The sequence below is a fragment of the Lathamus discolor genome, chromosome 2, assembly GCF_037157495.1.
Source record: "Lathamus discolor isolate bLatDis1 chromosome 2, bLatDis1.hap1, whole genome shotgun sequence".
NCBI lineage: Eukaryota > Metazoa > Chordata > Aves > Psittaciformes > Psittacidae > Lathamus > Lathamus discolor.
This window is the reverse complement of record NC_088885.1, coordinates 158,501,813-158,790,170: the sequence shown is the minus strand read 5'-3', so window position 1 is coordinate 158,790,170 and position 288,358 is coordinate 158,501,813. Positions and strand designations below refer to the sequence as shown.

The 288,358-nt window shown below is 45.1% G+C and overlaps 1 protein-coding gene across 1 annotated transcript; it reads right to left on the bottom strand.

Annotated features, from left to right (window-relative positions):
• Nucleotides 1–76,235: 76,235 nt before the first annotated feature.
• Nucleotides 76,236–286,826, bottom strand: ADGRB1 (adhesion G protein-coupled receptor B1). Its single transcript, XM_065669051.1, has 32 exons — nucleotides 286,687–286,826; nucleotides 284,579–285,499; nucleotides 240,631–240,789; nucleotides 232,780–232,887; nucleotides 226,655–226,819; nucleotides 224,666–224,838; nucleotide 223,750; nucleotides 220,972–221,136; nucleotides 218,149–218,313; nucleotides 213,976–214,077; nucleotides 212,391–212,497; nucleotides 211,372–211,566; nucleotides 210,322–210,390; nucleotides 206,431–206,539; nucleotides 205,409–205,552; nucleotides 202,398–202,473; nucleotides 197,782–197,884; nucleotides 196,547–196,590; nucleotides 164,266–164,401; nucleotides 144,433–144,536; nucleotides 136,711–136,813; nucleotides 132,405–132,555; nucleotides 128,279–128,348; nucleotides 120,835–120,901; nucleotides 115,484–115,569; nucleotides 101,303–101,474; nucleotides 100,097–100,192; nucleotides 97,408–97,447; nucleotides 92,661–93,343; nucleotides 91,716–91,751; nucleotides 90,169–90,273; nucleotides 76,236–77,579 (listed from the first exon to the last, which is right to left on the bottom strand). Exons 2-32 carry the CDS (start codon nucleotides 285,324–285,326, stop codon nucleotides 77,382–77,384), a joined length of 4,680 nt encoding a protein of 1,559 aa, XP_065525123.1. The 5' UTR covers nucleotides 285,327–285,499; nucleotides 286,687–286,826; the 3' UTR covers nucleotides 76,236–77,381.
• Nucleotides 286,827–288,358: the final 1,532 nt, after the last annotated feature.

The following is a 288,358-nucleotide window of genomic DNA, read 5'->3' as shown; positions in this document are numbered from 1 at the left end:
GTTGTCCTTTTCCACTGCCCAGCCCAATAATTTCCTGGTGTACCTCTGATCTCCATTTGGCCTTTGATTACCCACAGCCTTCTGACCCTTGTCATTCCCTTGAAGGTACTTGGAATATAGCTCTTATTTCTCTTTCTACTGTCAGTACAGAAGTGGTTCTGGATGAGTTGTCAACTTGCTCTTTAGAATTCACTATCAGATAATCATAGAATGGTTTGGGTTGGAAGACACCTTTAAAGATCATCTAGAGAAGGTTTCTTTCTGCATGTGCCCTATAGAATGATGTATCTTTGTTGTCTTTAGGTCTCAGCCCAGGTCCATCAGGCCAAATCACCTCACTAGCTCATAAAGTCTATGCACTGGCTAGGGTTAAGAGCTAGACTGGCTCTTTGGGAAGGAAAATGCAGGTAGAAGAGACTGCTATGAGTTACTCGTCCTAAGGCTATACAAATCGAACTCATTCAAAATGTGCTCAAGCATAATCAAAGTGAGATTGAGCCTAAGAAGGGGGACAGATAGTGGGGAACAGTGAGGAAAGGAAGGTGCAGCTGACATTAGATCTTATCTGTGACTCAAAAAAGCTGCAGAGAAATTATGGTTGCTCTTCATTTGCAGTATGAGAAGCATAGCCATGGAATATATCAGAGTAATGCACGTGATGGGCTCAAGACCTTAAGAGCTCAGTAGGTGGGTAGATGGTCCTGAGAGATCGTCTCAGTTATCTTTTTATTGGTCACGTAGATGGGATGGTTAAAAATGAACCATTTTGGTTGGTGTTTCCCATGGAATAAGAGCTTTTACACTACATTCTGTATTGCTTTAATTCAGAAATCCTTCTGCTTTGCCAAGGTTCCTTTTGGTTGACACTTTTGATTTTCTTCATTGTCTCTGATTTACATTTTCTACTCAGCCAACGACTCATACACTTCTTTGTGGTTATATGTTGTTTGTCTTAAAGGCTATTTATTTATTACCATCTATTACCATCATTTATCCTAAAGCATATTAAAAAGATTAAGAGGATTGATATGATAAAAGACGTGACTCTCAGAGAGGAAAACCTTTCACCGTCTTTAGCTGGATGCAGAGTGCTGGTTTGCAGTAGGTGAAAGATAATGTGGTTTTGTGTGTGTGTGTGGTTGGTTGTCAGATCCTCTTCTCTGTGCTTCTGCTCACTGGAGAAGTGTCTATACTTCCCAATGGATTTGCAGGGATCAGTGCAGAAAGAGGCACATGCCACTGAATGGCGGTCCTGGGATTGCAGGAGCCGAGAAGATGGGTGGAAGGTGCTGATATAGAGACCTAAATATCTCTGTAAGATTGATTTCAAGGTTTTCTTTAAGTAGGTACCGAACTTGGAGTACCTTAGAGAGTGTGATTAAATGTTGTGAAAATGTCACAGCATTTTGGTGGATACAAATCTTTGTCTTTCCATCGAGCCCTCTGGCAAAGCACAGTGCCCAGGACAGCAAAACCCACATTACTCTTGTGAAGCAAGTTATTGCAGCCATTTCTCGCCTGGGAATGGGAACTCTGGCTTGTTCAAAGTCACTAGCTTCAAGATCATACCGGTAATCAGTATGAGTTTCATGAAACCTTATTCCCCCTCCTAACGTCTTGATGAAAGAGCTTTCACCTCCTTCTACGTAAGTTTTGCAATGATGTCAATATTGAACTAACATCAAGCTTTCTCACCAGGTTTTTCTCCAGGCTTTCTCTCTCCCTGTCTCTTTTTCTTTCTTGACAAATGTTCATTGGTTTTATCAAAAAAACTGCAGTGAAACCTGTAGAATTTATTTATAAGAATCATAGAATCACAGAATGGTTTGGGTTGGAAAGGACCTTAAGATCATCCAGTTCCAACCCCCTGCCATGGGCAGGGACACCTCACACTAGACCATGTTACCAAAGACTCAATCCAACCTGACCTTGGACAGTGCCAGGGATGGAGCATTCACCACTTCTTTGGGCACCCTGTGCCAGTGCCTCAGCACCCTCACAGTAAAGAACTTCTTCCTTATATCAAACCTGTTCAATAACAGGGTTTTATCTTGAGAACACCCTTGCACTAAATATATTTCAAGTCTCTCTAGTACTGCTGTACTGGTCTGACCAGCATAAACCCCTTCCAAGACTGCCTCCACAGAGAATTATCTTCCTATCTGTTATCCTTCTTGATAAGACCTTGACGAGACTTTGTATTTGTACATGAGCATGTAGAGGATCTCCAGTGTTGCCTTGATCCGTGGTCACTTCAGTATCTGTGGAATGTAATGGTGATAAGAAACTTGATACACAAAGATGTGCTGATCTATTCTGCTGAGGCTGCAGAGAGATGTTACGACATGGCAGGACCATCTCTGCTCAGCATGCTCAACATGCTGCCCAGAGTAGGTAGGTCGACACTTCTGACTTGAGATGTCTGCCAGAATCTTTGTAAAATGATTGATCAAATCCTGTTTAAATCAACAAAGTGAGGAAGACACTCATCTCACAAACTTGCCTCTTATTAGTATTGAAGCAGCCTTCATTATCACCACAGTAGTACCCAGAGAAATTCACATCATGTTTTTGGGTGTTTTTTGAGGTGACAAAAGATATAACCACAGTGAAAGGTGTTTTCCAGAAGTTCCAGGCTGCATTTCCATGTCACGTCACTGTTGCACAGTGTCCTCCTCATCTTGGGATGATTCAGAGCTAGACTTTTCCCAGGGTTTTGGTCATGGTCCAAAGTGTCAGCAATGTTCAGGACAAAAGCAGATGTCTTTTGAATTCTTTTTTCTCTTGTTATTCCAGGCTGTGAAAATGTAAAGAGTGGGTTTTAGGAGGGTTTTTCAAAGGATTGCAATCTATTTTGTCTCCATCTCAGGCATTAGGATGACAGGAGCAGCTGTACGGGTCCTGTTTCAAAAGGAAGCAAAATGCTGACATAACAGAGAATACAAACCTTTGAGCATCTGGGTCATTTGAAAGACTGCAAAGTCCATCTTAGTGTGGGAGATTTGGAAGCTTTTTGCTTTAACAACTAGAAAGCCAAAGAAGTTACCTGATCACCATCTGTAAGCACACCTTTAATGCTGACATTTCAGAAGACCTATAGAAGAAGCACTTTTGATTCAGGGGGTTTAATTTCTGAAGGGTTTATACCACATGACATTGAAGATCATCTTTATATGACATTAAGTGTATAATAGGCAGCTCCGAATGCCCACTGGGAAAAAAATGTGAAGACGTGTGCAAACTAACAAAGATTAAATACTTTACATCTAGTGTAGAAGGGCTCAACAGATGGATATTGAAGTTGGATATGTGTGAGCTAGAGATCAGTGTCGTATTTATAACCGTGAAGGCAGCTACTAGATGGGAAAAACTATGTAGGGAAAACACGCTCAGAATTTTTCAGTCTAAGCCACTCTTAAAAAGTAGGTGTTGTTTCTGTTGGAATGTAGTGGCTCCATATCAAAGCTCATGGATGCCTTCAGTGCTCCACACTGTGTCCCAAATTCCTTCCAAACTTTAACTTTTCATTAGTAGTGGGCATAATACTTGAGATGAAGCTCCTTCTCCAAAGGAACTTCTCCTTTAGAGAGCTATCTCAAAGGATTTTGTTAACAAACACTGCAATTTTCTGCAGAAAGGAATTATTTGCAGACATGGCAATTCCTGACGGATATTAGTCATTGGAGGGACATCACAGCATGGAGACTCATCGTTAGTGTTAGTAATTGTTCAAAGAGACTTCTCAGGTTTTTGTTTCTTCAGGGGTTATGGCTGTGTGTTTGGCTACAAACTAGGTATTAGTTTGTAGCTACTGTGTTGGGTTTTGTGGTATCCTAGAATCCTAGAATAGTCAGGATTGGAAAGGACCTGAAGACCCAGCTCCACCCCCCTGCCATGGGCAGGGACACCTCACACTAGACCATCTTACTCAAAGCTCTGTCCAACCTGGCCTTGAACACTGCCAGAGATGGAGCATTTACCACTTCCTTGGGCAACCTGTTCCAGCTCCTCAGCACCCTCACATTAAAGGACTTCTTCCTCATACCTAACCTGAACTTCCCCTGTTTCAGACTGCACCCATCAATCACCCCTTGTCCTATCACTGCTGTCTAAGCAGGTTGCTTCCTACTGATGCCCTGTGAATAGGCACCCATCTTTGCTTCTGTCCAGATACGGGCATGATAATAATTTCCAATTGTAGCTGATCAGGGAAGCCAGAAAATATCTAGGAACTAAATATTCCTCCATCTTTTGTTCCATAAGAAATTTAAACTTGCTTACTAACCCAGCTACAGCCTGTGATGACACTGCAAACCTGCTTAAGAGCATTAGCCAGTATGCCAGCATTTATCCACTCAGCAATGACTCTTAATTCCCATTACATTCAAATCCCCATCTTTTGCTGCAGCTTGATTACAACGGTGATTAATTTTAAAGTCAACATATTTACCCCAAATACAACATCATTAAAAAGACTAAACATAAAAGTGCATATTTACAAATATCTTAACTTGATGTGATTAGAACAAACAGCCTCTTCTATCCTTGTTTGGATACACGCAGATGAGCCCAAGCTTCTTTTCCACCTTTATATTTTCATGCCAATAGATGGCACTAGCATTTTCTCCATCTTTTACTACAGTGTTAGATTTCCATATGATACCTACTGCCCTTGCTTGGATTTTCAAAGGATTGAATAGCTCATTTCCAAAGGGATGTTTTATCCTTGGAACATATATAATATCACTTCAGTTTTGCTTTCAGCTAATAAATTTCTGCATACTTCATAAAGCCTCAATGCCATGAGACTGGCTTTTTCCCATTGTGAAAACAAAATGAATTGCAAGTTTTCATTTCCATACTGATGGGAGAGTCGCCCATAAAAAGCCTGCAGGATCTCAGCATAGGGTGCTTAAAACTTCCATGGCTTTTTCTCCATCCTTAGTATGAAAATAGAAAGAAGTTGCTCCATTTCAATTATAGTTTTATTTGAAGAATGATCAGCGGGTTGCATGAAAAGCAGAGAGATTAAAAAGTGTGAATAAGATTCTCAGTTTATTTTACTTTATCCCATAAACTTGGAAACTGGTTGAGATTCCCTTTTCATGCAATGTATGCCAGCTTATCCTTTCTAATTAAACCCATACTTTAGGAAAGCATGTTTTAACATTCTGGAGGTGTTCTTGTCTGTTGCCAGTGTATGGGCCTTGTGAATTAAAGAGAAAATTCAGATGGTCATTGTCATCCCAAACCATTTATTTTCATATGTCTGTGCTTACGAAAGGCTGATGTTTTGAATGGCTCCTTCAGTGTTAGAAAGTATCGATGGATTTGTATTTCGGAGGGTATCAGGAGTAAACAGGGTATAGATTCAGTTAATTGCCTTGTCAGAGCATCTCTATAGGAAATGTCAAGGAAAACCTGGAAAGATTCCCCAGTTCCCTTGCTGCTAACAAATTGGTGTTTCTCCAACTTGAGAGGATATGCTAAAGATAAAGAGAACTACAGAAATGCCTTTCCCTTTTTGCTATCATCTGCTACATACTGAAGAGGATTCAACGGGACCTCGGATGAATCCATCAACCAAGACAGACTGTGGAGTCTAATTAAGAAACATGCAAATCTTCTTATATGCACTCATTGCTCATACTCCCTCCACTCCCACCCACTCTACATGGATTTAGGACACAACCATGAGTTAAATTAAGATTGATGATGGGAAAGGCCCCCTTCTGTTGTTCTAACATCAGGTCATGCCTAACGAGTTATGACATGAACCCAAAGGACCAAGTGAGTCCTGGGCCCTGTGACATTCATTCTCATCAGATCTCTGTGTTACTGATAGATCTGCTTCAGCGTGGCAGGTAACTGTCAGCTGGCCCAGGGCAGCAGCATCTTGCATTTGCAATTTAATGCCTATAACAGTTGCAGTGTCTTTGTTCGCTAACACAGAACTAATTAACATGCCAGTTAAAGGCACCTGGGCTTTGACATGGGAGCAAGCAGAAGGTGCAGAAATTAAACCACTACAATTAATTATGTTTGCCTCTTTGAGTAAGGCACCGGTGTCCTGGGATTTCCTGTCTTTCTTCGTTCCCTTTGTTCATCTTCCTTCCTGGTAATAAAGCAACACTTGTAGAAATTAACTTGGTGGAAATTGATTAAAGGTGGACATTGTTTGCCCATGATAGTAATTGTCTACAGTTCCTGGTGATGGAAAAATGTGCACATACAGATGCAGGAACATGCACGTTAATCTTCTCTGCTCAAGCTGGAAGTGCCAGGAGGTGAGTCAAGGAGGTGAGCTCAGTCAGAAAGCATGGAAAGGAAGAGAAATAAAAGGAAGGTTACATGGAAGGAAACTGAATTCAGCAGCAGCATCCAGTGAGACAGAGTATTCCACAAGTATTACACCCAATTGAGCCAACACAGTAAAAAAGCCCTTATAGTGCATTACAGAATTGGGTCTGATGACTGTGCCTTAAAGTTTCTTGTAACTAGCATGACTTTTGACTTTGGCCTTCTTTCCTCCTCCAGTTTATGTAGATAAAACAGTACTGCCCAAGGATTAGATCAAGCACATCCACTTGAGATTCATCCTGTTATAACCTGAGTGGGAACAGATCTTTATTTTTCCTTCTGATCTTATACTATTAGAAGATGAACATGAGGTGAATCTTTCTGGCCATACAGCTTCCCTGGTCCCTAATGGTTCCCTGTCCCATCCTTGGTACACCATCTATAGAGGAAGGAGAGCTTCGTCCGCCTCCATCCATCTTTCATCCAGTGAAAATAGAAATAGGAGATGAGGGAGTCCAAGATTGCAGATGAAAGCAGGGATTATCCTTTGCAATTTGTCATCGCACCCATGAGCTGCTGCTAATGCTTTTAGCCTGATAGCCAAGTGTTATCAGAGGCTGTTACAGATGACTACTCAAGAAAACAGGTAAGTAAGGAAAGCTGACTGTGGAAAAACACAGAGGGCAAAAAGCATGCAAAACCTAAGGGCTGAAATTAGTCAGGGAGTAAGCAGGCCCTGTTCTGGTAGCTGAGATCCCTGTTGTCTAATAAAACTTCGTAATTCTTTCCATTATTAGTAGAGTCTGAGATCTTAAATGAGAAAGGAAGAGCAAAAAGCAGAAATAATTTCAGAATGCTGCAGCTCCATAAGGAATTTGAAAAAATGGGTTTATCTCTCTCTAACATCATTGTATCTCTATTCCTTTAATTTCGGTTCTATTCATCATCAACACAAACTAATCTGAAGTGTTTTTAACACTTTTTCAGTGTATTTGTTAACACATTATTGTGCATCTGTTTGCATAATAATTTCCCCCAAGTCCTTATAAGGATTGTAATAATCCCTTCATGTTAACTTTTATTATTTGATTTCCAACTTCCTCATCTCCAAAGCAAGGGCATGGGGAAATATGTGTATTAACAAATAGAGCTCGCAGCAATTGCTACTGAAAATGATCACCAAAAAGGAAGTTTGAACTATCTCACCAGGGCAACACTATTCACATAGGTACATTTCTACCAGCCTGGGTTGGAGACATGAGATCATAAGGGCAGAAGAACTGCTTGAGACCAAGCACAAGTAACCTGTCTCTGCCATCAATCAAATCAGGATGACAAGGGAAGAGTAAGAAAAGAGCAAGCAGGGGTGATACAGACCCAATTTTCTTCCATCTTCCAACCATTTTCAGTTCACACCTGAGCCTGTTGTAGCTTGTCTGTTTATTAATCTGCAACAGGAATCTTTTCTGAGTGTTCTTGCAGTTCAAAGGACGGTCTGAACCCAAACTGCAATTCTGCAGGCAAAATAATCCCTTGAAGAAGCTCTTCACGTCTATAACTGTACTGATTTTGATACGATAGAGTTAATTTTCTTCATAGTAGCTGGATATGGGGCTGTGTTTTGGATTTGTGCTGGAAACAGTGCTGATAACACAGGGATGTTTTAGCTATTGCTGAGCAGTGCAAGGCAGTCAAGGCCTTTTCTGCTCTTCACCCCACCAGCAAGTAGGTTGGGGGTGCACAAGGAGTTGGGAGGGACACAATTAAGACAATTGACCCTATCTGACACAAGTGATGTTCCAGACCATATGATGTCATAATCAAGCATATAAAGCTGAGGGAAGCAGAGGGAGGCAGAGGGTATTAAGGGTGACGGTGTTTGTCTTCCCAAGTCACTGTTATGTGTGATGGAAACCTTCTGTCCTGAAGGTGGCTGAACCCCTGCCTGGCCATGGGAACTGGTGAATGAATTTCTTGGCTTATTTGGCTTGTGTGCGCGGCTTTTGCTTTAGCTATTAACCTGCCTTTATCTCAACACACAGGTTTTCACACTTTTAGGCTTCTGATTCTCTTCTTCGTCCCACTGAGAGGGAGTAAGCAAGCGGCTATGTGGGACTGAGCTGTATCTCATCTCTTCTGGAAAAGACTAGAAAGTTGAGATGTATGCAGCTGAAAAGTATAGATAAAGGTTGCCATATGTAATACTCAGAGTGGTTCAGGCAGGCTGTACCATATGAACCATACATGTATTATGCAATGCCCTGTCTGAACGACAAGGACATTTGGAATTGCTACAATATTCAAGGGGATGCATAGCAGAGTTAAATCTTCTGTTCTTGTTCTCTGTTTTCCATACCTTTCAAAAGAAAAACCCTCAATCACCTTCCAACGATTTCTTCCTCCTGTACAAAGGAAGAAAATCCTAAATATATGTCAGAGCTGTCCTCAGACCTCAAAAGGTACCCATAGGTCACTATTACAGCATTTGCCTCTGTCATACATGAAATAAAGAATGTGCCTAGTGTGCTACCTTGTTGGGTACCAAACAACCTGTAATACGGGTGTTTCCACACTTCAATAGCAGCACCTTTGAAGTTCACTTTCTAATACTGGTTAAAGGATTACATGAAGACTTTGCCTTTCAGATTCCTTTTCCTGTATATTATAAATTTGCCTGCTCTGCAGAAGAGCAGTACAAGGACTTTGTTCTTTTATTCTAACAGTGAGACAATGTCAATAGATAAGTGTGTGTTGAAACTTCAAGATCATATTATTTAGACTTAATTCAATTAAACTTTTTTGTGCTTTTGTTGGCAGTTTTCTATTAAGGTCATTCAGCCTAACTCATGCTTAAAAAAGAAATAGCTGCACAGAGTCTTGCTACTTAATATATAGGAGTGCTTCAATTGCCAAAGTCCAAGGTGAACCCAAGGAAATGACTGCTCAGGTAGATGGGAGGACATGCCAGCAAACAACCAACCTCAGCCAACTCACTGCTGCCAACCCCAAAGAAAGATTCTTTTGTCAGTTGATTGTTTTATCTATATCTTTTCTTCAGAGGTGCTCTAGCCCATTGTAAAGAGTGAAACTACACTGAGGTCGAGATACCTCAGCAGCATAACAAGGTCCCAAGAGCACTACGAATTTTTCCAGGGATAAAATTAAGATAAATTAATAAAATTAAGATAAAAATTAAGATAAATTAAAATAAAAATTAAGATGAAATTTATCTTAAGTTTCAAGAACAGCAAGTACGCTATTGAATCAATGTAAAAACCTTCATAATACACGATGGGAGTGTCCCACACATGTCCCAAGACATACTAGCATAGAATCATAGAAAGTACCTTTAAAGGTCATCTAGTCCAAACCCCTGTAAGGAGCAGGAGCATCATCAACTAGATCAGGTTGCTCAGAGCCCTGTCCAAACTGAATGTTTCCAGCGATGGGGCAACCTGTGACACTATTTCAACTATTCTCACCATGAAAAATTGTTCCTTATATAGCTATTCTACATCTACCCTCTTTTAGTTCAAAAACATTATCCCTTACTACAGGCCCTGTTAAAATGTTTGTCCTCATCTTTCTTATAAGCCACCTTAAAGTACTGAAAGGCTTGTACTACATCAAATACTACCCTCTCAGAGCATGCCTTCACATCAGATCTGAGCAAGGCTAATGAGCTTTGCATTTGGAATGTGATCCAGCACCTTAAAGATGCCACCTGGTCATGAGAAACAAGCAAGATGAAGGGATCAGGTGTGCTTGAGGCCTAAACAGATTCTGAAATGAATTGCAATTACCTAAGGCTCCAGCCTTACTTTTCCAGACAGAAGAAAATAAACAGGCAGAAGCCGTTTATGCAAGCTCTGTTCAAGAACAAAGCTTGCTAACAGGGAATGCCAGCATCTTCTGATAGCTGTGTGGGCACTCTTCTCCATCCGAACCTACACAGGCATTGTGGAAGCTGATGCTGTCAATAAGAAGCCTCCCAGACCTATTGGCATAATATCTGCCACATTAAAATGAACAAGAACTTTCATGCTGTTCATGAATCCAGAGAAGGCCATGGCATACAGGTGAACTTTTAAATTTAGATGGTGGTGCAGAGGAGCATCTGTACATTATTATAGATGGTGGGTCATGCACTGGGGCTTAGAAAATCACTGAGGCAAGGAATACATCGAATACAGCATGGAAAAGGTTCCAATACAACATCAGCAAACCCAGAAAGCCTTGGCTGTTAGCCCAAGTATATTAATACTATTGCCAAGTGCTGACCTGTCTGTAACAAAGACCTCTTGAGTCTGCCACAAAATGTGGTTAATTGGATGGAATGATCTCCATTGATTTCAGTGGGATCTGCATCAGGAGTTTCAGTGTGAAGTAGGGCCCATGTCTGAAGTGACCTATCATGCCAAAGCAATGTCATACTTGATCTTTGCTTTCATTTGCTTCAGGTCTGAAACTGGAGCCAGCAAAAATAACCTCAAGTATTAGTGAAAGTCTTCACCTAAGTGAATTTGGGATGTTTCTGTCAATAGACATTTGCAGTGGCTTGGTTGATGTCTCTGCAGAAGTATTTTCTGTTCACCTGTCTGCATTTCTGTTCCTGGAAAGATTATCTTTAGTGATGTGGAAACAGTGATGTCTAAAAGCATGCCAAAGACCAAAGTTTAGACTTTGAAGTGCAGACACTGAGAAGTTTCAGCCATCTTTTAGCCTCAATATGCTACTGCTTTTTTCTGGTTCTTGTTGAAAATAAGACATTCTGTGATCTACATAGAAAGCAGAAACAATATTACTTAAGCAGTAGCCAGCTATGTACAGGCAAAGCTCACGACCAAGCACACAGTCTGGGTGGCATTTACTGGCAATGGATGTGATGCAGGTAACATGGAGATCTCAGTATGTCAAAGCACTTTCAGCACATGCTCACCATGGCACTGCTGTCCCTTTGAGCTCCATGTGAGTCTTGCTTAATCTCAATGAGCTTAAAAATTAACAGAGAAGATGTTAGGATTGATGAAGATTTGATTCTGGAAAGAGATATTTCAATATGAGTAAGAATAGACAAATACCAATGTGTGACAAGTGCCAGTTCTATTATGCACAGGGTAGACTCTGAGAAATCTACTTGTCAACAAAAGCAGTATGCTTGTTCTCAAAACATGTGCCTCTTTGGAGGATGAATAGTACTAAATAGAGGATTGTCATTCAATCTCCTTATTTAAAGGAAAGTAAAGGGGGAAAAAAGGAATGTAATGCAGAGTGTAAGAGTCTTACGAGAAAATTGTGATGGAAACATGGACTTATAAAGAAGCAGATCAGGTAAATACCAAGGAACATATGCAGGGCTATAAACTCCATCATAAAATTGGGCTGAAGAAATAGACTGCCTGGAAAAAGTAAGACAGTCAGGTTTATGTTGCTCCTGAGCTTGGAAAGCATAAAGTAGAAGTTTTTGCCTTTACCACAGGGTATGTTAACTCCAATTTGTAAATCTCTTTAATTTGATTATTTCCCTGTAAAGTGATTTATTGACACTCTTTTGCCCATATAGGCAGACTAGTAAAACATTAGACTGTGGTGATAGGACAAGGGGTGATGGGTTCAAACTGCAACAGGGGAAGTTCAGGTTGGAGATAAGGAAGAAGTTCTTTACTGTGAGGGTGGTGAGGTGCTGGCACAGGTTGCCCAAAGAAGTGGTGAATGCCCCATCCCTGGCAGTGTTCAAGGCCAGGCTGGACAGAGACTTGGGTGCCATGGTCTAGGGTGAGGTGGCCCTGCCCATGGCAAGGGATTGGAACTGGTTGATCTTAAGGTCCTTTCCAACCCAAACCATTCTATGATTCTGTGATTGATTCTGTGATTGATTCTATGATTCTACGTTTCTATATGTGGATGGCCCAGCACTACACTGCTGAAGACACTAGATCCCGGAGCTTACGTGGATCTTCTGTAGACTGCAGGTATCATGAGCCTAAATTTTGGTGTGTGAGATTGAATGATGTGAGAAAAGAGTAAAACTCTCTGTTTCATGAGCAAAATCTCTATTAGATCTGCTTGCCAGTTCAATATCTTGAATGTCCCTAAAAGAATAATTGTTACGATTGAAAGGCATTCTGGTTTACATTTCCAAGTTCATCTGTGATATGCTATTAAAGACAGAATGAAGTATAAGATGCAATTACTCTGGAACCAGGGAAAAATAATAGAATGGCTGTACCTGACCTGACTTTAAAGTGTTGTTAAAAGCAGTTAAGAACAAGAAGAAATAGGTTCCCTGATGCTCATTTCAGGGGTAAAAATTGAATCACAGAGTATAACAGCAGAATATTCTCTTATTAGCAGAAATTATGTGAGGATTTAATGGAGATATTCAATAGGGATGTGAACTGCAATATCAAGTGATAAATCCAGGGCACCACAGTTTAAAATCCCATTGTGAGCTCTTGAAATGCTGGTTTTTGCTTACATGCACTGAGCACTTCTGAAATCTAAGGATGGAAACGGCACTCACTGCTATTATAAAGGAGTCCTCCATAACTGATTGATTGACTACGCTCACCTTTTTCCAAAGTCAACCTGCACTCTTCTTTCAGTCTCTGCTGTTCAAATGTAGTCACAGAAATGTGAAAAATGTGCTGCTTAAAACCATTTACAATGGAAAAAAACACCTTATTTTATCACTTCTTTCTTTGATAAGCTCCAGTTTAGGCTCAATGGGATTCTCTTCAGACATTTTACTAGATGGCCCTACCTTTGTGTAGACTTGGCTTTTCATTTCCAAACTTCAAAGAGCAGAAACAACCTAGATGCAGGAATCAGGTGCTCTTGCAATCCAATGTATTGGCAAAGTCTATTCTTGTAGTAGATCTTCCATCACTTTCATACCCACTGACCACACCATGAACTTTGGACTTCTAATGACAAAACTTTGGTAACATTCACACACTAACTTAGTGAGTGCATCCAGCTCTCCTCCATGGGGAAAACAAAACCAGAAAATATAATCAAGGGGCTTGGAACTGGAGGATCTTCAGGTCCTTTCCAACCCAAACTATGCTATTCTATTCTCAAACCAAAGTAAGTTTTGCCATACTGAATCAGACTTGTGGTTTTCATGTCCCTGGATTAGAATAATTACCTTAGAGAAGGATTTAGCATGAATTCTTGTAGAGAAGCTCAGAAAGCTTTATATATTGTCCTACCTTCATTTTTGCCACATGAGGAAGATGATGTGGCTTGCCAAAGGGTCATGCATACCAGAGACCTAGAGGGAAATCCTACATCCCAGTGTGATGATCGAGGCACTAGAACGCACCTCTGGGTACCTTTGTTTTTTCCCAGGAATCTTGAGCAAATAGTTCCCTTCCTGAGGAAGTCCAGCCACAGCAAAGAGTTTATCTACCTCTAAAGTCTGTACTAGAGGTAGTAGGCATTGGAATAACGACACATCATTTGTTTGGGGAAGAGTGACTCTGGAGAGCTTCCACCTACAGTACAAGTAATGTTACGGCAGCAGTCACAGCATCTAAAGAGCTACCTGCAGCTACCTTCATACTCAATGGAAGCTTCTGCTTTGCAGAAAAGGAAGTTCTGGCCATCAACAGACCCATCAAATCTATGTAATTATGCATTTCCTGCCCTCTCCTGTGTTTTTTCCATCTCATCTCTAATTTATGAAAGAAAAATTGTCTGGCATGTTGTTCAGGGAAAGTTGTTGACCCCTGCATAAGACCATGCTGCTTTGTACGTGCTGTACACACCAGGAACATCTGAATGGCAGCTAGCTGAGGGAAGCGTATTGCTGTTTGTATTGAGGGATGCACATCTAATACAGAAACAGAATCCAAAGACAATACAGGCTGAGGCTTCCCAAACGGGGTTACAAACCTTTGATAGGGAAAATGAAAAATCTGAGAGTTTTAATTTAATATTTTCCCAATAAATGCAAGCTGAGCTCTTGCTGCTTGGTTGGCAGAGCAAGGACTCAGTGATAGAACAAACAAAATCACTGAGGTGAGACTCCCTTCCACTGCTCTTGCGAGTCAAGTCATGTATATAAATTGTCGTGCTGTGTTATTGTGTTTAAAGCCAGTGCTATAGATTACACTTCTTATAATTGCTCTGCAATAAAGCAAGAGCAAAAGCCTGCTTGCCAGTTTTTTTCCTTTTTTAGTTGAAATATTTCCAACATCTCCCACTTCCTTCCATTTCTTCCAAGCAATCATGTGAATTTAAAGGATTTGATTGCAACTTGGAGACCATTTTGTAAGAGCAGGAGCCATAAAGCAAACCTTATCAGCCCTGGTGGATATGCTACAATCCTTACTACATGTTTTTGTGCCTTCGTGGGCAGGCAGGCAAAATGATTTGGTTTCGAAGAAGTGAAAGAAGGAGAGATACAGAAAACCAGGAAGGGCATGATCAGTTACAGAATCAGTAGAGATTGATTCATGATCATTCAGGAAAAGATCCTGAAGATCGTCAAGTCCAATTATTGCATCCTGTAAAGATCCACAGAGCATAGGAAACTGCTCATCATACAAATACAGATAACTTGCTCTGTTCAATCTGAAGGGAGAGCAAAATAACACCGCATTACACACAATCAGTATAAACCAGGGACTCTTCATCAGGGACTGTAGTGACAGGACAAAGGGTGATGGGTTCAAACTGAAACAGGGGAAGTTAGATATAAGGAAGAAGTTCTTTACTGTGAGGGTACTAAGGCGCTGGCACAGGGTCCCCAAAGACGTGGTAAATGCTCTATCCCTGTCAGTATTCAAGACCAGGTTGAACAGAGCTTTGGGTGACATGGTCTAGTGTGAGGTGTCCCTGCCCATGGCAGGGGGTTGGAACTGGATGATCTTAAGGTCCTTTCCAACCCAAACCATTCTATGATTCTATGATTTTTATATCAACTGTCATGTGAGGAAAAGAGATATTCTGATGGTGAAAAGGGAAAGAGATGCTAGTTGGAAAAGGCAAGGGGAAGTAGTGCTATTCCTATTGCTATAGAAAGGAAGGGAAACAGCAACTCTTTTTCTTGCTATATGATGTTGAATATACCCGAGGGACACCCTACAGTCATGACAGTCAAAGGCTAAATTTCTCAGAAAAGATATGTCAAAACATATTCATCATGTGATTGTTTGTTTTCAAACATGAATATACTTCCCGCAGAAAGGGTGACTTTGAAGATATCTGTCTGAAAGGGCACTTTCTTAAGCAAATGGGAAAGGATCAGAAGAGGCTATTCTAGGATGTCAAGGCAGGCAAAAGTAATATTAGTCACATTCTGACTGGGAATTAAACTCTGAATTTCATTCCTTCCACACTTTCTTGAGGTAGGAAAACCATTCAGAGGGGCAGCCACAAAACCTAGCCACAATGCAAGTCTCTTTCGAGGTATTGCTGATATGTCTACCCCCAGGATCTTTTCACTGTTAGGGAATATAAATAGTACTATCATTTTCATGTATTCAGATCAAATTATGAGAGTTACAAATCTCTGTTCTTCATAAGCAATTCCTTTCATCTTTTTTTGAGTTGGAATGCAACTTTATGGCAGACTGGAATATCTGGGAGTTAGAATAAGATCTGTCAAGGAATTACTCAATTACAATATGACCATTTACCTGTTCCTGCCCTGGAATATTAAAAGAAAATGAAGGTGAAGGGAGGTGATGAATGAAAGGAGAAGAGATAAAGGACCTCAGTCATATGAAAGAGAGCAAACAACTGCCCACATACCATGACACAGATGTTTGTTTTAATTTTGACAGGATTAGGGGTTTTTGCTGAGGGACCATTGCCATTGAGATTGCATTTACCTAGAACGTACCACTCCTGATCAATAGTACCTTCGTCTCAAAGAGACCAACAATCAGCATATAAATCAAGGAGAATTTGGCACCTAATTTCTTCATGGGTTTCTTAAATCTTTCCTTACTGGGTGATGAGTTCAGTTGCCGCACCACTATATTGTTTGGCTGCAGGACATTAAGCAGGAAGCATCATGGTGGAGGGAGCCACAAGCTTTGGTTGCATCTGAAGTTCTCAGACTCTTCCACAAGCATCTGATTTTAGTCTTACAAGCTACCAATACCCCATCCAACTGAGAACAGAGGGTTGTGGATGTCCTCTTCATAACAAAGTCAGATTCTTTCCCCAGACCACGGATGGATTGGTTTAGGTTACCCTCCCTGGCTGGGTTCTTCAAGGCAGCTTCACATTCAGTCCTTTGTTTTAGTAGAATTCACATGGTAAGTCCAGAGCTACATTCTATTTCATCTCTCCCAGAAAGATGCATTAGGTATTACAGCAGGCCTGCTCTTTTATTTCCTTCATAGAAACCATGCAGAACTATTTTGGACAGCCTAAGAGGAGCAGACAGCTTCATAAACTCAGTCATGATTGACTTGGCACTGAACAAGCTTGTCAGGAGACATAGTTTACTGTAATCAATACTTTCAGGTAGACTGCTGAGCTCTTCTCAAAATGGTTGAAACTCCTCTAATATTGCCCATTTTGTGGTCTGGATAAGATAAGCAGAGTGTTTTGTGTGTTCCCTGGATAAAACTACACACCAAGTGAGCATACTGACCTCTGGGATTTTTCCCAACCATGTTTCAAATAAAGCATCACCTCCTTGCAAGTTGCCATAGGCAAAAATGTAGTCTCTTGCACTGGTTTGTGGTTACAAACAGATGATCATCTTCAAACAAGAAGATTAATTGTAAGGACAGGATTGGAAGTTCATGTGGGGAGTCAAACCTTCCACATGAATGTATCAAACAGCTGCCAATCCCATCCTAGTATCACAGTGCTCATTAACTCTCAGTTGTGTTCTTACAATACTAATGGAGATGGTCAGGTACATCTTCATACCCTACTCCTTACAGATCCTTTGAAAACAGAACAGAACAGGATAGTACAGGATAGGGTAGAACAGGATAGGTTAGGACAGGACAGGACAAAACAGGATAGGATAGGATAGGATAGGATAGGATAGGATAGGATAGGATAGGATAGGATAGGATAGGATAGAACAGGATAGGGTAGGGTAGAACAGGATAGGGTAGGGTAGAACAGGATAGGTTAGGACAGAACAGGATGAGGTAGGATAGGATAGGATAGGATAGGATAGGATAGGATAGGATAGGATAGGATAGGATAGGATAGGATAGGATAGGATAAGAGAGGACAGGATAGGATAGGTTAGGACAAGACAGGACGTGACAGGATAGGACAAGATAGGTTAGGACAGGACAGTATGGTACAAGATAGGACAGGATAGGTTAGCACGGGACAGGATAGAACAGGACAGGACCTCCCTCTCCACTTCTCCTTGTCAGGAAGCCAAGATCACTCCTCAGCCTCCTTTTCTCTAAACTAAACAAACCCAGAGTCCTTAGCCATTCCTCACAGGACATGCTGCCCAGCCTTTTCACCAGCTTTGTTGCCCTTCTCTGGGTGCATTCAAGTATCTTAACTAACATCCTTCTTAAATTATAGGGCCCAGATCTGCACACAATACTCAAGGTGAGGCCACACCAGTGCCAAATACAGGATAGTCACCTCTTTGGACCAGCTGGTTATGCTGTGTTTGATGCAACCCTCTTGCCTTCTTGGATGCCAGGGCACACTGCTGACTCCTGTTTACTCTGCTGCCAGACAGCACCCCCAGGTCCCTTTCTGCAGCCACTCTCCAGCCACTCCTCTCCCAAAGTATCTCCTGAGGTTATCAGCCCAAGAGCTATCAGGTTATCCCTGAGTAATATTTAATTGCATCCAGACTTTGAGAGCAAGACACAGAACCCTCTTATAGTTGAGGCTGGGCAGGGCATGGTACTTGACTGGACTGGAATGTCCTATGGTGAAAGCCTGAAGGAGATAAACTTGAGCATTTTCTTCGTAGTCCTGCAGACAGCAGGTTTGGAAGGGGAACGTGAAGGAAGGGGAGGTTTTTTCCTCCTGTTCTGGTTTCATCCTAATCTTTACTTGGGTTCATGTCAAGGACAAGTGCAGAAACGCACACTGACAAAACTCTACAACTTCTAAGCCATTCCCTGCGTCCCTTCTACCATGATTTTCTCAGGCTGTGATTGAATTTACACTCATATATTTGGCTTTTATCACTGTATATGACAACAGGAAGAAATTGTTCTAGAACTGATTTTCTACCATCTGGTAGGTTCTAAGTATATCTTTGGAAAGCCCCAGAGAAGGTGTATGTCTAGTATGTCTACGTAGAGGCTTTAAATACTGCTGTATATATTGATAACATTTTCTGAGCTTTCTTGGTATAAATTACAGACATATTTGGGTGATTGGCCCTGTCCGTTCAGAGATATGCACAGAGATAGAAACAGACAGAACATCTGTTTTCCCCAGGACCTCAGTATATGGGCATTCTATTGTGTAAGGAACTCTCAGCAGCCAAGAAACATTGCCACAATAGCTGATTTCCCAAATTTAGTTCAGAGCTCACAGATTTTGAGGCTGAATGAAGTAACAAACCTATCTCTTTAGGCCTCAACTGAGAGCTATAAAGGAACGGAGTCCTAGAAATCAGCAGGCAACAAAATCACTGGTATTTATAAAGGGCGATAAGGATGATCAGGGGCTGGAGCACTTCCTGTATGGAGCCAGGCTGAGAACATTGGGGCTGTTCAGCCTGGAGAAGAGAAGCTGCATGGAGACGTCAGAGCAGCTTCCAGTGTCTGAAGGGAGTTAAAAGGATGCTGGAGAGGGACTCTTCATCAGGCACTGGAGTGATAGGACAAGGGGTGATGGGTTCAAAGTGAAACAGGGGAAATTCAGGTTAGATATAAGGAAGAAGTTCTTTACTGTGAGGGTGGTGAGCTGCTGGCACAGGCTGCCCGGAGAAGTGATAAATGCCACATCCTCGGCAGTGCTCAAGGCCAAGTTGACAGAGCCTTGGGTGACATGTCTAGTGTGAGTTGTGCCTGCCCACAGCAGGGGGTTGGAACAGGATGATCCTTAGGTGCTTTCCAATCCAAACAATTCTATGACTCTGTGGTTAAATTTTTATCCAGGGACCTCTCAGTCTTGACCAAGGAATTGCTTGGAGATGTCCACACTGAACCCATCTTCACAGGTTTTGGAGCTATGGAAGCAGACCATCCACAGGGCTGTGCAATTTCTCAGCCACTGTCAAGTCAACTTCCTATTAGAATTCACTGCACTTTCCTAATAAACAAAATGTTCTTGTTGGGAATTAACAACATTGGGCCCAATCCATCACAAGGAAAACACCAGGAGTGTGAAAAATCCAAAGCATCTGACATGTTTCAGCAGGTTGCTGGGCTGCCCAGGCTCTTTGTCCTTGTTTCATTAGAAGAATATAAATAACTGAGTAGAAACAGAACATAGGGAAGGGAAGAAGGGCAGGGCAGGGAAGGGAAGGGCAGGAAAGGAGAAAGGAAGGGAAGGAAGGGGAAGGGGAAGGGAAGGGAAGGGAAGGGAAGGGAAAGGGAAGGGAAGGGAAGGGAAGGAAAGGAAAGGAAAGGAAAGGAAAGGAAAGAAAGGAAAGGAAAGGAAAGGAAAGGAAAGGAAAGGAAAGGAAAGGAAAGGAAAGGAAAGGAAAGGAAAGGAAAGGAAAGGGAGGGAAAGCAAAAGGAAAGGGAAAGGAAAGGAAAGGAAAGGAAAGGAAAGGAAAGGAAAGGAAAGGAAAGGAAAGGAAAGGAGAAAGGAAGGAAAGGGAAAGGAGAAAGAAAGGAAAGGAAAGGAAAGGAAAAGGAAAGGAAAGGAAAGGAAAGGAAAGGAAAGGAAAGGAAAGGAAAGGAAAGGAAAGGAAAGGAAAGGAAAGGAAAGGAGAAAGGAAGGAAAGGGAAAGGAGAAAGGAAAGGAAAGGGAAATGAGAAAGGAAAGGAAAGGGAAATGAGAAAGGAAAGGAAAGGAAAGGAAAGGAAAGGAAAGGAAAGGAAAGGAAAGGAAAGGAAAGGAAAGGAAAGGAAAGGAAAGGGAAAGGAAAGGAAAGGAAAGGAAAGGAAAGGAAAGGAAAGGAAAGGAAAGGAAAGGAAAGGAAAGGAAAGGAAAGGAAAGGAAAGGAAAGGAGGAATGCTGCTGGAAGTTCACTGGCCAATTGCCAATTTTTACTTCAGTTCACTTCTGGAGGAGTTGCCTCAGGGTCGTACATCAAACTATACAAAGACTCAAGAAAACATTTCAGTTCCCAAAATGTATCAGCGAATAGCCAGAAGAGTGGTCCCTTGGAGCCAGCTCCAGGCTTCTTGGAAGCAGAAGTAAACCTCAGCGTTTCTTCACAAGAAGAGGAGCTGACATCAGAGCAGGTCTGCTCCCATCATGGGAAAAGGGGATTCAGACAAAAGGATTGGCTGGAATAGCAAACACCCACATGAGTAATCAGAGGGCTGGAGGAGAGGATCCTACTGCAGAATTGCACTTCCCAGCAGTAGACAGAGCTTCACAGATCTCTGCTCCTCTCTCAATAGCTGGTCAAGTGGTTTTCCATAGCTCTGCCTTAGGCAAAACTGCTGCAGATCTGTGGCTGTTTTGCTTCTTCTGGGATTTAGCCTTTGCTTATGCTTCATTCCATCTGCAGCCTGTGCCACCTCCCCTCCTCTGCCCAGTCCCTCAAAGATCCCTTATTTGATCTATGATAAATGGGAGAATTGTTATTTCTATGGGTCCCAACCCTTGATTCATCTGCTGGGGATTTTTATACTTGTTTGTCTGGAAGGAACCATACTGCATGGGGTACGAGGAGCTCATAGAGTCAATAGAATGGTTTGGGTTGGAAAGGACATGAAGATCATCCGGTTGCACCCCCCTGCCATGGGCAGGGACACCTCACACTAGACCATCTCACCCAAGGCTCTGTCCAATCTGGCCTTGAACACTACCAGGGATGGATCATTCACCACTTCTCTGGGCACCCTGTGCCAGTGCCTCAGCACCCTCATAGGGAAGAACTTCTTTATATCCAACCTGAACTTTCCCTGTTTGAACAAGCTCTTGTAGGGTCAGTTAACCTTGAGAAACAAGCAAGCAATTAACCTGCCAATACCCAGTATTCTTCATTCCTCATCCATTAGATACCTTCCAACATTGCTGTGATCCCAGATTTCATCTTTCCTTCTTTTTATCTCTAATTAGTTCCTTTTTTCCTTCCTCAACATTCGGTGCTCAAAACCAAGCATACCTAAATGCAAATGCAAATGCAAAGCAATGCAACGTCATCTTACATCTTACAGTCACTACATGGGAATGTAACGTAAATAATTTTTGTCATCCATGAATATATTGCTATGGCTGAAAGAGCTCTGATGGTGTCAAGAGGATTGCTGGTGACTCTTATTCTTTATTATTACTAATTATAATGTATGTCTTAGTTTTTGTTGCAGCACAAAACCTTACACAGTCTGAAACATCTGGAGAACATAGCCAGGCTTTGGTGAACGTGTGTTGTTTTCTCAGTCCGCACAGGATATTAATTCTCTTTTCTGAGGATCTATAGCCCTTCAGCTCAAGTTATAACTTCTCACTGTATTTCTGTTACAGGTATTTCATTCAATCATGGCCTCTTGGCCCCAAAGACATCCATTACACAAAGGTAGAGAAATGGCTGGAGGAGGAATGAAATGCTTCAGTTTCTGAGCTTGGTTTTCAAGTTGTCACTTCTGAGTATAACAAAGTTCCTGGCGCTGGCATTGTTTGACCATGTTGAAGAAGTTATTGTGTGTGTTTGTTGGATGTTTTCCCATTCGTTGAGTTTATTGTTTTTCTTCACCTGCTTTCTGCCTGCTTTGAAAGAGATAAATGAGTCTGAAGGGCTGTATTTTAAAAGGAAGGAATAAAAGAAGGGGGAAGTAGAGTAGCCATCACTGACCTGCAAGCAACCCTGAGGCTCCTTCGCATGATGGAAGGACTGAAACAGAAACCAGAAGGATCCAGAACAGGAAAAAAGAACTTCTGTTTTCGACTTGGCTGAAATGGCAAAAACAAGTTTAGAGAGATGTAATTTTTGAAACTTTTTTTTAATTATTACTAAAACCACGTCATTTGCTAAGAAAATAGAGTACTATGTTTGATATTTCCTACATACAGAGCACAATGCAGCCAAAATGTACATGTTGGAGGAGACAGGCAGAGAAGGAAAAAAGCACCAGTGCTCATGCTGCCTACCGTAGAAGTGGTAACATAGAATCGGAGAATCATAGAATAGTTAGGGTTGGAAAGGACCTTAAGATCACCAAGATCCACCTCCCCTGCCATGGGCAGGGACACCACATATGTCCACTGAATACCATCAAAGAGGGAAGGATAAGGGACTGACAAGCTCCACTAGATTCTTTTTTAAATTTACCGTCACTGGTTTTGTAAAAATAATAGGGTCATAGAATAATCATTGCAAAAAGGAAACTACTTTGGTTTTATTTCTTAATTAAAAGAGAGAAAGAAATAAATTAACCTACCTGCTCTGTTCAAGGTCTCCTTCACCCATTGGAAATGGTTGTCCACTCCAGAGTCTGTCTCTAAAAACTTCTCCCACCCTAAGCCTCGATCTCTTCTAAATACACACCTGCACTCCAGGTTGGATTTGTCCTGCACTCATTCAGTGTAGTGTAGTTGACAGCAAGCCAGATACTATGTGCTAATAATGAAATATGAAGCAGCAGGGTCCAGCTGTCCAGAAGCCCACATGTAATCATAGAATCACAGAATGGTTTGGGTTGGAAAGGACCTTAAGATCATCCAGTTCCAACCCCCTGCCATGGGCAGGGATGCTTCACACTAAACCATGTCACCCAAGGCTCTGCCCAGCCTGGCCTTGAACACTGCCAGGGATGAAGCATTTGTCACTTCTTTGGGCAACCCATTCCTGTGCATCAGCACCCTCACAGTAAAGAACTTCTTCTTTATACCTAACCTGAACTTCCCCTGTTTCAGTTCAAACCAATCACCCCCTGCCCTATCACTACAGTTCCTGATGAAGAGGTCTATCTTTTAGCATCACTCTCTCCTACTGCTGCCAACCTCCTGATATGTGCATTTCAGCCAGCTAACTACCTTGTCACGCACAAAGCATGCATGAAGAATTCAATCACCAGCAGAGCCACATGTTCATTCGATATTCTGCAACTTTAAATGCCATTTTCAAGCATTTCTTGACACAATCCCACAGGAGTCTCATGTAGGCTTTTGTTAGACTTCGAAGGGCTCTGCACATCATGCCTATTAGACCATTATCTTCTGCTTATCAGTCACGCTTTTGAGTCCCTCATTACTACAGTTGCAGTGCTACTATCGTTAGACTTCACATTTTTCAGACCTTCAGAGCAGTGTTTGAGTTTACAAATCGAAGAGTTCATTCATGCCAAAACATTTTCTTTCCTTATCAATTTCTCTCCATTTTAGTTTTCATTTGCACAGCGAACCAAAATATCAGTTATTTGCAGAGCTCTAATTTAGGGAAGAAATTAAGAAATACGTTTATAACACTGTGCTATTAACTATTTAATCTGCTAAATTAATGCTGTGATGGATTCTCCATCCCTGTAACTCTTAAGTCAACAAGAACTTATTTTTTTTTCCTTCTTATAGCAGAATTTTCTTATTTAAAAGCTAAGCTTTAATAATGGTATGACTATTAGACTTGAAGTACAAATTAGCACTGAAAAATCCTATTTTCTGTCCCAGCAAGCAAGAAGCCAGGGCAGGTAATCACAGCACTCGCTAGGAAATAATCTGAAAGGTAGTTTATGATGGTGTTATATCTTAACCAAGTGTCCCCATGTGCTTCAGGTGCCATCTGTGTACGACCACTAGTCCTCAACACTCAGGTAATGCCTCCAGCTGCCCCTAGCACAAGGTGCCTTAAGGGCAGTATAGGCAGAAATCAGCAGCATTTCAGGTGAAACAGGAGACTTGTATTGCCAAAGGCAGATCTATGTTTCTATGTAAGTGTCTATGAAGATCCTTTACTCTTGCTTTGTACACCTTTCTCCTAAATAAAAACCCTAAGAAGCCCTAATGAAGCTGCAAATCATCTGCTACAGATGATTTTTCAGATCTGCCTCCCTTTTCAATCATGGCACCAGGACTGGTGGGGCTGCAAAATCGTAAATCATAGAATCATAGAATCATAGAATGGTTTGGGTTGGAAAGGACCTTAAGAACATCCAGTTCCAACCACTTGCCATGGGCAGGGACACCTCACACTAGACCATGTCACCCAAGGCTCTGTCAAACCTGGCCTTGAAGACTTTCACTTCTTTGGACAGCCTGTTCCAGTGCCTCATCACCCTCACAGTAAAGAACTTCTTCCTTATATCCAACCTGAACTTCCCCTGTTTCAGTCTGAACCCATCACCCGTTGTCCTATCACTGCAATCCCTGATGAAGAGGATTGGAGGGAGATCTCTACTGTTACCCTTGACTGTTGGTTCTGACACCTGGAGACTTGTTCTGTTCTAAACCATACCACAATTTTCATATGGGATCAGAATCATGTCATGAACAAAATCCCAGAAGATGAAGGTTTCTGCCCTAAAGTCATCAGTGTTGAATACAGTTCATCAAGCATTTTTCACAAATGTAGCTGCTAAGAGCTTCACATCTGATAGGAAACAAACTTTTCCTTCAGTCATCTTAAATCTGGGTTTGACCAGGCTCACTCGCAAGTCAAATTCTGGGTTTGCAGCACTGAAAAGCTCAAATAGGAGATTCCTGTTCCCACAAACCCAGCCACGTGGTACCTTGTTTACTTTCCACACGGGACAGTTAGGAATTAACTACTAGACATGATCAAACTCATGTTTAACATTAATCCAAGCATCATAAGCAATGAAAAATGGAGCTTATCCAGTAACTATAACTATGTTTTTGGCTTGCAGCACAGCGCACCTCAGTTGCATTACAAAGATAGACACTAAAAACCTCAGTTTAAGAGAGCAAGCCCTTTAAAATTCCCACTTTTTTTTTTCTTTGAATGAATATGTGACAAGGAGCAACTAAGATTTGATGAAAATAATATTTTTTTTCTGTTGACACTTTTTTGTTTGCTGAAAGTGTGATTTAACAGGGGAACCCGGAAGAAAAGCTGTGATACTATATACAGGATGGAGATGAAGGAGGCTTTGATCAAGACTAATGCATCAGGACACTGCTATCACGTGTTTCATGAATGTTACTCATATCACATCCTTAAAAGCCAGAGAGAGTTGTCCCTTCGTTTTAGCCTGAAAATAGCTTAAATTGTCATCCTGAAGCAGTCAAAACTTGATCCAATTTCCATTGCAGGACTCAGAGCTCACTCAGGAGTTTCCATTTAGCAAGAGCTGACTTCTAGGTGGGTAAGAACACCATTCAAATTGCATTAAGAAAATTTCCCATGTCTCCTCCTTCGCTATAACTTCACTTGCCTCTGCAATACTGGAATTCACTCGTTGCCTGAGGCAAGATACAGGAACAAATGGACCACGGTCTAATTGAGTCTAATAAATCCTATGTTCTTCAATAAAATATCATGCTTTTAGTCCCCCGTTGTTTCTCTGAAACCACGCTGTTCTTTTGAGAGTGGAGAGCTTATCAGAAACTAGAAGTCCGAGGGGTTTGAATACACAACAGAAATATCGTGTTTGCTGAAATACAACTTGGTGCTTTTCACTTACAAGCCTCAACGATTGACCTTATGTTCAATACCGAGCATAAAGTTATTACAAGGAATTCCAGTAAATAGCACAATATAAAAATGACATCGTTTTCACTATGATTCAGAGCTCTTCTTTTGTGTGTTTTCTGTCCTAGCAGTGGGTCATGTGAAGAAGATTGAATGTTACTCTCTGCAGGGGATTGGTTTTAATTATGTGCTTCCTCCCCAGCATCTTTGTAACAGCAAGTTTCACAGTGCTCCACAATAATTTGATGCATAGAACCTGCATGAGCCCAAGGTTTGGGATCTGCACTCACCTGCCTTGTTATCAGGATGACTTATGGTAAGACAATGGCAGCATCACAATTCATGATGATTTGTCCACTGGGAAATTCATCCTATAAAGCTGCTGGTGAGAGAACCAACTCAGGCACTGTCTCTCACTAAGACCCAGAGAGGCTGAGTAAAGCATTAGTGGTGACACTGAATTATTAGCATTCAGGTCTTTCCCAGTCACTGCAAGGTCACTCTGGCAGGTGAATATTCATCACATTTATGACTTAAGTTTGTTGGAGCAGCAACAAGGCATGTCTTGAGCGGGTGTTAACAGCATTTTTACCTCTGCCAGAACAGACATTAGCAATAGTGATCATAGAATCATAGAATAGTTAGGGTTGGAAAGGACCTTCAAGATCTTCTAGTTCCAACCCCCTGGCACAGGCAGGGACACCTCACACTAAACCATCCCACCCAAGGCTTCATCCAACCTGGCCTTGAACACTGCCAGGGATGTGATGGAGAAAAGGGAGCTAGATCAGCCTGAGGAGTTGTTGCCCTGCGCTTGTTTCCAGCACCCCTGCTGCCCTGCAACGACAGAGCATCCCCACTCATTGCAGAGCAAAGCCAGCCAGCTCTCTAAAGCCCCTCTAGTCCTGACACACTGCTGATAGAGGCCATATGAGCTGATAAAACGTCTCACCAAGAGCACAAACCTCTAGCAATGGATATTCTTCTCTGTGACAGAAGCTGGCATTTATATTGTACTTCTCTGTTCTCCTCCAGTGGGATGAAGCTCAAGAACAAATATCCTTCCTTGCTGCTAGAAAAATGCCACAGGATCTTTTTTCCTGATTGCAACCTCTCTACACAACAGCAGTGGAGCAGACTTTTTTGCTACACTGGTTACAAAGGCAGGTAAAAAATCATACTGCCTTGTGTATGGGAATGGGAGAGTAAATATAAACCGAGACATTAATGAGAAATGGAGGTAGAGAGGTAAACACCAGGAAAAAGTACTGTTAATTCAGCCTCCAGGCTGTCTCTGTACCTTACCTATCTTCAGAGGAGAAGCTGGATGCTGCACAGCAGTATACACCATCAGTATTCACTTGGTGTGAATACCCCTAGGCTGGATTTCCAAGGTGTACTTATCCATAAACATCCCATAAATGTTATGCATTGTTATGTATCTCGTGAAGCACAACCAGGACATTTCTTTCAGCACATCCAAGGAAGAAGTCAGAGTTGCTGAGGTTATCGGGGTGCCTCACCTGATGTACCTCTATCCATCATCTCTGTCAATAATTACTGTGGGTTGCACTTAGTGCAATCTATACTAAAAACTTGCACAGGAGATGCTTTATTCTCCAGATGCCTCAAATTCTCCAAGTCCTTGTAAAAGGAAATTATATTCTCATGCTTTGACAAATTACAGTGAAATCCAGGCTATCCATGCTAATTTAAACAGTTAAGGAACAACTTAGGTGACAGGCACAGATCTGGTGTCCATTGCAAAACCAGCTCTGATTTACTATACCTTTTACTGGAGATTTAACACAGGATCAGGGAGACCTGACTACTCCTGTATGCAGCTCTTAGCCATAGTGAGCATTTACGGTGGCGGAAGGTGTTATACTCTCCCAGGAATAAGAATGAAGAACTACTGCAGGGCACACCACCAGAACAAAATAAACCTCTTAACCTGGTGCGCAGTGCAGAGACATCCCATATAGCGCAGCAGAATCAGACGGGGCTAGCCACTTTCATCAGTTTCTGTTCAACTCCAGATGTCCCTTATCCAAACTCCAATTCTATCAAGCATACTTTGCAAATACGGTTCCCATTTATTCTTCTTAAATTTGGCTGCACCCCTTAAAAGTCTTTACTTCTTGTTATTGAAGGAAACTTCTGTGTTTGCTTTAGAATGTTGTGGCAAAAGATATAACTTTCCCAACGTCAGATTTTACAGAGAGTAGGAAGAAAAATCTCTTTCTCTTGCACCACCTACTTTATAATTTCAGGAAGACTTTAAATGCTAATAATGAGTTTTTTTGGAATCCAAGCTGCCAAAAATAGTGTGTTTATACACTGACAAGAGACAGGATGAAGTTAATGAACCCAAAGTGAAGTTTTGATCCATCACACTAATAACAGCAGCATCATTCTTTACATTTGTCAAATGCCTCCATTACTATAACATGTCGCAGTCATTAGTGTGCTCAGCTCAACTGCCTTAGGAAAAATATCCTACATTTCATCTATTAATATTTGAGGGACAAGGAAGTTAAAGAACTTGTCAAAAGCCACCCAGGGTTTTTGCGCTGTAGCTGGGAGCTAACTCCAGAAATCCCAATTCTCAGATTAGTACTTTAAGCACAAGACAAAACCCTGTTAACATACAAAAAGAACAATAGGAGCATATCAAGATGCTGTGGTGGTCTTCTTTCTAACATATAACTTGGGTACTAAGAAGACAAAGCTGGAAATACTTGTCTGTGGAAGCATGCCTATGCTCGAGTATCCAAGAAGAGCTGAGGGACAGGAACAAAGGTGTTGCCTGACTATTTTTCTATAACCTTTTGAAGGCTACAAAAGAAGAAATAATGGTGGTGCGATGTTCAGTGGGATTCAGCTCTAGGAGAAGCCGCGCTTATTTAGGCTTCTGTACTTTGTATCAACATAGAATCATAGAATCATAGAATCATAGAATAGGTAGGGTTGAAAGGACCTTAAAGTCATTCAGTTCCAAGCCCCTGCCATGGGCAGGGACACCTCACACTAGACCATGTTGCCAAGGCTCTGTCCAACCTGGTCTTGGACACTGCCAGGGATGGAGCAACATTTCTGGGCAGCCATGGAACCATTTCTTTGGGCAGTCTGTGTCAGCACCTCAGCACCCTCACAGTAAAGATCTTCTTTACATCTAACCTGAACTTCCCCTGTTTCAGTTTGGGTGCATCACCCCTTGTCCTATCACTCCAGCCCCTGATGAAGAGTCCCTCTCCAGCACCCTTGTAGTCCTCTTCAAACACCGGAAACTGCTCTGAAGTCTCCACTCAGCTTCTCTTCTCCAGGCTCAATAGCCTACTGTTCTCAGCCTGCCTCCATATGGGAGGTGCTCCAGTCCTCTGATCATCCTCGTGGCCTCCTCTGGACTTGCTCCAAAAGCTCCATGTCCTTCTTATGTTGAGGATACCAGAACATGCGTGTCAGGTATCCAAGCTCCGGTCAGCACAGACCTGATCAACGTAGTCAGAGGATCCAGGACAGTAGTTCAGTTCATCTTATAACAGGCATCACAGATAAGATTCAGTTGCCTAAACATAGGTATCTGGTGGCATTTGTGACATACTCAGATGTCTGATGGACAAATCAAGTCTGTTGACTGTACTGATCAGCAATTCACTCTATTGTGAGCTCAGATACCAATGCATATGTAGAAAGCTAATCATACACCTGCATTTAAGTATTTCTGCCTTGACCTGACCACCACTTTTTGGTGCACTTCATTGTAGTTCAGGGAGGACTGATACTTAGAAATAAGTTGTCAAGTAAGTGATCTTATTTACCTCTTCTCAAAGAATTCTATTATGTTCCCTTGCCAGAAATAGGTTGGCAATGTGGTTCATGGAGCTGCTCTTCCTCTTTCTTGTGACTTAAACAAATACTTGCACAGGCAACAGCAAACAGCCCAAGAGTCCATCTGATGCCCAGATGGCTTCTTGCATTTACAGTGTGAAGGTGACCTATTTCTGCCCAATTTGCAATGGCAAATATATGGCCATTTTTTAATTTCCCATTCAGAGGTGATTATCTAATGGTCACCTTCAGAGCAAATCTGCAATGAAGCCTGAATTCATACAGCTGGATCAACAGTAAGAGACATAAGTTAATGCTGTCATGAAGGCAGATGAATTGTATGTCTATTGTCCTTCACACTTCCAAGATGTGTCAGAAAATGGTAAGTGGTCCTTCTGACCCTAACTCATGCTTCTCTGGAATGGAATCAAAATAATTGCCCAAAGTCATGTTTTTTCAATTGAATTTTCAGTGGTATATTAACAGGGTTCCCAATTATCTGTTGATGCATACATTGTGTGACACGAGACCCAGTTGAAGCACTGTGTACAGTTCTGGTGCCTTCAGCATAAGAAGGACATGGAGCTGTTGGAGCAAGTCCAGAGGAGGCCACAAGGATGATCAGAGAACTGGAGCACCTCCCATATGGAGGCAGGCTGAGAACAGTAGGCTATTGAGCCTGGAGAAGAGAAGCTGAGTGGAGACTTCAGAGCAGTTTCCGGTGTCTGAAGAGGACTACAAGGGTGCTGGAGAGGGACTCTTCATCAGGGACTGGAGTGATAGGACACGGGGTGATGGGTTGAAAGTGAAACAGGGGAAGTTCAGGTTAGATATAAAGAAGAAGTTCTTTACTGTGAGGGTGCTGAGGCGCTGGCACAGGTTGTTCAGAGAAATTCTAAATGCTCCCTCCCTAGCAGTGTTCAAGGTCAGGTTGGTTGTAGCCTTGGATGACATGGTCTAGTGTGAGGTGTCCCTGCCCATGTCGGGGAGGTTGGCACTGGGTGATCTTCAGGTCCTTTCCAACCCAAACCATTCTATGATTCTGTATGAACTTATTTGCACAGCCTGGCCACCATAATCCTTCTGTAGCACTTTTCAGCTGCTGTTCTCTTTACCTTCATCTTCCCCTGTTTTTTCCACTGGCTGCTGTCACTGAAGATGTGGAGAAGACTGAATGTGCGGTGGGTACCTGGAAACCTTCAAAAAACAGGTTTTCAAAAATATCTTTTCAGGAGAGCAGATTAATTTTTATGTGCTCTTTTTCTTCTGCCACTCAGAAATGCTGGCAGCTGCTTGAACTCCACTCATGAGGGCTAAATTGCTTACTTATTCTCACTGCAAAACATGTTTTAATATTGCTCAAATCTAACTTCAAGGAAAAGACACTTCTTCCTGTTCTCCATCCTGACAGAGTAAACTTAAAGAGTAAGAATAAAGCCAAAAAGATCTATCCCCCCCTTCAACATAATTTGGAACAATAAATGATAATGAGAGATATTTGCAGCTTGCCTTTCAGCCTTCTGATTGCAAAATAAGAGTGAACACTTGGTCTCTGTCACTCGGGTTTTGAATCCAGCTGTTCACACGAGTGGTTGCTTCAAAAGGCCTTTGCTGAAGCATGAGTACAAAGCCATTTCCCACTTAGACACTTTGAGTGCAAGCAAGAGATGTAGGCATGGAAATCATTAGCTTATCATTAGCTTCACTCCACATTTGATGTGTGAATGCATGCGTAGAGAGGAAGAGGGAAAACAGGCAACTGAGAGCCAAGAGACTTTGCACTTTATACATAACTTTTTTACTCCAGAGGATTTTGCTGGAGGTACCAGCAGCTTCCAGTGTCTGAAGGGGGCAATAAGAATGCTGGAGAGGGACTCTTCATCAGCGACTGTAGCAACAGGACAAGAGGTAAAGGGTTTAAACTGAAAAAGGAGAAGTTCAGGTTGGATATAAGGAAGAAGTTCTTCCCTGTGAGGGTGGTGAGGCACTGGAACAGGCTGTCCAAAGAAGTAGTAAATGCTCCATCCCTGGCAGTGTTCAAAGCCAGGGTGGACAGAGCCTTGGATCTACTGTGAGGTGTCCCTGCCCATGGCAGGCGGTTGGAACTGGATGATCTTAAGGTCCTTTCCAACCCAAACCATTCTATGATTCTGGTCAGTGACGGATGGTCACAGAACTGCTTGGAAAGCAGATTTCCTGATTATATGTAGTTTTTTAATATTTCTTCCTTGCACAACAACAATATTTCCTCTCTATTGTTTCTTCTAAATCCTTCTTGCCTCAAGCAGCACTCAGGCATAGATGACAAATCTCTCAGTCTTGCATTTTGTGAGGCATCCCAGTAAGGTTGAATAATGTGTTCAATAATTATAGCTACAACTGATTAATCTAAGATACGTAGAAATGAACCCAGTGACAGTGTACCTCTGTAAGCTCACAGTATTGAACACAGGTGTCCTGGCTCTGCTTTTGGGAACCCCAAGGTTTTCAGCTATGCAACTAGAGACATCAGGGCAAGTTGAATACTCAAAATTAGTACAATACAGGACTTCTCAAATGCACTCCCACAGAGCTTAGTGCGTCCAAGTCCAACCAGCAGAAGTCTTTCCTAAACAGGAGATCTTGTACAGCCAAATGGATTAAGCTCAGCTGATATTGCCCAAGAACGAAAATTAACAGTCAAAGCATATTGAGCCAGGGACTAAGCAGAGTCAGCCAATTATATCCAAATATCAGCTCAATAGCTGGCCTTTCCAGATAAAGCATTATTTGCAAAGGCACATGGATTTGCTGATTTCCTGGTTATTTGTCACCTAAGCTTATCAATCTGCATTATAAGATTGTTCTCGTTAGCTAGGGAGAGGTAGCCATCCCACTTCCTTTGCTGAGCTAGAACTGATTTCCTTACAGAAATAAGTAGGAATTGCTGGCATCTCCCTGTCTCCGTGGGATTCCCAAAGCACCTAGGTAATCCAAGTGGCTTGTGCATCAGGAAGACACTGGATCACATCCCAGAGGTGCTTGGCAGAACAAGTAGTAAAATGTCCTCAGCCTGACATAAAAGGGGTACTCTAAACAGAGATAAAACACATACTCGGTGGTAGAAATCTAGCCAGTCCATAGCTCCTGCCTGTATACGGGAGATCCCAGCTAAATTGGACCTGGGGGATGATTTAGTCTCCTAATGTAGTTCTGCAAGCAGGAGATGAAGTGTGCAATGCACAGTGCTTGAAATTTTTCAGTATTAGACCAAAACCAACACTTCCACAGGGTATAAAGCACTGATGCAACGGCCACTGGTTTTGCAGCTCACAATGATGGGCTACATTAGGGTTGTGTTTTGGATAACAGAAGCGGTTATCTCTCTATGTCACTCTAGTTTCCTGCTGGGTCAGATACTGTCTGTCTTCCCAAAGCCAGCCTAAAGCCATAATCTCCATGCTACCATGTGTTGATCCATATTGGATGTGTCCTGGAATGTGATACAAGAAGACGTCGACCAAGAATCAACAATCAGAGCTTGATACACCGCTACTGAACCCAGTTCTGCTGTGAGCATCTTTAAACACAATGCTGGAGAAAACCTGATGTGTGCAGAGTATGTACAGAAAGAGCTACAGAAATGATTCAAGGGCTGGAAAATGCTGTGTGGGGAAGGAAGGGACGTCACTTTGGTTGACATGGTCTAGTGTGAGGCGTCCCTGACCATGGCGGGGGGTTAGAACTGGATGATCTTAAGGTCCTTTCCAACCCAAACAATTCTAAGACTCTATGAATCACAGAATGGTTGAGGTTGGAAAGGACCACTGGATGTCATCTGGTCCAACCTTCCTGCTCAAAGAGGGTCACCTAGGGAACACCAATCAGGATGGTGAGGCACTGGAATGGGTTGTCCAAGGAAGCTGTGAATGCTCCATCCCTGGCGGTGTTCAAGGCAGGGTTGGACAGAGCCTTGGGTGACAGGATCTAAAGTAAGGTGTCCCTGCCCATGTCAGAGGAGTTGGAACTGGATGATCTCAAGGTCCTTTCCAAACCAAACCATTCCATGATTCTATGATTCTATGATTGTGTCCATACATCACTTGAGTATCTCCAGGGAATGAGTCTCCACAAGCCATCTGGGCAACCTATTTAATGACTTTTGTCTTCGGGACATTTACAGGTCAGTTGTAGGACTAGGAAGAGACCTTTTGGTAACCACAAGGAACATAAGAAAAGTGGCCATTGTGATGGTCTGTATCTTGGCACTTTCAATGATCTGTTTTCATAGTTAAACCATGGTACATATCTATTATTCACTCACTAATTACTCTGTGCCTTTCCAATTCCCCTGTCTCTAGCAGAACAGAATGAAATTGGAAAAGACATAGAAAAAGGTGAGGGGGATTATCAGAGAAGCAGAGCAATCTCCTAGCAAAGAATGACTACATAAATTATTCTTCATCATCCCAGAAAATGAGCCTGTTGGGAACTGACAGAGGTTGGCAAAGCCTTGAGTGGTCTCGGAAAGGGAGCAACTGTTTGTCATCCTCTTCTTTTTGAAAGAAAAGAAAACAGAACAGAACAACAGTTAGTGCGAGTTCTGAAATGGAAATAGCAGGTGGCAGGCTGAAAATCATAGAATCATAGAATCATAGAATAGTTAGGGTTGGAAAGGACCTCAAGATCATCCAGTTCCAACCCCCCTGCCATGGGCAGGGACACCTCACACTAAACCATCCCACACAAGGCTTCATCCAACCTGGCCTTGAACACTGCCAGGGATGGAGCACTCACAACCTCCCTGGGCAACCGATTCCAGTGTCTCACCACCCTAATAGGAAAGAATTTCCTCCTTAGATCCAATTTAAACTTCCCCTGTTTAAGTTTTAACCCGTTACCCCTTGTCCTGTCACTACATGACAAAATGAGCAAAAGAAGATACTTCATACAGTACAAAATGAAGCTACAGGACTTCTCAGCATAGGGCACAGTTGCTAAAATATTGACACATCTTCAAAAATGGATTAGATAAATTAATGGAACAAAAATCAATCCACTGCTGACTGCTAAATACAATAGCATCACTTCCAACCCCAGAGATCTTTATGAGGTAGGGTGGCATGGTGCAGTGTGTGTCTCTCTGTCTATAAACTGTCCCCTTGGCAAAGAATCACAGAATAGAATCACAGAATGGTTTGGGCTGGAAAGGACTTTAAGATCATCCAGTTCCAACTGCCTGCCATGGGCAGGGACATCTCACTAGACCATGTCACCCAAGGCTCTGTCCAACCTGGCCTTGAACACTGCCAGGGATGGAGCATTTACTACTTCTTTGGGCACCCTGTGCCAGTGCCACAGCACCCTCACAGTAAAGAACTTCTTCCTTAGATCTAACCTGAACTTCCCCTGTTTCAGTTTGAACCCATCACCCCTTGTTCTACCGTTACAGTCCCTAATAAAGAGTCCCTCCCCAGCATCCTTGTAGGCCCCCTTCAGATGTCTTCCAGGATAGGGTCCTGAGTACATGCAGGACAACTGGTCTTACTATTGAAGATGGAGGCAAAGAAGGCATTAAATGCTTCAGCGTTTTCTCATCCTTTGTCATTTTGTTACCCCTGTGTCCAATAAGGATGGAGATTCGCCTTAACCCTCCTTTTGTTGCTAATGTATTTATAGAAGCATAGTGCTTTTATGTATGAAGTTACTGCCAAAAAAATTAATTCAGAGATGGCTGATCACAGGAAACCTACATGTTTAGCTGCTTCTTACCCAAGACAACGGTGTCATTTTGCATCAATATGAACACATTATAAAATTAGCACCACCCAGGTTTGCTAATGCAATTCTGTCTAGAAACAGATATAAAAGATGTTTGGACTCCATGGTGACACCCACCATAGCAATACCTAGCAATTAATGAGTGATCAAACATGTCAGAAAATGGGGAGACAATCTTCCCAGGGAAAGGCACCTGAATTGCTTTACGCCTAAAAATAAGGCATTATAAAAGATATTTATCTCCCTGTCTACCAGGAAAAAGAACCATAAAACATACTCCATAAGTAAATGAACGATATAAAGAAGTGAAAGGAAGGATAAAAAGTAAGCATCCGTTTATAAAATATAGACATATTCCCATCAACAGAAGTATAAAACCTTTTCAGTCAAAAGCTTAAATATCACAAGGCATCACCCCCCTCTAATTATAATCACACCCTTTTGTCTTCTTAACCAACAATTTTGATCTATCTATTAAGTTTAGATTATAGGCTGCCCCACATGGCTAAGGAGTGGCAGGCTGTATAACAGTTTGCAAATGAGCATATAAATCAAGGTTCTCATTATTTTTAGAAACAAAAGGGTGTATTACAACGTTATCATCCTGTGTTTTTACATTAAACTGAACCACAGCTGACAGCTCTTAAATTGAATGTATTTATAAGGATGCACTCCACAAAGATCTGCTACATATACTACTACCCTCAAATAATCATAAATCACAACTCTTTCTTTCCCAATAATGTATTTTGCTTCCCATTATCAATGACTTATTAAAGAGCTGTTTGTGTCATTTGTATTCTCACAAAGTGTATTATGGATGGTTTATTAAACAGTTATAGAAGTCATCAATGTCAGGTTATGGTTATGCATTATTTTCTTTGCTCAGTTCATTAGAACTAAGCAGCTTCCCTTAAGGAAGATATTTATAACGCAAAAGTGAAGCCCACGTCTGAAATGTGCATCAGTTAATGATCCTCAGATGCTACATAATATATAGTGGTTGCAAACCCTCCATAATCTATCATTCCAGTAATTCTCACCTAAAAGGAAGAAGAACCGCTGGGATAATGCAGAATGCATTCCACATCTTTAACACCTGGCTAAGGTAGATATTGGGTGTGTTACAATGTACAGCAGACCTGTATCATGACAGGAAAAGAGGATGACGTGCTCATGTCTGTACTGGTGTCTGGAGCAGTTTTACTTCAGCATGTTTTTCTAGCCCTTGAAAGCATAAAACGCCTCCTGGAAATGCCCTGGTGCATAATGCTGTAGAATTAATCCAGGCTAGATATTAACAGAAGAAGATTAAAGCAACTGGATGTCTACCCATTTTACCTCTGTAAAACGCCTCCGGAATGTGAAGTCAGAGTTAAGCTCTTCTCCCTGAGGACATCCATATGAGATGCTGACAGGTCTGGGTCTCTGGTGGTTGTCAGAAGATGACTCCGGGACTCCTCTGAGGGGTTGTTTTAGCAGAAAAGATCCATTTGTGAGACTCCCAGCTTCTTACAAGTCTCGGCTGATCCATTAAGAATTGTCTGCTATAAATCCTGTCTCCAGGCACTCACTCAGCAAAGTGCTCACAGCCAGAGGGGTACCTCTAAAAGTCCAATGTCTGAGTCATTACTGGGGTGGTGATGGTCTCGTAGGGATGCTCTTTTCTGCAAAGTATCTATGTGACACCAGCCTTTACTCCTCTCCCATGCACAGAAAAGCCATGAAGTATTGCCCTTGTGGGCAATGACAAATTTCCTCACCTGTAAAGAACATGATTCTTTTCCCTGAAAATTGCTGGTTATCACTTGCTATATAGTTAGAAACCTGTTGAGTTATTTCCATTCTAAATAGTGAGTTTTAATTAACCTCATTCACTTCCCACATTGTATTAGAGAATCCTGAAGGCTGTTTGCACCCCGCTGTAATACGTATTCAAATTACTAGCAAGAAAGCTGTATTATGAATAGCAGCGATGCACTTAAATGATTTTGTTTGTCAGAGCACATCTACAAACACAAAATGCCCTTGGTTCCTGCTGGGACCCCTGTACCCTGTCTCCCTTTCCAACTGCCCAGTAGCAGATTTCTGCTGATTCTTTAAAGCCAGAGGGGAAGCTGTGGCAAGAACTGCCTTCAGTAATGAGACCTGCAGGGACAGGGGGGATTTGTGCTGTTTAAATACAGGTTGCTCATAACATACCAAACATCAAATTAAGTGGCACGTGTGTTGGAGTCAGCGGAAAACCAAACCCCCAGTTTCATACCTTCTGTCCACAGCTTTTGTGTTATACTCACAGGGGGCACAAAGTTCCCTCCTCTCACTGGGAGAAAAGAAGAAGAAAAGCCATAAATCAACCCACGTTCTCACTTTGGTCTGCCAGGTATAGAGTAAAAATACAGAGAGGCAAGGGAAAGTAGATGCACACAGCACCTAGAGGGCTGACTTTGCATTTCCCAAAGTCTTGGGTTAAAATATGCTTCTCTGCTGGGCAGTTGATTCTCTTATTGCCATCCAAACTGCAGCTCAGGAGCATTAGGTGGGAAGGGACCACCTAGATCACGATCTCTGGTCTCCTGGGACACCAGATACCACATCATATGAGCTCAGGTTTTTAAACACATCATATTTTGCCTTCCAAGCGTTAGATTTTAGTTCTGCTGTGAGTCTATTCCAGCATTTATCTCCTCTGATAGCCAGGAATCACCCTTCAGTTTAGAGATACAGTTTATTTCTGGCCTATGTAGGCCTTTTTCTTCTGTCTGTATTGACTTTTATGTCAAGTGGCTCTTCTCCCTATATCTTCAATGCTCCAGATGTTTTCCTATATGATCACCATAGACCTCATTTTAGTGATCTAAGCAAGGTCATATCTCTTTTTAATTCTTCAAGAGTTGAGCTTTTCATCCCCTGAAAGACCTTGAATCCCATTTTGCTTGTCCTCAAGTTTATATTATTTGTTTCTTGCTCTTAGGTACTGAGATGTGCACATAGCATTTCTTGTATATATTCACCAGGAACAAGACTGTGTAGTACAAAAGTATCACCACAGAGAATGACTTCCACTAAAAAAACCACTCTTAATACATCCTCACCCCCAAATAACCACTGTAATTAGGATCCTGCATGCTTTGTTTCACTGTCACTGTTGTAGCTTGAATATAATTTGCAATGGATAGAACTGGACTAGGGTCTTTCTGGAATCAACACTTAGGAGCAGCTAAAGCAGCATTCAGAAACTGCCCTGTCTCTAGTTTTTAACCATCTAATCAGACAATTTTCCCCTTGCCTGCTACATGTAAAAGCACAGCCACAGAGAGTGGACCAAAGCTTTAGAAATCAAAGAGGGTCCAGAACCACAGAAGTAATTTAATTCCTACTGAATCAACTGGGAGTTGGGCATCCAAATGACTAAATGGATTGAATCATAGAATCATAGAATCATTCATAGAGCATTCACAACTTCCTTGGAAAACCCATTCCAGTGCCTCAGCACCCTCACAGTAAAGAACTTCTTCCTTAGATCCAACCTGAACTTCCCCTGTTTCAGTTTGAACCCATCACCCCTTGTCCTGTCACTACAGTCCCTGATGAAGCACCCCTCCCCAGCATCCTTGTAGGCCCCCTTCAGATACTGGAAGGCTGCTCTTTACACTTTGAGATATTACTTTTAAAGACATTTGCTCACATTAGGATCATAGAATCACAGAATGGTTTGGGCTTGAAAGGACCTTAAGATCACCCAGTTCCAACCCCCTGCCATGGGCAGGGACACCTCACACTAGACCATAGCACCCAAGGCTCTGTCCAGCCTTGCCTTGAACACTGCCAGGGGTGGAGCATTCACCACTTCTTTGGGCAGCCTGTGCCAGTGCCTCACCACCCATTTTTGAAAGCTCCGTTGAAAGTCTGTCGATCTGAGCACTCCCACAAGAAACGTCCTCCAAATCACCAGCTTTTATGTGGAAATATCAGTCCTTTCTAGGAGGGCCATGCTGACACTGCCCACTGGGTATCTTCGGTGTGAGAAAGAAATAAAAATCAAATACAGCTAATTTAGTTAATGGTAGGTGTTTAAAAAGTTTCTGAGGAGGAAAAGCTATCTAAAAGAGTGCATCAGTTTGATGTAAAAATATAACAGCGTGTCTGGATCCCTTGAATCTCACGAAGAACTCAATAATCTTGAGATTCCTTAGAATTTGGAGACAGGATGTAAAACATTCAAAGTCCTGCTTTGAAGTGCTGCAAGGGATTTGATGGCACTGCCTCAGTCTTTTTCATAGTCAATAAGCAATAATCAATGCCACCATTCTCAGTGATGAGGTTCTCCCTGCTCTCTCCCTACTTGACAGCCATAGACAGACTCTTTCCTCCATGCTTTATTGTTTCATATAGTTACAAAAAAAATAGGCTCCATCTGCAGCTTGTGAGGCTGTGAAAGGCAAACAATTCCCCCCAGATTGAGAGCAATAATAGGTTGTTCTCCATGCAAATTGGGCAAAGCAAATGCTGGGTAATTGGCTAAAAATGAGACTCTGATGATCTCCATTCCAAACTGTCATTTAAGGCAAACAAATGTATTTACATGGAAGGAATACTGCCAATGTACAGCTGGAGAAGTCTTAATAGTTGGGCTATCACGTATTGATTCAGGCTAGACTCCACCATGCAGATGTAGGGTGGCTGGTGTGTTTGTGATCAAACTGAATTCGCTTCGTATTTGTAGGGGAATTGGGGAAGGGGAATTGGGGAATAATGGGGCAACACAGCCCCCAGGCAACACTTGGGAACGAAAAAGCTTTTGTGCTTATGGATTCTTTCAGCAGAAAAACAATGTCTATCCTGGATAAGACTAAAGGTATGTCTAGTGATATAACCTGTCTGCTTTCAGTACCAAAAGGGGGCCTACAAGAAAGCTATTACAAGGGCAGGTATGGATAGGACAAGGGGGAATGGCTTTAAACTGACAGAGTGGTGATTTAGATTAGATATTAAGAAGAAATCATTTACTATGAAGGATGAGGTGTCAGCATAGGGTGCCCAGAGAACCTGTGGCTGCCCCATCCCTGGCAGTGTTCAAGGCCAGGTTAGACAGTGCTTGCTTCAAAGAAGCCTGCACTAGTGGAAGGTGTCATTGCTCATGGCAGGCGGTGGGAACTGGATGAGCTTTAAGGTCCCTTCCAACCCAAACCATTCTATGAGTCTATGAATCTATGATGACAGTCTAAGCAAACACTTAAGAAGGTTATAGCATCATATTTCTCTGGGTATTCCCTTTGAGACTCTGATTTAGGGACTTTTTTGCTGTTGAGTTACATGTGCTCCAGACAGACTGATCAAACCCACGTGCTGAGGCCAAGGTAATACATCTGCTAACCAGTAAAATTCACATTTTCTGTCTTTATTTTAATGTGTTCACATATTTTTTGGATTAGATCTTGATTGCAAATCATAAACAAGAAGACCTTACATGTGCCCTCATTGGACATTGTATGTACACCGTGAGGATAACACAATCCTCTTTCCAGTTCCATTACTGCTGTTTGATCACAAACAGGGATGAAGAAAACTTTGGAGATGTGAAGATGTTGCTATCCCCAAGCCCTAGGAAAAAAAACTCAGATGGAGCTCTAAGAGGTTGCTCTCTACCAGTTACTGAATAATTAATGGCCAAAAAATGGTCATGGTTTGTCGGCTACTTATAGCAACAGAGACCAAACAGAGTTTCACAATCTAGTCAAGTAAAGCACCCACTTTCCATTGCATTCAACCCTTCCCAGTTGAGAGCCATCTGAGGGCAAAGCCTAATGACAATCAAAGAGCATCAGATATGAACCAAGTCCACTCGGGAATGTATATCCTGACAGTCTCCAGGAAGATGGTGCTATACGCACATCAGGACATTTATCATGCAGGCTGACCCTAATCTTAATTGGATCTAAGATGACTAACCCCCTGGCAGCTCCTTTGAAACAATAGAGTAATGAATGGGGAACATGAATTGAATGTGCTGCTTTGTCATCAGCAGGCAGCTGTTGAGCTGTGATTCATAGATCCTCATCAGATGAGGAGGAGACACAGAACAGACTGGTTTGGTCAGTTCAGTTATCAAGCACCTGTTTATGGTCAGGGATGGGGGAGTTGCTATCACAGAAGTGTAGTGCTGCTGATAGGGCAAGTTATATGTAATACAAAGGGTCTGTTTTCAAAGGTATACAACTTTGCTGTATTCATTATTCAGTGGTTTGACTAGAAAGATTGTTTTAGCAGAAGGAAAGCTTTCAGTTAATAAGGTAGTTAGAAGTTAGTTCTTCTTCTGCCAGAGACCCAGGTTCAAACCTTAAAACTCTATGTGATCTTATCCAAACAGGCAAAGTACTGTGGGTTTACGTAGCACAGGCAGGGGTAAATATCCATGGAAATATCACTGGTAGAACAGTGCAAAGGGAAGAGATTTCTGTTAGTCCTAGGACTGAAAAGCAAAGGGTTTCAAATTAAAAGCAAGGAATAAAACTCCACTGATAAGAGTTAAACTCTACTTTCCTAAGCTGTATGGTAAAGATGATCTCAGCAAACAGTTCATGGAGATGCATGTACAGAACCATGTAGATGACAACAAATACTATAGAAGATTGATTAGCACTTCTGCTCAGTGACAGCTTTTTAATTCACATTCTTCCTATACCTGTCTGTCATCTGACTGTTCTCAACACCTTCCCACAGTGTTTACTGACAGCACTGACCTTTCTTAGCAACTCAGTGGTGGACCTTACACATGGAAAGATAGAAGCAGGGTCAGATTTAAGTGTCGGATTTAATCCCTGAAATACAGACATGTTCTGGGTATTGTGTAATTATACAGAATAAAAAGATAAAGGTAACATGAAATAAACAAACAAATGAATCATAGAATCACAGAATGGTTTGGGTTGGAAAGGACATGAAGATCATCCAGTTCCAACCCCCCGCCATGGACAGGGGCACCTCACACTAGACCATGTCACCCAAGGCTCTTCCAACCTGGCCTTGAACACTGCCAGGTATGGAGCATTCACCACTTCTCTGGGCAACCTATGCCAGGGCCCCACCATTCTTACATGGAAGAACTTCTTTATATCTAACCTGAACTTCCCTGTTCCAGTTTGAACCCATTACCACATGCACAAAAGAAAAAAGGAAAAAGGCAAAATTGGTTTTTATGTTTTGTGTAATCACATTTAATGTAACTAATCAAATAAATGGACTACTCACATTGACCTCTCTTTTTGTTCCCATTTAGCTAATACCTGTGAATCCCTCAGCCTTTAATTCTTTAGAGACACAAGCAGTAATAAAACTTTATGTACAGAGAGAATATTCTGTCTCAGCCTGCTGGTAGTTGGAAGGTCTTCAGGGCAGGAGATATCTCTTGGCTTTTAGGGTACCTAAAACAATGACATTGATGTGATAACCGATGAACCTCAGCACCAAGGGGTGCACAGAAGTAAAAATGAAAGAAAACAGCATCTGTAAAGACATATAATAAGAAACATCTTGAAGATGGGGAGGGACTCCTCATTAGGGACTGTAGTGATGGGACAAGGGGTGATGGATTCAAACTGAAACACGGGAAGTTCATGTTAGGTGTGAGGAAGAAGTTCTTTACTGTGAGGGTGGTGAGGCACTGGAATGGGTTGCCCAAAGAAGTGACAAATGCTCCATCCCTGGCAATGTTCAAGGCTAAGTTGGACAGAGCCTTGAGTGACATGGTCTAGTGTGAAGTGTCCCTGCCCTTGGCAGAGGTGTTGGAACTGGATGAGCTTAAGGTCCTTTCCTACCAAAACTATTCTATGATTCTACGTGGGGGCATTTCATTGCTAGGTCTCAGTGTCAAAGCTTCACAGAAGCTTCACCCAAAATAGTAGCAGGAGCTTTAAAGAGAAGATGCATATTAAGGTCTGAATCTACTCAAAAATCCAAACCTGTCTACCATCCAAACCATAAAAATTGGCACAATTTCTAAGGGATCCAGCAACTGGGGTCTTGAAATTAGGGTTATAGGATTTACTGAGTACGATCCCTTTCAGGACTCGAGGTCTCATTCATGCAGCATGCGCCTTAGGATCAGCGAATGTATTCCAGTCTGTTCCATCAGCAGTTATTACTGATTTAGCCTCAGCTACAACATGGCTTAGAATTGTGTGATCATGGCTTGCAGCAGGCTTAGGCCTGCTTTCAAATTCAGCCCTTGCCATGAACAAGCAATTTGGCAATAGAGCGAGCTAACACATCATAGCAACATCCCTATTCCTCCTTGAAAGTTGTCAACTACAGCAGCCTCAAAACTGAAATGACATTCCTGGAGGTCTTGGCCATTCCCCTTGCCCAGAAGCCTGTCTAAAACTTACCTTATCAGCAAAGACAAAGCTACCCTAAGGGAATCATGGATGTGTTGGGCAAATTCCTTTGGCTGAAGCCTGCTGCCTTCTGAAAAGCCTGATGGAAATATTTCTGGGGAAATGTAGCCATGAAGAAACACTTGCCTCCAGGCAATCAGACACCAGGAAAAACATCATAGAATCATAGAATCATAGAATAGTTAGGGCTGGAAAGGACCTCAAGATCATCCAGTTCCAACCCCCCTGCCATGGCCAGGGACACCTCACACTAAACCATCCCACACAAGGCTTCATCCAACCTGGCCTTGAACACTGCCAGGGATGGAGCACTCACAACCCCCCTGGGCAACCCATTCCAGTGCCTCACCACCCTAACAGGAAAGGATTTCCTCCTTAGATCCAACCTAAACTTCCTCTGTTTAAGTTTTAACCCGTTACCCCTTGTCCTGTCACTACAGTCCCTGATGAAGAGTCCCTCCCCAGCATCCCTATAGGCCCCCTTCAGATACTGGAAGGCTACTATGAGGTCCCCACGCAGCCTTCTCTTCCCCAGGCTGAACAGCCCCAACTTCCTCAGCCTGTCTTCATACGGGAGGTGCTCCAGCCCCTGATCATCCTCGTGGCCCTCCTCTGGACTTGTTCCAGCAGTTCCATGTCCTTTTTATGTTGAGGACACCAGAACTGCACACAATGCTCCAGGTGAGGTCTCACAAGAGCAGAGTAGAGGGGCAGGATCACCTCCTTTGACCTGTTGGTCATGCTCCTTTTGATGCAGCCCAGGATACGGTTGGCTTTCTGGGCTGCGAGCGCGCACTGAAGCCAGCTCATGTTCATTTTCTCATCCACCAGCACCCCCAAGTCCTTCTCTGCAGGGCTGCTCTGAATCTCTTCTTTGCCCAGCCTGTAGCTGTGCCTGGGATTGCTCCAACCCAGGTGTAGGACCTTGCACTTGTCGTGGTTGAACTTCATAAGGTTGGCATCAGCCCACCTCACAAGCGTGTCAAGGTCCCTCTGGATGGCATCCCTTCCCTCCAGCGTATCAAGCAGACCACACAGCTTGGTGTCATCGGCAAACTTGCTGAGGGCGCACTCAATCCCACTGTCCATGTCAGCAATGAAGGTGTTAAACAAGACCGGTCCCAACACCGATCCCTGAGGGACACCACTCGTTACTGGGCTCCAGTATAAAGCTATTTGTTATGCTTGGGTAAAATGAGAAATAAATCACAACTGTGGGACACACTTTCAGACAAGAGGCCAAAGAGTAGCATAAGAATTGTGGAACTTCTCATGCACAGAACACAAGCTGAACCCAGCCTCTTCTTGTGTTTAAATCACAACATTTCCATGCAAGGGCAAGGATTAACTGTTCCCTTAAAGATCTTCAGTACAGCAATCATGTAATCCCTCCATATTAGAGATCTTTTCTCTTCTATAACTGAGGATTAACAGTTTAGTTAAATAGACTTGCTGGATTATTGTTTATTTACGGGAGAAGCTGTAGTACTTAAGCTCTAGATGTAACTGCTGGAGCACATGGTTGCAGTCACATCTAACAGGGCTGTAGCCCTCTTTGTTGCTCTATCTGCAAGGATAGAGGCAAAAGTACAGGTAGGGCAAACAGCAACTCTGGAATGGATATTGCAGTGTTACACGCATAAATCAAGCCTATTCCTGAGGCTGGATTTATCATTCACATTGAAAACATTTAAGACAATGCTATAGGCACAAAACCTGGATCTCCTTAAATGAGGAATTCCTGAGCATATTAAGGCTATTGTAGCAGTCCAAATTCATGCAGAACTGAGCAGATCCAGGACGAGGGGATTCAGGATAAAAAATATTCCCATAGTTTCAATGGCTTTCTTCAACGAATTTAGTTAATGATATCTACAGAGGTAAGAGCTTGTGGTTACTGCAGCGATCAGCGCTGCTACATCAGTGATGAAAGTCTGTTCTGCATATATGGGTGGAGGACAAGATCTCAAGAAACAAACTCTCCAGAACACGCCTTTATCTTCTAAATGCATCACAGTGGTGTTGTCTGCCTTCTGCTTTCTCTGATCTTCCCACTCTTGCTGATGCAATAGAAATACTGTTGTGGCATGGTGTAATCCCAACCATCAAATAAACCCCACAGAACCACTTCCTTCCTCCTTCCCAGTGGGATAAGGGAGAGAATCAGAAAGGTAAAAGTGAGAAAATTTGTGTTGAGATAAAGGCAGTTTAACAAGTATAGCAGAAGCAGTACACAGAAGTAAAGCAAAGCGAGGAATCCATTCACCCCTTCCCATGGTCAGCAGAGGTTCAGCCATCTCCAGGCCAGCAGGGCTCCATCACACATAATGGTGACTTGGGAAGATAAACACCGTCACTCCAAATGTCCCCCCTTTTTCGTTCTTCTTCCCCCAGCTTTATATGCTGAGCATGACGTCATCAAGCATGGAATATCCCTTGGGTCAGTTAGGGTCAGCTACCAATTCCTTGTGCACCCCATCACTTGCTGGTGGGGTGGTGTGAGGACCAAAAGAGACCTTGACTCAGGTAAATGGGCAAAATGGGCACTGTCTCTGTAGACTTTTTAAAACTAAAGGACATAGAATCATGGAATGGTTTGGGTTGGAACGGTCCTTAAGATCATCCAGTTCCAACCCCCTGCCATGGGCAGGGACATCTCACACTAGACCATGTCACTCAAGGCTCTGTCCAACCTGGCCTTGAACACTTCCAGGGATGGAGCATTCACCACTTCTCTGGGCACCCCGTGCGAGTGACTCATCACCTTCACAGTAAAGAACTTCTTCCTTAGATCTAACCTGAACTTCCCCTGTTTCAGTTTGAACCCATCACCCCTTGTCCTATCACTCCAACCCTGATGAAGAGTCCCTCTCCAGCAGCCTTGTAGGCCCCCTTCTTTATGAGCAACAGTTTATTGAACCATTCTGTGAGCTGAGTATTTATGAGCTGTGAGACATACAGCAACCAAATCTGAAGAATCACAGCACTGCTGCATACTGTAGGAATAATGTGAATTATCCTTGCCTGTTTAATAGGATTTAACATATTAAGAAATCTGTCATGTCTTAAATTCCTTATAAAAGCTAAAGGAGCATCACAGACTATGAGGGACCTTCTGGAGCAGCTGAGATATCCACCTCATAGGGATAAACACTTCATAAAGTACCTGTGTACTTTGTTTTACAAATGTAGACCTTTTAGCTCCAAGGAAGACACTGCAAAGTAGAGTCCCTTTTCTTTATTGAAGAATAAATTTACCAGCTAGCCTTGGAGTTTTGCATCAATTTGAGATCCCCCCAGGCTGAGGTCATGGTCATTAATTCTATAGTGAATAAGGTTTCATATCAAAAGCCCTTCTCTAAATGTCTATCAGCCTTACTGGTGATGGGGCACACTGAAGGAGGTGGTATATGTCTTGAGGACTCATGAAAGCACTGTTCCCATCCTAATCTGAATGAAGGAGCTCAACGGAAGGAGAGCATCACCCTGTCTTACAGATTAGCATAAACCAGACTCAGAGAGGTGTTTTGTCCATGGGATGCTATCTGAACAAGAACTTCTCAAATTGACCCATTTTGAGCTCCTAACAAAGTTGTCCTCTCCACTTTCATGGCTGCCTTGGAGTTATTTCAGGTTTTTTTCCAGAAGATGTGCCACTGCATGGAAATGATGTCTCTTCTTTTAGCTCTAGGAGGGCCATTAATTTAAAGGCCAATTGAATCTCTGAGATTCCTGCTGCTTTTAACAGCTGCTCATTCAAATGTTAAGGTCCTGAGGGCAAAAAGGCAACTGAAAGCTTTCTCTTCTCACCTTGTTTCAGCAGCTAGCAAAATAATGGAGGGACAAGGGAACAGATGTCCATAAATACCAGGAATTAGAGCCAAACATTGTCGCATCAAAGGCCACTGCTTTTAATTCACTGGTTCCCAGAGGATTATTCCAACTACTTCTTCTATGACCCAGCTTCTCCTTGTGCAGATGACTCAGCCCAAGAGGACATTTTAGATGGCTTTTATTCTTTACACTTCTATACCCCTTTGGAGATTCCTTCCCTTTCCACTGTGTTCCCACCTCTTCCTTTTAATTTCTGGCCCAGTTTTCTCACTGTGCTGCATCATCATGACTGGGAAAGTCAGAGCTGAGGAATAGACCCAAGGCCAGTGTTTTGAGTACTGCAGGAGAAAAACTAATGGAATAGCTCATCTGCTGAAATCTAGCTGTAACAGGGTGTACTGAAGTCTGCTTACTGTTTGTAGCTTGTATTTTCATGTAGCATTTCTTCCCAGAGGGCTTTGTAGTGAAGATGATTTAACAGGCAGCACTCTTCCCTTACTCAGCCACAATGAAATAGCACCTTGCAGGACATAGTGTTTGCATGATAATATAAGACCACACTATTCCTTGCATGCGGCCGCAATTTGCCTTTATTGTCATGCATCTCACAGTTCCTTTTCCTTTCCCACAGGTATGAATAGCAGTGTTAATTTTAGCTCAGAGATGGCTGTTGCTAGGGGTAAACATGGGATGAGGAAGAGCATATAGTTATCTGAGGGTAACTCCAGTTACAACTGAATGCAAAATGGCTTTCTTTCGCTATGAAGCATGTTAATAGTCTATGTCTAAATCTACTTTCCAGGAGTAACCTATGTATTTCACTCTTCTTGAGTGAGGAAAAAAGAACCCTTTTTCTTTGGCTGAGGAGTGAAGGGAAGGTGGGAAGGTGGGAGAAGCAGCCTGAAGTCTTTGACTCAAAGAAGGAATTTTGGCCAAGGCAAAAAGCCTACCGTGGGTCATTCTGGAGGACCAAGTTGACCTTTCTTCCCTTCTTGTCTTGCTTATTGTTACATAGTGATGCTAAGTGCTCCTACAGAGCATACCTGGCTATTCAAAGAGACATTAAGGCTCTTACATCTTAAATGTGAATCTTCCTTAATACTCATTAAGAGCAGCTGCTGGGATACCTTAACTCACACTGGTAAAGATGAGTTTAACCTTTGCTGAAGTGACCTAAATACAGGTTTTGCTCTCACTGATGGATGAGGTAACTCCACATATTCAATATTTTAATAGGAAGTCCCCAGGAAATTACTTCCTCATCCACTAAAGAACAGGAGATGCTATTTATAATGTGTTGATGTCTGAACTGATCATTTGTTCTACGCTCTTATTTCAAGAAATGGTGTGTATCTGGGTATGATATGTAAAGACTAGTTATTTTTAATGATAGTTTCTGAATTTGCAGCACCTTCTACCCAAAGACAGCACAACAATTTGCTTATCTACATTCCTGGCTAGTTCATTTTGCCCATACCTTTGTGGCAGACATGAAGATATTTGGGGACAGGTTGTCACTCATGCACTTTGCTACCCCTGCAGTGCAGGTTAGGGCAGCAAGAGAGAAAAGTTTCCATATGCAGTTGCAAAAGAAAAGGGGAAAGAAAGAAGTGGAGAATTTGTGGCAAACAGGTTTGGCATTTCAGCACAGAAACCATTCCACAGAGGTTTTTCCACAGCTGAGGACAGCCTCCAGTGGGGAAGGACTGACTCCTTGACATCAGTAGGGATCATGCAATTGATTTTCATCTGGGTTTGAACAGACTGCTCCAGTTGTGAGCAAAACCACTCTTCTTCCCCCTCAAATGAGTCCCCTGTCCTTGCACTTCCAAATCATGTGCTCAGCTGTGCATCTCTGTTCCCTGCTAAGATCAGGGCAGGACTGGAACAGAGGCTACAGAAGGTGCCGTTTGATGTCTTGGGTTTGTAGTTGGTTCATAACCACTAATCATTCTGAGCGACAGCCTTTGCTCACAGAGTGGGGCAGGAACCTAGGGATGAAACATCTGTGGTGTGAGAAATGGGCTGGCTTCATGCGCTTTTCTCCTTTGCCTATTCATGAACGGACGTTGCAGTATGTAAGATAACTCAAGTTCCCACAGCAGGTTTTCTGTGCAACTTCAGGCATGTTCAACATCTTCCCCTATCTCATAGTTAACTCCCAGAATGAACGAATACCCTTTGGAGAGACAAGAAGGGTGAGAGAGGGGTCCCCTTGTCACTGAGGTGCATTTTAAGCCTGTAGGTCTGAACTGATAGTGAGCATTGTCTATCCCAGCAGGGAAGCAGCTGTGGGAAGCAGCATGTGCATGTTCCTGCTAGACCACAGCATGAAAAACTGTTTGTGGCTTCACTGTTGCTTGCTTTAAAAGGAATAGTTTTGTTGTTGATTGGAATGAAACCAAAAACCAAGTCAAATCCAAAGGAAATGTTTCAAGTCACTCAGAGCTTTGAACTATGGAGATGTTTTAATGAAGCTTTATTTCTTATTGTAAAATGAGGAAGATTTAGAAATGAGTCTGTTTCAAATGCTAAATATCTGTTTCATACATGGAAAAATCAGAAGATTTCTATCCTGCATTTTCAGCTCCCTCTGCTATTCTTCTCCATTGAAATCTCAAATACCCTTCAAGTTCTTTGTGCATTCATAAACCCCAGGAAATTGTCATTAGATTAAGAAGCAAACTCATCAAGGAAACATAAGAGGACCTGTGCTGATTTTGGCTGGGGTACAGTTTATTTTCTCCATAGTAGCTTGTATGGGGCTGTGGTTTGGATTTGTGCTGGAAACAGTGTTGGTAATTCAAGGATGTTTTCATTGTCATTGAGCAGAGCTTACACAGAGTCAAGGCCTTCTCTGCTCCTCATCCTACCCCACCAGCAAGGAGCCACAAGGAGTTGGGAGGGGACATAGCCAGGACAGATGACCCCAACTGACCCAAGGGATGTTCCATACCTTATGATGTCATGCTCAGCATATAAAGCTGAGGGAAGAAGAAGGAAGGGAGGGATTCTCAGAGTGATGATGTTTGTCTTTCCAAGTCACCATTATGTGTGATGGAGCCCTGCTGGCCTGGAGATGGTTGAACCCCTACCTGCCCATGGGAAGTGGTAAATGAATTCCTTGTTTTGCTTTGCTTATGTGAGCAGTTTTTGCTTTACCTGTTAAACTGCCTTTATCCCAACACATGAATTTTCTCACTTATCTGATTCTCTTCCCCATCCATACATGAAGGGCGTGAGCAAGCGGCTGTGTGGCACTTGGTTGCTGACTTGATTTTGAGAAACCAGTACCTCAGAGTCTATTCTCATTTACCAAGGGACTATTCTAGTTGACCAGTATTATTGGGGGAAGCTCAATCCAACACAGAAGACTCAGTAAATATGATTCAATAGCTATCCATCCTGGGATGGGATGGAAACACATATCGCCTCATCATCATCGCTATCACCAAGTACCACTGCTGTTTTGATACCACAGCCTTGCATGAAGACACTGATAGAAATGCAATACTAGCACTCTGAAAACGATAAGTGGCACATTAAGCTGTGTTCCAGCTCCTTAGCTCCCAGTGATAAAAAGCATTCACCAACAAATATTAGTTATAAAGGTGCAGCACAGCATATGCCAGGAAATCATAGACAGAAAAATCGATCACCTCAAATGAGGTGAATGCAGCACTAAGCCGAGCTTTGAAAGCCAAAGTTCCTGGTTTTGTGCCTGAAATATCCTGGCAGGAGATAAAGATATTATCACTTGCTGAAATGAAAAGTGCATCTTTTAAGAGCTTATTTCTGAACCCATGGAACAAATGCCAGTGCTCATTTTTGGATGAAGGAATTCAGTATTCCCTCTTCTGCCTCTGAAAACATACGGAAGATGGAGGTACCATGTGCTAGAGGAGATGCAGTGATTCACTGATTTTTGAATTCAGAGTATTGCCCCTATTGGTAATGTTTGTAGAGCTTATTGCAAGATGAATAGAAGAAAGTTTTCAGGCCTTCCTGGAGTCTACTGAATGGCTCAGTAACCTTCATGTGAATGTATAATTTGCTCTTGCTTTTCAAAATGCCATACACAAGAGAGAGGGAGAAAGACTCAGAGAGATAGATAGCATGTGGAATGGGTTATTGGGGAAGATGATTGAAGAATCTCATTGTGCTGAAGTTTTCATGACATTTCCTTTCTACAGAAGGCAGCCTGCCATCTCAGCATTTCTCCTCTTCTTGAAGTGTCTTATCTTCTCAGGCATGTGTTCATATGCTGTGTAAATGAGCACGATATATAATACATTTCACCCACAGCCAATGCAAGCTTGATTTACAAAGGATGGGGTGAAAACCTGCCTTAGCAATGCGATGTGAATCTTAATGTAGCAGAGTTTTCTGCAAATGCTATACAGTTGTAAATAATGGAAGAAAGATAAGAATAGACAAGTCAAACCAATACCTGAGAAGCATCTTAATTGCCTCTCTTGGTACAAACGAGTAGCAACACATGTTGCATCTAACAAGCTCAGCTGGACAACGTCAGAGTCCCTGATTATAAAGACAGAAATGGAAGAGATTAAGCAAGTTAGGATGTGGTTTCTAACTGGCAGCATGGCAGTTCCAACCTGGGGAGGTAATAACATGGACAATTCAAGAGAGGCACGCAACAGAAGAGAAGGGTGTTAGGTACAGTCACATTCTAGCAGCCTTCCAGTATCTGAAGGGGGCCTACAAGGATGCTGGAGAAGGACTCTGCATCAAGGACTGGAGAGATAGGACAAGGGGTGGTGGGTTCAGACTGAAATAGGTGCAATTCAGGTTGGATATAAGGAAGAAGTTCTTTACTGTGAGGGTGCTGAGGCGCTGGCACAGGGTGCCCAGGGAAGTTGTGAATGCTCCATCCCTGGCAGTGTTCAAGGTCAGGTTGGACAGAGCCTTGGGTGACATGGTCTAGTGTGAGGTGTCCCTGCCCATGGCAAGGGATTGGAACTGAATGATCTTAAGGTCCTTTCCAACCCAAACAGTTCTGCGATTCTATGATTCCAGTTGGCCTCATTGATGAGTTTGTGCAATTAGTCACAGGATTGCTCTAGTCATAGCATCCAAGCAGGTCTTGCATGGGGCAACTTGGCTTGAAAATCCCCTTTAGTCAATGTATTTGGCCTGGCTGGGATATAATTTTCTTCACAGTAGCTTATATTTTAGATTTTTGACCAAAGCAGTACTGATAACACACTTTTGTGGTTTTGCTGAGCAGTCTTTGCACAGCATCAAACCTTCTCTGCTATTCACTTTGCCCTCCCAGTGAACAGGGTGTGCAGTAGGCTGGCAGGGGACAAAACCAAACAGGTGACCCAAACTAAGCAAAGAGGTTTTCCATATAATTATCACAAGAGCAATAAAAGGCTGAGGAAAAAAAGAAAGAATGGGGGGGTGTTTGTCTTCCCAAGTAACTTTTCTATGTGGCGAAGCTCTGCTTTCATGGAGATGGTTAAACATGTTCCTGCTAATGGGATGTAATGAATGAATTCTTTAATTTCCTCTGCTTGAGCAAGCAGCTTTTCCTTTACCTATTAAACTGTCTGTATCTTGAACCACAAGTTTTCTAAATTTTGCCTTTCACATTCCTTTCCCCATCCCATTGCAGGGTGAATGAGTGAGTAGCCCTGTAGGTTCAATATCTACTGGGTTTAAACCACAACCAACAACTAAAACCCATAACATTAGATTCCAGTTAAAGGCTGTGGTTTAGGGAAGTCTTGTTTTTAAGAGGGAAGCCACAGAACAGAAAAGACATTCATAAGTTGTGGTGAAATCAGTGGAGGACCACTGAGGTAGCTGGGGCTGTGCCACTTGCCCTGTGCAGAGAGTCCGTAGGACTGGGACTTGTTCAGCCTGGAGATGGGACAGATTTGGAGGGAACCTAAAAGCAGTTTCACGTACCTACAGGTAGATTATCAAGGAAACAACCAGACTCTTCACAGGCATTAATCACCAGTGGAAACAAGAGAGATTCAAAGTGGATATAAGGATATACTCATTGTGGGATGAGTTTTAAAAGGGTTTCTCTTTCAAATACAGGTTGCCTGAAGAGGGCTGTGCAGTCTGCATCCTTGGAAGTTTTCAAGACCTGACTGGATAAAGAACTGGACAGCCTGGTATGACCTTGTAGGTAAGCCTGTTTTGAGCAGGAGGTTGAGCTGAAGACATCCTGGATCCCTTCCAACCTCAATTAACCTGTGATCCTCTCATGTATAGATGCTAGGGTCTCCCACCTACCTTTCATAGTGCAGGAAAGGGTATTTCCTCTGAGCAACAACAGGTTTGAAATCTAATTCAAAGCACCACACCAAAATCAAGTTTTCAGGACTCCAGGTCTTTGCTGCTCTTTCTTCACAGTGGGTATTCTTTGTCTGGGAACAAAGTTCTCAGTTTTGATAGGGTTCAGTGAAACAGAGATGAAAACAAATGATGGCCATTAAAAGCTGAAATGCTCCTGCTTGCTACGATTCAGTCAACCGCTCCTATGACAAAGTACTGTCTAGGTACTCAGTCAATAACCAGGACTTCATTTTTCTGATAATTGTCTTTAGAAGCACACAGGCCAAGTTTTTCATCACCATAAGCTGAAGCTCTTCATGTAAGACTCATCCCTGCTGCAGAATGGCATGGCATTTGGAGAGATAAAGGGCATTTCATTCAAGGTTGCAATACAAGCTCCCTAAATGAATAGATGTGCCTTGACACTGATGTTTACTAAGCATTCACTGTCTCAGTGTTAGCTTTTCTAAGAAGCAAAACCTTAGAATAATGCAGAGTCAGAGTTCAGTACCTGAATAAAAATAAAGAAGTGGGTGTTTTTCAGCTGGATTGGTACAAAACTGAAAGTTAATTTGGTTCAGTTTGGGATTTACTTTCATGTTTTCTTCACTTGTCATAGAATGTTTTGCTTCACTTTCAGGTTGTTAAGAAAAGGCTTTTCAGCAAGAGGCCAACTGCAAAAAAACCCTGATTTATCACAGAAAGGAGAAGTCAAAGCAATCTTCTTCTAGAGGAATTAGATAGATAGTTCCAAAATGTTTTGAATTTATACCATACAGTGCATAACTTCTTTACTGATTGAAAGGAATGACCCAATTCAACTCAATTTGAACCATTTGAAGAACAATTTTGATCCCTTTGGAGGCCTGTTTTTTCTTTATTTTTTGTTTGATTTTTTCTTTTTTAATTTACTTTTAGCAAAGGAAACCAAACCCAAACAAAAGTTGGCTCTGTTCAGCCTGGAGAAGAGAAGCTGCTTGGAGACCTCAGAGCAGCTTCCAGTATCTGAAGGGGACTACAAGGATGCTGGAGAAGGAATCTTCATTAGCTACTGTAGTGATTGGACAAGGGGTAATGGGTTCAAACTGAAACAGGGGAAATTCAGGTTGGAGATAAGGAAGAAGTTCTTTACTGTGAGGGTGCTGAGGCACTGGCACAGGGTGCCCAGAGAAGTGGTAAATGCTCCATCCCTGGCAGCGTCCAAGGCCACGTTGGACAGAGCGTTGGGTGACATGGTCTAGTGTGAGGTGTCCCTACCCATGGCAGGGGTGATGGAACTGGATGATCTTAAGGTTGTTTCCAACCCAAACCATTCTCTGATTCTATAAAAATCCAAAACCTCCGTTCAGATAGACTCAGAAAGAGTTTAAAGAAAGAGATGTGATTAGAGATCAGTTGTAAAGACTTTGCACAGTAATCTCATCACTAACCAAAAAAGGCTAAATACAATGACCCAAACTCCCCAGAGCACCTCCAAGACATTGCCTTTGTAGACACACTAACACTGATCCTTTGACACACATTAGGGGGGTTGGAAGCTAGATGACATTTAAGGTCCCTTCCAACCCAAACCGTTCTATGATTCTATGATTATGAAGCCCTTACATAGGACCAACTTGTGTCTTCGTGAAATGAGGAGGAAGATTTGATAGAAGAGAAGAAAAGCTCTTTTGAGCTCTTAGGTGTATGAACTTCCTTCCGACACTTACCAGGAAGGGAATTGCCTTCTTTTATGTGACACTTTCAACAGACAAAGCAGATACTTAAAGCCAGTGTCTTTAACACATGAGAGCCACTAGAGCTTGCTGGTTTATATACTACCCCCTCATATGAGGTTTTTATGCAATATTTAAAACATTTAGAGTCACATTCAATTTTTCTTAGGATTTAGGGAAGTTTCTTTTAATGCTCTTTTTGCCACATGATCATCAGATCTCTTTACTAGTAATCACTTGTTAAAGCAATATTCTCCCGCATGTAACCCAGCAATAAACTGCTAGAGAATGAGACAGTAAATCTTAATGTGCTCGGAAAGAAATGGTGCCCTTATAGGACAAGGGAAATTAAAACAAAAGAAAGGAGAAAAACAGAATAAAAGATTTTTCAGGTTGCATTTTTATTCAGAATATTTATATTGGAATTCAGAAAATGAGGATTTTTGTTTTAATCTTCATGTGTTACTGCAATTTTTTGGGAGGGTGATGATGGGAAAAGGGGACAGGGAAGGGAGTGATAAATTACAGGGAAGCAATGGGAGTATTTCATTAAAATGACAGATTTCAAAGCATTGCTTGGAAAGAACTTCTGTGCTGATGTACAGGAGTGGGTTATGTGGGATGAATAAACCACTTTTTCCATTTGCCTAACATGAACCTCCGCTGCTGAAAACCCACATTATTATACCTTGAAATAAGGATCAAGCTATGGGCAAGAGGTAGCAGAAGAAATTTCTTCTGATTTAAAGGACCATTTATCGCATTGTAAAATGCAACTCTTCTGTGTAGATGGAGTACTGTTTGTGACCTGAAACACAGGATTTCCAGTTAGGTTTCCACTTGCATCATGGGACAAGGATACAGAGCTTGGATTTACCAAAGAGGAAACAACTCAAGCACAGATCATATTTTTCACTACAGAAATACCATGACCTCATGGGTTAATTGCTTTCTGGCACTGATTTTTAAGCATGAAATTGTGGACCTGGCAGATCCATCTTTAAGTATCAGAGCCAGCTGAAATGCTGTCATTCATCCCTGGAAATTGTGTATTTTATAAGAAGCACAGAGAAAGAGATCAGCTTCAGCAAACTGACTGGTGCATCTTCCTAAATCTCTTAAAAGTTGTGATGAATATTTCTTCTTTTACAATTTTAATTCAGAAAACCAGGGGAATGGGTAAAATCTATCATGTGTTTAGGTTCTTCTTCATTGTGTCTTTCTGGACACACCATTTTCAAGTACCTACTGACTAAACCTGAAAGACATAGAACCAGCCCAAGTTACAACAGAAAATCAAACTGAGTAAACTGCTACGATTCTCTTTCTTTCCTTCCTCTGATTTGAAGAATCCATCCAGGTAACATTACATCTGGGGAATTGGCAAGAATTAGTACTATCATGCGTTATCTTGTAAAACTGCTTCTTAGTAAAACAGCAAATATTGATTACTTGAGGGAAAAATTACAGAATCACAGTCACAGAATGGTTTGGGCTGGAAAGGACCTTGAGATCATTTAGTTCCAACCCCGTGCTATGGGCAAGGACACCTTCCACTAGAGCAGGTTGCTCCAAGTCCCCTCCAACCTGCCTTGAGCACTGCCAGGGATGGGCACTTCTCTGAGCATCCTGTGCCAGTGTCTCACCACCCGCACAGGGAAGAACTCCTTCCTAATACGTAACATAAATCTCCCCTCTTTCAGTTTAAAGCCATTTTACATTGTCTTGTCTGTACATCACCCTTGGTAATCTCTAATCAGAACATTTTTCTAGAAGAGTTGGACATTCCAAGGCAAAACCTTTCCTTATCCCAGCACCCTGTTTCTTCTTCAGTCATTTGCAGTCTTCTGGACCGACCTGTTCAATACGTAACTGCTGAAAAAAACAAATAGTTGATAATGGAAGAACTAGAAGGCAGGTTTAGACTAATTCCATTTACCTTTAAGGAACTGCAGTTTGTGTCTCTACCAGCTGGTTGCCCCTTTTAAGGAAAAAGGTGCTTGTGGTGCTTCCAGTGACATATTTTGAGTGGCTATATTAGGATGCTCCAAACTCCGTTGCAAAGGTTGACTAGCTCTCCATGGACTACCAAGGGAGTTTGGAGTCATCAGCTTGTGTGTCATTCACTGCACTGAATCCCATAACAAATGATTTGCCCAAGGCTTTAGGGTTGGGATTACAGAACCACTACAAAAGGGCAAGTAGCCCAAAACTCCTGCTCCAAGGACCTATGTGCTAGCCCAGAATCCTGTCCCACTGCCTGGGCCTTTATCTTGAAACTCTAGCAAAAGACTTTTCATTGCTCTGGAAAATGCCAGTTGGTTGCATTTGTATTTACAACTTACTTGCTTTTGAATGCTCAGAGGAAACATTTCTGCCAGTTTTTCTTTCACATCAATATTTACAACTCCGCTGATTGGGACTGAGGTGGTTTATTTCAGGGTGAGCAATTATACCAGGGAAATCATGCATTAAAAATTAACGAAAGGAGAAACTGATTCATTTGTTTGATCTTCATGTGGAGGTAGAAAAAAAAATCCCACCTTCTCTAATAGAGACAAAAAGAATTCCTGTTTAAAACTTGTACTCATATTCTGAAGGTAATGCCTTAATCAAGGGCAGCTCTAATTCAGCATTGTATGAGCAGTTTTGCTCCTTATTTCTCTGCAGCACCTTCACATTCAGCTCTCTCTGATGGATTCACCCATTCTCACATCACACGTAGGTGTTGTCCTCTCCATTGTACGTATACACACACCATAGCAAACTGAAACCACACATGGAGTTGGATAGAGCTCCCATCAATCCCATTCAATAGAGTCCAGCAGCTTGGTTCATCTCCCTGGCTTCAGCAACTTGACTGCACTTCATTTTTTTGATGAGAACTTATTTAATAAGACTCTTTAATTGGTTTTCTCTGGGTTTTTCGTAGACCAAATTAAACCCATAATGTGTGCAGATAAATGTACTGCTACCCCAGGGCTGGTATATCACGCAGTGAGATGCTCTTTATTAAACCAATCTTTCTTTTTAAATCACCTTCCTCAAAAGAGAGCTAAGAGAGAAGGAAGATGCTCTCATGGCCCATAAGACAGCCTGGAGACGTGCTTTCTGCTCTGTGCTACTGCCCACAGTGACTAAGTCTGAATGTACACGAATGCAAGGGGAGCTGCATGTTTCTTCGCCTAAGTTCATCTTTGATCAGCGTGTATAAAGATAAAACTCCTGGAGCAAAACACATCTTCTAGGGTAGTGTGTGGAGGCCAACAGCCAAACTCCTCTTGCAAAACCCAAGTACAGCTTGGGGGCTTAAGTGCATTAACCATTATATCTGTATTTTTTAAGGGAAAACCTAAATTATATAGTTTTGATTGAGCCAGAACAGAAATGTTTGTGAGCCCAAGGACATTCACATTGTCTGTACCTTTAGTGAGCTAGAAAAGAAGTTGCTTTGGTAACTTCTTGCAGTCATTGCTGTCAACAGCTTCTTCGTGTTTTCCATGATATAGACTGGTTCTTAAAGAAATAGGGCCTGATGCTTTTGCTCATAAGACCCATGCAGGCACCATTTGGGTTTTAAGAGCAAAGGTTCCTCTTTCAGGAATCAGGACCACAAATAAATAGTGCGACCCATTTGACAAAGCAGGGTAAAGGCATCTTTGCCAATAGTCTTACCAATGTGGAAAGGATGGCTTAAACCTAGGCATTTCAGAGGATGGTGGTAATAGCTGACAGTTAACTGAGGGAATTGGAGTATGGCAAGTACCTAGGGCAAGGCGATGGGTGAAAGAAAGACCCAAGGAAGAATGAAAACAGATCAGAAAACAACCCTTTTCTCATAGTTGTGCACAAACGCCTGGCAAACAAGCAGAGGAGGCAGAGATATGCTGCACAGACCCCTCTGCATCATAACAGCATCCCTGAAATAACAGAGACATTGTAGGACAGCTTGCAAGTCTGAGTCCTGCAACAAACTACTATAGACACTATGGACTCCTCAGGAAAGGCAGACAGGTTAGACGAAAGGTCCCCTTCAACCTGCGTGTTTAGGAATCTGTATTTCTACCTAGAAAATTGCTGGTAGCCAATGTCATTCAAGGGAGGTGAACTGCAGAAGACTGCAGTGTTCCTCACTGAACAGAATACACAAAAGCTTTTTCCGAGCTTTGACGTTAGAAGATGCAGAAAGACAGTGTGCACAGCCTGTTTTGAATGGGATGTGGCTGCTACCCCTCACAAACATGCTTGGCAATATAAGAATGTGCCTACCTCCCTGATGGTCACTTAGGGAGAGGGATAAATCCCTGCAAAAAATGGCTAGGAATATGAACCAGAGCCAAGGTCAGGATGAAGGGATTTCCCTTCCTGTCCAGATGACCTGCTAGGGAGGATTTTTCTTGTCTTTCTTTGCTGAGTCAAAGGCGACATCAGAAGAGGTTGTTTCAAGGGAAAGAGGGTAAGGAAAGGGTGACAATGGAGAAAGCCTGGAGCAGGACAGGACCAAGATAAAGTGATTCCCCAATTGCACCAGCTTTGTGTCCCGATGGGTTAGCCTACAGCATGCCTGCAAAGGGCCAGTAGAGGCAGCTGGACAATGAGAGAAGCAACTGCCCACCACTATTGCATCCTGTACCACGTCTGTCTTTCTGTCCAAGGGACACATTGTGCCACCACTAAGTGCCTAACTTTTTTACAGCATTTATTCTCCAGAGCTCAGAAAGAAATAGGTGTGTTTCTAGACCCATTTCCAAGCACATAGAGAGGAATGTGTCTGGAGCAGCAGAAGGAAACCACCCACCCCAGCTGTTACTGTCATTTTACACCAGGAGTTTTGCTTGGGTTTTTCATGAGAGAGAGTAAAAGGAAGAGAGAATGATACATGCAGCAAGAAAACAAATAGAATCATCGAACCATAGAAAGGTTTGGGTTGGAAAGGACCTTAAGATCATCCAGTTTCAAGCCCCTGCCATGGGCAGGGACACCTCACATTAGACCATGTCACCAAGGCTCTGTCCAACCTGGCCTTGAACACTGCCAGGGATGGAGCATTCACCGCTTCTTTGGGCAACTTGTGCCAGTGCCTCACCACCCTCACAATGATGCTCTGTAAAATAAAAGACACACTGTGAAAAGAGAAGAGGTCAAAAGAAAAGTATAAAAGGGGATTGGACACGAAGAGAAAACATCCAGGAAAAAGAAAGAAGGACGACATGCACTGGCTTTACTAATGAATGTTACATGAGAAATAACCAGGATCTGTAGTGCTGGCCAGATGTGTAGGATTCTATCCGAGAGCAAGTGACTGAAAATGGGAGAGAAGAGGGACAGAAGAAGAAAGGAGGAGGGAGAAATTAAAGGAGCAACAAGTGAAAAATAATCAAAGATAAATAAAGTCGACACAAAAAACGACTTTCATTTTCTCTTCCAGCCACACTGAAGTGAGCCGAGACTTTAATTTGCCTCCTTCCCACAGTCTCAACCCTGCTGATTCATTCAACTCGGCAAGGCTACACTGCTCACTAACCTATAGCACCAATTTATATGCTAATCGTTTTCGTTTGTAAATCAAGGCAGTCATCTCCAATGCCTCCCACCACCCTATATTCACTGGTGCGAAATGCTGTCCATCTCTGTGCACAGGGCTGGGAATTGCTGACTCTGAGACACAAAAAACATCAAATCCGAAATAATTGGATCATTGATGAAGTTCATCCCCGTGGATTAAGTTGCTGTTTCGTCTTGGCCCCTTACCTGCTCAGCATTAAACTTTCTAGAGTTTTATAATTAGTCAAGCTTGACAAAGGAAAAAAGTATAGAAATCACCCCATTTTCCTCTCTATCCTTCAGCATTCCCTAATTTTCTTCTTTGAAGGATAAGCTGGATCGGCACTGATTTTTTTCTTACAATGGTTTGGTTTAGAATGAACCTTAAAGATCATCTGGTGATTCTTAGATCCCTTTTACACTTTTGAAAGAGCAATAGGACAAATGTGGGAGGATTCTGCCCATATCCAGAGGACAAGTTGGAAATCAAATGGAACTATCAAGTTCCTGCGTTATTTCCAGTCTCCTGATGGAGGACTGTCAAGGGACCAAAGAAAACAATATCCTGATCTCCTAAAGGAAAGATGTTTTTGGAAAGCTTTGACAGAACAAGTAGTTTGTTTTCTTAATAGAGGTTAGGATTGTGCTTAATTCATCACCAGGTTAAAAAGAGATCTTTTGATTCCTTCCATTCCCTTCGAGAGAATTCCCTCTCACTAGACAGTGCTTCCCCAAGCACCCACTGGGATTAGGTATTAAGCTAAGCAGAAACGGATGTGAGTGGGTCTCCTGCTACACCACCTGATATTCTGCAGTGGACACATATGCTCAGTTACTTTGAATAGAAAGTCTGTCCTCCTCTCGACAAATAATCTTTCACAGGCCAGTGAAAACAGCATAGTTTGGTATGCAAAGGTTGCTACTGGAGTCATTAATACTAGTCCTTAACGCTGCAAGACTCCGAGCCAAGTTTCTGGCAATCACTACCAAGAAAAGGAAGAACATTACAGAGCAATCATGCATTTTAAACTCCAAAGGCAGCCCCATCTCTTCTGGAAAGCTCTTCATTCAATATATTTTCCACCAGGATGCTTTCTTGCTGTCAGCTTCTGTGTTTTAGAGCACCCAAAGGGATCCCCAGCATGAGCTACTCCTGTACAGACAAGGAGAAACCCACTGCTGAGTGTCTATAGAGATGCCCTTTGGGTAAATTTTGATCACTTTCCTCCTATGAACACAGTAACTTTGAACACGGAAACAGCATTAACAGCAATGGAAGTAAATACTTAATGAATAGCAAAGGCAGCACAGTGATATTGACAACTCCCATGCTGCAGGTCAGGCTGTAATGGTCCAACCCTGTACCTGATGACCAGAGTGTCCAGCCCCTTTATTAGATGTTTCTAATGATTTTCTGTGCTGGTTTGCTCTGTTATTTCTGTCTTGAGCTGTGTGTGAATGCTGTGAGCAATCCAGACTGGCTGTGAGAAGGGTAGAGAGAATTGGTGCTATCTGCTATACCGGGGCCACCAGCCTCAGGAGCTGAAGGGTCTTGGTGCCAGACACAGGGAGGACTGAGACCAAGGGGCCAAATGCTTAACAAACTAGACCCATGCTGGGTTTATGAATAATATCCTTAGTTTCAGTTCTGTACCACTGGAGAAGAGGAAGAGGATAGAGCCATCCATGCTTTTCATGTCTCTATGTTATGTGTGTTCATGTGGTGCTGGTAAAGGCACTGCTCTCTGTGCTGAGCTGTGTGTTTGGCTGTGTCCATGTACTGCATGTGCTTGCGCCCACAGGGAAGATATGCTCAACTGCATTAACATTTGGATGTGGGGGCACAGCTTTAGTTCCAGGGCAGGAGGAACACCCTGTACTTTGGAGCACTTCATGTGGCTGTCTCTAACACCCTTCTCTTCTGTTGTGTCTCTCTCTTGAACCAACAATGTTATTACTTCTCCAGCTCTCCTCCAGTTCGAAATTCACACATAGAAACGTAGAATTGTAGAGTCATAGAACAGTTTGGGTTGGAAGGGACTTTCCCAGATCATCTAATCCAACCCCCTGCAATGAGAAGGGACCTAGATCAGGTTGCCCAGAACCACATCCTAACCTTCACCCTTATTTTTTCTATCATTCTAATCTTGGACTTGTACACAAGCAGCATCCTTAAAGTTAAAGAATACTTGTTATCTCTTTCTGTTCTCTCCCTCCCTTCTATAGTCATCAGCAACAGTCACGAAACTCCTGACATGGTTTAAACAGACTAAAGGAGCCAGTCTCTCTCAGCCTCATTGTGTGGTCTACTGTGAGGTGTCCTTGTCCCTGGCAGGGGTTTGGAACTGGATGATCTTAAGGTCCTTTCCAACCCAAACCATTCTATGATTCGATGATTCTATGTGTGGGCTCAGTTCCTCTGAGCTTTTGGATCACCCTTGGCAGTTTGAATACTTCTTCTCTGACTATGCATGACTGGTTACACTGGTCTCAACACCAAGAAAATGCCAGGCAGCCCCAGGACATTTAAATGCCTGGATGCACACAACGCTCCAGAGGAATCTCACCAGGCTCTTGCACAGTGTCATCTTCCTTTCTTTACTGCTACTGGAAGAGTCTTTCCTGGTACCCTCCAAGCTTGGCATTTGATTTTTTTCTGGTTGTTGATTGTTTCAAATGCATCCAATCTTTCCCCCTTGGTAGTCCCACCTGCTGAGCCTTCCAGGCTGCAGCATCATCTCTGCACTTAGCTTGACCATGCGTGCTGTAGTATGAAATGTTATTCTATTCCTCCCCTTGTTTTCAACAGGCACCTAGTTATCCTTAGATGATGTCTCAATCCCTCTTTGTATTGACAACATCACTCAAAGTTTTGCTTCCACATCTTTTGTTGGTGAACACAACTTGTTTGTTCCAAGGCTTCAAACAAATATGTTAAATAAGACGAAATCTTTAACTAAGGAACAGGGTTACTGACTTCTGCCCTACTCCCATCATAGTCTTTTTACCCACCAGCACCTTCCTTATCCACTATTTACATTAATTCTCATTTTCCCCACCAATACCACAGTGCAATAGTCTATGAGACACTTTGCTCAGGATAGACAAATTATTCTGGTTACAGATCTAAGCACAGGGAAATCAGCTGTTTTATTTAAGGAAGGTGATAAATTACTATGGAAAAGCACTCTTCAGTTGACTATCTATGCGATGCGATCCATTTTGTATTCATTTTGTCTTTACTGATTCTTCAAATGGGTCCAAAATCCTACCTGATCCTGAATGGGGGTGATTTGCACTGTTTTGCCTTAGCTGGACTAAAAGCATCAACAAGGCCAAGATTGAAACCACTTTCTTCCATTACCTCACAGTAGGTGTCACACCTGAAATACCTGACCCAGCTCAGGTCAGTAGAGAGCTTGTTTGATGAGCAGCAACTGGGACCCAGCAATTCCTTTGACATCTTCCAGAAGATTCAACAAAACTGAGTGAGAGGATTTTATAAATTCGGCACAAAGGGCATCTGTGGAGGAGCCAGATGCTCAGCATTTATCCCTTCCCTCTGCTGGATTTACTGTGCTAACATCAAGCTTTTTTGCCTTTCCTCTGGGCTCCTGCATTTCAAGCAGGTTGCCAGCTGTTTGAAAGGTGCCTCTTATTTCCCATGTAAATGCAGATCACCCGTAAGTGATGGAAGCCTGCATTGGCCGAGACCTCAAAGCTTCAATTACAATATTAATAATAAGTCCAAACATGAGATAACATGAAGAAGCTGCCAATTATTCCAGCCAACAACTGATCAAAGCCAAGAAACTCCTCATATACATTAAGTGATGCTTTGATTGTCCATTCCCTGAAAAATCTGAGCCCACACAGACCGGGAGATGAGGATTTGTCTTTTCATGTAATGATTTCTCCTGAACAGAAACTCCCCTGCACTCCTCTTTCTTCCTGCAGAATTTGCCTCTTTCTTTCTCTCCTGCTCTCAAATCTCTCCCAACATTTGCATACCTTCCTTTGGTTAATGCTCCACCTCTGCAGAGGTCACTTGTCAAAGTTATGCCGTGAAGTATTGTATTTTAATTCTAAATTTCCATAGCTTTGAAGCTGACATTTTCCATTATGGAGAAGAGAAGTTTCCATTATGCTTTATACTGCATAAAGTACATCTGTATGCCAGCAACAGCAGCAGGTTGCCAGACATGTCAGGAAATGTGGCTACACTGGATATCATCACTGGTGCCCAACGAATTGGGAAAGCCAAGACCGTGTCTGGCAGCATTCAAGGCCAGGTTGGATGGGGCTCTGGTTTAGTGGAAGGTGTTCCTGCACATTGATGATAATTTCTTAATGCAAATGGTGGACGTACCAACTAGGGGAGCAGCGCTGCTAGATTTAGTACTCGCCAACAAGGAGGGTTTGGTCGAAGTGGTGACGGTCAATGGCAGCCTTGGCTGCAGTGACCATGAGATGGTGGAGTTTAGGATCCTGTGTGGGAGGAATAGAATACCTAGCAAAGCCACAGTTCTGGATTTCCGAAGGGCCAACTTTGGCCTCTTCAGTCAACTGCTAAGGGAAGTCTCATGGGAAAGTGTACTAGGCGGTAAAGGGGCTCAAGATAGTTGGTTAGCATTCAAGGACCGCTTCTTCCAAGCTCAGGATCGGAGCGTCCCAATAAGTAGGAAGTCAAGTAAGGGATCTAGGAGACCGGCGTGGTTAAACAAGGAGCTGCTGGGCAAACTCAAGTGGAAAAGGAGAATCTATGGATTATGGAAGGAGGGGCTGGCCGCTTGGGAGGAATATAGGACAGTTGTTAGAGGATGTAGGGAGGCAATTAGGACAGCTAAGGCCTCCTTGGAACTCAATCTTGCTAGTCGGGTTAAAGACAATAGAAAGGGCTTCTTCAAATACATAGCAAATAAAACTAACACAAGAGGCAATATAGGCCCACTGCTGAACGAAGTGGGTACCCTGGAGACAGAGGATATAAAGAAGGCAGAGGTGCTGAATGCCTTCTTTGCCTCTGTCTTTACTCCTGCAGACTCTCCCCGAGGGCCCCGGATTTCTATAGCCCCAGAAGGAGTCAGGACAAAGGAGGAGTTTGCTTTGGTAGATGAGGATTGGGTTAGGGATCAGCTATGCAATCTGGACATCTGTAAATCGATGGGTCCGGATGGAATGCACCCACGGGTGCTGAGGGAGCTGGCGGAGGTCATTGCTAGGCCACTTTCCATCATCTTTGGTAAGTCGTGGGAAACGGGCGAGGTGCCTGAGGATTGGCGGATGGCAAAGGTCACACCAATCTATAAGAAGGGCAAGAAGGAGGACCCGGGTAATTATAGACCGGTCAGCCTTACCTCCATCCCTGGAAAGGTGATGGAACAACTTATTCTTGACTCCATCACTAGGCATATCAAGGATGAGGGGGTCATTAAGAACAGCCAACATGGTTTTATGAGGGGGAAGTCATGTATGACCAACCTTATAGCCTTCTATGAGGAAGTGACTAGGTGGAGGGATGATGGTAGAGCGGTAGATGTAGTTTTTCTTGATTTCAGTAAGGCATTTGATACTGTCTCCCACAGCATCCTCATAGATAAGCTAAGGAAGTGTGGGCTTGACGATCAAGTAGTGAGGTGGATCGAGAACTGGTTGAAAGGAAGAAGGCAGAGAGTTGTGGTCAATGGCGCAGAATCTAGCTGGAGGTCTGTGACTAGTGGAGTTCCTCAGGGGTCGGTGCTGGGACCGGTGCTGTTTAATATTTTCATCAATGACCTGGATGAGGGAACTGAGTGCACCCTCAGCAAGTTTGCTGATGACACAAAACTGGGAGGAGTGGCTGACACACCAGAGGACTGTGCTGCCATTCAGCGAGACCTGGACAGGCTGGAGAGTTGGGCGGGGAGAAACTTGATGAAATTTAACAAGGGCAAGTGTAGAGTCTTGCATCTGGGGAAGAACAACCCCATGTACCAGTACAGGTTGGGGGTTGACCTGCTGGAAAGTAGTGAAGGGGAAAGGGACCTGGGGGTCCTGGTGGATAGGAGGATGACCATGAGCCAGCAATGTGCTCTTGTGGCCAAGAAGGCAAATGGCATCTTAGGGTGCATTAGAAAGGGAGTGGTTAGTAGGTCAAGAGAGGTTCTCCTCCCCCTCTACTCAGCCTTGGTGAGGCCGCATCTGGAATATTGTGTCCAGTTCTGGGCCCCTCAATTCAAGAAGGACAGGGAATTGCTTGAAGGAGTCCAGCGCAGAGCCACAAAGATGATTAAGGGAGTGGAACATCTCCCTTATGAGGAGAGGCTGAGGGAGCTGGGTCTCTTTAGCTTGGAGAAGAGGAGACTGAGGGGTGACCTCATCAATGTTTACAAATATGTAAAGGGTAGGTGTCAGGATGATGGAGCTAGGCTTTTTTCAGTGATATCCAGTGATAGGACAAGGGGCAATGGGTGTAAACTGGAGCATAGGAAGTTCCACGTTAACATCAGGAAGAACTTCTTTACTGTAAGAGTGACAGAGCACTGGAACAGGTTGCCCAGGGGGGTTGTGGAGTCTCCTACACTGGAGATATTCAAGGCCCGCCTGGACAAGTTCCTGTGTGATGTACTGTAGGTTACCCTGCTCTTGCAGGGGGGTTGGACTAGATGATCTTTTTAGGTCCCTTCCAACCCTTGGGATTCTGTGATTCTGTGATTCTGTGATTGAGTCATAGAATCATAGAATCATAGAATAGTTAGGGCTGGAAAGGACCTCAAGTTCATCTGGTTCCAACCCCCCTGCCATGGCCAGGGACACCTCACACTAAACCATGTCACCCAAGGCTTCATCCAACCTGGACTTGAACACCGCCAGTGATGGAGCACTCACAACCTCCCTGGGCAACCCATTCCAGTGCCTCACCACCCTCACAGGAAAGAATTTCCTCCTTAGATCCAATCTAAACTTCCCCTGTTTAAGTTTTAACCCGTTACCCCTTGTCCTGTCACTACAGTCCCTGATGAAGAGTCCCTCCCCAGCATCCCTATAGGCCCCCTTCAGATACTGGAAGGCTGCTATTAGGTCCCCACACAGCCTTCTCTTCTCCAGGCTGAACAGCCCCAACTTCCTCAGCCTGTCTTCATACAGGAGGTGCTCCAGCCCCTGATCATCCTCGTGGCCTCCTCTGGACTTGTTCCAGCAGTTCCATGTCCTTTTTATGTTGAGGACACCAGAACTGCACACAATGCTCCAGGGGAGGTCTCACAAGAGCAGAGCAGAGGGGCAGGATCACCTCCTTCGACCTGCTGGTCACGCTCCTTTTGATGCAGCCCAGGATACGGTTGGTTTCTGGGCTGCGAGCGCACACTGCAGCCGGCTCATGTTCATTTTCTCATCCACCAGCACCCCCAAGTCCTTCTCTGCAGGGCCGCTCTGAATCTCTTCTTTGCCCAGTCTGTAGCTGTGCCTGGGATTGCTCCGACCCAGGTGTAGGACCTTGCACTTGTCGTGGTTGAACTTCATAAGGTTGCCATCAGCCCACCTCACAAGCGTGTCAGGTTCCCTCTGGATGGCATCCCTTCCCTCTAGCATATCAACCGGGGTTGGAACTGAATGAGCTTTAAGGTCCTTTCCAACTCAAGCCATTCTATGATTTTATGATTCTATGGGAAGATTAAGGCATTAATGCAGAAGTGATGCAGGGAAGCCTATGACAAGAAACTGAGTCTCTGTCTCAGGAGTCTCTGCTCAGTATAGATACTCCTTATATCCAGGACACAACAATGCGTGTTGTCTCCTGAGCTGCTACCCCCAAACAGGAACCCATGATCATTTTTCACCTCCATGGCCTGAGCTCTGTGTTTCTCATGTTTGCCCTGATATTTGCAATAATGCAGAAACCTGCTGAGTTTAGAATTAAAGAGTTCATTCTCAGCTGATCACCTATGGGAGGCAAAAATGAGCCAGTCCCATAGGGTCAGGTGAGAAATGTTCTGCTTTGCTTTTTTTTTTGCTGAGGCTGGATGTCATTGCCAGTCTGCTTGGTTGAAAGAATATCTGTTTCCTTGGAATAGAAACAGAGAAAATGAAAGGAATGAAAAGAACAAAAAAGAAAACCCCTCAACCAAATAAAATCCATCAAAAAAAACCCACTGCAGATGTGCAGATCAGACAAATACTGCATCTTGCTGCACTCACATTGTCTTTCTGGAGTCCTCTGAGCACATTTCTTGCATAAATCTTCAATGTTGTCTGAGTGCTTTTTTCCAGTCAGTTTGACATCAGGAACAGGCTCTGTCTGTTTCATTGGGACTTACCTGTCCCAATGCATTTTAATGGTTTTGTCCATTCCTAGTTGTTTACCTGTGTGTTTATTGGAGTAGTAGGTGTGTGCATGGGTGTATGAATACACCGGTCTTTGTGTGCATGCATGTGCATGTGCATGTGTCAGAGATTTAGGGTCAGAGTGCTGTTTCACATCACATATGACATTTTGCCCCATGAGGACTGTATAGAAGACGGTAGTGGGTCTCAGCACAGCATGATATATACACATTGAGTACTCCTTGAGCATTTTGGTCAATGAGAAACTTAACATGAGCCGGCAGTGTGCGCTCACAACCCAGAAAGCCAACCGTATCCTGAGCTGCATCAAAAGGAGCGTGACCAGCAGGTCGAAGGAGGCGATCCTGCCCCTCTACTCTGCCCTTGTGAGACCTCACCTGGAGCATTGTGTGCAGTTCTGGTGTCCTCAACATAAAAAGGACATGGAGCTGCTGGAACAAGTCCAGAGAAGGGCCACGAGGATGATCAGGGGACTGGAGCACCTCCCGTATGAAGATAGGCTGAGAAAATTGGGGCTGTTCAGCCTGGAGAAGAGAAGCTGTGTGGGGACCTCATAGCAGCTTCCAGTGTCGGAAGGGGGCCTGTAAGGATGCTGGAGAAGGACTCTTCATTAGGGACTGTAGCGATAGGACAAGGGGTAATGGGTTCAAACTGAAACAGGGGAAGTTTAAATTGGATATAAGGAGGAAATTCTTTCCTGTGAGGGTGGTGAGGCACTGGAATGGGTTGCCCAGGGAAGTTGTGAATGTTCCATCCCTGACGGTGTTCAAGGCCAGGTTGGACAGAGCCTTGGATGACATGGTCTGGTGTGAGGTGTTCCTGCGCATGGCAGGGGGGTTGGAACTGGATGATCTTAAGGTCCTTTCCAACCCTAACTATTCTATGATTCTATGTGAAAGTGCTAAAGCACTCATAGCCCCATCAGAAAAATGCCTGTCACTACTAACTGTGCTTAGGACATGATGATTTTAATGATCAGGGAAGTATTCACTTTCCTGTAGAGATCTGGCTTAACTGAAGCAATACCTTGGTGACATCCTGTTTTCTGTATGATGCTCTAAGCCTCCAATGAACAAATGTTTAACACCTGCCCAGATGCTGCTGCTAATGGAACTGCAGGCATTTACATGACAGAATATTCCATGGCACTGGCTTGTTCTTGCCTCAAATTTGACCTTTTACCTACAGAGCTAAAGTCAGTAGGAAGTGGTGGTGGTGAGGACTCAGCTCTGGTGTGTCTCTCTACTCATGGACTCATCTAGCACAAGTCAGGATGCAGCAGCTGAGAGCAGCACACTTGTGCTTGGATATTTCTTAAAGGAAATCTGCAAGAGGAAGAAGCAAACAAAACCACCCAAAGCTTACATAGGATTCATCCCCACAGGCTGAGAGTCCTGCTTGTCTTCGGAATACAACATCTGTCCTTTCTTTCCCTATTCAGAAGCTCAAGGAGCTCTTGTAAACTCTTCAGGAGTCAAGAGATGTTGCTTTCCAAAAGAAGCAGACAGCTGTGAAGCTACGGAGGATGTGATGCAGAAGGGTGATCTTGGGACTTCATGTCTCAAGATGCCACAGCTCTTCTCGCTGTCATGATGCTCTCTTCAGAAGCCAATTTGTTCTCACTAACATGCCAAAGCTACAGTATCTGTGAGACACAGAAGGAGATGAGCAAGGCCCACCTCCATGTGGTGGGGCTTCACAGAGAGTTGTTAGGGTGAAAGGACGGCAGTTCAGATTGCATGGTTGACTTCTCTTAAGATGATCAGCAAAAAGACTGGAGCAGCTGAAATCTGAGTACCTCATTCCCCTGGGCCTCCTTTTTGGGTTACTGCCATAACAGCTACTCAACTTGCTAATGAGCCAGTGTAATGAGTGATGTTCATTACTCAAACATAATGCACATACAATCAGCAGTGAGTCTCTCAGTTGGCGCTATTCAGCATCATAGCCTAACAGGATTATCAAGTTTCTAAGGCCAGGAAGGAATGATTTTTTTTCCATTCAACATGAAATCCTGTATGAGCCCACCTTAGGAACTGTGCTTGTCTTCCAAACTGTCATCTTTAAGGCTTAAGGAAAGTGGCCTACCGAAAGGGCTTGCCAGCATATAGGCTCAAATATATAAAAGCTGGTTTGGAATATCATGAATGAACATTGGTCTGAGCAAGTAAACACCTGGGGAGGTCATCCACATGGATCCCCTGAGGACTCAGAAGGCTGATGAAAGCTGCTTTGAAGGTGTTTTCTATTTGCTTGCAAGCTGCTAGATAAGCAGTTCCCTCGGGAGGAACTCACCTCTTCCTGGGAGGAGCAGGTTGGGGAAAATAAGAAGAGAAAAACACAACAATAATCTTCTTTCTTTCCTTTTCTGTTTAGATCTTGTCACAACAGAGGCTCAGGAACAGATATTCACACTTGGCCTGGGTTCATCCTACCTCGTCTTGGACACCTCAGATAGTAACGTAGTGAGCCCAAGCAACCCCTTCAGCCACAAAATAGACAACAGAAAGTAACTTCCTGACCTAATCCCAAAACTTCCAGGAACAATGTATTTCTCCATATAGGCCTTTTCCTATAGGCACAGTTGTTGTGAATAGTGATTTAGATTGCTGAAAGGACCAAAGATATTAGCAAAGAGGGGCTTAATATGACGCTATAGAAGTGCAACTTAACAAAGTTTGATAGCAAGCTTCACTCTATTAGTTACTACATGTAAGAAACATACAAAGGAAAATCAAGTTAGAATCAAGATAGAATAGTTTACGCAGACACTAGAGGTGCAAAAGGGAAAGTGAAACCGTTCCATTGAGTCACAAGGTTCAGGGAGGTCCAATCTTAGTCTCAGACTTGGACAATGTTTAATGTCTGATGGAATTCTCTATAGAAAGTTTAGAATAATTAATACTGAGTAGCTACATGGACTAGTAATGTTTTATTAGTATTACTTCAACATGTTGTCAGTCACTTACCAAAGATCTGTTGAGAATAAGGCGTATCTCCACCTTGGGTAAGAAAGGATCTCTAAGCCTCAGGTTAGGAATTTCAAAGCTTGAGAAGTGTCCTTGCTCAAGGGGAGAGTTACCTGGCATTCAGTTCAGTTGCAATTCAGGAAGAACTCAAATTAGGCTCATCCAAAGATCTGTTGTTAGTGAAAGGACTCTGGCAACTTTGAGAGGAACCCAGATCAAGGGGGGATCACTTCCTAGCAGAGAGAGCTTAATGAAAGCTCACTTAAGCTGTCATATTTATAGGATGAAGTGACAGGCTCATAGTCAAATTGCTTATGATAAGAAAGGTATGCATGAGACTCCTTGTACCCACAACTTTCTTCATTGATAAATGAGTCATGGAAAACCCACCCACTATTCATGTGTTAATTGCATGATTGGTGTTTCAAGCTCATACCCCGTCGATGCTCACTGAATCATTCTGCTGCTCTGTGGGTTTCCTAGGGGAGTTCTGCTGTAGCTCACATCTTTAGCTCCTTTGGAGCCTGTACTACTCTTGGTTTGGTTAAAGAGTCGAATGTATCCAACACAGCAGCCCAGGGAAACTGCTTTGCATTTTCTTCCATTTCCAGATTCTTCCCAGTTTTCCAGCATAGCAGCCAAAAAGTACGGCATCTTACATGTGCAATGTACCATATTATCCACTGCTACAGTGTGGCTGTGCTTCCTCTATGCAAGTTCATGGTGTATGTACAAATGTTCTCTGTTTGCTCCATGGATATCACAGGGTCACAGGACAATTCAGGGGGACTTCAGGAAGTCCTTTCCAAGCTGAGAAATCCACTGTCCAACCCCTTGCAACCACACCATGTTATGACTGCAGAGCAAACCAAAACTACTTGTGCATAACAGTGAACTCCTGCATCCACCACCTCTTGACAGAGCTGCTATTTACAGTCCCATGAACACTGCAGGGACAAGTGCTCCCTCCTTCCAGCTCCCTTTGATGAGCAGCAGCAGGACCTACTTCCTACCCATCTCTAGGGCTGTGACCCAAGGTTTGGGTTCTCCTGCCCTCCCAGCCCATCACCTCATCTAGTGCCTGGTGGCCAGTATTTCCCTTCTGCCTCTTAATGCTATAGGATCATGGTATGGAAGATGTAGAAACACCTCTGTAGGAAGGATGGAGAAGCTCTGGGACTCACCATTAGGTGCTGCTGATCGAAGAAGGGTTGGATCATGGCTCAGAGATGGGGGATCTGAGTTAAGAGCCTCCAGGCAGCCCCACACCTCTGCAATGATTTCAGCTGTTTCAGGATATCCAATTCATGTCAGTCAGGCAAAGAGAAGTCATTACAATCTGGGGACCTACTGGGCTTTGGATCAAGCCTTTAGAGAGCAGCAGCCCCTGATCTGATTTGTCAGACCCCTAAGCCTCCTGCATCCTGCCTGTGAACCTGAAAACTGTCAATGAAGTGATGGAGCAGAGATAGGGAGATAAGGACACATTTTCTTGCTGGAAGATTTCAGCTATATGAGGGTAAACACCAAGGAAATTAATAATCTCCACCTCAATTCATTTCTTGTCATCTTTCATGAGTGATATACTTCACCCCCGCATCCACTGAGCCATGCTCCTGCTTGCAGCCTGCCTGGTAATACAGGAGGTGGCAGGGAAATCCAGCTGAGGTTGACATTGGCTTTGCAGGTGTGCAGGCGTGCAGGCATGGTAGCATCAGCATTATCCTGGCTCCATTGGAAACTACAACCCAGCATCACTGCCTTCGGCCAATAATGCTGCCGTATCTGCCCTTCGCATCATATGATATTGGGAAGGATGCATCAAGGTTTGGGTTAAAGATAACTGCAGAAAAGCAGGCTGTGCTGCATAAAGAAAGGACCTCCTCATGCCCTGGAAATGTACATCATAAAGAGAAGTATTTGGGGGAATGTCAAGAAACTAAAAGTAGAAGATGCTCTCATGGGACAAGTTTGGCCCTGGGCTATGGATATGCCAGAATAGAGAGCCAAGGTGTCAACTTGTGGGTCCAGGAGAGGTGTTTCCCAGCACCCGAGCGCAATGCAAAGCACACGTGGGGCGCGGGCAGGGGCGCTTGTAAAAAGCAGACATGGCCGGAGTTTGCACCTCTTTTATTAGAAATAAGACACATTCATTTTGTGCTCTGAAAACTGTACAGAAAAAATAACTGACGAACACGGAGAGGAGGAAGGGGAAGGCATGGCACGGGGCAGGGCATGGGAGAACAGAATTAACCAGAGGAGCTGAGCAGAGAAAGTTGAAGAGCAACAATTATTAAACAAACATTGATCTCTGTAATTACATATCACCGTTAATGTCCTGCGAGTCGGCTGGAGTGAATGGGTGAATGGGGGAGGTTGAAGAGAAGAGGCTTGGTTGGGTAAGGGGAAAGGAGGGGGGGGAATAGAGAAAAGAATTAAAACACAGTAGAAAGATATCTGTATGCTAAAATTCATAATGTGTAATTATAATAATTACAATATCATACAACCCGGCATCTGAGGGAGGCCTTTGTGCTTTCCTGTTTCATAGAGTAATCTAAAATTGAACAATAATATCACAGTATTTTATAAGTAATCACTTTCCCTATTCTTTAAACTATTTGGATTGTTTTTTCTTTCCATCCTTCGTATTCTACAGTTAATGGCAAGGTAAATGCCATTAAAGATCACCCAGGTGGCCCAAAGGAGAGTTTAAACGGAGATGTTGTCAAGCCAAGCAACACCTCTCAGTGGCGGAAGCACAACTGGGGGCAGTGATTGTTTTGCATTTTTGTATCCATTGCTAGTTTTTCCCTAAAAATATTTTGGTTTTGTATTAATTTCTATCAAAAAGAGACCAAAACACACAGTAAGAACTCAGACCCTGATCAAGCTTTGCTGTCTGGCACAGTCTGGCAACTTACAACCAGAGCTCTGCCACTGCACATCTCCAAAGCTGGGAGAGTTGTTCCAAACATCAGACAGACAGTGCTGGGAATGATAAGAAAAATGAAGTCTGCTTGTAATGTTACTGGTATATTTATTAAATGATAGAAGTATTGCACAACATTTTTTAGGGGGTGAAATGTAGATACGTTGTTTTATGTAAATAGCCTTGAGAAATGTTTAATGACCAAAAAGAAATTAAAATCATTATTATTTCTTTTCATGGTGAAATAAAAGGACAGTATTTTATGATGAGGAATGTCCTGCTTTCCTGATCAGCTCCACCTCTTCCTTCTTGTAGGACCACAAACCTGCTTGCTGGCTCTGGGCAGTGGGGAGGGAGGAGAAGAGCCAGCCAGGGGATAATAACCAAAGCCTGAACTGAATAAAACAAAGCCAGCAGCAAAAAGGCTGTGTGTTCCCACCATCCCAAGCTTTCCATGGAGCAACTTTGCCTTCCACCTTCAGCAGGTGGCATGCTCACCCCATGCCTGCGCAGTCCTACAGCACATAAAAGGCATTCGAAATGACAAGAGCCAAAGAAAAGAAAGGTCTCGGGTTTCAAGTTCTCTTTTTATTGAAGAAAAGAAAAGAAGAAGGAAAAAAATAGATTATTTTGTTTGTCTGTTCGTTTGTTTCCAAGTGGACGTTATTCGTGTTGTCAGTTTGTCTCAATGTCCTAAGGCAACATCTCTGTATACCAAATGTCTCCAGGTACATCGGCAGGTCTGTCTTTCCCTCTTTCTCTCTCTGCCTTCCAGGGAGGGGCAGCTTGGAATCAATCTGAGTCCGAAAGCAAGGAAAAATAACAGGAAAAACAAAATAAAAAGGATGAGGCCAAGAGGACCTTTGCAAGGCCCGTGCTGAATTTATCTATTTAACAGTCAATGAAACGACCTACATTCTTCTTGTTGGTCTGGATTTCTAACACCTTCCACCCTCTCCTTGGAGACGGGGCGAGCAGGTTTGGGAGGTGGTCCTTTCCTCCTGTGCCTGTCCCACTCCTTGGGGCACATGGAAGCTCTGCTGTGGAGGGATGAGAGGAGGAAGCTCCACCTTATCTCTCCACCTAAGCCATGGATGATGCCACCACTTTTCCGTCCAGGACCCGCTGTGGGAGTGCCACGACGCCAGGTCACAGCGCGGCACATCGGAGTGGGAACGTCTCCTTCGCCACCTCTTGGCGCATCCCGTCTCCTTCCTTCTCGAGTGAGCTGGCGAGGGAGAGGTGGGGGGCGAGGATCATCGAGGGATGCCACAGACCCTCAAGGCTGGGTCTCCCCAGGGAATCTGCAGCCAGACCACATCGCAGCGAGGCTCCCGTGGGTGTCCCCTCTTTATGGTCTCCAAACAACCCCAATCTTCTTGGCCCTTCACTGGGCATCCTTCCACACCTCCCTGTGGCAGAGCAGGAAGGCTCTCGGTGTGCAGCAGCAGCCCGAAAGCATCTCTGATGAGGGCTCAGCCCCTGCAGCCCCTTCCCACCCTCTGCTTCCTCCTCGCTCTCTTCCAGGCTCACTTCTTTTCCAGTCCTACCTGGGAAAGCGCATGTTGTCCTGAACCTACAGCTACTATACTCTATAAAGTAATATTCCCCCTCTCTGCTGAGAACGATACAAAAGTTACTCCAACCTTACCAAAGGTTTCAAAAGAAACCAAACATTTTTCTCGCTCGGTTCCGATTTAATTTAATCATTTCTTTAAAACGTGGTTGTGTTTTGTTTGTTTCGTTTGTTTTCCAGAAAATAAGAGAGTCCCTTTCTTCCCTTTCCGCTCAGACCTCTGTCTGAAGGTCAATAATGTCTTGTCCCACCAGGGGAATGGTGGCCCCTGTTTTCTCCCACTCTACAGTTTTGAGTTCTAGGGGAGACTGTGCCACAGGTTCGATGTCCTTTTTAACCCATGATGGTGGGGACTGGACTTTCCTGATTCCTTCCCAGGGTCTCTTGTTTGGTGTCTGCTGTTTTTCTTGCTGCAAGAGGAGGGAAGTGACAAAAAGGAGAAAAAGAAAGAAAGAAGGGTTAGTACCCATGTAACAAATACCATTTTCCGGCTCTTTTTCTTATATTAAAGGCATTTTTTTCTGTGAAACTCCTGATTCAAAAGCAGTGTTTCAATTGTACGTGATGTGTAAACTGCCTATTTTTAGGAGGAAAATACAGACTCTTCCTTCCTCACTGCTATCTCTATCACCTAATGCCTCTACATTTTAGCTTTCAGCTGAGGGCTTTGCCACTTGGATTTACACTGAGAAACTGAAGATGGTTTTGAGAATTCAAGATCCTTTTCTACTTCTACCCAAAATCCCCACATGGAAATCCAGATTACAATGAGATCTTTCTGAACATACACTGACTGCATCGACTGTGAATACATTTCTTATGTAGCACAGCTATTTATAGGCTATTTAATTGCAGCAAAACGTGCTGTTTTGCCAGCGAACCCATGCTGTTTGATGGGCTGAATTGTCAGCTCTGGAACTGAAAGCATTTCCATCAACTCCACACCAAACCTTCAAGGCTTTATCAGCCACCATTAGCCCTGTCTTCCACCAGCATCCACAATGGATAGCGATCCACAACAATTCACTGTTTCAGCCAATATACACCAAGACAAGACTGGGGAGAGCTGAGGTTCTGTAATATAGGTGTACTCTTCAGTGTATATATAAGGGGCAGTCCATGCAAAGATGTTAAACCAGTTATTCCACTAAGCTTCTCCCTGCTCCAGAAGTGATGCTTTTCACAGTTTATTATCCCCACAAAACACTCCAGCACCAGGCAAGAAAAGACTTCCTCAGACGAGAGGAGCACAGAGCCCTTTTTTGCTGTCTGCCAAAAGTAGCGGCTAGTGGAAAGGAAGGGATGAAAGGCAACTGCATGGAGGATGACAACAAGGAGATACGAAGTCTGGGGAGATGGTGAGGAGACAGACATGCAGGTGACATGCAGTCCAGGAAGTCTCACAGCTTGATGCTGTCACCATATGTATTTATTGAGGGGAGATGAAGCCACACGTAGACTGCATTGGCATGATTGTACTCCAGGACATTGCACAGATTGCTGTAGCCCCATAGGAAACCTAAACGCCCATCTGCTACCTGCTAATCCACATATGTTGACTTCTGATTTTGGTCTCCTAAGAGACTTTTGTAAGTCTATTGTTTATCCCACCTCTATACTGTAACACTGATTGATAGAAAAGGTGCTGTAGCATTATTCTCACTACAAGAAAGACAAGAAAGTGCTGGAGAGGGTCCAGCAAAGATGGTTGGGGGTCTGAAGCATATCTCATGTGGGGAGACTGTGGGAGCTGGGCTTGTTTAGTCTAGAGAAGAGCAGACTGAGAGGGGATCCCATAAATGCCCTGCAGGGACAGTGTCCATCACATCATCCGAACCACAAACCTTACTTTTGCAAACTTCCATCTTTAATATAAAACTAAGTTTGAAGTTTCTCCTGTATCCCTGCAGTTGCTCACAGGGAGAAGGCCCTGGATGAGGTTATTTGGTGTCTAGAGAGTGGCAAATGTATCACAGAATCATAATCATAGAATCACAGTATGGTTTGAGTTGGAAAGCGCCAGATGTACAAACCAGAGAAACCTGGTTTTCCCAGTGTGAAATGAAATCATTGTGAAATTATCTTTATTTTGATTTAAAAGGAAAACATAACTTTTTAAAGTTATTTGAAAGAAAGAACTGTTTTTTAAATAAATCAGTTGCCATTAGTCTGCCATGACAAGATGCAGCAAGAACTTGCACAGAAAGACAAAAGCACAAATAGGACAAAACATGGAATGAAATTAAGAGTTCCCTAACAGATGAAGAAAAAAATTCTTGGTCTGAACAGTTCTTTTCAATGGAAAAACATTTTCTTTTCTCCCACACTTGCTGTAATGCCACAAGTTTTTGGAGTTATCAGTGTCCATAGCTGTATTACTTAAGAGAGACCATCACAAATGATCATATGCATGAAGTTCATAAATAATTCCATCTTTCCCCTCAAAGGAAAGCCCTTCTTTGATGGCATTATCCTCCTCCCAGACAAGGTCACAAAGATGCTCAGGGGTGTGAAGCAGCTCTCCTATAAGACAGGCTGAGAGAGCTGGGCTGGTTCAGCCTGGCGAAGAGAAGGCTCTGGGGAGACCTTAGAGCAGCTCCAGTGCCTAAAGGGGCTGCAGGAAACCTGGAGAGGGGCTTGGGACAAGGGCCTGTAGGGACAGGCCAAGGGGAATGGCTTGAACCTGCCCGAGGGGAGACTGAGATGAGCTCTTAGGCAGAAGCTGTTCCCTGTGAGGGTGCTGAGGCGCTGGCACAGGGTGCCCAGAGAAGCTGTGGCTGCCCCATCCCTGGCAGTGCTCAAGGCCAGGTTGGACACAGAGGCTTGGAGTAACCTGCTCTAGTGGAAGGTGTCCCTGCCTGTGGCAGGCCAGCAGGTTGGAGCTGGATAAGCTTTAGGTCCCTTCCAGCCCTTGTGGAATTCTTTATGGCCACCCTCAGCATCACATTCTTCTGTTCCCAACCAATCTCTTTTAACAGTCCCTTTGTCTGCCACACCTGACCTTCAGCCTCTCCTTCATGCTCTGAGGATGCACCCAGATCTGATCATGTACACTGAACGTGATCAGCAGACCTCAGAGCTGTTCTTGTCATGGGCTCCTTTTGTGCTATTGAGGAAAAGCAGCTGAAAATCCATGTAAGGAACAGAAACGGGGGGTGAGGGGAGAAATGCACAATTAGCTCACATCTTAACCAATGGCCACTGGTCAGACCTGTCACTGGGAACAAGAGTTAGAGGTTACAATAATTATTCAGTGACATAATAATTATTTGGTGACAAATCTGAGATACTAAATGCTGTGAAGAGTGGATAAATAAAGGAATCATAGAGAAGGAAACAGAAAACATCACTATGCCAATGTGTAACTCCACTCTGCATCTGCATCTCAAATATTATGTGTGCTTTGTGGTGTTCTTGATAGAAGGATATAGGGGAAGTGATGCGGGTAGCATGGTTTACAGCCATGAACAAAGTTATGGACATGTTCTGTGGGAGGAAAGATTACGCAGACTATGTCCTTTCAATCTTGAAAAGTTATTACGGATGGATGCGAAAGTGTTCTATGAAACTCTTAGGGGCTTGCTGATAGTAGGAATGGGGTACTCATGGTAGGAACCATCTCTTCCAACACAAGAACTACAGAGCACAATGAGGCATCAAACATTGCCTGGCCCAGAGTGAACTCAAGGAGCCAGTCCTGCACACCCTGCACACAACACCCAGCCGAACTGCAGACCACCTTTCCAGAGCTCTCTACTGATATCGAAAGCTTCCAAAGCTATAAAAGTACACGAAACGTTCACAAAAACAACATCCAGTCAGTACTGTGAAGTAAAGTGATGCCATTCTTCATAAAGGGGCATTTTTGAAGATCCACTACCACATGCTTATCCTGCTCTTTCATTTTTCCAAGCTGAGAAGGAGAGGAGCCAGGGTCAGACTGGCCTTGGGTCTAACACTATATGGTTGTTTCTATCTAGATTATCACTGTGTTGTGCTATCTAGCTATGACTGTGGTGGGTTTAATGATTCCAAAGATGTCTATTTACAGCTAGAAAATGAAAACGAGTCTCAGGAGATCAGCATATGGAGAGGGAAGGCTTGTTTGTAGTTTCACACTCAGAAAGGAATCGGACTTCTCTAATGGTGATGTGAGTGGAGATGCTACTCAAGGGTGGGAGGCACTGGCTTTCCACCACAGAGCTCACTGAGCTGCATGTAAGGCCATGATCTGAGCATGGGTGCAGAAGGATTCAGTGCTCTGAGCAGGTTAAATGCAATCAGCCAGGCAGAGCTCTGGCAAGGATGCTGGGAGAGAAAAGCAAATCTCCTCCTGGCAAGAAGCACCCTGGGAATTCATAGCAAGCCTCTGGGAACAGCTCCCTTTTTCTTTCCCCCCATATGGAAAAGGTCTTTATTGGGTCTTGGCCATTTGAACAGCATATAGAAACAGCCACTGGGCTCACGCTTCAAGCCTGGCATTTTCCTCCAGCCCCACTGTGGGGTCTGAGCAATCCTCACAGACAGGAGGGAAAACCGAGCTATGCACTGAAAAAGAAGAGAAAACCTGGAGAGAGGGATGTGTAATCCGGCTGTAAAAGGCTCCAGTGCTGGCCCACGGCCTGGAGCCTCAGAGACAGCCAGGAATGGCCTGAGACAGGAGCTGAAAGCAGCAGAGGCTGCTCTGCCAGTAACTCACAGAGACAGAGCCATTACTCTGGCCTGACACAGCCCATGAGCTTCTGGCTGTTAGAGAGGGTGGAAATGTTCCTGTTTGGTGCCAGGATGGCTGAGCTCTGTCAGAGGGCTGGGAAAGGAAACCCAAGGCTGTGGCAAAACATGCTGCACACTAAACTGGAGGTCTTCATCACTCTGATGGTGTTTGGAGTCTTCATTCAGCTGTGGCTATTGTTTCGGCTGCAAATCATTAAGGGAGAGGGATTTAGGATAAAAGGCATTTCAGATGCACTGCCAACAACACCCCCTGAAATCCCTCATAGCAAAGACAGAGGCAAAGTGCTTTCGGGTAATCCACACAGCCCTCACTTTGTAAAGCTAACCCTGGTAGACTGCAACAAGTCACCTGTGCTGGACTCTGGTTATGGAAAGGTAATGGTAGTGACAACACCTCCCTACCTTTATGCATTGGCTCTGTGCTGCCTTCAAGGGTTCAGTCTGGCTTCCTCCAGAGTGGATCCTAGTGCAACCCTTGCTTAGGATCAGCATCAGTGTATTGCATTAGTAGGGCACGGAAGACTGCCTGTTTTAAGACACAGCTTTTATTTCACACTTCAGTCAGAAAGGATGAAATGTGCAAGCTGCATCTCCTTGTGTTTGTTTTGTGGGGTTTTGTTTGCTTGTTCACTTCTGTGCTTGTTTTTAATACCCAACTTTTATAGTTACCCTGAATAACCTGAAGAGGAATTCAGTGCTTTCTAGAGAGCACTCTGGGATAACTCCCCTAGAACCAGCTACTCCCATGCTGTTTTCATTGCCTCCAGTGTCAACTTGAAGGATATTTCATGACCTAAATGGTCTCTCCCCATGACATCGATGACTCTGGGACCAGAACGAAGTTATTCAGAGCATATTGCAGGGAATCTGAAAGACAAATGTGGCTCATGCTGTCTAATTCATCTTTGGATCAATGTCGATGAAAAGGGATTAGAAAATGCTAAAGATGTCCTGGGTTTTTACAGAATGATACATTTTCCTTTCCTTGTTTGAAACAAGTAGATGCAGTTCCTTCATTTCATGCTACTGAACTACAAGGATAATATTTTGGCTTTTCATTTAGGAGAAAGGGAAAATAAAAGGAAGTGGATAACTTTGTCCAGAATCCCATTTATATTGGAAACAAGAGGTTTTATCTTGCACTGATGGAAATGAGTTAGGAAACTTGAAATACCCAGCATTTGTTGGATTATAAAGATACGTTTTCTCCTTCTGTATTGCTTGAAGATCAGATGGTCTAACCTGTAGGGGTTGCTGTTAAAGTCTGGTGCATGGCCTCTATGCACAGCTGAAGGCAAACAAGCCCTTAGTCAAGTTGGTCCTTCATAGACCCTTAACAGCTCATTGCACTGACAATATAGAGTAACTGATGCCTGATACTTGGGGCAGGAGTTATCAGATGATCTACAGGAGAAGGTGAACTTCTGATTGATGGCATATTTGGACATGGGGTAGCTGACAGACAGTTTATGGCTGAATGAATTAAAGTTTCATGTCATTTTCATAACAGACTTTATTGCAGTAATTATTATGCTTTATGTAGCATTCCTCCCCATAAACGTTACTCTAATGGGTCTTTTAAAAGCTGACAGTTACTAAAACCTTTAAAAAGTGCAGAGAAGATTAAACAAGTGGCACAAAGGAGATACCCTACCTGTAAGAGGAGCTTCCCTTGTAGAAGGACACACAACCAGAAGCAGGAGAAGCACAGACTCAAAGAGGAACGAACCTGAGTTTGACACAACCACCACTATATGGGCTCCACCACCCCCAGCCTCAGTCTATGCAAAGTGATTCCCATGAACAGAAGCCAGATTTTCCTACTTGGGAGCAGGAGCTCTGCAGTGATCTGAAGAAAGGACACGTAGACAGCAAGCAAGGGAATTAATTCTGTCATGCAGAACACAGAGTCACAGCTAGAAATGAGCTTTAATATTGATCAATAAATCCTCTTTTCTTCCTAGTCTTTTAGATGTCAGAGCAAGTGCTGGTGGAATGTGTATATCCTGCAGGTGTCTGAAGACAAAAATCAACTTAAGATGAGAAAATAAGCATTCAAAATAGAAACACCGTCTAAGATACAAATAAGAAGAAATCATAGAAAGACAGAAAAACATGTATCTTTTTCCACTGTGTTTTGGAGCATGGACTTTTTCAGGAGGAACAGAGAGATGGAGGAAGTGGTCCTGCCCCTCTATTCTGCTCTGGTGGGACACCACTTGCAGCACTGTGTGCAGTTCTGGTGTCCCCAACACAAGGAGAGCATGGAGCTGTTGGAGCAAGTCCAGAGGAGGCCACAAGGATGATCAGGGGCTGGAGAACCTCCTGTATGGAGCCAGGCTGAGAACATCAGGGCTGTTCAGCCTGGAGAAGAGAAGCTGCGTGGAGACCTCAGAGCAGCTTCCAGTGTCTGAAGAGTCCTACAAGGATGCTGGAGAGGGACTCTTCATCAGGGACGGTAGTGATAGGACAAGGGGTAACGGGTTCAAAGTGAAACAATGGAAGTTCAGGTTAGATATAAGGAAGAATTTGTTTACTGTGAGGGTGCTGAGGCGCTGGCACAGGGTGCCCAGAGAAGTGGTAAATGCCCCATCCTTGGCCGTGTTCAAGGCCAGGTTAGACAGAGCCTTGGGTGACATGGTCTAGCGTGAGGTGTCCCTGCCCATGGCAGGGGGGTTGGAACTGGATGATCTTTAGGTCCTTTCCAACCCAAACCATTCTGTGATTCTATGGGAGTGGATTTGAGAACTGAATTACAGAGTTCTGATCCTGTGTGTGAGCTCCAGAACAGGTCTTCAGCCAAAGCAAAAGCCATTCCAGTTGCAGAGAGCTGAACATAGCAAAGAGCTAATAAGCAAGAATAAGAAAATGTGAGGAATGTGCAGAGCTCTGCTCAGCACGGCTTTCGCTTACCTGGGCACAAGTAAAGAGCTACTGTTTAAAATGAATGTGAAGCCAAATGCTGGCAAGAAGTGAGGCATATAGAATCATAGAATCATAGAATAGTTAGAGTTTTAAAGGACCTCAAGATCATCTAGCTCCAACCCCCCTGCCATGGGCAGGGACACCTCACACTAAACCATGTCACCCAAGGCTTCATCCAACCTGGCCTTGAACACTGCCAGGGATGGAGCACTCACAACCTCCCTGGGCAACCGATTCCAGTGCCTCACCACCCTAACAGGAAAGAATTTCCTCCTTAGATCCAATCTAAACTTCCCCTGTTTAAGTTTTAACCTGTTACCCCTTGTCCCGTCACTACAGTCTGTGATTCAAGGTTCTCTAATGGAGCTGGATCAAAGGACTCCTGCAAGGGGAAGGCAGGAGTGTCACTTCCATTGCTTTCAAAGCCAAGAAGAAACAAAACCTTCATTTCCTTTAAAGCCTGCAAAACCTCCACGTTCATCCCATGTAGTTGCAGAGCATCTGAACCCCTCCTGATGTCCAGCCCAAGAACTGGAATTTCTTTGGCTGTTCACCCACAGGGAGGAGCAATGTTGGAGATGCTTTACCATGACAATACAGGAAAATACTTCCCATGTGGTACAAAGCAGCTCGAAAATAGCCCTTACCCTGCTCTAATGTCAGGAGCTCTCAGCTACAAGAATTTAGACCCTGGCAACTGTGTGCGTTTAGGAGGAAGAAGGGAAAAAAAGCTACATATTGGAGCCTACAGTCTGCCAGGCAAGTGAGGTGAGAGTGAGGTTTCCGGCAATAGGATTTCTTTTTGGTAGCAATTGGGTAGATAAAGAGCAACTTAAAGTGATGGGAATGATTGGGAAGGCAGAATTCTGCTGTCTGAGTCAGTACCAACCTAAAGTCATTATGCATCCATTTGGGCAGCAAACTGTGCCTTAAAGCTGTTCTGAGGAGATATCTACAACCCAGGTAGAAACCTCTTGCTAGTTACTGTAATCTCAAAAAGGAAGGTTTGGTGGATCCCAGGCACCAAGAAAGTTTTAATTTGAATCACTGAGGATGCGGTGTGAATGCCTGGGGTTTTCTGATGCAAATTGCCCTTGGTTTTCTCCAAGCTTTGGTTCCTTTCATGATTCCTGGCTGCAAATAAGCTGTCTAGGGGATAAATATTCAACACACATCGCTCACTGAGTTTTCCGCTCAGGGTCTACACCAGCTTCCAGTTTGGTCTGGGATAAAATGGAAGGGTAACTGTACAAACTCCACTGCAAGTCATCTGGGAGGAGGTAGCACAAACTGAACCCGTTTATTCCTGAGATACTCGGTTTAGATTCAAAGTCTCTTTAGGTGGACAGATGTAATCTGTCCCAAATTCCCAAAACTTTGTAACTTCCTTTTGAGTAAGGGCTGATTTTTCATGAATCATCCCCGTCTTCCTTGCTTCATCTAAAGACTGCAAGTGACACAATTTACCATAGCTCATGGTAAGGTCATACAGAGAGCTATTAGTGCATTAAGAAAATGACTTTTCAACTTGCAGTCACCAGGTTTTGCTTAGTGACACGGTTTAGTGGTAGACTTAGCAGTTCTGGGATAAAGATTGGACTTGATCTTAAAGGTCTTTTCTAACCTAGCTGATTCTGTGATTCTATGCGAGTTAGTATCTTCATTCTTTAGCATTGAAAAGTTAGCTAACAAGTTATTAGGATACGCATAAAGGTTATTAGGATAATAGTGTCTACATGCTGTACTAGTTCATAAAGGCACAAATGAGCGAGACCTCTTTGCAGTGGTGGGGTGGCTTAGGCTTGAATGCAGGTGCATGTGTGGTCCTGTATGCTTTAAATATGGAGCCTGCTCACAATGTGAGTTTAATCGGTGATATCTGAGTGTATCTCCAATAGAAGTGTTTTATATTTGAGGTACATATGTAAGAAAGAGCCTTCACATAAGCAAATCTGCCAGAAGGCTTCAGAGATGATCTCCTGCAGAGGAGGAGCTGAGCTGAGAAAGCAGGTTAATAGGCAGTAATAGCATACACTGGGATAGCTGTTTGCATAACTCAGATGTGCTCTGGTTCCAAATTAAGGGGTTCTTGTTTGTGTCTTTAAGGAAATTAAAGCCAGGTTGGATGGGGCTTTGAGCAACCTGCTCTAGTGGAAGGTGTTCGTGCCTATGGCAGGGGGTTGGAATTAGATGGTCTTTAAGGTCTCTTCCAACCCAAAGCATTCTATGAGTCTATGAAAGTCCATGTCACAAGGAATAGATTTTATGGGAAAAAAAGAAAAAATCCAAGTTTGTTGCCCAAGGATAATTCTGTATTTTTGTACTCTGCAGCTCAAATTAGTTCAGTATCAGCAGTGTGCTTTGCTTTGTAGCAAAATAACTGCAGCAAACACTGGTGCCAGAGTCATTCCTGGAAATGCATTAAGTGTGGACAAGATTCAGACTTTGCTGGCATTCCAGGCAGTATTCTGGTTCTCCTAATTGCTACCTCTTACATATCATCCTGGCAACATTGCTCATTAGCAAATTGATGACAGGTCAACTGACGGCAGTGGGGACACCTTAATCCCAGCAGGATGTGAATTAGGGTCCATATCTCTGCAGTAGCTCTTCTGATTTGAAGATTGATGTATGATGGCCAGCAGCCATGTATACTTCCACCCTGTGCCCTCCAGTGCAATGGAGTAAAGAGGTCCCAGGGAAGAACTCCTCAGCTGCTGAGTGAAGGGAAAAGCAGAATTCATCCCCAAACCTGTTTCCATGTCTGCAGGATAAGAACAAGCCAAGCGGTATTGTTCAAGGCTGCCTTTGCTAGGGATTAGGTCATTTTCACATCAGAAATGCCCTTCAGAAACAGACCTTGTAACGGAAGCAAGCTGATCAGCTCAAACATGCAGGAGTCCCTGATTATGTTTCCAGCTCTGCCAGGAACTACTCTGGGGCAGTGGGTAAAGGGCAGTCTTCTTTATCTTTCAAGTGTACACTGCAGTAATCCAAAGTTTAAATGTGTCAGGATAGTTAGAAGGAGCAATATGTGCCGTTACAAACCTTCAGGTCTTGCCTGAAGATGGCTTAGAAATCATGTTTTACCACTAAAGCTGGAGAAATTCTCAATAGTGAACACATGTGATGGCTGAATTTTCAACCCCTCTTCCTAAAAGAAACAGATCTGCTTCTTTCTCCTATTCTTCTGTCGGTGCTTCCTTCAAATCTGACAATGTAGTAGTTCAACTGATAGGAACTATGTGTTTAGTGTGATAAGGTAATTGGTTTTGGCCACTGCACTGAGGTACAGAGAGGACTACCATGTACATCAAAACTCAAACCAATCCCTAAAGTACCAGCACTATTCCTAGGAACTCCCAAAGGAGGTTGGTCCTGTGCATACATTTAATTCCAGTCTCAGTAGCACCTTTCTAACCTTGTTGAAGAAAAGAGGTACTGCAAGATTAGGAAAAGAAACGTATCCTGGGAAGGACTAAGGACAATGGGACGTGATGACAGGAGAGGCTGGGAAACTGCTAGGGCTGGAGAGAGACATGGTAGCTTGACTTTGTGGTTGCTTATTTAAAGGGGAAATCAAAGATACAGCAATGCAGACAGATGGATTAGACCCAGTAAACTTCTGCTCTATGGTGCTAGGTGTGAAAGGGTTCAAGGGAATTCCAGGATCCTCATGACCTTGTTCATGCTCACAAGGCAAAGGCAAAAAATTGCTAAAGGAATGTGTTTGGATTCATACATTACGGAAGGGTTTGGGACAGGTCTACAATGTTCTTCGAGGCAAAACGAAAGTCAGACTTACTCTAACGTTAGTTTTATCACTTCCACCAGAAGAAATACTCCATTGTTTTACAACCTAAACATACATAAAAGAGAAAAAAAGAATCTTTTGTTGTTACTTTAATCCCTTGTATCCTCAGTCTGCTTTCTTAGGGCAAGCTGAAGAAGAGGCATCATTTCCAGTGGGGTCCTCAACAGTAAATGGTAGAAAAATGAGTGAAGAAAGCTATTTATTTTTCTTTGCACTGCTTTGGATGTTTTTAAACCAATACCCGCTACTGACTTGGCAATGCTGATCTTCACAACCTCCCCCTTTCGGGTTACATCCAAGGGAAAATCAGAACTTGAAAAGGATTCAGTCAATACGCAAAGGCCACCTTCACAGCTTCTTGCCAGCAGTTCAAAGCTCTTTGATGATGACACTGGCAACTTCACTTCTACACAGATGCATCTCTGAAATGCTCAAAACTTCTCAGTCTGTAAAACCCTCCTGCCAACATATCACAGATTAGCTTTTACATGGTATTTAAGCATTTTTGATTTTACAGCTGTGTCATACCTAAGTAATAGAAAACAGGCAGAGAGATGACATTCAGTGAAGCTGCGTTGGGATTCTGGGCCAGCACAGACTTTTTTTGATCTGAATCTGCCTACTAGGTTCACTGTCCCTCTAATTCTGTAACACCGGGCATCCCATAATGACACCTTGCCATACACAACCTGAATTTGCTGGGACTACATTTCTGCAGCTCAGCACAGCAAAGGCAAGACCATAAGGGCTGAGACACAGGGGAGGTGCAATCAGATTGCCCTTTCTTATTTGTGCTATCCACATCAACTACTACACAGGCTCTTAATATGTGTTTCTAGTCCCAAATCTTTGTCCCTCTAAAAGTCTATAAGGTCCTTCCCTCAGTCTGCCTCCCTCAAAGTCTCTTCTTGCCCTGGAAGTTTGCTTCTGCTGAGAAAAGCCATGTATATGGTGATCAGCTCCACAAATAACCTTATGTTACATGTAATTATCATGTAGTCCCCAAGAAATTCTCCCACCACCACAGCTTAAATCCCATTGCTGTGGCTTTCCTAAATAGCTGTGCCCATCACCACTGCCTTGGCCTCCAACTTAGCCCCTGTAGGTGGGGTAGATGATTCCTGCTGTCCCCTCCTACTGCCCTCTCCCCTTTCCACCTAGATTTCCTCAAGGCCATTCTAGTTTCCAGTTCCTAGCTACGAATGGATGAATAGATCACTGAAAGGGAATGCAAAGAACAAACACAGGGAAAAAGCACAAAGAAGACAATACAGACTCTAATCACCATGAACATACATGAGGACAAACATACCTCTTCTGGGCTGCTGACTACTCTATAGATAAGCTAGCGGTACCTCTGTGACCCTCTGTATCCTTTGTGGTGTGTATGTGCTTGTTGCTACGATCATGGGTAGAAAATCAAGGCAAAGTAGTCAGTGAGAGCTCCAAACTTTCCTGTTTCTTCCCGTGCTCCTGCTGGCACTAGAGGGCTCTAGGAGATGATGGTTCTGAAGTGTCTGACTAACCTTGCTGTCCGTTGTTGGAGACTCCTTCTCCTTCTCTGCATGCTGGAGTTTTCTGTTCAGGTCTTGGAACATGTCTTGGTGACGTTTTCTTGTGTGCATGATTTTCTGAAGCAAACACAAGGGCCACAGGTCAGCAAACCCTATTCAGCTGTACAGAAAGAACATATCTCTCCCCCAGAGTTACATATATTATTAAAACCTAGCTCTGTCTCCATGCAGGTACAATCTGATGTGCCTAAACTGCCTTCAAAATTTATTGAGGACCCGGTGTAGCACTGCCTTTATTTTCAGGATGAGATGGTAGGAGAAAGCGGAAAAGACTATTTTTGGACCTTATGGTTATCCTAAACCTGCAACTTACAACTATTTATGCTGCGGAGTTTGTGCAGTGTTGTACTAACTAGACCTAGGAAGCTTTGCTGGCCTTCTTTAACTGATGCTCGACCCTATGACCATTCTGTTCTCAACGTGTCTCCTTTGAGCTTACCCAAACATATAGAGTTTGGATACAAGAAGTTCCATCACAGACTTCCACAATTCCCTTTCCTTTGTATTTTGATTCTTCTTCATTTCACTTCTACCTCCTTATGCCCAGAAGGAGAGGCAAAACCAGTTTCTATATGGACTTCCCTTTGCATGTAAGAGCATGTTGAATATGGCTTCCCTTGTTCTACTAACTGCTATATAATTGGAGAAGGCAGCTTCAATATTTTGGGACCAGTTTGAAGTATCAGCTGAGATGTACCTGACATGCCTCAATTTCAGACCAAGCTCCCAGCCTGGAGCTCTGAAGTGATTCTAGCATTAAAGCAACTCCTCCTGAGCCTGTAATGTGACTCTGTTTTGGAATAAGCTAGCAACTTTGGAAGGGAAGGTTAGCTTTGGTGCAAGGATGTCATGACTGGACTCAGGATAGCTGCACTAGCTCTCAGTAGCCCAAACAGACCCTCTGTAGAGGGTTGGCTTCCAGAGCATTCAACTCTGAACCTCAGGTGTGAGCACAGACATCTCCCTATGTACAGTACAGACTTCTTCCACCCAAGCTGAATCTGTGAGGTTCATTAATAGGTTTGAAACACTAGGGCTGACAATCAGTTGTGACAGTGGAGACATACCAGCTTCTTTTCTCTTAAGCAATACATACTGTGCCTGAAAGGGAAGGTATTTTAAGCCACCAACCCAATCTACATGTGCTTCCCAAACAGGTATGTGCTACAGTCACCTACTTCTCTATCAGCTCCCCAAGAGCATTTTGAGAGAGAAGTTACAGGTTTTCGGCAAGCCAGTGCAGGATCTTGATTTACAGAAGTTTACACAGGAGCTACTACTCCATGAATTCATCATGCAGCAATATAAGTTACCCATTGCTTTAGCTACACAGGGTAAACCTTACTTGGCACCCATCAAAATTCTTTGAACCCACTGTTTTTAAACCCTTAAAGAAGCTCTTTGGCAAAGGCAGCAGTCCTGTGAAGGTGCAGAAAGAAAAGCATTTCTTTCTCTCATCCTATACCTTGAAAAGCACACTCAGAAAAGGATGTACTCACCTCAAAATCTAGCTCTGCGTACCGGGATTTCCGCCTCTGGGTAGTCAAAAGAAAAAGAGATGGGTGAAGGTTAGTAAGGGTTGATGCTGGTGAGTGGGCACAAACTCAATCACACAGCAGATAAAATGGAATCACCTTCTCTTTTCCATCTTCCTACACCTTTAATGTGTTTCTCTGGCTCTTTTTGATGGAAAATGCCATCCATTTAGAGGGGTCTGTATCAAAAACAGGAGCTGAACATGGGATTTTGGCCAATTCAAGCTCTCTTAGTTATGAGCTTGCATGTCATTCACAGAATGGGAAGCAGAGAGGAAGCTGTAGACCAGCCAACTGATTTACTGGGGCTTTTGATCGCCAGTCAGCTAAGACTGAAGTTTGGATAGCAATGGTCAAGACTTACTCACTGAAAACAGCCAAAAAAAAGAGGGCCAGATGCATTAGGACATACCTCAACATAAGATCTAAGGTCTAGGAAGAATTGCTCATATGCGTAATGAGTTATTGCAGGTTAGAAGGAGAGGGATGGGGGATTCCTTTGGGACATTTTACATCTGCAGTCAGTAGGGTTTTCTCATCTGTATCATGACTGAAGTAATAAAAATGAGAAACAGCAACAGAGGATAGGAGAAAAGATCATGTAAACAATAGGCCTTGCATTAAATTGACCAGGTTTTGACAAACTAATGTTTTTATTGGACTTTGCATTGCCTGTAGGGCTAAAGACAGTTCATCCAGCAATGGAATACGTTTATGGAAATCATGAGAGATTTTTAGCATTACAAAATGGTATCACATGCCACAGATCCCTCATGATAATGCAATACTGGCATTGCATAGTGGGCTGCATTTGGCTTTAGGTGCTTCTCCTGAAACACCAGATGTGGCCAGTGTTGAGAGCAGGGCATCATTCTGAGTGAGAACAACACAATAATACACATTGCTCACCTCCAAGGAGCTCATGGAGAGGGTGGAGACAGTCTCACTCTTGGACACCACACCTGAGTTCCCTGAGTCACCTGTATCACACAGGCTGTTGGGAATCTGTGACTCATTGGAGATGTTCTGTGGAGCCAGCTGCTGCTGCTGTTGTTGTACCATGGAGGAACCTTGAACCTCACTGCATGTCATGGTTACAGGCTCCCGTGGAGGACTCTTGACAACAAAGCCTGGATCAGTAGCCATACTGAGGTGGATGAGCCGTGTCTGGGGCATCTGGTCAATATTGATGCTGTATTTGCTCTCATCTTTGGGTGGTTTGGCCCGTAAGGTAGACGTGTTGGTAGGCAGAATGACATAGCTGGTGTCCAGCGTTTGCTCTTGTGCCCGAGAGAGTTCTGAGTCCAGCTTCTTGAAGATGTCCCCATCACAGATGTAGATGGATTTAGGTGGCTGGTTCTTGTCCTTCTTCAGAGTGAGAGAGTGATTACTGAACTCATTCAGGTTGATGGCCCCCAGGTAGTGTGGGGAGCCTTGAAGATGCATCTTGGAGACATTGGCTGGAAGACTGTTAAAGTTTGATGACCCCTTCTGGTGATTGAGTTTCAGTTTCTCTTCATCTGGCAGTGATGGACGCTTCAGTGTTCCTGTGATGGTTGAGGTCCTGCAGGCAGTGATGTCTTTATTCAGCACTAGGGAGACAGATAAGTGTCCTTAGCACATCACTTAGGTTTTTGTTAACACACCAATACATCTTCCGCAGTCACACCATGCTAGCATGTTCCCTTGGCCCTCTCAGGAGGCTGTGGTGGAAGAACAGTGTTTTACACTGGTTTGGGGTTTTTTTATTCCAAGAATTTGCTGAAGGCAAAGCTAAAGTTAAGGAGGAAAAAACTTCCTCAATTTGAGATGTTCTCTATGAACCTGCCCATGGCAGGGGGCTGGAACTGGATGATCTTAAAGTCCTTTCCAATCCAAACTATTCTATGATTCCAACAGAACCATGGCCAAAACTCCGAAGTTGGCCAACACGTATTGACATATTGATAACAATATATTGAAAAGCAAACACATATATAGATTTAGTAGATGCAGTATATATATATATAGTATATATATATTACTACCCTATGGAAGAATAGAATTCTTTAAAAGAAAAGGTTGCTTTCACCTCAATAATCATTTTGATTCAGAAAGTAGCTGAAATGCAGTATTGTCAATGATTTAAAGTGTAAATATTAATTTCTTAAATTAATATTTAAGTATTTAAATAAATATTTAAAGCACTGAACTGCTTCAGGTTGACCTTTTCCCTTGGACAGTTTCACTGTCAATAATATGATACTTTAAAATACAGCGCATTTTGGTATAAGTTTCTAACTGCTTTCCTCAAAGCTAAGCTTCTTGTAATTATGGCAAGCCTTGGCAAGAGGTAATAATTAGTGTTCTTCATTTTCCCTTGAGGATAGAAAGGAGTGCCATGAATATTCCTTAATGGGAGAGGAAAACCTTAAACAGAGGACGAGGTGAACATGCCAGGTAGGAGTTATGTAAAGGACACACAGACGTTCATTCCAACACAACACTGTCCACAACAAAACACCTGCTCTTTTTCTAAGGAATAGGAATCTATTGCTCAGTTAATTTCAGGCTGCAACTTAGACTTTAACAAGATGGTAACGTCAGCCTTAATGTCTTGAGGGGATGGAAAACACAGACATTGGGGCTAAGGCAAAGTGGTAGAGGACTGAAGGCTACTTACCCGGTATTTCAGTACAGGAAAGGAGAAATAAATGCATGTTTCCCTTTCACCCATCTCAGAAGGAAAAGAAAAGGTCCTTCTACCTATTTACATCTACCTATTTTTTTCTCAATGGACCAGCAATAATGATCTCTGGGGTTCAAACTTCGACAAGGGAAGTTCAGGTTAGAGATAAGGAAGAAGTTCTTTACTGTGAGGGTGCTGAGGCACTGGAATGGGTTGCCCAGAGAAGTGGTGAATGCTCCATCCCTGGCAGTGTTCAAGGCCAGGTTGGACAGAGCCTTGGGTGCCATGGTCTAGTGTGAGGTGTCCCTGCCCATGGCAGGGGGTTAGAACTGGATGATCTTAAGGTCCTTTCCAACCCAAACCATTCTATGATTCTATGTAACCTGACATATTCATCTGCTCCTCCTCGGACAGCGGTTGGACATGACATAGGCATCCCATGGGACTGAGGACACACCGATTTTTCTGCCAACTCATACTGGGATCAGTGGGTGCTGGAAGCCTTTTTTAAGGCTACAGAGCAGGATCAGGAGGATACCAAGTAAAATAAAAGAACTTTCAAAAAGCTCTTAAAGCTAATAACATTGAGTGGAACTATGGCAGTCTCGGTCATCTTGACATTGCTAGAGGACACTCTAGGATAAATCAGAGCATTACAGTGTATTCATAGCATACACTGTGGGAAGATGCTACTGAAGTCAAACCTTTCACTTGGGAGTGTCAGTGAGGTTTATTGGTTTAGGCTCTTCTCCATGCTCATATCAGCTGCTGAAAGTAGGTTTGGAGAGTTTTGCACTTTCAATCTCTAAGCATGGAGCAAGTGAGCTTTCAACACTAAGCCATGGACCCAATCATACTAATGAATCTAAGTGAGGAGGTTATGAGAGGTATCAGGTATATCTCCAATCCATCATAACGTGAGAGCTAGTGCCTCCAGGAGAAATGATGGCCAGAAACCAACAGTCAGGTTTCTGCATTTTGTTATTCAATAAGCAGAATGCATAGGATGATGCACCATATAGAAATGCCTCTGAAATAGGGGTTGTTATTAACTACTTAGCTTGGCACAGACCAACAGCACTTTATCAGAGGAGGAATATCTTTTCAGGCAGACATCAACAACCAAACTTATAACTGTATGCTGGCAAAGGAAGGGAAACCTAGGCTGTCAGTAAGCTGCTGGTCCAGGGTGTTCTGCCCTGAGGAAGCCTATCAGATCCTTCCTTTCCTCTGGGAAGCTTGATTTGGGAGCCAGCAACTAAGTAGCAGATCCAGAAAGCCCCCTTTATTGCAGGAGTCCAGGGTCTGCCTTGTTTTTCCAGCACAAAATGGGCTGGAAAATATGTTTGTAGAGCATGTGTTGGAATCAGACATGGTCTCACACGCATGTTTTCACACATGACTTTAATGGAACTGAGATCCTTGGTGTCAGGAAGGGAAAAGGAAGACAAATGACAAGAGGGAGACAGCCAGAAATTAGATTAGAGAGAGCAAGACAGAGAAACAGAAGGAAAAAATGGACAGATCCTGAAAAGAGATAAATGGACAGAAAGGGACCATGAAATAAGATATCACAGGGATAAGTGAGATAAATGTACTGTGGCTGTGATAAGCATAGGGAGAAGGAGTGTGGCAGAGAGGAGGACAGGAAAAGATAAATAAGATATGGATAGATATTAGATAGATAAATGGCAGTGACAGTGATAGACAATACACAGAAATCCACTGGCAGAGATAGATGTTGACAGAGGTAGAAACACATAAATAACAGGTACAGGGACACAGACAGCTGAGGACAGAGATAAATAAGTGATTGCAAGATAGAGAGAGAGATGAATTATAGATAAATACATTAGAAGTGGATAAATAAATGATAGATAAAGGAAAAGGTAAATGAAAGGGACAGGTAAATGTGTACAGAAACAGAGAGAGAAGGAGAGAAACAAAGAAAGGGAAAAGGAAGGAAGGGAAGGAAGGGAAGGAAGGGAAGGAAAGAAGGAAGGAAGGAAGGGAGGGAGGGAGGGAGGGAGGAAGGGAGGGAGGGAGGAGGGAGAAAGGAAGGAAGCAAGGAAGGAAGGAAGGAAGAAATCATAACAAAGAGAGAATGATAGTAACTGAACACACAGTATGTACAGTCCTTGGCTGGAGAAGATCCTGGTTTGGAAGATCTGAATTATATGCAGTGGCCAAGCAAGGGGCATTTCTCTTACTTGGGAGAAGGGGTAAATCTGGCAGGGTAGATGAAAGTCTAAATATCTACAGGGGGTAAGGAAAAGCCCAGGTCAGGCATGCCAGGACCAGGGAAGAATGAAGCCTGCATAGACGGACAGGTAGAAAGGAGAATCCAGACAACACAGACACCCCCGGGGGAACAAGAGAAAAGGGAGTTATTAGGGAGAAGTGCTCATGCAGATCGTCAGCATCAAAACGGGTGTGTGCGACTGTACACCCAGCAGAAAGGTGCAGGCAGAGGAGAGACCTGACCCACTTCCGTATGTACAATTTACATCTGCACTAGAAGCGTGCATGGAGCCAGGTGGAGTAGTGGGAAGGCTCTCCAGACTCCAGACCTTCTCAAAGATACCTTTCCTGAGCACAGAGCTGCCTGAGGTTGGTGTGACCCCCTTGGGCAGGGGTTGCTAAAGCAAAGAAGGATCACAGTAGGAAGAGATGGATCTAATCTCTTCTTCCTTGATACTCTTCTCCACCACCATGTTACATGGACCATAAGTAAGGAATAATGCCTTGGAGGAAAGGCTTACTCTTAGTTAAAAGGCCAAGAGAGCTACAGGGAAATAGGATAAGCAATACATAAGGCAGAATTAGGGGTGTTGCTTTCTTTTTGCCAGGGTTGAGTGTAAGGGCAGCCCACACAAGTACATGCAAGGCACGAGACATACACAAATAAAACAGAAAGGGGAAAAAAATATGGCCTAGTTCAATCCCCAAACCAGGTCACTTGTTGATTCTCACCTGTGATGTGCTCACCTGATCTACAAGCCATATCCACATCCTTCTCAAAATCGGTCTGAAAGACAGAGAACAGAGAGGACATGGTCAAAAGGAGGTGGAGGGGGAAAGAAAGCCATTTGGAAGATGCAAAACCCCACTTTAATCCGTGAGGCAGACACAACCATTGCCAGAAGAGTAGAAGAGAGATGTTTTGCTTGGGCTTTGAAACACGGCAAACAGACCACTCCACCTATGGCTCTTGAACCTCAGTGGTAAAGCTGTAACATCACTTTTCAGCTGGATTCATCTGCTCATCCTGCTCATTGCTGGTCTGACAGATTAAAGTATCTCCATGGAACACATTTATACACATTTCTAAAACCAGGGGGCAGGTTCCTGGCATGATCTGCCTTAGATATATCACCCCATACTCCGTCTCTGGATTACCCTCCAGTCATTAAACAGATCTGGAGATGCCACTGAGAGCGCTCCATACCCAATGGGCTTCTATCACCAAGCACATGAAGTGGAAACACATCTCTGTTTGTAAAGTTCTTGGTCTATAAAATCAGTGGTCCCAGGAGGCACAAAGGGTGAATAACCTTTTCAAGCAGTCTGTACAGCCAAATGAAGCTCGTTTTTCCTCCCAATAGGAGTTAATCCTTTTTGTAAAGCTTTCAGCAGATAACATTTCAAAGAACTGGATAAACTGAGTCACAGTGGGCCATGAGTGGTCATTGGGTAATGGAAAGGCTGCAGACTAGCAGAAAGTAGAGAAGTTCACTGGTTATTTCTAGTATCATTTCAGACATTTAATGTAACTGTAGTGATGTGATTAAATGCATTCTAATTTAATACTAACAGTATGAAAAAGAGTTTATCCCCATGCCCTCGGGATAAACACTTTAATATCAGTAGTTTGAGACCAAATACTTTTTGAAAAGCTGGTTGAGGAATTATCTCAACTTTTGTGATGCGAATTTCATAGTAAAGTATTTGGGCTATCAAATAAATCTGGAAAGAACAGAAGAGAAATGAGACTGAACTGATGTTTAAATGGGCAAAAGGGATGACTCAGGGAAAAATAATCTCATTTTCATGATAGGAGTTCCAGAGAAATGGAACCAAACAGCCTATATTAGTTCTACTGATAAATAAATGAAAGATAGGCTTATATTTAATACCAGTGAACAAGATTTTGCGGAGAACAGTTCTACTCAGCTAAGCTTCTTTTCACTTGTGCAGATTTGGAGATTATTGGAAAAGGTAAAAGAGAAAACTCCATCCTGCAGAGCTTTGGATTCCTTTGGTTATTTTACAACTCAGTTGCTAGAAAATAACATTGTGCCCCTCTAAAAATATCAGTGAGGAGTCATCATTCACATCTAGATTGTGGAGGGGTTTTTGTGCCTGAGTGTGAAGAAACTGATTGTAAGCTGTTTACTCAACACATCCATCAACCTTGCAGATGTAAATGTAATCTCACTGCTGAAAAACGTGTAGCTGACACAGAATTTTGCAAGTGGTTGATAATGAATGAAAACAGGAAGTTATATGAGGAGACACAAATGTGAAACTTCAGGATATAGCCTTGGGATGGTGGCAATAGAACAAATCCAGCACCCATGGGTTTAAAGGATGGCGAGGTTGAAGGGCATATGGAAGGGGTTATATACATAATTTGACGGCAAATGTCTTACAGAGGGAGAATAAAAAAGCTCAGTATGTTAACTTATTGAAAAGAGGATTGAGATTGGATATGATTATGTTGTCTATTATTGAAGGAGAGAAAGTAGTAGGCATGCAAGGGGCTTTCTAATTACACATACATTGATATAGCAAGAGCCTGTCTGAAAATGAGAAGACTACACATTTAAATTAGAAATGAAGGTAGCTGGTTTTGGCAATCACCTATGAGGTGTGGTAGAATTATGTATCCCTTGATCTCTTGACTTGAAGATTGTACTGTTTGAAACAAGACCTTGTCCCCAGGCACATACTACTTAACTTACCGCTAGAGTGACTGGAAAAAAACACCATTGGTTATCATATTGGTCTAATATTAACTAGACATCTTTGGAACTTGTCCAAATGTTGTGATTGTCCCGATGTCCTTACTCCAAAAGCCTCAGAAACCAAATGTCTTTTATGTCATCTAAACAGTGAAGCAGATGCAAGATGATTTCCCATCTTCTATGGCTTTATCTGGCTTGTTTGCAGACAACTTACACAACACGACCAAGGCTTACAGTGCTTAAACTATATTCCCAGTGAAGCAATGTAAGCAAGTGTGCTTTTGAGAGAAACAAATCCCTTTGAGACAGCATCTTTATAATAATGACCAAACATGCTGTGATTAAACCAGTATTAACTACTGCCTCCGACTTCAAGCTAGGACAAGCCAGCGTGATGGGGATGAAAAGGTCTGGAAGACTGGGAGGTATATTTTGGCTTTGAATTTTTTGGGAAAGAGAGGATCTCACAAAGATGTCTGCAAAAGCTGGTGTGTAAGTTTGAGCCCCTTAATGATATAATGAAAAGAAACTGGATTTATGTTATAGAGCCTATGCTAAGTGCCACGTTTGTTCAGCTATGTTAGCTGCTTCAGGCAGGTTTAAAGTTAAAAGAATGATGATTGCAAATACTGTGATGGGCAGAGCCCTTTGTTTATCAGTTTTGACTTAAAAATGTCCTTAATAATAGACTAGGTGGTAGTTTTCCCTACCATTAGCTGAGCGTGTCCATTCTGAAATGACCCCCCTGAGTCTCCATTGCCCTCTTCCTGACGATCTACTACTCGGCACTTCACAGCATCCTGGACCTGTAGGAACAAGTGGATTTGCAAAGTCAGAGTCAGAAAAGAATACCAAATCATATTAAATTCTGATTCTTTGGTAGATCAAAAGAACATGGATCCTATTTCAGGTATTCTTTTCAAATGGTTTAAGTGTCCCACACAGCAACAGAGCAACTCAAAGGTTTTATAAGTATCCTGGGTCATTGTGCTGGTCACTTCTAGGTTAATTTATATAGTCAAGAATAAAAACATCTTCTGTTTCGCAGCTTGCAATATGTTTACCATGGATGCTGTTGAATAAATCCTCATATCGGGGTCTAAAATGTCTGATTATGATCCTATATCAGCAGTAATATATATCTGATCTAAACCTTACCGAAATCAATGCCAGTGACTGCAATGGGAGGCAAATGCAGGCCCATATTCATAATGTAATTAGTTGAAGGAGTCTCAGCCAAGCCAGTGGTGTAATTCCATTGATTTCATTGGCCTGACATAAGAAATTAATCTGCTTTACTTAATTTAAAGGAGCTGTAAGAAGATAAAATGAATATTGAGAAAAACCACCCTTCCTGTCTCGGTTATTAATAGCCTATCCACTCAGTAGGATGAAAAGAATTAAAGAAACATAAAAGTTTTGTTCTTTTCTTCCCTGATATAATTTACCATTTTAAATCTCCATAGGGAGGCTGGAGAGAATTTACTCAATTTCCTTGCTTGATTATTGCTAGCTTTCCTTTCTAGCTTCAACATCTAGGCGCCAATGCCAATGTAGTGCTTCCATAAATCTCAGTGCAATTTGTCCCTCTTGAAATGAAAGAAACAAATTGTTTTCCTTAATATTCTATTTTTTCAGAGGTGGGGTTTAAATATTCTGGAAACATTAATTTTGGTGTTAAACAGGCAAAGTCTGACATGTTAGGTAAGAAAGTCTCCCAAATTCCACTCTACAGTACACTCAGCATGACAGCTATCGAGTCATCCCTCTGACCAACACTGTCCTGGTCATTTTTGTGGTCACAAAGACAAAGCTTGATAGGATTAGAGAAGTTACCAAGCTGACTGGACTTTTTCCAGATCTTTTCTGTGGGAAGTGTGTTGGTTATATAAAAGAGAAGAACTCATTGGTCTTACCTCCCGCCTTAGGATACAATGGACCATAACGATGACGAAGCCCTCCAATGAGTCAAAGACAGCAAAAAGGATCTGGAAGAGTGCTGACCTCCGATCTGTGATTGCCAGAACTGCAGACATCCAGGTGAGAGCCAGGAGAGGTAGGACCACACAGGAGCTCCAAAGGGATGCCCTGTCAAGGGAGAGGAAAAGAGAATTCAGCTCCACTTCAGCCTCACCCACTTCCACGTGGGATGTTCATTCAGCATCCTGATCCCATGGGGCTTCAGAAGACTTCTTCAGCAACGTATACTTGTGCTAGATGTCTTCTGAGCCCCTGTCAAGGGGAAGCAGGAAGATGCCTTGCACACTTAAGCTACCAAAACAAGTGACACGTATCTACAGGAGGGACTACTTTTCAATGGTGCAATCATGCATAAAACTTGAGGTGGGGAGGAAGGATGCAGATACCTCACTCCCCCTTTCACACCCTTCCCATTCTATGTCTCTAGTCCACAAGGATGACATTTCCCAAGGAAGGGAGACAAAATACAATCACGTCAGGTTGCCAAAGGGAAGGGGAACAGTTGCAGCAGAGACTGGTTTGTCACGATGGCTGTTGGTACTTGGGTTACAGACAGTTGGACTTCCACAGCACATGGAAGACACCAAGACTAGGAACATGTGTCACAGTTTCAAGTGACTAAAACGGACAAGCATAGAGCTGATGTGGAGACTGATGTTCTGCTGTTGCTCACTTAACTCTGTAGCTGATGGTCCCCTACAATATTACATCAATGAACATCAGAACTGATATCTGACCCAATTTCTCTGTGAACAGAAATTTTCCTGCTTTCTTGTACGATCTCTTGAAATAAAAATAGAAGTTTCTATATTCAGCAACTATTGTAAATAAGTCTATGCTTGGGTGAACATTCTGGGTTAAAAGAACTTAAGATTCAGGCCACTTTTTAATTCACAAGACAGAAAAACGGACAAACCCGCTTCTGTAATGCAAGTAGTGCCCTATGAACCTCCACTTTATGAATGATGGCTCTAAGAAATAGGAAAGCAGCTCTATTCCCATGGACTATTTATTCATTCATCTCTCTGAACCAAAAAGGGTCCCAGGCAATATTAACAGCTTACCAGGGAGACTTTAAACTGTCGATCATCCTATATATATGGCAGCACCGGTGCACAAAGAGCACCAGGAGAATTGCTCTGTGGGCTTTTAAGTCAGAGTAGACCTATGAACAGGCTGAATAACAAGTTGAGCTTCCTGCATAGAAAACCTCAACCTATATACTAACAAAAGAATACAGGCAACACAAGAAATTACAGGACAGATATCATGACACACGTTTTGCAGTACTTACATGGGACTTGCTTACCATTTTCTGCTATATGCTCAAGGTTTTAATAATGTTTACTTGCTGGTTATGTACCACCCTCACAGACCTCAGTGAGAGTTTTACCTGAACAGAGCTGGAGCTTGGACACAGGTATGGACATCAGGATAGAACACCCTGGCTTCAGTTACGAATTTTTCAAGGACTGTTACATCAGTTCTGCTGCAATGACCATATACTAAAGCGACAGGTTATTTCCGTAGTCATAATGATATTTTGATACAACCTGTCCAGACTAAGACGTGTTTCTTAGTGATGATATTAAGCAATGTAATTTACTTAGGGGAAGAGGGAAATGGAAAATAATTCTTTTTCCTAATTAAAACAAGAATGAGATTTCCATGTAAGGTAAAGGCAATGATATAAGCCAACACCTTGTATTTTTTACAGAGGATGACAAAATGTGTGTTCTTTCACATCCAATATGAACTATAATTTCAAAGTACTGTTAAAGAAAAATAGCAACCAAACAACCCCTAAACACAAGTTTTTATTCCAATTCTCCACTGAAATCTGCTTCATTATACTGAAATCTCTCTTTGCTATCTGTTGCAGTGCTTCATTAATAAAACCAGCTAAGCAGTAAGCGCAGTGAAAAAACAGAGGCACAAAAGCTGAATGGAAAGATATGGTTTGCTCCATAACATGCCACTATAGATGTGTCTTCCATGGAAGTATCAGCAAACACGTCTGATGCATGGCTTGGTAGATGTAGCCAATTGTGATTGCTGGGAACCAGCAAAGTCAATAGAAGGTGCTCAGAAAGGTCTGTACCAGACATGTCTGCTTCCTGGAATTATCTGGTTTTCCAGAATGTTCTTAATAATACACACACATGAGTATGTTACTACCACTAACATGCAAACAAGAAACCTGGCCACATCTGAGAATGGATCTGACCTGTAAGTATAGGTCTGAACCAGCCATCTAAATGAATTGCAACATCAGATTGACAGATGTGGATCCAAGATTTAGACGTGGATTTGGGGTTTCAAGGGATGCTACTGTGGAGGGAAATTATGTTTCTCTTCAGCAAATTGTTATATTTCAATCCATTGGCTTTAAAACCTGCTTAAAAAAACCCCTATATTCACACACCTGCTTTAACAAGGCAGAAAATAGACTTAAGTCTATCTATCTTCTATCCAGAGCACAGATACAATGATCCATAACAGTGGGAGCCCTTCAGAGCTCCTGCTGTCTTCACACTGGACTCATTGAGTCCTTCCCAGCCCTTTGTTCTGAAATTAGCAATGGCCTCCATACAGGCAAACTATTCAGCTTTCTTCTGAGTTGAGATGTCCTGATGGACTTCACTATTGCTCCCAACATAAGCAACTTTAAATCATCACTTAAATCTCTACGCCTTTCAACTCAGATGATGAAAACAGTATTACCCTATGTACTCAGCTGGAGAAACTTTCCCAACTGAGTCACGCTGACTTACATTGGCTAAAAGTATGGCCTTTCTGCCCTCTTTGTGATTCACCTTGCAGATGCCTTCTCAACAATATTCATCCCTTACAAATGTTATGGAAATGTTGCTTGACATTTAGTGCATAATCTTTATTCTCAGGCAGCAGATGGCAACAGGTCATAGGGATGTAACTTACTCTAATTTCACTTGCAGAGCTCTGCTTAACTTTTGAAATATTAAATTCAAAGTTCCATTTAAAAAAGGAAATCATATCAAGACAAATTTCAGAAGAAAACTCAGTGGAAGATAAGTGGGTTTCCTGTGACATTGCCCTTAATTCTACTTGCTGTGAGCTGAATTCATAGCAGAACTCATACTCCTGCCAGCCTTCCATCTGTGCCTTTCTTAGGAGGCACTGTGCATCCTTAGAAGGTTCCAGAATAACTTGTGGGACCTAAGAAACTTTATGGCTTAGTGCCACATGATGTGGAATGAAATGATGATGTGTTATATGATGACTTTATGATTACCTAATGACTATTATGGACTATATATGACCAATGAATCCACAGTGTTTATTGCTTGAGACAAAGGAATTAAATGGCAGATCCTTTTCCATGTCCCATACATGACGGTACTCATGATGAGTGACAGCGGTATCAAGGTAAGATCATTACACTGCACTGTGGAAGTATGATGCTGGTTTATTGCATGATGACCATGACGTGACAATGTTACTCAGCAGTACAGTTGTAGTGTCACATTGTTCCTCCTCACACCACACTATTGTTGCATTGCAGAGGAAGGGTCTTACTTTGGGATAGTGCAATGCTATAGCACAGGGCAACCAAATAAAATTACAGTGATGTGTGCCAACATAGCCACACAATAACACTGCATTATTTAGCATAGCAAAGACTTAGCTTTATGAAAGCACACAGCAGACCCAGCTCTGGCAACAAGCACATTATGGTCTTTGGTCAAAATGTCAAGAACTAGCTCTGTTCTTGTTCTTTAGTTAGTTGGCAGTCTTGAGAGTCTTCATCTTTGCAAAAGAATCAGGGTAAAGTGATGCCACTTAGAGGATAGCAATGGAAAGAGCAAAAAAAAAAAAAAATCGGTTTGGAAACATAGATCTGCATGGAGAAAGATTAAGAGGCCTGCACCCTGACAAAGGGCAAGTGCAGGAGACACACAGTACATGCCAACAAAGATGTAAAGGGCCATTATAAAGAAGTAAGCGATCAATTCTTCTCAGTACTCAACACTGACAGGGCAGCCAGTACCATAAGCTAAAGAAGCAGCAGAAGGAAAACCAACTTTAATATTCAGAAAGCAGCTTCTGGAGAGGAGCTCTGAAGAGGGAGGTGGTAGCTGGACTCAACACATAAGACAATGGATGGCTCCTTACATGCTGCATGGAGTGGTATGTGCTGCTCCACTATTCTGCTGGTTGTGCTATTCCTGCATCACAGCAGTTCTCCTACAGGAAAACCACAGTACAAGCATTTACTTTATTCATTCTCTCATGCTTTATTACTTCTCTAACTTGTATTCCTTCTAAAAGCAAGACCGTTGCCTCAATTTTAGAGACAGTTTCAGAGCAACTCCCTTTAACTCCATGCCCATACTACCAGTATAGGAAATCAGCAACTAGAAAAGAGGAGGCACTGTTCATGCTCTTCCCTTGCACGGGCAACCCAGAAACACAAGATATGATTTTGATTTTCTCCAAAAGATGATTCTTCTCTCAGTTGCCACAATCTGAACCATATAACTAAGTGAACAGTAAATCAAATGCTTCTAAGTCAGACAGGCAAGTAAAGAAGTTGGCATGGACAGACAGCTTCATTATTCATAAGGGGAGCTATCATTTGACAGTCCAATGAAGGACCTGCAGGACCCAAGTATTACCCCCAGGTATGGATAAAATTTCAGATTCCTTGAACTATGAGAACAACACTCTCCTGAGGAACAGTCTCTTTCATAAAACATGCTGTGCATGTAAATGTTGATTCACGTTACTGCTGGAACTACAATATGGGCTGAAAATGTGACATCTAAGACTTCCTGATAGAACTTTGAGCCAAGAAAAAGAGTAAATCCTTTAGATGGGAGATCTGACATGAGCTTCTGATGATGAAAGAAGGATTTAACATGAAAAGGGTCATGAGGACTCCCTGACATTAACTTTTAATTGGGTTGTGTGAAAGAATATACAGTGACAGGGCCTTAGTCTTGGGCCAGTCTCTTTTCTACGGTCAGAACTTGAAAGTCCATATTTGCCATGCACTGTCTGGCAGGAATTCCATCCATCCATCCACCTGCAGTCCCTGATACCAACAGTGGATGCCCTCATTCTCAGTAAGTACAAAGAAACGGGATGCCCCTGAGATATATTTTTCCCTGCCTTAAATAAAACTTTTCACAGGTAGGAAAGACAAATTAATTATAATTCAGTATTTCACAGTCTGAGGCTACCCTCCAGGCAGCAATAAAAGGAAGGAAATGTGGGAATAGAAGTCATCCGATTGCAAAAGATACCTAGCATTGTCTCCAGAAAAACTTAAAGGGAATGGTGTTTTTAACCCATACCTATCAAGTCTAGCTAACCCTTAACATAAACCTTAAAAGATCATATACATCTAAAGCTTTCCGTTTTATAATTTTCCAAGTAAAAAACTTGCACAATTTCCGGTACATATTTGTTAATTTCTGTCATGATTACACCCTGTTCTCCCATCAGTGGTTTACCACATCTTCCTTCAGCTACACATCCCCTTTTCTGACCCCTTTGTCCTGGGTTCAGCAGTAGCAGTCATTTTTTCTCCTTCTTAGTAGCTAGTGCAGTGCTGTGTTTTGACTTTCGGCCTGGGAACAGCACTGATAACACCGATGGTGTTAGTTACTACTCAAATGTTTGGTCTGGCCAAGGACTTTCTGAGTCTCATGCTCTGCCAGGGAGGAGGGGAAGCCAAGGGGAAGCCGAGAGGAAGCAGAGACAGGACACCTGACCCAAACTGACCAAAGAGGTATTCCATACCACAGCACGTCATGCCCAGGATGTAGAACTGGGGGCAGTTATCCGGAAGGGCTAGTGCACTGCTGGGTCTGGGTATTATTGGTCGGTAGGTGGTATTGTATTTTCTTCCCTTGTTGTTTCCTTTATCATTATTATTACTGGTGGTAGCAGCAGTGGTTTGTGTTATACCTTAGTTACTGGACTGCTCTTATCTCAACCCATGGGAGTTACTTTCTTTCAATTCTCCCCATCCCTCTGGGAGTGGGGGGAAGAAAAGGGGGGGAGTGAGAGAGAGACTGTGTGGCTGATTTATGGCTGACTGGGTTTAAACCACGACAGTACTACTCTCTTAAACACAGATATTAGCACAGAGTTGCTCAAAACCTGCTGTGATTTTCAAAAGCCAAGAAAAATGGACAAAGGCATCTATCCCTTTATGCCAAGAAACCAATATCCCCGAAACAAGCCTCTGAAACCTGTGGGAGTTAAGCTGGTGACAGCATGAGCAAGCCCATCAGAAACAAGGCAGGAACATCCTTGCTGTGCTCTCTACCAAACAACTATGGCTAATTCCAGGTCAGGGAGGAACAAGGAATCCTCATGGCATCTGATTTACATTATAAGACTCCAAAACTGAATGGTAAAGTTGTTCCAAGGTCTGGGATGAAAGCCAGCAGAATGGTGACAGTGGCAAGAAACACAATCAGGGCTTCGCCTTATTTATAACCTTATTTACAATAGATTTGGAGGAAGAAAAACAAATGGTTCAGCTGCAGAATGAGTAGACAAGGGTAGATGAGGGCTGAGTGAACTAATTCATGTATTACTCAGTGGTCCCTTTGCAAGGACAAGAGCATAAGACCCTTCTGGACCAATAACAAAACCAGTACTGGTATTTGTTATCTAAGGTATTCTATCTGCTGGGAAACAAAAGACAGATCCTCTTTCAAGAGCCCTCCAAGTCTATCAAACCACTTAGAAAAGCAGGATAAGTAGATCTGGATTTCATATCCCATCTTTTCTGATTTGAAGATGAATCAGAACAAGTGATTCATGACAGAGCAGTGTCAGACAATATGGGAGAAGGATTTGAGATTGTTTTGCTTTTAAAATTAATTCACTATGAACAGAAATCCTCTCCTATTTAACACTCTAATCTGTTAATTAAATATTCTGCTGGTTTAGCATTCCTCTACAGTCACAGGAAACTGAGATGCAACGACCTGCTAACTCCAGACTGGTGGTACGTGTGTCTGGACCAATGTTTTCTCACCACCTCAGCTGGGTAAGGTTGCAAAAGGTAAGTAAACAACTTCAACAGTGGAAATAAATGAGATTGTGTTTAGGTTTTGCATTCTATAGAAACTTCTGGCTCTTAATAGAGGTGATTCATGTCCTTTTTTTCTAAGAACAATTGGTTGTTTTTCAGAATTGTACATTTTTCCTTAAATTCTCTTGGATTTTATGTAAGTGGCTCAGTTTATAGAAATAACAAAGAAGAAAACCTTGTGTTTTGATTTTCTTTAATACTGAGACTTGGCATTCAGCTGCCTGGTTTTGTTTAGCTTAATTGAAGGTAGGAGTTTTCAGACTGCAAATGTCTAGCTCTGAGACTGTTTCTTTCACACATTTTAGCATCGCTTGGAAATGATGTAGATAATAACATTTCCAAAAGGAGAAGAAAAAAGGCAAACCTTCCCTCATCTCTCTCCCTCCTACCTTAACCTTTGGGGAAAAGCCAACTATATAAATAGCAACAATTTCTCCAGCAGAACAAAGCTCTGGCATTTTCATCTTTAGTTTGGGGTTTTTTCTAACTAAATCCAGCAGCATCTAAAAAGAGATTTAACAGCATTTGACTTCCGTAACTATGAAATACTTGGAAAATTTTGAGGACTAATTCCAAGAGCTTTTAGTGGTCCAAAAGAGGCAGTCAACACTTATCAAATCAGAACTGCAGCCCTATGGGGAATTAAACTCAACTTCAGCCTTTTATAAGACAAAAAATCCCTATTTGGAAGTGATTCACCAATTCACTCTAATCATACTCTGCTCTGCAGCCTCAGGAGTAAGAAACTCAAGCACACACTTAAGTGTTTGACAAAGCTGGATGTTGAGGCCTCCATCTACCATCAAAATTAATGGGAACCACATCTTTAAGTCTGTAATTCTAAGATGAAATTAAATTGGAGAATTAAACATATACCCAGCTTCTAACAAAAAGTCCCTTTGTCTTCCATGGGCTGCTCACATGCTCCAATCTAGGCATGTCATAGTGCTTGTCAGGATCCAGCTCATGAGCTTTTGCTTCAGGGGAGCCCTACACTACTTTTGGCCCACAGAATGAGGTCAGGGAGTGCCAGGGATGTGGGGAGGTGGGCAGGGATGCGGGGAGACAAAACAAACAAGGGCTGGTGAGTGCAGGGAAATGAAAGAGGGAAATAAAATCAATCAAAAAAAGAACAAATAAAAAGAAAGTGGAAAGAAAGAAAGAAAAGAAGTTGAAATTAGAGGAACTAACATGGCGTTACTGGTGGCTGTGGCCGAAACTTCAGCAGAAGAAACTACTCCACACTTGGAACATTTGAGCGTCATGCCGTAAAGGGGCACTGCCATCTGACTGCAATTAAAACCAAAAGACTGAAACAAAACAAAACACTTTGCTTATGAACACAAACGTCGAAAGGAAAGGGATAGAGAAGCCAAAAGAAAGAACGAAAAAGAAAGGAAGAAAGAAGAAAGGGAACCAACCAACCATACCCAGTTTGGAAAGAGAAATGAAAGACAGGCAGGAATAAAACTCTCTCATCTGTACCACTCCAGATGTGGGGAATGGGAAAAATGTACAATTCAGAGACGTGTTGGTGCCGCTGGAGAGGGTGGAACTGTGTTGGTGAATGTTTGGCCAGATTCAGGGTGTCTCTCTCTGGCACCCATGGAAGAGAAGCCGGTACTGCTCTCCCAGTCTCCACCTCTTTATTTTGCTTTGATTTTGAATAATTGCTCTTTTTCCTTCTGGCCTTTTTGCTCCAAAACAAAAAAGGTGGCAGGGTTGTACAGTAGAAGGCAAGAAGTAGGGCTGTGGGGACTGTGTCTGCTTATATTCTTCCCTAAAACAATGCAAGGAATAAGTCACATATTCTCTCCCTGGCCCTTGAGTGGGGATACCCACAGGGCAGCTGACAATACCAGGAGATAGGCCACTCTATGCTTGCTTAATCGGTGATGAAGGACATGCAAATGGCACTAGTTATGTCCTGGAAGCTAAACAAAAGCTTGGGTCCTTGTAAGACCACTAACCTGCCCTGAAGGGAACCAGACTGGCTGGCTACTTTCAAGATGTTTCTTCTCTCCCATCATGTTTTGGAGCTGAAAACATCTTTGGGATGATGAACCCTGAGACTTACATCAGTTGTTTCCACTTTTTCTGGATGGGATCAACCACAGAACCATCCCCTTGTGGGTTGCAGGGATCTGCTAAAAGGCATGTCCTCATAACTCTTAGAAGCTGATGTGTGCGAACCCACCTAACTGACAAGCCAGCTCTTACTCAGAAGCCCAGAAGCCACATTAGCTTGGCACTGGCCCTGTTTCTTCCCAGAATTTATTAGTTTGTGTGCAGAGATAGACATCTACATCAGATCTGGCTTAGAAAATGGGCGGTAATCTGCAAAACATCCTACAGACCTACAAGAAGTGCCTAATAATAGGCAGGAACATCACTGCCAAAGGACAGTAGGTCTGTCACTCTTGATTGATGGCAATTCAGGTGGTAAGGGGTGATGTTTGCAAGTACCAAACATCCGAGGGGGGATTTACAGCCCTACCCTGCCAGGGAGAAAGATTAGGAAACTTGACAGATCATTTCTTAACTGTTAGGGCTTTGTGTTCAGTCTCACTGCAAAAAGAACATCCCCATGAACACCAACACAGTGTTATCAGTGGTCCCAGTGGCCTACTTCAAAGTAGGCTATTGATTGGTCTTTTACAGTGACATAAACCATTACTCCCTTACAGAATAATGGCCAAGGTATCCCACAGAAACTTTCAGCCTTCAAACACAGGGAAAATTAGTTCCTGTGTCCATAGATACATATTTTCCAGGAAGGATGGTGTAAATCCAGTGAGGACACTGGCTGAACCAAAGATAAAAGTCGGTCTTGAGAGGCATTAAGTGCATGACCCTTAGAAAAAGACAGCTTATCCCCAGATCTATAGGCCACAAAGAACAGATAAGCAGAGAGACAGAGAGAGGCAGAGATAGGCAGCAAAAAGAAAGCAGATTGACTTGAGGAATTTGATGGAAAACTATATCAGAAAAAACATGAATGACACTGAATCACAAAGAGCTGGCCAAAAGACCACTGCAACACACAACTGTAGCTGCTGTTGGGTGTATTTATGCAGAAGGTTGTAAGCAGTAGGCACAGATGTGGATACTTTTATACTCTCATGTGTTATTGTTGGGCATGAGGTTGTTAATAGATTGAATTTCCATAGCAGGTTTATATGGGTGCCTGTACGTATGAAAGGGAAGCTAATGAAATAATCACAATGAATTATGTATTCATTTCATTTAGCTTTTTCTGCTTCCTAAATATCCACAACCAGCTCACGGACTCATCTGGTGTGTTCACTCAAGCCTGGACTTTGCTACCTTTAGTTCAATAGTGCTTTACACTACTCATGGCCCAAAGAACAGGAGCTGCTTCAAACATGAAACATTCTGAGATGAAAGGCAATCTGAATCTGTTCTTATTTTAATGGAGTTATTATCTTTCCAATTACTTTCTTCTCTATGCACTGACAATCCAGCTCCATTACAGTCTGCCAGGACAGTCACACAGAGAGTATTTCACACAAGGCATTAGGGCAAACTTTGTCAAGTCCTCTCTATAATCAATGGAGAGATAAAAGAAGTAAAGGTCTTCTAAGGGGCAAGTTGGAACAACTAAACAAGACTGCCGCCTCTCTCGTAGTTACAGAGGAAGCCTATGGAGATTAAACTCAGCAGGCTAAAATTAGCCTTTGAGAATACACCCTATAGTCTCATTCTTCTTCCCTGGCTGCATGAGCACACAAATGCTTCTGGAATAAACACTGGCTGAATAGATTTAGCATTCATTTTAAAGGCACCTGCTTCTGACAGTAAAACATTTGGTATTAGTAGCCTTCCTGCCAACAGAGCTCAAACATGGTCAGTGCAGTGGAACTTCAATAGAGACTGTTCTGCTGGGACACACTTGCTGTGTCCTAAGAAGGAGCTGGGGCAGTTGTGCGCAGCTCTCCAGGTAATCACAGTTCTCTACAGCCTGGTTTTGTGCTATATCTACAAAGTCATTGCCACTGGAAAGTCAAAATCTTCTGACAGATATGACAACGGTAATCACAGCAATTTCCTCTGCTAAGTATAGGGCAAAACCTATTGTGCCTCAGATATTATTTCATGGGAACTGTTAGCACTGTTTGCACCAGCCACTCTGCAGTATGTGTACTAGGCTCATGTTAATGTTCAATAGGTCTTTTATTCCCCCTTTTTGGGGGTTCTTTCCCCCTTTTGTTTTTTTTGCTTTTGCAACACTGAACCATACTTCTTGCCTCTGCGAAAGGAAACACAACGTTTCTTTATCCCATCTCCTCAGATCCAAACATCATTCTGATTATCTTCAGATCTCCCTTCCAACACGGTTCCCAAGCCCAGGCCAGAAGCGGCTAGCTAAAGGGAAAGGGGCACCAGAACACTCAAAAGTACCTCCGCACTCTCAGCGGGTGGCACTTCGAAAGGAGAACAAAATCATTGAGCACAGAGAAGGCTTTAAAGTGCTGCACACACACACACGGACACGAAAGGGGGGAAAAAGAGAAAAGAAAGAAAAAAAAACAAAGAACATCAGAAAAATAACTTTTTCTTTTGCTTTTGCTTTGTAGGTTCCGTTTTCAGAGTAGAGCTATGAATGTGATCAATAACCAGTGGTCTGGATTGAATAAGGTCATGCTGTACGCAGTTTAGATTAGAGAGGGAGAGACTGAGAGACAGTAACTTGCTGCTCTGCTAATCCAATATACCATCTATTTCAGTTCTACCTACAAGTGCTATGATCTTGCTACAGACTCTGCCAGCAGCTAGGGTATGTTCTCACGTTCTCTCTTTGTAAAGAAGGCATCATCCAGAACCAAACACTTTCTTATTAGCAGCTGCTTTAAGCAATGCACCAAAGTTAACTTCCTTGTGTGCCTTTACACCCAACAGCAACTGATACCTCATCATCCAAATGTGCTTAAGTGTTCTCTTACTTTCATAACCATGACACTGCTAAGGCATAGAGATTCCCCTCTTTGCTGCACCAAGGGACCATGCTGCTTGGCCGTGTCAGCTCTGCTGATAAACCATAGAATCATAGAATGGTTTGGGTTGGAAAGGACCTTAAGACCACCCAGTTCCAACTGCCCTGCCATGGGCAGGGAAATCTCACATTAGACCATGTCACCCAATGCTCTGTCCAGCCTAGCCGTGAACACTGCAAAGGATGGAGCATTCACAACTTCTCTGGGCACCCTATACCAGCTCCTCAGCACCCTCACAGTAAAGAACTTCTTCCTTATCTCCAACCTGAACTTCCCCTGTTTCACTTTGAACCCATCACCCCTTGTCCTATCACTACCGTCCCTGATGAAGAGTCCCTCTCCAGCATCCTTATAAGCCCCCTTCAGATACTGGAAGGCTGCTATGAACTTTAACCTCTCCCTGTGTTTCTCCCCTGGCTGGGTAAGAGCTTGCTTCTACCCTCAGTTTTGCTACCATTACTCAATTAAAAGCCACTTCCACCTGCACTATCCAACAGTGCAATGATGTGATTATAGAACCTTGTCTGTACTTTATGCCTATACCCTCTGAGACCCAGTTTTAGAGCCCAAGGCTTTTGCTAGCACCACAGTGAATAAAGCAGCTTATCCTCTCTGAGAAGCCTACAGCTGCAGCAAACAAGGCAACAGGTACCCATACTCCCTCCACTTTCACAGACAGGGTATAACCTTTATCTTCTCCACCAGCCCCCTAAGGTTTTAGGCTTTGCCTGTAGCTGGGATGCAGAAGCATCAGAACACCTCTTCCTCTCCTTGTCTCTTTGTAAACAACTTTCTCAATGCTGGACACTTAAGATTCAGCTGGACAGGCTGCTGGGGCATCCGGTCTAGGTCATGATTTGCCAAGAAAGGTTGGACCAGATGATCCTTGAGGTCAATTCTAACCTGGTATTTTATGATTCAAGGATACAATTGTCACCCACAGTGATAAATTCCATCAATGGACAAATAAGAGCACGCAACCCTCTAGCAGCAGGTAAGGATATAAATTCTCTGACTGCAACAGCAAGCCAAGTGAGGCAGTGGAAAATAACATGCTAACAGCAGCAGCCAGGCTGACCTGTGCTTTTGATTTGACTCACAGTGTCAGCATGCCATTTGGAATAGCTCAGGGGTAAAGTCTGAGCAGGCTACAGACTTGTTTCCAAAAACAAAGGTGAAGCGGGGTCTCATCCTGCTGGAACTAATGACAGAACAGCCAATGTCAACAGTGTTTGGAAGTAACCCAGTGGAGAGCCCTGCATGGTAGCTGCTGCCAGTCAACCCCTGGTGAGACCAGGGTGGTAGGAACTGTGGAGTCAGCTCTTCAGTTTATACTACAAAGATAACCATGTAATACAGGCCCAGGCCTCAGGGATGGAGGCTGGGGTGATGGCTATGGAATCACAGAATCATGGAAGAGAAGATAAAGAACCTCAGGTGGCATCAGAATCTTTTCTTGCAGAAGAGGTTTCTTTACAGTCCTCTTTACGCACTCATCCATCTACTAAGCTGTTCACTGCTAGACTTCCAAAGACTCTTTCCTTACAAGTATCACAAGCCTTTGCTGTCTCTCAGCCATCTGCCAGCATTAAACAGGATTTCTCTGTCACACAGCCCATACCACATTCCACACTCAGCAATGATTGAGTCCCTCTCTCATCCAGCTGCTGCCTCTACGAGCGAGAGCAAAGAGTCACTTTGCTTTCTCTAATCTTTGAAAGGATTCATCAGCCTGGGCTGAAGCCACTTTAACAAAGAGAGAAACTTCTACCCTTCCTCCATAGCAACTCAGTGCTGCTTCTTGGAGCTTTTGTCTCTGCTGCACCAAATGACAAGGCAGAGATTAAATCAACTGTGTTGTTTGTTTCTTTCATTGAAATCTGCTTTTGTTTTGTGTTTGCATCTCCAATCTCTCTTTGCATTCTTTGCTGGTTATTGATCACAGCCTTGGGTGGGGGTGTTTTTTGTCATTTCATTCTTTACGTAGATGTATTGATAAGGCATACCCTGCCCGTTCCTTCAGTTTCTTATCTGTTATTCCATCTTTGGATACAAGTTTGTTAAAAACCAGAATGCCAATAACCATGTTCACCTGTCGAAAGAGAAACAACACACAATTTTTTTTCTCAAGTAGGTCAAACTTGCGAGCACAGAAGGAAAAACGAAACATTTGGCAACAGAAGTCCTTCCCATTTCTCCCTACGGACACATTTCCACAGGCCACCTCGCCTTCTGTCCCCTTGCCACCCTGTCCCACCTCCCCTGGCCATGCATCAGTGAGTTCAGGAGAGCAGAATGCAGCTGGCAGCAGATTGAAGAGGTTTCCATGAAGCAGGGCAAGACTGTGAAGTGCAGAGATTGCTGCAGGGCTGTTTGAAGCCAGATTCAGGTCCAACAAGGCAAATTCCAGGCACAAGAACAGTTTTGCTGGGTAATACAAACAGAAAGTGATCAATACAGGGGAGAGCAGTGGGTTGACACTGGCTACTTTCAAATGTGCCTTCTGGAGTCTGTGCTACCAAAGCAGCAGCATTAAGAGAATGGAGCAGTGCTTGTCATAGCTCTTGCTTGGGGAACCAGCACCATTGCTCTCAAAATAAGAGCACTAGAGCAAGCCTTACAACCAGTTACGATGGTTGAATGTCTTGGGAAATATTGCACAGCACATAAATCAACTATCTAGTCATTGCCAAAATAAATCAGTGGGCAGGACAACTGCCTGTGGTCCTTTGGTCTGCTTTGTTAGGGTGAGAGCATTGGATGTCTGTATCAACCAGCTATAAATATTCATGGTGAAATACAGGCTGCACAGAGCTGAGGTCTTACAAAGTGATCCTAAACCCCTTGCTCTGACAGTATTCACTGCTGCCAGCTGTATCTGTTATACAAACCTCATCCAAACCTCAGCAACCTCTGTATGCAAGCTCATTGGTGACAAATGAGCATCACCCTCTTCATGGAGGTGCAGCGGTGATGGTGGAAAAGAGTGACACTCTCGCGGTTCTGCTGTCAGTGGAACATCTGGTGCTGGCAGAACGATGTGTGAGATGTTCTTCTGCATGTGGGCTTTGCAAGGAAAAGTGTAAGGCCAGATTCAGAGATGTGCAGCGTTACATGTTAGCTGAGAGCCTTGGTGAGTTTAATAGACCCTTGAGAGTGGTCCTAGGAGACAGCCAGTACAACACCTAGCACAAAGGAAGGGAGATGTCTGCTCACACGAAGACTCCATCTAATTTCCTAAATAATCATAAATGGCTTGGGTTGGAAAGGACCTTAAGATCATCCAGTTCCAACCCCCCTGCCATGGGCAGGGACACCTCACACTAGACCATGGCACCCAAGGCTCTGTCCAACCTGGCCTTGAACACTGCCAGGGATGAACCATTCACAGCTTCTCTGGGCAACCCATTCCAGTGCCTCAGCACCCTCACAGTAAAGAACTTCTTCCTTATCTCCAACCTGAACTTCCCCTGTTTCAGTCTGAACCCATCACCCCTTGTCCTATCACTCCAGTCCCTAATGAAGAGTCCCTCTCCAGCATCCTTGTAGCCCCCTTCAGACACTGGAAGCTGCTCTGAGGTCTCCACGCAGCTTCTCTTCTCCAGGCTGAACAGCCCCAATATTCTCAGCCTGGCTCCATACAGGGGATGCTCCAGCCCCCAGTCATTCTTTTGGCCTCCTCTGGACTTGCTCCAACAGATCCTCAAGAATGATCAATCTCTCTGAGTCTGGATTGCTGGTTTCAGCAGGGCATGACCCAGCTCACTGGTGTGGAGCCCACAGCTGGGAATAAAAGGCAGATCTCACAAAGAGCAGTTCTTTTCTCCTGTATCAGCTGGTGGGGCAGTGGGCTACTTCCCACAGCTGTGAGTCCCTTTCTAGAGCTCACCATGGTATTGTTTTAGAGGAACAACACTGGCACATCAGATGTAACTCAGCCAAGGATCAGCAGGACATCAAACCCTAGTAATGTGCTTGGAGAAAGAATGAGCACTTTCAAGTCACCTGTGCTTCTTCACTGTGCTGGAGGCTGGTGAGTGAAAGAGAGGTGCAGCAAGGCAGTAAGAAAGATGGGGTGGAAGCATGGCAGGCTGGGTCACTCCCGGAGCTGGCCACAACACAGTGTATATCCTCATTCATGTATTGCAGGAGAGATGACAAAGTGCAGCTCTGCACTTGTTGCAATAAATAAAAGCTATTTCATCCAGTCCATTGATCATCATGATCAACATCCTCGTCCGATCCTGGCTCCTTTTCTTTACAAAGTCAGGGGTATAAGCATCGACATGCTTGTATACACAGCTACTCTTAATAACATGAAGCGTATCTTTGCTTCCCTGTCTCAGAGATGCTATCTGGAAGCAAAGACATAAGTCTGAGATTCAGCCCTTGAGATAAGCAGCACCCGATGACTGATGACTCTCTGTCTTGACTTCATCATGCCATGAACCTCTCCCTGCAGTAACCCACCCATTGCCTTCAACCTGCACAGAATTATCACCAGGCTGATCCACAGGAGCTTGGTGAGTAAAACTGCTTGCAACAGCTCTGCATTTAAAGTTGTTTGGACTTTCAAGACTAAAACGCAAACCTTTGAAGCCGTTCTGTGTTAGTGGACTGATTGCAAGCTGCAAATATTGCTGAAGCTGCAAATGTCTTAAGAATATTATTTTCGGTATTCTTCAAGCAAAAAGCTTTTTTTCCAGTATACAGATTTATAAGTGAGGATTGGAGGAAGAAGCTTACTACAAGTAACAGAAAAATCATATTGGTAGGAGAACTGCAGTACAGAGATGCTTGAATGGCTTGGGAAGAGTGAGCACAAGTCTAGTTTAGCCAAGCAGGGCTAAAGCAGAGGTAACAGGCCTAACTGTAGTCAAGTCAGCTGTGTGCAAAGTCATTTGCTCACCTATATATCCTATTCATAGGAGGTCTGGGTGAGAAGAAGCTCAGGCACAGTCAAGTCCCACCTTGATCTGTGCACCCCTGCACAGCAGCAGCTATATCGTTTCTGGAACAAACATGTCCTGCATGTCCCTTATAGAGCCTTGTAAGAGCCTGACTGTCCATATGTTGAGCCAGGCAGACTGTGCCTCCATTGCTGCCATGGTCAACCTGAAATGAGGATAAAGTACCTGGAGAACAGGGAGCTGTCCAGTCTTGCAGACAGAGCACTCTTGAGAACTGTGAGTTCAACTTATTGCTCTGTTAAAAGTCACAATGTGAATTTGGGCAATTTATTGAGCTTATCTGTTTTCAGGATCCCATTTATAAAAAGGCTTCCAGTGCTTATTCTTCTCCAACTCGGGCAACATTTGCTTCTCACTTCAGCCAGCAATGACTCAGGTAGTCTTAGCAAGGTGTGTGGGTTCTCTCTAGGTACTAAAGAGCCAAACACCCCCAGAGATGATTCACCACTTCCTAAGATCAGCTGTATGAACCACCATTTGCAGGTGGTGACCTCTCTGTAACATCTCCATTTCTAGCTTTGATGGGAGTGAAAACCGAGATGCCAAATGGAAGCAGGCTCATGTGTCTTTTCTCACACTAAATATGCTATGAAAGCCAAAGGATTACTTCCCTTGTTGTTGGCACAACAAAAGAAAGATGGCTTGAGGCAGCAGATTGACTTCCTCTTGTCTGGGGATACCAAAGCTCCCTCCCTCCTAATCACTGCTGTCTATTGAGTGTTCAAGCAGCTGAGCCAGAGCTGTTATGTTGTTGGGGCAAAGAAGTAGCTCATCTGAAAGCACTAAGCCACTTAATACTCCTGTCAATTATCCTCTCTATAAAGAAGACCCTGACCCCCATCAGCTACATTACTGAGGGAAATCCAACTATCACGTGCCTACAGACATCTAATGACTGGCTGGCATGAACATCTGCTTATCACCACTCTTTGCTACCTGCTATCTGAAAGCTCAACAGTGTGCTGCAGCCCTGAGCTAAAGACCCTAACTGATACAAGCTTTTCTTTACCATAGAGGAGGGGCAACTGCTGGCTTGTCTCTTTGTCATCATGATGAAATGATGGTGCCAAGGTGGTTTGATGTGCAATGACAGCAGTGGGAATTGAGGTAGCAAAAGCTTCTGTGTCTGTATTATGCTGTAAACCTGATGTGAGCAGTTAACCCCAAAAGCCCTATATGAAACAAAAGCCTGATCCAAAGAAGAAATTGCCAAGTGTCAGCAGCTCCATTCATAGAATGATAGAATGGATTGGGTTGGAAAGGAACTTAAGATCATCCAGTTCCAGCCCCCTGCCATGGGCAGGGACACCTCACTCTAGACCATGTCACCAAAGGCTCTGTCCAACCTGGCCTTGAACACTGACAGGGATGGAGCATTTACCACTTCTCTGGGCAACCTGTGCCAGCGCCTCACCACCTCACAGTAAAGAACTTCTTCCTTATCTCCAACCTGAACTTTACCTGTTTCAGTTTGAACCCATCACCCCTTGTCCTGTCACTACAGTCCCTGCGGGACCCTCCAGGGCACTTGAGCCTTAGAGGACATACAGCTCCTTCACTGGCTGAAACATGCCTGGAGAGAAACTGAAGACTGTCACTTATATGTGGGCACTCAAAGGTGGCATCAAACCCACCTGAAATTGCTGCAGGAGGGATTTCCTAGAGGACCAGCAGTTCTCAAGTTCTTTGAACCCTGAAAGTCAAGGGTTCTCCTGGCCAGGGAGGCTTCAACAGCAGGGAAGCTTGATGAAAGGTATGCCATCTCTTGAGTGACACCTTCAACTCAAGCAGTGACTGGACAAGACTGGCTTTGGTGCTGTGTTGGAGCCAAGGGTGAGGTGACAGTAGAACAGACTCCCACTATGCATGAGCAGGTGCGATGGAGTTTAGGAATGTTCACTTTAACCATGCCATCTCTTTGAACTAGAAGCAAAGACGACATTTTTGAGGTTCTCAGCACTGAAGACCTCCATTTCACCTGTAACAAAGGATGCTGCTCACATGCAGCTTCTAAGACAGACAGGAATAAATGCTGGCTGTGGAGGCACAGTCTGGGCTGAAAGCAGTCAGTAACAGCAGATGCTGAAGGAGCTAATGTCAGAGTTTTCCACCATCATCTTGCACATTCATGCAGATAGGGCAAAACCAAGGTTTAAAAAGCATTAATCAGATGTCAAGGGGGCTCCAGAGAGAACAAAGGTAGAAGGCTGAGAGCTGAGGCTTATTATAGTACAAATCAAACTCATTCCAGATTACTGGCTCTACACTTTGCTCTGTTCCTGAAGGAGAAAGCCATTCAAAACACAAGTGGAAACAGAGGGACGTTCTTAGGTTGAAAGAGCAAGGGAAGTGTTATAAGGGAAAAGCTTTCAGCCAAGCTTAAATACCAAAACGACAGCAGCTGCTGGTCCCACGAAGGCATAGAGAAGACCTCCCTCTAACGACAGCCAGCAGCTGGAAAATAAAGAGAGAAAAGAAAGTTACCCAGTGGCTAACATCATTGACAGGCACAGGTTTGCTTCTGATCTTTGCCTACAGTGTTCATCTTGAGAGGTGATACCTCTGGCAAAAAGGTCTCAAACAACAAGGAAGTGATGTTTCCTATTTCTCCTGACCTTGCAGAAAGGCTGCTTTGCCTGGGGGTCTGCCTGCAGAATGGCATCGTATTGTCAACAGAGGGATGCATGCAATATTAATGGTAGTGCTCACTTGCAGACCAGGTCCTGGAAGCAGTTGCATCAGTTTGCTGGAAAGATGATGCTCTTTGTCCTACACACTCAGTCAAAAGAGTAGTAACAGTGGAAATTGTCTCTTCCTCATTTGCTAATCACTATGCCTGCTGCAGGCTCAAGTCCAAGAGTACAGTATATTTCTTCTCCTGGATGCTCTCTTTGAGGTTACTGCCAACAAGCTTGTTCTTTCTCCCTCACACCATATGAGCTGAGGGCTTCTCCTTTCTCCACTGACCATGCCTGCAATTTAGGCTCCCAAACTGCCTCGTGCCTACACAAACTGAGAGGGCTCTTCTGTCTAAAGTGCTGATGTCAGCCCTATCAGTGCCTGCCACAGATCCACTCTTGATGACATTTCTAGTCAGGAAAGATCCAACCAAAAGAGTCCATGATGACCTGATTCAATCAGTTTAATCACATCCTGAGCTCCACTGACTCTCTTGACCAGATCTTCACCATCCAAGTAAGAAGTGCATTTAACCCAGGGAGATCATAGAATCATAGAATTACAGAACCACAGAATGGTTTGGGTTGGAAAGGACCTTAGAGCTCATCCAGTTCCAAACCCCTGCCATGGGCAGGGACACCTTCCACTGGAGCAGCTTGCTCCAAGCCCCTGTGTCCAACCTGGCCTTGAGCACTGCCAGGGATGGGGCAGCCACAGCTTCTCTGGGCACCCTGTGCCAGCGCCTCAGCACCCTCACAGGGAAGAGCTTCTGACTCTCTAATCTGAATCTCCCCTCTTTCATTTTAAAGCCATTCCCCCTTGTCCTGTCACTATAGGTCCTTGTCCTGGGCAGCCAACCCTGATGCTTAAGCAGCAGGGTGGTTGGACCCGATAGCCTCCAGAGATCCCTTCTACATCAACAAGTCTGTAACTACAACAGCCATGAGCAGTTACAGCAGCACAGGAGCTAACTATCCATTTAGTGGGGAATCCAGCAGATCAGAGCACGGACACATAAAGCAGGTATTCATGGCAACAGGGGATGAAAATTTACACCTTGTCTGCAACCTCATGGAAAGTTTCCATGCTGTGACATTGGAGTACCCTGGAGAAAACATGTGATGAAGTAATCTGATTTCAGCAGTGCACTTACCACAGGAGAAGAGCAGGCAGCCACAACGGAGTGAGGACTTTCTCCAAGCTCCTAACCCAACTAACGCTGCAGTAACTTAGTTACATGCCTGTGCATTCAGCAATATGGGTTCATTCTGCATCAGCAGCAAAACCAAGGCTGCCTTTCAGAGTCTCCCAGGAAACAAAGCTTTCCTGGAAACACTTCAATTTTGTTCTGTAGCTCTTTTGACTTGCAAAAAACATTATTTGTTGCCCCAAAACACAGAACATTGGGGGGGAGGGGGGGGGAGGGTATTGAAAAATTGAAAATTAATTAATTGAAAATTAAAAGCAGGACATTCTGGTTTTTATTCTGAGACTTGTATCTTGTTTATTCCTATATTAAACCTGTAATGTGCTAATTTAATCAATTCTGATTCCTTCCTGATAGCGTGTTGCTCTGTCATAAACTGCCTGAGCAGCTGTAATAAAAGGAGTAATCAGCTGGGGATGAAGGGAATAAGAATGAAGCTTTGGAGGGCTGCAATATCTGCAAGGCAAGGGCAGGGGGAAGCAGGGGGGCTCCCAAATCCCAGCCCTTTTTCTCCAAGGCTCCATCCTGATTTTGAGACCATTTTTCCCTGGGTCTATTCCAACTGAGAGATAAAGAAAGGAGCTGACTGTCCCGCGCTCCAGTTAGCGATGAGGACTTGGTGCAATGAGGGCTCTCGCTGATGTCAGGTCTCTGCAGCGTCTTCCTTCCTCTTTGAGCATCAAGCTTTCTGATGGCTAATTCACACATCACCAAGCACTGGTCCTTATCCCTTTTGACTGCCTGACCTCTCTGCCCCAGTGCTTCATCGAAGCATTTTCAAGGCTGTCAGAGGTGGTGGCTGACAGCAAGGGAAGGGAAAGGGTCAAGTGATAGCCGAGAGGGGGAACTGACAGCGAACTCCAGCAATAATCGGGTGGAGATGCTTTTAGCATCTGTGCCTACAAGGCACACAAATATTTGCATTTCACTAAGAGGTTCCCCAGTACTTGCCAAAGGATCTCTGCACAGATCTCTTAAAGGGAGATAGTGAATGGTTTAACAATGTTCAGCAGCTCCAGACTACTATTTCTAAGCAGTGCATCCCCGATTGACAGCAGCTTGTGTTCAACACAATAGAGCTCTTTGTAAAACGTCTGATGTTTTTATGAATCTGCCATAGCAAATATGAGAGATGTATGGGTTTTTACTCGGTCCTGCAAAGAGCTGACTTCATGGAATCACAGAATGGTTTGGGTTGGAAAGGACCTGAAAATCATCCAGTTCCAACCCCCTGCCATGGGCAGGGACACCTCACACTAGACCATGGCACCCAAGGCTCTGTCCAACCTGGCCTTGAACACTGCCAAGGATGGAACATTCACAGCTTCCCTGGGCAACCCATTCCAGTGCCTCAGCACCCTCACAGGAAAGAACTTCTTCCTTATCTCCAGCCTGAACTTCCCCTGTTTCACTCTGAACCCATCACCCCTTGTCCTATCACTACAGTCACTGATGCACAGTCCCTCTCCAGCATCCTTTTAGCCCCTTTCAGACACTGGAGGCTGCTCCGAGGTCTCCACTCAGCTTCTCTTCTCCAGGCTGAACAGCCCCAATGTTCTCAGCCTGTCTCCATATTGGAGGTGCTCCAGCCCCTGATCATCCCCGTGGCCTCCTCTGGACTTGCTCCAACAGCTCCATGTCCTTCTTATGTTGAGGACACCAGAACTGCACACAGTGCTGCAAGACTTCCATTGAGACCTTCTTGACTACACCATACAGCATACAGCCAGGAACAGGTCTCGCCTCCATCGTGTACAAAACTAAGCAGCTCCAATGTAACAAACAAGATAGTTGTATAACTAGACTACCATTGGGAATCAGGGCTGTCCCACCAGGACTACTTTAGAGGTTAATATAGCAGCTGCTGAGGTACCTGTGGGTGACAGAAGCCCTGATGCAATGACACACAAGGACCCTGGAAATTTGCTGTGTCTTGGGCACTACTCTCACAAAACCTTTTGTGGGCTCTCTTCTGGGGAAGGATATGAGTTCCCAGCTACCAGTAGCATAAATCCAATTATTCAGTTCAAGCTTTAAGAGGCAGCTTGTCAAGCATTAGAGGTTCAGAGTCAGTCCTTGGAGTACAGGCTAAAAAGAGTTATTATTCAGGCATTCAGCCTAATACAAGGAGGTGAACAGTGTCAGGTCCTTTAGACCTCCATTATCTCTAAGACTCTCTTGGAGACTGGAAGTACAGCCCATACCCTACCCCAGCAACTCTCCAAACAACTGCAAAATCTCCTTTCAAATAGTGTTAAAGTAAGAAAAAGGAAAAAATCCCCTCATGTCCTCCTCCTCCTCTCATTGTAGATGGAGAGTTCAGAGCACTCTAGAAGAAGCGCACTGAACAATAAAGACCTCTGGCTGCTGGAAAATCACAACTCAGAAAACAAGAGACAGTCCAAACCCAGTAGGACATATACAGCTTTTAACTTGAACTTCTCTCTCCCTTTTCATCTGTCGTGGTTCAAACTGAGCCACACAGCTTGTTCACTCACTCTCCCCCCCCCCCCCCCCCCTTTTTTTTCTCCCTCTTTCCTTCCTCTCCCTACCCCACAGCTACCGGAGGGATGGGGAGGAGAATTAAGAGAATGTAACTCCCACTAGTTGAGATAAGAGCAGCCCAGTAACTAAGGTATAACACAAATCACTGCTGCTACCATCAATAATAATAATGATAAGAGAAAATAACAAGAGAAGAGAATACAATAGCACTGCTGAACGAGTTCGACCCCCCCCGGAAGAGAGGCCGTGCCCTGCCGGGTAACTCCCAGTTACCCCCCTGGGCATGACGTGCTGTGGTATGGAATACCTCTTTGGCTAGCTTGGGTCAGGGGTCCTGTCTCTGCTTCCTCCTGGCCTCCCCTGGTCCCTGGCAGAGCATGAGACTCGCAAAGTCCTTGGTCAGACTAAACATTACTGAGCAGCAACTAAAAACATCGGTGTTATCAGCTCTGTTCCCAGGCTGGAAGTCAAAACACAGTGCTGCACCAGCTACTAAGAAGGAGAAAAACGGCTACTGGTGAACCCAGGACATCATCTTACAATCATAGAATCACAAAATGGTTTGGGTTGGAAAGGACCTTAAGATCATCCAGTTCCAGCCCCCCTGCCATGGGCAGGGACACCTCACACTAGACCATGTCACTCAAGGCTCTGTCCAACCTAGCCTTGAACACTGCCAGAGATGGAGCATTCACCACTTTTTTGGGCAACCCATTCCAGCGCCTCACCACCCTTTTACAATAAAGAACTTCTTCCTTATATCTAACCTGAACTTCCCCTGTTTAAGTTTTAACCCATCAGCCCTTGTCCTAACACTACAGTCCCTAATGAAGAGTCCCTCCCCAGCATCCGTATAGACCCCCTGTAAGGATGTTGAGTGTCAACTTCTGTGCTCTGCTAAATACCAGAGCCCTACTTTGCCCTAATGCCCATCTCTACAAGAAACCCAACGGGTGCTAATGCACTGCTCTTAAAAAACAGAAATTGCATGGTTGGAGGAAGCTTTAAAAACACTTTGAAATCCCTTGTGGTTTGTCAAGTCAGCTCTTGTCCCCTGCTTCACAGGGAGGGACTGTTGTGGCTAATGTCTTTCCTTCCTTCTGCAAGATGGAAACATCATGCTTTGAAAGACTGACACTGGCCATTTGAAATGACCTATGCATGCCTTGTACTAACTAGAGGCAAAGCTAAGATAGCTCCTGAATTCTAGCTCTGAGCTTTGCAACTACATCACACACTGATGTAATGGCCAGAAGCCAACAAATGAGCTTCTATCCAGGTCTATATTGTGTTTATATGCCTTCAGCATCAGACAGTCTTAAATCTCAGGTTTTGGAGCTCAGCTCTGCAATCTCTGCTATGTAATGCTGACTTTGCTCTAGAAGCGAGGTAAACCCAAGGGCACACATAAATGTAAGATAGCTTTTATGCCTTTTGAGCAGGAAAACAGGAAGAAGTGTGTTCTTCTGTCTTTCGGGGCACCCTGCATAGCTTAATCCGCATGAATATTTGTCATGTTTTAAATTGCTGGGACTCACCAGGTTTACCCAATACTGGGCTGCAGCATGGAATGGAAACCAAAGGAGGACCAACCTGGACTTGCCAAGGTACAAAGGCTATTTTGGTGATGAGTACCCTGAAAGCAGAGCTAGTAAATGGTGTCACTGGGCTGCACTGAGAGCACAGGATTCCCTGCCATCCCCTTGGGAAGCCAGCCAGCCTGCTGGGCAGGGAGACCAGCAGCATCCAGCCCTTGTATGCATGGAGCAACAGAGTCTTTATGGATGAAAGGAGTCAGACGATTAGCAGCAAAAGGAGAGCTGCTGTGGTTAAGCATCCCCTGGGAACGATGGGAAGTCAGTGCAGCCTGTTGGCCACCTCACTCGTGTGTCAATCTGAGAGCAATGCAGGAGACCAACAGGTTTTGTCACGCATTGGCACCCTTTTGCATGCAGCTTGGGAGGGCATTGCTCTGAGGTGGGGAGATGTTGGCACTCAGTGGTCCAGGGCAGTGAAATGGGGTGTGCTTTCCTGCACATTCCTCCCTTCTCTGCCCACATCCTTTTGCGTGTTGACCACAAAACTCTGGGATGGCCCCGAAACAATGGGGAAGGAGCTATAGAGCTTTTTGCAGCAATTCCCACCAGTCTGCAAATAGGAAATGAAGCAGAAATACTTAGGACCTTCCTCCCATTCCCCAGATGCTTGTTGATTATGAATTGCTCCTATGGACTTGCATGAAGTGCCAGAACAGCAGACGAACAGGAAAGCTAAAGGCCATTTGGGATCTCAGCAGCGCTTCTGAGAGCCAGGCCATGTGTTGTCCTCTTCTGAGTAATACAGGAAACACTGGATCCCTCTCCACCAGAACACCCTGAGCTGGGGCAAGCAAATCAGGACAGGTACATCCAATGCATCCTGATGCCAGGACAGGCATTTGACGAACCCACCTTCTGAGCCCTCTGTATCATACAGTGATTTAGACTGCAGCAATCCAGACTGCAAAGTAGAGAATGCTGCTGTTCTGGTTTAGTACTCTCCTGCAATCAAAATGCAAACCCTGGACCATTTGGTTGTGGGTGTGCAGAATACGGTGGGAATTGAGAAAGAGCAGGGATTGCACATGCCATTTTCTCAGCGGACTTCTCGAACCCTCATCTGTTGCTGGTCACATCTCTGTCTTAAACACTGTATATGCAGGCCTGATTTATGGCTACATTAAATATTATCCATCGGCTGCCACTATGCATATAGTTTCTAAGCTGTATTTTTCACAGCACAGTGAAAAAATAACACTATTTCAGTTGTACTGATGCTCAGTTCTGAGCAATTCCAGCTTTCCCTGACCTCTGCTCAGTCTTCCTCTGGTACTTCCACCCCTCATTACTTCCCCCATTACATGCAAACAAAAGTCTCCCAAAGGCAAATCCCGTGGAATTCAGAAACCAGGCAAATTCCGATTGCTTTCCAAACCTTGGTTTGAAAACCTCGTGCTTGTTCTGGTGCCTAAACCAGAGCTGAGCTATTTTGAAAATCTGGGACCAATCAAGCAAAGCATTAAATAGATGAACGCCAAAGCTATTTTTAACTTTGAAACATCTGAAACTTTAAAAATACCACATTTTCCCCATTATATATATATGTGTGTGTATATATATATATATATAAATAAATCTCTAAGTAGGATGCAGTTAGATCAAAGTGCTGTTATGGATGCAGCGGCTAAATCTAACTAGTCCCTATGAACTGGTGTTTAAAGGAATACACAATCCAGCTCGGCCAGAGCTTGAGGAGGCAGGGAAGGAAGACGGCTCCTTCCTCTCCCATCATCTCACACCAGAATTTAACTCCTACCCTGGATCTTGGGAGTCAAGGACTGGATTATAGCAAAAAGGATGGAAGGTGATGCACGGAGGAAAAGGAAGAACTCCTTTACTCACTAGTTCACGGTGCCGTACCCCTTGGCTTTAGTAAATCCCACCGAAATGGCAACGACCAAGGCAGGGAGCCCTACAGGAATGAAACAAGAGAAAATTGGTCATTTAGGCATATGCGCAGCTCTTCTCCCACTCAACAGCATAATACATCCCATTCTTCCCAGTGTTATTCCAGCACCATCTGTCCCAGCCTGGGTCTTTGACAGAGACTGAATTCAGGACCTTCAGAGCCGAAAGCATGAACCCTTGTTACCTCTGCTAATGAAGTAAATGCCGTCAGCTGTAATCAGCTCATATCCTGCTGTGGTCTCAGCAGTTGTGTGAGGACTGACAGTACATGTGGATGCATAAAATAGATTTAATTTAGTCTTAGGTACAAAGGCTGGCCAGGAATATATAAAGATGTCTCTTGAAGATGAAATGTTCAGCCATGACCCAACTCAAAGAAGCTAGCAAGGAGACTAAGGGCAATGTTCACTCTTACTATATTGTATGATGAATAAGCTGGGTTCAAATCTCACCCCAAATGAAACAGAGAAAGAAATGAAAACTGAGCTTCCCCTATCCCAGAGAAGTCCCCTAAGTTTTGGTCCATGATCTATAGTAGAGCAGATCCATCTGAACAGCAATGGAACAGAGCATCGGAACATCAGGTCTTACTGAAAACCATGATGCTTCTTGTCTTGCCAGAAACATCTCCCTTTTTTTGTGCCCAGAAGAGGAATAAACTAAGAGAAACCAGCTGCTCTCAAGTAGACACACTTCATTCCAAGTGTTGCAAAGGATGAGCAGGTTGGTCTGTGGCTGGGATGCCACAATGTACATAGTATAATTTATCTTTTCAGAGCATCATGAGCTAATGGTGCCAGCACAGAATGTTACTGTAGGTGCATAAAGGGGTGAAGCTATTGCCCTGATCCTGCTGCTAGAAGTTCCCATAACATTAGAATAAGGAGCACGAAGAAAACCTGCTGGTTATTGGCCTAAAACTCATTAAAAGGTTCTGAAATCACTGTGTCCTAGAATGATTGGGCACAATCACCACTAGAAAAAGACACTATATCTTGCCAATAGTCTTCTGATCCTTCTTATCCCTGCCATGATAAACTGCTCAGAGGAGATTGGGTACTTTTCTGGTTCACTAACTCCAGCCCAGGGTCCCTTTCCTTATAGAAATGCCTGGATATCAGCTAGTAACATCTGGTTGTTCAGCTATGGAGGTCTCCATGTGGCTTTTTATAGCCCTCCTCCATGTGACATGATGAATTAAGCTGTCTCAATGTTAAAGATGGGCAAATCCCATTAAGAATTAGCAGGATCAGTAGCCAGCTAGGATTAGTGCTTCTTGACAAGCCCTTAATGCTTGTGCTGTAGAGGTCATGGCGGGTGGCTGCAGAAGATGCTGTAGATCGAAGCGATGTGCAGACACAGCATCCAAACAATAACCCTGTTGGCAAGGTGGTCACTCAGCAATACAAATCATCACCAAATTGATTAATAGTGAGGGTCTGCAGCCAGCTGGGAGGTAGAAGGCCAAGTTGGCTGGAACATACAGCATTTGAGAGTTATCGTAAAGGGAAGTGTTTCTCCTCCCACATGAGATTTCCAAGTACAGCTCATGCTTGATGAGTCCAAAACAAAAAGGCATTTAAAAGATGCCTCCTTTTTCTTTCTTTCTGCTCTTCTTCTTCCTCTTTTTTTCCTCCTCTTGCTAACCCTCCTTCACACCTCATCTGGGTATATCCTGGGCGCTGTATTCACTGTGATGCCATCAATATGGCATCCCACTGCAAGCACACCAAGGAACCACATGTGAAAGGAGTTTTTCAGGAGTAGAGCTTGATGCAAGAGGCCCTGTGAAAGAGGAAAAGTTGGCAAAGACTCCACCAAAATAGCAACTTGTTCTTTGCAAAGTGCTTCTCTTAGACGTGATAATTATGCAGAAACAGAGACTCAGGCTGTGAACTCATCAGCTTACAGGGACTGGCAAAGAACCAAGCCTGGGTAGGAGCCCCAGCTTGTGCTGAAACGGAGCTGTACAAGCAGCATTAACTGAAGGTGGTAGTTATGCCATGGCAGCTAAGCCAGAGAGCATCATAATGAGGGGTGTTATATTCCTCTACCTTGGGAGACCTGTTAATGGTCAGATCACAGATATGATTAGATTGGAAAAAGAATAATAACTTTCAATCTGGTTTATGATTATTTGAAAGAAAGTTATTGATAACTGGTCTGTTCCGTCCACTGTGGGTGGTTTGTATAAGCCTTCTAGATAGTCACTCGTGTAGTCAATTAGCAAGGTTTTAGGGTCTTTCTGCAGAAAGTGAATTGTACATTCACAATTCCAAATAAATACATTAGAAACCTGTTTTGAAGAGTTTTGAAGTGAATTTTACATTCACAAGTCCAAATAAATATGTTAGAAACCTGTTTCAAAGCGTTTTATATTGTCAGGTCACAGAAGAATCAGATTGTGTGCTTTTGATGTCCAATAAGTACCAAGAACTGTAAAGTGTTAGGAACTGAAGACTCACTCAGAGCCTGAGTTTCTGTAGAAACTGTGGTTGTAAAAAGACTGACAAAATTATGTCTTCTTTACTGGGGCTAAATATGATGAATGAATTGTTTCTAAGGAACACTTTGTCTGTCTGTTCTAAATAATAATACGAAAAAAAGAAAATCTAATTGCTAAAATCTCTCTTCTGGAAAGGCAAAGTTGCATACCCAAGAGGAGAACAAAAAAAACAGAGAACAAACCTCACTGCTGATGAAAACCATTGTGGCTTCAATGAGCTACAGCTGACAGCAGCTGAGAACTTGGCAAAGATGGCTCAAACAAGGGCTTAGAGAAATGCTAATATATAAAAGGGGGAAAAGGGGGAGAATCATCCCATGACAAAATGAATTGTGTTAATTATTTCAGATTATGCCCTTTAAAACATCTTTTTGGCCTCTTTCCTCTGAGAAGTGCTATTAATCCCAACTCTACAACAGGATGCTAAATATCAGAAATTCCCTTGCTGCCTCCATAGGCGAGAGTGCTCCTTATTTCTTGTCCTAACCTATTTCTAATGGTTATTATGCATCATTTATCAGCCAGCACATCCTAGCTCAGAGATGACTACATTTTACTAGCAGTGCAAATTATGCTTCTACACATGTAGAGCGTTGGGGTGCTTTTAATCTGTACAGACTACAAATGTGAAAGCTGCTCATCCAAAATTCCCTTGGCTAACACACCCATCTGTCCCAGCAATTCCAAACTAGGAAAAAAAAGCCTTTTTATTACCTAGAAAAGCTATTAGTCTGCATTCAATATCCCTGATGTTCCTTGAGTTGCAGTTTGTGTATAATCACGTTCATGGACACACGCATATTCATACCCATACTTTGCATGTATGTGGCTGTGCTTCTGCTACACACAAACACTATATTTCAACAAGACAATTTGTTTTCTGGCTATAGGCAAAAGCTAAGAGTGCAAACTTAAAGGGATGCAGGTGCTGGAAGGAGGACGGCTCTTGATGTGCCAGAATAAATCACATCAGGGCTCTTCGTAAGCATCAGAAATACTTTGCCTGGGGTGAAGTGACAGACTTCAGTAGTAAAACGAGACACTAATACAGCTCAGATGCACAACGCTTTCTCTCTCCCTTTCTCCTTTTCATCTGCTTGCTTTTGAGCAACTTTTTGTTCAGTTGCTTCTTTCAAACACATGCTTGTTATTGCTTTGAAAGGCCAGGTTATGAGTTTGTGTTTGTTTTTGACTACAGAATGCATCATTTAAGGGTAATAAATTAAACATATGGAAAAGGGAGAAAAATTAGTTACAAGCATCTGCACCAGTCTCAGTTTATTTGTCTACGAAAGGCCCTGCTGCCATGGAGACAGGATTTCAGAGCTTGCTTCACTCCAGGTTGCACATAGAAGGAGACACAGAAAGCAAGAAAGAGACCCAAACCCAGGAGAAACCACCCCCAGCACTCCCTTTGAAAACTCTGCCACTCTTTACTCATCTCTTTTGTGTGACAGGACTTAATGCTCTTGCTCATGCTGTCTTTAACCATTTCAGCCCTGCTTGACACCCCTGAAAGCATTGAAAGCTCCTCCTCAGACCCAGCATCCTCACCCCATCCAAGACACAAGAAGCGCTTGCGGATGATGCGGTTCCGTAACCGGCCTGTCACGGCCATGTAGGACTGCCAAGCCTCGGTCAGCACCCAGCAGAAAGAGGAGAGGAAGAAGAAGTGCAAGAAAGCCGCCACCAGCGTGCATATCACCTGGAGAGAGGAGGAAAGGAGGACACGTGAGAGGAGCAGCAGGCAGAGAGAGCAGCAGGCAGGAAAGCAGAAGGTGCAGGGAGATGCTTCCAAACCAGGCTCTGGAAGGCAAAGTCATGAAGATCAAGACACAAAAAGGCATTTTAGGAAGAGGCAGCCTCCCCCACAAGGTTTGACCTAGGAAAGGACTAAAGTGTTTGCTTCATATTTAAGTGCTGCATGGAAATTGGCTGCATGAGCTCTATGATAAACCCAGGATTAACACCTCTCCTGAAGTCTGATCCTGCATCCCATCCTGGTGCTTTCGTGGCTTCAACAACATATATTTATTCTCCAAATGATCAAATCCATTGCCACTATCCTTTCAGGGAAGTTGGAGCAGTTAGGAAGTCATGCACCAATCTCAGCTCAAAAGGTTTCCAAAGTGCAATGTTGTTGGCAGCTGAGCCATAAAATTAAATCAGAGGAGGGCAATTTAGATGGTGCCCCTGACAGGGAAGGATTGTTATGTGAAAGAGTTAAGCTGTGAGAGCCAGGTGAAAGCACGGCTGCCAGGGGCTGGTAAGGACAGCAAACATGAGTGGTGCATAGTTGTACAAGGGTATATAACTACTAACAGACAGGGGAAAAAAAAGGAAAGGGAAAAAACCCCTACATTAGAAAGAATTTCATCATGGTGAGCTCTACAACTCATTGGGAAATCTCTCAAGGGAAGTGCAGGGAGCTTAAGCCATTTAAAATTAAAGTGGGGAAAGAACTAGCAAATGCATTATGAAGAACAATCCTGTAGTGCCAGGGAGATGGACTGGAAAGCTGACAAGCTCGCCTTTGTTTTTAACTCAGCAAGGCCAAATCTTTCACTGGTGCAAATTGGTGCCGCTCTGTTTAACTCTGCCAGTTTTCCACCATCTGTGAGTTGGAAACTGTGAATCAATGTACACAGTGATGGAAAGAAACTCCAAGTGGCTCCCAAGGAGGAGGGAGAGCAAATAAGACTTTAAAAGTGACTCTAGATGGGAAGCAAAATGGTTTAAGACATTGAGGCCAAAGGGAGGGGGAAGTTTGTAGTTAAGAATTTCTCTGCTTTGAGTTCTATCAGGAAACATGGACTTTGGGTTTACGGTCGGTGAACCTTCCTCTTTTTTCACCCACCAGCATCTTTTAACACAGAGCTCTCATGCATGGAGTGTCTTTAATCAGGATTTTATTGGATTGCTCTCAATTCATACACTGGCAGAAAACGATGCTATCAGAAGCTGTGAATAAAAGGAAGACTGTGTGTCCTTTGAGACAGGAACTGTCTTTTTTTGTTCCATATTTGTATTTGACACCAAAACCCTTGGTACTTTGCTTATAAATGGATTCTGGATAACAGTTCAGCACAAATAGCACAGCTCAATATGATAATTTCCATTTTTACATGTGAAAAGGTGTTTGCTATTCGTAAGCTTACAGCCCTACATAAAACAGTCACACAGGATGCTTTCTGGAATGTGTTTTAGGAGACTGCTATTTGAGAATACCAGATAAAACACTGTTCATTTTACCATTCTGATTTTGTTCCGCCCAGTTTGTCAGCAGTTTGTAAAGGGGAGCAAAAACCCTTTGCTTTCTAATTTTACACCAGAGAGATACATTTTCTGGCTATTTTAGTTTCAATTGGGTAGTTTTAATAGAAAGGCAAGGAGAAGAGGAGCACAACAGACATATGCACATCTCAGCTAGGCCAGTATAAACCCATTTCCTGAAACCAGGCTGTGAACTTGGGCAAGCACATATTTGCTTCTGCTGCCTCTGCTTCAGGTTTTTCCTGCCTTGTAAGGATAAACAACCCAACTCCATGAAGGGCAAGCACCAGGATATGATGTCTCAAGCTGCTGCTAAAAGATTGAGCAGAGCTTGTCAGTCTGTCAAGGCCATTAGTCCTTGTTTTCCTTTAAGAGAAATCAGTTTTCTTGCAGCACGTAGCCATGCCTTTGAGATATGGCCAGTTCGTGCAGCATTCATTTCTTTTGTATCGTGTTATTGCTGACTGTAAGTTTTTAGCCTTTTCTCAGGCCTTTCATCTTCAAAAAGCTTAGTAAATCCAGGCATGGAATCTTGCCTTTGAGGTTACACGGATGAAAATCGAGGGAGAATTTGGCATCTCCAGGGCAACGAATACCATAGAAATTCTCCCCTAGTAACTGTAATTATAAATCAATCGCAAACATCTTAATATGTTCCATTATCAATAATTGAATGTGAATAAAATCTTCATTTATACTCTTTGGTCTCTTTTCTGTATAGTTCTCTTTCTCTGTTCCCTGCTAGAGACTGTTTACTAGATGGCTGAGAGGAAATCCAAGAATAACCTTTCTATTTATGGTGTTTCATGCATATGTATGTGCAACGAGCTAATCTGCCTCATGCAATCGCAGCCGGGAGCTTTGAATCCCCACTGACAGTGAACACCCAGAATCGTGTGAGAAAAAGCACAAGGGAGACACTGGGCCCACAATCGTGCTCTGAAGGAGGTGGGAGAGCATGAAGATATCTGCCTCTTGTCCTGGGGTGAAGCAGAACAGCTAAAGAGTGGGTCCAGCCGCGGTTTGCCATGTTGAGCATCCCTCTGTATGTCTTCCTATGGAAAGAAGCTCCTAGCACACAATACACCCTGGTAATCAAGGGTTTAGCTCATTCTTTCTCCACTTCTTTCCAACCATGTTTGCCATGAAAGACAGCTCCGTTTTGCAAAGTTAGCTTCTGAAGGGCATGTTTAATAGGAGCAGGGTTGTCTGGATGCATGTCTCTGCGCTTCTCTGCACACACACGACTCAAGCAGCTGTAAAACTTTTCCTAAAACAATGTACCCTTAACCTGAAGGGCCCTCCATAGAAATGAATCTCTGTGATTCATTAAACCTTAGGGCTTCTCTGCAGAAACACTTCCAGAAATGACAACATGTTCTGGCTGCCAAAGCAGAGGTTGTTAAAAATTGGCTGGTCACTGGTTGCTGTTAATTAAAACCTACATTTTGACTTCTGAGTGAGATTTTGGCAGCAGGAGTAGTGAAGGACACTTCTTGCTTCACTTTTCTACTTAGTGGAGTTAGGGAAGGTTGGAGTACGTGGGGAGATGGGAAAATGTACAACAGGAAAATGTTAATCAATCATAGAATCACAGAATGGTTTGGGTTGGGAAGGACCTTAAGATCATCCAGTTCCAACACCCCTGCCATGGGCAGGGACACCTCACACTAGACCATGGCACCCAAGGCTCTGTCCAACCTGGCCTTGAACACTGCCAGGGATGAACCATTCACAGCTTCTCTGGGCAACCCATTCCAGTGCCTCAGCACCCTCACAGTAAAGCACTTCTTCCTTATGTTCAACCTCAACTTCCCCTGTTTCAGTTTGAACCCATCACCCCTTGTCCTATCGCGACTGATGAAGAGTCCCTCTCCAGCTTTAATGATAAGCAGCGATTTGTTACGCCGGATACCAATGAGGAAACTAAAAGTGCTTTGGTTGGAGGAAAGTCATACAGGCAGCACATGCCCCTCCATCTGGGTCTGTAATATGGGAAGGCATGTACGTGCAACTGCTGCATGTGGCTTGACAATCCATGCTATGCCTTTACTGCTGAAGTCACACCAATCTGCAGTGAGGCCCTCACTCTCCCCAGCTCTGCAGCATGTACAATGCCTCTGGCAATGCTTCCTACCCCAAAAAAGGTAGCTTTTGTGGCTGTGTGCAGTAACATCTGCCAAGTGCTTTAAGCTCTGAGTATAAAAGTTGGTGGAGAAATAAATGTAAAGCTGAGAGATGTTGTTTGTTTGGGGTGGGTTTTTTTAAGCCTTTTCTCAATCTTCCTCTGTAATTTTATGAACATAAAACAGTTAAAGCCTTTGCAAATAACCACGTTTCTTTCCTGTGCCATGTGCCAGCTACTCTAGGCAGATAGTCAAAAATATCACATTGGTTTGAATCAAAGCCCTGAGGATGCTGACAAATTCTCCACAAGAAAATTGAAATGTGCCATTTAATCGTAGCTTTGACATGTTGCTAATGAACAGATGGAGGAAAAATGAGGAAGTGCTGCCTGAATGGATTATTTCAGTGCTAAATCAGGGTGGAAAGCAAACAAACAAACAAAGCTCGACTGATCTCCTACCTTGTTCCGGGTCTGGGTCTGTCCGATCAGGATCAGGGCGTTGGAGGAGATGATGGATAGGCAGAAGTTGATAAGAATGACAGAGCGCTCTGAGCGAATATACCTGCAGCAAGAGAAGATGAGGAAAGGGATCCACCTTGTTACAGCTTGCATTAAGTTACTTCTGGAAAGCATCAACCAGGCTCTACAGAAAGGCCATGGTAAGAAATTGCCCATTTCCTGCAGATCTTGCATGTTAAACAGACAAGAACAAGGGGGAAAGGGAAGGGGAGAGCTTGGGTGCTCAGCCCATAGATCTCTTTATTCTCCCCCAGCAATGCTTGGAGCTATGAGCATTAGTCAACAAACTAGTGGCCAGTATGGTCCTTAGTCTGAGCCACTCCTAAACCGGTAGAGTTCTGCAAGTCTTCTTCAGCTCTGCTCACTTGAAAGGGGGCTTGAAAAGGAGCTTAAAAGAAAACATACAGGCAACACATGGAAAGATTCCCAAATAAGAAGAGCCACAGGCATGCTGGCGATGAAAGCAGATTACAAATGCATGCACCTCCACAACAAAGTGCTTGTGAATCAGCATTCCCCTTTGTTTAACCTAACAACCCATCCTGAAGTGATAAGTACTTGTGGCTTTTTTTCTCCCCTCCCACAGATAGAGAGGTTTAACACTTCTCAAAACTAGGCCAAATACATTATAACTGCAGCTGTGGGTCTGTGGCACTGGGGATCCAAGTTAGGAAGCTGTTGCCTTCAGCACCTTGCAGGAACAAGCTATTTGTCACTTCTGATTTGCGGTGTGCAGCGCAGCACCAACGCGCTGCTGGGGTACGTGCACACCGATTAACTCAGAGCGCTGGCTGCGGAGGGAAATTTCTTTGAAGGCACTTTTATGTCCCTAATAAAATGAAAAGGGAATTGCAAAAGTGCAAGTCCTGAAGGATTGAATTCAGGACCTGGCCGTAGCAACGCTTATACACGTGAATCAGCTCAGCTGATTCGGCCTGAATACCAGATGAGTGAAGAGTAGATGCTGATGCTTGGAGGAATTAGAAACAGATCTATTAATCAAGCAACTCATGCCTGGAGGCTAATGCAGGATTATTTCCTATATTCCAGCACATCAACTATTTATGTTGGGAATTTAATTTCATTAACTAATTTAAGCAAGAGTGAGTTGGTCGTGCTTTGGCTGCAGAGTTTTGAGCTTCTGATTAGGTGGGCAGGATGAGTTAGTGCACGTGTGCTCTGCCAAGGGTAAATCTGTGCTTTAGACCTACTAAAGGCTGCAGAAGTTTGATTTTCATTTCCCTCTGAGTTTTACCTTCTAACAAACATGAAACTTGAGGATTTGCTTTCCTGGTCACTGATGCGAAGTAACCTGAACTTACACTTAGTCTATTGGAAACCTGGTTTACAGATAGCTCTCCCCTTCAACTCACCCAACTCCAGACCAGACTAGCCTTCCAGCTCAGCTAGAAACCGGGTTTGCTGCCTGCGAAACAAACCTCTGGTTTGTTTCATGGCAAATCTGATCCCAGATTTTATCATTTCATTGGGCTCAATACTATACTGTGTATCACCTGGATCCTATTCCATTTGTGGCTGGAGAGTACCAAGCCATCAATCTATGATTTGATGGTGTGAAGTAAAACAGCAAGTCTCCAGTCAGCGGCTTCTAGGGGATAGAAAGGGAGATTTGGACTCTGTCCTGGTGGGAATGAGATGTAATAAATGTGTGCAGCAACACTATGATCTAACTGGCATTAGTGTGAACTTCAAAAGTCTCCTTTGGTCAAAAAAGGTAAGAAATCTGTTGATCGTAAGTATAGACTGTAGGTAAATATAAGGGAAGACAACCCAGCTGTCTTTAGATGTTTTCCCCCATTAAAAAGCCTTTCCTTTCTCCATGCTTCCTATGGAGAGTCCATCCTCTTCTCCAGATCCCTGAACCTCCAGAGAATGAGATGTGGGCTGGCAATGTGTAGAATCACAGAATCAGAAGAATTTAGGTTGGTGAAGAAACTCTCGAGTTCCCAGTGCAATCTCTGCCCCAAAATGGGCTAATTTCAAAGTTAGAGCAGCTTTCTCAGAGCCTTGTCCTATCAAGTTTTGAAAATCACCAAGAGCAGAAATGCCACCACCTCTCCTGGATGACTTCTTACAGAGCTGAACTGCTCTCATGGTGAAAGATTCCTTTACAGCCAGTTGGATTTTTTCCTGCTGCAGCTGGTGCCCATTGACTTTTCACTGTCTACCTCTGCAATATGTTTGACTTCTCTGTGACTCCTTCTTAACAGCCTCCTCTTTTTCATGTCTTGTTTTCTTTGCTTCCATTTACATCATGTCCTCCACCTCCCTAAGCATCCACTCCCTACGCATCCACCCAGATGTGGGTGTCAAGCAGAGAAGAATATTCAATTCTCTTGGATCTCTTGGCTATATTCTTGCTTATATAGCCCACTGACGCTAGCCTTCACTGTTGTATGGGTGCATTGCTGATTCGTTTCCACATCATTGCCCACTAGAACCTGCAGACCTTCCCCTGTAGAGACATTTCCAAGTCAGTCAGTCCTAGCTCATCTTTCTCCATGCAGTTATTCTGTCCCAGGTGTAGAACTGTGCATTTCTTTGTGTTATAACACTTCTCCAGCCCATATATCCTGTTTGCTGAGGTCTTTCTGAATTGTAGTGCTGTTTTGCAGCATACCAGTCACTCTTCCCAATTTGATGTCATCCACAAACCTGCTGAAGGTGCATTTTGCCCCATCAACTGGGTTGCTAAAGAAGACATTAAACAATATTTGCTATAGTATCAATCCCTGTCAGATGCAACTACTAAGCAGCTCCTGATTAGACTTCAAACCATTGACCATTACCCTTTTAAGTCTGGATGAACTATATCCACCTATTAAGGCACTTTGGAAGCCGCTAATGCAGTGCAGTTTCCTGGTCTGGATACAAAGACATTACGGGAGACTGTGTTAATGGCCTCTGTAATGTCAAAATGTACAACGCTTACTTCTCTCCACGGTCCATGCAACCAGACATCCCATCACAAAAGGGAAACTGGTCAGTCAGGCACAACCTGTCCTCAATAAATCTGCACCGTCTATTCCAAATCGCTTTTTTTGTCCCTCATTTTCCCTGGAAATAACCTTTACAGCTACTTGTCCCTTAATCTTCCCAGGGGCTGGGAGTATGCTAACCAGCTAGTTGTTCTCTGGATGCTCCTCCTTGCCCTTTTTAAAGATGGGTTTAACATTTGCCTTCTTCCATCCATCAAGAACCTCCCCAGATGATAAATAGTGGCTCCACCGTAACACCAGCCAGCTCCCTCAACACTCTTTATGCATTCCATTTGGTGCCATGGACTTGCAAATGTCCAGCTTGCTTGAATCACAGAAGCATAGAATACCAGGTCAGAAGGTGACCCTAAGAATGATCAGATCCAGCCTCTCTTGGCAGTAAAGGTCCTCAGCTCTCTTCTTTGGCAGTGGGCTGTATTTGCTTGCCCAGATTCTGCCACTAGGTACAGGAACTCGGGTGCCTGGGAGCAAACCTCAACAATAGAACAAGGCAACAAAGGCACTGAGTACCTTCACCCTTTCTACTTCCTTCTCCATCAGGCTACTTGCACCATTCAACACTGGGCCAACACTTTCCTGGGTAATCCTCTAGGCATACTTACAGAAGCCCTTATTGATGCCTTTCACAACCTGCACCAGTCTGAAATGCAGCTGAGGTCTGACCTTCCTAATTCAACCCTGTATTCCTAGGCAATGGTTCCACAGTCCTCCTTGGTAGCCTGACTTGGGTGCCAAACATTTCCTTGCTATGCTTCATCTCCTTCGTAACAGTCTCCTGTTATGCTAGGACAGCTTCTTTCCATCTCCTTCCATTCTCCAGCACAGGATGCTCCACAGAAAGAAAGCACCATTAGTATCCATGTCCTTCGGCCAAGGAAGTGAGGAAATCAGATCAGATAGGGAAAAAAGCACAGAACTTGATGCATTTTGCCAGTGGAAAGATCTCCATCAAAGGCAGAGCTACTTCAGGGCGCTGCGTTGCTACTCCTTGGTTGATTCATGCCTACTTATCAAAATATGCTGGACTCCACGATCAAAGCAGGGGATAACTCTCTTAAAATTTAGGGAACTTCTGCTGTGGCCTGTGTCCTGCAAGATGTGGGGAAGCCGCTGTGCAAACCGAGACAGATGGAGGTGGGAAAACCCCACAGTCTGTCTCTTTGTCCCCATTATGATCCCTTCCTCTCCATAAACACTGAGTCACCTCTTGCTTCCTCAGGCTGCATACACACATCCTTCTCTGCGCAGTCACTTCCTGCTGTCTCCCACCAGGGCTACTGAGCAACTCAGCATCTCCGGCAAACGCAGAGCTCTTGGCTTTAAAGCAAGTGTTAAAAGCCCCTTGAGAGCTCATTGACAAGCACTAAATCAATCCTCAGGCTTCAATGGGCAGAGAGTGAGAAAAGCTCGTGCTGATATCTTTCAGCAATGCAGCACTCACTGGAAAAGGTCTGCCGTGCACCACATGCTGATGGGCTAGTGGAAGAGCTATTCGATAGCAAGCATCGATCTCCATGCTATAGAAAGGTCACTGACTCCAGAGGCTGTTGAGTTCCAGGATGGAAAACACATTGGGACACTCCTGAAATACCAGCATTTCAAGGAGCTGTTTGAAAGCAGTGGTACAACCCAGAACTTAAAGAAACTAAGTTATTTCAACTGTTCTGACCCTTGAATAGTTCGTTTTCTCCCCCGTTTTTAATTTTCATGTCAGTTTTCAAGAGGGAAGATATTTTTCTCTCAATTTCCCCTATTTTTCTGCATGAGTGGTGCAGCACGTGGCTCACAACACAGACCCTGTCTCCAGCTGTGAGCCAGGACAGCCATCACCGACAGATAACAAGGTCACTCCACTTCTATGGCCCACTATGTCACTGACCTCTCTGTTGAGACTGCTAATCAGGCTAGTGATGCACCATCTGCAGCAGGGATTTTGCAGCCATCTGTCTACTGGGAACTGGAGTAAGTCCACCAAGAGGCCACCAACAGCCGTCAAACGCCAAACGGAAACAACTTCCAGTTTTCAACCAGGCTGTGCCAAGTTGGCTGTGTCTGAAGTGATCGTTTGCATCAGAAAGCTCATGCCATTCATGCCGACGGCTGAGTAGGTGCCACTGAGAAGCAACCATTATTTGGGGGGTTTGAATGGGAAGGGGAGGGTAAATTCATTTCCTCTCTGATATGCAGCCCAAAGCTGGGATCACCTCTCTTTTACTCTGCCCCCCTTTTCTTCACCATGTTCCTTTCCCTCTTCTCTTCCCGCATCCTTTCTTTCTGCTTCCCCATGTATAAACAAACCCTAGCTGGGCAAAAATCTGGGAATGCTTCCAGATTGTCAGCCTCAGTGAGCTTATTCATCAGGAGTGTTTCATACTCAAGCTGAGTCTATGCATGCATGCTCCAGATGCCTTTGTCCAGAGGTCTGAATGGGAAAATTCCCAGCCAAAGCTCCCTGAAACAGCTGAGCTCTGGGTGAGTGCTCTCCACAGAAGACCAGGCAGTTGGGGCATAAGGAGTTTCTTCCCTAGTGAAAAAGAATGACTTTAAAAACTCTTTTAGCAACAACAGCTGGAATAATACCGCTGATCCCACTTCTAAGCTGTTCCTCCAGCCGTTGTCTATCATGCTATATAACACCTAAGGCAAAACAAAATGGGAGCCAGGAGGTAATGTTGACTTGAATATGATGTTCCTGAGACCATTAATAGGACAGCACATTCATGTCCAGAAGCTATGCCTAAAATAAAAAGGACACACAGAGCGCTCAGGGCTCAGCCACAGGAATGCTGTGAAGTTTAGGAAACATGGAAACATGATCTACAGAGAAGGGATGGAACAAACTCAGCGCACCAAAGAGAAATTCTGGAGATCACTTGATCATGCTTAACAGATATTTACACAGAGAGACTTAGGATAGAGAGCCCTTTAACCAAGATATAGCTGGTCTCAGGATCACTTGGAAATGCATGTCCATCCTTGGCTAGCTCAGAAATGCCCATTCAAGCCTCCCATAAACATCTCCCCCCCGTTCATGCTGATCATTTTGGGCATAGGCATAACACAAAGGCTGGAATGTGAAATTAAAGAGAGTGTATTTTAAACAAGGCAGGCAATTAACTTTACTGTCCTCAATAACAGTTAATATTGAGGGGCACACTCCTGGAAGACAATACATCGTGTTGTTATTCCAAATGACTCTAGGATGCTCCAAACTTATTCAACCTCATGTCTGAACTTGGTTTTCAGATCCTGAACTTGTTTCTGATAAGAAAGAGAGGGTGAGGCTCGAACAGTTGCTCTTTAGTCTTCTATCCTAACTTTCCACTTGATCCTGACACCAGTGACACCAGTAAGTCACCTACCAGCGCTGCCCAGTGTTGCCCAGCCTTAGGAAAAGCAGGAGAGGACAAGGACTTGAGCACATCCAATGATACCCCAGGCACGGAAAAACCTGAGTTCTAGATAAATGTTATTATGATCAGTCTTCAGCTCGTAGCACTTGCTATAATTAACTAACCACTATGCACTGTCACAGTATCAACAAAAAAGATGCATTTTTGCTCATTTTTCACTCTCTTGTTTCTTTCCTACATCAAAAGGTAGAAAAAAGTTAGCTCAAATCACAACTCTCAACTGAATTAACCCTTTCCTTTCTATTAAGAAGAATCAATTGGTGAAATAAGAGCCTCAGACTGGTCCCTTCTCTCAAAAGGGTCACCAATAATAGCTAAACAGTACATTCTCTGTAGCTACTCCATTTCAATTTCACAGTCATGCACCTGGTTCTGATTTTCTTGGGTTTCTTTAGCTTAGAGTTCTGAAGCTCTCAACACTTTTGCCATGAATTTAGGAAAGGTGTGAGTCTCATATATAAACTCAGACCTTGCTCAACGTAGTTTAGGGTGAGAAACCTTTGCACACCTCGATTCCTCCAGCTTATACAGTCCATCAAAACATATCTAATAGGGGCATGGACCAATGTGGGCCTTTGTTCAATAAAACTTTGCTACTAAATCAGTCCAGCCTCTATAAATGATGCAACTTAAGGTTACACCTGACCTGCTTATAGGTGTACAGGAGCTCACTGCAATGGGATGTACTGAGGAATCCCATATGCATCAGAAGCTAAAGGCAGAACGTGGCTAAGAGGTTATTTAGTTAGAGCTAGTTAGAGAGTTATTTAGACCATGTGGTTTATCATCCTTAAAGCTCCTGAAAAGCGCTGTCATTTCTTCAGGCCAGATGTTATTATAACGGGTCACAGATGTTTTAATGTTATCAAAGACCCAACTGGGAATACCTTGGAGCAATACCAGGAGGCAGTGTGTGTCCACTTCTCCACGAACAAGGTTTCCTGGGGTATACAAAGGCATCTAAACCAGCATGCGGCTTTTGAAAATGAACAATGCAACTACATGGGGTCATGGCTCTAATTGCACTGTACTAATTTCTTTGGCATTAGAAGGGAAGAATAATGCCAACTAAGCCACCACAATGACTTATTGCAGGACCCACTCATTACCAAATGGTTCTTCCTCAGGCACCAGACACCCAAAACCAGAGAGGAAAACCTTCAGGATCCATGTAGGTCAAACGACAAGTTACTTTCCCCAACAAGAAGAGAAGAGAATGAAAGCCATACCTCCAAACAGAGACATAAATGATAATCAACAGCAAAAGTGTCAGCGAAGATACTCCACAGCCTACAATTAATGTGACAGAAGGGACCAGCACCTTTTCCATGTTCTGAAAGAGAAAAAATGAGGCATTAAAAAAAAAAAAGGAAAGAAAAAGAACCCACAAAACCAAGAAGATGCTCAGAACCAGCTCAGTTTCATGGCAAGAACTTTCCTCCTAATTTTCTCTGTGTCAGCTCACCTGATTTTCACATGCACAGTATGCACAAATACCAGGATCTATTTCTGGTTGACCCATCCTTTTTGAGGACCTTATTCTGGTCTTAACACACCAGTGTTAAGTCTGGGTGACAACTCTCATACCCATATCAAGGAAGGTGAGTAAAAGATGTGGGTTGCAAAAGAAGGATCGGGCCCTTCAAGTCCGGTGTGAAAATATGAAGATAACTAATGAGGCAACAGCAAAAGGCAGTGCCCACACTATACCCACTACAAATGAGCTCATCTGGGAATGGTGGTGAAGAAGGTTGGAGGATGAAAACATGGTAAAAATCTTTCACCAACTATGAATATCCGCCTAGAAAAGGAGGAGATGAAGCAAGCAAAGGAAAAACAAGACGTATATCCTCCCCAGGAACCCAGCATCAGTTTATACCATCCATCACTTCACTGCTACACAAGGCTTTTCTTCATATGCAGGGCTCCTTACTGGAAAATCTGGTTCTCATTTCACAGAATCATAGAATCACAAAAAGGTTTGGGTTGGAAAGTACCTTAAGTTCATCCAGTTCCAATCCCCTGCCATGGGCAGGGACACCTCACACTTGACCATGTTGCTTAAGGCTCTGTTCAGCCTGGCCTTGAACACTGCCAGGGATGGAGTATCTATCACTTCTCTGGGGACCCTGTGCCAGTGCCTCACCACCCTCACAGGAAAGAGCTTATTCCTTATCTCCAACCTGAACTTATCCTGTTTAAGTCTGAACCCATCACCCCTTGTCCTATCACTAAAGTCCCTGATGAAGAGTCCCTTTCAAGCATCCTTGTAGGCGCCCTTCAGATATTGAAAGGCTGACTTCTCATCTAAACACACAGATCTGCTGATCATCAGCTCTTGCAACATCAAGAACAAACACACATGCTATAACCTCACCTGATCTAGTTCCCTGCATCACTGGGACTGCGTAACTAGCTAATATCTGCCAGACTAACATCACTAAACTCCCCCAGTTCTCAGCTTAGAAATGAGGATCTGGATCCCAGCTGGTTTGCTCTGCTGCAGGCTTTTTTCCTGGCATGTTTCTGATTTCCACATCACTGATCTCTGCTGGCATGAAGGCAGAGAAGCAGAGACCCACAGTGCAACAGACACATGAGAACCCTCTATTTAGACTGATTAGGCAGTATGCAGAGGTGTGGGAGCACAGTCAGGGTTGTCATTAGACTGGCGCAGTACCAGCACCTATCACTACAGCCATGAAGATGAGATGGTTTCTGACATAGCAAGGGCTTAGCATAGGGAAAGAGAAAGCAAAAAGCAATTACACATGGATTTGGGAATGGAACAGGCAGTTCTCTGAGGACTTGTCTACACTGTTTTGTTGGCAGGTATGAGGCTGCTCAACCTGAACCTCCAATCAGTGAGATGCCATGAAGCTGAGGCAACTGCAGCTCTGTTCCAGGCTACTGAGCCTTCTGCAAAGCAAAATATATTAGGCAAGGCACAAGTGCCATATTTGTATGGATTCTGGCCAGCTCAACACATGGGCAAAGCAAGTATGTGCCCAGTGCCCACAGTCAGTAGAGGTCTAGTCCACAGAGCCCACCATGAAGAACAGAAACAGCCCTGATATAAAGGGATATGGGGTGAATAGAGCCTGAAGTCCAAAGGGCTGAGGAAGATCCCATTTACTTGCTTATTTTGACCAACAGACCTCTCACATTTTGAATCTCATTGATGGGGGGAATTAAGGAGCAAACTTTCACCACTCTGCTGCAGTGAACCCCATAGGAGCTATTGGGAAGGCTGGCACAAGAGCTTTAAGCATTTTTAGCTCTAAAAAGGCTTTTCAGTTCTCAAAATGGGCCTATAAGAAAGATGAGGAAGACTTTTTAGCAGGGACTGTTGCAGCAGGACAAGGGGTGATGATTCTATGATCACAGGCAAAATTTAGCAACACATTCACTAGGATTGGATGCCCAACTGGCATAGGTACCCAAAGGAGTAAAGGTTGATTGAGGGATCTTTACTGGATGCGAACTAGCTACAGACTGGACCCCAAACTGCACTAGAGTGTGGTGCTAACTTTCTGCAATGTCCCTTCGCTTCTGACCACATCAGCTCTGACACTTCACTACAGTGCATCTTCCTTGAGTTTGCTTTGCAAAACAGGAGGATAAGGACTCTCCAGAGCTATACCATAGACACATACAAAGGGTTTGGATGCCAATCTTAATTCAACTTGATGAAGTTATGGAACTTGATATATATGAAGTTATGGAGCTGGAAAGCAATATCTTAAGTCCTTTTAATTACCAGTAATTCTGCAAAAGCTCCAAGAATAATATGGTGCTGAGCCTCACCAATCCATCCAGCAAAGTTGCTCCAACCTAGACTTCCCAAAATGCTCACAGGAAATGTTTTGGTTCCCATGCGGATTCTTCCTTTGAACTTCTATGGAGATCTGGATGGCTAACTGTGGACCTATTGGAGCAAGCCCAGAGGAAGGACATGAACATGTTCAGAGGGCTGGAGCAGCTCTGCTCTGGAGCCAGGCTGAGAGAGCTGGGCTGGTTCAGCCTGGAGAAGAGAAGGCTCCTGAAGGGGAGACCTGAGAGCAGCTCCAGTGCCTAAAGGGGCTGCAGGAAACCTGGAGAGGGGCTTTGGACAAGGGCCTGTAGGGACAGGCCAAGGGGAATGGCTTGAACCTGCCCGAGGGGAGACTGAGATGAGCTCTTGGGCAGAAGCTGTTCCCTGTGAGGGTGCTGAGGCGCTGGCACAGGGTGCCCAGAGAAGCTGTGGCTGCCCCATCCCTGGCAGTGCTCAAGGCCAGGTTGGACACAGGGGCTTGGAGCAAGCTGCTCCAGTGGAAGGTGTCCCTGCCTGTGGCAGGGGCATTGGAAATAGATGGTCTTTAAGGTCCCTTCCAACACAAACCATTCTACAATTCTATGATCACAGCAATTTTTAACATCAACCCATATGACTGTATTCCCACCCTGAGAATTTACTCCTGCCAAATATTTGTGGAAGATTAGAAGCAGGTTTTCAGAGAACTAGGTAAACATAAAGAAATTTCAATGAAATCTTCAACATTTTCATTTGTCTTCCATCAAATAAAAATTGAAATTGGACATATTCCAGGCACTGCTAGTGCTGAAACACCATATTCTGCTCCTCATAAACTGAAATGTGGAAGGGACTTTCTTTTGGGAACAGAAGCCCCGTATTTAGTCAGGCGCTGGGGTGGGGTGCGGTAGGGTAGGAGGGAGAGCTGCAAACTCCAGTATGAAGCCACATCTTCTCCCTTTTACACCTTGGTTTCCCCTCTTGCAGAACTGAAGTGAGCAACAGCCGTATCCCACCCCAGAGATGCATGGTCCTGACAGATGTACTGCAAAGCACAAACTCATAAGACATGGATTGCTCCTTCCTCACTCATTCCACGTTCACTCACAACCCCTTTTATCTCCTTGCACCCCCCTTAAGGCAAAATGAGTTCACGTTGCACAAATGGTGGCCTGGGATGAGCATCGATTGTGACATTTGATTTAAGTAGGTCTCATTTCACTGACTTTTCATGGGTAACTGGGTAAAACTGGGGGAGGAGCTCCATTAAAATAAAAAATGCCTGACATGTAACTCATTCCTAAACCATCCAAGAGTCACTGAAGAAGCGGAGTTTGGATTTGAAGAGATGAGGTGACTACATCCCTGTATCTCCAACACAACAACATGAACATCCCTCCCTTCCACATCCTCTCTGACACCCCTCTGCCCCCCAAACACTCAGGTTCTTTCTCTCCTTTGCCTATCCCATTTCACACATCACCAATAACCTAGGTCCCACAACAGCTAAGTAAGGAGTTGCATATACTGGTCCATGGCTAGGTCAGATGTTTGCCCATTGGCAAGGCATTACACCGACCAAGTGGAAGCCAGACTTGCGGGCAATACTTGGTGTCTATCTGCAGCCCTTTGCACAGAAAAGACCCTGATCTTAATGTTCTTTATCCTTCAGCCCAGCTTTCACAAAACCCTTGCCCACTGGAAGGACTTCTGCTGAAGAGATGTTATGAAGTGCATCCCTTCTCCCTATAGAGACGGCATGGTTGGTCCAGCCCTGACTGGATTTCTGTTGTTGTCATGAGGGTGGATAATCATAAAAACCACTGGCTGCAAAGAACAGGAGCACAGTACTTTAGAAATAAGAAGTCTTAAAGGCTTAGGCCCACGTAGCTTAGGATTCTACTTTCCTTCTTCATTATTAAGGTTTCTCTGTCCTCCCCATCTTCTTTCCCTCCCCCAAACACACATTTCTTCCCTTTGGCAACCAAAGCACTGTTTATTTTCTCTCTTCTGACTAATTAAAACCCCTGACAGAAGGTGGCTGAATGCTGCAGGATCTGAGCCTTGCAAGGGAAATTTCCTTGGAGGAGAAAGAGTGGGGAAAACAACCTTGGTTTAAAAAAGTGGTAATGCTACCAACAGAAAAGCAGTAAGGCATTCTCAAGGTAAGAGAGAAAGCAGTTCTTTGGGAGCTTCCCAGTACCACAGGTGAAGCCTTAGGTGACGTGGTCTAGTGTAAGGCATCCCTGCCCATGACAGGGGGTTGGAACTGGATGATCTTAAGGTCCTTTCCAACCCAAACCATTCTATGCTTCTATAAGGAGTGAATTGGTTGTCTGCAAAACACAGGACAGGAACTCAGTTTTCTCCTTCAGGGACCACAAGTGGTCCCAAGTAACCTGTCCATCACCACCTCCCCATATCTGCTGATGGGTGCCATGCAGAAGCAACCTGATGAAGCCTTGCCTATTTGGAGCTGGAAAGAAAACCTTTCCCTGGGCCAAGCAGGTCATTACGAGTTGCAAGTCCCACAGTTCTGTCACCAAGCACGACAAGAGAGGAGAGAAGCAATCAATGACATCAGCTGAGATGGAAATAACGAGTGCTGCTGCCTAGGGCTGCTTGCTGTCCTACCACCTCATTGCTCTGCCTAGCAGGGCAGAAGGACGCTCCTCCTTTTCTTTACAATTTCACTTTGCTTCCTTCTCCCTCTTTTCTATTTCCTTCTCTTCCTTATTTTTAATTTCCTTTCTCTTTCTTACTCCCTTCCTATGGCCATTTTCCAAGACTTATTCTGCCTTTTCTTCTTTCTCTTCATGCATCACTCTGTCTCTCCTGCCACTATGTTCTCTGCATCTTTTTCCTTCTCTCGCTTTCTGCAGAACACCGTGAAAAGTGAGTTCATTTGAGTCGTGCTTGTTCCATTACCCTGCTCTGGCTCCAGGGTCAAACAGGCTCCAATTAGAACACAATATTTCTTAATGCCATGCAGTTTGCCTGAGACCTTACAAGCAAGCTGTTCTTTCTGCTTTTTCCATCCTTGATACCAAGGAAGGCTGAACAAAGTCGTTATAGGTACAACAGCATCATACTGAAGAATTGAACCATTCCTTTTGCTCCCAAATTAAACACAGACATGTGAATTTGGAATCTGGGATGATGGGCTTCTTTTGGTTTGCTATTTGGAAGAGTCGCCTTGAGCCTGACTTCCATTGGAAATTAAAGACTCATGAAGTCTCGAATTACAGCAGCACTGGTTGCAAGGGACTTTAAAGCTTTCTAATCCAATTTATTGCTTGGAGCAAGGCTGGCACTGACATCGGGGGGAGGTTGGCCATGGTTTTGCTTGGATGAGTCTTGGGAATTTTCAGAGGTGGAGAGGTCCCATCCTTCTGGCGTCTATTCCAGGGCCACATCACTCTCCTGGTGATAGGATTTTTCCTAAGGTCACGCATTAACCCCAAAAGCTACAGTTCATGGCTTTTTCCTTTGCTAACTCATCAGGCACAAGCGAGACGAGTTTGGTTTTGTAACTTTGGTAATTGCCCCTCTGATACCTTTAGGCTGTGATTAGATTGCCTCTTATATTCATCTATGTAGGACCAAGCAGGTTCAGATCCCAATACCTCTCCTCACAGGTAATGAGCATAAAGCAATAAGACTCATTCCACTCTTCACAAAGAACTGGACTGGGTGGGTGTGATTTACTCCAAGAATTGCTCAGGAACCATTTTACTGTGCCACTGGCCTCAAGGCTTTTCTTGCTTTTTGTGAAGGTTTTTGAAAGCTATACTGTATTGATTTTGTTGCTGGTTGGACAACTCTTGTCAAAGCAGAGAGCTGGTTGTTAAAATTGCTGGAAAATAATGCTTTAAACAGCACTCACAAAAGGGAGCAGCTTGCTAAACAAAGGGGTGTAATGTCAGTGCTGAAAGAAAACTACTGAGAACAGCTGAATGACCAAGAGGTGAACGTGGTATTGTCATCTGCCAAAGAAATTACCATTCAGTTAAATTCTGTGTTTCTCTTTTGGGCTCAGGCTCTTTGTATATCTGCAGATATACTGCAGTGGTGGTGTAAAGCACCAGCCATGTATTTTACTACAATAGAACCGCTGGACAAAAAGGACAGCAGCCACTCCAAATAGCAGCAATCTGCAGCATCTTCCTGACTTTGGTAATGAGTGATGCTATGACACCTTCAACTGTCTGAGAACCAGGCTCTTGACACATTTAGCAGAGAATGCTGCCATTGATGTGTGTCCCCACCTCTAGGGCTCTGCAGAGCCAAGAGAAGCAAAGCCTTCCACCTGCCTGCAGAAGGAGAAGGTATGAGGGATGCAAGGAGCAGACCTGCTGAATAAGCAGTTCTTGAACACTGCCAGGGATGGGGCAGCCACAGCTTCTCTGGGCAACCTGTGCCAGTGTCTCACCACCCTCATAGTGAAGAATTTCTTCCTTACATCCAGTTTAAATCTACCTCCTTTCATTTGAAAACCATTGCCGCTTGACACTATGGGCCCTGGTGTCATGGACAAGACCCTGGCCAGCAGCTAAGCACCACACAGCTGCTTGCTCACTCCCCCTGACACAGGATGGGTGGTGAGAATCAGAATGGGGAAAGTGCAAAAGTTTGTGGGTTGAGATAAAGACACCTTGATAACTAAAAGAAAAGAAAAATAGCGGAAAAAATGAGAGAGAGGGGAAAAAAATCCCTCAAGGTGATGTAAAATAGAACAATCACTCACCACCAAGCAACAAATGCCCACACAGTCCCCAAGCAATGGCAACCCCTCGAGCCTGCAACCCTCCAGCTTTATATTGTGAGCATGACACCATACAGTCTGGGATATCCCTTGGGTCAGTTGAGAGCAGCTATCCTGGCTGTGTCCCCTCCTAACTCCTTGTGCATCCCTAGCCTGCTCACTGGTGGGGTGAGGAGCAGAAAAAGCCTTGACTCTGTTTAAGCTCTTTTCAGTGATAACAAAAACACCCCTGTGTGTTCCACACTGTTTCCAACACAAACCCAAAACATAGCCCCATACCAGGTACTATGAAGAAACTTAATTCTATCCTCAACAAAACCTGGTTAAAAGGTCTTTATCATTTTTTCTTATATATTTTATATATTATTATAGATGTACTTTATATATTGAAAGTCCACAATAAGGTCTCCCCAGAAGCTTCTCTTCTCCACCTTCTAACCTTTGAGATCCCTGCATGAAGATCACTTTGTGGCATCATTAATAACTAATCTTCTTACAACCTCTTTCACAACATCCTCCCCAGCTCTGCCCATGTCATTGCAAATCAGATCCAGACGATTACTACCTTGTTTTGCTTCCTTCCGATCATAACTACAGGCTTCTCATGTCAAAGCTAATAGTCACCCATTATTTGGAACGTTTTTGTGTAGCTGAGGGCCCCTTTTATGTAATTTGGCCACTCTAACAGGCAATTCTGTGTAATTACAGTACACAAAAATCACCCGGAGAGACATCTTAACGTGCTACTATTTATTAACAACCACTAACTCTCCACTTGGTATCGAGTCCACTTTCAAGCTACAACATGGCAATCTGCATTTAGCAAACAGCCTTGATGAAGCTTTCAGGGCAGAGCAGTGGTCATGCAGCCGGTTGTTAATAGGAACCGTCAGGATAATTTCCTTCAGGCTGGCAGGGAATTACAGGAGTTAACAGTATGCATTGTCTACCTGCCACTCCTTGATGCCATGGTCAGCTTGCTGCTGCTTTTTGAACTACCAGACTGCACTCTCAGTGCGTCAGTTTCCAGTCCTGATATCAAGGAGGGCTGGATCAGGCTCAGAGTAGCCCTAAGTACCATTCTCCTCCTGCCCAGCTGCTCTCAAACATTTTCATTATCATTATTTAAAATGCATTCATAGAATCATAAAATGGTTTGGGTTGGAAAGGGCCTTAAAGATCATCCAGTTCCAACCCCCCTGCCATAGGTAGTGAATTTTCCTTTTCTGTCTCTTTCCCATTACACTTTGCTTGGTCAAGCTGCTGAAAACACTTCTTAACAGGGCTCCAAAAAGCAGCTCTGAGCCACTTTGCATCCCTCTGAGAGATGTGGTTTAGGAACCAGAGTGCTGGGCGAAGGGACTGCAAGCAAGCAGAGCAGGGCTCTATTCCCAGCTTGCCTGCAGGTCAACTGCATACATGGCTCCATCATTTAAGCCTATCTTTTCAAAGCCCTCTCAGCCGACCTGCTTTAGATTGCAAACACTGGCCTTAACTTCTCAGGGGCCTATTTTAACCCCCTGGAAATGGAAGAGAATAATACTGCCCTCCATCTCTCTTCCAAAGCTTAATTCAGCTTAGATTTCTGATACGTGTAAATGTGTTAGGGGATTCTTAGGGCTACGTTGGGACAATCAAACACCAGCATCTTGTTTTCTGCTGCAAATTATTAACATGGGGAGGTATGGAAGAGAGAGAGGAGAAAGCTTTTGGTTTAACTGTTTGTGAGCTGACCAGGTGGAGTATTTGGTTTTTACATCTTTGCTTTCATGCATATGGGAAACTTTGCTCTGTTCTAGCCTTTCCCTTTAAGGCATATTAAAGGGAAAATACAAACATTCCTCACAATAAAGGTGGTAAGAATCGCGGTGTCCTGTTCCTCTAAGGTTATGTGCTCCTTCCTACTAAGGCAACTAGGCAGAAGTGAACTTTAATGAGTACCACTGTCACAGGCACTGCAGCAAGCAACAAACCTCTATCTCACTATGTTAGTCCTAGAAAATATAATAGTCCAGTACCCACTCCACTACCCTGAGCTGAAGTGATACTGTATAGATAATACTCATATAAACTCACTGTTCAAGACAGAGGAGTCTTGTCCATCCATGGACCGTGCCAACCCCTGGACCACAGCTGGACAAACCATGATAGAGCAGGGAGCTTTATAACAATTAAACAGTATGGACAATTACAGGACAGTGCTGGAGACACTTCTACCAGGGAATTTATCATCATCATTATCATTACTATTACTACCATTATTTTATAGTATGAACATATGCTCTAAATACATTAAAAATGAACTGCCTTTACCTCCCTTCTGCTTGAGATTGCCCCTTCTGTGCACTACACAAAGGATAATCAATTCAAAGTCTGTAACTGATTTGCAAGCCTATTCTTACGTTACCCATCTTGCCCTAGTTTCACAAGTGTGCCCTCGTCCCTAGTAACTTCCCATCATCAGCGCCGAGCACCTTGCAGGGAAATGTGGTAAGATTTACACACAGTTGAAATAAAATAACTCCACAGCAGACTGGGAGAGGAAAATGAGGGTAGAATCCAGACTGTGTTTATCCTGATTTAAGCAGTGTTTTGGTTCCATGCCAGGCGACAGCATTTCACTAAATTACTCCAAAACAGCCCGCTGTTTGTTTTACTCCGTCATTGTTGTACCGGTGAGTGATGCCAGACTGGTAGCTCTCCCCACAGCATGGGCAGCACATTCCTTCCCCATGCCCGTGCATCCTGTCCTTAAGAGAGACATGGCTGAGGAGTAGGGGGAACACCCAAAGCCCCAGTGGAAGAAGATATGATCCAAAGGTGCTCACACTACCATACTGAGAACAGACATCTGCTTTCCCTTTCCCCTCCTCCCACCCTTGCCCAGTCCTTAAGCAAAACCTTCACCCAAAGCACAAGCCACGAATCTTTGCGGAAAGCCTACACAAACCATCACTTAAACATCTCTTAAGCCCTGCCTTCATTTAGTCCCTTTAATTATTACTTGCAGATGTGATTCCTCTCCTGTAGAACTCAAGCAAACATTTCCATCTCTCACTGTTCAATCACTGTCTGCATGGGCAACAGTTCCTGACCTGAACAAGGTCAGGAACCATATGTCTCCAGCTCATTATCAGTCCTCAGAGGCTTTCAGGGCCTCCTTGGCTAGAGCTCGCCTATGAGAAGGAGACGAAGGGATTTCAACCATTTGGCAGATCATCAGTACACTCTTATGATGATAATATTCCCATTGCAACCTGAAAAGCCCATGGGATCCAGCATGTTTCCACCTACACAGTGCAATGCACAGCTGGTTACTGTGGACTCACTGATGCTAATTCCCTCTACATGGAATGGTGATCTCAAATCAGTGCACATGGAATCAGCTTCTGGCCCTGATGCCCATCTCATTCACAGCAGAGTCATTGGGAAGTAAAACTGTAACAGCCGCTGGATTTACAACTGTACTGGGTTGATATAAACAAGATCAAAACTGGCCCCAACAGTAGGATATTCCCCATGTGGGGAATGGCTGACATGATTGCCATATTTAAAAGAGCAAAAAGAACAATTCATCATGAAAAATGAAAGCCTTGTCGTGCTTGTGGGAAAAGAGCAGTGTCGTTTTGCTTTCACAGATTTATTGTGTTCTGTGTATCCTGCTGGTTAGTAAGGCAGGTAGCTAGCAAGCCCTGAGACGCAGGCTTAGTTTTGACTAGCCACTATCACATGCAGCATAATCCTACTTTCCTGATTAGGCAGTCCTGACATTTAGAGGGAACCTTCAAGCTCAGATACTCATAACTGCAAGTCTGACATTTGTTTTCAATGTGTATTACCCATTTTTGCTCAAGGATTGCCATTGCTGCCAAAATCTTGTGAGTAGATTAGTACACTCAGTTATTCATAGATAGCAAAAGCATGAAGGGCACAAGCCTTTGAGAAACTGATTCAGTTTTGGTTTAAATGAGTAGACATTTGTTGTAAAATAAGGACTCAATTTCCATGTCTCGCTGCATGGCAACTCAAGGGCAACTTCAGCCTTTAGGCAGGGCTCAACAGGGTTGAGTGGTAAGCAGCTTGTCAAAATTATCCAAAAAAGGGCTTTTCTAGGTGGAAGTACTATGAAGATGGGTGCGGAATGATAGGAGAAAGACAAACACCACTCAACAGCTCGACACAATGCACTTACTTAGTCCTTGCAGTGCTTCGAAAAGAAAGATAATCTCATTTAGCACTAATGCGCTGACTCCCACTCCTGATGCGTCCACGAAACCCAGCCTCCATCACCCACTTGTTACCATTTTCAAGCGAGCACCTTTTGTGATGTCTCCCACGCTGTCCTCTGACTTGGGAGATGCTCCCCCCCAAAAAAAAACACCTAAAAAGCTACCCAGTGCTCTCGCTTCAAACCTCCTCTGTTAAACCCTGCTCGGCTCAATGACTACAAGACAACCCTGACAACAGCAGATGTGCCACGACTTACTGCGGATCGCGATGACTAATGCCCTCGCGCTGTTTACATGTGCCCCCACACCCGCCTGCATCCAAGCATCCTTCTATTTCAGCTGGAAATTTCGGCTATATTTTGCCTATTTTGGGTCTGGGTCATTTTGTGGCTCATTCTGTGTTGAACAAATTGAAGTCGTCATTCTCAGGTGATGAGGAGGTTGAAATAACACATTATGAATACAAAGATAAAATAAAGATGGATCATCAGCTACAGTGGGGTACGGAAAGCAGGCAAGGTGCTCCTCCAGTTGGGATTTTCCCAGATATGCACCCTAACCTACCAGAGCTTCTCCATCTGCCTCCATCCCTTTCCTCCACCTCCCATCAGCATCCTACATCTCCGCCACACTTCTCTCCTTTACATAGCAAGAAGACAGAAAGGGGATCTAGTTCGCAGAATTACAGGCAAGAGGGGCGAAAAGACCTGACAAACTCATCTCACCCATTTGCCTGTTTTAAAGCTATCTGAACCATTCCCAGCCTTCAATAAAACCCTCACTGGTGGAGGGTAGGCTCTCAGTGCTTGCCTATTCCTGCAGACAGAAGGTTTTCCCTTGTGCCTAAATTAAATCTCTCAAACTGCAGTTTGATTCCAATCCCCAGCAGACACAGATAGCAGATTTCTCCCTTTACACAGCTACTTCTACCCTTTTCAAGACTATTATCCTCTTTCCCTTCAGTCTTTCCTCCTCGAGAAAAAGAGTCAAACCATCTCACAGAGCTCACCTTCACTCACCATCAGCACGGAGGCATCACACCAAACATCTTTGTCACATCATCCTCTCCCACATATATGCTCACACACTCCCACACTCACGTACTGTACCAGTCATCCTGTTTGAACACAGAGCAGAGCATCCCGGACATGTACCACTCACTCCCTTTGTTCACATTTCTGCCCCTTAATGGCTCTAATCATGCACTGAGCCTCAGAGCTGTTTTCCCAGCTCTTAGGAAAGGGGAAAGTAGGAACTGGGAAGACCCTGGTGTCCTGGCTTAAATCTACATGTCCTTTAACAGAGCAGTAAGCAGTGACTGGGTAATAGGGCAGCTGTCACATTTGCTAAGCTGCCTTCATGGCAACAAGCCATTAAGCACTGCAGCTCAAAATAAGCACCAAACCCCTCAGGAACGCCTGGACACGCAGTATCCCAGACATGCACGGTGAGGGTTTCATTTCAGCTGAAGACAAGTGACTAACCTCAGCCCTGGTCTGCTCCTGGGGTCACTTGGTTAATGCCAGCGCAGCTCTTGCCTTTACACCGAAGGGTGAATGTGGCTCGGTATTACTCACGTTGAAGCACTGAATCCCACAACGGTTTTAAGCTCCCAGCCACTTGATCATGTTCCTCTCCCACGTCCCCTTCAGATGAAGAGATACAGGGTGATGCAGCATTTGCCTGCAGAAGAGTCACTGCCAGGGCTGTGCAGAGCTCGCTGGCTTCAGCTCGCGGGGGAAGAGCTGCAGACCCACGCTGCTGCAATCCCACTGCCTGGAGTTTTGTCGTAAGTTAAAGACCTGAGCGAATCCACAAGCACGGAGCAGGAACTCGGCGGAGGGAAGCTGTCAGCTCTGAATATCTACCCAACTACCCGCTGGATCGACAGACAGCTGAAGCCGCAGACAGCCGCCAAGGAGGTGGGATGCTGGATGACTGCTTATTATGCTGAGCCAAATCCTCCTATTACTACCTCGTGTGCTACCTGTCTTCTTTTAATGCATTCGAGTGTTGTCTCTCCTCGAAGCATGGAACTGAAAGGGATTTCCTATCCCACTCGTCTCCAATTCCTTTCCTGTGTAATTGTTTAAACACTAATCACTTATTTGCTGACGGGATCCCTTCTTAGGTATCTGTGTACAGCACACAGCAATGGCAAACTCCATCACATCTTCCACCAAATTAACTAACCCTCTGCTCCCTGGCACCTGGAGCACATCACAAGCTCTATCCATAATCCCCTTCCCAAGCATAAATCATCTCATACGTTGACACCGGGTCCTCTCCAAATTCAAATGAGGTTTAGTCTAAATTCACCCTGTGATGCATAATGAACTCAGGTCAGTGATAAACCCCCACATGTTTTAAAGCAGGTGACTTCCAGCAAAGCAATGATGCAGAAGCACAATTCAGCCACCTCTGCTAAAAGGCCGCATTTGAAATGTAATGCAATTCTTTTAAGAGGGAGCTGGACTGCGAGTCGGCCCATTTGGGTACCTAAGGGCAACGCACATCCTCTCTACTTCCTAATTGTATTATGAGAGAGAGTGGGAAGGGAAAACTGTCAGCCCAGCTGGTTCATATCCTGTCTTCTCCGGGCTATCAAAGCTTGCTGAAGCTCAAGGGGACTCTATGGGGTTTAGTGAAAAGAGCATCCCTGCTGAGCAAAGGAAAGGCCAGCTTGTGGTTTTGAAAGCCTATGGGCTGCCAGAGACCTCAGGGAAAGGCACCCCTGAGAAAGCACAGCATCTGCTCCTGCTGTGGAGAGGAGTGAACCCCAAACATCCCCAGCAGTACTTACACCGTAACAGTCCTCAATCTCAACGCAAAGCTCTCCTGAGAGGATCAGGAGTCCAGCTGGAATGTCCCTTCCTCACTCTTACTTTGGTCTCTCCATATCCGGGGAGATTCCAGTGAGAACAGCACAAATCCCTAGGAAAGCTGAGGAAACATTCCCAGTTCAAGAGGCACAATCAGCTCCCAAGAGACATTCTACTCGCAGCAGCATCCCGGAGAGGACAGGGTGATGCAGGAAGAGGTGCCAACAGCACAAGGGCAGGAAGCTTTGGGAGGATTTGGACCTCAAAAGCCCAAATGTTTGCAGCTCAGCAATGTTCACCCTGGCACAGCTCTTGCAATAGGAGCAAGCAGAAGCTTGCTCAGGGAAATGACAGCACTTGGGGCTTTCTGTAGCACCCTTCAGGCTTGGGGCGCTGTGCAAATATGAACGTGCGCAGCCTGCAAGGGTGCTGCAGCTGGAGAAAAGGAAGCAGAAAACAATGAAGTGATTGGCCCAAGGTCACAATTTTACTCACAGGCACAGAAACAGCCCTGGCTGCACAATCACAGGATGGTTTGGGTGGTAAAAGACCTGAAGATCATCCAGTTCTAACCCCCTGCCATGGGCAGGGACACCTCACACTAGGCCATGTCACCCAAGGCTCTGTCCAACCTGGCCTTGAACACCGCCAGGGATGGGGCAGCCACAGCTTCTCTGGGCAACCTGGTCCAGTGCCTCAGCACCCTCACACTAAACTTCTTTCCTATATCCAACCTGAACTTCCCCTAGCCAATACACCCAGATACACCCTATAGGGGTCTACCACAGACCCATATACAAACTGGCAGCAGTTTGATGCCTTAAGACTTTGAGCTGGGCAAAACCAAGAACTTCCTTTCAGCAGAAAAGTCCAGCTTTTGAATCCAAGAGCTAATACCGCAGGAGAAGCAGCATTAACGAAACCTGAAAACTACTGTAAACCTGAGAACTGACTGTTCTCAAGATATGCAAAAGGCTTTGCTCTCATCCAGACTCCAAATCTCACGTGGTAAACCATGGTAGAATATAAATGTTAAAGCGTTCATCTCCAAATAAAGTGCTCTGGTCTTATCTAAGTGAAACGCTGCTCTAATTTCCATTCAAATGTTGTCAGAACTGCTACACCTTTACAAAATATTTTAATTCATTAACATTTTTCCAGGGGAAAAGCCTGCTGCTGGAAAACCTGGATCTGTTCCCTGTGCACGCAAGGCTCTACTGAGGTTTAAGACCTTAAAATAACCCACCTTGTCTCTGCACGCACTCTATGAAGTACACAGTCCTCCCATAGCACAGGGCAATCTTTTCAGGAGGAAGATCTCCAAGATCACACCAGACCTGCATGTTGATTCCCTTCCCACAGCCTGCTCAAGATATAACACTGAAAGTCTACTTTCCACATGTTATCTCCTGAAGGTAGAAAGGGCTCCTTCTCCTCTCCTGCACACACAATGCTGGCGTGTTTCCAGGTAAAAAAGGTATGTTGTGATTTGATATTGGAGCTCAGAAGCTGTTGTTTCTTTCGGAAGGCAGCACACCATGAAAGGTGCTTTGTATTCATAACAATGCTATACCAATGATTAAAGCCTCTTGCAACATCCTGGGACATCATAGGGCCCAGGGCTGGTCACTGTGTACACTCAGTGAGTGTACAAGTCAGTTCTATATAGTCTGCTACAATACAGCCCACAAAAGCATACAGGTGCTGTACAACCCCTCCAGCTAATGGTGTGCTTGTCATTAAACACACCATGGCATGGACATAACAAACTCAGCATCCATACAGGTTCTTGCCATCAGCACCTTTCAACCTTAGCTAACACTAGGAACCAGAGCAGAGCTCAGACGCTGAATTCCAATCAGCCCTGTCTCTGCAGATGAGGTTAGTAAGGAATGGGAGAGAGAGCAGAGATCTATTCATACAGTCTTACTGTGGTCCCAAGTGCTGTAAGAACTGAGCTTTATAGCTTGATTGACTGTATAAAGGCCAATCATGAGCTGGTAGGCTGAAGAGACAACACGAGCCAAACTCAAACAAGACAAAGAGTGAAAGGTTCTCCTGTGCATCCTCAAGCTCCTGCTCTTTCCTTCCCACCTCTAAAACTTTGCCAAGACTGCCAAGAAACACTTAGAAAACACCACCATAAGACTCTTTATTCAGCCTGACTATGGATTGCAATGTAGAGTTTGAACACGTGGCTCTGCAGTTTCCTTTTGTGCTTATTCTCTGTTAGCTATTATGCAGGTGTAGCATTCCAGCAAGCCAATACTATCACAGTACCAAGCTAGGCATGGCATAAAACCAAAATGAAAGGAGAACCCCAAAAAACTTATCTAAATTCCTCAACTTAAGAAGTTTAAATCTTTCATGGTGGTCAAACAGCAATCATGCCAAATCAGTCCCAGAGGCTGCCTTTGTCTAGCTGAATTTGCAGGGTCCAAGGGAAATGGGATGCAGAGAAAGGGTCACTTTTGAACTCCACCTGTTAAGCCGGACCTGAACAGCTCCGTCTTGGTTTAGGGATCTCCATCTTCAGAACCAATTAAAAACACAGCACTTTCAGCCCCTAATTACATTGAAATCAAGGCCAACTCCTTTTCCAATCATATGAGCAGCTCTTAGGCCCCAGACGAGGGAAACTCTGTCCTTGGCAAGTCCAAATCAGCTGCCTGGGCAGCAACACTCACCCTCCACAAGCCTTTCATGGTCCTTTTTCACTGCTAAGAAGCTGTGCCTGAACCAGGGTTACAAATATCTCAAACTGCCAGGGCCAAAGACTCCAGAAAGGAGATTTATAGCAATAAATAATATTAATGACACAGGCGGATGGAGCTTCTTGTCCTGAGAGCTCCAAAGGTACATGAAAAACTGCACTATAAATGTCACCACCGCAGACACCAACGATGATGAGATGCCACCTCTGGGGAAGGGAGGCAGCTTTGGCTTGCTCAGAATGACACTCAGTCAGGAAACTGAGGGTGGTACAACAAGGATATGGATGAACAATGTTCCAAAGCATCACCAGACCCTAGGCTTTGCTTAGTGGGGGGACTCAGGAGGTATCCAAGCCCCAGCTTTCCTCCCAGCACGGCCTAAGGACTCCTATTGATGCCCATGAGTTGACTCCAGGCTGGGAAATAAACTGAGTTGTGCAAATGCAACCTGACCAGCAGCCAGCAGAGTTGGAAAGAGGACAAAGGAAGCAATTTTAGGCCTAAACCCCAAAGGATCAGCTGTGAGGTTAGTTGCAGATATAATAAAACACGCCTGGGGGAAGGAAGCTGCATCCTCCTGCAGCCAAGCCCACTCTCAGATGCACGGATGATAAAGGGCTTACATGAACCCTGTGTTACCCAGATAACACTCCAAACACCTAGAGCTGAGGGAATAGCAGTATCTGGCTATGTTAAGTTAACCATTTTCCCCCCTAGCTGCTTAGTTAAATAATGCCAAGTGCTGTGTGAACATAAAGTCTCTGCTAGAGAAACTTCTGCTTCAGCCGAACCAAAGGCTCCCATCTCTCTTCCCATACTGCCTACTTCCAGAAGAAGGATCACCAAAGGACCTTCACCAGCAGCACTTCAGGCTTTGCTTTAGAAGTATTCCTGCAGCAGAAATCACTCTTTATTTTCTCCAACCACACAACCTCCCCAAACTTTGTCAGGGTTGCTTGCAACAACAGCACCGAGTGCTTCCTGCGCAGAACAAAGCTCACCCATCAACCATCATGATGGTCCTCACAGCCTCCGGAGCCAGATATTTGGGTGTCACCCTTGGGCTGAAGGGAGAAACCTTGCTGCTGGCAGGATGCAGCGCTGCAGGCTCAATGGGCAGGTACAGAGCAGCAAGTTACAGAGATGCAGGAGATGGGTCCCACCTGCATCACCTCCGCACACCTCGAGAAGGCTGGGTACCACTCCTGGACAACACTAGCCCATCAAGCAACCTTCTTTCCCGCTTGGTTTCAAGCAAATCCCAACTTCCCTTGTAAGAAGACAAGGAAGCAAAGACCCATGGAGGAAGATGGGCGCAGAGACACCAGCATCAACACAACCAGCTCCTTCCAAGCGGGAACCCAAGTCCCACTTCTACCTTCAAGCATCCTTCAACCAGCACATGTCTACCAAGACCATAAACTCGTTTTCTCTCCCAAGAGCACCTCAGGAGCGGTTGTACCTGACACGAGCCCATTTCACATCACTGGAGCAGCTGGGCCTGCATGGGGCCGGGCAAACACAACCAACACTGTGTCTTTAAAACCACTTCAGTGCAGATGTTGTTTCCATGGTAACTAGTGGACCAAATACATTAGTGTTTCTAATAATAAACCAAACCTTCATCTTGGAAAATGTGATCCCCCCTCTCCCTTTTACCACCGTCACCCTTCCTTTCATCCTTTCCCCTCCCCTTTCACTGAATTAAGCCAGCATTTAACAAGCAAAGCATAATTAGTAAACAATTACAAGGGCCCAGTAACTCCCAGTGCCCAGGCAGATGGAGAAGCATTGGGTGGAGAAGGGGGGGTGGCTTTGCTCTATGAACCTGGGAGCTGTCCAAAAGGGGATAAACTACTTAAAAAAAAAGGGGGGGGGGGAATACATTATAAAGCACAAGGTGGAATAAAAGGGACGGAAAAGCCCCTTTTGACCACCCTGGTGTTGCCTTTGGCACCTTCCCCACTCTCTGAGTCCGGGTGCAGCCGCCCAGTGATAATTTCTAGGAATCTCACACTTTTCTTTCCCTCCATCCCAGACGCGGCTCCGTATTCACCAACAGCAGCCAAAACTTCACAACTCCTCCCTTCCACGCTCCTTTATTCCGGAGTGGGGGCACCCCATGCACCCCCATCACCCAAAAAGTATGGGGTAACGAACAGGACTCCGAGGCATGGAGTGGGACACGAGTGCGATGCGGTGGGGATGGAAGCGGTGCGGGATGATTCCCCTCCTTCCCAAAATGAGACACGTGTGAGGATTTAGTGCGTGGGGAGCCCACATGAGGGAACACGCCCGGCGGGGGCTGCTCGCCCCACACGTTTAGCGGTATCTTCATCCAAAGCACAGGGAAAGAGGGATGGAGGAAAAGGGGGAAGCAGCGCAGCAGCAAGACGCGTGTCCCGTCGTGTACCCCCCCCCCATCCCAAAAGGCATAAACTGCGGGCAGGTCGGGGAAGGGGAGAGGAAGGGCGGCGGTGGAGGGTGATGCAAAGCCTCACGGTGTGTGTCGCCACGGTCCCGGCGACACCGGGCTGCAGCAGGGCTCGGGGCTGTCCCCAGCGCCCCCGGTCCCCGCAAGCCGCCCGCCGAGGATGCTCCGCTGCATCCCGGTGGTGTTCCCTTCCTTTCCTCTTCATTTTCCCCGGTCCCCCCGCAACCCCATGTGTGTGTATGTGTGTCTATGTCCCCATCCCTCCCTCCTCTCCCCTCTGCTCCTCCCTCCGCGGCGGGACTCACCATGTCGGGGCTGAGCTGGGCTAAGATGGCGAAGGCGGAGAGCCGGTCACACAGGCACTTGGTCCGGGAGGCGTCGAGCGGGACCGTTCGGCAGCCGCGCCAGGACCAGGCGCCGGGTGGAGAGGCGGAGGCTCTGCTGGAGGAGGGAGGGAGGGAGGGATGGATGGATGGATGGATGCAAGGAGGGAGGGATGGAGCGAGGGAGGGACGGGGCGGCGGAGCGGGGAGAGAGGGAAAGCGGCCGTCAGGGCGGGCGGGGAGCGGGCACGGAGCCGCAGGGGAGACCGCGCCCCCCCCCCCTTCCCCCACCCCCCCCCCCCCCCAAATACCACCCCCCCGGAGCTGGATCTTCTAGTCCCCGCCCCGCTCTGACCCCTCCATCTCTTTCCACCCATTTAAGCGTTCCCCTCCATCCCCCCGGGCTGCCCATAGCACCTCCCCATCCCTGTAGCCCACATAGCCCATGCCCGCACGCGTAACTGCACAGCCTTGTCCCACACACACACTGTGTGGATGCACAACCTTATAGCCTTGTGATGTACACCCAACATAAGGATGCATAATCCTATAACCCTGTCCCACGTATTATACACGCCTCCTTAACCCTATAGCCCCGTCCCGCATATGTTATAGATACCTCTTTAACCCTATAGTCCTATCCCGCATATGTTATACACACCTCCTTAACCCTATAGTCCTGTGACATGGCCCCTCCCTGGCAGTGTTCAAGGCAAGGTTGTAAGGTGTTCCTGCCCATAGCAGGGGGTTGGAACTGGATGAGCTTTAAGGTCCCTTCCAACCCAAATCATTCCGCGTTTCTATGGTGGCATACGCCCCACGTGAGGATGCACAATCCTATAGCTCTGTCCCACATATATTATATACACCTCCTTAATCCTACAGCCTTGCCCCACTTACTCTGTATATGGATGCATAACTTTATGGATTTGTCTCACACACTCACTATGTGGATGCATAACCCTATATCCCTGTGACGTGCACCCCATGCATGGATACATAATCCTATTGCTGTCCTACATAACCCAAATATACACCTCTCATGCTATAGCCTTGTCCTGCATATCCTAAATATGGATGCATAACCCTATAGAGCTGTCCCACACATGATACACACCTTAACTTTCCTCATAACTCCATCCCTCATCCTATATACACCATAGCCCTGCTTCACACCGTATAGAAGTGTCCCACCCATCTTGCCCCCTACATAGATGTCCCCCAGCCACATGAGCCCCACATGGGGGTGCACCCCTTCCCCACACCAATTACTCGAATATATGACTCCACTTCTCCCCCACACCTTCCTCACCCCCCATAACCTCCCCCAATTACACCCCCTTTCCATGTTCCCTCCCTGGGAAGCTCTCCAGGGCTAAGATCCCCATATAGGCCATGACAGGACTCCCCTTGGATGTCCCCTGCACCCCCACAGCTCTAGGCATGGCAGGAATGCCCCTGCTTCATGGGGTGATGCTTCAAGACATCAAAGGGACAGAGTCCCTGCTTTCTTATGGCATCTTTTCAGCCTGAGAAAGAACAGCAGAGTGGGGAAGGAGTCATAGGTGGGAAAGGCGACATGTGAAGCTGGCCTTCATCCCATAGATGGGATGCCTCCCTCAGGAAAGTTACTGCAGCTCCATCTCCATGTGAGCACTAAGGGCTAAGCCAGAAACAGGGAATCTTATGTTCTGGCTCGCATGAGAAGGTACAGTCGTCACCTAAAAAGTACAGTCATTCTCCACCCATTGCTTTTATCTCTTGTCCAGATCACTCTCTTGAAATGTGGTCACACAGAGGGTGGAAATGAAGAGAGCAAGTGCAGAAATGCCGTGGATGGGGAGAAGGTCGGGATCTATGTGGATAACCTGGGCTTCACTGGAGCCTGGGATGTGGAAGCAGAGCTAGAGGGCCGTATGCCTTCACTGGAGGAACATGGGTGTAATATGTCCCCTCTCCACATCTGACTGTCCTTCGAGGAGGGACCAAAGCAGGAATGCCATCAGCAAGCTCAAGGCAGCTCCAGATGGAGCCAAGCTGCTCGTCAGCCTTAGGTGCATCACAGATGGCCTGAACTTCTCTGTACTGCTGACTCCAATAGACCAGCCTTGCATTGCAGAGAAGGCTTTTGCAGGTCTTGACTCCGTGCACACACTGACACATTCCTCACACAACGAGACAGAGCATCCCTCCACCTCCACCGTGCAAGAACGCACTGGGTACCAACAGGGTAACAGAGCATCAACACGTGCTGTTGATTCTGTTGTGATGATCTGCTCGGATCCAGTGTAATACGTGACACTGAGCCTTCCCAAATTAGCTCTGTTTCATATTAAAGCACTTTCCATAGCTAAATAAATAAAGCCAGACTATTTTTACTGTAGAAGTTGTCAGCGACGCACACAACAGTTTTGCTTTCTTCCTGAATGTCTGGACCCTGCTGCATGTCAATGCAGACATATATCTGTCTTCCCAGGATAGTCAGCCCTGCACATGCTCTTCTGCTGAGCTAAGGCACATCATCCTGGGTTCAAACTGAAACAGGGGGAGTTCAGCTTGGATATAAGGAAGAAGTTCTTTACTGTGAGGGTGCTGAGGCACTGGACCAGGTTGCCCAAAGAAGTGGTGAATGCTCCATCTCTGGCAGCCTTCAAGGCCAGGTTGGACAGAGCCTTAGGTGACGTGGTCTAGTGTGAGGTGTCCCTGCCCATAGTAGGGGGTTGGAACTGGATGATCTTAAGGTTCTTCCCAACCCAAACTAAGCTATGATTCTCTGATTCTGTCTCATGGAGAACCTCAGGTCCAGGCATCATGCTTTGGCCTCTTCCATTCACCACCACCCTACTTGGAAGGGACTAAGAGATCCAAGGCCAATCTCAGAGGGAATATGAATTCCCTGTTCTCCCCTATACGTATTGCCTGTACTTCCAAGAACTACATTAGCCAGTTCTGTTTATTCACTGTCACCAAGACAAATCCCTTATTTACACTGTGTGCAAATAAAGACAAATGCTCACACTCTACCAACCAGTTCTGGGTTCTCCTAGAAAGTATTCATTTAGCTTGACAAGATCTATTTTGCGTAAGCTGATTGCTATTAATTTCTCTGTTTTAATGAGCATGCTATTATTCAATTATAATCATAATATTACCCACAATCCCTTCATTTTGGATGGTGTGTTATTGTGCCTAGGACAGATGTGAGGCAGGCAGCTCTGAAGTGAATCTGTGGTGCTTACAGACACACTCCTCTCTCCAGACTTTGGGGACAATTCCACCCTTCCTTTACAAAAGAGTAATGATCCCCTATTAACCTTAACCTGTTCTTTAAACACTCCTGCATGCAAAATTCCTCCGTCTTGTTTCTCTTCAAAAGATTCCACTTTGTTAGATGATGGATAGCATGTTTTCCAGCTGCTGGGGTAATGAAAAGTATTTCATTAGCCTGCAATGGGGATTAAGTAACCAGGCTCTCTTCCAGCTACAGAATACAGGCATTTATAGCAATTTCTGTGTTATTATAAATAAAACTGTCATTTCTAGTTAGTAACAACCCAGTGCCATTAGGATTTATTTGGGGTTTACTATACTCTAAATTTAACTTTTGATTTATTTCAACCACAATGAAAGCCTAACTTTTAGGTTTTCCTATCTTTTTCAAGCTTTTACTTTATATTGCTTGCCATCAAGTTACCCTTCGCCTGTATCTCTACAACAGCTTTTACTTTACCTCTAAAGCAGGCTGCTGTTGGGTTTTGCAGATAGAATCGTAGAATCACAGAATGGTTTGGGTTGGAAAGGACCTTAAGATCATCCAGTTCCAACCCCCTGCCATGGGCAGGGACACCTCACACTAGACCATGTCACCCAAGCCTATGTCCAGCCTGGCCTTCAACACAGTAATGGAGCATTCACCACTTCTCTGGGCACCCTGTGCCAGTGCTTCAGCACCCTTACAGTAACGAACTTCTTCCTTATATCTAACTTGAATTTCCCCTCTTTCAGTTTGAACCCATTACCCGTTGTCCTATCACTACAGTCCCTGATGAAGAGTCCCCCTCCAGCATCCTTGTAGCCCCCTTCAGACACTGGAAGCTGCTCTGGGGTCTCCACGCAGCTTCTCTTCTCCAGGCTGAACAGCCCCAACTTTCTCATACAGGAAGTGCTCCAGCATCCTTTTGGCCTCCTCTGGACTTGTTCCAACAGCTCCGTGTCCTCCTTATGCTGAGGACACCAGCACTGAGCACAGTGCTGAAAGTGGGGTCTCAGGACAGCAGAGTAGAGGTTCATTTGTAATTTCTTATTATTATGATGATGATTTCTGTTATTACTATTGCTATTACTAATATCATTACTATTTCATTGAGGTTTTTTTAGTGCTCTACTTATCTTTTTCATATATGGCTGTGTGGATATCTACAAAAGCACTCTTGAAACATCTACTTATCCTTAACGTTTTCTTCCTAAGGAGGCTTTTGCAACAAACAGACACGCTGAAAGCTCTCATTCTTAAAGCATCAAATACATGCACGTTGACACACACGTACACCCCTTGCCCCCAAGCAATTTGAACTTTCTTGAAATGTGTGAATAGAATTGCCTTAACATCGCTTTCAATGCTGAAACCCAGCTTTGTTCATTTCCCAGCTTTCAGAGTAGATGAGGACAGATCTGGGCCATGCATCAACAGAAGCAACCTCATCAAAAAGAAGGAATCTGAAAGCCTACCAAACCAGGAAAAACCCAGGGGAGGTATCAGCAAACAAATAACACTCCCTAGGTGCTGTGCCTGGCCTCACGCTCTTGTGGTAGAGACACTGACAGCACAGCAGTGGATGCATTATCAGAACAAAGTCTATCCAGGGCCAAAGCCACACTTGGCACAGTCTGATATCCATTTCTAGATGCACATACAGAAAAAGGACGTAGCGATATCTAGGTGGAAAGCAAAAGAGAAAACTCTTGCTCTTCTAAGACCCAGTCTGATGCCTGTGTATCTATCCCATTGGATTCAAAGAAATCAAACGAATCAAAACCATCCACTTTTTACTTGGAAAGCTGCTATAAATCCTATGAAAGATGGGTGCTGTGGGACGTGCTGAGTCAGAAACGTGGTATAAATCACCTCAGAATAAGCCCAAGTATGCCATTTAATAGAAAATGGAGATCTGGCCCTCATTACTAACAGTGATTATTAATTGATGATTATCAGTTATTAACCTACTCAGAATATTCAGATGCTCTAAAAAGCATGTCCATTCCTCTGGTTTTAAACTCCTCAGATGAATAACTCTTCTCTCAACCTTTCCTTTCTCTCTACAAATCTATTTAATTACCTATTCTCATTGCCTTGCCACCCTTTTTATACGAACATCTCTGCACCCTTTTGAGATGTAGCTTGGAGATGGGTTGGGGAAATGTGATAGGACAAGGGGGAATAGGTTTGAACTAGAATAAGGTAGATTTAGGTTAGATATAAGGCAGAAGTTCTTTACTGTGAGGGTGCTGAGGCACTGGCACAGGGTGCCCAGAGGAGCTGTGGCTGCCCCATCCCTGGCAGTGCTCAAGGCCAGGTTGGATGGGGCTTGGAGCACCTTGCTCCAGTGGAAGGTGTCCTTGCCTGTGGCAGAGGGTTGGAACTGGATGAGCTTTAAGGTCCCTTCCAACCCAAACCATTCCATGATTCTTTGATTTGTGGATACGAGGACATGACAAGGGAGCCAACAGCCCCTTTTCACTGTCCATGTGCTACCATGTGGCAAGAGGCAGGCAAACCTCAGTCTTTAGAGATCTGTTTGAAAGGTTTCTTGTGTATTGCTCCATCACAAGGGCTAACCAATGCATCATCTATAGGTTTGCTCATTGTTTCGCTTGGGCAAAGTGCCAATATTGCCTTATTACCAGTGTGGATATGCTATTCTGAACCCTCCTTCAAGTCTAACTTCTGGATTCAGCCTGTGTCTCTTGGTTTAAAATTAATCTTGAGTCCAAGAGCTGAGAAACTCCTAAAAATGCACAATTCATTTGAAACTCGAAACCTTCAAAATCACAGCTGTACTGATGTGAAATCGTGTGAAAAATGCCAATCTTGTGATTTCAGGTGGCCCTGTTCATAGTTTCAGTGTTTGAGCCTGTCCAGCGTTAACTGCTGCAGATGATATATTCAATACCACCAGAAGATATCTAATGGAATCTCTCCGTGGTCCAGGGAATCACATCTGAGGGAGTTTTGTTCATGTTGGATGCAGGCAGCATTCTGCACATGGGTGTGTAGGTTCAGCAAGCAAGTATTACCAACAGCCTCATAGTTCAGGGCAGACTTGAAATCCTAAAAGATTCAAATCACTGAATTTTGTAACATAAAGTTGGCTCCACTGGGATCTGTTCAAGTTACAAAACAGAGATATTACGAAATGGGCATATTGCATATTTGAATGTAAAATACTTTCTTCACGGACCTGATTAAAAGCTGTAGAATTAAATGCTACATTAATGAACAGGTCCATAAGGGAAGGCGCATGTGTGTGCTGGCGTGTGCATGCCTGTGCATCTGTAGATCAATCCCGAGCCTTTGTATGCTCAGCAAAAGCTTTAATTCTGCAGAAAAAATAAACTGGGTTTGTAATGTAAAACATGGGCTCAGAGCTCAGTGGAGAAGAAAAAGAGCGGAATCTGAGTTATTCACAAATATTGAATCCAGGTACGCTAATAAGGAAGCAGAATTATTTCCATGCAGTCTCAAGAGGGGAGGGAAGACGGAGGAACTTTACTAAAGGGAAAACGTGGGCAGAATATTAGGGAACAGTGCAGTGAGACTGATTGCTAACCAGTCAAAGAGGAACTGTAGAAATCCCCCAAGCAGACTGGTGTAAAGAACATTGTACTGGGAAGGGTAGCAGGAAACCTGACAAATCCTTTCTGTCTCTAGTGCCTATGGTCAGATTCATCTCCAGTGTGGTTCCAATGATGTTCCACAAGAAAATGTTTCACCATATGTTACAACACGAGCATGAACATTGAGCACTTGATGGGGAAAAGCAATTAAGCACTGTCTTGTAGATTTAAATAGGAGCTAAACACATGCTTAAGGACTTTCTCAAATAGAAATGCTATTCTGGATCGGAATTTGCACAAATGGAAAGCCTGTGCTGTGGGAAGAGGCAGGGATCACAGAATCACAGAATGGTTTGGGTTGGAAAGGACCTTAAAATCATCCAGTTACAAACCCCTGCCATGGGCAGGGACACCTCACACTAGACCATGTCGCCCAAGGCTCAGTCCAACCTGGCCTTGAACACTGCCAGGGATGGAGCATTCACAACTTCCCAGGGCAACCCATTCCAGTGCCTCACCACCCTCACACTAAAGAACTTCTTCCTTATATCTAACCTGAACTTCCCCTGTTTCAGTTTGAACTCATCACCCCTTGTCTTATCACTCCAGTCCCTGATGAAGAGTCCCTCTCCAGCATCCCTGTAGCCCCTTTCAGATCAAAAAGCAGCTGTAAAAAATGGGGTATTATATTTGAGACTTCAATAATACAAACGATCTCCAGAGGTTTCTTCCATCCTCAATGATTCTGTGATTCTCTACTACTTGCTTCACACGAACCATTCCCCCCCTTACTAACCAAGCAGGTCATGCAAGTGCCTGGCGTGCCTCCAGCTGGCAGATTGATTATTAATTTGGAGAACGAACCAGAGATGAAGTCAAAGTTAATCCTTTTTGTGGGATTCCCAAAAGCAATTTTCATTTCCAGCCAAAGGCTGCCCCAGAGCGTCTCTCAAACACTTTGGCTCTGCACAATAGCTCGGCATGAGAAAGAAATGTACAATCATTTTCTGCAGCAAGTGTGTGAGAGTCATCATTACTGCAGGACCTCAGGGCTAGATTAAAAAGGGGATGGTGCCTGGGAAAAAGGGACATGAAAAGGTTTACACCTTTTGAATAACAATAAAAAATGCTTCAACATTTTATTTATCTACATAGACTATAGATATAATTGATATAAGATTTAAATAATAACAAAATCGTTGATTTGCTGCTAAAACAGGCGTAAAAGATGTCATGCCAGATAGGTAAATGCTGAAACAAGTTGAACACGACACTAAATATGGGCTAAAATCAATCTTTAACACTCCAGCTGCTTGGGAAGTTTTGGATGCTGCCAGTGCCAAAAGAGTAATTGTGCTCTGGTTAGTTTAGACCTTCCTAAGAAGTGAGTAAAAGTCACAAAACTCTGTCACAAGGGTCATGCTATTATCCAAGAGATAACTCATCCTTTTTGTGATCAATGCACTGATTCAAAGCCAGGCTGAGCTCTCGGTTATGCTACTGAACACCCTGTGAGACATCTCACACATCCAGGAGGACAGTCTAGGCTTACTGGAGCAAAACCTATCCACCTAAAACCCCTATGCACTCCTGTGTCCCTGAATTTGAAGTGTAGTGGAGACATCCACGTAACCTAATCTGAAAACTGAAGCTCCAGTGCAATAACTGTTTCTTATTACATCTAATCTCAGTGTACAACGAGTGTAGGAAAGAAATTGTGCATCATCAACCTCATTTAGCTCACAGCCCAGAAAGCCAGCCATATCCTGGCTGCGTCATGAGAATCTTGACCAGCAAGTCAAGGCAGGGGATTCTCCCCGTCTACTCCATTCTCATGAGACCCCCCCTTCAGTTCTGCATCTAACTCTGGGGCAACAGCACAAGAAGGACGTGGAGCTGCTGGAGAGAGTGCAGAGGAGGCCATGGAGATGCTGTGAGGGTTGGAGCAGCTCTGCTCTGGAGCCAGGCTGAGAGAGCTGGGCTGGGGCAGCCTGGAGAAGAGAAGGCTCCTTAAGGGGAGACCTACCTTTTTGCAGCCCTTCAATGCTAAAAGGTGAGTTATAAGAAAGTCGAGGACAGACTTTTTAATAGAGCAATAGAACAAGGGGTGATGATTTTAAACTAAAAGAGGGTAGATTCAGACTAGATCTAAAGAAGAAATTCTTCACAATGAGGGTGGTAAAACGCTGGCACAGGTTGCCCAGAGAAGTGATTGATGCCTCATCCCTGGAAACACTCAAGACCAGGCTGGACAGGGCTCTGAGGAACCTGACCTAGTTGAAGATCATACTATCATATCATACCTCATAGCAGCCATTCAGTATCTGAAGGGAGCTTGTAAGAATGCTGAGGAGGGACTATTCATTAGGGACTGTAGTGATAGGACAAGGGGTAATGGATACAAACTTAAACAGGGGAAGTTTAGACTGGGTATAAGGAAGAAGTTCTTCTAGGCTGAGGAAGTTGGGGCTGTTCAGCCTGGAGAAGAGAAGGCTGCATGGAGACCTCATAGCAGCCTTCCAGTATCTGAAGGGGGGCTATAGGGATGCCAGGGATGGACTATTCATTAGGGACTGTAGTTATAGAACAAGGGGTAACGGATTCAAACTTAAACAGGTGAAGTTTAGATTGGATATAAGAAAGAAGTTCTTTACTGAAGGGTGGTGAGGCACTGAAATGGGTTTCCCAAGGAAGCTGTGAATGCTCCATCCTTGGTGGTGTTCAAGGACAGGTTGGACAGAGCCTTGGGTGTACATGGTCTAGTGTGAGGTGTCCCTGCCCACGGCAGGGGGGCTGGAACTAGATGATCTTAAGGTCCTTTCCAACCCAAACTATTCTATGATTCTATGAAGATGCCCCTGCTCACTGCAGAGAGTTTGGACTAGACAACCTTTAAAGGTCCCTTCCAACCTAAACCATTCTATGGTTCTATGATAAGGAAACTCAGACACACAAAGGAGATGCAACTGGATACAGCCTTGTAAGAAGGCACTACCAGAGCTCTGGGTCTGGAGCAAGCAGTCACTTCTGAAGTGACTGAGCAGCATTGCCAACAGTCACTAAACGCACCCATGCATCCTTTGTATTCTTCAGAGGAAGAAAACAAACCCCATGATCTCTGGAGCCACTCTGAAACTTTATGCTCAGCTGCTGAGATTGTTCTGTCTCCTAATGCGTTCCGTTTGGCACTGATGCCTTTTGCTTACCCTACCCCAGCAGCACAGACCTGGCACTGAACAAAACAGTTTTTTGCAGGTAGGAAGGAATCAATAATCATATTAGCAAGTATTATTAAATTAGCTCTTTAGAAAAAACAATGAAAATGGAAAAAGGGGGAGGGGGGAAGTCTAATATTGATCCAGTTGCATCATGTAAGGAAATTGAAAACAGAGCAGGAATATTAATTCTTTCAGAGGACCCTTATTCAAGGTGTTTTCAGATGATTTGCTTCAAAACTGACTTAAGAAAAATCAAGACAATGGTGATTTAAGAAATGATTCATAATCTATGGGATATAGGGATATTTGGGATGTTCTCCAGGTTCTGTTTGTGTATGGGGGAGGGAGGGACAGGAAGAGAAAGTTATAAGGAGGTTAAAAGCAAAGCCTTTCCCAGCCGTGAATTCATAATCACCGCTAACTGGATTGGAGCATTTTGCAGGGGACAAGGTTACTTACTATCTGCAAATTAGCCCCAGAAAGAGACAGAAACAGCCCATATGCAGCATCCAGTCTGAAGCCTTAATTACCATAAACAATGTTAAAATGCACAAAGAAATACATATCACCATTGAAATAAAGCATATGGCTGGCTAAATACCCTTAAGATTATCTGGAGATAATCTTTTCAGGCACCATAAGTACAGCTGACACTGAGCTGTAATGACTCTCATCAGAAGGCCACGCCATCCCACCGGAGAGGAAGCTCAGCACTTCCCAACATCATCAGACTCCTGGGCTTTGGACTCTGCTGTTTGAAATCCAGAGCATGTGGTTGATAATTAATGAGCTCTTTCCCCCTGTACATCCCTGCTCCACAGCTCCAGCAGAAGGCCTGAAATGCAGACACAGAATCATAGAATGGTTTGAGTTGGAAAGGACCTTAAGGTCATTCAGTTCCGAACTCCTGCCATGGGCAGGGACACCTCACACTAGACCGTGTTACTCAAGGCTCGGCCCAACCTGGTCTTGAACACTGCCAGGGATGAAGCATTCACATCCTTGGGCAACCCATTCCAGTGCCTCACCACCCTCACAGTAAAGAACTTCTTCCTTATATCTAACCTGAACTTCCCCTGCTTCAGTTTGAGCCCATCTCCCCTTGTCCTACCACTACATCGTCTCTTACAGATGAAACTTGCACCATGCCTTGGTGTCTGAAGACCTGCCTCTGTACAAGGAAGGGTGGCGTAGGAGAGAATTTTGTCACTGGGTCCATACCCTGTGATTCCATTGCTCTTCTCATTCCCTGCCAGATTTCCTCTCCAAAGGCAGCCACAGAATACATGTTTCATTGGGATGGACTCCCAGAAGGTCCACTCTGCCCTTATGTCCTACTCAGTAAACCACTGAACAATCCTTACTGTGAAAGTCGAAGTTTTCATACAAAAGACCTGATACCATATAGAGAAATATATAGAGAGAAGAAATAGCAAAACTAAAGATACTGCTTGTGTTCTTGGTCTTTAAACCAGAAACAAACGTGAAAATCGCTGTGAGCTGTCACAATATTCATGTTGCAGAGGAAACCAGTTCAACACCTCCTGCACATCGAACCTGGGGAAATACTCCTTCCTGACCCACAGTTAATAATACAGATCTGATCTCTTCTGCAGCATCACAGCCCAGCTTACACACATCAGGAATTTGGCTTGAAATATCATGAGAATTTCTTTTCTTTTCGTATCTGAGATCTTTTTGTCTTGTGGATTTTCACCTTTAAAAGGATGACATTTTCAAGGTCCTCTACAGAACCCTGCGAAATAGAAACAGAAAAGCCTACAGCTCCCTGTAATCCCATGACTTCATGGCTTTGCAGAAAGAGAAAAATCATCCTCAGATTTAGCTACGTTGCAAACACTGGTATCATCAGGTCTGCTCACCTGTCAGTGACTGCAGAAGATGACCTTGGACTACCTTCCACAATAAATCAGAGTTTTCTCTGTCCAATTCTTTATCCTCTGCTTTTAAACTTGTTATTGCTGAAATCTCCATTACGGCATTTCTGGTATCTCTCCAATACAAGATGCTCTTGTCATAACTTCTAATCCTATTTTGGGGCAAAGCTGCCTCATTGGAGCTTTTCTGCTACCCCAGAATATCAGAGCAATAAATAGCTCATTAGATATCAGGATTGTTTAGGGATGAAGGTGAAAACAGGAGGTATTGTAAACAGAGGTTGGGACTTGCTGAAGTCGACTTTCCTTAGTGAAGTGTACCACTGGGACAAGTGGGGAACAGAAAGATGAACAGTGAGATGGCTGGTCTCATTAACATATAGGGCTCCTTTCCAACAAAGGACAAGGTGAAATCAGTGAGTGATGTATCTGTCTCCCTCCCACCCCTACGTGACATTCACAGCTGCTTATCCAGGCTTTGCAGGACTGTTCTCTCCAGGAGCAGCTCCTCGGGTGTCCTTGACTAGAGAAAGCTTGCATAGAAATGTTTTAGCAGGTCTTGCAAAGCAAAATCGGGTGCCAGAACTGTGCTGGATGGGCTGTCACCCACTTGTGCCACCCTGAACACCCTCCTGAAGCTGCCTGTTCTAACAAACATGCAGAAAGAGTGTGTGTTCCAGCTGGACATGAAAAAGTCTCAGTTTCTGTACCAGCTTTCCAGCTGTAATTTCTCAATTACAATGAGGTGCCTGACACCTTATAAGCTTGTGGCTTGTTATGCACTTAGTCCCTCTCATGCTAGGAAGACTCAAACCGGATCATGGTCCAAAAGATGGGATGGACTCAGCTTTTCTCTTTCAAAAAGGATGCAGCTCTTCATTAGGGATTGTAGCAACAGGACAAGGGGTGATGGGTTTAAACTTAAATGGGAGAAGCTCAGGTTGGATATAAGGAAGAAGTTCTTTTACCGTGAGGGTGGAGAAGTGCTGGAACAGGTTGCCCAAGGATGTTGTGAATGCTCCATCCCTGGCAGTGTTCAAGGCCAGGTTGGACAGAGCCTTGGGTGACATGTTCTTGGGTAACACCTTAGGTGTGAGGTGTCCCTGCCCATGGCAGGGGGTTGGAAGTGGATGAGTTTAAGGTCCTTTCCAATGCAAACCATTCTACAATTCTAAGATTCGATGATTTCAAACCAGGCTTTAACCTATTCCGTGCTGCAGGCGATCCTCTCTCTCTGCCTTCTCCAACAGCCAGTATTCCTATGATCATTTTGGAGAAACTGGGAGTTTCCTGGTTACACAGAAAACAATATTCAATGCCCAGAAGTGATAAGCAGCAGCCTTGTCACATGTACTGAATACATGTCAGGGAAGAGCCTCAGAGGAACCGAGTGCATTAGCAGAGAACACTCTTCCATGCCTGGACCTCATGGCCCCATGCTTAAATCTCATGGGAAAGGAGGCTTAGGAAGTGTGGAGAAACAAGGTAGTAAATGCTTTTACTTAATGTACCAGATGCCAAGATAAATGTAAGACATTGCAGCCAATGGTTAACAAGCTGGAACCGCTCCCATTGGCTAGTCAAGGATATACAAATGCACTTGGTTTTAAGTCAGAGAAAGCAATATAGACATCTGGTAGGAGATACCTCACATCCTCTTTAGGGTATGGTTAGGCTGCCTTAGGTATGTAAGCATCCATGTCCTGTTTGCCATTCAGCACTTTCACCTTCTAAGATGACCCCCAAAGAGCTGAAAAGGACTCAGAGCTTCACAGAGCCATAACCCAAAGGTCAGGAAAGCAGAAGGATGGTTATGCGGCATGGGGAGATGACCACAATCATCATCCCATGGTTGCTCACACCAAACCCTAGCAATGACGGGGCACTAGGCTTGTCCAGCTGGAGAATTTGAACCTTATAGAATCATAGAACCAAGCAGGTTGGAAAAGACCTTTAAGATCATCAAGTCCGACCATTACCCCAGCATTGCCAAAGCCACAACTAAACCATGTCACTGAGGGCATCATCCACACGGGTTTTGAACACTTCCAGGGATGGTGATTCCACCACTGTTCCAATACCTGATCATCCTCTCTTTCCCTTTTCAGCCTTACTCTCTGAATTGGCCCTAGCAATCTCTATGCTCTTCCAACTTTACATGGCAAAGTCAGGGATGCAGAGACACAGACTGCCTCTTGTCTGCCTATAAACAGCACTTCACAAAACAGCAAACAAACACTGCTCCCAGTGTCCCAGCCCTGTCTGGAAGAGTACAGGAGGCTCCAGGGCCAGGTTGGGAAGAAGGATGGCTCTCTTGCCACCAAAACACTAGCTCCAGGGTACAGTGCTTCTCAGAAGCCTAAATCAGAGACTGTTAATGGCTGAGTGCAGGGCTAGTGGATAAAGAGACAAAGAAGAATAAATCAGGCAGATGACAGAGGGGCTGGGAATAGGAGGAGGTAGCAGACGGTAAAAGACATTAAATCAAGAAGGCAAATTAAGGTGCTGCAGGCAAAGATGAAGATGCTGGATTAAAGATTAACCGTAACCAAGTGGGAGATGCAGTCCTTTAAAGGTACAGATTACTTCACCGCACTTAGCAAAACCCCTCACAAATCTCCAAAGAATAAAGTCCTCACAGATGCAAGTGGATCATAGGAACATATAGCTGGGAACTCTGGATAGCTTCATGCTCCAGTGTCTCCAGATGAAAACAGGCATTAAAAGCAGAGCAAGAGCAATCACCCTAGAAAATGGAAAGTCCTGTGCTGGCTGAGGCAAAGGGTGCAAAAAGTCCTTTGGGAAGGTCTTGGCATTGTACAAACACATTTTGGGGGTATTTTGAAATCAGTCCGGATCCCTGGGAGCTGCTGAGCCCTTTGGGGCTGCCTGTTCACTGAGCATTTCCTAATTCATGTCTTGCCAAATAGCTGCAGAGGAATGGTGGGTGAGATTCAAGCTCACCTCTCACACCTCAGCACACATCCCCATCAAACTGCAAGCAGGTGAAGCAGGTCACCTTCCAGCTCAGCCACTGGGCACAAAAGATACCCATCATGGTACATTATGTGTCTGTACCATTTCACAGCATCACTCTGGGATTGCTGGGGTGAAGGTTGCTTATGCATTGGCACCCCTTTTTAACACAAGCAACTCACTTTATGCAGTGGTGCGTCTAAGACCTTGTTCCTCTTTGTCAGGGATTGTAGTGATAGGACAAGGGGTGATGGGTTCAAACTGAAACGGGGGAAGTTCAGGTTAGATATAAGGAAGAAGTTCTTCACTGTGAGGGTGGTGAGGCACTAGAAGAGGCTGCCCAAAGAAGTGGTAAATGCTCCGTCCCTGTCAGTGTTCAAGGCCAAGTTGGACAGAGCCTTGGGTGCCATGGTTTAGTGTGAGGTGTCCCTGCCCATGGCAGGGGGTTGGAACCGGATGATCTTAAGGTCCTTTCCAACCCAAACCATTCCATGATTCTATGATTCTACAGAATAAGGAGGGGGCATGGAAGAGTTGAACTGGGGTAATGGGATTCACTGTTTTAAAACCCTGAGGCGTTTTTATCATTTCTTTCAAACACACTAACAAAGTTCTCCTGGGCAACACAGACTTGTAATGACAATAACAGCAGGTTACTTTGGGCTGTATTAGCCTGTCTGTTATGGTCCAACCTTGCTCTTTGGACAGGCAGAGCTTTGAGCCTCAATGTTATCAACACAACTGCCCCATGATCAGAAACATCAAAACCAAAACTCACTTCAAGCCTCAAGCTGCATGTCAGTGGGCTCTGAGGAGCAATTAGGGTGTCAAGGAAGCAGGAGAGAGTAGCAAAAGGCATGCATATAGGGATGCTGGTTTGTAGATGAGAAGGTTTGGTCATCGTGAGTTCATCTTGCTGCACTTCATTCTCTGCCTGTGCTTTCCTTTGCTTCTTCCTCTCTCTTCGGCCTCCTTTTCCTCTGCACTCTGCAAAAGGAGCGTTTCATGGAAGCAGAGCAGCCGAGAGCAGCAGAGCTCAGAGCCCTTTGAATGTGTGGAATGCCTCCCTTGCTCCCAGCTCCAATTTTGGAAAGCAACATCTGCCCGTTCCTGAAGGTCATTTTGATCCTGGTTCAGGGATGCTGCATCGCTGCTCGCCACCTCCTCATTGTTATTCTGTGCCTATAGCCACTATAGATGTCCTGTCACATTATATGCTAGTTTGTTACAGGGTTTGGAATGGAGGGGGTATATAAAGTGGAAAACAAACCGCAAAAGCCCACCCTGGTATGACCAGTGTGATTTCTGACTTGCATTATGTGGGTGCAGAAAGGGATCTACAAGAGAGTTTGCTTTGGATTTACATTAGCAGAAGAGGAGGAAACCTCTGTGAAATCAAGAAGATGCTAATGCAGTGAGGGGGCTGCTGCGCTAGGGGCTAAATAAATGCTGATAAATAATGCTGATGTTTAAAATCCTACCCCCTCTCCTTGAACAACCTGTCCCAGCCCTCCTGAGTGCTGATCAGATGGTTTCCCACCAGGGGATCGATGTAAACAGCTCCCAGGTGGGCAGGACTGGGATCAATCAGAGGGAGAGGGTGAGATCCCTCTGTGGAGCTGCGCTGCTCAGCTGGGATCAGAGCAGCAAGCACAGAGGAGGCTGGATTCTGCCCCAAGCCGTGCTGCCGGGGACGGTACCTTGACCCACTTTGACATGCATGACATCAGTGAGGATGCAGGGATGCAGAAAGCCACAGATACCAAAGCTCATGGAAATCAGGGAGCAACGGAACAAACTTCCCTCTTCCAGCCTGCTAAAAGCCTGGGTGTACTGGCAGGCGGCTGAAACACAAATCAAACTCCAGACCTGCAAAGCTGGCAGCGGTTTTCCTGCTGGAATATTCCCCTGCTGTGCAAGCCCAATGTGGACAGCGTGACTGCTGTCAGGTCTGCTCTAATTCCCACTTTCCCGATGGATGTGGCTGGGAGGAAAGGCACGCCTGACCTGCAGACATGGCATCCCGGCATGGTGCAAAGAGCAGGAACAAGGAGCGGAATGACACGGATCTGCCTGTGCTTTCCTTAGGAAAGCAGGTCACGGGGGAGGAGGGGGAGTCATTTCCCAGCTTTGCTGCTGCAGATGTATTTAACTGAAGCTCCGCTGGTAATCAAACACTCTGCCAGCCCCTGGAATGCAGGCAAAGAGGGATTGCTATCAAAGTCTTTTAAACCCACTTTCTGCTAATGAAAATGGCTTTCAGAGCTGGTGGAAGCCTCTCTCCTCCCAGCAACACTTCTTCATTAAGCTTTATCCTCCTTCCTCCCCCATCCTGCCTTACCTCTACATCTGGGCAACGCAAAGGACAGAGTGTTCCCTAAGGAACGCAGAGAGCGGACTTGATCTCGCGCTTCCATCAGCATCCTTACCCTCAGCCAAACTGCTTGTCCAAATTGGACAGATGTTGCAGCATCTGTGCAAGCTTGCACTTGACTGTCTGCTGTGTTTTATGTGCTGAAGCTCAGCTGAGCTGCAGTGACAAGCTTTGTAGGGGCTCAAAGAGTATTCATTCAATGGGGAGTTTCTGCCTTAGTGGGAAGAGGTGGAAATACTCCCCAGCTAATTAAATACTTGGCAATTAGAAGCGGCACAAATGATGACTGTGCTGGATAAAGCAATTTATACTGAAATACGTCTGTGCTGTCCTGTCTGTGGTTTGCAGCTCCATCCCTGGTGGTGTTGAAGCCCAGGTTGGACAGAGTCTTGGGTGACATGGTTTAGTGTGAGGTGTCCCTGCTTATGTCAGGGCGGTTGGCACTGGATGGTCTTCAGGTCCTTTCCAACCCAAACTATTCTACAATTCTGCTAGCCAAAGGCACTTAGCTGTGATTCAGCTTTCCACAGAGCCTGGAGGGAGCAGGATTGGGTCTATAGCTCCCAAGCTGGGAAATTCTGAAGCATCACTGAGACTCACTGAGATCATGGGTATTAAGCTGATAACAACAAAATACACTCATGACCCTCCTGAAACTCTTTTCTAAGGCCCAGGGGAGGCAAGAGACATGGGGATAAGACAGCTTGTATCGCCATCACAGATGAAATGCAGACTCTCAGAAGGAAGCTTTTATCCTCTGGCTCAGCAGAGCTGCACAATGCCAGGGTGTTGTCTCCAAAAGCCAAGCTGGGAGCTGGAGCCAGGAGTCATAAAAAGCCTGGGCTGGCAGAGGGTGAATAAGGGGGATTCCTGCTCCTGCAGCTCTCTTCATCCCATCTGGGAATGGGGAATGTCCAGAGCAAATGGGCATCAGCAATTGAAATGTCAGGGGCTGTAGCGATAAGACAAGGGGTGATGGGTTTAAACTTAGAGAGGGGAAGTTCAGGTTGGAGAGAAGGAAGAAGCTCTTCCCTGTGAGGGTGCTGAGGTGCTGGCACAGGGTGCCCAGAGAAGCTGTGACTGCCCCATCCCTGGCAGTGTTCAAGGCCAGGTTGGACACAGGGGCTTGGAGCACCCTGCTCTAGTGGAAGGTGTCCCTGCCCGTGGCAGGGCTTGGAACTGGATGAGCTTTAAGGTCCCTTCCAACCCAAACCAGTCTGTGTTTCTATTAAATGAGAGTTTCCCAGATTTTCCCTAAGGACTAAACAGCACAGATTTTGGAGAGAAGGAAATTTCTGGAGCCATCAGGGAAAGGAAACCAGTTGGGGAGAGATCAAAGGGGGCCCAAGTGTGAGTAGAGGGGTGAAGTTTATGAGAACATTTAGTTTCGTACTCAGAGGGCCTGAAAGGACAAAGGTTTGGAAACCACAGCACTAAGACGTGTGCTGCCACAGGCTTGCTGCATTCTCCCCAACCCATCTAAATGCTCCTGCCAACACTGCTGGCTTGTGAATCAAGGTCTTACACACACGCTGAACAGTGAGTAGACAGGTAGGTTAAGACCAAGGTGATGAAGCTGCTGGTCCCAGCCTTCACCCGCCCAAGGGTAACAGAAAAAGTAGAGTGGATGTGACAGCTCCCACTCCATCCTCCTGTTTGATGGGTCTTTCTTTCCTGAGATGACAAGCGCTGTCAGAGTGAAGGAGCACTGTTCACAGGCTCCCTGGCCACCTCTTGTGATTGCTTTCTTAGGAAGGAGACCAGAAGAACAAAGGTTCTCTTTGCAAGTCCTGTGTTCAGGGGACCGGAGAGCAGGTCCCCACGTGGCTGCAGGTTCAGAGCAGCAAAAACATCCTGAGAGTTACTGTCAGGTTTGCTGCATTTTGAAACCCCCTTAACCATGAAAGCCCTAAAAGTAAAGTGATGCTGATAATTTGCCTTTTCTGTGCTCCAAAATTCTCCTAAAACATTAATCTGGGTAAAGGCAAATGTTAAAGGAACTTGAGAGCTGTAAGTGACCTAGAAACGGAGGGCTTTGTTCAGCTCCAGTTGCAATAACAGCACACTGAAGGCTGTGAAATACTCCAGCACGACAGTAATAGGAGTCATGTAAGTCCTGTTTCACAGACTGCGGCAACAGCTCTTTACTGCTGCTGAAGATGTAACAGGCAGGACAATCACAGCTGCTTCCCAGATCCCAGGAGGAGCCAGCAGCGCTGGTAATTAGCAAAAGCATCTTTTGCACTTGTAAACTGACTGAATTGGGTGGCAATGAACTGGGAAGCTGGGAAATGCCCAATGCCGTGATGCTGGTTCTAACAATACAGCTGAGATGCCGATTCCCAAGTGGAGAGAAATGCAGCAGCCTCCAAGAAGTGGAGGATTTCTTAATCAAGACAAGCTCTGTCCCACAAACACGATACACTGGGATGCGATGCACCTTCCTGTCATTTCAGACATGACATTAGGAAGTATTTCTTTACCAAGAAGGTGGTCAAACACTGGAACAGGGTTTCTAGAGAGGTGGTCAATGCCCCGAGCCTGTCAGTGCTTAGGAGGCATTTGGACAATGACCTTAATAACAGTTGGACAGCTCTGAAGTGTTCAGGCAGCTGGACTAGATGATCATTGTAGGTCCTTTTTAACTGAAAATATTCTGTTCTGCCCTATTTTATTCTAATTATAGAATCATAGAATAGTTAGGGTTGGAAAGGACCTTACATCATTTAGTTTCAACCCCCCTGCCATGGGCAGGGACACCTCACACTAACCCATGTCACCCAAGGCTCTGTCCAAGCTGGCTTTGAACAATGCCAGGGATGGAGCATTCGAATTCTATTCTAATTCTAAATCTATTATATTCCACTCCATCTTATCCTATCCTATCCTATCCCATCCTATCCTATCCTACTATTTCTCATCTCCATATCATTCCTTTTGTAGGCACAGCAGTGTCCTTTGTGTCTGCTCCATCGCACCGAGCCAATGCCAGTTCTGAGCTGCAAGTTGTTTCCACCCTTGCCCTATTACAGGAGCTCAGTCAAAGCACATCCAATCTCCCCCCTCACATTAAGCTGTTTCTCTCGGGGAGGAACAGCAGATTCTCTGCTGGGACTAATCAGTGCAACTTTAATGACTGCCAAGATGCTTGTGCTGCAATACAATCGCAGCGGTGTGTGTGCTACAGCCCTTCCTATCACTGCACTCACACTGGCTCCCCACGTGCTGGCATGTGTAAATTACACCTTAGGCATCAAAAATCCCTTCCCTCCAGGTAGCTTTGCAGCTGAAGGATGATTTTCCCAGCCAGGACCCAGATCCTGCAGTCACATTAAACACAGGGAGCCCCTTTTGCATTGCCGTACGTGCAGGAGCTCTGGAGACTCTTCATGAAGCTGACTTGATTTTAGGTGTTTGGATTGCAGTGCTCCGCCTTGCTCATCACCACCAGTAACTAAACAGTCCCTTGGCATGTGCTGTTAAACATCAGCAAACTCTCCATGTATGGGATACATGGACTGGAAAGGGCCTTCCTGATCACGACAAACTTCCAAGAGCAGCAATACAACTACTGTAGTTTTCATTTGAGCCCATATGGAAGATCAAGGGAAAAAACACCCCAACTGACAGCCCAAAGACCTGTAAAAAGCCCTTTGATGCACTTGTGCCCCAAGGATGAAGTCAGATAAATAATCACCTTCATATTGATAATCCCCAGGCCAAATCCTGTGGAGTGCCCTTGAAGCTGTCGGGAGCCTTGCCGAGGTTTGAAGGATGCTCAGTATTCCTTAAGAGTTGATGTATGAGTTCAAACCACCATTAAATAAATAATAACCACAGCTAAAATAAGAGTAGCACTCTCCTGGCTCCTCACCTCCTCTGGGCTCTTGTTCTCCTAATACAGGACATAGCCAGCTTTTATTCCGAGCCACCAGCACATCCATAAGAGAGGACAGGAGATCTGAGCCGTGGCTCAGCTCTGCTCTTCCTTGGTGACAGTGGATAAATCACTCCCTCTCTTTCTCCTTCCCCACCTGCAATTGACAGCAGGGAGGTTTTTGAGCCCATAACTCATCAATGCAATTATGACCCTTTCCAATTTGGTTTCAGCTAGTGGTAGGGCGAATAAATCAACAAAAGCTGAGGGGAACTGAAGTACTTCCCACCCACTTTGCTGCCTGCACCAGAAAGAAACACTGTGCTGAAACCTGCAGAATTCACCCCAGGAAGATCTAGACTTTTGCTGTGTCAGACTCAGGGCCAACAAGCCAAGCACCAGTCTCTGACAGAGAGTGAATTTGTCCTATGGGTCTCCATCAGAGACATGCAGCAACCCCCCTGCCTGCCTTACCATCCCATCAACATTGCACATTAAACCACCCTGAGAGGCAGTTCTTGCCTAAAGCAGAAGGCAGCTCTGAAAGATTAATACCCATCTTCCAAAGGCTCATCATTGTAATCGAATCAAAGTGTTTGCAAAGCCCTGGAAAGGGCCTTGACAAGTCTGAAAATCACTATATGCCATATAATGGGGCTTTCTGACTTTGCCGTGTCAGCTATTTTTCTTCCTGCAGCTCCAAACTGAGGGTTAGAGTGGATCCCAATAAATCTAATGGTCAGGGCAAAGAGGACGTGTCCTCTTCAGGAGGAGAGTTTTGCCCATTGCCTTCCAGGAGAGCTCAGCACTGTCTGCCCTATGGGTCTGCCTTCCCCTACTCTCCCCATTCAGTCAGTAGGTTGGTTGCAAGACATTAATTGTCTCTGCAGTGGGAGAAGCTGCTGTGCTCTACATGGAGACAGCTATAGAGTGGGCTGGATGCTGTGTGCATTTGCTAAGCTGCTTTACCACGCAGCTGAGAGGCCACTGTTAGCTCAGGCAGTGGGATGTACAGGCTGGTGTCTCGTGCCATCACGCGCTCAGCCTTGCAGTGATTGCCCTGAGCATCCTTCGTCCTGTTCTGCAGTGTGAAGACTCTAATTCATGTTGTGGTACTTGCTGCTGCTCACACAACCGAGGCGTGATGGGCAGAAGAGGATGCGACGTGAGTTCATCTTACATGGATGACCAGCTCAATCCTAATGCTCATGTTTTGATCATCAGTTCTCAGCGATAAATAATAATACTTATTTTTCCTATTTACTATCACTTAATGCAGCTCCCAGCTCCAAGATTTCATGACATTTAGGAGAGCTGTCTGATGCTGTTAGCACAGCAGGCTCCGGGAAAACTGAGGCACAAAGCTTACACTGATTCACCCAGACACATAGAAAGTTCATCATTAGATGAAGGCTGTAGCCCGGGCACTGTGTCCTCTTTTCACTGCTGTGTTTGAGCAGAACGTTTCATCTCCCAGTGCGGTGCATGAGCAGTCAGGTGAAATAAAACATGCCCTTTTCTCCTCTTCAAAAATAGGGCCAAACTTCCCCCATCCTTATTCACAGCATGCCAGTTCTCTGCAATTTTCCCCCACATCCATCAGTCCTACCCACCCGTGAGCAATGCCACAGATTCATAAACCTGTCTCTGCACCCTGACCATTTCCCATGGGCATCTATCATGAAAATGAGAGCTCTGCAAGGTATCTGGGACTGGAGGAGGCAATATTCCCTATTCTCCCGCACCCCAGTTAGGTTCCTCGCTGTGGGGCAACCCATTGCTTGGGCTATGGAATAAGTGCTGGTGGCTTTTTGTGACTGATTCACACAGCAGACAAGAGACACACGAAGAATACCAACTCAAGAGGGTTTTCTTCAACCCAGTCAATAAAGAACAAACTCTTACATGGATACCAAGCCCCTCAAATTTAAGCAGCCTAAAATTATGATCATGGTGGGTGTTTTTGGCTTACATGCAAATGTAGTTCATGGATTCACTTCAAAATGAGACATTTTAAGATGTTGCTGAACTTCTTTTTAAGTTTAAGAAGATCTGAAATTGCTTCAGTTTTGCAAAAAAGGAAGTTGGGAAAAGAAGACTGATTTGGATGCTTTTCCTTGTCTTCTTAACACAAACACATAGGATATAACTTGCTTGAGCATCTACCTAGCATCTACCTCTGCTTTGGATAACCCAAACCCTGAGATACTTTGTGGTTATAACACACCTCCTTCCTCATATCTCTACAGCCCCCAGCTTCCAGCAAAATCAAATGCTCCAGAGGATAGACTTGATATCCTCAGGATCTGCAGGTTTAGAGGCAGAACCATCTGGGAATTCCTGCTCTGAATCCAGACAGGCTTTCTTATTCTCATAAATGGAGGATAAAATCAATCCAGCAGAGAAACACATGGAGGAACAGTGACTACTCTAAGTTTTACACACAGAGGGTGCTGAGCATCCTGGTAGTGCATGTGTTTCCCCCATGCACCTGAGCTTGCCTTGAAGTTGCTTCAAAGATGCACCCTGTTGGCTATTGAGTCATTGGAGTTAAAGCACACCAAGGACAGGCTTCAAGCTTCCTTAGCCTCCTTTTTCCCCCTACACTAAGAGGCCAGGAGCTGTGAATCAGAGCTCTCCACCAGCACATACAGAGACCTGTGGTGTGTTATTACATTCCCAGCACATATGAGGCACAACACAGACAAGCACCAAGTGAAATGCAGCACAAACACACCAAAGGGGTGGGCATGAAGTCCCTTCATGCGACCTGAGAAGTCAAGCTGCATGTCCACCGCATGCCCCTGAAAGCCAGCAGCAGCCTACGGCCAATATCTACTGAAGGGCATGTGGCTGCTAAACTTGTCCCTTCCTATCTGCAAAGGGAACTTGAGTAAAAAGCATCTTGGCTTCAGGGTAAATAGCTGTAAATAGAGCAGGCAGGATGCAGGCAAAACATGCAGCCCCAGGATGGCATGCACAGAATGCAGTGCTGAGGTGTGTGTGTGCACATCCCCCTGCACACACACATATACACACACATACATACATTCCATAGCTCCTGCATGCATTTAGACATTCATTGTGCACATGACTTATTACACAGGTAAAGGACGGTTTGGGTTAACAGCTTTATTCTGGTACTGATGTACATCTGTACACATGCACATTTGTGTTATCCACACACAAACACCTACATACAAATGCTTGCACCTGCAGATGCTTTCATACCTCATGTGTGACACACACCAACACCACCCCTGATTGTGCACAGAAACACACTTGTGTGTGTTTGTATTCACATACAGTCATCAGCACTTTTTTCCACACATTCACCCTTTTGTATCCTTGCACTTCTGCCTTTATATGAATACATAGCATACACATGCATGGACACACAAACCACCCTGAACCCCACAGTTCTCTGGTTCACAGTGCACACTCAGCACTGAATTGAGGTTGGGAATCACACCACTGAGCCAAATACCCCTTTCCATCCTCCAGGTCTGGCTTCTGCCAGTCCCATAAAGGGAATTAATTTATTTCACCCATATTTTACCAGGGAAGCAAGTGAAAAGCTGGAGCATTTGATTCAAAGCCTCTGAATCCTCTCTCCTCTTCCACTTTCCCTTCTGTCGAAAGCCATTAAACCATGCTCTGTTGGCAGGCAGCAGAAGCCCTGTATCATGTTGCTCAGCTTCTCCTGCATCCTGTGCTGTGAAAGGGCCTGGAGAAGAAGCCAGCTCCTGCTTTGCCAATCCCACAGGCAGTGCTGACTGCTGGGCAGCAGCTCAGTAAAGGCCAGAGTGTGACTCCTCTCCTAAATGGGGATGGGCATAGCCCTGTAGTCTGTTGGTACCTTGTGCCAGCTCCTTTGTGCTAACAAGGAACTGGACCACCTCTTTCCTGCAATACCTTAAGTCCAAACGGCAAGGTATTCCCAGGAAAAGATGGCCACAGGGTAAAGCAGATGCCTGGGACAATAGTGCTCTGGAATAGTTCTGCCTGATGATTCCAGCATCCCTACAGCCCAGGTCAAGCAGGCAAGCTAAATCCTAAAGCTACGGAGGTATGACTGGGTTTCACTGCATTAGCCTTGTTTTGTCTGCTCTCACCCAAGGCTGAAATGGGGCTCCTGGGACCATAATTCATCTGCAATGGTTACACATTGCAAGTGCAGCCAGACAGGCTGAATTAGGGGGTACTTGTAACTGGGTTTAACACAGGGGAACTAATGGGAATATTCAGATCAACTTCCCTGCATACCCCCGTGTAGACAGGCTTTGCAAGCACAGTGTTGCCTTCCTTCATAGATATCCCCTCAATACCATCGCAGCTAGGTGTATATATAGATATATGGGAAATATGTGTGTGCATATATATATATATATATATATATATATATGTATGTGGGGAAGGCAGATTTGGAGCTGGAGCTAAAACTGAAGATGTTGGTTAAAAGCAATGGAGCTGGAACGGGGGTACTGGCCAACCCCAGCATGGACACCCTGCATGTAATCATATGAAGGGCATATCACTGACAACACTGATCCCCCAAAGCCATCTGGATTGTTGCAGTAGAAAATAGAAAACATATAGTATGTCATACGTGGGTCCAAAGGGGAGAATAGTGCACTGATTTCTCATGGACCTATGAGGCTGTAGCAGGCTTCCCTTCCTGTCTCTGTCTGGGGGACTCATCTATCTATGTCAGCAGAGACAAGCTGTGTTACTTGTGTGCTTGATCTACAGTTCTAGCAGGGACATTAATGCAGTAGGTGATGGACAGCAGAGGAGGGAAGCAGTTTCTTGACTTCAGAAAGGTTTTCTTTAGAAGACAGGCACTGGGAGATGGATCAACTTGTGATGAGCAAAAAGTGCCCATGGGATGCTATAGATGATACAAGCCCTTCTCTGTGACACTTTTTTGGACCTACTGTACACTCCTTCCAAAGGAAAGCAGTGAGCAACCACCAAGACTGGGATTGCAGCCCCAAGAAAGCACAGGAAACTTCCTTTCTCTTTACCCAGTGTATTAGGTGCTTCCCACAAGTAGGGTGAAGCCCATGGAGCCTACATCGTGTCCCATTCTTCATGCTGCCTTACACCATGCTCTAGTACATGACTTTCTTGTAATGGAGCATGAACATGGAATCAGGAATTTGGACAGTTTGGATCTCTGGAGATTAGACACTGGACATTCCACCCTGGAAACAGGAATTGGAGGCAAAGCAGCTGCACTGCAAAGCTCATGGGATGGCTGGACCATAAACACCCCAAAAAGCATGGACAACTGTATTGACAATACCTCTTTCTAGGATGTTTTGGGGGCTCCTCTGAGTTGTTCCAGACAAAACAAGCTGCAGAGATCTCCCTGTTGATAGCGATTCTTTATGAGCCCCTTCAGTTCTGCGGCCCTTGGTCCATGCAGCTCTACCAACCATCCCCTTGAAGAACCAGTACACACCCTACAGCTCAAGTGATTGCTGTCAGACAAGCAGGGCTGACCTCAGCATCTAGGAGCTCTGTTTTAGGACCCTGTACAGGGACAGACTGATGGTCTACTTTGGCAGCACCATAAAGCACTGCTCCATGAAGTTATAAACCCTTGCCTGACCTTGGCTGGGCATCAGGTCCAGCCCACAGCCAGGAGGATGTGATTTAGCTTTGCTCCACTAGCTCAGGCACTGTTCATCTTGTTCTCCATGCCTAACCTTGCTGTGCATGTGTCACCTTCCTAAACAGTGAAGTCCTCATTTCCTGTGTTAGAGGGGTTAAAGGCTTTAATTACTGGGACAAATTACTTCCCCAAGGGAAAGTGAGATGTCCTTGAATCAAATCCACAGACTCCCAATACACTTTCTCTTCCAAGAGCAAAAAGCTTTTATACAAATATTTTGGTAGGCCTCTTTAAGATCTGTTATTATAATGCCCAGCTATAACCATGCTTCTCTTGGAGATGGAGAAGCAGAGAATAAGTGGTGGCTGGAGCCAGGCAAATCCTTTCAGAGCAAGCATTCCCTGTGGGATGAGATATCCCATGGCAGGGACTTGCTGGATGCCACCCTCTGCATGTATAGGATTGGATTTCATACCTGCGGTGATGGTCACCATGAACTAAAACACCAGACACAACTGGCTGGCTCAGTCCCTGGTGTCAGCAAAGCAGGGAAGGTTGGAGAGGACAACTGACATTCACCTGTGGCTGTGGGTTTATCTATCGTGTAGCTCATGTTATCTCTCAGGCACTCGATGGCTTCTGACTTTTCCTTTCCATCTCACTACAGTCCTCAGCATTTGATTTGATCCCACTAAAGAACACCAAACCCCAGCTTTGAAGGTCTGAGCACACAGATTCATCAGCTCTATGGGGTAGTGTTCCACTCTGTAACACTAACTAGCCTCTGTATCTTCCACTGCAGCCACGAAATGATGCCACCACTAACAACAAACTTTGGCAGATGTCCCTCTGTTCCCATTGCCATGTTGCATTCCTGTAGTGGACCAGAGCAAGGCAGATGAGCAACACAAATCTGGTGATGCACAAGAACATAAGCACATAAAATGGAGAGGGACCTTTTACAAGGGCATATGGGGATAGAACAAGGGAGGATGGGTTTAAACTGATGGAGGGGAGACTGAGATGAGCTCTTAGGCAGAAGCTCTTCCCTGTGAGGGTGCTGAGGCGCTGGCACAGGGTGCCCAGAGAAGCTGTGGCTGCCCCATCCCTGGCAGTGCTCAAGGCCAGGTTGGACACAGGGGCTTGGAGTGTGTGTGGAAGGCGTCCCTGCCTGTCCCAGGGGTTGGAACTGGACGAGCTTTAAGATCCCTTCCAACCCAACCCATTTTATGATTCTATGACTGAATCTATCTACTTCTTCCTTCCTGTACCAGCATTAGAAAGAGGGAGTAGGAGGCCAGGTCCTGCCTGGCTTTTAACTTCAGCAGAGCTAAGCAGCTAATGAATACACCGAATGAATACCCTTGGAGGAGAGCCAGAGAATCCCAAATCATTCTCCCATTTCAACTTTCAATTTACCCAGCCAGCGCTATGCTCATTAATCACACTTGCAGCACCCAACACAACAGAAATTAGTCCCTGATCTTCTCCCCTCTTCTATCATGACATGAGGAGTTGGGGGCAAGAGGAAGAGAAAAGAGATGGAGAGGAGCCACCCACGAATCTAAGTCACTGAGAGGGGCTGGGATTAATAAATCAAAACTCCATTGTTAATATTACAAGCTTAAATATCTATCTAAATGCAAATGAATGAACACTCAGGGGTTCTTCCTCCTTTTTAAGTGCTCTGTTCAGCAGCACTTTCTTGGAGGAAGCACATGGGCACATGGTAATTGTCTGCTCTAATTGCAATTTTACAGTTCAACCTTTCAAAGCCCATGGAATTTAAGTGGCTTTTAAAGGGCTGGGGCACGTTTTGGATGGGATTGAAAGCTCAGGTGGCTGCAGGAACAGGCTGAAGCTCTCATGTTGGGATTGCTTTGGGTTTCCTGCCTTTGAACCTGTTTGGTCACATCAGCTGCAAGGGGTTAAATCCAGAGGCTTGTTCACTGCAATCAGGAGGAGTTTGGATCTGCAGCTTCACATGATGGCTGTGAGCATAGGGAAGGACTCCCTGGCCAGCCAGCCTTGGAGCAGGAGCATGGAAAGCCTGAGAAAGAGCAAGCTGTAAGAGACAGTATTGTCTTCCTAACAAACAACACCATGGCAGGTTGGCTTGGGCTGTACAGGCAATGCAGCAGGGTGAATAACGGGTAGGAAAACGGGGCTGTAAGAGTCATTAAGTCGGCCAAAGCTGGGAAATGGGTTTTTCCTGAGATTCACCCATTTGCAAAATCATCTTATGAGACTGATCAGTGGGAAAACCTCCAACTCAATGAGAGGGGTGACAGGAAGGAGATGATTGAAGCAAAAAAAAGGGAGACACAGAAGTGTGGCTGAACCTCAGGGTTCCATGGCTCAGAATCACCAGTCATGACCTCTACCACATACGAGGCAACAGGTCCAGGGTGTATAAAGGGAAAGTTCAGGTTGGAGATAAGGAAGAAGTTCTTTACTGTGAGGGTGCTGAGGCACTGGCACAGGGTGCCCGAAGAAGTGGTGAATGCTCCATCCCTGGCAGTGTTCAAGGCCAGGTTGAACAGAGCCTTGAGTGCCATGGTCTAGTGTGAGGTGTCCCTGCCCATGGCAGGGGGATGGAACTGGATGATATTGAGGTCCTTTCCAACCCAAACCATTTGATTGTTCTATGATTCTGTTTAAACCATGCTGCAAAACCCTTGAGAGCTCCAGTGTTACTCAAGCTCAAGGTGACTGTTCAAGCCTGGAGAAGAGGGTTTGCATAGTTTGCCTTTTATTAGGCTTTCCCAGGAGGTGATATTAGTAGCAAATAAGCTTTGAGATATTGCACAAACATCTTGGCAGCTCCCATTTCCAGAGTGGATCAGTTCTAGCTTTAACAACCCTTAGAAAAATCTGCTGACATCAGCATTCTGGATGGTTCAACTGCTTGAGATTGCAAATGTTGGTTGATTGCACTTAAGAGTAGAATAATAGAACCATAGAATAGTTAGGGTTAGAAAGGACCTCAAGATCATCCAGTTCCAACCCCCCTGCCATGGGTAGGCACATCTTACACTAAACCATATCACCCAGGGCTTTATCCAACCTGGCCTTGAACACTGCCAGGGATGGAGCGCTCACAACCTCCCTGGGCAACCCATTCCAGTGTCTCGCCACCCTAACAGGAAAGAATTTCCTCCTTAGATCCAATCTAAACTTCCCCTGTTTAAGTTTTAACCCGTTACCCCTTGTCCTGTCACTACAGTCCCTGACGAAGAGTCCCTCCCCAGCATCCCTTTAGGCCCTGGCAAGCACACACACACCCATCAACACACACAGAAAGCAAAGTCTTAACAGCAACATGTGCACAACCAATTTGCTGAGGTTTGGAAACCATCCTTGAGAAGTGAACCACAGCATCAGTGCCAAGAAATTGCCTTCTCAACTCTTAGTGATGAGCCCATCCTTCCATGCCATGATGATGCAGGGATTAAGGACAACACATTCCTAACAGCCTGCACTCCCACAGAGACAACAGGAAGCTGAACAAGCTGCCAAACCTTGGAAGTAAATATATGGAGAAGCCAGACCTCCCAGGGCAAGGCAGATGTGGCTACACTGAACTGGGCACTGTTTTGCCTCCAGATCAGCAATGGCATTCAAGCCTCCCAAGCCACGGTCAGCACTGGGCAACCCTTCATCTTCTCATACCAGGCACTTCTCGGTGCCAGCTCTGACAGATATGTACTCAGCCTGAATGCCATCACTCTCCCTTCAGATCCAACCATGTGCAAACTGGGTTTTGCTCTTTTACTTCTCAGACCGCAGCTAATTACATCCAGCTCTGTGCATGGCAGGGAAACCCCTCCATCCTTCTGGACATAACCCTCTCTCTAGCATGTAGAAAGCCAAAAGCAATGAGATGGTGTGCAGAGCAGAAGAGGTGTTGGTTCCAACTTCTGCCTTGACTTGCCAAAAATGCACTTGTATACAAGTGCTTTAATCACATTCCAACAATGAAGAGACAACAGATTTAGCAGAGAAGGCCAGGTCCTATCCATGCCACCTCCTGAGTCTGCCTATCTATACACAAACATCTGTGCTGGGCTCATCTACAGGCTCAGTGTGCTCTCTGGCATATAGGTAATGCAATAGAACCCTATTTAAGGGTGTACCTACATGCTGCCCTATGAAGCCATCACATCCTCCTGCATCCCAACCATCTTCTCGTGCTGGAGCAATATTCACTACAACAGGCAAAGGGACTGATTCTGCTACAAGATAGATGTGATTTCACAAGTAGAATTCCCTCTGGGGTCTTCAGCTTTGCTTTGGATCCACTCGTACATGGGAAATTAATGACAGACCAACAAGAACAGTAAGCTGACTGTAAATATGTTGCCCGCCTCTTTGTTTATATGCTACTTAATGGAGCATAAAAGAATAGATTCATTTTTCAGATGCTACAGATAATAATAATAAATAATAATAATGAATGCAGAGGTATGTGCCAAATGCATGAGATCCCAAGGAGAGAAACTGACTGTAAGCAGAGAAAAAGCCAGGTTGGTCCTCCAACTGAGATGCAAAAGTCAATGAAGTAAAACCACCATTAAATCAAACACTTCGTATCCTTGTCAAGCTCATTCAGGATTTAAGACCACGCTTTCAGAGTGTGCTTTCCTAAGGTGCACACTCTCTGACAGCTACATCCCACATGGGATTTATGATCCTGACTGCACTGGGGATTTCTTTTTCCCTTGCTGACCATAATCACATCACTCCTGAACAGCACCAGTCATTGCAGAAATCCTGTCAGAAATCATTGTACTATATCACATAGATATATCATATATTCATCAGCACAACATGTACTTCATCATTGTAGGCCATATTTGCAACAGTGGGCTCTGATTTTGCATTACTCTCCTTATGGTGCACAATTTGGGGTGAGCACTAAAGAAAGAGCCAAGCCTTGCTCTGTCGAGCTCAGTTTAGGGCAATCTATGGATGTCTCCACAGTCCTGGCTCTCATTTCATGTATTCCTCATGTGGGGAAATCCAAAATTAGAAGAGTCAAAACAAGAGGCCCCTTTTGCAAAATGTAGGCTGAGGTCCAAAGCATCAAAGGCAAATGCAAATACTCCTTCCTGTGAGCAGAAACACACATGAACATCTCTGTTAGGGCACTGAGAGATGTCTTGCTGGCGCAGGCATAGGATGCTCCCAGCATACAGGACCCTTCATTAACTGTTCTGACAACATCTCTAAATCTAAGACCCAGCTCAACTTGCACTAAAATACACAGTAAGAAGGGATGCATTGGTGTGAAGGAATATGCATTCCCTACCAAGGTAAAGGATTTTGCCAGCCCTGAAGGTGGACGCAAGATAAAAACACGAGTAGAGACAGCAAGGGCTGAGAAACTGACACATCACTGCAAAAATTGTGGTGTTTTCACCCAAAAAGCAAAAGTAAGAGTAAAGAGAAACCCACAGAACTCACCCATCATTTTCATCCCACAGGATGCAGGTCTGGTTGGTGGTTCCCTGCCAGGAGACAAGAAAGGGAAAATGAAACAAATCAGTGCCATGCTGTTGATGTTTGGGGAGATTACAGTCAAATATGGAGGTCCCGTAGAACAGCTTCCACTACTCTAAGCATGGTGTGTCTGTGATACACCAAATGGGTAATCACAGATCTCACTGCTTGGAATAGTTTCTTTCACCCTTGGCTTGAAAGGCAAGAATAAAACAGGCCTCAGTTTGTTCTGCATCAACAGAACATGTAGAAGGATTTGACTCTGTATCTTTCCTGATTTAACTTACTGACTTTTTTCCTTTTTTTCTCCTCTCCCACAGAATCCTTCTGCTGCTCCCTTCTGGAAAGTGGATCAAATACAGTATGTGCTTTTGAGGGACATGGTGCTCAGAAGAGCCATATCCCTTCAGGAAGTGGTCAGGTGTCTTTAAAGCCCCCTAGAAGAGGTTTACCACTGACTCCAGTTTTGGCTGTCTTAGACCACCCTGGAAAGTCATTCAAGGAAAGTCCAAAGCAAAGACACAACAGATCTAATGTTCATGTTGCAGAGCCTCAGGAGGGCATCTGAAATCCACAACAAGAACAGGCCTTGGGGTATGTAAATGTCCATAGCATACAGCATCTATGACTATATCTGTTTAGGGTTGAGCAGGGCAACCTAGAGGGGATCTTCTACTGCCTTTCAAAGCACTGATCACAACAATAACATTCAAGTCTCCAGTTGTAGCTGAAGACTGCAAAGAACATTGCAAATACTAATAGAAACAACCTTTCATTTCCTAAGGAAGGGACATAGCTCGTGTTTTAATTAGCACACAGGTATTCTCCCTTGATTATGCCCACAATGAAATGGTGTGAATTTGGAACAAGCACTCCCATGTTCCCTGTGCAAGCAGTGTTGTCACCCTCCTCCTACATTGGCAATGTCTGAGCAAAGAGCACAGAGTAAGGAAGGTTTTCAAGGCTGACCCATACAATGCATCCTTGGCAGTGAGCAACAAGAGGACACCACCACCAGCCTAATCTCAGAGCAAAGCCAAGTGCCTCATCAGCTTGTGTTAAAGGAGATGAAGGGTCTTATATTGGCAAAAAGGTCTCAGGAGCCCATCAAAACCTCATCCTTCCTTGCAGCAACACATTCCTGTTATGCAGAAGCAAAGACCTCTATGGGATGGTGCAGGTTCCCAGGAAACACTTACGTTGTAGAGGTGTGAGAATTCAATCTCCAAGGGGGTGAGGAGAGACCGGGGAAATGGTTTCACAGTCACGGAGATGACTTTGGAGTTCAGAACAGTGCCGTTCCTAAGGGGAAGAGGGGAAAGAAATGCTTTAAAAGAGACTGAAGGACTTTTACAGAGCAGTGAATCCCAATGCATTTGTCACTGGTGGTGCAAATTGTAGTGTAGACAGTGCAAGAGTTGGCCCCATTACTTTAAAATACCATCAAAGACACTTGCTGCTGATTGAGCCCATCCTCTGCCCTTTGAGCTCCCCTCATAGCTACCCTACATCTATTACTCCAGTAATCAGATCACTCTATGAACCACAAAGCCACTGGACTTACAAGTTTCATCTATCCCAGGGACAAAATAGTCCTGGACCCAATTTCAGTCCCTGACATGAGGAATCAGAACTCATGTATTTTCAAAAGACCCCTCTGTTTTCTCTCTTAAAAGCTGCACTGCAGTAAATGCCAGGCAGGGCATGGTACCTCTAACAGCATATTCATAGGGCAGCATTGTCTACTTCACTACTAGAGGCACTGGTGTGTATCTCCACTCTCTGAGGATTAAAAGCAAGTGGAAAGAGGCCAGACCTTTCCGGTTGATGTCTAAATGTCTGTGCCCAGACAAATACTGCAATAAATCGGGGAGATCTGGCTGTCAGGAGAAGCAATAAGGGAGGAGATGCCTTCCATACTGAGGCCAAAGCCTTTATAGGCACTTCTCTTGCCACTGAACATTTAAATATATGTGTTCCTGGTGTTTCTGCAGCAGGAAAAGACTTGGGTGTTTAAATAAGCAGAAGGTCCCCACAAAAAGCATTGAAAATGCTGCCCTTCTAAGTTAACCATGAAGGAGTCAGTTGTTGAGCGGTACCAAACATCAGGCAGCTCCAAGCCCTTTTGGCGCCTATGAACGAAGGAAACCTTTCCCTATCCAAATCTCCACCGAATCTAAAGGCATTGGCAAAATTTTCAGCTTACTTTCAGGGTCTTATCTTCCTTTTATAGAGGAATTAGGTGGAAAAGATTTGCATTTGCTTAACAGGAACAGTAGATTCTTAGAAGCCATTATTCCACCAGCACCAGAGGGAACAATAACATTTTTAGCAAGGTGAAGAAAAAAAACAAAACACATTTTCCTTAGAAAACAACAGAAAAAAAAAAAAAAAGAAAAGAAAAGAAAGAAGCAATAAAGCACAAATATCAGTCTACAAAGTAAGGGGGGAAGTCAGTGGGAGTAAATATCAGCTCTAGGCTTTGAAACGTAGGCAGCTGCAGATAGGCTAAAAATGGGAGCTGCTGAAAAGTAAACATCAGTACATGTCTTCATTAGTATCTGTTGTCTCTAAGGGTCAGTTCGTGGTTCAGTGCTGTTGTATATTTGCACGAGCAGCTTAGATGACACAGAAACATCCTTTTGAAGCCTGTGGACCAGGTGAAAATTGATGGGATAAACAAAAGCAGCAGCAGCATTTGATCTTTCAGCGTGGTGAGTCATTAGCACACAGAATCATAGAATGGTTTGGATTGGAAAGGACCTTAAGACCATCCAGTTCCAACCCCCTGCCATGGGCAGGGACACCTCACACTAAACCACATCACCCAAGGCTTTGTCCAACTTGGCCTTGAACACCACCAGGGATGGAGCATTCACAGCCTCCCTGGGCAACCCATTCCAGTGCCTCACCACCCTCACAGTAAAGAATTTCTTCCTTATATCCAATCTAAACTTCCCCTGTTTGAGTTTTAACCCGTTACCCCTTGTCCTGTCACTACAGTCCCTAAATGAAGGGAAATGGGTTGGACAGAAGGCTCTGTCCAACCTGGCCTTAAACACTGCCAGGGATAGAGCATTCACCACTTCTCTGGGCAACCTATTCCAGTGCCTCAGCACCTTCACAGTAAAGAACTTCTTCCATAGATCTAACCTGAACTTGCCCTGTTTTGGTCTGATCCCATCACCCCTTGTCCTGTCACTGCAGTCCCTGATGAAGAGTCTCTCTCCAGCATCCTTGTAGCCCCCTTCAGACACTGGAAGCTGCTCTGAGGTCTCCACGCAGCTTCTCTTCTCCAGGCTCAACAGCCTCAATGCTCTCAGCCTGGCTCCATACAGGAGGTGCTCCAGCCCCTGATCATCCTCGTGGCCTCCTCTGGACTGGCTCCAACAGTTCCATGTCCTTCTTATGTTGAGGACTCCAGAACTGCACACAGTGCTGCAAGTGGGGTCTCACAAGAGCAGAGGGGCAGGATCACCTCCTTCGACCTGCTGGTCGATGCAGCCCAGGATACAGCTGGTTTCTGGGCTGCAAGTGCAGACTGTGAAGGTTTCTTAATGGCCAAGTAGTCACAGCACAACCAGAAAATATCCCCGTGCATCCAAGAACCAGGAAGTGTGTCTGAGCTTGGAGGATGCAAAGTCTTCATGCAGAGCATGGCTCTGCTCTGGGCAGCCATGGCCCAGAATGAACCCAGGGAGACTGACTTCAGGGCAAAGAGCTGTGACAGAAAGGACCAAAGTGATCCTGCATGGGAACAAGGAGATGAAGCAAACATCTCTATACGCCCCTTCTTCTCAGGATGCCACTGTACTGCTGGGTTCATTTCCACTTTGAGATGGGGAAACAGTTCAAAGGAGAGACACAAAATTGATCCAGGTGCTAGAAAACCAGACAAAAGATTTATGCTGAGAGGCATGTCTGATGGTTTGCTGCACGTGCGGGAGTTTTCAGTCGCCCACCCGAAGGCTCAGTGCCTGGAAGTGAAATTCAGACAAATTCAGCCTTGAAATAAGAGATGATCTCCTAGAAGAGAAGGCAATAAAGCATCTGAGCAGCTTGCTGGGGGAGGCAAGAGACTCAGCATCACGGGGAATCTTTCAGGAAGATGAGTTGTCCTTCCTAACAGCACGCTGCCATCCAGCTTCTGGGAACAAAGCAAAACACATCAAGATGCGTCTTGGACAGGAGTTCAGATGAGCTCAGAGGGCTCATAAACAGCTGTAAACATGCTGTTTGGTACATGGGGCTGTCAGGTACCAGGCTGTTGATTCTCCAGCTGCCGCCTGTGTCCTCTGCATCAGTGCCCATATGGGACCGAGCACCACTCACCCCCGCGGCTTGACAAATCAGGTATTGTGCGTATCCCATCCCAGTTGTCACAGCTGCAAAAACCACAGGGCTCTCTGCATCCGAGAGGACAGAGTAATGTGTGGATCAGATAAGGACTTGTTGCTTGGGGGAGGTAAATGGGGACAATCAGGAACGGCTCAGCTGGTGTTGTTTGCTGAGTTAAATTAACATCACTCTGAATTGAATCAACATGGTCAACCCCAGGAACTGGGTCCTTCTTGCTCATGTGTATCCAGGAACAGCTGCTCTCCTTTGTGGCTGGAAGTATTTTTACCCTATAAGCAGGTACTGTACAGCTATATGGTTATTTTTAATGCTGCGTCCATTGCATGGTAGTGGAAAAAGAAGTACAATTCTGCTGCTGCTTCTTGTTTTATTTCTGTATTTCTTTCCCTTTTACTCTCCACAGGTGATTCAGGACTCTGAATTTCTTTTAAAAAGGGGCTGCCCTTTAATTAAGGAATGTCTTAGATCAGGTCTCCTGCGGGAATAGTGTTTGGAAGCTGTGGCTGCTGGTTATCAGAGCTCATTCGCTGCTTGGCCAGAGGAAGCTGAAATACCACTGGATCATGTGAGCCAATGATGTTTATTGCCCTTCTGATCTAATTCCCATCGCCGTAATGGAAGATATTACAGAATACAGTTGGCTGGCTTGCTAATTCCTCTCTGCACTCACTCGCAGCTCTTTTGCCACTGTCAGTGCTAAATCTGTAGGTATTTAAATGATTATCTGCGAGGAGAGATGCCCTAGTGTTTATGGTAAATGGGCTCACGCTAATCAGTGCAGAACAGATTTAGAAGGTGCCTTAGGATGCTTAATTTACTGCCTCAGTACCAGCCTTAAGGAAAAGAGAAGGAGATAATAAGAAAGAGAGAGGAGAGAAGACAAGAAAGGGGAGAGCTGAGCACAAAAGCTTCTGTGCCCGAGGCAGTTTGCAGGCCTGGAACACGGTAGACATGTGCAGCCAGGCATGCTGCTGCTCCCCTCTCCTCTCTTCTCCCCAAGCCTGTCTTCTGCTGCGATGCTCTCAGAGGGCCCAGCATGGCTGGCACCTCCCCAGCAGCTTGGGAGGATCAGGGCAGCTGAGCATTCCCCATCTGTCAAGCCTCCCCAGAATCCCTTGGGATGAGGAGGGCAGCATGAGAATCCATTCCCGGAGTGCAAAAGGATGCAGGGAAAGATGTGGCAGTGGCAACAGCACTGTGCCTCCCCTCACATCTGGAGTGCATGGGGCTGCATGTGGGTGGAGGATAAGTTCCAGTGAGTGATGTCTGTGATGCATGAGCCTGTTCCCACCTGAACAAACAGCATCAGTCAATGGGGTCAATGTATTTGTGCTGCAAGTCAAAGTCTGTCTTGTCATACCCTGCTTTTTCCCTGGAATACCAGGGCTCTGCAGCCAAAGGGATCATCAGGAAAGCTTATCCTCAGCTACTCACCCTCCCCAGCAGCCCATCTTACCTCTGGAGGGAGAGGATGTTGCCCACGTTGCGGTACAGCACGGTCCCCACCACGAAGACAGAGGAGTCATCCGTCGCTGCAGGACACCAAAGGAAAGGGAAGAGAACAGCATTGAGACAATTGGGATGCCACTGGTCCCCATGGGACACCCAGCTGAGGGATCAGGCTTTGCACAGAGGGGTCTCCCTTGTGGCATGGCCGATGCCAGCATGATGATGGTAGGATGCAGTGCCTGTTGACACCACAGCGGGTCTCCATTGGCACCAAGGAAGGGCTCAGCGCCTTTGGGGTGACCCAGCACCCTGGGCATCTGCCCTCACACAAGACTCACTCATCCTGAATGATTGCCCTGATGTTCCCCCATTAAGAAATCCCACTAATTCCTCCGACAGCACCACAGCAGATGAATCTGCAGGGCGGAAAGGTCTCCTGCAGCCACCCAAAGGCATTCGGACCCGTCCGTAGCTATCAAGCCATCAGAGAGAAGAGCTGCACTTGGGCTGACAAGGGCAGCCGATAAGGGGAGATGTCCCACTGTGCCTGGTGTGACCCCACAACTCATGCACCACCTCGGGAGTCCGTGGTCCCAGATGAGCCTCTGAATCATCTATGTGACCTCTGGGCACATCATTTGAGCTCCTTCTCCTCCTTGTCCCCCTGTGCATCATGGTGTCCAGCTGAAAACACCAAGATCTTCCCCATATAAAGCACAAGCAGCAGAGGCAGCCCTGAAGCTAAATTTGAAGGGGGAGAAAAAGCAGATGACTGGGTGAAAACCAAGGTTGAAGAAGGGGAATCGCCCTGAGGAGGGGCTTCTCTGGTGTCTTGTACTGTGGTCGAATTTGTACAGCTCCCTTTCCATCAGTGCAGAGCAAACACAACTCTGCATGTCTAGCTTCCTCTTTGTCAAACTGGGCTCAGGTTTGGCGTAGCTGGAGAAAACATAACTAGGAGATACTGACAGAAAGGCTTGCGGAGCAATCTCATAAGCCTTAGTTCCTTAGGAAAGCTGGGACAACTTTTTGGCCTTTCCCGTGATTCCCTATGAAAACACAGATCCTGCTGCCTTCAAAGGGTTTCCCTCTTTATCCTCAGAAGATGCAGTAGGGCATTTACAGAAGCAATGTGTGTTCCCATGAAACTGAGCATGAAAAACTCCGGGTTATCACAGCACCCCCCTAAGAAGGCAAAGGATCCTGGTTGTAACAGAGGTGGATAATTGCACCTATTCCCTGCAGCCAGAGAAAGGTGAGGATCACAACTAATAGAGATGCATCTCTGCTGTTAAACACTGAGTAAACCCTCAAAGTGATATTACCAGTGTAGGATACTGAACAAAGCAGAGACAACAGAGCCATGGGTAGTGTGCAGGATACCATGGAGAAGTGAAGAGCAATGGGAAGTTGGGTCTTCAGGGTAGATGCTACCTTTGATTTCCACAGTGACTACTGCTGGGGGTCCCTACAACAGCTCTGTGTGAGGATGCTTCTAAGAGAAATCTGGATAACAGCACCATGGGGCAGCAGATGAGGCCAGCCCTCAGCCCCTTAGGATCAGCCCTGCCTATGCCTGGTGCCAGCAATTTTCCAACAAGTGATTAAAGGTCTTCAAAGGTGAAGGCTCCACAACATCCTCAGACAAGCTGTAATAACCCTCCCAACATGCCCCAACTTCTTCCAGGGAGTTAACACTGTCTTCAAGGCACAATCAAACACAAGGGGTGCTTGACATGGTCCTTGCTCTGCCACTGTTTACTCTTGGGGGTGTTACTTGGCTGTTCTTGGCCTCAGGCTCCCCACATAGAAATGATGGCTGCGTTGTTTCCATCCCTGATAGGCAAGCCCATGACAAGAGCTCCTGGTACAACAAGAAAAGACCACAGGTCTTCTGACAGTAACAACTCACAGACTCTGGTGCAGCAGCCAGCACCTTGCTCTATCAAGCCACTAGGACCACAAACAGCAAGCACCAAGGCATCTAGAAGGAGAACCCACCATTTCCCAGCAATAGGCCCAACTTAAGGGTCCTGCTTTTGAAAAGCCAGGGCTCAATCCTGTCTAACACTAAAGTTCTCTGCCACAAGATGAGCACTGTGTGCTGGTTCCTCGGACTCCCATCCAGGTAAAGGCTCCACTAGAGCATCCCATAGCCCTTCAGGTCAGCTTGACTGATGCACCCAGCACTTCCACTCCACACTCTACCTCCTTCTCCTGTGGAGTCAGTGACCTCAGTGATAAATGCCCATGCATTTCATTTCTGAGGGTAGTAATCTGCCATAAACCCACAATCTAGCAAACCTTGTCCATGCAGAAGACCCAGACCCATTGGTTGCTCAGCCTAGAGCACTTACCCCCCACTGCTTACCCTTAGATGGCCTTGTCAGAGCTACATCCAGTCTTGGAGTGCATCTACAGCACAGTTTGCCTACATGGCCATGGTGATAGGTGGCAGAACCATGGCCCTATAGCACCTTCCTTTCTTGCATAGGTTTATCATTCTTATATGGTATCCACTGAGGCAACCACTGTTCACTGCCACTAATTGTAACTCAACATATTCAGGGAGGTGTCAGAGACTCCATTCAGCACCCAACATGGCCCACAGAGGATTACAGACTCAGCTCAGCACTCACATGCATCAATGACAGAATGACCCAGCAATACAGTGATGCTTCCATTTCTTCCCAGGTTCAGAAGCCTTGGGAGAAACAATCCTCAGTGTGGCGTTGCCCTAACTTTTTGTGTCAGCTCCTGCACTTTCCTAAATATGCTGCTTATTTGGAAGATACACATCCACATCCAGGTCCTAAACCTTCTCCTGAACTTTTGCAAGGAATTTAGGTTTGATTCTTGGTCAGGTCATATCTAAAAGCCTTATTTGCATTCAGCAGTGCTTTTGGTGACTAAGCTTTTGTGGGCAAATCCAGCCCACAAAAAAGGACAATTTGAAGATCAAGCAAATGGAAGGAAAAAAGACATTTTCTTTTGGAGTGCCCTGGTTGTGCTGCCTACCTGTCAGCCCCGAAGACAGGATGCTCTTGGAGACAGTGACCTTGTCCTCCGAGTTCTTGGCCCAGTCCACCATGCCCCTCCAGCCTTTCATGGGGAAGGTGATGTCAGTTGCTGCATTAGCAGGCATTTTGTGAATGCCAAGGACTAGAGGGAAGCAAGGAACAAATGCAGTAAGCATAACCAGCCTCAATACATTCCCATGTGCTGAAAAACCCATTGGAAGCAATCACTTCTCCATCAGAGAGCAGAACAAGTGAGGCTTGATCTTGACAGCTATAGCAGTGCTGCTATTTCAGGTAATGTCTATGCATGAAAGAAGATGACACAAGCTATTAGGGGTCATGCCTCTGTTCACTGAAAAGGACCTGCCTGCACTAAACCTGGCCAGTCTACTCCAGCTCTTGTGTCTCCAGCAGTGGCCAGTAGCTGCTGTCAAGCAGGTGTGAGGAAGAACAGAGCAAGGCAACTCTCGGTTTGTCTTACCAGCCTCCAATAATCAGCAGGACTTCCTCAGCTAGTGGCTGTATCCAGATCATCAACTTTAACAGCCACCAATGGACCTCTCCTTTGTGCATTTTCCTAAGCCCATCATGAACCCATCTGTACTTCTTGGCTTCTTCAACATCCTCTGGCAACAAGTCCCATGCTGTGATTGTGCACAGAGCATAAATCAAATACTGCCTGCTGTTTGCTTGCTGCCTGATCAGCTCATTGGCTGCTCTGCGGTTGTGTTAAAGAAATAAGAGGAAGCCACTAATTCTGCTCAGTTAATCATCTGTTCTCCATTCATGCTTCTATAGATATCTTTCAGATCTATCTGGGGACATCTTGCTGAAGTCCTAAATTACTTGGAGAAAAGCCACCCCATCTTTATGAATATCCATGCGTTTTCCAGACCTTTAAATGTTCCATTGCCTTCTGCTTTCCCTCCTTCCCTCCCCACAGCCCAGGTTATACATATTGCACTGTAATTACAGCTTCCTGGGGTCTCTGCCCAACATGGGGAGTGCAAATCCACTCACCGAGATTGTCCGTCACTTGGTAGGAATCCCGGAAATCCTTCATGCGAAAACCAATGACATCAATGAAATCCTCCATGAGCCTGAACAGCTCCTTGGCATTTGGTCCTATCTGCAGAGAGACAGAGAATACTTAGTAGCATAGATACTAATGAGCACAGCAGGGGTTTCTCTGAGGGCAGTGATTTCTGTCCTCACATGTGTACTGGAAGCATATTCTGGTTATAATGGAGTATTATGGTGCTGTGAAGAGTGAGGATTGAGAAATCCTAAGCGGAAGCCTAGAAAAAATACAAAGAACAGGGCAAGAAAGGGTAATATGACTTTCAGATTGAAAAAAGTTAAGGTGGAGGGCAGTATCTCAAGCAAAGGGAAATATCTGAGTCTTTCTGCAGCAGAAGATAACCTACCCATCTCTTTTCCTTCCTTAGGATTACCTCTACTAGCAGAAACCCCATCCAGAGCAGACAAGATACTGTTCATCATAAGATACATATTCATTATTTTCCTGTTTCTGTTCAAGAAGAGAAACATGCTAGGACAGACTCTTAGCAACCATGCTTTAATGCATGCTCCACTTGCTTTCCAAGTCCATTGACTGGAGTATTTGGCCCAACCTAGTTGTCAGCAAGGCAGAGGCATTTGCAAATGCACATCCAAACACATCATGCCAGAGAGTGAAGATTTGTCCATGTTGATATATTGAAGGTTTGCCTTTTGTCAAAAGCTTTTCCGAAGCCTTAGACTTCCCTGAAACTAAGGTGTTGTCATACTTGGTTTGGGAAACATATTTGGGCTACTTCTGATAGTTGTGTAGGATGTTACCTACTGAGAGGGAGCCCCAAAAACATTACCTTCCACCAGGATAGTTAAAAAGCAACCACAACAAAGGACCTCCATGGTCTAATGTTGAATCCTAAGCACCAGATCACATAATCCTATTCACAAAAAAAAACATCTGTTTTTGAGCTTTCCTGTTTTGCTGTCAGGATCTCATTCTCCAAATAACCAAGTTGCTTCATCTTGGGCCCAGGCTGTCTTGGAGCTCCTCTTGTCTCTTTTGTCTTTCCTTGTGTTTCCCCAGTGATGAAGATATTGGCAACACCTCTTCTTTGCCTACATTTTGCCAGACTAACACAAAGCTGTTAAACAGTAACTAGTTTTGCAGTGACATGTTTAATAAATGATAATCCACTTGAAACGTGCTGTGCTGACTGCTTATCTGTTCCTCAAAGCACATTTGCCTCCAGGGGCTTAGCAAATACCACAGGAGGCTGAAGAAAAGCAGTTCTGCTCCTTATATCTCTTCTTTTCCACCACTTTCACAGTGTTTTCAGTTCCTCACCATAATCCAGACCTTCTGAAGTGTCAGAGGAGAGCCAAAGGGACAGTTGGGGACAAGCAGGACAGCAGGATGTGATGGAAGCAGAAGGAAGGCTGAGCCATTGACTGTATAGGCAAGGAGCACAGGGGTAGCCATGCATGTCTCTCTCTCTGTCTAACCAAAGAAAGCTAGGTAGGGCTAAAACTGTATGAGGATCAGATCAGAAAGCCCTGCCAGTACCGCAGGTGTACACAGAAGGAGGAGAAGTGACTGAGGAAGCTATTTTTAACAGCAGTCTTTCATATTCTATTACAGTTTGAAATCACAAGGTCAAACCAACTCCACGCTACGCTGGCCGTTGTCCTTGAGGATTTTATCATATAATGAACAACCAAATCTCCTCAAAACCCATGTTAGCCTTTCTCTGAATGCTTTTTTTTCTGGGTTCTTTGGGGTTTGTTTTCCCTGAACCACATCTCTGCCCAGGGGGACACAGGGTTTTGGGATGCGACTCTGCAACAAAGCTGGGTTTACCTTTAATGAGCAAATTGTGAGCCAAAGACCTTGCTTTAATGGAACTGGTTAATCTTACGAAACATGGAGTGTTAGTTTGGTCCCACAGCTTTTAGGAAGGACAGAGACTGCCAAAACCTCTGTTGCCACCCAGCTCATGAAGATTTCTGTGTCTTAAAGTCATGGTGTTGGGCTTTCTTGTTGGTTCCCACTGAAATACATGCCAGGCAAACTGTCCCCATGATAGTTCCACTCCTTGTGCAGGTGATGCTGGCAGCAGGCTGGGTTGTATCTGTCTATAGGTGCAAAGAGGAGGTTGTCCAGGGAAAGCCAGTGGGAATGAATTATAACTAAGAGTAAGCAGCAGTTGTTTTTAAGGGGATCAACAGGGTTCCCCTGTTGTCATGACAACTTGACAGTCTCTTCTGCACTGTGCTGAAATATGTACACCCACCTTTAGGCTTGAAACTGAGGATTTGATCACAGACTCGTGGGGTAACAGGCTGATTCATTTTGGTCATCCGGTCCAACCTGCCTGCTCAAGCAGGACCACCTACAGCCCCTTGACCAGGACCATATCCATATGGTCCTCTGTCCCACCTGGAGACAGGCCATGCCATCCTCTTCCAAATGCAATGGGAAAACAACAGATCCCAAGGATAAAAGAGGAGAAGGACACTTTCAAAAGGCTCAGCTCCTGATGGAGTTTGTGTTGCATGAAGGAAATGTATTCAAGTCTTTGTCTCGTGTTCTGGACTGCCAATGACTGTGTCAAAAACTGCTGTTTAGAGTTTTTTCCCAGAGGCTTTCCTGGCTGGTGTGGATATAACTGGATTCTGGGGTTTCCTTTTTGTGCTGGGTGCTTTTTTCTTGATTGTTCAGTATTTCCAGACCTCTCTGACGAATTCCGCAGCAACAAGAAGTGGTTAAAAAGGAGCTTTCCATGTTCTGACCCATACCTCCACGTACCTTCCACAGTACTGTGATCTCTCACAAAGGCTGAATCATATTCCTTGTCCAGGTTATTTTGTACTTTGAGCTGGTGTTTGTGTCCAAGGTGCAATACTGAGTAATGGATGTGGAAGGAATGAGCTTAATCATGGGCCCATTCACCTGACCTGTGGGTCCAAGTCAGAACTATTTCACTCTGATGCAATGCCCAAAAGCTATAGTGAGATGACAACATCGAGTAGCACAAGAGGTCAACAAGGGAATGGAAAAGGGATAAGGAAAGGTCTGTCACAAGCCCAAGCAGAGAGTTCAGCTGTGGTTGAAGAGATAAGAGCCAAATACAACACAGATAGAAAATGAAAGAACACCTTCCCCAATACATGAGAGTTTAGCTACAGAATTATTCAACAGGATCTCCAACATAGAGAAAATCATAGAATCATAGAATAGTTAGAGTTGGAAAGGACCTTAAGTTCCAAACTAAAATACAATACAACCCTTGCTCAGCTCATGCTTAGCAGAACCAGAATCTCAGCTGAGCAAAGCCCAGTTCCGACCTATGAAAATCCTTCTTATTCTGCATCCTTTTAGTCAGGAACTCAAACCCACATAATCCCACATCTTCATCTTGGCAAGAGGAAAGAGTGGAATTACAGCGAGCCAGCAGTGTTATCAATCCCAAACCAAGCCTGACCTCTGCAAGCTACCCAGAATTTGGTATTTACCACCAGTTTTACACTGTTCTTCATGCAGAAGCTCTGGCTTAGTTCTGAGATCCTGTTGATCACTTAATAACTCCATAAGTATGACTCAGCCTGGCGCTAAGCTCACCCGCATGATCAGCTGCATGAATCAGCTGATTGGCAGTCAACTCTGAAGCTGGCTACAGCTGACTGCCAGAGTTGTCTCTTCCATCACAAAGATTAATCCAAGAACATCCATTGCTGAGTGGAGAAATGTGGTTGAAACAGATGTACGTTGCACACAACACATTGTGGGCAAGAAGAGCTAGATGGTCATGTAGACACTTGGAAGCTCCACTTGTCATGGCTTAAGCCTATGCTGAAAGCTTGTTTTGTTACAGGGAAAGTACTGAAAATCCATACCAGCTGAGCTTCCTCCCATTTTTCCCGGTTTTCTTCCATTAAAAGATTGCTGATGATCTGGACAAAGTTCTGGAGAAAGGAGATAAAAGAGGTAAGAATAGGTGGTTAGGCAAATGGAGCCAGGCTGGAAGGACACAGGGATTTATGAGGAACATGTGAGAATCATCTGTTCCCGTGTTCCCATTCCCAAAGGGTCCCACAACATTTCACAAGCCTCTGACCTTGAGGATGTTAATAGCATAACAGGTTGTAATAAGGCCTTTTTCACTATGACTACTATATCTGCTAAGGCATCGGACTGGGAATATGTCTTGTATCCACATTACTGATGGTTTTTAAGAACAGATTAGGGAGATGTGTGACAGAAACTTATTAAAAACAGATTTTCTTGCCCTGTATAAATCCCTTCCTATATTATTTTTTACTATTTCTGTTATTTCCAGCATAAGGAAACTTTACGATCCTCTTTAGTCCGTGACCAGGCAAGAGAAGCCGTGATTGATCAAGAGGGTAGTATCTTTACAGCTCACTATAAGAAGGAAAGAGATAAGATATTTCAAGATAATTGATTTTCTTCCTCTGTTTTTACCACCCTTTGCAGATCCTGTAGGGTCAGTTTAATGTTACAAGCCATTGGGTGATGACCTGTCCCAAGGGTATATCTTGTAGTCACTGCATGGAACTGCTGAAAGTAAAAACCTGGGATGAGAAACCATTAAGGCATTCTCCTATATCAGCATCCAGGCACCAAATACTATAGGATCATCTTACCTCTAGTCATTAGACTGAAATCCCTTCCAAATAATGTTCTCATATCAATTAGACCCTACATTAAAGGGCTATCAGGTTACAACAATTCAGAGTGACTTTGGTTTTCAAGTTCTTAACTTAAAAGCAAGGGAGAGCCGCCTCAAAAGGAGAGTTTGCTAACGCACAAAGACACTTGGGCAGCAAATACTCTGGCTTTTCATCAGCACTGTAATCGAACTCTGAGCACGCACACACATCTGCAGTCTGGCCTTGGTCTCCAGCATATGCATCTCAGCTCACCTGCACATCCCCAGAAGTTGGGCTATAATAAGCCCTACGGAAGATCTCTGTCACGTTCCTGAGTACGTCAATGGTGGACAATAGGTCCCCGCTGTAGCTGGTCCCATCCTGGGAGATTTCCACAAGGTTTTGGAGCACGTCTGACAGCCCATCTCCCATAAACCCACGCTGAGCTTTGGAAAGATGCTCCCTGGTCTGAGAAAGAGAATGAAAGATGACAAACTTGAAGGACCAAGCCAAGTTAATGAGCACTTGAAGGACCAAGCCAAGTTAATGAGCTCAGTGAAGGAACTGCTGGGGGAAGGTTCTTGACTTTCCCTGTAATTCGATGTGCAGGTTAGATGAATCTGACAATCTTGGCTGGCCTGAAAGTCTGTGGTATTTTCGAACATAAGAGAGTAGAAGTGAAATTTGCTGCATGCACATGAAGGAAAGGTTGTGCATAGGACCAGAAGAGATTATTCTACTACACAGACACTATTCTGTTCATAACCTAAAGCCAGCTAACAGGATCTTGTTTTCCTATAACCAATTTGGTACTATTTGTAGCTTGTCCTGAATAGGAGAGAGTGGTTCTCATAAAGGCAGTGCTGTTTAAAGGCAAGCCACGAGAGACCAGCAGGAATTCATCACAAAACTGAATTTAACAAAAAATAAGTGGCTTACTTAAAGGTGATACAGTTATAGTGATTCATACTGATAATGTGGTATGAAAGGACTGGTAGAACTTGTTTTCTGCCAAGCTAGATAACTAAGTACGCAGTGAAGAACCATTCCTTGTCCATACAGTGCCCACGTTTCGTAAGTTAAGCAGACAAAAACAGTAAGAGAAAAGAGATGGCATCTCCCTTTCACATGGAAATCAATCATAGAACCATGGAATACCAGGTTAGAAGGGACCTCAAGGATCATCCGGTTCAACCTTATGCTGCTTTCCTTCCTTTTTTCTAAGTGTAGTAGCGTAACAAACATTTTGGGGGATCCCAAACCTGCTGAGCTGAGAAGCTGGTCTGCCTTACCATCATCTGTATGTTCCTGTAATCAATAGAAACACACTTGATGTATGTTGGAGGGTCCCAGTAAGCTATCCCTTCTTCATCTAAAATGCATCTTCGAAGGATCAGCCCTGGAAGTGGAAAGAAACAGAGTGAGAAGCAGGATGAGAAGCCAAGCACCTTCATGGAGCTCATCCAGAATTGGTCAGTGCATCCATGTAGGGATACCTATAAGCACAAAGGGCATCTGAAGATACCTGAACAACACATGCAAGCATATAGGGGGATATTTTTATTTCCTTCTGCATTTTCTTATTGAGGGGCAGGAGAGCAAAAGGAGAAGGGAACAAACCCCAAACCTAACAAGCTGGACGTTGGTGGGTGAAGGTGAAAGGTTTCTTCTGCCCTAAAGGGCAGCTTTGGTCCTGGTTAAGGAAGTCCCACGAGCCTCCCCAGGTGGCATGCTCTGGTACTTGCAACTAAACCAGCCGCAGTGGCTTGTGCTGCCTACACAGTCTCAGGGAAAACAAACACCCAACAGCAGCATCTTTGCATCAGCTGAAGAGCTCTACAAGCTGCTTGCAGTCCTCCCCCAGGTCTTTCCATAGCTTCAGACTACAGTGGGTTTTGCAGTGGTAATCACATGCCTTTGCAATGCAGAGGAACAGACTTATCAGCAAAGAGGAAGGGAAGAGTGATCACCTTTCCCAAGCAATTATGCTGCCACTCAGAGAGTCTCTGAGGAGCAACTTTGCTGGGTCCACAATCCCATGACTACCACTAAATGATTCAGTGACCTTTCTATGGCTGCAGCCCTTCTTCTAGGCTAGCATTTGGGATGACACTGACTGTCCCAAGCTATGCGATTTAAACCTGCAGGGTTTTGTCTCTGACAACCACACTCAAACAAGGTAAAACCTTTATGCTCATTATTGACCCTGCTGCCCCATTTCTGTTCCTTCATGGAAGTGAGAAACGTGCAACTGAGGACAAGCTCCATCAGCATGTCTCCTGGAGCTTTCTTTGCACTGTTTTCCACCCGTTATGGGAACACGTGGCTATAGTCACAACAGATAACACAACAGATAAAAGTCATAATGTGTCAGGATTCCAAGTTCCTGCCCCTCCACACCACCATGATCAGACTGTCAACTTGAGCACCTGAAGAAGTGTTTAGAGAGTTGCTATGGTTCATAAGGAGAGGAAAACACCTAAGTGAGAATGAACAGTGCGATTCAGATTTCCTGCTTTCAGATATTAACTTCTTTTAAGGGCAGCGGAAAGAAATAGAACACCCAATTCTAGGGGACTTCAATAAAGCTCTACCTGCTTTTGCAGAACTATTTGTAGATAATGGGGCGAACATACTGCAGTAACCCTTGATTGCAAAGCTGCCCCAGGGTTAGACAGTAGGTTTATGGGACACCACATCACATCCTCTAGCATGAACCAAGAAGGACCACAGAAACCCAGCTCTGTGTGAAGGGAGGGAAGTCCATTTGCTTGTCCTGTCCTCCCACAACCAGGCTCTCCTCATCCAGGAGGCAAAGGATGAAAGATACCCCAAGGGTGGTCGAGCTCCACAGCCAAGGCATGCAGTCATCCTTACCGGTGGCATTGCGAGGACACCGGACGGCAGCAGCGTCCCCAGCGGGTGTCTCTTTCCAAACCACAGGGCCAAGGCTTTCCTCGTCACAGATTTCATGGGGTTCTGCAAGGAAGGAAAAACTCCATTGATAAAGCCTCCTCATAAGCGATGTGGAGAAGGGAATGGGAAGAAGAAAGAAAGGAGTGTAGTCTGGAGGGAACAGCACTGAGGATGTGAACTCCCAGCTAGAAGCTGCTTTGTGCGTGGCCTCTGACAAAGCCATCTGATCTCACTGAATTTGTTCTGCCTGTCTGTAAACTGGGAATCCATCCATCCTGAAGGTAACAGCTTGGTAAAGTTCTCTAGCACACTTGTGGCAGCTCTTTGCAAGAAAGCTGTTGTTGCTACACCCCACTAAAGAGTTGCGTGTTTCTTTTCATGAGCACCCTTTCTGCGCGAAGTCCATGGGTTCAGACTCCCTCCATCCTTCATGGTCACCACCTTCAGGGTTGGATGTGTCTAAAACGAGGCTTGGCATAGATAAATTGGAGTAATAATGTAGGAAAGAGACAACAAGTAGATGAAAATACATATCATAGAATCATAGAATCATAGAATGGTTTGGGTTGGGAAGGACCTTAAGATCATCCAGTTCCAACCCTCCTGCCATGGGCAAGGACATCTCACACTAAACCATGTCACCCCACTAACACATATCCCCTGGGTGGACTTCAATGAGGTCTCCGTCTTATGCAAGGATGCAGGGAGAAGTACTCCTACAAATTAGGCCGGATTTGTAGGAGCAGCTCACTTCCAAACACTGCTGCAGAGTCCAAGAGGCTGCAGAAATGTGTTTTGAGACATCACATTAAAAACCCTTTGGAAGGAGGTTTTCAGATGCTTCCATCTGTGGGAGGGGCTGAGTTGTCCTCAGAGTTGGTGGGACCTGGGAAAAGAACATTCACCACAAGAGAACTTTGTGCTGAGAAACACATCACTTACAGGATGCAAAACAGAGGGAGCCATGAGGATCATGTTAAAGACTTTATCACTCCTGAAGGAGAAACACCTTCATTTAACGGTTTTTGATGCAGATTTTGTTTGCTGTGCAGATGAAACTACCAATAACAAGGAAGCTGAGTGTGTGCCTGCAACTGGGCAGCAAAGGCAGCCACAAAGCCAAACCTGCTGAGCTTCCTTCCCATACATTAAAGTGCTGCCCATACCAGGGTCCGGTGGTTCCAGTAGAGACATGTCAAGATTGTAGAGAAAATGTTCATAGAATCACAGAATGGTTTGGGTTGGAAAGGACCTTAAGCTCATCCAGTTCCAACCCCCTGTCATGGCCAGGAACACCTCACACTAAACCATCTCACCCAAGGCTCTGTACAACCTGGCCTTGAACACTGCCAGGGATGAAGCATTCACGACTTCCCTGGGCAACCCATTCCAGTGCCTCACCACCCTAACAGGAAAGGATTTCCTCCTTATATCCAATCTAAATTTCCCCTGTTTAAGTTTTAACCCGCTACCTCCTGTCCTATCACTACAGTCCCTAATGAAGAGTCGCTCCCCAACATCCTTGTAGGTCCCCTTCATCTGCCATAAAGAAAAGGGAGCCCTTGAGTTTTCATGCTGCTCCCAAGAGAGCTGCTGGGCAGCAATGACCTGAAGGCTTCCTTCTAAAAGGGACTGTGCAATGCATGTGCTCACATAAATCATCTCAGGACCTTCACAGTGTAAATGCCTTGGATGGAGCATTCACTACTTTGGGCACCCTGTGCCAGTGCCTCACCACCCTCACAGTAAAGAACTTCTTCCTTATATCCAGCCTGAACTTCGCCTGTTTCAGTTTGAACCCATCACCCCTTGTCCTGTTGCTGCAGTCCCTGATGAAGAGTTCTGCTTCTTTGAAGGATTCATTCAAGACCCAAAAGCTGCCTACACTGCTCATGAAGTCAAGCTCCAAGGCTATCTGGCTCCAGCCCCCCGCTGCAGATTCCTCCCCAGTAGACACTGTAATGAACAAGTTACAGTCTCTGCTTGGAGACAGATGCTCCTTCCCCTGTTTTTAAATTCCCTTTTGAGTGATCACTATTGTAATGAAATCCTGAAGGAGAAGCAGAGCCCCTGCTGCTCTCTGCGCATTTGCAGAACTATTTCCTATGCCAGCAGCTTCAGTGGATAAGGCAGCACATGAGTGAAAAAGAAGCAGCTTCATTTCCAACCTGTTGACATGAAACTGTAGGACAGATACATAAAGTCATTCAATTGTGACTGGCACATGGTCACCCAGAGAGTGCAAAACTGCCTCCTGGACCAGTGATCACAGATTCTCCACATCAAACTGTGGTTCAGATGAGGGTTTGGGAGCACGGGAAGCTTCTACCACCCTCAGCAATAAGACAAAAAGCACATCAAAAAGCAGAGAGGGGCTATGTTCACATCTGACCTCCCCTTTCTCCTCTGACCTGTCAAACCTTCCCTGCCTCCTCACCCCTGAAGTGTCGCTGGGGACCGCTGAGGGATGCTGTGGATCAGAGATGCTCTTTAGAGATACGCTGATTAGCATTGTCTTGCCAGCAAGCGCAGAAGCAATTCCTGGGCCAGGAGAAAATCACTTCATCCTCTTTCTCTTATTTCTACTTTTTCTTTCTGATGTGGCTTCATAACAAAACCCTTTTTACCCGAGTAAGAGGGAGATGTTAATAACTAACACAATTAAGCTCAATTCTTCTGTTCAAATCAAATCGTGTCGGCATTTGATACTTTCTCAAGAACAAATTGAGTGGGAATCTGATGATTCCCCACACTTCCCTTCCTCTGAAAGCTAATGACTGCAGTGAGACCCTTCTGGTGTTGAACCCTAGCAGGGCTCAGTCCCTGAGACATGCCTTTTCCTTTTGAGCACTGTGTAGGCATCAGCCCCTGCAGAAAGAGAAGAAAAGATTGGACTTGTTCTGCCAGGGCCCCAGCTGGCACACACTGAAGCTGAACTAAATCTGCATCACTCTACAGACACCACCAGACAACCCCGTGCTAAGCTTTTCTATGGCGAGAAAGAGCTTTGTGGCTGAGTTAGAAGAGATTCTCACATGCCACTGCTAATTGAAAGGCACAGCTTGTAAAGAGAGGTGATGCCTTTTATTGGAGTTTGGCTGGAAAGACTGAATATGCTGTCACACAGGCTCTTTTCCTGTTATCTTCGAGCTAAATGTGCTGAAACTTCCACACTGAAGTGCTTTGGCTTTCATCTCTGGCTTCAGCAGTTTGCAAGGGAGTCTGGGGGTCAGCTGCCTTCAACATCCAGATCCACCCTCAGCACCAAAACTGCTCCTTCTGTGCCGAGATCCGGCCTGTCTCTTAGGGAGATGCTCCTTCTCGCCGGGATACCGCTGTGAGAATTCCTCCTGTTTCTCACCGAGCTGCTCTGAAATTAATTACCCTTTCGGTCAAACATCAGGGCCTGTTATGATCAATGCAATCTGACTGCCAGCATCAAACAGGCCATTGGTTCCCCACCAGCAATTCCAACTCAGACAGTGAAAGAAAACAGAAATGGTTCACAGACCTGTTTCCTGGCCTCTGAATGCTGTGTGAGAGGCAGACAGAAACATTCCCATTTCCAAGTATTTATTCCTGCTTATTTTTCACATTAAATCCCACGTTTTCCCTTGTTCTACTGCTCACTTGCCCTCTGTTAAGGCTTTTTTACCCTTTTTCTCAAATGGATGCTACAGCTGGAGGAGGGTAAGGTTAGGTAAGGCTCTGACAGATGTGGACACATCTGTCTGTTCTTTAAGTTGCCATTGGTGTGTAGGTCTTGCAGAGGCTAAGGAAAGGGTGAGAAACCACTGCAGCATCCTCAGTACTCGACTGCTTCATGGGCTTCAGACTTTGATACCAGTTTTTTTCTATCAAACAGTGTCTTTCTTTTCTCTTATGACTGCAGGAATGTAAAGATGAAAAATATCGATGCTAGACTGGTGGGACTTACCTAACATTCACTGAAAGCAGCATGGTTACACTGGCTTCTGTAATGATTAAATGAAGCCCTTGGCATGTGGCTGAGTTTTGGGTAGAGTCTGACTTGATCCCAACTTGTTGCATTCAGCTCTCTGACACAGGACAGGGAATCCCTTTCCAAAGTCCCCCTCATGCAAAGGAAAGAATGAAAGGTCTGAGGTTACATACCAGGACACCTTCTGTCATTGCACTGCTTATACTCCTCCTTGGGGCCCTGGCAAGTCTGTCCACCGAAGAAGGGTCCATAGCACACACGGTCACGTCTCTGAGTCCCACCTCCACACGTTGCAGTGCAGCTGCCCCACACTCCCCAAGCCTGCCACTTCCCATCCACTGGAGACAAAAGAGAGGAGAGAAACAGCCTGTCATGTCCCAGACATAATCCGCAACAGAAGGAGGCAAGGTCACACAGTGAGCAGTGGAACATAGGGTGAATAGAGCATGACTTGGTGCGAAGGGAGGTTTCCTACTTGGATCCTCAATAGACACGAAATCAGTGTGTGCTCTTTCCCACTGCAGCAGCCCTATAATAGTTGTGGGTGTTCTTGTGCATCCTCAGTATCCTCACTCCCTGCAAAACCAACCCTATTTCTTTCCTTGGGCTCAGATTTGGGGCTATGCTCATGAACACTCTACAGGTAGGCAGGGATCCAGCCAGCCTGACAGCCAAAGTCCATAGCTTGAGATATGCTGGGATGTACAATGTGTGGGTGAATATACACCTTCCCAGAGAAGGTCTGGCTTGGAGATTTAAACCAGCAGAGCCTTTGGGTGAGAAAACCATGAAGAAATATCAAATAAATCTCCCTCCATCTGTTTCCATTTCACTGTTGTTTCATGTGCCTTGGAAAGAGGTTTGGGATGTTGCCTCATTGACTGTATCTTCTCCCAACATCTTTGCACGTTCAGTGGAAATGCTACCTCTTTTGCATTCACAATGGCATTTATCAAAATGCTGCTCCTTTTACATTAACAATGGCATTTATCAAAGCACTATAAAATGTTAATTAGCCTTCATAATAAGCCTGCAAGGTAGGGAAACAACAACTCAGTGACAGAACTAGAGCGAGGACCTAAGTTTGCTGATTACTCGTTGGGTTTTAATTAGAACTTAACGCATTATTATAGGTCAAATAAATCCTTCTGGGAGGGTGGGAGATCCCTCTTTTCTCCAGAAAGAGGAACAGCTCCAACCTCTGGTGTTTTCTTTAGTGACACCGTATGCGGTTCAGTACGTGGCCAGTATTGCTTTGATAGATAACTCAGAAATCAGTGTCTAAAAACAAGTGAGGCCCTTTGTCTCTGAAGATCTCCGTAAGTTACAAAGAAGGACTGAGATACCTAAACACCAAAACCAACTAGAGACAATGTAGGAAAGTCCAATACCTGTGTTAAATACTGCTTATGCTCTGCTGCAGATGGTGATTCTACCAGAGAAGATAGGGATTCCCTGGGGAAACAGGTATACCAGGCTGAAGATCTACTGGCTTGTGGATAGAGAGAGCAATACTTGCTTACCTGAGCAAGGTATAAGAAGTGCCTGAAAGATCTGAACTGTTTCTGGCTGACCCTATTCTCTGGGAAAGGGGAGAAAAACCCTTTCCATCTTAGAAGTCTTCTCATTCTCAGTCCCCTGATCTAATAGGGATAGAGCAACCAGAGAGAGGCAGGAAATAAACCAGGAAAAGCATGGCAAGAAAACTCAGTTGCTGATCAGTCTTGAAGGCTTCTTGTTGGTCAAGCCTTCTCTCCAGGCTGGAATATTTCTCACACCAGCTGATCCAATCTGCCCCTTTGCAATGACCTTCTCCATGTGTAAAACAAGAAGCAAACTGCAACTCTATAGTGCTGGTGTCGGTGCAAGAAATGCAGATTTATGTGATAGGTGCACTCTAGTATCTGCTTCAGTTTCCATTGCTTCTCCTGCATGAAATGATTCTTTGGAGCCCATGGTCCTAGTTATGAAGATGAGGTGATTATTCTGAATGTAAGGTGCTGGCTACAACAGCTGGGAGAGCAAGAATGATTACTATTAATATTATTATCGCTGTTATTATTACTACTATTTTAAGACGCAGCTAGATGACTGAAGTAAGTGATAAGTCTTAGATATATAGGTATGAGTCAATGCTTCATTGTGCCAGACCTTGTCATATGTAAGGTTCAAAGCTGTGATACAACGGAGGCTGCTTCCTTGTTTGGTTCAACTGTAACTAGGAGTAGTAAATTGGTAGGAGAAGAGGAACAAAAAGGAAAAAAAGAAGGAAAATTGAAGCATTGTGGAGTGAAGGAAAGGGATTAATTGATATTTTGTTGGGGGGTTTTAAGCACATGCTGAAAACTGATTGTCGTGGCTTAAACAAAGTCACCCATAAATACAACACCTCAGCACCAGCCAACCAATAACTCGCCCCACTCCCTCCAGCCGAGCACCGACCGATACCTCGTCCAACCCTGCAGTGCCCTATCCCTTCTGGGTAACTCCCCGTTACATCCTGGGCATGACGTGCTGTGGTATGGAATACCTCTTTGGTCAGTTTGGGTCAGGTGTCCTGTCTCTGCTTCCTCCCGGCCTCCCCTCCTCCCTGGCAGAGCATGAGGCTCAGAAGGTCCTTGGTCAGACCAAACATTTGAGCAGCAACTAAAAACATTGGCGTTATCAGCACCATTCCCAGGCCAAAAATCAAAAACACAGAGTTGCACCAGCCACTAAGAAGGAGAAGGATTACTGCTACTGCTAAACCCAGGACACTGATATCTAAGGTTAGAAAGACACATCCCCTGTGGGTAATCACTCACCTCCCTGGGGTCCCCTGGAGCATTTCTCAGCTATGGATTCTGACTGGCATGGTCCGTTGGTATGATCCACAACCCCTTTTTTATTGCGTTACTGGTGAAAACTGCAATTCTTCACCAAAGAAAGATTCTACAAAGCCTGCCTGGGACTGCAGAGAAAGATGAGCCAAGAGAAAGAAGTCGTTGGTCACTGACCTGGGCATTGGCGTAGGAAGCAGTCCCTGGTTTCCACCCAGTGTCCCTGGCATTCGGCTCCCCCATAGGAAGGTCCATTGCACTCCCTCGTCCGCTGCTGGGTACCGTTGGAGCAGGAGGCCGAGCACGAGCTCCAGCTCGACCATTCATTCCAGTTGCCGTCCACTGAGTGGCCCAAAGAGAGAAAACAGAGCGGAATGTGAAAATCGCTCCCTCTGGAAGGAGGAACGTGCAAGAAAATGTCTCCGGCCTTTGCCTACACGGGACCAAGGCAGGGGAGGACAAATCAGAGTCACAAGAAAGGGCAAAGATCACTAAGAAAACATTCAGACAACAGTGGCAATGGCCATTTGTTAGGACATTCTGCAACCTCTGAGGGGTTTGTTATGGCCCATCAGGATGCAAGTGCCATAATGCTTCAGTTTTTATGTCAACACTCTACATAAGCACGTGAAAGTTGAAATTATTGATATTATACATTCCATCTTTAAAGTCAGAACTAATAATATTGCCAGTCACAACACAACATCAAAATAGAGAGCATGGATCATGCTTGCACTGAAAATTGTGAAGGAACCAATACATTACCATGACATTTCCTATTTCAGGCAATCAGCACTTTTTGAGGGAACCCATTTTTCACCAGAGCAGTGCTTGAGACTGCAGGGAGGGAACTTTCACAAGCGCTCAGATGCTCTGTTTTTCATTAAGGCACATGCAGAAACTTGAATCACAGTGTTATTCATAGGAATTCACGCTGGTAGCAGGGAAATGCTTGGAGCAAAGGTGTGCTCCAACAGACGGCTACGAGCAGTGCGTGTGTGGTCAATGTACTTTTCTCACGGCTGAATTAACACTGACAGGCTTGATATGTCTACACAGCAGTGCCTTTGATAATTAAATAGAGGAAGGAAGGACAAGACAGGCACAGGGACGTGGCTGGAGAGAAACATGAATATATCTTATTAGCCTGGTACAGCGAGAGGCATTCCCAAGTGTGACAGCGACACCCTAATTGGTCCCTGATCAACAGATCCATCACCCAGGCTGCTATTCCTGGAGCTCTTCTTTCTCATTAGCAGTGGTCATCATGCTCTGTTTAGCTCTCATTAGCTGCCAGCTCTCACTCAGGAAAACAACCTGAATCCATCCCTGAAAAGCCTGAATTCTGGCTCTAATCACGTTGCTGTAGATTGCAGCTCTTTTTATTTGACTTTGTCAGCCCATGTAAAATATATGCATCCTGGCCTCCTATGTAATGTGCAAGGACTCAAACAGTTCTGAATGATCCTCATCGCAATAGAGCAGCTTTTTGTTTGCAAGCACGTAAACAAGACCCATCAAATAGATCCATATAAGCAACTCAGAGGGGCCCAGATGAGCTCTGAAAGTGTGAAAAATCAGGCAGGCATAAAGGTACTTGCAAAAGGTGCTTGGTTTTAACAATCCAAGCTCAATGTTTTCATCATGCATAAATTCAAGGCATCATATCAGTGCCTGTCAATCCTAAAGAGGGGAAATGCCAGAAGTGGTGACTGACAAGTGATTCCCCCCTGGAAATGATCCAAAGCCTCACAAAGGAGATCCTACCAGGTATAAATTAGTATGTTTTCTCTCACTGAAAATAGTGTGGATTGATGGCATCTGCCCATCATTATCATTCCCCTTCGTTGCATTTAACAAAGTAGATGTTGCATTTAATAAAAGAGTTGTTTACCAAAAAAAATAGTTGAATTTACCGAAGCCCTGCTTGTGGTCATTGGCAGCGGTCATTGGCAGCTTACCACAAGCATGAGCACTGAGATGGGGAAATGAAAGAGAGCTACATCCATAATCTGATCATTCAGTTGGGGATAGGGAACAGGTAATTTCCTTTGAGCTGAGATTATTTATTCATAGACTGTCAATTCAAAGCTGCTTGAAATAATGGAGAAATGGAGGTGGTAATTTTGCACATCCAGCTGCTTGCACTGATGTAAAGATGTCTTCTGGGTAAGATGCTGAAGAGTCTCCATCATGGCCAAAGCAAAGACTTTGTCCCACTGCAGTGTGAGTCTATCATTGGAGTCTGGCTGGTGTAGTCTATGCAGAGACTGGTATGGTCTTTGCCCTTTCCTTTCTCTCTAAAAAAGGACTTGAGGCTCAGCCTGCATTATCTGCTGCTCAGGAGGAAAAAAAGCTCTGCTGTCCCTGCAGCAGAGCGGGTTTATCACTTGTAGTAATAAATCCTCGAAGCAGGGCAGTAATAAGCAGTCTGAGTGTCTGGTGTGTCAAGCACTGAGCAGGGCCCATTGTTGCGCATCAATGGTTCCCTCAACGTCACCCTCATTTGGCACAGCAAAGGCACTGAATTGTCTTTGTGGCATTCATTAGAAGTCTTGCAGTTGGGCTGCTTGTTTTTTTTCCATCACGGTGTTTCCTTCGTTGCGGTGTATCCAAATCTTTGTTTGTATTTAAATGAATTATGGATCAATGTTAACTCAGGATGTGCTTCATTGCTCAAGCGCTGTTAGGTCTGACTTCTTGAATTTGTCTTTTTATGATAGAGACAATTTGGTGTGTCTGGGATGTTCTTATTCCCAATAGAGCTTTCTGGACAGCAGCCAGAAACCCAAGGAGAGTTATCTGAGGTGAAAGCTGGGTGGGAAATAGCAAGAAGCTTCTCACTAATGTTTTCACAAAGTTCCCATCACTCCCACAATCCCTCTCCTCCTCTGTGGACATAGTAATGTCTCATAATGATTCTCATTAGACTGGAGAAATGTCAGTTGACTTTACCCTGAGAGAAGGAGGGAATGATGGGGAGCTCCCTCATGTTCAGATGATGGTCACCAGGACACCCAGAGTTACATTCATGCAGACTCTGTGGTAAAACCAGGCTGGGTCAGGAGTAGGAACCCACAGGGACACAAATGGATTTCAGGTGGATAAAAGCCATTTCATCTTGAGGTTTCTTTCTGGTGTTTGAAAGCAAAACTCAAGGAGAGGCATTTGGAAGTGAAATCCACTGGTAGGGAAAAGGTTCTCCCATGCCGTATTTTAACATTTTTAATACTTAAAAGCACTTTAAGTGTTTAATATTTAACATTTAACACTTAAAAGTATTAAAATATGGCATGGAAGGCTCTCAGGGGTCTCTTAGTCTGTCTCACCATCCAAAGCAGGATCAGGCATAGAGAAAATGTGCATGTATAGTGAATTAATGCATAGCAAGCTCCCAGGAGTCTATTGGTCTGTCTCATCATCCAAAGCAGGATCAGGTACAGAGAAATCTTGCATATACAGTGAATTAATGCATGTGTATTGCTAGCAAGTGAAACTATTAATTCCAGCACAACAAGCCCAGTCAGGCAAAATAACTTTAAACCATTCACCAGAGATAACAAGCGGAAAGCTTAAGATGAGCTTGGAAATAGCAGTGATAGCTGAGCTAGTCCAGATCCAACCCGTATAATGTGTGCTCTGAAAGTTGTTACACAAGGCAAATCTGAACTGAAAACAGCACTGAGCTGAATAACCCCAGAAAGCATCTCTAGGTTGCTCCTTCAATGTGTCCTTATAGAGGATTCTCCCTGCGACAGTGCAGACTGTGTCGTGATCCAGCTGAGACAGCTACAGGCCCTCTCCGTGAGCCATGTGCGGGCATCTTCGGAGGTGGGGAGACCTGCCGCAGGGAAGGTCTCTAATCTCTAACTGCCTTACCTGGGCAAAGCGCGATGTTGCAGAACTTGGTTTGCTTCTCTGGGCCCTCACAGGGGTTCCCACCAAACTGAGGGGGTTTGCATGTGCGGGTCCGGTCCCTGTATCCTCTCCCACACGTGGAAGAGCACAAGCTCCATGGAGACCACTCGTCCCAGGTGCCGTGCACTGCAATCAAAGCAGAGGAAATGAGATTTCCTTCCCAAAGGAGGCTTGAAGAACTGCTTGAGTCCATAGAGAGCAGCATCTTTCCACCCAGAGCAAGCAGTGTGGGAAGGACAAGAATAAGCCAACCCAAAACATACAAGAGGAACACTGTAATTTTTTTATGCTTTGGTATTGACACAGAATGTCTGTTACTTTCTGGACTATTTGAAATAAATCATCATGCAATTATAATTGACCCTATTTCTTTTCAGATCTTTGAGCTAAGAGAAAAGGGCATTTTTTGAGCAAAAGATGCAATTAGCTAGAGAGGAACAAAAAAAGAAATCCCAGCACCACTCCTAGGGAAGAAACATCACCATCACTTTGTCACTTGTTACCCTTATAGCCTTCCCTCAACATGTTTTCTCATTAAATCGTCCAAGGCTACATCATATTTAAGCTCTCGGAAAAGCTGTAGTCTGGCTGCTAATTACTGTCAGTGACACATAGCAGCAAAGCAAGGGAGACTTGGAAGAACAAAATGGGATGGGCAATACACTCTAGTAGTGCTCAGGCCATCAGTGGCACCTCCTTAAATTAGACAGCTAAAGCCTTCTGATCTATATTAATCTCATCTTCTCCAATCCAATTTAATCTTATCTGGTCAGGTTATTTATGGAAGGCTTGCCAATGTAATCTCTAGAGGCCAAATGTTAGAAGAATGTACTGATCTCTCTTAAGGGACTTGATCCCTTTCAGCTTTACTGGAGAAGCTAATGCAAAGTCAGTAATGCTCCAGGGATAAAAACCCCACAAAAGGGAACTTTTCCAGTCCTTCACCAGTTTCTGATAGCGGCTGATCCACCAGATTCAGGAAAGGGTGTTCAAATCTAATGTGCTGCAATCAATTCCAGGCACCTTGTGTGGTAAGAGATGACTAGAGGAGAAAATGCAGGAAAGAGCATGGAAAAACAGCTTTGTGGTTTCACCATTGTAGGCTTAGCTCCAAATAAAGATGTGGCCAGTTAGGAATAACACACCTAGTTAAATAGCATGAAATTCTTTCCAGGCTCCCCAGACTGTACTTTTCCATTAAAATTGTCGAAGAGGGAGCATGGAAACAGCGATGACGTCTGGTTCCATTCATGATCATACCAGTAGCCAGAGTTTTTCAAGCTGATTTTGCAATGATATGCCCAGTGTTGGTATCTGAGTGACTTAAAGTGTTGATTGGTGCTTCTCTTTTCCAGCCTGCCCCATGCTTGGAAACACCTCAAGGAGCACATGTCTTTCAGATATACTGTGTTCATTGACTTTAGATGGCATCAAATCATAGAAAAAATCATAGAATGATTTGGGTTGGAAGGGACCTTAAAGACCATAGGATCATAGAATTGTTTGGGTTGGAATGGACATCTTCCACTAGAGGAGGTTGCTCCAAGCCCTGTCCAGCCCCTTTAACACTGCCAGGGATAGGGCAGCCACAGCTTCTCTGGGCAACATGATCCAGTGCCTCACCACCTCATAGTGAAGAAATTCTTCTGAATATCTAATCTAGATCTCCCCTTTTATAGCTTAAAGCCATTCCCCCTTATCCTGTCATCACATGCCCTCTCCAGCTTTCTTGTAGGATCATCCATACCACACAAAACAAGTGCCCATCTAATAGTGCTAGGTCTTTCAAGGTCTGGATGAGCCTTTAGGGTAAAAGAAGAAGGAAAAGGAAACAAAACCATCTCCCTCCAAGACAATATCACAGCGGAGATATCACAGGCAGCCAATCCTTTGGGCATCTCCATTCCCCTCCTGACCACCATCCATGGAGTGCTCAGCCCACCTGGGCACACGGCGGAGTTGTTGCACTGTCTCTGCTCCCGGAGAGGGCCGCTGCACTGAGTGCTGTAGGAAGACGACACGCAGAACCTGGTCCTGGTCTGCCAGCCCTCCCCGCAGGTAGTCGAACACACGCTCCATGGGGACCACTCCTCAGCTGCAGGGTCGCCTGTTGGGGTGGGAGAAGAAGGTGAGGATGTTGGCATCCTTTGTACCTGGATCTCCAGGTCAATGCTTTCCAAGTAACACTTCCCAAGTTGCTGGTGTGAAGCTCTGCAACGTGTCCCACGTGGGGTGGGACAAGAAGGGTGCAAGGGCATTGGTGAGAAAATGTGAGGGCTGGCAATGGGATAAAAAGGTTTTACTCCATTTACTCCCATTTACTCCATAGAGGTGTAACACACAGGCAGAGAAACAGGGAAGGACATCGTGGAAGCATCAGGGCACTGGGCAGGGAAGGCTCCAACAGTGATGACAAGGGGTTGTAGCTACTGCAGAACCATGTGAGCTGGGATATGTAACATCTACTCACAGATAGTACTAATTAAGTAGCAGTTATTAGATATAGTAAATGTAGCCATAAACAGAACAGTTGTTGTAAGGATTCAGCTCCTTTCCCTGCCTTCTCACAGCCCCTGCCAATGCGTATTGGCAGAGGAGGAGCAGGCAAAACAGGATGTATGAGAAGGACATTGGTTGGAGTAATCCCACAGAGTTTTCTCTTGTCATCTCCTGCACCTATGGAGAAGATCTGCTTTAAACTTGTAATACAGAAAAAGGTTGTCATCATAGAATCCCTATCTACTGCTTACCTGATGGGCAGTATTGAAAAGGCTACTAAAAGTATCTCACTGAACAAGAAATGGAAGTGGGAATCAATGAGACATATTCCCTTTGTCAATAATATCCTTGCAGACAGATGGTCATGTCAGGAGTGTTTCAGCCACAGACTCCAGATAAGCCACCAGAACTGTGACATGGACAAGGAAAGTACAATTTTCCATAGTTTTCCTACTTTCTATCCTTGAGGAAATGCCTTTCTCCCCCACATGAAAACAAAACTTTGCTCTGTTCCTTTAAACTCAGCTCTTCATTGTTTGCGCTTTCAGTTTTTTCATGGATTACTTATAATTTCACATGACAAACCAAGAACACAACATTTGGTATGTATAGTACACAGGCATATGGCACAAACAAACATCTTTAAGTCTGCATAACAGAGGGGCATACCCTTTTAACTAACAAGTTTTGCAAAGCATCAGACTGCACCATGTCACATCCCAACCAGATGCATTTGGAAAAGGATGGCTGAGATAAGAAGCATCACAGTACTGGGTGCAGCAAGACTTCAGGGGTTGTACAACGTGGCACAGACTGAGCTGCACACAGCACCTGGATTTGTTCTCCCACACAACCACCCCATTCCCAAATAAAGCTGGACAGCAGATGCTGTGTTGGACTGGTCAGCTTCAAGACAGAGCATGAAAGAGACTCTGACAGTAGGCTGGTATGGCTTGGGATCTCAGCCTGCTTGTAGAGCAGTGAGGGTTATAAACCAGCTACTTACAAGTCAATGTTGGTACAGTTACTATGATAGGGATTGTAAGGCTTGGAGGCCATCAAACTACCCAGTACTGCCTAATATATTTATTTATTTACTAGTTTCTTAAGGGAAAACTATGTGCAAATGAATTCTATGAAGAATTTCAAGTGCCCATGGCTCTCATCAATCTGCTCATCGGGATTTTTGGAAGTTATCTGTTATTTATTATGTATCATGTATCATGCTTTTCAGCACATTTACTTTGAACATCTCCAGTCATACAGGCAGTTGGTAGTTACAAATATACCCATTCATTGGAGGCTGGTAAATCAGTATGCACAGGGCTGTTGAAGGGGGAAGGCGTAGAAGAAGATCTGTCCTTGATGTAAAATCAGCAGGTTTTCATCCCTTCACTTAGTGGCTGGACTTAGAAAAAGGAGGAGGTAAGGATGAGCCTTTCTTTACTCATCTATGCCATTGTAATGATTATCATGAAAAGTAACTGCTTTTGTTCATTAAGCCAAAATCGCTCAATACTGTTTCCCTTTGCTTTTGCATTTTGTTTTATTGATCTACACAGTTGGTTCCAGTTAAATAAATGTCATGGAATATTGGTCTTTCTCTGGGATGTGTAGGAGATGATGGCGTACGCTTTGAGGCCTTAGTGCTCAAGTATTAGATCTGTTGGCATACAGAGTTTTGCCTTTCCATGGTAATTTTGCTGCCTTTCCAATAAGTAACTCGACAGGCTCTATCAGACAGGCAGTCCTGTGATAATCTCAGTTCACCACCAGCAAGTGACCTTTTTGGTACCATCATTTCAGTATTTGCCTTCTAGAGTGGCCCAGACCCCAGAAGATCCCTCCTTGGCCCACAGATCCCAGCCATTCCTGCCACATAGCTTGTTTGGATGCTGTATGAACACATGATGCCTTTCCATTGCTCAGAGAACACCTCCCATTGACCTAGAGCAACCTCCGCAGTACTGCACCCAGCATGAAGTGCTTCAGTGGCAAGGAGATGCCATTCTTTGAGGGTTAAATGCTACCAGTTTGTGCCCAAAAGCTTTTCTTAGAGGCCAGAAGTGGGACAAGGGAATCCTGCAGAGACACAGTGGCCTCCTCCATCAGCAACCCATGGCTTGGAGACCCTGCCATTCACCACCTCCCTACTCAGACCTTTGCAATCTCTATATTCAGACCAGAGTTGCTGTGTCACTTGATCAACGAATGGCATCTTTGAACCAAATTCCACCTCTTCCGACTCTTTCCTCTTCTCTATTATTATTGGCCCTTGCCCTTTTCCAATAGAAATATCTATGATTAGAGGTAAATCTCCTTAATAATCATCTCTCACATTGCACCAACCTCAGCTTTTAAATCCACAAAAAGTTGATTTTCCAAGTGCTGGTTCTCCTTTGGGTTTGGTGTCATCTTGAACTAAGGAATATATCTCAGCCTACTGGGACACTGCATCCAGTCTAGTCTCAAACCTTGAAGAAATTCAATTGATTTTTAAACCTGCGAGACCCAGTTCTGAGATGCTCTCAGGCATCAGGTCAAGCTCTCATTCTCCATCCAAGAGAAACAGAATATTGGCCATCGTAAAAACTATGGATGAGAAGAATTTCTGCATCCCTGTGGGTCAGATTGCAGCAAATACAAAATGCTGGCTGCAATAACTTCCCATTATTTATCCGAGAAATGGATCCTGGCTCTGTTTTATGATATAAGGGCAAGAAATCTACCATGCTTGTTGGGTTGGAAAGCTGCCTAGTATAGCTCAGTACTATCTTATAATTAGAGCTGCCAGAGATGCACTCCCACAAATTGTTCTTCACCCTACAGAGGACAAGAGGCCATTCACTGCCTTTCATCATGGCTGATGCCTGTAGACAGATGTGTCTGCAGGATTTGATTAGTCCTGTGATGCTCCAGGCTAGCTTAGAGTCATAGAATGGTTTGGGTTGGAAAGGAATGTAAGATCATCCAGTTCCAACCCCTGCCATGGGCAAGGACACCTCACACTAGACCATGTCACCCAAGGCTCTGTCCAACCTGGCCTTCAACACTGCCAGGGATGGAGCATTCACCACTTCTTTGGGCACCCTGTGCCAGAGCCTCAGAACCCTCACAGTAAAGAACTTCTTCCTTACATCTAACCTGAACTTCCTCTCTTTCAGTTTGAACCCATCACTCCAGTCTCTCATGAAGAGTCCCTCTCCAACCTGGGGATTAACAAGAGTTCTTAAGGGCAAGGGCTTCACTTCAGGTGAGAAGATGTCCCTTTGCAGAGCTTTCTGCTCCCACAGAGCCAGCTGCAGCACCTCTCCTGCAGCTGAAGATGCCCCGGAAGGTGCTACACACTGGGCATCACTCCATGGGCAGGTAGCACTGCAATCCAGGACCCTTTCCAGCTCTTGGCCAGCCCTGAGAGTAACCGAGCTGGCTGTACAGAGAGCTCAGCTGTCTGCAGGGTCCCCATCAGTGCCCGCAGCTTCTTGGTGATGTTTCTTCCCTTGGTACTAATGGAGCAGCACGTGACTGTCAACGCTCTGCAGGATCCCTTGTCTTTCTGGTGTCTGTCAATGTGGTGTCTCACTGAACACAAGCTACTTCTTCACTCTTATCCTGCTTCTGGCACAGGTCTCCTGGAAGCTGCCTGAAGGCTGAGCCAGGAGTGCCCATGCCAGCGACCTGCTGGGCTGTATCTCTTTCTTATGCTATTGCTGGGAGAGACACCTGGGCAGCCAGCAGCACCGCAGCTGAGAGCACAACTGTGCCAGCGCCTGTGGGCCAACAGGACCCAGGGCTGTAGAGGGCTGGCAGGATTACACACCAGTATTCAACTGGGCAGGGCCATCTCTTCCTCCCTAGTCTTTAAGGCTGGCATCAGCCATTTTCCATATTTCATATTTTTCCAGGTCATTGGTAGATGTGAAATGGCTTATCCCTTATAAAATGTGTTAATTGCTAAGGAAGATGTGTGCTTTGCTTTAACACCGCCAGCTAAAGACTCCTCTAAATCCCTTCCTGGGCTGTACCCGCTGCCTGGTCTTTACATCTCCTGCATCCTGATTTCTTTGAACCACTCAGCTGCAGCTGCTGCTCCTGGGACAGTGTCAGGAAGGTGGCAAGCTTGCAGCAGGACAATGCACATTTCCCAGCCCATGCTGCACTCAGGCGTACCACAGACAGAGTCATCCTTGCTATAGGAGTGGCTGTGGTGACAGGGAGTTAATAGAGGTGTCACTGAGCCCAGATGCAGTATCCAGCTGCATGACAGAAAGAAATGCCAAGTTATAAGCCTGAAGGCCGAGCTAAAGGCTGGAACAAAGCACCAGGAAGCACCTGGGACCAGGCAGAGTACGAATAACAAGGGACATCCCAGGTCCTGCCTTAGAGTCCCTTCTCTTCCTCCCCATGTGGACATGTGCTACGGAGAGATTGAGCTCAGCTTCACCAGGTTATGGCAGCGCAAACGCCCTCTATCTCGTCTCCTACAGCCTTTTACTGACCACCATCGATCTTGTCTTCTTCCACCTGAGGGAGCAGATTCAGTGCAGGGTAGCAAAGAAATTCAGGCCATCCCTCGCTTTAACTTGAAAGCCACAACCCCGGTCAATGCCTGATCACCTCTGGAACCTCCACACCACACAGCTTCCTGACTGTTCACTGCTGCACATTGGCGAAGTCCTGCTTGGTTGGATGGTGCAAAGCAAATACACAACAGAACATTACCCACTCCCTTTATAATCTGTTTCACAGCTCTTGGGCTTTGAATCACTTGTCTGAAGCCTTTGTAGAGCACAAAGTGTTTGCAAGGTAACTGGGCAATGATCTTAACTCGTAGTCAGGTTCAGCGCACCTTGTTTTGCCCAAAACCTATGATGTGTTAAGCTGCTGCTATGAAAGGCAGCAATAAAGACAGAGCACAAAACCTCTCCAGACTGGACCTGGCATAGAACTAGGTCCAATTCATTCCCATCTTCCAAGATTACATTCTCTGATATTACTACACATTACTCCCCTTCTATTGCAGACGGGTGGAAGGTTCTTCCGCAGAAATCTACCAGATACAAGTCCTTGCACAGCACTTAAAAACCCAGCGACAGAGGAAAGCAGTCCTGCTCTCTCCCCATCACAACCTTCCTACAGTCAATAGGAAGGTGTGACATGGGCATCAGCAAAGAGGCTGTACCACAGTAAGGTCAGTTTTGGCTTAATGAACCATGGCTGTTTAGATAGTTCAGACAAAGCAGTGGCTTAGAAGTAGGCAGGGCAATGAGAAGCAGTCTGTGAGATGCATGGTCTTGGTAGGGCTTTGCATCTAACCTTTTTTGCCTTCTCTGGCTAATGGCACCAACACAAAACCCTGTAGGTTAATGGGAGCAAACTGAGTGATGACCATTTGCTCAGTGTGTGACTTGTTGGACAAGCCCACACTAACCTGGGGGGGAAAGAGTTGGTTAGCTGGGTCATGGAAACAGCAAAGCAAGTCAATGCAGCCAGCCCAGCCCAGCCTGGAAGTGCAGTGACCAGGCAGTGTGCCATCTCCATAGGCTGTTGTGGTAGGTCAGAGCTTACCTATTTGAGGTGCAGGGTACCCGTAGTGCTGCAGTTCGTCAGTGTCCTCTCGCTTTCTGTTATCTGTGGACCTCAGCGATTGGCTTCTGGAATTATAGCGTCCATTGGCTATGGCAAGGTAATGGGTCATGTAAATACACCTTGGTTCACTCTGCAAGATCTTTCACTACAAAGGTTACACGTATAAAACAACAGCGACCTGCAATGTTCGGTTGACACAACCACCGGCTTTCCAACCCCAGCACCCTTGACCATCAGCAGTCCTCGAGACTTCAGCACCAAGTCAGCCTGCAAGACTTGGTCTGGATGGCAGTTCAACCCCTTGTTTCTCAGTGAGACTTGGGACCATGCAGAATATGATCCCTTATGTCTGGTCTTTAATCAGTCGCAATGATTTTTCTAAGGTGTATGTACTCTCTGGTGTGCTTGTTAAGGAGGATTTAGCCTTTTCAGATGTGCTGACAATGAATCCCACCATCTTCAGCAATGTTTTGAGGCCTATGGTGATGATCAACGGGATTTTTTTTGTGGAAAACTCTGCCTTGCAACCAACATCTACTTAGCAATGCTCTGTAGAGTAACCAGAAAATGTGAAGCACATGAAAAGGAATGTCTCTATAGCTCAATAGCTCAAAAGAATGTCTCCTTCACAGAGTCTACCCTTCTACCAGCAACAAAGAGAGATGAAGGTCTGTTATCGACAAAGTGACTTTTATACCAACAGAGCTATGGATGGGCACCTTCCAACTCAGGTGGAAGAGCAAAGCTCTGTAACAGAAAATCTCCTACTGAAGATCATGGTGTTGAGACCGGAAGGTAAATAATGCATCCACCGTAAAGGCATTTGACTCCTAACTGACAGCTAGCACCCATGTTCCTACCAAACCCATGCTCTGCCAGTTTTTCATTTGCATCCCATGTGGCGTAGCCTGGACTTTGCTACAAAGGAGACTGAAATTCCCATTCTCCATGTTATTGGGCACGTTTCAGCCCTGACACATGCCCTGCCTAGTAAACTACCGAGCAATAACAACCAAATCCCACCCACCGGCACTGCCTGTTGTAAACCGGGAGAGAGCTCCACCAGGTCATGTGGATTAGCAGAGAGCAGAGTTGAGCCCAAATAATATGTGATCTGGCAACCACTTTGTTTCCAAACAGCAAGTTCCAGACAGAGGATCTTTCTCCCCCAAGGAGGTAAAACTGTCAAACATTTCTTTTTTTCAAGAAGTACCAAATGCCAAGATACGAAATGGTGACAAATTTGATCCCGGAACCCTGAGAAAATTAATAAAGGTTAATGAAGCTTCAGTGTGGTGGCAGGAATCTTTATTGCCATCCAAAAAGGGAAAGGCAGAGGAGGGAGAGGAATGATTCAGAGAGTCCCTGCCAGGAGCCAGACTTTATATTCAGCAGCTTGGTTCACGGAAGAGGACCATGGAGTTAGTGAAGTTGTATTATTTCCTATTACTGTTGCTTAAGGGGTATAGGAACTGGTCAGGCCAACTCCAAACCATCCCGGCATCAGCTGGTTGCAGGCTGCAGGCTGGAGGGGGGTGGGATGGGGCAGTCACCTGCCTGCTATCAGCAAGAGAATTAGGACTACAAACACCCTGATATTTGCATATACCTTTTGTCTAGGTCTTTATTGGACTAGAAAGGGACCAAATCCTGTGCTTTAATAGCTACTAAGTCATGGAGCATTTCAATTTAAAATAAAGACCAACCTTTAACTAGCTTTCTAATATCCAGTGGCTTCAGTTTGCTTAGTTCACAGGTCAGATTAGTCCCATATTTGGGATACAACACAAATGTGCTCCCAAATATGGGCCCAATCCCAATATGCTCCATTCCCATGACCCGTTGCTGGCTATACTCATGCACTTTCATCTGCTCTGATTTAAATCCTCTTCATGAAAGCATATAAGCCATAAGAACACACCAAATCTTCATCTGTAGTAAATCTCATAGGCTTCCGAGAGACCTGTTTAGGCTGTGAAGAGAAACAAGGCCTGGGCAGAAAGTGGTAAATGTGGAGCTTGAAGGGCTTTGTCAGCTGCTCAGAGCAAGACAAGTGACAAAGAAAACCTAGGACTCACAATCCTAGAATTAGCCAGTGAGCATGGATGGATGGATGGATGGATGGATGGATGGACAGAGAAATAGGAGGCAGGACAGAAAGAGGGAAAGATAAAAGAGCAAAATAAAAGCTTTAAATGCAACCCTGGCACCCTGAACCTCCTCTCATCAGTTATTTGGGCCCCATGGTACTGACATCTCCTAATGACCAATCCTAGCCTTGGAGGAGAAGTATTATTTCCTTTGTGCCTTGATGCATATGAGAAGTCTTAGCTGTTATTGCTCATCCTAATTAACAGCAAGCAAGTCTAGTGGCTGAATATGTGACTGTTTCAGCCTGGTCCAAGTCTCCCCCAGCAAAGAATGTCTCCAGACCCATACCTGGGTTGATCTGATGAGTGTCTGTCTCCATTTAACACGGAGCATGGCTTAGTCTTAATCTGGGCTTTGACTTGAATATGTGCAAAAATCAACCATGGTTCTGAGTAAAGCAGGGAAAACCCAGGTCCTTTACGTACATGGCAAAGTGGCAATACTTTGCTTTGGGGTTTATGCACCTGAAATGTATGGGGTGAAGACTACACAATAAAGGCAGTGGGGAACTGGTTGGATTTAAACAGCTCACTTCCTACATTGGGGTTAGTGGAAAGGAGTAGTGCTAGTACCAAAGGAAGAACTAGACTTTATTTGCAGACAATGCTGTGAGGATGGCGCGTTGTTGAAATACCCAGTAACTTGCAGGAGCTACCATGAGGACTACAAGAATAATACCCTTGGAGGGAGCACAGAGACGTTTGAAGTGACAGCAAGCATGTGAGGGTTTGGAAGAACATCCCTCAAATGTGGATGGGCAGGACAATCTTGTAATTCTGGCAGCAGTGGGAAGAGGAAGCAGATGACCAACACTTCTAATGAGAACATGTAATGTGTCAGACAGCACCTTGCAGCACAACCAAGGGGGGGAAAACAAATGTAGAGACTTCGCAGTGTTGTGGGCCAAGGGTTTAACATCCAAGCATATCTCACCAGAGCTGCCCACTCTTCTCTCTATACTCATCCCCTAAACAGAGGTGGTAAAATAAATGGTAAATAAAGGGTCATGGAAATTATTCAGGCAAGCTGAAGTGGCGGAAACAAAAGGATGAACCAGAGCAAAGAGGGGAAAGGGATGACTAAATGGAGTGTATATATACAGTGTATATATACAGTGCAGTAAAACTGAAGGAGAAGGTGTTGGCTATGGAGTTTCTGAGGCATCTAGGAGATGCTAAAGGAGTAAAACTAAGAGCAGAATCCTAACAATCCTTGTAAAGCAAGACCTTCATGGATGTAGAGAGGGTCATTTTGGAGGCCACTGGATATATGGCAATTGCACCAGCTAAGGAAGTGGCCCAAAGCATTTTGAACATCTGAGATTACTGCAAATGTCACTGGGTGAGATGAGTGACCCCCAGATAGGAAATGTCTGCACCACTATTAAAAGGAGTGTCAGGGTGAAGTCTCTACAAGCAGCAGCAAGGTCCTACATGCAAGAAGTTCTTCCAGCTTGCAATGTATTTTAGCCTGTGAGGAATGGAGACGCTCTTACAGGATATTTCAGCTTGGGGTTTGCAGCAAAAAGGCTATTTTTAATGAAAATCAGGGGCGGCAGAGGAAGAGACTGAGGTTTCATGTTTTGAATGTCATGTGGAACACGTGTTTCTTCACACCACTAGCAGTTACACAGCTGAAGGGCTAGATCTTGAACGCACTTGATGGAAATCCAGCATGGACTGACAGGGCTGCTCCAGTGTCACACTTCTGCAACTGATGACAAGACGTGGCCTCCCCTTTCCCAGCCTAGGGGAGACGTATCTGCCCAATCTGCATATTCATAAGTGTCAGTGATGGGTTTGCTGATGCCAGATGGGATGGCAGGGTTTCAGCTGGCTCCTCAGCTCATTTTCATTCCCCAGGAATAGATGCAGGCTGCCTGCATCTTTATTCTTGCATTCCTGCAGCACTGCCCAGTCAGACCTATGACATCCTCCCTCTGTTCTGGATGTTGTCCTGCTACATCACCCATCCAGCCTCCCTTAGAGGACCCTCTGCATGCCAGGTTGTGAGCAACCACATCTTTAATACCACACAGCCAAGAGGGACCAGTGGAGAACAGCGGGTATCCTCATCCATCCAAAGAGGGTGGGTCTGGAAAGCTCCTCTGTAAGCACTTGCCACCACACCAGTTGGCTTTTTTCCCTTCCTCTATAAAACAGAAGCCCATGGCCAAATCAAACAGATGGAGGAAATCTCCCCTGTCTGTGCTGGAGAGGAGGATATCACCGAGTCCTTTGCCTCTAGCAAGGAAAACTCAGTTATAACAAACACTGAATGTTGTCCTTCAGAATATGCCTCTTGAGCTGAAGAACTGCCATGAAGAAAAGCTCTGCCTAAGCCAAGCTGCTGTTACCAGGCAGTTTCCTTTCCAGTTTGGGATGAGCCTTCATTACAGTTTTTCTTCAGTGTTTTACAGCTTTGGGTTTTGCCCAAGGAGATAACTTACCTGCCGTTGGATTTGGGTATATATCCCTGAGGAAATTTAGCCAGATGAAGATCATCAAGCAAGGCACTGCATTACATGAAGCAGCAGAAATGGTGGCCCAAGTGAGTGGGAAACATAAAGACCACATACAAGTGGTATCTGTGGAGTATTCAGATGTCTCTGTGCAGTGATTTCAAACAACACTATGGCCTCCAGACAGCATGTTTGGACTCATCTCTGGGAACCACCATGTGGCTGTACCTAGATTTCAATGACCAAGCTGTCAGAGGTAACACTGAGAACCACCATTCCCACTGCTGCATACTGAGACCTGGAGAAGGCCCACCTTGGGGCAAGAAAGGTTGGATCCCTCTAACACATTTACCATGGCCAGACAAAATAAAACAACCAATGAAACCCTCACAAATCCTCCACAAAAATTCATTTTGGCAGCTCCCAAAGATGTTCCCATAGAGAACCTGCCCCAGATGTGGTATCAGTCCAAGACCTCTCCCTGCTACTAAAGATCCAGCTAAAACACTCAAGTTAATCACCCATCAGCTTATGAGGCACTTTGGCCGAAGGAGGGAAAGAGAAGCTAAAGAGAAGGGATGGGTTTACCCTTGCTTTGAAGGTGGTGGTGATTTCTGTGTTATTCTAACTTAACTTGGCCAGCTGATTTTACTTCTCAGTGGTGCTATCATTTTCCTTGTACACGTTTAAATTCACCCTCACAGCAAAGAGGAAAATAACAAGGTGCTCGTCCCTGTTTTGGCTGACTGTTTTATCAAGATTAGTGCTAGCCCTTTGGTCAAGGAAAAGAATGTATTTTCCTGTTTGTTTCCTATTAGAAAACAAAGGTGTCTGCTGCTCCACAATACCTGGAGAGCTAGTCAGGTATTATTACAAGCTACTGAAATCCTGCCCAATTCAGGGTAAAGATGTTCTTCTGTCTGGTTCATCTTTTCTCCTTTTTCCTAATTAAAAAAAAAAAAAAAAAAAAGAATTTGCATCTATTTGACCACAGTCTATAATGAACACTTGAGGAAATAACAGTTCATGTGCAAGAATGAACTTTCTATTCATCCCTAACAAATCTATGAGCAAAAGTCAATATGAGGATAACAGCGGCACAGTTAAAACAGGATTCCTATTCTACTTTTAAATCCGCTCAGGTTTTGGTACAGATCAGAGTAAAGAGAAGGAAATGATATGTGCAAAAAACATTATAAGCCCTTCTTGGGTCAAAAGTGCACTCCTCTTGGGCATGGCTGCAAAAGCAACTGAGGAGCGAGTTCAGAACCAAACACAGAGCTTTGGTAGACAGGAGGAGATACACGTTTATCTTGAGGTTGGACACAGACCTCCAGATGGGCATGGGTAAGTCTTCTTGATAGATAAATTGCTCACATCTTCCCTCAAATGCTTTTTAGCTTGTCAGCATGAAAGCGTCACAACAGGGACCAGCAGTTTGTCTGCAAAGAGGCTCTGGGGAAAATCAATCAGCATTAACTTATATATATCAAAGGGATAAATCAGTTTGCGCTGCCCCACTCTGTGGGTGTATTCTCTTTTCAAACTAGGGCCTTCCACAGCTAAAGATCCTTTTCTTCCCAAATAAGCGCAGCTGAACAAACTGCAATGCAATTTGGAACAGGAGTTGATTGGGTATGTAATGGAATGAGGACAGGAAGATAACTGAAACCATTTATTGAGCAGCCTACGTTACTATCCGGTTATTCTGCACTTAAGGTGTGATGCAAAGAGAGTTTGGAGGGCTGGGTTCTCCCATCTTTGTCCAATACAGGAGAGGTACCCTAAGCAGGATTTTACCTGTTGTCCCATGTGCCCCCATGTTCAAAGAATGGCCACACTTGCAAAGCCTCTTCTACCATCTAACACCATCTCCACCTTCTTCTCCTTAATAACATTGTCCACCATGACCAGTGTAGCCCTTCCTCCAACTCCATTCAGACACAAGTCCCACAGCTGGACCTCCTTTCAGGTTCAGCTTCCATGTCCTTGCTCTGTATCCCCCACTGACCAAAGCCACAGCTGCAATATGACTACAAAGTCACCAGCAAGCATAGGGACATAGATTACTTATCTCTAGTGTGGGCGAACCTCAGATGGAAATTAGCAACTGTGAGTCAAGGAGATGAAATTTAATATACTTGAAGGTTTCATTAAAAAAAGAAAAAGAAAGAAAGAAAAAAGCCTAATTGCAACATGATTTAAATTTATAGATGTGGTAAAAAATGCATGAAATCATTTTAGCCCTTAGAGGAACATAGTTATGTCCCTCTGTTTGAACTTCCCCTTTATCAGGAGGTACTTCCCTGCCTTTGAAGACAGTTGAGCTTTCCCTAGTTATTTGTCTAGTTGGAGGAGTTATTTAAACATCCTCTACTATGAATTTGAAATAAAAAGAAGGGAATAATTATAACCAGCCATTCACTTGCATTTGCTGGGCTGAGCTTCTGCTGTTGTTTTTTACCTCTTCATCCCTCTCTCAACTCAGCTGATACAAAGAACTGAGGTTGAAAGTGCTGAGGTTCACTCAGTCAACCCATCAATATCTGACTGCTGACTAGCATTGATAATGTCCTCTGGGCTGTGGAGAAGAGGACCTGGAAAGAGGTTGTATTGCAGGAAAGGAGTGGAGCATCTTCTAAAGACTTTGCCTTGCTCAGGTCCTGTGTTTTGTCTGTCTAATGGCCAGATCTTTCTCTTTTCTCACACCTTAACATGTAAGCTTCATTTTGTAAAAGAATGAAACACTGCTCTTGACTGGGAAGGTGAACTAAGCTAAAAAGAAATGAGTTTAGCATCTCTCTTAGCAGCATGCTATATTTATTCAGGAAAGAGGCTCCAAGTGTCAAAGAAATGTCTTTAAGGGTGTATATTTTGCTATGGGTGGCAGATCGATCACCAGCATATGAATACCCAATGTAAGCCTACTTACAGATTCTTATAGATTAACCCCTGTTGTTTAGGGTAAAGGTGTGTATCTGCAGGTGCAAGAAGTGTATCAGCACGTGCATGTGTGCATGCGTGACCGCGAGACAGGCAGGGAAGAGCGGGGCCATGCACAGCCGAAGTCTCATGCTCCCTTGGGCTTAATGCTCCAACACGGCCCTTTGGCAGTATCGCCGATGCCTCCAGAGCATCCTTCATCACTCATGGCGATGAGGCCAAAGCTCCTCCTTGGGAAGAGCAACCCGCGTGCAAGGGAACATGCCTCCACTTACTATTGCATGCCTTCCTATTGCACAGCCGTCCTTCCTCCAGGACTCCCTCGCAGACAAGACCTTCGTTGGGAAGGGGCTTGCAGGTGCGCATGCGGGTCTGCAGGCCTCCGCCGCAGTCCTTGGTGCAGTCGCCCCAAGCCGACCACGGGTTCCAACCACCTGGGCAAAATCCAGAAAAGCCCCATCAGCTTCGGTGAGAGCCCAGCACCCAGGATGCCGAGGCGATGCTGGCCTGGCAGACCCTGCAATGTACCCATTGCCGTACCCCCAGACTGGGATGTCTTTGAATGTGGTAGGACTATACACAACAGGGTAGTGCAGAATGTCAAATGGAAGGGAGAAGTATTGCCTCTTATTGACTCTTCTTCAACTATCAGAAATAGCATGGCCAGCAGGAACAGGGCAGTGATTGTCCCCCTGTACTCGGCACTGGTGATGCTGTACCTCGAACCCTGTGTTCAGTTCTGGGCCCCTCACTACAAGAGAGACATTGAGGTGCTGGAGAGGGACCAGAGAAGGGCAACAGAGCTGGTGCAGGGCCTGGAGCACAGCGGTGATGGGGAACGGCTGAGGGACCTGGGAGGTTCAGATGGAGAAGAGAAGGCTCAGGGGGGACCTGATGGCTCCCTACAAGTGCCTGACAGGAGGATGGAGCCAGGAGGGGCTGGGCTCTGCTCCCAAGGAACAAAGGATGGGACAAGAGGAACCGGCCTCAAGCTGCACCAGGGCAGGTTTAGATGGAGCTGAGGAACAATTCCTGCCCCAGAGGGTGCTCAGGCATTGGAACAGGCTGCCCAGGGCAGGGCTGGAGTCACCGTCCCTGCAAATGCTCACACAGCGTGGAGACGAGGCCTCAGTGCCATGGGTTAGTGGTGGCCTTAGTGCAGGGGAATGGTTGGACTGGGTGAGCTTAAAGGTCTTTTCTAACTAAGTTGCTTCTATGATTCTATTCCCTCTCTTTAAACAGGAACTTTGCCATCCTGAAGTCCCATTTCTGACTAATCCATCTCTTCCTGCACTTGCTGTGGCAAAGAGGTCCCCTCCTCTGAGCACACCCTCTTTCAATTCTGTGTCCTGTTGGCTCCTAGCCCCAGAAGGAACTTGCAAAAATCACTTCAAGATACACAAGGGTGTCTCTCCCCCCAGTTTCCCAATATAAACACATGTGCCTGTGTGCAGACAGCACAAGGGAGCTGGGATGGGGGACCCATTCCCCCCGAAAAGGACACCCCTTTTCCCCTCCCTGCAGCTACCATCAGCCCCAGAGATGCACTGTTCTAATGACATCTTTGGTAGGAGGATGATATTCCCCTCCAGCATCCTTGCAGCACCCATGAGGAGCAATCTGTGAGCACCATAAGATGGAGGGGCCTTTTTGGCACCCCTACACAGCCATGCTGAGTCCCAGTGCCAGCAACACGCAGCTTTCCCCCTTGTACCAGCTACAGCAAGCTGATAGAACCAGCAAGCCCCTTGCCACAGGGATGATCCGACCACTTGCAGGAGGGAGATGCTGAACCTCTGCAGCCTTCTCCACCCTGCGTCTTTCCATCTTGCTGCCAAGAACAACTGGCCCTAGTGGGATGTCCATAAATGCTGATGGCAGGATATACGGTGAGGACCATCTAAATCTGGCTTGCCTCCCACAGTCCAAAGCCTTACAGCAGGGTGCCTGTGGGAAGCCCAGCAAAGCTGGGTTTCATGTTGTAGAAAGACAGCAGGGGATGAACCAGGCCCTTCAAGTGATGGATAAGCTGTCATATCCCTCAGTAGTCAGCTCACTCCTCATCGGCCATATGCAGCAAGCTAAAATCTGCTCACATAGGCCTCTGCTTCTAACAGCTGGTGGCTGCTTCTGCTCCATCGTTTGTCCACCTCATGGGGAGGAGCAGAAGTGCCCCTTCATCTCAGAGGTGGCCGCTCTCAGATGGCTGCTCTCCCTGCTGTGTATTCTCTCATTACCCGCAGCTACCCTTGGAGATGCTTCAGGTCCAAGGAATGCAGCTTATGTGCCATGCTCAAGCACAGCTAAAGATAATGAGCTGAAGATGGGGGTTTATTTAAGAGAGGAAACACTGGGAGAAAGACAAGTGCTGCTTTTTTAAATAAAAATGAAATAAAGCCCCTTTTCCTTTTCTCACCAACAGTCTGAGATTTCAGAGATGCAAATGATCCATTTCATCTCTCCCAGCCTCTCTGTATTGCTATTTATGAGGCAACGGGGATCACTGCTGTCCTCTGAGCTGTGATCTCTGCTGCTCTTTACACACCATAGGCAGAATACAAACCCTATCTGGAAAAATGAGGGTCCTCAACAGCCAAGGTGTCACATCAATATAGGGATGTTACCAGCACTCCCTTGCACAAGACACTCATCACCCCCACAGCATAAAGCCATGAGATCATACTTCCCTGCCAACCCCTAGCTCTGCACTACTTTTGCTCCTGAGACAGTGAAAATAAACACGTGCTCAGCAATATTCACACTGCTGAATGCAGAGGAAGCTGCTTAGGTACTTAATAGTGACAATAACATGGGAAAACAGAGCAGGATGGGAATGCAGGTTAGTGTACCTGCCAGCAAGGTGCTCCGAGATCCCGGCAGCAGTGTGCAGGATGGGGCTGTTATTGGCACACGATGAGTATTTGACCTTGAGTATTGTCTTTCCCTTGAAAGTCGCTTTCTCTGCTAGTAAAACAGAGCGTGAGGAAACAGGCTTGTCTCTCCCATTTCCTGCTGGGAGACAGATTGTGTTTCAGTCACAAGAGAGCCCATTGGCATAATGGCAGGTATCCTAATGCCTTGCTTGAGCTGATCGATAGGATGGATATCTGTAACCAGACGTATTTAGAAGCTAATCAGCTCTTTGCCTGACCTCTTAAGAATGTGTTTCTCTACTCTTACTCCTTTGCAGCTCAAGAGTAGGGCTGGGGAAGGGAGGAATCAGCTCCACACCAGCCTTTGCAAGGCTGTGATTTATTTGCTGGGGGTGCTTTCTGAGTCCAAATGCATTATTGGTCCAGTGTCTTAGAACCCTGGTTTATATTGTGTTTGTAAACCAAATACAGACTGCTTACCCAGCCTGATTGCCTGTCATGGTGTCCCCAGTTTGATGATGGGTTATTAAAACAGCTCTGCATTTCAGGATAGAACTATTTATGATGATAATAACCCCTAAAATATACAGAAATAGGTGCTGCCTTTTCCTATTGCAAGAAGAGTAGAGGACAGTGTAGGTTCCAGTCTTTGATGACTTCTTATCCTCAGCAACAGGAGAACCAGTCAAATAACATAAAAACTATCATGGTCTCAAACCGTTAACTGGAATGAGATCTCTTTATGAGGTTGAACACAGAAAACTTCCTTCCCCCCGTTATTCCTCAGTTTCCATCCAATTTGTGAGTCCTAAAGAGAAGCTAGAGAAGTACCAGAACACTTACTAAATCAACACAGGCATTTACAGCCAAGACAAAGGTGTTCCCCACTTTATGGAGTAGTCCTTTTTTATCATCAGGTTGTCCCATGGTCCTGACAAATTAAATACTGGATGTTATTTATCCTGTTTATTAGCTGTCAGATAAACCTTTTGAAATCTTCTTTCTTTGCCTGGGTCTAGTCATTCACTGCTTCAGGTGATATGTCTTTTTTAGTGGGGTTGTAAACAAGCAGTTAAGGGCCTATTATATGAAGTTATACCCATCCCATCCTTGAGGGAAGAATTGCTGTGCCATGAGGAAAACACTTGGCTCTTGTGCCCACTTCTTGAAAGCATCTGGAAAGGGGTGGCTGGGTAACAACTGAACGAGCTGTGGCAAAGCACAAATGCTTTTAGCCCAGTGGAGGTGCTGTAAAAGAGACACCAGTGGGATTTGACACTGCAGTGGGTGCTCTCAAGCCACAGCACTCAGTTCCTCAGGAGTGGCTTGCTGAGCTGCAACAACCCTCAAGAATCATAGAATGGTTTGGGTTGGAAAGGACCTTAAGATCATCCAGTTCCAGCCCCCTGCTGTGGGCAGGGACACTCACACTAGACCATGTCACCCAAGGCTTCGTCTAACCTGACCTTGAACATTGTCAGGGATGGAGCATTTACTACTTCTCTGGGCACCCTGTGCCAGTGCCTCAGCACCCTCACAGTAAAGAACTTCTTCCTTATCTCCAACTTGAACTTCCCCTGTTTCAGTCTGAACCCATCACCCCTTGTCCTATCACTCTTGTCCCTAATGAAGAGTCCCTCTCCAGCATCCTTGTAGCCCCCTTCAGACACTGGAAGCTGCTCTGAGGTCTCCACGCAGCTTCTCTTCTCCAGGCTCAACAGCGCCAACGTTCTCAGCCTGGCTCCATACAGGAGGTGCTCCAGCCCCTGATAATCCTTGTGGCCTCCTCCGGACTTGTTCCAACAGCTCCATGTCCTTCTTATGTTGAGGACACCAAAACCACACACAGTGAACTCCCCACCTTCTAGGAAATGTCCATTCCCACCTTCCTGCTGCACAATTCCCTGTCCTGTCTGTTCTTGTATTTCAAGCGTGGGGTTGGAGGAGACCTTTCTACTGCTGGGAAATGAGAAATCCATGCAAAATACAATGCAGAATCCCACTGAAGTTAATGGGACCTATTTCAGATAGTCCCTTTTCTCCCTGGAGTCCCTTTTCATCAGCTCTCAACAAACTGCTGCACCCCGCTGATCGAGGCGAGTGCAGTTGCCATCTGTCCTTAATCCAGAAATAATGAGTCTGCTGCAATTGCTTTATGAAGGAAGCTGCTTTTCAAAGGCACTGACTCCCGTGAAGGTCACACACCCAAACCATTCCACTTAGGAAAGTTTTGCTCAGCTGCAGCCTTGCAGGAGCACAGGCCCTTCTCACTTGGCTCTTTATTCCCTTTCTCTGGGGTCGCTGTGGCTCAAGTCTCCAGCTCCAGAGTTTCCCACTGCATCCAGCATCTGTAACCTCAATCATAGAGCAAGGTTTAGCTTATGTTCTTTGGCTTTTGAGAACAGTCCTAGCTCCTAGGATAAGAATTTCACAGGCTGAGAACACTGGGGCTGTTCAGCCTGGAGAAGAGAAGCTGAGTGGAGACCTCAGAGCAGCTTCCAGTGTCTGAAGGGGGCTACAAGGATGCTGGAGACGGACTCTTCATCAGCAACTGGAGCTATAGGACAAAGGGTGATGGGTTCAAACTGAAACAGGGGAAGTTCAGGTTGGAGATAAGGAAGAAGTTCTTTACTGTGAGGGTGGTGAGGCGCTGGAATGGGTTGCTCAGAGAAGTAGTGAATGCTCCATCCCTGGCAGTGTTCAAGGCCAGGCTGGAAAGAGCCTTGGGTGACAAGGTCTGATATGAGTGTCCCTGCCCACAGCAGGGGGTTGGAACTGGATGATCTTAAGGTCCTTTCCAACCCAAACCACTCTATGGTTCTGTGAGTTTTGCCAAGGCGGCTGTTGCACAATGAGGTTGCTGCTCATGGGACTCTTTTGAGTGCCATGGAGACTGCCATTCAGGGAGGCCTTTAATTCAGTTTCTAAAGGGCTTTCTGATCCTCCTCAGTTGGTTCTTGTCATGATCACGTACTAAAACAAATTACTTTTCATGCTAGGCTGACCCGATGCATTCTAATTCTCCACAGTTAAATGGAGAAGAATTCAAGATGGTCAGAATCAGCCGGTAAGTTGGTATTTGGCATTTCTTGGTCTGAATCTTAAGCAGAGAGACCAAAAGAATAGGTCTTTCCTACTAGAAATTAAATGAAAGAGCTCCACTAAGACTCCTCATTCAAACACCCTTGATCTTTGGGGAGATTTGCATCCTGATCCTGAGTTTATCTCTGCAGCTGACAGCTGTGATGTGTCTCAGATGCCAGTCAGTCAATCATGCCTTTTAATTTAACAGCAATGCCTTAAATTAGATGACAACGTCAACAGCAGAAACTAAGGAATCAACACAAAACAATCAATAGAGCACAGCAAAAGGGGCTTTGCTGACACATCCATCTCTAATGCTGTTTTTTGTGGCTTTAGCCTCCCACTGACCCCAGCTGCAGACACATCTTGTTGGCAGCTCCTTTAGAATTGGCAGGCCAGGACATCTTGTGTCTGAAAAACATGCCGAGAATGGATAAAGCCACCACAGTTCTATGTGCAGTCACTGGGAATATTCATAGTGACCTCATGTCACAGCATCTGAGGGCCTGAGAATCATCAGTGGTTCCCAAATTACTGAGAAAAAATGCTATTTCTGATGCAAATAGGAGGAAGGATGAAACGCAAATCGAATGTCAACGTAAGAAGGACATAGAGCTGTTGGAGCAAGTCCAGAGGAGGCCATGAGAGTCATCAGGGGCTGAAGCACCTCCTGTATGAAGACAGGCTGAGAACATTGGGGCTGTTGAGCCTGGAGAAGAGAAGGCTGCGTGGAGACCTCAGAGCAGCTTCCAGTGTCTGAAGGAAACTACAGGGATGCTGGAGAGGGACTCTTCATCAGGGACTGCAGTGATAGGACAAGGGGTGATGGGTTCAGACTGAAACAGGGGAAGTTCAAGTTGGAGATAAGGAAGAAGTTCTTTACTGTGAGGGCGCTGAGGCTCTGGCACAGGGTGCCCAGAGAAGCTGTGGCTGCCCCATCCCTGGCAGTGTTCAAGGCCAGGTTGGACAGAGCCTTGGGTGACACGGTCCTAGCGTGAGGTGCCCCTGCCCATGGCAGGGGGTTGGAACTGGATGATCTTTAAGCCCTCTCCAGCCCAAACCATTCTATGATTCTATGAAAGGACATTAAGAGTGAGATTGTCTTACACCATCTGAAAGTTCTATTTGTTATACAATGGTGAAAGCGAGAGAGCTGCTCCACGGGGTTTTATCACTCTCCTTTCTTGCTATATTGGGAAAGAACAAGTCCAGAAGGGACTATTTTGAAGACAACCTTCTATTACACAAAACAGTGATCTTTCCCATGAGAGCCATGCTTTCAGTTTGCTATTTCTGTGGAAGAAAGGAAAAACTCTTTCAGGAAGTAACATAACCCCCTCTTCACATCTTATGCAATGAAAACCTATGGCAGCACAAGTGTGTTGCTCCAGTGCTTCGTTCTCTGCCCTTTCAGAAATAAATCCCATGTAACCCTTTGCTGTCTTGCAGATTGTACACCCTAATATCAAAACTAACCCCAAAGTTCCCTAAAAAGCAAAATCATTCATTCCAGCCCTTCTCCACAGTCTTCCTATTTTGAATGCTGGGTCTTTTGGTGAATGATGTTATGAATATGACACCTCTATTAATGATCTCTTTATCAGGGATTGCTGTGATAGGGACAAGGGGTGATGGGTTCAAACTGAAACGGGAAGTTCAGGTTAGATATAAGGAAGAAGCTCTTTACTGTCAGGGTGCTGAGGCACTGGCACAGGGTGTCCAAAGAAAGTGGTAAATGCCCCATCCCTGGCAGTGTTCAAAGCCAGGCTGGACAGAGACTTCTGTGACATGGTCTAGTGTGAGGCATCTCTGCCCATGGCAGGGGGTTGGAACCGGATGATCTTAAGGTCCTTTCTGACCCAAACCATTCTACCATTCTATGACGTAGCGAGAAACAAAATGAAAAGGCAGGGAGGAAGTACCTTCTTCTCTCCCTACTGTGTGTCATGAACTCTTAGGTTATCTGGCTAATGCCAAATTTAATTAAACACAAAGACCCAAAGGTGATCAAAGAAACATGACAGACAGAGGCATCTTGGTAACCTACTGAGCGAAACAGGACTATGCACAAGGAATATCCTCTATGGAGATGAATCAGTCCCTGGTGTGAAACCCATTATTTCATGGTGAAGGTCATTCAGGAATGCCATACAGACCAACAGGGTCCCATGCCTAAAGGGCTATAGGACTTGTTCTCCTGCAGAAAACAGTGAATTCAGAGATAAGAGTTTGGGGATTGCAAAGCTGTCTATGGGATTCTTGGGGGTGGAAGGAAAGAGAAGGTTGATCTGTGTACTAACCATGAGCAAACTTCAAGCTAGACTAGACAGCAAGTAAGATGAGGGATACCCAGAACAGGGGCATTGATCTGAGCAGCCAGGATCATCCTTTCTGTGCTGTGTGTGTTTCTCTCTGGCAAATTCTATATTAACAATCATAACCATACATTAGGACTCTCCTCCATAGAAAGGAGACAAGTGGGGGTCAGAAAATGCTGAAGATGCAATAAAAGCTCATGAGTGACAACAGAATGAACTGGCTGTTCACTGTCTTCTCCAATACTGGAATTGAGGGGTGTCAAATAAAACTAGCAGGAGGCAGATGCAAAACCAATGAAAGCCATAATTCGCAGGCACGGAGCACTGTCAAACTGCACAATGCTTTTCATAGCACAAAAAAGCACCAAAGTTTCTATGAATACAAAAAATAGATAGGGAAACGTATAAAAGAGAAACCCACCAAATGTGATAGATGCAAAGCCAGCAGCTCTTGCTCAGACAGTCTCTGGGCTGCAAGTTGCTGAAGGCTGGAAGGATGCTGTATACTTGTTCTGCTACTTTCTTTTTGTAGCCACTGCTACTGAGAGTGAAAAGACCCCTCATTTGGCCAACAAGACAGTTTCCGATGTTCTCCCATTACTTGGCCCCTTTCTACCTTAACTTTATTACTACTCCTCTCTGTCACAGAGATGTGCTAACAGCAGAGACAGCTCAAGGTCAAGCCTTTATTCCCCATCACCGCTCAAAAAGCTGCTCACGTCACTCCCTTCTGGGTACCCAAAATGTGATATTTCAAAGCTGCTGAGTGGCCAAAGCTGTCACTGATTTCCTTAACATTCACAAACCCCTGCAAATGAAGGTAATGAGACTCAATTTGGACAAACATTTAGGACCAGCTTCAATCTTCCCCCTGCTCCGCAAGTCGCTTTTAAGGAGGGTGGAAATGAGGCAACAGTGCTCATCTTTGAAGGAAGCCTAACATAAAGCTGTGTTTATTACATGAATCCCTGCAAATGAAACACTAGGGATAAAAGAGAGATCATTTATGTGGGAAGAGTGGGGGAGGTGGGCAGGGAAGTGAGAAAGGGAATGTTTAGTCTGAAACAGAAGATCAATGGAAGAGTCTTCCCCTAAGAAAGCCGTAGAGGCCTCATCACTTAACTTATTTCAAAGCAGAGCAGGCAAAATATCAGAGAAGAGACTTGTGAAGGAAAAATCAGCATGCACCACTGGGGAGGAATGAAATGCTTCCCCGCCCTGAACCCCTCTGATACTGTATAAATCACATCAGAGCTGAGTTCACACACTATTTGCATCTTCCAGTTATTGCAGACCTCAGTATGAAGCACAGAGGGGACATATTGGCATAGACACATGCATGCCTCCGTACAGGGATAAATATAGGAACACATTCAAATCTAACTACGCAGCCCAGGTTAACTGAAACCTTTCCTGAAAGGAATGCCACTATTTTCCTTAAAGCTTGCTCAAAAAGGAAACCAAAGAAGAGCATCTGTGACATTTTCCTTTTATGTTCCATCTGCCCTGGCTTGAAGGGTCTCTTGTTTCACCGAAGGTGTTTTCAGCTTTGAAAGGGTATAAAGTGCTTGCTGAACACTGCATAAACCCATAAATGCAGTGACATGTTGCAACACCCAGAGCTTTGCAAGCAATTTCAGCTTGTTTCCTCAACAGCATTTCCAGCTGAAGGATTTCTATGGTCCCCAAGACCTCAGTTTCTGAATCCTAGGCGAGCTACGACATATTTCTCTTCACAAGAGCCCTGCAAGGCAGAGCTGTGCTGTTATTGCCTCTGCAAGATGAGCCAGGGAGGGGCTGGAAAGACTTGCTCACAGTATCACAGGGAACCTTCTGTACAGCACAGAGAGGTGCTTCAGGTAAAGCATCTTATAGGAGGACATAAACTAAATCCAGGAGGACAACCCAGGAGCCGAGTGTCCCCCTGCTCAGAGAGGTTTTGCCAAGGAGACGCTGCTCTGCAGACGCTATTTGTGGCTGACAGCACTCCTGGCTCCAGTAACTGCTCCCAAGACAGAGCCAGGAATGAGAGCTCTGGTGCAATGCTGAGGCAGCGGCCTTGGCACTTATTAAACCAAATATTTAATGATGTTTTGATATGCGCAGCCAAGCCCTTTTCACACAGAGATGTCAGTAACAAGGGGTTTTGCCTGGAAGGGGAACGGAGGCGGCTGAAAAACCACATGAAAGCACTCGATGTGTGTGCACCTCTGAGCAAGGCTGGCGAACAAGCTAGTTGTCAGCAGGCATTTCTTCCTTCGGTGTCCTCTCCTTTGCAGAGCTGTCGGTTACACTCATCCTGCAGTGGGAAGATGCTAATCCTGCCTGCCTCGCTCATCCTTTGACACACCGGTACCCGGGTTTTCACTGCAGAAGGGAGCAGTCTTTAGGCTTGTCTCTGTGTGTAGTTTCTGCCTCTGGCCTTTATGAAGACCCCTCATCAGGAGGGGGACAGACAGGGTTGGGTCATGTACCATTTGGGCAAGGTGAGTGAAAAAGACTGGTGGAGTTAAATGCTGATGTATGTGTAAGGGGATAGGATGTAGAGTGATACTGTATAAATCACATCAGAGCTGAGTTCGCACATCTTCAAGTTATTGCAGACCTCAGTGCAAAGCACAGAGGGGACATAATAGCATAGATATGCATGCACATAGATCTGCAAGGCGAAGGTGGGGGTCAATAAGGACTGCATCCTCAGGAAGCTCAGGAGGTCAGTTTGATGAGAAAAGATGCCCAGCACTGTGCTGGGCAGTTTAAATAGGCCTTGGGAGAGATGCTGTCTGAAATAGAATGCTGGGGACCAGGAGCTGTGTTGTAAAAATGAGCATCTGAGATTCCTCACTGGGTTGACCACTCCCACTGGGATCAGGAATGACATTATAGATTAATGCCCAGGACCAGTTTGAACATGGTAAGATCCAGGACCAGCCTTGACCGTGCTAGGAGGAAATAATGTAGAGCTATGCCTGCATGTGAGGTATCCAGAGTAAGGTGATGCAGTTACTGAACCAGGATAGGTCATCAAGATGAGGAAGAAATCTGTCTGCCTCTACCCTCCTCTTCCAAACCTTATACTCCTGATGGAGCAAAACACAGCTATGAAATAGGCAGTGAGATGCAGCATCTTCCTCTTCTTTCAGGGACCTGGGGTGTTTGATTGGACCATGGAAGCAATATGACAAGGGGTGATGGGTTCAAACTGAAACAGGGGAAGTTCAGGATAGATGTAAGGAAGATCTTTTTGAATCTGCCAGTGTTTAAGATAGGAAAGAGAAATTGGAGAAATGAGCAGATCCACCTTGGGAGTCCTGGCTGCAGATGAATGAAGGGGATTTATTACATAGCAAACATCTGCAATCAGTGCCAGTGGTTTCATCAGTGTGTCCCATGGGCAACTGGGACCATCACATACACTCCAAGAAGGCAGAGATATCCTCAAACCAGTGGAGGCACCTAAACTAAAAGCTGCCGCTGGGTTGATTCATGATAGTTTAAGGAGCCAGCAACAGTTCGGCATCCAGCATGCCCTGGCATCAAGGGCAAGAAATCAATGTCATCAACCTTGATCAACATTACAATTAAGAGGTGAATATTGATCTTTTGACATTGATGCTAAGGTGCGGTTTGTGCATTGAGTCGCTGCTGACAATCTGAAGTTGGGGCACTATAAACCAGACTGCAGGCACAGCAATTCCCTCACAGATCCCTAAGAGACACTGGAATATAATGATTAAAGCAATTCTTAATCTGAGTCATAAACAACTGTTTCCAAAGTCATCACCTCTTCTACCAGTGGTGAGAGGGGGTTACTCATGCATTAGGTCCCTGCAAAGTCCCAGAGTGGCACTAGGAAATGTAACTCCATCTGGTCCTGCAGGCAGCAGACTTGTGGTCTCATCCTGTGTTTTTGTCCTGAAAACTAAATAGGACTTGAGCTCTTATTCTTCATAATGGTTTGGGGCAGAATGGCCTGTGTGGCCATGTTACCTTGCTGTAGATGAGGTCTCCTTCTGATTTCTCTTGTCCTGACCATTATAAAGAAAGCCTTTTCTCTTAGGAACACCTGAAGCATCTCCATGAGGATTTTTTGACCTGCTGAGCAGCCACTGCTACCCATAATCTTCAGCCGACAAAGCTCAAGGTCTGTCCTGCTTAAACCCATTCTTTCCTACAAACAAATCTGACATGAAATTCCCTTAGTCTGAGATCCAGCTTAGTAAAGAAAGGCACAATATTGAGAGATTAAATCAGCACAGATGATAAGGAGATGCCGTGGAAGCTCAACATTTACCCAGGCATTTGTAAATGATTTTTTCTGTTATTCATACTTGTCATTTATATTCCAGCAGTGTTAAGAGGTCTTGACTAAGATGAGAGCTGTCCTGGGATTGGCACCCTATGGGCAAAACAGTCACAGGCAGTCCTTGATCCTAAAAGCTTACAATAGGTAGTACCTAAATATTGCTGTGATTGGTACTACAGTGGGAGACATGAATGTGCATGGAGAGGGAAGAGGAGAAGAGAGGATCTATTAATAGATATACAGAGATTCAATCTACTTTATGAATTATTGACTATACTTAAATGTTAATCGTCATGTGCATTAGCTATATTTTCTATGAGAAAACACAGACAAACATCCCTGAGCTGTAAGATTTTCTGCACAAATGTGTGGATTCTGAACAGACCAAGGATGTCATTTCCTTCCCAGCAAATTCCCCCAACTTGAATGGAAAAGAATCCATACAAGAATAAGAGATGGAGACTGACAGTGGAAGATTTCTCTGCATCATTTTTACCTTTGTCACTGTTGCTGCTTAGAGGAATCAGGAGGGGTTGAGTTATCTATTTAGCATGGAGAGCCTATAACACTCCATGAAACCAGAAATATGGCTAAATCCCATCTGGATAACCTCATGAAAACAACACCAGGAGTTCAGCCCTGCTCTCCATTCCTCTCTCCATATCTCCTATCCATCAGATACACATAACGCTGGTTCCACATGGCACAAAAGGATCATGGTGGGCAACTCCAAAGGAGAGCTACAGCCCTTGCACCCCCTAGACCTGTTTGACTGCAACCTCTCTTAACAAGGTTTAATCCCATCATTTCCCTCTCTGCAGATGCCCATGTTGGATTTCTAAATACAATACAACATCTCCCCTAGAAATATTGACCACTTGTCCACCAGTTCTCACTTTGTATGAAGCAAACCACAGATAATAACTATATCTATTAATTACAAATCACCGCTGCATTTTGTTTTTCTCTGTGGTCAATTGGGATAGTCCATGATGGCCAAAAGCAGAAAGTTGGGTGAAGGACAATCTGCGCTGCATGGCTTCAGAGAGTTCCCAAATGTCTCAGGTTGGATATATCTCCTTTGAGCACATCAGTATGAGCTAAGAGCAACATCTACTGGCCAAGCTGTTTAGTAAGGCCAAGTGTAGATCTGGCACAACCCATGGATTTTACAGACAACAACACATCTCTCAGATGTTTTTAGCTAGTACCCAAACACAAGGGTTAGCATCAGCACTTCCCAACTGTGGAAGTGGTCATCAAAGCCAACACCTCAGCCCTGTGTTCCTGAATCTAGCTCATACCCATGCCTAATCTGAAACTTGCTGTTCAAGCCCGCTTTGTCCTGAGTACTGCATCTTAGTAAACAGTAAGTATGTGTGTATCTATTTCTTCATAGCATAGTACTCCTTGTGCTTCCCATAAGGTGTTCCTGGGCTGAAGCAGTCTGAAGGTGAGCACCAGTCCATTCATTGCCACCAAAACTGAAAAAAACTTATAGTGGGGGGTATTCAGGTGGTCCAACTTTAGACATTGAAAATAAAGGATCCAGATTTTGTTGCTGGTGTGTTTGCTGGCATGAGATCTAACAGCTCGCATCCGTGTATTTCTGATGATGGTAAAACTGAATCATGAGGAAAGATGGGAAGAAGGGGCTTCCCACTCCAGAGGGTCTGTCTAGGTGTGTTGGATTCAGGGTCGTCTCTTCCCTTGTTGTTCCTCACACTCAGCCTCCCCCTTCACAACCCTTCTCAAAAGGGAATGTGGGAATGTGTGGGAATGAGCGAAATTAGTAAAGCTGCACCCAAGAAATGGAAGCAAAAAAAGACTGGGTTCATCTTATTAGAAAGACGGGGTTTAAAAATCATTAATAACAGGAATAACTCATGCTTCCATCTCTGTGGCCTGGAGGAGGGGGCCATTTGGGCATTGATGAGTGAACAGAGCTCTTAGGAACTCCAAATCAATTACACATAAAATACAATTTCCTATGCTCAAGAGAGCCACTTCTCCCTGCAGAGCAAGACTTAAAAGGAAGAAAGAGCAAAGCAGCTTGATCTGTATTCTCAGCCCACTGCAAGAGCACATACAACCTTCCAAAGCACTTACAGAGTGAGCAACATCTCAGTTTTAGAAGTCTATGGTACAGATATGGCTATCAGAGCACTTCATAATTAAAGGAGGAAAATAAGAACCTTTAGCATATAGGCTATGTATTTCACCATCTTGCTTCAGAGTGACATGAATTCCACCCCAGAAATGCCTATTTCTCTCTGTTGATTATAGGAGACCAAATGACCTCCTTAGACATTGAGGTCATCATTTGGTGAGAGGAATCCTTCTCTCATAGCATAGGGAAAGGAGAGATGGCAGAGAACTGTAAGTGGTTAAAACGAGCAGGAACCACAAGCAGAAACCTATTCTTGATCCTGAAATGAGCAGGAAACACGAGCATAAAGTGAAAAGGAACAAGCCTGCCTGCTGCAGGCAGGTGGTGAACTTGCTCTATATAGGTGTTCTGCCTTCTGACTCACAGCCACATCCGACTCTCCATTTGGCAGTCTCCTTTCAGGACATGATCAGGTATCCCTTGTAGAGAAGACTGAAGCCTGGAGGTCTGCAAGGATCTGTGCTCTTTGGAGGGATAGGCACCAACAGCATCACAGGACTCAGGACTTCTTGTCAGGCTTGCTAGAAGCCACGTGCATGATCTCAGAGGAGTCATCTTAGAATCATAGAATCATAGAATCATAGAATGGTTAGGGTTGGAAAGGACCTCAAGATCATCTAGTTCCAACCCCCCTGCCATGGACAGGGACACCTCTCACTAAACCACCCAACACAAGGCTTCATCCAACCTGGCCTTGAACACCGCCAGGGACGGAGCACTCACAACCTCCCTGGGCAACCCATTCCAGTGCCTCACCACCCTAATAGGAAAGAATTTCCTCCTTAGATCCAATCTAAACTTCCCCTGTTTAAGTTTTAACCCATTACCCCTTGTCCTGTCACTACAGTCCCTGACAAAGAGTCCCTCCCCAGCATCCCTATAGGCCCCCTTCAGATACTGGAAGCTGCTCTGAAGTCCCCACGCAGCCTTCTCTTCTCCAGGCTGAACAGCCCCAGCTTCCTCAGCCTATCTTCATACGGGAGGTGCTCCAGTCCCCTGATCATCCTCGTGGCCCTCCTCTGGACTTGTTCCAGCAGTTCCATGTCCTTTTTATGTTGAGGACACCTGAACTGCACACAATGCTCCAGGTGAGGTCTCACAAGAGCAGAGTAGAGGGGCAGGATCACCTCCTTCGACTCTGTCTTTGCTTTCTAAGCTAGCGAGGGTCTCTGATCAATCTCTGATCATGATGGAGAATATGATGACAGGGTGCTGAAACCATGATCTGTAGACATAGATCCCAGATGGAAACAGTCCTGTGTACATTTTACTAAGCCTGGTGCAACCGAAACCCCATTAGATCCCTCAGTCCCAAGCTTCACCCAGAAAGGGACCATAACCAAACCCACATCTCTGGACAGGTATGGCACCTGTCAACATAAACCCATAGGGCAGGTAAGGCAGTGTCGCAGTTTAACCCCATTCAATGACTAAGTACGAAGCAGCCACTTGCTCACCAACTCCCACCCTCTGCAATGGGATGGGAAGGAGAATCATAAGAAGGCAAACCCCATGGGTTGAGATAAGAATGATTTAATTATTGAAACAAAGTAAAAGATGGTGATGATGATAATTGAAACAGCAACATAAAGATTGAAAGGAAAAAGGGATATTGGAATAAAACTCAAGAAAGACAAGTGATACTTAATACAATTGCTCACCACCCACTGACCAGTGCCCAGCTCATCCCTGAGCAGTGATCTGGTCCCTCTCAGCCAGCTCCCCTCCAGTTTATATACAAAGAATGACATTCTATGCTATGGAATACCCCTCTAGCTAGTTCAGGTCAGCTGTCTTAGCTGTGCTCTCTTTCTGGCTTCTTGTGCCCCTCCTCGCTGGCAGAGCATAGGAAACCAACATGTCCTTGACTGAGGGTAAGCACTACTTAACAGCCACTAGAACATCAGCGTATTATCAACATCATTCTCATACTAAATCCAAAACACTGCACTGAACCAGATATTAGGGAAGAAAATAAACTCTACCCCAGCCAAAACCAGGATAAGCAGGTAAGGCAGATTTATCTTCTGCTTGATTCTGGTCCATTGATGATGGCACATAGCTAAGTCCATGTTAGACCCTTTTAGGATCCCAGCACCTCATAAGGAGGACACGCAGGTTCTCACAGGGAGATGGATCACCCTGTTCCTCCAAACTGCCTCCAGGACCAGTACGGAGAAATGGTGGTGAGTACCCAAGGCCAACCAGTGCTCAACAGGACCTGGAAGATCTGGATGCTCATTAATGCTCATTTTACCTTTTCCTGAGAATGCCTGGCATTATCCAATGCTCTGTGAGTAGTACCATGATTTCCACCTGGTCTCATAGAATTTTATAGAGTGACTTCAAAGCAGCATTTCTGGAAGAATAGGGAAAGCCACAGACAGTCTGGGTCTTCCTTTACTCTCTGCCAGACTGTTATCTTCTGGTTAAAGCAAATAGCACATGGAAGGTTTTAACTGAAAGTGTCTCCCGTACACAGGAAGGAGTCCTCTTATGCCTAATAAAAGAGATAACTCAAGGCTAAGAAGAACAGGGGTCTGATTTCAGCCCCATGTCTCCCGGCTGGCCCCTATTTCTAGGTAATAGCTTGAATCAAAACGCTACATCTAAGCAGATGGGATGTTTGAGGCTTCCTGATCGCTGGCTGAGCAGGCACATGAGGCTGCACACAGGGACTGCATGAGCAGAGGCCACATAAAGAACAGAACAGCAACCCAAGAAAGGAGGGGCATGAACCTAAAGGGGAAAGGTTGGGCTCTTGTGGCTCCTTGAATAATGCAAAGAGCAAAATATTCTGTTACCAGCCTGGGGAGCAGACAATTAAAACACTACTTGAAGCAAATGTCTCCTGTCTCTGGCTCAGAATTTCAATTAGCCTGGAAAGTCTTAGCGCACTTAAGTGCAGGTTAGTGACATTTCAGGAAGGAGAAATTGACTAGGAGCTGGGTTACAGCTCAGCCGACAGGAATCATGCCTAGGGACCTGTTCTTAAAAGCAATGGGGAATCTCGGCTTGGCATTTGCCTTGTTTTAGCTCTTCATGTTCCCTATGAGAATGAAGAATCCCAGTAGCCAGAGCTGTGTCCCTTCCTTTCAAACACTGCATTTCTTTGTTTTTGAAATGTTCTTTAAGCATCCTTAAGTATCCGAACAGTGGCTCTTCTCTTCCTCCTGAGGTCGTTAACCTTTTGTTGCCCCAAGAATTAGGCTCTGACTTCTAAGAAACTCTTTTCATACCGGATGACCGGCTTTGCAGTGACAGAGAAACCAGGACAATGTCTGGCACCTTTTGTCCCTTGTGGGCAGTGGATTCTGGATTGCTGAATATGTCAAAGACAGCAAACAGGATGGGGGAACATAATGCAGCCGTATTGCAGCATTCCCTGACAAATTACACCTGCAGGTACAGCTTCTCTCTATCTATATGGCAAAGCAAAGTAGGAAAATGCCCTCAACCAGCTCAAAAAACACTATTGGAAGACTCCAAGTGTGCATCAGGGAAAGCCCAAGCAGGACCAGCCACCAGGTCCTTTTGCATAGAAGACCCCTGCTGCCGTTAGATGGGACTAAGATGACTACTTTGGAAGGCGTGCATGATATAAGAGCCAAACAAGGCAATGGTTAGCAAGCACACAGATATAATAGATTTTCCTGCCATAGGCTGAAGTAGGAGAGAGGATTTTTTGCCATAAAGCATCCTAAAATTCACCTCAGTGTCCCAACAAGACCTCTTTTATCACAAGTTCTCATATATCTGTACGACCGCACATACTATTACAAACACATAAAATGACTCCCTCCCAGAATAAAGACTCTGATCTAGCACTTACACTGCAGCATAACTAAAAGCTTTACACACACTGAAAGAGATGAGAAGCAATACAAAAAAACCCAGATAGGATTATGTTTTCTGCTGCAAAAAGCTATAGGTAAAAGAATCGTTTAGACCCATGATGGACACATTGATGGACAAGCCAAACGTTTGTCTTGTGCTCTTAGTGGTGTGTTCTGCTCAGAGGTGGTGACTTTATGTTTTAATCACCATAAATTGATCTTATTTTCCCCATACATCTGCTGAGTTGGTTTCTGGACCCATGGACTCTTCAGTGCTGAATCTATCCAGATTCCTGATGCACCACCTTGGCATGCTGGGCTCAGCTACCAGTCAAAAAGCCCTACTGAAAGCAAGGATGCATTAGGTCAGTAGTACACTAGGGTGTGTATATGGATTCTGGCATGCCTGGAGACAGCCTGCAAAGGCAATGCTTCTACAAAGACTATTTTAAACACATCCTTCCTGTAGCCACCATGGAGACAGTACCAACGTGTGCTGGATCTGCTGGGGCAGGAAGGCTGCAGCCTCAGGAGCTCTGCATGCCTCTGGGTGAGCAGAGGTAACCACTGTCTGTGCACTAGCCATATAACAAAGAGATGCACAGGATCAATACTGGCTCTGTTAGCTTTCTATGACCTTAACCAGCTCTACAGCCTCCAAAGATGCTTTTGCACATAAATATCTGTATACAGAAAAATACAACTGACTGTGAAGGCATTGTTCTTCGTTCATTTTTTCTCTCCTACATGGCCAAACCCCCCCAGGTACAAGTCCAGCCTCTTAGTATGGCCATCTATGAGGTATGGACTTGCATCAGAAGAGAGGTGATAGCATTAGGCAGCAGCTTTCCTTTCAAGAAGCAAACTGGCTGTGGTAAAGCCAGTTCCCATCCTGCCTTTTCCATTATGATCCCAAATATGGCTTAAATGGTGTTTTCAGGGCCTTCCCACCCCTAATCCATGCAGGACAGAGCCACATGAGTACCTCTAACCTCAAACACAGCCTCCAGACAGCAGACCTAGCAAAAACCTGCCCAACAAGCCAGTTTTTACTTTGGGAATGCACTTGGTTATGCCGACAGGCATATTTGCCAAAGAAAGTCTTGCTGAGTACTTGGGGATCTCTTTACATAGAGGTTAAATCACTGGGTGCTCTCTACTTGGAAGCACAGGAGTAAAACACGATTTTCTTTCCACCAAATGGTGTTTTCTTCTCCCTTGGTCACCTGTGAGAAAGGTTTCACTAACAGAGGAAACCCAATTGTGTGTCATCCTTCATCTTTTCACACAGATCCATTCATGGCCCACATGAACCACCTCAGACCCTTGAAAGAGGTTTATCAAACACCCCTTCAACAGATTGCTCCTCTTCACATCTATGGAGTAAGATGGATCAATGTGGGACCCAGGAGGGGTTTTTTTGCCCATGACTTATTTACACCACTCGGTAATATTTCATTTTACACTGGCCTTGTTTCACACTTGTAAGTTTTAATTCTTCTCATTCCACCTCCAGCAAGCAGAGGCTCCTGAGAGCACTAGATTATATCCCGGCAGGCACACTCTTGAATGCATAAATAACCTCTCCTCTGCTAACAGCACATGGGAGATGGGCTGGGCATTCAGTGAGGTTAAGTCCATCCCCCCCTCTTTCTGTCTTAAAGGAATCTTTATCTCTGTGCAGCTATTGCTCTGTTTGGTAGCAAAAGCACCATTTAAATGCAAATGTTGACCCTTTGCCAGGAACTGGAGGGAAAATACTTGTCTAATGATGTCCTTCCAAAAGTACAACTGGTGCTGTTTTTAAAGGAACTGTATCAGAAGGAGTTAGGACTTTGGTTCCTGGCACTCTTAGCTGCCTCTGAAAATGTTATCTTTTACCCCTTGAAGTCATGCCTATCTTTGCAAGGGAAAGGAAATATACATGTATATGGTTGGTAGATAGGTAGGCAGGTAGGTAGGTAGATAGAGAGAGATGGATGGATGGATAGATAGATAGATAGATAGATAGATAGATAGATAGATAGATAGATAGATAGATGCAGGTTAAACTAGAAGCAAAGCAGTCTTCTGATCAGATTCCTCCTTCCTCTGTCCAGGCTGTCCAAATCTGAAGATGGGACCACTGTACACTCAATCCAGTGCAAGATGTTTAGGGGTTTATCTCCTGTCTTGGGACAGATGTTCCAGATGTTGAAGGTCTGCATGATGGGGATATTAAGGTGAATGTTGGGCTGGGATCTGCTTGAAAAGGAATAGACTCTGCTGGAAGGAGAGGGAAGAGAAAGAAGAGGTTAAGACTCAAGAGGTGGGTGAGAATGAAAGGAGACCTGGGGTGAATAAGAAAGGGAAAAAATGCCTGGAGCAGGGTGATTTATTTTGTCTGAGGAAATCACTGTTTACTGCTCTGTAACATTTTCCTCTGTTGAAATACTGATTCTGACTTAAAGCCAAAATGAGGCAGACCTCCCAGACATGCTTGCAAAGGTAAATAGCCTAGTGATGCAGAAAGAAAACCAAAGCTAGGACAAACAGGGATATGGTAAAATAAAACACTCAACCAATGTCCCCATAGAGATGCCTTCACACTTAGCCACAGGGCTTGCAACAGCTACATCCCCTAGCTTTAATGTTGGGCCATGCTCACTTCTCCCCTTAACAAAGCAATTGAAGACAAGGTTTGTCCTCTACCCAGATGTGTAGGCTTCATCAGGAATGGATGGGTCAGAGAAAGTGCATGGGGACACCACAGTTTTCCCCAAACAGATAGTGTTGGGAAGGGATGGATGCACCTCCGTACCTGTTGCAAGCGAGGGTGAAGGGATATATAAGAAGACTCTGCAGGTTAATGTATGGCTACGTGACTGGTGCCAAAGGCAGGGGTTTGGGTTTTTCAGTCACGGGCTGCTGTATGGGACACCTGGTTTGCTGGTGACAGGCGGGATACACCAGTCCCAGAGAAGAAAAAGGGTTTTGGGGCAGGAGTTAGCAGGGCTTATTGACAGGGCTTTAAACTAGTTATGAAGGGGGGAGGGGATTTAACTGGGCCTGTTGGGGACAAGCCCAAGAGGAACATGCTAGGGATTGAAGGGTGGCGGGCTAAGGAGGACTATCAATCTCTTGTTTCACTTGTGGGAAAGGATAGCTTTTTAGACCCTGTCCCGCAGGGGAAAAAGGGTACTAGGACTGGCTCCCTGAAATGCCTGTACACCAATGCACGCAGCATGGGGAATAAACAGGAGGAGTTAGAAGTCTGTGTGCGGGCTAAAGGTTATGATCTAGTGGCGATTACAGAGACATGGTGGGACAGTTCACATGACTGGAATGTGGTCATGGATGGCTATGTCCTTTTTAGGAAAGATAGGTCAGCAAAGCGAGGTGGTGGAGTGGCTCTTTACGTGAGAGAGCAACTAGAATGTATTGAGTTCTGTCCGGGGTCGGATGAGGAGCAAGTGGAATGTCTGTGGGTACGAATCAAGGGGCTGACTGGCACGGGTGATACAGTTGTGGGGGTCTATTACAGACCTCCTGATCAGGACGAAGGAGTTGATGAGGCTTTCTACAGGCAACTGGAAGTAGCCTCGCGACTACATGCCTTAGTCGTCGTGGGGGACTTTAATTACCCCGATATTTGCTGGAAGACTCACACAGCCAGTCATTCACAGTCTAGGAGGTTCCTCGAGTGCATTGATGATAATTTCTTAATGCAAATGGTGGACGTACCAACTAGGGGAGCAGCGCTGCTAGATTTAGTACTCGCCAGCAAGGAGGGTTTGGTCGAAGTGGTGACGGTCAATGGCAGCCTTGGCTGCAGTGACCATGAGATGGTGGAGTTTAGGATCCTGTGTGGGAGGAATAGAATACCTAGCAAAGCCACAGTTCTGGATTTCCGAAGGGCCAACTTTGGCCTCTTCAGTCAACTGCTAAGGGAAGTCTCATGGGAAAGTGTACTAGGCGGTAAAGGGGCTCAAGATAGTTGGTTAGCATTCAAGGACCGCTTCTTCCAAGCTCAGGATCGGAGCGTCCCAATAAGTAGGAAGTCAAGTAAGGGATCTAGGAGACCGGCGTGGTTAAACAAGGAGCTGCTGGGCAAACTCAAGTGGAAAAGGAGAATCTATGGATTATGGAAGGAGGGGCTGGCCGCTTGGGAGGAATATAGGACAGTTGTTAGAGGATGTAGGGAGGCAATTAGGACAGCTAAGGCCTCCTTGGAACTCAATCTTGCTAGTCGGGTTAAAGACAATAGAAAGGGCTTCTTCAAATACATAGCAAATAAAACTAACACAAGAGGCAATATAGGCCCACTGCTGAACGAAGTGGGTACCCTGGAGACAGAGGATATAAAGAAGGCAGAGGTGCTGAATGCCTTCTTTGCCTCTGTCTTTACTCCTGCAGACTCTCCCCGAGGGCCCCGGATTTCTATAGCCCCAGAAGGAGTCAGGACAAAGGAGGAGTTTGCTTTGGTAGATGAGGATTGGGTTAGGGATCAGCTATGCAATCTGGACATCTGTAAATCGATGGGTCCGGATGGAATGCACCCACGGGTGCTGAGGGAGCTGGCGGAGGTCATTGCTAGGCCACTTTCCATCATCTTTGGTAAGTCGTGGGAAACGGGCGAGGTGCCTGAGGATTGGCGGATGGCAAAGGTCACACCAATCTATAAGAAGGGCAAGAAGGAGGACCCGGGTAATTATAGACCGGTCAGCCTTACCTCCATCCCTGGAAAGGTGATGGAACAACTTATTCTTGACTCCATCACTAGGCATATCAAGGATGAGGGGGTCATTAAGAACAGCCAACATGGTTTTATGAGGGGGAAGTCATGTATGACCAACCTTATAGCCTTCTATGAGGAAGTGACTAGGTGGAGGGATGATGGTAGAGCGGTAGATGTAGTTTTTCTTGATTTCAGTAAGGCATTTGATACTGTCTCCCACAGCATCCTCATAGATAAGCTAAGGAAGTGTGGGCTTGACGATCAAGTAGTGAGGTGGATCGAGAACTGGTTGAAAGGAAGAAGGCAGAGAGTTGTGGTCAATGGCGCAGAATCTAGCTGGAGGTCTGTGACTAGTGGAGTTCCTCAGGGGTCGGTGCTGGGACCGGTGCTGTTTAATATTTTCATCAATGACCTGGATGAGGGAACTGAGTGCACCCTCAGCAAGTTTGCTGATGACACAAAACTGGGAGGAGTGGCTGACACACCAGAGGACTGTGCTGCCATTCAGCGAGACCTGGACAGGCTGGAGAGTTGGGCGGGGAGAAACTTGATGAAATTTAACAAGGGCAAGTGTAGAGTCTTGCATCTGGGGAAGAACAACCCCATGTACCAGTACAGGTTGGGGGTTGACCTGCTGGAAAGTAGTGAAGGGGAAAGGGACCTGGGGGTCCTGGTGGATAGGAGGATGACCATGAGCCAGCAATGTGCTCTTGTGGCCAAGAAGGCAAATGGCATCTTAGGGTGCATTAGAAAGGGAGTGGTTAGTAGGTCAAGAGAGGTTCTCCTCCCCCTCTACTCAGCCTTGGTGAGGCCGCATCTGGAATATTGTGTCCAGTTCTGGGCCCCTCAATTCAAGAAGGACAGGGAATTGCTTGAAGGAGTCCAGCGCAGAGCCACAAAGATGATTAAGGGAGTGGAACATCTCCCTTATGAGGAGAGGCTGAGGGAGCTGGGTCTCTTTAGCTTGGAGAAGAGGAGACTGAGGGGTGACCTCATCAATGTTTACAAATATGTAAAGGGTAGGTGTCAGGATGATGGAGCTAGGCTTTTTTCAGTGATATCCAGTGATAGGACAAGGGGCAATGGGTGTAAACTGGAGCATAGGAAGTTCCACGTTAACATCAGGAAGAACTTCTTTACTGTAAGAGTGACAGAGCACTGGAACAGGTTGCCCAGGGGGGTTGTGGAGTCTCCTACACTGGAGATATTCAAGGCCCGCCTGGACAAGTTCCTGTGTGATGTACTGTAGGTTACCCTGCTCTTGCAGGGGGGTTGGACTAGATGATCTTTTTAGGTCCCTTCCAACCCTTGGGATTCTGTGATTCTGTGACCTCTCATATATATGTGAACTGTAGCACAAGCCAGAAGCTGGGACAAAACACATGGCTGTGGAGGCAGTAGCTCTGTCTGCATGGTACATCTCACTAGCCAGACCAATGCTTCCCACATCCTTCCCCCTCCTTCCCATCTCACTGCTTGGGCTCTGCAGGCTGATAGGTTTCAGTCTGTTTTTATCTATCTGATGTGGTTCAGTTACCAAGGAGACAGGGATCTGCAAGGGGGAACCTTCCTGGCATCCGGGGGAGGGAAATTAATGCAGATCACTCAGGAGCTGAGGATGGCTCCAGGCACAGAGCTCAGGAGTATGGAAGTGTTTGACCTGGCCTATGTGAGATGTCCCAGGCAGGCTGCAGTCCAGAGGACCCCCAAAGTACCATTTCTGATTGAATCAGTCTATGTGTAGGATGAGGAGTCAGTCTGTCCTTAACACCAGCTGGATATTCACAACCTTTGGGAAATGCAACTTGATAAAGGCCGAAATGCTTTGCCTGCTTTAGTGGCCTATGAAGTGTTAGAGGTCAGGTCCAGTGTTTCAAGCAAAGAAAGAGTCAGTCTGGGGCAACAGACCCATTGCTGGGGCAGAACAACAGTGACACCAGGACTCACATTGCCCCTCCTGTTCATCTGCTGACTCCCCTCAAGGACCCCACACAATAACGAGACCCTCAGCAGCCTCAGGTCAACACCATTTAGACCATCCAAATGGTACACTGGAGATGAGAAATGGTCATCTTGTCTAACATCACCCTATGGCATGATGAACCTCCTGGAGAAATAAGGATCATGGAGCCCTCAATCCTACTAAAGCTCCTTCAACTGAGAAAAGCCAGGCAAGCAAGACTTCAAAGGCAATAATTCTCCATAAATCAGAGATTTTGATTCAAAACAGGGTAGAAAGGATTGGCAACCTACTGCCAATGTCCTGGCCTTCCCTTTCCCTTACCCTCCATGGACCACATAACTATCATCCTGCCCAGACATTTGCCCAAACTCAGATGGAGTTGAGAGGTGCAGTAGGAAGGGGAGGCTGCATTGATTTGGAAGTCAGATAGAATCATAAACTCACAGAATGGTTTGGGTTGGAAAGGACCTTAAGATCATCCAGTTCCAACCTGCTGCCATGGGCAGGGACACCTTCCACTAGAGGAAGCTGCTCCAAGCCCCTGTGTCCAACCTGGCCTTGAGCACTGCCAGGGATGGGGCAGCCACAGCTTCTCTGGGCACCCTGTGCCAGCGCCTCAGCACCCTCACAGGGAAGAATTTGTGCCTTATATCTAATCTGAAAACAAGACACAACCTCAAGCACAAGGGTGGTGAAGGATAGAAAAGCCATCAGCTGGAGCACTTCAGCTCTTGTTATTCCTGACTTTAGCAATCGCCTCAAAGCATGGGAAAACACTAAGCCAGCACAATCCCTCTCCGTCCTTTGCTGCTGTAACACCGAGACTCCTTCCAATGGACAGGGTATGTCTTCCCATTTCCCACCTGATGATCAAATCATGGCCATAGAAGATGAGCACCAAGAGACCTTGCTACTACATGAGAGATTATTCATTAGGTGTCTGCAGAAATGAATTAAAACCCACTAACTCAGGGGAAGGTCTTTCCTCCAGCAGCCAGGGAAGAGGGAAAATCCATCCCAGTTGCATACATTCTCCTCGCCTGGGAAGGCTCCGTAGCTGAGATGTCAGGTTTAATCTCTTTCCAACATGTATTTTGCAAACAACCCTTTTGTTCCTTTTGAAGTTTGGCAGAGCTGTGACAGTCTCCAGCTATGATTTAATGGAAGAGAAGGGAAGCTCCTCCTATGTCACCTCTCGGATGCACTCAGTATGAAGGATGCTGCATTCAGAGGTACACTCGAGATGTGGTGACCCCACCATGGGCACCAGGGTTGCCAAAGCCATGGTTCTGCTATCTTTAGGCTCCTTGATGTAAGCAGAAAACAGGGCAGGGATGGAGCTGTTGTAGAAGCACGTATCTATGGAGTAGTTAGGAGAAATCAACATCCCTTTAAATCTAAATCCTTGTTTTTATCAGATTTCAAAGGGAGAAGTGAGCCTTCAGTGTGCTGGTAGTATAGGAATGAGCCAGCACAGTGACAAATGTGGAATGAGTGGATTCTCTACTCTTTTTTGATAATCCCAAACACCCACAAGAAATGGTAATAGAGCTCCTGGAAAAGATGCAATGGCACCCTCACTAGTTTTGAAGAACAAATTTGTAGGGATGGACTGGGTAAGGATTAGGGATGGGTTGAGTAGCTTCTGCCCTAGGGATGTGCTAGCTAATTCCAAGGTGGTTCTGAGTCACTGAATCATAGAATCCCTGACTGGTTTGGGTTGGAAGGGACCTTAAGACTCATCCAGTTCCAACCCCTGCCATGGGCAGGGACACCTTCCACTAGAGCAGGCTGCTCCAAGCCCCTGTGTCCAACCTGGCCTTGAACACTGCTAGGGATGGGGCAGCCACAGCTTCTCTGGGCACCCTGTGCCTCAGCACCTTCAAAGGGAAGAATTCTTGAGTCTTGGTAGATAAAATAGGCTGGTCCCAGTGTTACAGCACATTTCAGGCTGGTCTGGAAATAGATTTGTTCTATCAAATCAGATTTCTGCATCCACACCCTGTCTGGGTGACCACGGGAGCTGATTTTGGAAGACGAGGAGAGAGAAGAACATAGAAAGCAGATTTGGAGTTGTCACAGCACGAGTTTGTAGCAATGGAGCACATTTTCAGCAGTTATCAGTGCTATTCATATCAGTTTGCAGGAACATCACACAGTCTGGGGACAAGTGGGAAGAACAAGTCATCCTCTGTCTATCAAGCCCTCCAACTCACCCAGCCTGGAACACCCACAGTCCATACCCAGGGTACCCCAGGCCCCATCTGGACTGTGCTTTTCAAGTAGAAGTTGTAAAGCATTTCCCAACTCTCCATCTAACCTGAAGCAATACTATAGGTGAGGATTAAAGATCTGTGGATACAAGAGCTACCAAGACCTTAAAGATGAACAAGAGGTTTGTAAATAACAGTAATAATTATATTATTATAAGATAGTGGGGAGGGGGGGAGAGCTTTGGAAACTACATCTATCCATGGCTCACAAAGCTGCCACAGCTGCTCTGAAACGAGGACTATAAAGCTTATTCTACCCTGCACCAAAATGCAGCTGATTCTGATGTGGAACACACCAGCTGCCAACTGCACAGTGATGTAGGGAAAGCCTTGCTCCAGCAGTCATTGCCCCATAACATTGATACTCCAATGATATCTGGATGCTCCAAGGCAATCTGGATCTCAGTCTGAAGATGTTTTTCCAGCGTCTCTGTGTTAGGATGCTGCCAAGGACAAATAAAAGCCCAAACAACAAAATAACACCCCCAAGCCCCTCAAAACACACCAAATCCCTGAAAATTCCACTTCAGCTCAGACCAGAAGGACATGGAGCTGTTGGAGCAAGTCCAGAGGAGGCCACGAGGATGATCAGGGGCTGGAGCACCTCCTGTATGGAGCCAGGCTGAGAGCATTGGGGCTGTTCAGCCTGGAGAAGAGAAGCTGCGTGGAGACCTCAGAGCAGCTTCCAGTGTCTGAAGGGGGCTACAAGGATGCTGGAGAGGGGCTCTTCATCAGGGACTGTAGTGATAGGACAAGGGGTGATGGGTTCAAACTGAAACAGGGGAAGTGCAGGTTGGAGATAAGGAAGAAGCTCTCTGCTGTGAGGGTGGTGAGGCTCTGGCACAGTTTGCCCAAAGAAGTGGTGAATGCTCCATCCCTGTCAGTGTCCAAGGCCAGGTTGGACAGAGCCTTGGGTGCCATGGTCTAGTGTGAGGTGTCCCTGCCCATGGCAGGGGGTTGGAACTGGATGGTCCTAAGGTCCTTTCCAACCCAAACCATTGTAGGATTCTATGACGGGGCAACTGGGAGCCGAGCTCTCAAGCCAGGGCCCTGCAAATGTAACTGCACAAAGGCCACTGTTGATGGGACCTAGCATCCATTCCCTGCCAAGCACTGCCCAGATTCCATCCCGTAACAGGAAAAAGGTGCTTCATGCCTCTGGTCATGGATGCCCCATGTCTTTTTGGGCAAGAAACATGAACTTTCTGTGCCTCAGTTTCCCCCTTGAATAAAGAATTTTAACCTCCTGAACACTTTCAGATGGAGTTTAGCGGGAAAAAAGCAATTTCTTCTTTTTTTCTTGGTGTGTTTTTCCTTGGTTTTTTTCTTCTTTTTCCCTCTCAATAATCATCTATTCAGACATGTCCCTGCCCATGGCAGGGGGTTGGAACTGTATGATCTTAAGGTCCTTTCCAACCCAACCCATTCTATGATTCTATGACTCTATGTCCACTCCCATCCAGGGCTAGTGGAAATGTTCTCCAATGCCTGTCCTCCAAAGAACAAGAGGACCAGAGAAGGGATCTGCTGCCCCACTGTCTTGGAGGGTGCCATGAGCAGGGCTTCTTATTGAGCCATACCCAGGGCTCCCAGAATCTGAGGATAGAAATGCTTCTTTCCCAAGTCTCAGATGATGCACACAAAGAACTTTCATTCCCTTTTGAACCTTCTATCAGTTCCCAATTAGGCCTGGGGAGATATTTCCATGCACTTGGAAAGTTTTATCTAAAATTCCCTGCCTTTTTATTTCTCTAAGCCCACTAAAAATCTCCTCCAGCAGTCACACGTTCCCAGTTCTTGTCTTCCTGCTCCCCCTCAAAATAGGTCTGGTGGGAATGTCCCACACAGAACATCGAGTTCTAACATTTCCCTCTTTCACTCAAAAATAAAGAAAAAAAAAAATAGATGCTTCCATGGAAAATTTTCCTTTGGGTCAGAAAGCAATTTACTTCTTTTAATAAAAACTGGTTTAGAGAATGTTTACGTTAAATGTCATCAAGTCATAGAATGGGTTGGGTTGGAAAGGACCTTAAGATCATCCAGTTCCAACCCCCCTGCCATGGGCAGGGACACCTCACACTAGACCATGTCACCCTGGACTCCATCCAACCTGGCCTTGAACACCGCCGGGGATGGAGCATTCACAACTTCTCTGGGCACCCCACTCCAGTGCCTCAGCACCCTCACAGTAAAGAACTTCTTCCTTATCTCCAGCCTGAACTTCCCCTGTTTCAGTTTGAGCCCATCACCCCTTGTCCAGGCTCCTGATGCGTCCTGATGGAGTCCCCTGTGTCCCCCAGAGTAAAAGCAGGATCTGTTTAGACGAGCATGGCACAGCCAAGCAGAAAAGGTCAGCTGCTTCCCCTCTGTTACCCTCCACGTTGGACGTAGGGATAACTCTCCCTATAACCACGCACCACAGATATTCCCTGGGTTCATCATCCCCCCTGACAGTTACTCCATCAGTTCATATGAGAACACGAAGGCAAAGACCCTTTGGGCCAGGACGCAGTAGAAGAAAGCTAAGGGGAGGACAAGCTGCATGCTCCTGTTCACCCCATCTCCTGGAGAAAAAGAAGTCCAACCATCCAATCCCTTCTCCATGACCTGAGCTCACCCTCTGGTCCAGGAAACATTATGGGCTGTGACACTGGACCAGGCTTGCAGAAAGGAGGCTGTGCTTTCTCAGGATGCTGAGAACCAAAGGGGACAGTGAATAGGTTCAGGGTCATTTCAGGGGGCCGGGTTTTTTTTCCTGCTGTGTTGATTCAATGTGACAAACTCATTCCTTTTGAAACTCATTTTGCTGCATTTAACCAAACAGCAGCCTCTGTCCTAGGCTGAGATATGGCATTTGAGTGGCCAGAGCTGTCTTTTTCAGTGAGACCTTACAACCACATTGACCTAAGCTGGTCATTAAGACCTTCAGTCCCTTCCGGCTGTCCCCATGCTTTATGGGGTGACCCCAAAGATGAACATGCAGCCTCAGACCTGGCTTTGATCCTTTGGCCTAGTATCCCAGCCCCTTTTAATCTCCCTGCCTCAATGCACACACTGAAAAACACCCTGACCATGGTGTTTTTCATCTTCCTACTGCCTACCATGAGCTGCCTATACAGCGCTATCTTATACATCACCTGGCTCTCCATGCTTTGGGGAGCCACACTTATCCTTCGGAGCCCTTGTAATGATAGAAATAATGATAACAATGATAGAAAGTGAGGGTTCTATCTCTAAACAATCTCCAAATCCCAGCTATTGACTGGTTACCAAGAGATGGGGACCTTCCAGATTTACCTTCCAGAAAGTCACAGACCAAGGGACCAGATGTCCAAGTAGATTTGGGGCCAGATCACTGATGCTCATGTAGAACCAGAGCCCCATAAAAGCATCCCAGGTAAACCCTCCATGTTACCTACACCCCTGCAGCCCCAGCTACACCACACTGATCAACTCACAGGAGATAAACCTCCCTTTTAATGTCTTATGGTGCCCTAAGAGTGGCGCACCAGGGCCAGCTTTGAGACCAGCAGGAAGCAAAACACCTCTTTACACCCGGAGTGAAGGGAGCACTTTGCTTTCAGCAGAGCATATGCCATCTGTTCCCATCGCCCACAGATCCGGCCACGTCATTGCACTGCCAAGCACAAGACATCAACAACAGGCTCCTGCAAGGCAACGCTGAACCCTCCTTCATCCTGGGCAGGATGGTGTTGCCAGGGCAAAACCAGACAATGGGACACCCTAAAGACCATCGCACCTCACATGGTGTAATGTAGGGCTGGCAGCTCCAAGGAGGGGCACGATGAAGTGGCTTGCATCTCAAGCATCCAAGCAGGGCAATCTGCAGGATTCAGGCAGAAGGGCTTGGGAACACACTAGATTGCAAAGCAAAGGGAAGAGAGCCAGGTTTGGCTCACTGCTTCTGGCCCAGACCTATCCCGTTGTCAGGAGGAAATCCCTTGAACACCCACAGGAGGAGGCCTACAGCAGGAAAAGAGCAGGGAAGCTCCTTTGGGACTGAAACCGTCTCTAGCAGAGGAAGGAGAGACCTGCAGTAAAAGGAGCAGAGGAAAACCTGTTCCTTGTGCTTTCGCCTCCAGCTGAAACCTGCTTTGTTCAGAGCAGGCTCCTGTATCCCTGTTTAATGATGCACTCTTCATTTACATTTAATTAGAGAAATAAAAGAGCCAATTAACAAGATCTACACTAAATGCAAACAAAAGGGAACGCTGGTGACTCAGATGTGGGGGGTAGAGCCAAGATGTAGGGCTTTGTGGACAGATTAACCAGAACTTAAGGTAGGCTGTGGCCAGAAGGCACAATACCCTGTGTCTCCTTTCTGATAGTTGAGTGGTTACACCATGATTTGGACCACTTAATGGATCCTTGGTACCCCATTTAATCCCAAAGACAATCAGTTAAAGCCAGTAACAAACCTGTACTTGAGCTGAGATGCCACCCATAACCATTACTCAATCTCCAAACCAGCTACCCAGTCCCATTGCTAAAGATGCTGACTCCTTCCTTCTGATGTCTATTTTGGGATAGGGCAAAGCCAGCCCTCATACCCACCTCACACCTCAAGCAGAAATTTGTTGGCTAAGAAGGGAACTCAGGGTGACTTGCTGAGATGTGAGTGAATGTCTCCACTGAGGACAACTGGAGTTAGTCACTAATAGCGCACAGGACACCAAGATCCTTTGCTGCTCAAAGCCAGAAAGACAACTTAACTGGGTATGAGAGCCAGGTATCCTGGCTTAAAGAGATCAACATTTACTGCAGTGGATGTCCCAGATGTAATAATGAGGGGTCTGATCAATCTGAGCTTGCACACCTGTGATGCAGTGGCACATCCTAAGACATATGTGTTGGTAAATTAATTCCTGTTGTTATGAGATCTGCCCATATCTGAGCTTTCCTTTCTCTCTCAGTGCTGTCACTAAAGCTTTGAAAGTATTAAACAAGGATATTCACTTTGGACTCACTCATCTTCCTGGGTTCCCCAGATGCTTGGCTGCCTTTAGACTGTTAAACCACCTCCAGCTCTGCTTGTACATAAGAGGAGTGTGGATCCTTAACTTGCTCACCTGTACCTCACACCAAGAGAAGCAGCAGATGTACCAGCTATTACCGGGCAGCATACAAGCAAGAACAGTCCAGTATTTTCAGCTCTATAAATGGAGCACCACAGAGGTGACAACACCTTCAGAAGATAGAATGGAGACGTCTCTACCAGACAATCTATTATTAAGACCAGTGTACCTGTGTGCGGGTTCATCCTGGTGTAAAACCAGAGCCCTTCAAGTCAACTCAGCAGAGTGCCCCCATCTTTGCACCTTGGTAGATAATGGTGAACTCTACCTCCTTCCTGATTTAAGATGAAGAAACCTCAGTAGTAGGCAGGTAGCAAATGGAGTAATCAACGTGATAGATAGAGACATCCTCAGGGCACCATAGAGTTTATCACTATAGCACTGAAAACCTACATTGGGTGACTAAAGCTATTTTCGCTGCACCACCCACCTGCCTCCTTTAATGCTGGATGATCCCTCTCTTTTTAGCTGCCTCAATGCAAAGGTGCCACCCTGTAAGAGCGGATCCTACTCCTAAAAGAAAAGTAACTCCACAGCCTGACTTTAACCATAGCGACCACTGGAGTATTTATTAACCATTCTGGTTATTTATATCTAGTTTTACTAAGAGCTATCATCACAGCTGAGGGAGTTCTGGTGCTAGGCACCGTACATCTGTTTTCTAAGAAAGTGCCAATTGCTTTCAAGATCTGAGTGAGAATAAAGAAAGAAAAGGAGGATAAAAACAAGATTAAGTGCATCGTGCGCATAAATGCCTTGACTTCTTCAAGGTCATGAGAAGATGCAGGAACAGAGCATAAGCCTCCCTATGAGGTTCTGGTCCAGCATCCTTAGGACCACCTCCAAGCACAAGACCACAGCTCAACTGGCTGCAGAGGTCCATGTCGCACAGCACAGATGACATGCTCAGAATATAAAATGAATTTCACCATAAGAAAACACCCACATAGAATGAAAGTTTCAGCTAACATTATCTTTCTTCTTTCTTTGGCAAAAATACAGAACTGGCAATACCAGATGTTTCACAGATTCAAGCATTCGATCGACTTGTTTGTCTTCAGTAAAAGCAAAATCCATTTCAGAAATATACAGTCAATATTTGGGATTATCAACCCAGAAATACTGGGGAAGAGGACTGGTCCAAGACTTCCTTCTATTTTCTTTTGTCAGAAACGCCACCCAAACTAAACCAAACACATTCAGTTTCCAGGATGCAAAAGGATGCATTCAGCCCCAAATACAGCCCAGCTTCTACCTCTATCTGCGCATCCTTTAGATGCAAATCACTGTCTTCCTCTCCCCGTTACAGAGACTGGTGCTCTTCCAGAGGAATCAGTCCCTGCAAGAGACACATGAATTTACACCACGCTACAAACTGGAACAGGTTGCCCAGAGAAGTGGTAAATGCTCCATCCCTGGCAGTGTTCAAGGCCAGGTTGGACAGAGCCTTGGGTGCCATGGTCTAGTGTGAGGTGTCCCTGCCCATGGCAGAGGGTTGGAACTGGATGATCTTAAGGCCCTTTCCAACCCAAACCATTCTGTGATTCTATGGCACATTGCAAAGTGATACTCAGCAGCACGTGGGTTACGAAGAGCCCACTGGCTAAATGACCCACGGCTGTGATTTCTGTGTATCTTTCAAATGTCTGTTGAGGAAACATATTAAGCTTTTTACTTCTTAGTCCCCTTTCAAGAACAAACAACACAAAAAAATGTGTTGTGCCTCAGGCAGACTTTTTATTCTCTTATTTAGAGTCCGTGCAATAAAGTCTGTTAATTAAAACATGAATATTTAAAATGGCTTTCAGGAATTGCAGCCTTATCTCACCAGACGGAAGAAGAAAGAAGAGGGGAAAAGAAAGGGGGGGGGAAGGGGGGGGGGAAGAGGAAAAACACAAGAAAGGCAGGAGATAGTTCATTTTGCCAGAGGAGCATTCAATTATTTAATTGCTGAATGAATGCATTCTCCCCTGCTGACGTTCGATGCTCACTCGCAGCGAGAGGGTCAGCGTGGAGAAAGGTACAGAGGGAAGGAGCAAAGGTGAATAGATAGATAGAATTTTAATTGAAGTGTGAGGTAGGTGAAGCTGTTGGGTTTGTCAGTGCTGCCTTTTGAAGTGTAGACTTCATCAATGCAATGGTCCAGCAAAAGCAGAACAGACACAGCAAAGGGATCAGACAATGAGATGAATCATAGAATCATAGAATAGTTTGGGTTGGAAAGGACCTTAAGATCATCAAGTTCCAACCCCCCTGCCATGGGCAGAGATGCCTCACCCTAGACTGTGCCCCATAGCAGAGAGCTTACCTTTCAGCATGAAGGTAAAATTAAACGAATGCAATCCAAGCAAAATCACAGAGAAAGAGCAACGCACTTCTGCTTCCTTTTTCCCATAGAATCATAGAATGGTTTGGGTTGGAAACGACCTTAAGATCATCCAGTTCCAACCCCCTGCCATGGGCAAGAACACCTCACGCTAGGCCATGTCACCCAGTTCAGATGTGGGTACCTACACACAAACCCTGTGCAGCACATACAGACTCATTCAGGTGTCTCTAATTGCATCCTGGTTTGTACATGCAGAAAGAGAGGTCAGCCTAAGTGATTCCACTCACTAACCAGCAGTTATCTGGTTTATTTCACACACCATCCAGGCCAGCAATGCTCCAGATGTGTTACCTCCTGTTCAGAACATGACTAGGGGACCCACAAGGGAGCTGCTAGCAGGACAAGCCTATGGGCATTGGTGGAAGACGAGGGTCATCAATGGTTTGTGTATCAGCAGCAATGAGAGAAGCTGTGATTGTCACAGTAGGGGAATACAGGGCTTCACATTGTAGGAAACCAGGCTTCATCCTTTACACTATTCACAAAGCTCTATTTTGAATAGCAGAAATGACAGCATGCCACTTTTCCATCCCTGACGGCAAGTTTGGGGCAATCCATCAGGCTCAGGAGTGAAGAAGATGGGTCATTGTGTATGAAGGTTTGGAAAAGCTTTTAACTACTCACTTCCTTTGCCTTACAGCAAGTAAAGGGTAGCCAAGACAAAACTCCCGCTGAGCTTGTCACCAGCTCTGATGACAACAGGCTCAAAGCATGGCACTGCCCTGTGGGGCAGGGACACCGGGGCTGGTAGGAGGGAAGGGACTGAGCAGTGGTACCTTGCACGCAAGAGCTGCTGAGTGATAAAAGCCATCCTTGCCCTGGCAGCTGGTGGGCTCCATCCTGGCTGTCCCTTGAGTTCTGCTGTTCTCCTTGATGGGTCCTCAGCCACAGTGGCCCAAAAGCACAGAAGCATAAAGAGCAATCTCTTTAAATACCTCTCTACAGTTACCTAGGGACTGACCTGATCCTTGCATCTTTTCCTCTTCAGGACCATTTTGCCTAGGGGTAGGTACACATGCACAACATCCCTGTCTTTTAGCTTGGTTGCCCTCTGTGGGCACTAACTTTAAAGCCAAGAGGCATTGTGAACAACAACAGAGCTGCTTCCTTCTCCATTTGGGCTCTAGGCTGGTCCCATATAGATGTCTCTGATGGCCACCCTGAACCTGCACTGCAGTCTTCCCCATGGCACATATCCTGCAATGCCTTTCTTCCACACTTCTACTTCTGACCACAAAACTAGCAGAAATGGAATTCTGTTCATAGTCTGGGTCAGATAACAAGTATAGCTGAAAATGGTTAATAGAATCAAGTTATGGGAAGGGGACACATACGGGACAGCACATAGACCTGGATATGAAGTGCACACAAATCACTGAATAATGCTTTTTACATAGTTGGGTATAATCTGGGGGGACAGGAGACACAGGGACACATGATGAAGTCATTGTAGACCATGTTGTACCCCAGCCTCTAGTAGATCTTGAAACAGCAACTCTGTCTAGGGACAGATTGATGTCAAAGATGCTTCTGCATCAGTCCCAGGGTCTCAACAAGAGCCAAGGGGCCAATAACCTGCATCTTGGTCCTTCACTTCAGATTCAGAAGCAGGACCAATAAAACCAAGTAGGGAAAGCACCCATACTCTAAGCTGTTTCTTCTGCTTTCAAGACCATACACTAAACCTGGGTCTGTCTTTGGTCTGGGCACCTTCAGCAGAAAGATACCCAAACCTCTGCCCCCAAAATGAGGACACAGGGAGGGATGCAACTCCCTTTTATTTGATAGTAACTTAATCCCTGTGCTTTAGGACCCTACCGTGCCTCTTGCAGGCCTATATCCATTGCTGTATCCTCTCCATGCACATAAACTGCTACAGCACTTGCAGCAATCAACACCAGCTGCTCAGTGCCTGTTCCCTGTTGCCGCTGGTGTTCATGTGGATCAAAGCAGGGAGAAAACAGCTCAAACTGCCCCCAAAATGATGCGAAAACCCAACTGCCCAGCCAGGGCAGCCCAGTTTCCACAGGAGGCTTCCCTGTCCCTTCCTCACTGCTTCTAAACACTAGGAATATCCCAAGCCAGTAACTGTTTAATGGCACAGACCACTCAAGACCTATTGAGAGCATTCAGCTTAATGAGGTGTGTGGCAATTACTGCTCTATCAAAACTCCAGCCAGGGAACAAAAAGGAATCTATTTAAACACAACAGATCTGCAATTCTGATGATGCTCTAAAGGACGTCCTTTCCTAGCCTGGTTGTTTCATTGTGGTGGAAGGCTGAAGTGTAGAATATCAGTATCAAATTGCTGTCTGCAGTGAGAGCAAGAAGAGAGTGTGCTATATGGAGATTCAAGGACTGGAGGTGACATTGGCACAGCCGGCCCAAGGACACAGAGTTGCTGAATCCTCCCTAGGTTCAAGTGCCACAGAGCCACACTAGACAATACCTGCTGAGAATCCCAAACCAGTTTTCCAACCTATTTAGCCCAAGCTGCTTCAGTACTGTCCTGGGGGAAGATGGGCTCACAGGAGACAGAATCAGCACCTATAGAGGTGTAAAATGTCATTGATTATCAGAATGGGGAAAGGAAAGAAAGGGAGAAGAGATGAGTTGCAGAGGTTATAGTGATGCTCTAGAAGAGCTACTGCTCTGCCCAGCATGGAAAGAGATTGATTAGAGAACCCATGTTCACACTTAAGAGTATTCATGGATAAGCTCTCAACCCTGCTAAGCCTCTGTTCTTGTCCTCTTCGGCAAAGTCAGAGCTCTTCTCTCCTCCTGGATCTGTTGTCTGATAGATCTCTAAGGCAGAAAGATTAAACACCATCTTTGCTAAGTCCTGGCCTCACCCAAAATCTTTTGGAGCTGTATCTGGATAAAAGATAACCAGCACTGGAAAAGGGAAAACTTCTTTGCAAGGAAACCTGAGAGAAATCCCATAGCTGTATCCTCCATGACGGACAGGATCCGACAAGGAAATCCATGGATGTCACTCACCTCAAAGGCAACTCAGACGCATGAAAACCTCCATGGATCCAACCCCATTGGAAAGACAATGTTTTCCATTTTAGCCTCCTCCATTGCCTAAATACATCGGATTTTCAGGGTGGGTGGTGAAAAGCGCCAGGATTGTCTCTGTCCACCCTCCCTTCCGGAGCTACCATCCCCATTCAGCACTTGAAGCTGTAAAACCACATTGCAGATGTGCCTGTTTGGAATCTGGTGTCTGTGTTTCCCTGAATCTGAATTTCACCCTGTATTCCCATACAAAACTATTGCATTCCCATACGAACCATTTTGCTATGGGTCCCGAATACGAGAGGATGTTAAACAATAGCAAATCAAACCATACCAAAAAGCATAACTGAAAAGCTGAGCCTTTCACTAGGCTGCCACTGGTGAAAGCCCCCTCATAGCAGTAATGGGAGTAGTTGCCTGTGAAATTCCCTCAGCAATTGGATATTAATTCCACCTTTAGTCTCCCTGTTACCACAATAGCGCATTCAGATGGTAATTGCTGATGTTTCTGCATTGTGATCATGTCCACAAGCTGTTGGGTTCACAATGGAACTTTGCTTATTTTCCTCTCCTCCCCCCCTTCTTCCAAATAGGACATCTCCATGCAGATACATGCATGAGTGAAATTAGCTCTCAAACAGCACAGACACAGGAAATCTCTGCTCTGTCACTGGGAGGACCACGGTACTCTTAGCTCATGCCCAATTCTCCTTGAGATCTAGTGACAGGATGTGTGGGAATGGTTCAAAGCTGCACCAGGGAGGTGTAGGCTGGACATTAAGAAGCATTTCTTTGCTAAGAGGGTAACCAAACACTGGAACAGGCTTCCTAAGGGGGTGGCTGCTGGCTTAAGCCTGACAGTGTTTAAGAAGCATTTGGACAATGCCCTTAACAAGATGCTTTAACTCTTGGTCAGCCCTGAACTGGTTACGCAGTTGGACTAGGTGATCACTGTAGGTCCCTTCCAAACTGAAAATATTCTATTCTATTCTAATTCAAATTCTGTTCTGTTCTAATAAGGTCTTTAATAACTTCAGAGGAAAACTGTGGGGCAGGCAGGGCTTGCACAGATCACAGAGATCTGACTGTTTAAACTGAGTCAGAATCTTCCCTTTTCAGCACCCAGGGAGGAGTATCCCACCCTTGTCCCATCCATAAAACACCCCACTGACTGCATGCAAGATGGACACCCTCATATGGGTCCAGTGGGGATTCACTGCAGGAGACAAGGTGACCTGCTTGCCAAGCGCCAGGCTCTGTTCAGCCTCCTCCTCTAGGAGCTGTGAACTGGTATCAGCTCTTGCTTCCTGCTGATGAGGTGTGGACTTAGGCTGGGGGGATTGAGACAAAAGCCACAATGCTTTTTGGGGTTAGAACAGGGAAATTTAACACATGAACAAAAACCAACCCTTCCTTGTCCCATGTTTCGCTGGTGATCTTGCACCGTATCCAAGCTCTGCGCTCAAGGATGTACAGACTAGACAGCGAGGGCAAACACAGATGGAGAAGCGAGGAGCTGGAAAGAAGCACACCTTCCCCAGGCACACTCAGCAAGTCCCTGCCAGGAGAAGGAGAGGCAATGAAAGCGCACCCATCCAAATCCCTTGGCCATTTGGCTGGCAAACCCTAAATGGAGGCAAATCCAAAGCCAAACACCTTCCTCTGCAAGCTCAGCTGTTGTTTGGGCCTGGGGGACTCTAGTTGGAAGAGTAAAGTGTTGTACACTGTGTTGTAAGGAGCTGAAGGCTAAGAAGGAGCTGAAGATGTCAAAGAGAGGTTTGAGAGCCTGATCCTGGGCAGTTACTAACAACTCTCTATCAATCCCTGAGCTTTGATGGTCACTAAACTCACCAGAAACATAAGAAATTATCTATCATGTTATTCCTGCCCCTGGGGAAGAGCCAAGGGGAGGAGCGCTGTGCCACAGAACGTGATTCCTGCAGCAGGGAGGATGGCAATTCATTCATTTATCCCTGTGTCTCTGGCTGCTCTTCCACACCATAGACCCTCTTCCGCAGTCACTCAGCCGTAGGGCCACGCAGAAGCTCAGCCCTGCTGAGGAGACATCATGTTCTGGGCAGCAGAACAGGCCGAGCATAAGGCAAAGTTTCCCAACAACAACTGAGGTTTGGAGGATGTGTCCTGCAGGGAGGGATTTATGGAGTTCAGACTACTTAATGCAGCAGAGGTTAAGCAGCAACTTGCTCATGTGTCTATAAATGCTTCTTCAAACAGGAGAGAATGGGTGCTATGTGACAGCTTAATCCAGCATACAGAGGTAGAAAAACACCTAAGGGCTAAAAGGTGAAACACCACTAACAAAACAGGAGTGAAGTGATGAGCGTGTATGAGGAAGGAAGGTCTGTATTTGCTCAGAGCAATGAGGACAGCAAATGAATGGAAAAGTTTAGCAGAAGAGGCAGGAAAATCCCTGGCACTTCACACCAGCAATATCTTGATTCAGGCTTTTTTTTTTTTTTTTTTTTTTTTGAGGACTAAGAAATTCCATTTAAATCCCAGTTTCAAGTTCTTTGCTGGAATGAATTCAGTAAATTCTCTGGCCAAGACAGGAAACCAGATTCGTTCGACACAAAGATCCCTCCAGCTCTGAAGCCATCTACATTACCAAGGAGCAAATATATTCCAGGGGCACACATTGGATGGATCCTTCCAAGATGGGGTCATAAAGAGCAGAAGGACCAGAGAAAGCCAGTTATCTCTTTGGGCCACCAATATGTGGCAGCACTTCAATGGCTTTCCAGGAGCAGATTACATGGAGACAAGACTAATTAGACATTCATTAAGTGCCTAACTCAGCACAGCACTCAAGCAGACATTTAACCTTCTCTCATTACAGTGTCACATCAGCAAGGCTCCAGCTCTGATTACAGTGAAGCCAGCTCATGTTTGTGAGGGTCACTAGGATTTTCAGCCCATGGAGTCTCCATGTTTTGGGAAGCTTTCCCATTTCATCCCGCTGATCTCCTACCACAAACCAGTGTGGGGGCCTATTCCGGGGATGCCAACTTGCATTCCTATAAGAGAGTTCACCTTAAAACATCAGAATCTACAACCAGTCTCTGCCTTCTTCCTATGTTACCCGAGTCATCCAAGGGACAGCTCATGCTGGTGAAAAACAGTTCCCCTGTTGAATTGTCTCCTCCTAGAAAAAAGGTTCCCTGTTCAAGACTTCACGGAGTATCACTTGTTGGAAGCTGCAGCAAGGAAGGGAGATATGAGGAGATATGGCTGCTGCTGCCAATACGTTTCCAAGCACGTCTTGCTGATCACCAGGACAAGCTCCATGTGCAACAAGACACAGAAATATCTCCTTCCGCCTCTGCACCTTGACAGATTCTTCCCACCACCGTCCTATGTAACCTCTACAGCGTCTGCGTAGGACAGCAAGTGCAAAAAGGGTGTCTCACTAAACCAGGAAGCAGTTTGGAGTGGTCTCTCCTACCTCCAGACATTGAAGAACAGATGCTGCACACAAGGCAGGGTCACTTCAGAGGAGTTACTTTGTGAAGTCACTTGTAAATGACCACAAACATCCCTTATTCACCTGAACCAAGTCTAAACTTAATGGTTATGCATGAAATCAGGCTGTTTCTTGAGAGTACCAGGTGCTCTAGAGCTAAGGGTCATGCTCCCACTTCCAGCCATGACCAGGATGTGGTCTTGGTTGGTAGCAGTTCATCTCCCATCTCTGCTCTTCAGCTGTCCAGCCCAACAGATCTATTATCAGCCTTCTCTGGAGTGCCTTCAGACACCACCTAATCTAGCACATAGCCATACACATGTATTCTCCATCCTTTGGTACACCAGCACCCGAGGATGGGGATTTAACCTTCTCAAAGGGATCTCACCCATAGACTGTGAGCCAAAGTGCAGCTGCTTCCAAGGCAGATACGTAGATTTTCAGTCATCCCATGGTATGGAAATATCCAAGTTATAGAAAAGAGACATCAGGAAAAGTCAGGCGCTGCATTTCGGGATGGTGTCTTGGTATCTGGCAATTCCTTATGCGCTTTAAATTCATCAGGCTGGATTAGCATAACACACACACATACATTTGTTCGAAGATGAAAGTGTCAAGAAAGGCCCAGAAACAACAAATGACTCAGAAAGAAGCAAGGGGAGAAAAAAAGAAGCTTTCAGGGGAGAAAAAAAACATGCTACAAATACAATCAAGACAACAATGACAGCAACAACCAGCATCAGCACTTGGAAATTGGGAGCCCTATCAAAATATTCCACCCACAAAATGCTGTTACGGGATTGCTGGCTCTCTGTCCAAATTGGATCTCGCCTCCATCTTCCTGATGAAGCCTTTGCAAGAATCAAAACAGACACAGTGACAGACAGAGCAGCACATGGAGAGGCTGGGCACCCTGCAAGCACCGTTTCTATGTGGATGGCGTCCCACCAGTGAGGCTGGTAATTCTGTACCTTCAATATGGAGCAGATGTGAGCAGCCAGCAAGAAAATGATCTGCAAATATTTGAGACCCAAAAAGGATTTTGACTCAGCCACCACTGAGCCTCTTTCATATTTGTGTTCTGGGAACATGCAAGCGCCCGAGTTGGATGAAAAAAGATCTTTAGAAAAGCCAATATTAAGCTCGAATGCTTCAGGATTTGCCCAAAATCTCATTTCAAATTTCACCTTTGGTTGTGATGGGAAAGGTCACGTTGAAGAAATCACCCAATGAGCAAACCCAAGCCAAATGACTTCACGAAGCTCGCATCATTGCGTGGAGGCAGCACCGTGCTCTTCACAAGCTGTTCACACAGGAGTAAAGGGCATTGCGAAAGGAATCCGGAACGTGGAGAGGGAATATTACTGAGGATGTTATGTGCAGGATTTATGGCTCGGCTCCGTGCCTTCACGTATTGATTCACAGATCAGTGAGAAGCAAAATCTCCCCCCAAATACACTGAGGAAAGCACTAGTACCTGACCATAGATTAATCTCTCTGCTAGTGCCAGGCTGCGGTCTGTAAGAAAACCATGCTGCACAGCTTGGAGCTGTGCCTGGTAACCTTCTTCCCACTGCAAGCAAATATAGCCTCCTTCTCCCTGCCTTGAGCAATTCCCCCCTCACTGGAGGTGGCTGTGAAAGCCATGCAGGAGCCCCAGAGTCCAGACCCAGATGGATACCAGCTTTCTCCTGGTGGGAGAGGACCTGTTGGTCCAGCACATGAAGATGATGAGATCCTGGAGTGAGGGTTCGGTGCGATCCTGAGCCCTGCCAAACTGGAGGCTCCCTTCCGTGCCTCCCAGATTCCTATTTAGCATCACACCTCCGCTTTACATAACCTACATGCCGGCAGGTGGGATGAGAGCTGAGAATAAACACATCAGAGCGGATCTGACACAGGCAGTGTTATAAAGGGTTCACTTCTGGACCACACGATTCCTTTCTGCTCTGCATCACACTGTAGCACCGATGAAGACCATGTTGGATCTCTGGAATGACCATGTCCTCCCCAAACCAGTGCCCAGACCAGATCTTAGGAGCATCTCACCCTTATTCATAGCCCTTCTTTTCATCCCTCTTCTACCTCCCTAATCCCTTTCTAGTCTATACCATACTCAAGATCACCATTGGTGGAAACATCTGAGGAATGTGCCCCAAGTAACCCCATAAAAACAGCATGACAAATACTCTGTCTGAAAGCCTCCAGAAAGAAAACAAGGCTAAGAATAAGCTGAGTGTTCCTTCTGTTGCTGTTCCCTCAATCCGGACCCAGGAATCAAGTTTTTCCTATGAATCAAAATGGTTGATAGGGCTGACGAGTGCAGCCCACCCCAGGAGGTAGCTTGAATCCTGCCTTTTCTAGGACATCCGTGATTACTTTGGAAGACAGCTCACCCTCAGGTAAGAATCTCCCCTCAGCACCTCTGAGGCAGCAGAAGTACAAGCAAGGCACAATGAATGAATGAAACTATTTGGGGTGTATTTAAGGGGAAGCTGCTTTGCAATTCCATGTAAAGGCTCATAAAGAGCCACCAAAGGTTACCAGACCTGCCTATCAATAGGGAAATAAGGTTTTCATACCAGTCATCCACATACTCGGGCACAGAGGTGATGGGGACAGTGTGATACCTGGGACAGGAGAACCCAACCAGCCCTCACTCCTTCCCAAACTCCCCTTGTCACCCTTCACTCACCCAGGAGCTCCGCTCCATTGCTGTCTTTAGGGCTGCTCATGCAGTTCTCCAAGTAAATTCCATCCTTATAACAATCTTCCTTCTTCCTCGTGATGCCAATGATCTCGCTGGCCTGATCCAGGACCTCCCCTCCTGAGCAAGAGCATGGGGTCTGCATAATGCCGCACGGATGGGAGCTGCTGCTGATGGCCAAGCACGCATCCAGCCACTTGCAGAGCATCTGGCAAGCGGCTTTGCTAGGGTTCCTGTTGCCCACCACGAGGTACTCCACTGAGAAGTCCCTCTCCTGAGCCTTTGTGGGCTTCCACCGCATGGGCCAGGTCTCCACGCCCGGTGGTGCTGTCTGCTTCATCTGGAGGAACTGCTTGTTGGACTGGAGGAAGGCAAAGCGGGTGGACCCATCGCAGAGCTTCAACACATCATCAAAGCTCTCCATGCCCAGGTAGGTGCGGGTGGACTCCAGGAAGGAGTCGAACTGGTAGGTGCGGATGTGCTGGTGGTCACATATGCCGGCGGGTTTTAGGATCTTCATGTACAAAGTGTACCTCCGAGGGTCAGGGTTCTGGATAATCCAAGAGCAGAGAGAGGAGTTCAATGGGAAGACGGCAAAGGAGGAGAAATACCCAAAGAATTTCCCTTGGACCAAAGTGGTGCAGGGAGTTTGTGCCAGGTCCAGAGCGACCACGGTCCACACAAAGTAGAGTGGCGATACCAAAAGCAGGTTCAGGGCAGATCCAATGCTCCTCATCCTAGGTCTCTGGTCCTCTGGAACTCAAAGTAAATGTCAAGCAGGCGCCAGATCCTGGACATAACAGGGATCAGCTTAGAGGAAAAGCGAGAGTTTAAGAGGCTCTGGATCCGAAATCAAGCCAATACTCCCATGTCTGGATTTGAGCTCCCTCCTGTGGCCATAAGCAACACCTGTAAAACAAAAAAAAAAGGGAAGGGAAGGAGGAGAGGAGAGAAAGAGAAGAAATTTGGGATTTGGTCTTTTTTTCTCTTGTGGTTTGTTTGGGGTTTTTTTAACCCTTTGTGAGGCTGAGAGTCCACAGAGCATCCCCAGCCCCAGCACATCTCAATGGGGGAAGATGCAGCCCAGCATCCCCATGCTTATGCTAGGTTTCAGGTTGTTCCCATTCCAGGGATGTCCTAACCCCCATGAGGGACTAACAGGGATGGACAACATAACTGTGACCCTGCTTCCCAAGTGTCCTCTGCCATGCAGTACTTCTCTGCTAAACAGAGCCTCTGCAGTGATTTCTAACCACCTCCCCAAAGCAAACACCATTTATCTCTTTTTTTTAGGGAGATTCCTCCTTCTCCATCCCAATGGAGCCAGGAAGAACCTGGATAAGGTAGGATGGAAGCTGCTGGGCTCTGCCTCCTCTCTTCCTTCTGCCAGCCCCTGTTGTTTCCGTTCTTGCTGTCCTTCCTTTTCTCTCTCCTCTATCCCCTTCCGCAAAACCAGTGCAGGGGAAGAGGGTTGCTGTTCAGTATTCAAACCCTGGTCTAACCCTGAGCCCAGACAGGAGCCATGCAACCAGTACAGGACTTAAAAAAGGGTGGTAAAGGCAGATTTTAGGTCTTCTCCCACCAAGCATCCACCTCTCCTTTCACCCCTGTGTGCAGGACACCCCGAAGCCTGCAGTACTGTAGCTGAGCATATAACATCTCCAGAGTGAGAGTCTTCCCTGCCAGCACCAGGAATTCCTTCAGCCTCCAAAGCCCCTTCAAGCAAAAGCAAGATCCATCCTGCATTGCCCTAAGAGACCCATTCCTGCACTGCTTCATAGCCCAGATCCCCTCTCCCGTGCCCCCTCCATGCCAAAGAGGCTCCTTGTGCCCTCTGCACTCTCACAAGCCTCCCTTTCTTACCCCTCCAATACCTTCCTGTTCTCCCTTCCTTCTATCTCCCCTCTTTCCAGGGAAGGAGAAGGAGGGCGAAACACTGCCAATAGCAGGACTCTTTCCATTTCGTACCCCGTCCTCATGCAGCGTGCACCCCATGTTTGGGGAGGAGATGCAGGTTTTCAGGCAGGAGGGGAGGACCCTCAGTGCACGGGGCAGAGCTGCTCCCACATACACCCATGACACCTTTTCCTTCTTACCTTCCCAGTCATTTCCTTCCCTGTTTATAGGCTCATCCCAGGCAGAGGAAACCAGGAGTTTCCCCTTAGGTGAGGCTTGCCCTGGCCCTGCATCTTTTGCTGCCTCCAAACCAGAGCTGCTGCCCTATTTCAGTAAAAGAGATCAGACCCCTGGGAAGGTTTCCCCTATCAAATCAGACTACTGCTTTGATTTCAGGACCCTCCATGGTCCACAGGTGAGTGAAGAGATTCTGCATTGAAGCCTGAGTACAAGCAGCCCAACTCCTAAGACCCTAACACTGACCTGAGCTGCAACCTCAAAGCAATTCAGATCATATGAAAAGTGTTTCTCCATGATTAGGGAGCACAGTGGCACCAAAATTAGGGTAAAAATCCATAAAGAGGGGCACCTGCTGCAAGGGAGGAGGCAAAACATCTTCATTGCAGCAATTCACCCTCAGCATAGCCCCATGGGGTCCACATCTCCCATCCCAGCCAAGCTCTGCTTATGAAGACTGCAAAGAGAGGAAGCTTTCACAGCAGCTGTATGAACAACCAGCAAATTCAGGCAGCTAAACCCAATCCCAGGAGAGGCTGAAAACCAGCAGATGAAGCCCATAGACCATGCTGTGTGTCTGGGAAAAGACAAGAAGTCAAGCACATCTCCATGTTGACCCCTCGGTTTCACTCCTCATCAAAGGTTGGTCTCTGCATCTCCTCTTGTCGGCAAAAGCCTTTCTTTCCTGAGGAAGAGGGGGTTAGGCAACTCGAGAGCCAGACCTGCTATTTGCAAACCCTGTTTCATCCCAGCTTCAAATCACTGCAGCCTCTGCCAGCGGATCCCTGAGTATCTGTTGGACCTGACACTAATCAGCAGGGAGTCCAAATGCATCTGCACTTAAATTTTTCAGGAGTCAGGTTCCCCACTCCTGACAGTGGTTTGCAGCATGCAGAGCTCTGCAGTGCACATGTTCCCATGCCAGATTCCTGCCTGCCTGCGGGGCTGGATTTCAGGGATACAGCCTGCTTTGGGGATGCATCAGGCATCAACCAAGCATCCTATGAATTTCCAGAGCGGTCATTCTGATTAGCAGGAGGGGTTTGTCTGTAAATGACTGTGGATGCCTTAAATATCTGCTTTGGTTAGTGAAATGTGCTTGCTTAGCTCTGAAAGAGACTACTGGTTTGCCTCTCCCTCGCTCTAGGGCCATGCTGGAGCAGCTCTGTGTCGTTTGTAAGCAGGCACAACCGTTGCAAAGCCAAAGTCTATCCAACCTTTCTATTGATAAGCCAGCCAGGGACCATCTTAACCTCTGGTCCAGCCCATGAGGAAACCTGTCTTTCCCAGCTGGAAGCAGGAGCCAGCAGTGCCTCCATAGCAACGAGCTGATTAGGAGACAGGCTTTACACTGAGATCCAGTCCCTAATGGTGACTTCAGCGCATGGGATTCAGCCCAAGCCTCAAGCTCTCCACAATCCCTGTTTTTCTCACGCTGGCCACAGACCTGCTGTTGAATGAGGATGCAGCGAGCACAAAGCATCCCCCTTCACTGCCCCTTCCCTGGGAAAAGCACTGCAAAAGCCAACAAACTTTAACTAAAGAGAGCCGCTAATGGGACGCTGTGTTCTGGTTGTTAGGTCTCGGAATTGATTTCCCCTGAACGCAATCCCATCTGGAAGGTTTCACCATAAG

What these genes read in the sequence shown, in the direction of transcription:
- ADGRB1 (XM_065669051.1), bottom strand. Translation starts at nt 285,326, where the DNA reads ATGAGGAGCATTGGATCTGCCCTGAACCTGCTTTTGGTATCGCCACTC. An exon ending in AACATCCTCTCCCTCCAGAG is followed by an intron (nt 197,885 to 202,397) that starts GTAAGATGGGCT and finishes TCTTCCCCTTAG; the next exon opens with GAACGGCACTGTTCTGAACT. An exon ending in ATGGACACGCTCAGCTAATG is followed by an intron (nt 97,448 to 100,096) that starts GTAGGGAAAACT and finishes TCTGTCTTTCAG; the next exon opens with ACCGATTTTGAGAAGGATGT.